We start from the raw sequence: 288,358 nt of genomic DNA on the forward strand, positions 1-288,358 counted from the left end.
CGTTTATAGCATGAAGGGCTGTTGAATTTTGTCAAAAGCCTTTTCTGCATCTATTGAGATAATCATGTGGTTCTTGTCTTTGGTTCTGTTTATATGCTGGATTATGTTTATTGATTTGCGAATGTTGAACCAGCCTTGCATCCCAGGGATGAAGCCCACTTGATCATGGTGGATAAGCTTTTTGATGTGTTGCTGAATCCGGTTTGCCAGTATTTTATAGAGGATTTTTGCATCGATGTTCATCAGGGATATTGGTCTAAAATTCTCTTTTTTTGTTGTGTCTCTGCCAGGCTTTGGTATCAGGATGATGTTGGCCTCATAAAATGAGTTAGGGAGGATTCCCTCTTTTTCTATTGCTTGGAATAGTTTCAGAAGGAATGGTACCAACTCCTCCTTGTACCTCTGGTAGAATTCAGCTGTGAATCCATCTGGTCCTGGACTTTTTTTGGTTGGTAGGCTATTAATTATTGCCTCAATTTCAGAGCCTGCTATTGGTCTATTCAGGGATTCAACTTCTTCCTGGTTTAGTCTTGGAAGAGTGTAAGTGTCCAGGAAATTATCCATTTCTTCTAGGTTTTCTAGTTTATTTGCATAGAGGTGTTTATAGTATTCTCTGATGGTAGTTTGTATTTCTGTGGGGTCGGTGGTGATATCCCCTTTATCATTTTTAATTGCGTCGATTTGATTCTTCTCTCTTTTCTTCTTTATTAGTCTTGCTAGTGGTCTGTCAATTTTGTTGATCTTTTCAAAAAACCAACTCCTGGATTCATTGATTTTTTGGAGGATTCTTTGTGTCTCTTATCTCCTTCAGTTCTGCTCTGATCTTAGTTATTTCTTGCCTTTTGCTAGCTTTCGAATGTGTTTGCTCTTGCTTCTCTAGTTCTTTTAATTGCGATGTTAGAGTGTCAAGTTTAGATCTTTCCTGCTTTCTCTTGTGGGCATTTAGTGCTATAAATTTCCCTCTACACACTGCTTTAAATGTGTCCCAGAGATTCTGGTATGTTGTATCTTTGTTCTTATTGGTTTCAAAGAACATCTTTATTTCTGCCTTCATTTCGTTATGTACCCAGTAGTCATTCAGGAGCAGGTTGTTCAGTTTCCATGTAGTTGAGCGGTTTTGATTGAGTTTCTTAGTCCTGAGTTCTAGTTCAATTGCACTGTGGTCTGAGAGACAGTTTGTTATAATTTCTGTTCTTGTACATTTGCTGAGGAGTGCTTTACTTCCAATTACGTGGTCAGTTTTGGAGTAAGTACGATGTGGTGCTGAGAAGAATGTATATTCTGTTGATTTGGGGTGGAGAGTTCTATAGATGTCTATTAGGTCTGCTTGCTGCAGAGATGAGTTCAATTCCTGGATATCCTTGTTAACTTTCTGTCTCGTTGATCTGTCTAATGTTGACAGTGGAGTGTTGAAGTCTCCCATTATTATTGTATGGGAGTCTAAGTCTCTTTGTAAGTCTCTAAGGACTTGCTTGATGAATCTGGGTGCTCCTGTATTGGGTGCATATATATTTAGGATAGTTAGCTCTTCCTGTTGAATTGATCCCTTTACCATTATGTAATGGCCTTCTTTGTCTCTTTTGATCTTTGATGGTTTAAAGTCTGTTTTATCAGAGACTAGTATTGCAACCCCCGCTTTTTTTTTTCTCCATTTGCTTGGTAAATCTTCCTCCATCCCTTTATTTTGAGCCTATGTATGTCTCTGCGTGTGAGATGGGTCTCCTGAATACAGCAGACTGATGCGTCTTGACTCTTTATCCAGTTTGCCAGTCTGTGTCTTTTAATTGGAGCATGTTCTCACTCATAGGTGGGAACTGAACAATGAGATCACTTGGACTCGGGAAGGGGAACATCACACACCGGGGCCTATCATGGGGAGGGGGGAGGGGGGAGGGATTGCATTGGGAGTTATACCTGATGTAAATGACGAGTTGATGGGTGCAGCACAGCAACATGGCACAAGTATACATATGTAACAAACCTGCACGTTATGCACATGTACCCTACAACTTAAAGTATTATAATAATAAATAAATTTTAAAAAAAGGAAAAAAAAAAATAACAGTAAAAATTCATGTAATTACTTTCTTTGAGTATATGTAATAAAATAAAAATAATACCTGCTAAAAAAAAGAAAAAATAAACACTAAAACATGAAAAAAATAAAAAATAAAAATAAAATAAAATAAAATAAAATAACTATCTTTCAGCTCTAAGGTAATCTTGAACAAGAGACACACCCTCTAAACTTGAGTTTCCCCATTTTTAAGTAGGTTTAATAATGCCTAGGTTTGCAATGTTATTTGAAAATAAATAATACAATTTACATAAAAGCACTGTGTTAGTTACAAAATCCAGGAAGAAAATTCTAATGTCCCCTCAGGAACTAGAGAGGTAACATAAATAATGAACTACTTAAGACAACAATATGTACTACGCTGCTTTCTTTTTTTTTTTTTTTTTTTTTTGAGACAGAGTCTTCCTCTGTCATCCAGGCTGGAGTGCAGTGGCACAATCTTGGACACACTGCAACCTCTGCCTCCCGGGTTCAAGCAATTCTCCTGCCTCAGCCTCCTGAGTAGCTGGGATTACAGGCATGCACCACCACACCTGGCTAATTTTTGTACTTTTAGTAGAGACAGGGTTCCACCATGTTGGTCAAGCTGGTCTCGAACTCCTGACCTCGTGATCTGCCCGTCTCAGCCTCCCAAAGTACTGGGATTACAGGCATGAGCCACCGTGCCCAGCCCTAACCTGTTTTCATTTTGACCAAGCATAATAATTGCCTAGTTTTATTGCCTTTTAACAGACAGTGATGTCAAGCAGACCAGTGAAAAGACTAGCTCCTATTTATTAACCAACTGTTTTTGACTACTGTAAAAGTTTCTATTACTAGAAAGTATTACTAAACACTCTATTTATCTAAAGATCTGTAAACTATTTTATTCCCCTTATACTAAGCCCTCCAAATTCAAATACATTTAAAATAGAAACAAAATTCATGGCAATTAGCTTAAAATGTTACACTCTAAAACATAGCACCAAATTATTTAACACTTTTCCTCCCATTAAAAATGGGTCATGTTCCCTCCCCTTGAATCTGGGCAGGATTCTTTCTGTTTCAACCAATTGCGTATTATAAAAGTGATGCCATCATGTGTCTTCCAAGGATAATTGTTTTAAAGCCACAATGTTTCCCCCTTTTTATCTTAGAATCCTTGCTTTCTAGCCACTCTCACAGATGCTCCTTCCTGGGAACCAGTGGCCATGGCCATGGCCATGGCCATGCTCTGAGAGAAGCCCCAGCCACACAAAGAGTTCCTGAACATTGTGTAACAGAAAATGCTATTCCTATGAGGCCCTATCTGAGATAGGCCCCGCAAAATCTGTAAGCCTAATTAAATGGTTATTTTAGGCCACTGAAAGTTTCTACATAGCAATAGATGAGAAAAAGACAAATTTCATCTTGATAATTGTTCAAAAAACATTATGTTTAAAACTGTAAATATGTTCATTAACTGAAGTTATTAGATTTTCTGATTTCACTCATTAACTCAGAATTTTAAAACTGGAAGGAACTTATAGATTATCAAAAACTAAGTATCTCAGTTAAACAAGAAAGTTAAATGACTTACTAAATCTCACATAGATGTATAATGGCAGATCTATAATTAGAAAACAAAATTTTTGATGAGCAGTCAATGTGTAATTGTTTGTAAAATGAGGAGTAAGCCTTTCCCCTATACTTTTTAAAGAGAATTGTACCTAAGTAGCTACCATAGTAAGAAAATAATATCCCCTTTTATTGTTACTGGAATGAAGACTTCCCTTACGCAAGAAGAAATTACTTATGAGTAACATCAAAGGCATTTTAAAAAATCTACCTGTGGGAAAAAAAATGTCCTTTTCAAATTCATGCCAGATTCATGATTTTCTATATATATGCAGCATATCTATGAAAATATAGTTTATTACTACACCAATTAGAGGTTATTCAGAATGTAGAGTCATTTAAGAAATAAATTAAATAAATTTAGCTTATAACGTAGCTAAATTAATTGTCTGTTTGGATTTTAAGAAAATACTACTGGCCAGGTGCAGTGGCTCATGTCTGTAATCCTAGCACTTTGGGAGGCCAAGAGCAGCTCACGAGGTCAAGAGATCGAGACCATCCTGGCCAACATAGTGAAAGCCCGTCGCTACCAAAAATACAAAAATTAGCTTGGAGGCATGGAGGCACGCACCTGTAGTCCCAGTTACTCAGGAGGCTAAGGCAGGAGAATCACTGGAACCCAGGAGGCAAAGGTTGCAGTGAGCTGAGAATGCATCACTACATTCCAGCCTGGTGACAGAGCAAAACTCCATCTCCAAAAAAAAAGAAATACTGATAATAGAGGTGACGGTACTGGTTGTCTCATGGCCTGAAAGGTTAGCTCAGGTCTCAGAACTCCTATTTTCTTTAATGACTCATTATGAACCTAGTAACACAGAAGCTTTGAACACTAAGAATGTTGTGGCAGAGGCTGGGTAGATGCTTATCAAGTGTTTTTCTTCTCAATGAGCACAGAGTTAAGCTATATTTCCTAGTCCTCTACCTCTAGGCAAGGCCAGTGTGACAATTTTGTGCCAATAACATTTATTAAAAGTAATACATCACTTTGGGACCAATGTAGAAGTAGCAGGCCAACTCTAAAGTTGTCCCCTGTAATGCCTTTCTTCCAATTTTGATTCCCTTACATTAATTAATTTCTTCTCTTTAAATATGAGATTGCCTAGTGACTTTCTTCTACCCAATTAAATACATCAAAGTCATTTCCATGATTACATAAGAGCATCACGTCCCTCTTGCTAGCAGATGCTCTCCCTCGCCAAGTTTGTTGAAGTGAGCTGCCATGTTGGAAGAGCCTCATATAACAAGTAACTAATACCCTCAGTCCAACAGCCTTTAAGGAACTTAATTCTGCCAACAGCCATGTAAGTGCAAGTGTGCTTGAATAAGGATGCTTTCTCATTTGGGCCTTCAGATGAGCCTTCAGCTCTGGATGTCAACTTAATTGCAGACTTCAGATAGACTATGAAACAAAGGACCCAGTCCAGATTCTTAACTTATAGAAACTATGAGATTATAAATGTGTGTTGTTTCATCCTGATAAACTCTGGCATAACTCATTATGCAGGAAAAATTAATAAGGCAGCTAAATGGATGGGCTTTATCATGTTCCCTCTTCCTTGACCCATCTGCTGACTAGAAAACAAAATGACAGCACAGCAACCTTGATACTACAGGTTAGAGATGGTGGAGCCCCAGCATGAAAGAATGCTGGATCTCTGAAGGACTGGATAGAGCAAACCTTCCCTCCTACACCTTGACAATAAGAGAAATAAGTAAGCTGTTATTTGGTTATGTCACTGATATTAGGAAATGTTTGTTGCAGCAGCTAGCTTCATTTGTCCTAAAAAACTTAAATCTAATGGAAGCTTAGGGCTTCTAGCAACATGCTTATCAAGTATTTACTAAATGTAATTAAGATAGTAATATCTCTTATTAATACTAAATTTTCCTCTTCACTATCAAAAGTTGTTCCCTGAAGGCCTCACATATTTTCATCTTTGTTCTTTTGTTCCTCCTATTCTCTCTCCATCAAATACCCTCCTTACTACATTTTCTGCTTAGAGAGCTCTTACAAATTCTTGAGTGACTTTTTTTTTTTTTTTTTTTTTTTTGAGATGGGAGTCTCACTCTGTTGCCCAGGCTGGAGTGCAGTGGCACGATCTTGGCTCACTGCAAGCTCCGCTTCCTAGGTTCACGTCATTCTTCTACCTCAGCCTCCGAGTAGCTGGGACTATAGGTACCTGCCACCATGCCCAGCTAATTTTTTTGGGTTTTTTTTGTTTTTTGTTTTTGTTTTTGTTTTTTAGTAGAGACAGGGTTTCACCATGTTAGCCAGGATGGTCTCAATCTCCTGACCTCGTGATCCACCCACCTCGGCCTCCCAAAGTGCTGGGATTACAGGCGTGAGCCACTGCACCCAGCTTTGTGTGTCTCTTTAATGTCTACTCTGAAGCATCTACAACAGCTACAGGCAGAATCACATTTCACTCACGCTAAAGCTATATGACTATTAAAAATAGCTTTAACATTTTCCTTATTAGTGTAACTTTTTGAAAGGAAAATTAGTAATATCTATCAACATTAAAATGTTGATAGATATCACTTAGTCTAACATTTCCACTGCTAAAAATTTATTTTAAGGATACAGCGCTTAAAGATACACAGACTTAAATATTTATTGCGGCAATGTTTATAACTGAAAAATAGTGAAACAACCTAAATACTCATTAATAGGAAACTGGTTATGGTGATTATGGTGGATCTATATGATTTATATATGCATATAGGAAAAAATTTCCAAGATTAGTAAAACAAATACATTTAAAAACTGACATAAACACATGTACAACTTTTCCTCTTTGTATAAAAGTGATGTACATACATATATATACACACATATTCACCTGTATATACATGGAAATTATGAATGGATATACAATTAGTTGTACTTTTGAAAGGCAATGGAAGCAAAGTTAAGGATAATTTTTTATTGTTCTTATAATTTATAAGGTTTTAAAAATGTTTTAGGCAATAAAAAGAAATAGCCATTATATGGGACATTGTTGAATTAATTGTAACTTCTATATTGTATAATATTATGAAACAAAAAGAATAAGTTAGGCCTTTGTAATGGAATGGATAATGGCCACTTGATATCAGGTCCTAATACCTAAAACCTATATATAAAACTTTTTATGGGAAAACTTTGCATATGTGGTTAAGATAAGAATCTCAAGATGAGGAGATCACGAACTGGATTATCCTGGTAGGCCCTAAATGCAATCACATGTTTTCTTACAAGAGAGAGGCAGAGGGAGATTTGATAAAAACAGAGAGGCAATGAGACCATGAAGGCAGAGATTGGAGTAATGCAGCCACAAGCCAAGGAATGGAAGTAGACACCCGAAGCTAGAAGGAGCAAGCAACAGATTGATTCTCCCCTAGAGCCTCCAGAGGGAGCACAGCTCTAACTACACCTTGATTTCAGCTCAGCGATGTCGATTTCGGATTTCTTGCCTCTACAGCTGTGCAAGAATAAATTTTTATTGTTTTAAGTTTGTGGTTAATTTGTTGTAGCAGCATCAGGAAACTAATAGAGACTTTATCATTTGATTTAGAGATTTTTTTTGGTGTATTATAAGTGTGATAAGCAAGGTACAAATAAGTGAGGGAGGAAAAAAGAAGAATAATAAACCAAAGAGAAAACTGTAGAATAGTTCATATGACACTAAACATTAAAACAATATTTATGACTTAACCTCATTCCTTCAAAATTATGTATATACGTATTCACAAAGATTTGCAAATGGATTGTTATCAAAACAATAATGCTACTTATTTCATGATGAAGGCAGGTGATTTTTAACTTCTTATATAATTTATTACAATAAGCATTAATTGTATAACCATAAAGAAGTAAAAAAAGAGAAAAGTGAAAAAGTCTTTGTGAGAGTTGTCTTTGCCAAAGGTAGCTTCAACAAGCATCCCTGTTCACATGTTGATCCTTACACAGTGTGACACTAATACTCCTCCATTGAGAGGTGGAGACTATATTCTCTGTTCTTGAATCTGGAGGGTGCGTAAAAGAAGTCCAGCTACACTGAACCCACCGTCCTGGAGATATTACATGGAGAAACCACATAAAGATAGAGATGCCCAAGGAACATCGGATATTCTAGTCCTAGTGATAAGTAGGTAAAACAGCTCTCTGAGGGTAAAAAAGAGGCCTTCATTTGTAGCACTTGCTTATTTGCATGGTCAACTTCAAGCTTCAACAACTGAAAGCTCATCTCACAAAATTCCTGAATGTTTAATAATTAGACCTTGTGAGTTGGTTCAAATTGGCACTACTGTCACCAAATTGAACTGGGGTCTACTCACCCTGTGCAGTAAGGTCAAATATCCACATGGAGGTTTTCCGGTAGAAGAATGGAGGACTTTATTTACAGGACACCAAGCAAGGGGCATCAGGAAGCTCTCACTTAAGACTTGATATCCCTGATGGCTTGCAAGCAAGAGTTTTTAAAGGCAGAGGTAAATTTCAGGAAAGCAGAAGTCTCAGGCAAAATCGTAAATCAATACATGGAGGTTACACGTTGGTTTGGACTTTAAAAAGGCAAGATATCTTGAAGCGAGAGCTTACAGGTCACCGGGAGATTCAAGATTTTCTGATTTGCCATTGGTTAAGGAAGGGAAGCTTTCTAAAGATTTGAGGTCAGCAGAAAAGAACATTGGGTCTGGCCCAGGGATGTGACTTCCTCCAGGCCCTTCAGGAAAAAAACTAGAACAAAGAGCAACAGTTAGAGTTCAGTCCTCAAGTCCCCCTTATGTGAAGTCTACATGCCAGTGGATTCATTTGGTGGGGGTCTGGGTTTCTGAAAAACAACTCAGAGACATACGTTAAGATGTTATCTTTAGTTTCTATCAGGAACCAAACATCTCATGACTCTAACATCCTTGGCTATTGTTTTAAGCTACTATTACCTTCTTACTTATCAAGTTACTCATTTACTTCTCAGGGCTAGCTAGGGGCCTGAAATTTCCCTTGAAGGAATTCAAGATTTTCCTTTATTTCTATGCTTTGGGTGGGGTGTGTGTGTGTGTGGAGGGTGCCAGCAGGGGTCTCTGCTATGAGGAGTCCCTGCTCCATCTCACTACCACTCCACCATCTAGCCTCCAGTTGTTTGTCTTTCCAATCCCAACATGAGACACCACAGGGAATAAGTGAAATGACCTGAATCCTGACCACAGTCTGATTGTAACCTCATTACAAACTTCACACTAGAACTGCACAGCTGAGCCGCTCCTGAGTTCCTGACCCACAGAAAATGTGAGGGATTTGACAGCAGTCGTAATAACTGAAACTGTCTTCCATGTTAAAGTCTTTGTAGTAATACCCACTGGCAAGAAAACTGGGGGCCCTGTTCATCATTTATGTGGGAGCCACGTTAGACTAAGAATTACTTCTTCAGGGGAATCTTTATCCTAACTGAGTGAATTCTCTCACCCCACATCCTTAGGGTCTAGGGTGGGCATTTTATTTAGGTATATATCCTTGTCAAGCTCTCTATTTTCATGAGGATGTCACCAGTTTGTCTCATGGTGAAAACTCTTCTCTCAATTGCCTATTGAAAATACTTACACTATACCCCAAACATATTTGTATGTATATCCTGACATTCTTGCCCTATAGAAGCCACAGACACTGTCTCTGGGAACTGCCGTTAGTAATTCCAGGTTTTTTCTACATGAAAGTATACGTGTGCACTCTCAATTCTTACGGTGTAACTCTATTTCCCACTGTTGCCATAAAAACCTACAACAACATTAATCACACCGTTGTCCCCTCCAAGTTTCCAGGAAATGTTTAGCTTAATGTTATCTGAAAATATACAGATTTTTCTGTGCTCTTATCCATTAGACTGTGGTAGTTAACAACCTGGAACCTGGAACCAAAATATTTGGATTTGATTCCTGGCTCTTCCATTTACTTACTATAACTTTATATGCAATTTATTAATCTCTTTCTTTCTTGTTTTCCCCACACACAACGGAGAAATTAAAAATTGAACCTGCATAAAGGATTGTTTATTAGGACTAAATAAAACTGTATATGCCATGCCCTTTCACCAGCGTCTGCCAAGATGGGACTCAGTAAATATTCGTCATTAGTTTTCATAGCATTTATGAAACTGTGAAATTAAAATGTTCTAAGCATTGTGTGTGATACGTGGGGACAATAATTTCTATTTCTTCAATCTAAGAAGTACTTGTGTGTGCCTTCAGCTCACAAAACTGAGAACAGCCTATCAAGGTTACATGTCCAGAAATACCTACCCACCTCACCCATCCACAAGGCCTACCCCAGGTTTATAAAGTTTTCCTACCATCTGCCACTTCCACAGATTATGACATTGTAAGGTGACAGCCAGAAGGCAAATTTGAAAACTGGGATACACAATCCATGAACTCATTTACACTAATTAACCCTTTAGCTCCAATTAGCTGGGCAGATTGGCTATCTGCTCATAGTCATGTCTCTCCATTTAAGAAGCAGTGATTATGGGTCCAATATATGCTTGGCTCTGGATTACAGATGTCAGAGATGGGTAGGCATAGTTTCTACCATTGGGAAGTGCATAGATCAAGTTACAGTACAAGGAAATCAAGTACAGTTCAGAATACAGATTATCATAAAGAAGAGGGAACAGGTATCAAATAAGAGGGTATTGAAGAATCCACACTCATCATGAGTAGATTGGAGAGAGGTGGTCAAGGCTGGGAGGATATTCAGCACCAGTATCTCTTTGAAGATTTTATCCAGAATTGCTTCTATGTGTGTCTGCAGGCTGCCAAATTTAAATTACTTTTCTGTCAAGTTTTGGATTCCTAATATATGCAGATAACCCACACAATGTAAAATAGTCATTAAGTTATGCTGCATTTATCCTGGGAGGGACCAGGAATTGAGAAGGGGGAAAACTCCAAGTATGAACTAACATGAGTAAGAGGGGCCTTTGAAAAGACAATGTGCTGTGAATATACGTGGAGAGGTTTCCTGATTTGTATTTAGGCACATAACCTAATGAAACCACCACTAAAAGTTTATCCCAGTGACAATCCCTATGTGCTGCTGTACGCTACGCTTTGCATACTTCTGTCAATTAATGCTGAAACCATTCTAGGAGGTATTCCATGTTCCCAGTTTCACTGAGAAGGAAACTGAGTCTCAGGGAAGTTAAACTAATTGCTCAAGGTCACATAGCTCATATGGTGCTGAGTAGAAATACTGAACCCAGATTTGTTCCCAAGGCCAAAGATTCTTTTATGAGAGAGGCTCCCTGCTAGCATTCATCCAACTAGGGAATGAAAGATGCATGAATTGTTATTTCACACACATCCCACCACTATCTATGCTTCTACTTCGTCCATTCAACAGGCAAAGCCAATTTGGTACACATCTGATGCCTTGCTTGAATTTCTTTTGGAAGGCGTAAACGATGACGTTAGCACCAACTGTTCTGAGCAGCTGCAGAAAATCATTAACCCAAATTGCTCATTACACCTTTATAGACACCAAGCAAATCTGCCTGCTAAACACAGATATAAATATAATGGGTAATAATGGTGATGAGACATGATAAAAATAAGCAAGGCTGAAAGGGGTGGAAAAGAGCTTCAGAAGGAAATTCTCCCTATTATACTTTGCCTTGTCCACAAAGGGCACAAAAGACTCAATTTTTAAAAAATATTTTGAACAAATTTATCCCACCACGCCTAAATCAGAAGCTTGGCTTCTTCTCACTGACTGTATTATTGTAAACAACAAAGGTGGGAAAATCTCACTTGGGGCAAAAGAACAGATTAAAGAAAAGCTGTTTTAGAAGCCTTCGTAAAATTAATAGTAGCTGCCATTTTATGGCTGGGAAGTTATCTCTGACACACAGGACAGACATCAATGTGGGTGAGGGGCCAAGCCAGCATTGCCTTTACACAGAAAGACCTTGAATGAAGGACTTGCTGCCAGCTAGAATGCAATAGGGTCCGGGCTAGCCTTCCTTCTCCAGAGCTGCTCTGAGTGGCAGTTTGAATTGCCCTGCCAAATCCCTCTGCCTTGCTCTTTCTAAAAAAAGAACAAGGGGAAAGATGAGGCGAGTCGGAGCAACAATCCACGCCTCAGCAGATTGCAGTGCCACTGCAAATGTTAATATTTTTAATGTCAATGTGGAGGCTCCTGTTTGAAATTCAGTGGGGAACTAAAATTAATGTAAGCCTGCTTAAGAATGTCAAATGAATGTTCATCATATTTAAGAGAGTGTTTGTGCAACTTGAAAATGATGGCAATAAAAAGTGGAGGGCTTGGGCTGATAATCACATTTTTTTTTTAGGAATAAGAGCAAGTATTTGAAGGTATTTGTGAAAAAAATACAAATTGTGGAAGAAATTTTGGAAAGAATAGGTGCTCTTCTTGCTGGGGAAAAAAAATAAAGAATGCATGCAAAGGCTTTACATGATAGTGGGCAATTTGATTTTTTAAAAGAGGGTATTTTGGAAGATGAGGGGGAAAGTGACCCCAATTCTCCACCTCTGCCTGTCTATACATTCCTTGAAATGTGATTTTGCATCTCTTCCTATCAAGATGTGGATTCTCTTTCTGCCCCCCCTTAAATTGGGCTAGCCTTGTGACTTGCGTTGGCTAACAGAAGCAGCAGAAATGACCAGATGTCAATTCCAGGCCCAGGCTTCAGGAGACCTTGCACAGATTCACAGTCTCTCTGGGAATCTTGCCACTGGCATCAGAAAAACTTGGGTTTACCACTAGATGGACCCAACAGAGCCAAGTACCCCAGCTGAGGCCCTCCTGGACTGGCCAGCCCCCAGCTGATCACTGCAGTCACAGGACTGAGGCCTGTTGATATCAGCCAAGCCCAGCCTAGATGACAGAACTGCCCAGTTGTACCATAGATTTTGAGAAATAATAAATAATCCTTGTTTTAAGGCACTAGGTCTTGAAGTGTTCTGTTTCATAGCAATAACTTGAAACAGTATGTATCTATAACATACTAAACTTAGTGTTAGGTGAAGTTTTGAGGAAAACTGAACCCCTGGGTACAGGAATAAAAACAACCCTTTTTACGTAATGATTCTGCAGTTATTTCTTAGAGTCTATAAATGGTTACAGTTGGAGATGGACCATGTAAGACATTATACCATACATCTGACATTAATCCATGTCCTTTGGCAGCAATCTATTTCTTCCTTCCCTCGTTAAAATTTCCAACCTAATTTAAACAGTAGGTTTTCTACTAGAAATCCAGCTGAGGTTTGAACAGGACCTAATCTGAAATGAGGTCTCTTTTGGCATTTTAAAAGCTATAATTTGACATAATTAGCCATTCTTGTCGGTGCTGCATGTCACCTTAACCACAATCTTGTGTAACTGGTAGAAGTGAGTTTATAAAGTTCTTCAGCATTTTAAGTAGCTTTTCTCCTAATCAAGAAATACAGGGGAAAAATAAGATAAGGAGTGAATATTAACAATGGAAACCACAGTTTGCTATTTTACCTGTGAAAACTGATTTCCTTCTGGCTTTTTTAAACTTCTTTAAAATAGCTAACTCAGTTTCCTCTATTTACCTTGCTTAAAGAGAATCTTAAAACATATCTGTTAAGAGAAAAATCAGTAGAAATCTGAGTTACTCCTTCCCTATGAACACTCCAACCTCTGACACAGATACATTCTTTCTCCCTCCTTAAGTTCCAAAACATCCGCTATTTAGTGGCATAACAAAGTGTTAAGTCTGGTTTTGTTACTTAGTTAATAAAATGATGTGAGTCATGCTTCAAAATGTGAGCTTAAATCATATATATTAAATAATAATTCAGTTAATCTCATCTACCTCACTGCTTCCAAATATTGTTTTCACCCTAAGAGACTGAGAAATCTCTTTAAAACTAATTTTTGGGAAAGAAATTGGTCTTACGGGGAATTTAAGCTCACAGCAATAATGATGGGTTTTGTGCTTACATGTTTTACAACTAAATGATACTTGCCATTTGCATATCATTTAAACTTTTTTTTTTTTTTTTTTTACATATCATTTCCTTTTAATGTTGGTGAGCTAACAGCACCCTTCCAGGCACAATGCTAGCAATTCAGGCTCGCCTTTGATACCTACCTTCTAGTTCTCCAAAATCAGTTTGTGATAAATTATATGACAAATAAATTTTTAAAATGCTTATTTAACTGAGCTTTGGGAGCTTTAACTAAATAATGAAAAGAAAAATAATCGCTGAGTTTAATAGATATTGATGGAGTTATGTTGCAAAATTCTACTTATTCTTTCAATATATGGTATTAGCTGAATATTTATAGCTAGGTCAACACATAGTTTCAATGATATGTAAATATATGTGAGATGCATATTTTGTACATACAAATTTTGAAGGTTATTATTAAAGTGAAACAGAAGTTAGAAAAAAAATCAAAAATTGTTGAAGAAATTAGAAAATACTCTGTGAGAGCATGATTTGATTGCCTTTCATGTGCACGTCTCTTCACACAGAAGGACCAAACATACTAATCACAAGTATTGCTTTTATTTTTGACACTGTCAGAACCTCACTAAGAAGTCACAGACATTTATTTATCCTTTTTGTGCCCCATGTGTTAAATGGATGTGCTAATCATTTCCGTTTACTGCACTAGGAGTTTGTAACTCAATTTAGAAAACAAATCTTACTCAAAATATCTTACTACTTGGAAGATATTTTGAGATACTTGACTCAAAGTCTGAATGTGCAGTTATAGTTTCCATATGCAGACTCAAATCAGCTGTGCCAATTTTGAGGGACTGAAATCTGTTTATATTCTCAGTGTCTTTTTATTCTAATTTTTAAGGTTTTTTTAATTAACTTTAATTATAAAATTAATCTGTGTTTAATTGGTGCCTCTCACCTTCTACTCACCCTGCAATCCCCTTCAGTCTGAGTCCTCCTCTCCTCTGGGACTGTGATTAAAGTCCCAATGATGGTCTTAAAATATGTCCAAAAATATTTTGTCACTCATCCAGTAGTGAGGTGATATCTATACCGCCTTCTTTTGAATCTAATCAGGCTTATGACTCATTTGTAACAAAGAGAATGCAGTGACCTCCAAGACTAGGTCAAAAACGGTGAAACTTCTGCCTTGCCCTCTAAAACCATATAGCTTGGAGCCCTGAGACACCATGTAAAATGTCTATTTACCTTTGAAGCTACCATGCTGTGAGGAAGCCAAGCCAAGCTGCAAGGAGAAGCCACATGTCATCACTGGGGTTAAATGTCCTAGTCTCCCATTCTCCCTGTCCAAGTAACAGATATATCAGTGTATAAACCTGCAGATGATTCGAGGCTCCAACCATGAAGTCATTCTTTGTCTTTTAGTTTTTCTAGTGGATTTCCCAAACTTCATGGAGCAGAGACAAATATCTCCACCATGCCCCACCTGAATCCTTGGTCCACAGAATCCAGAGGCACAATAAAATAATAATTTTATACATTAGTAACTGAAGTAGTCACCAATGACTTCCATGTCTTTAAATTCCAAAGGCATTTTCTCAGTCCCCATCTTTATTTGACCTCTCAGTAACATCCCAAAAGGCTAATCCCTTTCTTTCCTCTTATAACATCTCCTTCTACTGATTTAGAAAAACCAAATTCTCTTAAGTATTCTTCTCCCTTCCAAAGTTTCTCCTTTAAGTCTCCTTGTTGACTCTTCCTTCTTTGCCCGATTTCTTTTTAAATTATTATTTTTTAAAATTTCAACTTTTATTATTCATCCAAGGGTACACATGTAGATTTGTTACATAGATGAACCGTGTGACATTGAGGCCTGGGGTCCCAATTATCCCGTCACTCAGACTGTAAACATAGTACCCAAGAGGTGGTTCTCTTTACACAATTTCTATGTGTCTGAGTTCCACACCAGTAAACCACTTCTGTTATTACACTAAACTCTCTTCTAAATCATCTCATCTATATATTGTGTACATTCCAAAGACTTTCAAAGTGATGCCTCCAGACAAACCAAATTCGTGATCTCCAGTCTCATATATTCCAGCTGTCTAACTGAAATTTCCAGTTGGCAATCTTAAAGACATTTCTAACTGAACATGAGCCAAATTGAACCCCTGATCTTCTTCCCTGAACTGTATCTAATGCAGTGGTTCTCATTTTAGCCTCTTTGTCGCTTACATTAGAATCTCAAATTTACTCTCAGCACCTCCAGTTCTTATCACCCACATCCAATCGCCAATTTTGTAAACTCTACCTCCAAAATATATCCCAATACATCAACTTGGCTTTATTTCCACTGCTCCCCACTAATCTAAGCCACCATAATTGGTGGCTTAGATATCTTCAATACCTTCCTAATTTTTTGCTTTCCCTCTTGCATTCTCATAATTTTTCCTATAGCTAGAATGTTCTCCTTAAAATACAAATCTGATTCTTTTTCTATTCAATTTTAAAACCACACAACAGTTTCCTATTTTATTTAGGATAAAAGCCAAAGTATTTATTGTGGCTTACAGGCTTCCATACCCACACACTCAAACTAATATGAAAAGAAATAAGGTAGCCACATGAGGCACTAAAATGTGAACAGAAGTTACAACTTTCTCAATTCCTCTCAAATACTTAGAAACAGAGAGAAGCATGTGGATATCAGCCTACCTCTGAGGAAGTAGAGGTGAAATGTACGTATATTCCAAGACATCAAAGTTTCAGGCAACGACTACCCTCAGGGAAAAAAAAGAGATGAATGGGGAAATGGAAGAAAGCAAATATTTACAAGCAAAACCAAAAATTTACTAAAACAAATGATCCCCAGTAATAAACCAAAAGGATCTCCATAGTTGCTACAAATTTCTGAATCCTTTAAAAAGATGGGTGTTTCTATTAGTAAGGAGACTGCTTTGTCCTGTGGTACTTGTCTTGAGAATTTAGACAACCCAGACAAGGCAAGAAGTTTCGGTGCAGAGGTGAAAGGAGATAGTTATTTCTCCACAACATATGAAGGAGCATTAGGTTATCTCTTGGCATCTCTGTAGAGTAGATTTCTGTGTTCCTACATAGCTATTTTCCTAGTATGGAGAAAAGCAAATGCCAGCCACATGAAAAAGAAAGGAGAGTGAAGGAGAGAAAAGGAGAATTAATTATAGAGTATCAGGACACAAAAACCCTGCAACTCTGGTGAGCCAGGCTTGCAACTTGCTCTGGAGTAGGAGGCTCTGAGGAGCCAAAAGTCTCTGTCAATAGAAACAGAGATAAGTAGAAAAATGCATTGCTGATTTTTTTTAAATTTATTTAGCTTAACAGATAAAGCTTGTGGAGACTCTTTCCATGTGAAAGACCTTTGAATATTATTTTTGGAATGTTAGTAACAGTCACGAGTACAGCTTCTCAGGGAATTACTTTTCCTGTAGACTCTCAAAATAAAGGACACAGAGAAAGAAGGAACAGGAGAAGAATGGAAAGACATGGAAGAAAATAGTGAGAGATGGAGAAAGGGAGAGGGAGAGGGAGAGGAAGAAAGGAAAGAAGACAGGCTACAGAGGCCCAAATGAGGAACGCAATGCCATTCACAATTGCCACGAAAAGAATAAAATACCTAGAAATACAGCTAAACAGGAATGATCTCTAAGACGAGAATTATAAAACACTGCTCAAATAAATCAGAGATGACACAAACAAATGGAAAAACATCAAATACAAAAATTAATTCAAGATGAATTAAAGATTTAAATGCAAAATTCAAAACTATAAAAACCTTGGAAGACAACTTAGGCAATACCATCCTGGACATAGGAAAGGGCAAAGATTTCGTGACATCATGACAAAGTCTCCAAAAGCAATTGCAGCAACAACAAAAAAAATGGACAAGTAGACCTAATTGAACTAAAGAGGTTCTGCACAGAAAGAAGAAAAAAACTATCAAAAGAGTAAGCAGACAACCTCCATAAAAAATAATTGCAAACTACGTATCTGAAACTGGTCTAATATCCAGCATCTATAAGGAACTTAAACAAATGTACAAGAAAAATACAACTCCTTTAAAAAGTAAGCAAGGACATGAACAGACACTTCTCAAAGGAAGACATATGTGCTGTCAACAAGCATATGAAAAAAAGCTCAATATCACTGATCATTAGAGGAATGCAAATGAAAACTACAATGAAATACCGTCTCACACCAGAATGGCTATTATTAAAAAGTTAAAAAAAAACCAAATAAACATTGCTGGTGAGGTTGTGGAGAAAAGAGAAGTCTTATACATTGTTGGTTAGAGTGTAAATTAGTTCAACCATTGTGGAAAGCAGTGTGGCAATTCCTCAAAGAGATGAAAAAAGAACTACCATTCAATCCAGCAATTCCATTACTGGGTATATACCCAGAGGAATATAAATTGTTCTACCATAAAGACACATGCATGTGAATGTTCATTGCAGCACTATTCACAATAGCAATGACATGCAATCAACCTAAATGCTCATCAGTGACAGATTAAAGAAAATGTGGTACATGTACACCATGGAATACTATGCAGAGATAAAAAAGAATGAGATCATGTCTTTTGTGGGAATATGAATGGAGCTGGAGGTCATTATCCTTAGCAAATTAATGCAGGAACAGAAAACCAAATATTGCATGTTCTCACTTACAGGTGAGAGCTGCAAGATGAGAACTCATGGACACAAAGAGGGAAACAACAGACACTGGGGCCTGCTCGAGGGTGGAGGGTGGGAGAAAAGAGAGGAACAGAAAACATAACTGGGTACTAGGCTTAATGTCTGGGTGATGAAATAATCTGTACACAACCTCCATGACATAAGTTTACCTACATAACAAACCTTCTCATTTACCCCTGAACCTAAAATAAAAGTTAAAAGAATAAATTAAAAATAAAGAATAGAAAAGTGGCTACAGAAGGAAAGGGGAGAAACAGGCGGCAGACAGGAAGGACGTTTGTTGGTTTATAAGTCCCAAGAAATACAGCAGCTCTGCCTTTCCAGATTTCACGGCTGTGTAGCTATTGAGGTTCATTCAGCTCAAGACACATAATTCTCTTTTCTTCACCTAACTTGGCTCTTTCAGAAGTACCTTGGATTGTCAGTGATCCTTAACTCTTTCAGGAATGAAATGCTAAATTTTGAAAGTCATGTTTAATATGAAATACATTTTGCCACTATTTCTATTTGTTTTCCCTGCTCTATGCATACAGATTAACACAGAATTATATTAATAAAAGGAAGGCTATAATTAACTAATAATAAATATATTATAAAATTATGTATTAGTTATAATAAATATTCAAATAAGGGGAGGTGACTTGGCAGGTTATGCTCTCTCTATAGCACCTGGTAGGACACCTGGGTAGGGTGAGCAATGGGTCCTAGTTTGCCTATTTTCCTGGTTTGGAAACTGAAATTCCCACATCCTAGGAAGCCTCTTCAATTCCGGGCATACCTGAAAGGAAACAAATCTCTTTCTTCTTTTAGTGGGGCAGGAGAGGTAAGGTGATAAAAGCCCTGAACATCCTCCTTCAAGTACAACAATGGCCATCTGTTCTCCAATGATAGCAGAAGCTCAGAGGAACAAGGATTTATTTCCACCTGAGCTGAAGTTCAAAGACCGCTTCCCTCCCAGGACCAAATCTGAATCCGAAAGCATCACACTTTCAGGAAAGGCCAGTTTCAGAGAAAACAGAGGATGAGAGCATGTTTGCGTCTCAGAAAAGCTAGACTGATAAAGAGGATGAGAAAGAGGGTGGGGTGCTCCCAAATGGAAACCATTGGTTGCATCTCGCCTCCAAAAACGGTCTCTCTCGTGTGCACTAGAGCAAGTGTTCCTAAGTGCCTGTCCTGAAAACAGAGTAAGTAGAGAAAACAGGTAGAACTTTAAAATCAATACAATTCATATTTTCAGAAATATTCTAAAAGAAATTGCCTCCATCACAATCATCAACTGAAAAGCATGTGCCTTAAACATCTTGAAAACAAGGACAAATTTGGAGGGCCTACATTACCTAATTGCGAGGCTTACTATAAAACTACAGTAATTAAGAGCACAGGATTGGCGTAAGAATAAACAAACAGATAAATAGAACAGAATAAAAAAGATATACACCTGCATATGCACCATTATAATGTAGTGGGAAAAGAAACATCTTTTCAACAATGGCTCTGAATCAACTGAATATCTATGGAGGAAAAAACAATCAACTCAATTGCCATCTCACACTATATGCAAAAAATAACGTCTGGATTATAAGCCCTAATATCAAGACTAATCAGTTTCTCTGAAGTTAATACAGAAACAGTTTTACAACTTTGTAGTAGGAAAGACTTCTTAGAACACAAAAAGTGGCAACTATAAAGAAAAAACTTCATGATCTCATAAAAACAAAAAAATTCTCATTAACCATAACATTAAGAAAATGAAAAAGTATTATAAGTCATCAATCAGGAGAAAATATTGGTAAAATAATTTGTAAAAGGATCTATATGGAGGATAAATAAAGGATGTCTATAAATCAGTAAAAGATAACTGTGCCAATAAAAATGGGCAAAATATTTGAGATACATTACAAATACATATATGTATAAAATAACCAATAAGCCATAAAATGATGCTCAATATTAATCATCAAGGGAAGGTAAATCAAAATCACAATGAGATACCACTATATACACAAAATTTAAAAGATTATAAATTCAAATGTTGGCAAAGATGTGAGTAAGTAGAATTCTTATTGCAGATGGATGTTTAAAATGGTACAACTGCTTTAGAAAAGTTTTGTAGTTTTTTACACATTTAATATACCTAATTTATGACCCTGAAAGTTTATTCTGAATTGCCTAAGAAAACTGAACTGTATGTCCTCAAAAGGATTTGTACAAAACAAACTGTTTGCAATTTTCATAAAAGACATATTGCAGCAATCGTCATAATAGCAAAAACTGGAAATAATCCAAATGTTCATCAGGAGAAAATGGGTAAGTACATTGTATTATATTCATACAGTATGAATTTCTGATTACCAGTCAGTAATAAAAGGGAGCAAACTATTGGTACCCAGCACAAAACAGATGAAACTCAAAAATATGTTGAGAGAAAGAAAACATACACAAATGAGGATACATTATATGATTTTATTCATATGAAACTCAGAAGCAGGCAAAACTAGCTATGGATCAAAACAGTGACTGCCTCTGGGCAAAAGGGAGATCACCTGGAAAGGGACACAGAGGACTTTTGGGAATGTTAAATATCTCTGATGATTTGACTAGAATGTTAGTTATGCAGGTGTTAAATATTTGTCACATTCATCAAATTGCACAATTATGCCCTGTCCATTTCATTGTACGTTATTAATCTAAAAAGTTTTGTATTTTTATGTCAATAGTTTTTGGTGTACAGGTTACCCCAAAACCTATTTTGATGAGTTCTTCTGAGATGAATTCAGATAATTTAACACACCCATCACCCAAGCAGTGTACACTGTACCTGTAGATTTTTATCACTCACCCCTAAAAACTGCCCCCTCAGCCAGTCCCCAGGTTTGTTATATCATTCTGTATGTCTTTGTGTCCCCAAAGCTTAGCTCCCACGAATTAGTGAGAACACATGGGATTTGGTTTTTCACTCTTGAGTTACTTCATTTAGAATAATGGCCTCCAGATCCATCCAAGTTGCTGAAAAAGACATTATTTCATTCCTTTTTATGGCTGAGTAGTATTCCATAGTGTATCTATACCACATTTTCTTTATCCACTCATTGGTTGATGGGCACTCAGGTTGGTTCTATATCTTTCTAAAATTTTTTTAAAGTTTCTCTTTAATACAGAGGTTTGTTAACAGAAGATTCAAAAGAACAAAATGGAGAAAGAAGAGACAACTCTACTACATAAATGTATCTAAATAAATGAATATATAAATAGTCATGAACAGTAAAAAAGGTAGAAGGCTGTAAATTACAAAGTCATATTTAATGTAAAATTATATAATGTATTTTCCAAATCCACACCTAAATATATCTCAGTAAAAAGGTAAAACATCAAAGAAAAAGAATTAACCCTAAAAGACCCATGAATAATATGTGTGGCAGATGATGTAGATTAACTACAAAGGAATAAGAAACTGACTGAGGCCTATATTGTTTCTCGCAACTCTGAATGCATAAAGGAATGCATTAAAATGAGTGTATCCACAATGTAAGTGACATTAAAATGAAACTCTATGTACAGATAATATAACTTGCAAGAGTGAAAGCAAAGTACAAGAGGAACCCCAGCAAGAATTAATCCAAAAGGAAAAAGAGAGGCAAGGTAAACAAAGAAGTTAAATGTTTATTACACAGCCATTAAATATGTGTAAATAACTCTCTCAAATTAACTTCACGTAAGCCCATTTTTATAATTGTGATGGGTGAAGAAAAGAAGAGAAAACTAAAAGCTCATTAAAATTTGCATTTGGACTATGATATAGATAATGAAAAATTCTAGATGTTGACAGAAAAGTAAATGTTTAATTATGTGTTTCAGAAGTATTAGAATTAGAACCGGAGTAACAATGGAAGAAATTCTGCAAACAATTTACAAAAAAAGGGAAAATATATATTTTTCCCTGCTATATGAATATATGTGTGTATGTGTGTGTGTGTGTATATATATATATATATATATATATTCTTCCCTACCACATTTGTATTTTTTCCCTGCCATATGAAGGAAGGAAGGAAGGAAGGAAGGAAGGAAGGAAGGAAGGAAGGAAGGAAGGAAGGAAGGAAGGAAGGAAAACAGAAAAGAAAAGGTAGGGAAAGAGGGAAGGGGGAGGTAGGGAAAGAGAGAAGGGGGGAGGTAGGGAAAGAGGGAAGGGGGAGGGAGGGAAAGAGGGAAGGGGGAGGGAGGGAAGGAAGGAAGGAGGGAGGGAAGAAAGGAAGGGGAAGGAAGGAAGGAAAGAAGGAAGGAAGGACAGAGAGAAGGAGGGAGGAAGGGGGAGAGAGAGAAGAAAGAGAGAGAGAGAGAAAGGAAAAAAGAAAAGAAGGAATGAAAAGAAAGAAAGAAAAAAAAGAAAGAAAAAGGAAAAAAGCCCTACAGCTCCTTGAAGAAAAGACTGATTCTAAGTCAGGGAATAGAATCAGTAAAAGATGAGCCTAGACCAATAAATCAATAAAAGATGAGCCTAGACCATCTTGTAGTGCCAATGTTCAAAGTGAGGACATGCTTAAAACACATAGAAAAAAGACACAGGAACTAACTGAAACAACGTCCGATTGCCAAACTTGAAACAATTTGAGCAACACAATAAATAAAACAGTACTGGAATATACCCAAGAATATGGACTCATTAAATTTTCTTTTATACTCTGGTGATCAAAAGGGGAAAGAAGGGAGACTAACTTTATAGTGAAACCAATCTGACAAACACTATCTACGCTATGATCAAGTTTAACATCGTCAATACACGCCAATGCATGTACTCTTTAATCAGACATGCAAAAATAGCACTTTACCTCCACGGTCTTCCTTACCAACAACTTATATGCACAATCTAGTCACAGGAAAAATGTTAGGCAAATCTAAAGTCAGGGAAATCTCCAAATGTGTCAAGGTCATTAAAATTAAAAAAGGTCGGCTGGGCGCGGTGGCTTATGCCTGTAATCCCAACACTTCAGGAGGCCAAGAAGGGCAGATCACGAGGTCAGGAGTTCGAGACCAGCCTGACTAACATGGTGAAACCCAGTCTCTACTGAAAAAACAAAAATTAGTCAGGCGTGGTGGAGCACGCCTGCAATCCCAGCTACTCAGGAGGCTGAGGCAGGAGAATCGTTTGAAGCTGGGATGCGGAGGTTGCAGCGAGATGAGATCGCACCCTTGCACTCCAGCCCAGGTGACAGAGCAAGACTTCATCTAAAAAATAAATAAATAAATAAATAATGTCTGAGCAGCTGTCAGAATCTAGAGGATCTGAAGGATACATGATTAATAAATATAATGTGATATTTATATTAAGATCATAAAACAGAAAAAGAACAGTTGGTAAAAACTAAAGAAATCTGAATAAAGTATGGACTCCAGTTAATAATAATTATTTTTTCACCAGTTGTCACAAATGTATCATGCTAATGAAAGGTTTTCACAACATGGGAAGCTGGATATTCTGTATACTTGTACTCCATGTTCTGTCTTTGCAACTATTCTACTAATCTGAACTATTCTAAAATATTAAAAAGCTTCAATTTTAAATTTTTAAATTAAATTTTAAATATTTTAAATATGCCCTTCACCTGCCCCCAACAAAATCTTTAAATTAAGCAGCTCGTTTTCAAATAATACTTAGATCAAAGAAGAAAGCAAAACACTATCTTACACTATTTAGTAATAATGACCACTAAACAAACAAAATACAAAACACTGTGGAATTTACCCAAAACACTTCTCAGAGGAAAATGTGCAGTTATTTTGGGTGTAAATAAACTAAGCTTTTCAGTCAAGAATTTGAAAAAAGAAAAATATGAAGCATGAATTAAGAGCTTATACAGTCATTTAAATAAATAAATTTGAAAATATGGTAAATAAGTTAAAGAATAATACCAAAAGTTTGTTTTTTGAAAATATTTTTAAAATTGCAGCAGATATGATGATGAAAACATATAGATGGTATAAATAACATTAGAAAGAAAATCAGAAAAATAACAGCTATTGAGATTTTTTTTACTTAAAATGAATAGATGCACAAATTTACAAAAATACTTTTGATAACCTAGAGAACATACAAATTGACTGCAATTGGCTCAAGTAGAAGTAGAAAGGTTGATCAGACAAATAACCTAAAAATATATTTAAAAGGTACTTGAATATCCACAACCAAAAAGAAAACATACTCAAATGACTTCATGAGTGACATATAAAAGATTTCAGTAAAAATGCTCCAAAGTACATAAACTCCTCCATAATACTGGAAAAGATGCTATTATGTCCCAGCAGGACAGAAACAGTAACCAAACAAGAATAATTCAATAAAGGAAATGTACAACCCAGTGCCCTTTCTGAACACAGAAGCAAAAACCCAAAATAAATTATAAGCTAATTGAATTAAACAATGATAAACATTAATAACATCATGCATATGAAAATATATATAATACAGTGTAATAATAATAAAAACACTGTAAGAATGTTACAATGGACTTTGGGGACTGGGAGAAAGGGTGGGAGGAGGGTGAGGGATAAAAAGCTACAAAGTGGGCCAGGCGCAGTGGCTCCCGCCTGTAATCCCAGCACTTCGGGAGGCCAAGGCAGGCAGATTTCCTGAAGTCAGGAGCTTGAGGCCAGCCTAGTCAAAATGATGAAACCCTGTCTCCACTGAAAATACAAAAATTAGCCAGGCATGGTGGTGCACACCTGTAATCCCAGCTTCTCAGGAGGTTGAGGCAGGAGAATTGCTTGAATCCAGGAGGCAGAGCTTGCAAGGAGCCGAGATCGCGCCACTGCACTCCAGCCTGAGCGACAGAGTGAGACTGTCTTGGAAAGAAAAAAGAAAAAAGAAAAAAAGCTACAAATTGGGTTCAGTGTAGATTGCTTGGGTGATGGGTGCACCAAAATCTCACAAATCACCACTAAAGAACTTACTCATGTATCCAAACACCACCTGTTCTCCCAAAACCTATGAAAATTTAAAAAAAAAATTTTTTTTTAAATTATAAAAACATTAAAAGTTTTAATTAGAATGTCTATTATGTAATCACATTTAACATATTAAAGTAGATAAAGTACACGATCATCCTGATAGATACTGTGAAAATTCTTAATAAAATTGAATACTAACTTGGTTTTGGTAGATGAATAACTGAACAGATCAACAGACCAGGATGAGTTTACATTTTTTAAAAAGTTGCTTTAGGCAGCTGTGGTAGCTCACCCCTGTAATCCCAGCTACTTAGGAAGCTGAGGCAGGAGGATAGCTTGAGGCTAGGAGTTCAAGGCCAGCCTGGGCAACAGAGCAAGATGCCATTTCTAAAATTAAAAAATAAAAATAAACTGGTTTTATTTATGTGTACCTGATATATGAATAGTGGCATTACAATGTTATTTAAGGGAGCAAGTGAGGGCTATTTAAATATCTGTCTCATACTACATGCAGAGATATATTCCAGACGGATTAGAGCCCATCCAGAGATTCATTAAAAGAAATTAGAAGGAAATATATTGTAACCTTATACCTTAGTCCATTCAGGCTGCTACAACAAAATGCCATACACTAGGTGGCTTATAAACGATAGAAATTATTGGGTACAGTTCTGGAGGCTGAAGTCCAAGATCAACATATAGCAAACTTCGTGTCTAGTGAGGGCCTGCTTCCTGGTTCACGGATGGTGCCTTCTGTGGTGTCCTCACATGACAGTAGAGAATAGGAAGCTTTCTTAAGCCTCTTTTGTAAGGGCACTAATCCCATTCATGAAAGCTCTACCCTTGTGACCTAATCACCTGCCAAAGGCCTAAACTCATAATACCATCACACTGGTGGTAAAGATTTTAATATATGAATCTTGGGAGGCACAAACATCTTTAGGCAAGTGTTTGTTTTTGTTTTTTGAGACGGAGTCTCACTCTGTCACCCGCTGGAGTGAAGTGGCCCGATCTCGGCTCACTGCAAGTTCCACCTCCCAGGTTCACGCCATTCTCCTGCCTCAGCCTCCTGAGTAGCTGGGACTACAGGTACCCGCCACCAACCCCAGCTAATCTTTTGTATTTTTAGTAGAGATGGGGTTTCACCATGTTAGCCAGGATGGTCTCGACCTCCTGACCTCATGATCTGCCCACCTTAGCCTTCCAAAGTGCTGGGATTATAGGCATGAGCCACTGCACCCGGCGGGTTTGTTTGTTTTTATACTAAAAAAAAATACAATGTAAACATAAAAAAGAGAAATTTTACTACATAAAATTTTAAATTCCTAAATGATAAAACATATGATAAAATTATAAGGCAAGATTATTTGTTTTAATATATTTGCAATCTACTGGGTAACTTGTGGTAGGTGGCCACCATGAAGCATACATGATGCGGATAGATGAACACACAGTAACATGAATCTATCTCAGAAGTACATTCCTCAGTGAAAAAACAAAAGAAATAGAATGATTTTTTTTGTAACCTAGCTTTTGCAGCTCAATTGTGAACACTGAAAATAGATTATACTACAGAATACACCAAACGCTCAAGAATTCATGGTAACACCTGCCAGGGGTGCAGGTGAAGGGCTGTTTGCTAATATAAAGAAGATTGCTGTAAACTAACAGGCCATCTGTTTCCCACATCTCCTTCCCTGACCCAGCATCCAAGCCACGGTTGGCCCTACACCCTGACAGAAAACAGGAGGTTTAGTCTCTGGGGAAGATAAAATAATTAAAATGTAACATTTAAAGTAAATAAACATGAGGCATACTATTATTCCTAGTTTCTTCCCTCATTTTGCTCCCAGAAAGCAGGAAAGCAGGCCTTCCAATACTCGGGGCAGGAAATAGGAACGCTTTTTTCTGCAGAGTCTGAGCAGCATGAAAAGAAAGACCTAAAAGATGCTGCTCTTGAGGGGTTCCACCACAAAAGAGCCAGACGGAGCTCACAGTTTGCAAGCCCCTGCCCCTCAGTGAGCTCAGAGTTTACAATAGGCCTTTTCATTGGCACATCCTCATATATGTGTAAGAAACCAAGAAGCACAAGAATTCCAGGAAAGTTCTTTAACAGAAAGATACAAACAACCAAGTAGCAAGAGACTATTTAGGCTGGGTGTGATGGCTTCTGCCTATAACCTTAGCACTTTGAGAAGTCAAGGCTGGAGAACTTCTTGACACCAGGAGTTCAAGACCAGCCTGGGCAACAAAGTGAGACTCCATCTTTACAAAACAAAACAAAACAAAACAAAACAAAGGCAGCATTGACGGCATGCACCAATAGTCCCTGCTACAGAAAAGGCTACGGTGAGAGGATCACTTGAACCCAGGAGCTCAAGGCTATAGTGAGCTATGATCTCACCACTGCACTCCAGCCTGGGTAACAGAGCAAGACCGTGTCTGAAAAGAAGAAGATTACTTACATTAACGAAAACAACTGCAGTAAAAACCACAGGTACGTGTGTATGTTGAAAGGTATTTCAACCATTTAAAAAAAACAATCTAGAGTACAAAAATCTGTTGACTACTACAATGTGATAAAAGAAGTGGAAACTAGAAACACTGGAAAATAAAAACTCTCCAAGAAAATAAAGCAAAATGTAGAGAGATGGAAAACAGAAGAGAAATACGAGAAAACCTGGAATTAGTGCAGTAGGTAATATCCAGTTAAATAAGCATTCTAAAATAGAGAAAATTGAAAACCAAAGGGGAGGAAATCAAAAATTACAAACAAACCATCAGGAGCTAAAAATGACCTTGGAATGCTCAACAACAACAACGGGAGCTTGGAGACAATGAAGTAATGTCTTCCAATTACTGGAGGGAAACAATTTTCAAAAAGAAAAAGTATTCTATACTCAACAAATTCTATACCCAACCAAATTATCAATGAAGTCTAACATTTAAAAATTGTATTTTTAATCCTGCAAGTTGTTTTCTTCCATTTATCATTTCTTAAAAAGGCACTCTGCTCAATGAAACTTAAGGAATACATCAGAAAGTAGAAGGAAGCGGAAAAGAAAGTTATGACAGAGGAGAAAAGCAAAAGAAATTTCCCATGATGAAAGCTATTAACCAGACATAGGGGACAAGCCAGCTGATATCAGAGTAGGTCAAAATATTTTAGTTAAGATTTCTCAGAAGATGAATTTGAGCAAATCAGTGATGCATCTAAAAGTCTTGCTATCTAGACAACTTTTGGCAAGCTTAGGCTGAACTAATAATAAGTATCTAAATTTAAAATCAGTGAAAAGAAACAAGCCAATATTTAACTGTGTGCAACAAAAGCAAGCATACAGGGAAAAAATGTATTCATAGCATGACAAGACTCAGCGTTAAATAGTGCTTACACAGTAATAAAAATTGCAAGCACTGAATATTGATCTGTTTAAAATTATGATATCAGGAAGATAAAAGCATATGAAGGATGTGAGTCTGACTTGGGATAGGAGGGGGGGAGAAGGAGAGCTAAATTATCATTGTTGTAAGGTTAATTCAAACATATTTCAGTAACTATATATATAAAAATATCTAATAAATATTATTTAATATCAACTAATATCAAAATAAACAGACAAAAGAGTTAGAAGTGGTTACTTAAGGAAATGGAAGAAGTGGTCAATTTTCTTAAGATTATACACAATTATATATATAACCATCCTTGTAAAATTCCTTAACTATATTCATGTATAACTTAATACAAATGCTTAAAGTAAGAGTAAAGAAAAGTTGACATAATCTCACTAGCAATGGAAGGAATGCAAATTAAAAGAAGACAGTATTCCCCCAGTCAGATTCCCAAAATTAAAACCTTTGAAATTATAAAGTGCTGCTGAGGATGCATGAAAACATGTACTATCATAAGCTGCTGCTGAAAGTATAAATACAGCCACACTGGAGAGCATTTTGATGACATTAAAACACAACTAAAAAAAACACATACCCTAAAAGTTGACATAGCAATTATACTGTCAAGTGTTTACTCTCAGAAAATCACCAGAACAAGTATACAAGAAGACATGTTTTTGCAGGATTCTCTGTAAAAGAAAAAAAGGAAAAACAATTTAAATATCTGCCAATAAGGAAATACATAAATAGAACATAATGTCTATATTGTGGAATAATCTGTCAAGGGACTAGATCAAATCAATATGAAAAAGAAGCTTTTCAACTTTTTAAATGAGATTTACATTCACCTCTGTAATTGCTGGTTGTACAGCTAGCTATATGCCTGGAATTTCCTTCAAGGGACTCAAAATATTTCCTTTCTCTCCATACTAGGGGTGTGGAGTCTAGCAGGCCCCTACAGGGGGCCTATACTATCTCACATTCTTATTTACTTAATTCTCTTTAATAAAAACTAATACCGTGAGTATGACTCACCAAATTGATTTCATAATAAAAATAGGAGAGAGTATAAAGATCATCCAGGACAAAATATGCACTATGGTAGCTACTGACCACATATGGCTATTGAGCATTTAAAATGTAGCTAGTCTTCACTGAAATGTGTTATAAATGCAAAATACATACCAAATTTCAAAGAGTTAAAAAATAAACTGTAAAATATCTCATGAATAATTTTATTGATTGCTGAAATATTTTATATATATTTAGTTAAATAAAATATATTAAAATTTATCTCACCTATTTCTTTTTTTAACATGGCTATTAGAAAATTTAAAATTATGAGGTTTACATTATATTTGTTTTGGACAATACTGGTCTAGATTAGATAGACATTTGTCCCTCCAATTTCCTTAGCATTATGTGATTGTAAATTTACTAAGACTTTAGTGATCTCCACAGTATAAAACATGTAGATTTATCATTCTGAAACTTGAAACTAGAAAATGCTTCTCCAAGTTTCATTCCAATAATTTGATTTCCCATAAAATTGCCCTCAGGGGGAAAAAAGTGTTGGTTAGAATGACATGTATTTCTGATCCATCTGACAGTTCTACTTTTTACTGTAAATCAATGAAATGATTTTATTTTTGTTGATATTTTGTGCCTTTTGTGAAAATGAGTCCGCACCTCTGAATTAATTCTGCTGAAATGCTACAGACTTTACAAGCCTGAGGAGCTAAGTTGAAGACTACGGGCCACAATAAAATCATCAAAGGTGCAGTTCTCAAAAGTCAGTGCTTGAGAATCATCTGATTGGCTAGTTGAAACACAGATTGCTGAGCCCCACTGCCAGAGTTTCTGAATCAGCAAGTCTGGGGTGAAGTCTGAGACTCTGCATTTCTAGCAAGTTTCTCAGGATGCTTGTCCAGGCATCACAAGCTAACAAAGATTGATCAAAGCAAATGTTACCTTTTAGGAGGGATCTAAGTGGTCAGTCTTTCCCAGATGATACCACCTGGGGAAGTATCATCTTATTGTACTTATTATAACTTATTTCACCTTTTCTATCACTAATTCTCTTGCAATCTTTGGTAAATCACTTAATATCACCAGGATTCAGTTTCCTCAATTATAAAATGTGGGATTTCATGTATAGGTAGAGATTTCTCGTTGCCTCTCTAAAGATATTTCTGTTGCCTCTACTGTCCCCTTCTTCCTTGGAAAAAGAATGAGAATTTTTAGCTGGACACATTGGCAATAGAAATAATACTCTGTATTTCCAAGTTTCCCGTGCCTCTCCCTAGACTTGTTAAATCAAATGCAAATTGAAGTGCTGTGTGGGACTCTTAGCCTGGCAGATTCAGCTGATGGGTGCTCTCTTTTTGCCTTTATTCCTTCTTTCAACACTCATTTTAGTTACTGTGAAGTCATATGGAACACTGAAGCTATGTATAAAAACGGTAGAGCAGGAGGATAGAAATTTGTCCCTGAAAACACTTGTGGAAATACCATCCCAGCCCCAGAATGGCCATCTCCCCATTGACCTTATATAAGAAATACATTTCCACATAATTTGTCACCATTGTATTTCTACTAAAGACAGCTGGAACCTATTGATAAACTTAAGACAAATGTTCTATTAAGAAGTTAGTCAACATTTTAAAACACAGAGTCTCCTATATAGGGTTTCCATTAAACTTGGTAATATAATACTATATTATTTTTATACAAATTGAAGAGGTCCTTGATGACATTATATAGCCACCTGTGTTTCCAGAGTTTCTAGTCATCCTGTATTTTATGTGTCTTTCCCAAGACCTCCTGGTTTCCATATGACGTTATATTTACTTTTGAAAACCACTTTTAAATTCATTATCCTGAAGCCTTTTTCAAATCACCAATGATGTTCATCTCACATTCATCTGTTAAATACTTCTGAAGAACAACTACATTCAAAAGCCCAGGAAAAGGTTAAGTTAGAAGCATTTGGAAAAGGAAAAATTCATAAGAATCCATTGTTAAGGGGAAGGAGAAATGTTGCAGTCAGTTATTAGAAATAAAATGAATTATGTCAGTAAACTAAGGAGCAACTATATAAATGTGTTCAGGCTTTTAGAAAGAGACAAAATACAGTAGAAAATAGGTGCTTTCCATTATTTGATGGCAGCAGAAAAGCAAGCCAAGAATAGTGGGCCTCTAAACCAGCTGAATGAAGATCCAGGAAGGGGCTAAAATTGGGCACAGACTACACTGCCAGTGGCTCTGCCTATGGAGGCTGGCCTTAAGGCATTGACAATATAATGGTAAAAACATTTCATCATCAACAACTAACAAGTAATTAGAAATGCAGCTACACTTTGCCTTTGGGAAAGGGTCTATCTAGGAGTTAAGATAAAGTACCACAAGTGATGAAATATATTACATTGCTATCTATCAAACAATTAGATAAAGCTTCTGAGTTTGGTGCTTATCTTTTGTTTCTTCTTTGGGTTTTGCTTTAAATCAGCACGTACAGTAAGTCATCAACCCGTATATCCAAGTTCCTACAGATATTGCTATAGGACCACCCACAGAGGACAATGAGAGAATACGAAGTCAGCAGAAATATGAGTGAGGTCTTAAGAATCTTGATGTCAATTAAATTTATACAGACAAGTCATTCAATTTAAAGATGAGGAAACTAAGGCCCAGACAGCTGTGGCTTCTCCAAGGTCGCACAACTAATGAGAGCCACAGCTGGTACAAGAACCAAGGTTTTCCATCTTTCAAAACAGTTTCACTTCAGCAATACTGTGCCTTCCAATGATTTACTCAGTGACTCCATTCATACAAACTTTATTCATCCACATCTGAGAAAGAGAAAATCCTGCAAAACTCATTTATAATTTTATCTGAAGGTAAGAGTGTTATCTCCAGAATATCCACTTATATATTTGGTACTTGGAAAACATTCTGGGGAATGAAATAGTTTTTCTGCATAATTTACAGAGGGATCACTTAACAGTGTTTTTTTCCCTGGGAAATGCAAATTGAATACTTGCTCTGTAAAAGTTGTGATTGAATCTCTTCCAATCTGGAATCTTCCCTGTCTAATTAAATATTTAATCACATTATTTGCTGCTTTTAGTGAAAATGGCTGGAATTCAAGCTGCTCTGCAACCTCTCATCTGCTCCCTATGACAAGGAGACATATGCTGATGAAGGTCTAATACAGTTTTGCTAAAGGCTAAATTCAACACATCTGGTAAAGCCTCAGAAGGGTCCCAGCCTCAATATTCACTCACAATTCTGAGACAGCAGCAGCAGCCTGACACGAGGCCAAGATAAGAGTTGGTAAAATACGTAAATATCAACCTCTGAGGAAAAAAAAATCAGAATAGTAACACTTGATAGAGAAAAAAATAATTGCCAAGCTACTAACATTTAAAATTTGGATAAATTCCAACATGATTTGCACTTTTAAAAAATGGGTATTTTTGTGTTTCTTAAGGAGCTTTTTTCAATTTGGCTTTAGTGACAAATAACAAAACTGAGAAAATTGTGCCGTAAAAAAAATATGAACTACCCTCTCTTATTAATCTTTAAAAATATCTGTAGAATATAATCAAATGAGACTAAAACAGTAGTCTAGCAAGCAGCTGGAAGATACCGTTATTTTCTTTGTGTGAAAGTAGCCAGGCATGTCTGACTAGGAAAGACAGAAGGGCTGCAGCATTTACTATTGAAAGAGGAATCGTAAATGGCATCTACCACTGTTGGCTGTGGAATTGCTTGGAATGATGTAACACTGAAATAAACAAAACATCTGAACAAACATTTCTTCAGCAGGAAAACTGGCATTATTTTGTGAAGTAAATATAGACACACACACACGCACACACGTGCACCTGATACCATGTAATCAATCATCAAGGAAATTTCCAGATATGAAAATGATTATTTGCCAAGCATTAAAATCCTTTTCATTTATGCAAACAAAAGATTTATTACGGGTTTTTTTTTTGTTTTGTTTTTTGTTTTTTGTTTTTTTTGAGACGGAGTCTCGCTCTGTCGCCCAGGCTGGAGTGCAGTGGCGGGATCTCAGCTCACTGCAAGCTCCGCCTCCCGGGTTCACGCCATTCTCCTGCCTCAGCCTCCGGAGTAGCTGGGACTACAGGCGCCCGCCACCTCGCCCGGCTAGTTTTTTTGTATTTTTTAGTAGAGACGGGGTTTCACCGTGTTAGCCTCCAGGATGGTCTCGATCTCCTGACCTCGTGATCCGCCCGTCTCGGCCTCCCAAAGTGCTGGGATTACAGGCTTGAGCCACCGCGCCCGGCCTATTAAGGGTTTTGGTACCTAAACTACCATTTTCTGAATTGTGCTCCAGAGTTCAACATTTCTCGAATGATTTTGTGAGAAGTTCCCCCACAAAATCAATTAAAGAACAATGATCTTGTGGTCTAAGAATGATGGGCAACCCTGGGCAACAGTGTGTTGTGCAAAATTCAGTTTTTTAATTGTAGGACCCCATGACATGCTAATCTGTATTGTCTGTTTCAAAAGGGGAACATCACGTTCAGAATTCTCCAAAATTATCTGACTCCATGGCCTGTTTTCTGTGGACTGCAGCTCAGGCCTGGGGTACTATGGTCACTTTGTAACAGGTGCTTCATTCTTCCCAGAGAAGTGAACCTTATTTTTGTCATTGGCTTGTAATGTGTGTATTTTAGTGAATCTCCTTAAAATCTACACAGAAAAAAGAACATTTCTGCTTTCTCTCTTTGTCCATTACTGGACATATGAAAACAATAGAAAAAAAGTCACCTTACCTTTCCTCAAGTAGTGTGAATGAGAGAGAGGACAGATAGTTGCAAAAAGAGTGGACCAAATATATTTGTAGCTCAACAATAGCTGTAATGTTAGCAGGATAATAACTCTTCTGTCATACGAGTACAGCAGAACAAGAAACCAGGATCGGTGTGTTGGCTGGAGGGACTAGGTATTGGGATCCCACAGGAGTCCCACTGCAAATAATTTAGTATGTGATTCAAATAGACATGACATACATATGTTCAAATCTGCTTTTCTTTTCTGTTTCACTGACATCTCACATTTGCTAGAGTCTTCAATGCATAGCCATTAGAATTTGCTACAGAAAGAATGTTAAGTGAATCGCTCAAGAAAAATTCTCCTCAAATATTTGCCTCCCTCTTCATTAGGTCAACAACTCAGTTCATGGCACTCTCCGAGAGTGTAAATGAGACATTCCTATCCACTACTGAAGGCTATAATGGCCATGGTAAAAAGTTTATGTTCCCTGTTCTGCTGTCAGAGATGTGAAAGTAGTCAGGCAGATAAGCCTTGAGGTTTAGCTCTAATGAGCACTTCTCACTTTCAGAGATCCATAATCAGGCTAAATAGAGCTGCAGTGTGGCTGCCCATGGCACACTGAGGCAGCGCCACTGGGTCAGTGGGCTAGAGGGAAGACATGGAGAGAATTCCAATATCTGAAGCTAATGGAAACCAAGGTGAATGTGGAAGGCCAATAGATAGTATATGACAGCCAGTATCCACTGATGAAGACCAGAAAAGGTCACCATCTCACAAAAGATATATAAGTCCTTATATATCTAAGGACTATATATAAGAAGTAACCATCTCACAAAAGATATATAAGTCCTTATACTGCTAGATGCCATCTTCAGAAGAATGGCAAGCAGAGGGAAAGACTGGCTGGGCACCAGAGCAACTTTAAGAAAGACTATACGCCATCCATTACATTATTGCACTAAAATACTGTATTAGTCCATTCTCACATTGCTATAAAGAACTACCTGAGACTGGATACTTTATAACAAAAAGAGGTTTAATGGACTCCCAGTTCGACAGGCTACACAGGAAGCATGGCTGGGGAGGCCCCAGGAAACTTACAATCAAGGCAGAAGCCATAGAGAAAGCAGGCACAGTCTTCACGTAGCCAGAGCAGGAGAGAGAAAGTGAAGGGGTAAGTGCTACACACTTTCAGATAACCAGATCTCGTGAGAACTCGTGAGAACTCATTCACTAACATGAGAATAGCAAGAGGGAAATCCTCTCCCATGATCCAATCACCTCCCACCAGGACCCTCTCCCAACACTGGGGATTATAATTCAACATAAGATTTGGGTGGTGACACAGAGACAAATCATGTCTAATAAAAACTGAATAGGACTAAGAATTAATTTTCTTTCCAACTAATTACCAAGTGAATACTTAGGAGATAGACAAGACTTAATATAGACTAAATGATGACATTCCATTTTTTCTTCACATCTGAGTTGTAATAGAATTTTAATATACAACCCCGTATTTGTCCTTCAGGAAATCAAAGGTGTTAAAGCATATGTATTCATTAAGAATCTGACACTTATTAAATTATGTGGAGTGGAGGAAAATAATTAAATTGTGTGGAGTGGGAAAAAATAATTAACCCTTCCATCTTGAGTGTTACAAATCATCATCTACTTTTATCTGGAAGAATTTACTAACTACATAAAACATCTATGTGTTTCAGTCAAAGTTCATCTCCTTGAATTTCACCACCTGCCAAGCAAACTTCTTGCAACGAAGGAAAGGAAGCTCCTATTCTGCTCTCTGATATGTGAAATGACCACAAAGTAGCCCCTAATCAGTTCAGTCATGCTATGATGTGACAAAATCCAGCTGTGCTTGAAATCTCCCTCAACACTTTGATATTTAAAAAATATGACAAATAGGAAAAATAATGCAGTTCAGGTACATAAGCATCTAGTTCTGTTAGAAATCTACCCTGTGATGTCTGGCAATCCATATGATCTTCCTGATGTTTCTCGTTATGTAAAATAGAGCTAATGGTTTTATTTTTGTAATCTGTCATGTGTTACGAGTATTACTAAGATTAAGGAGAATGGATACAATAAAGATTCCTGCTTATTTTTAACTAAAAATATGTAACCCTGCCTTCAACAGGCCTTAGCAACCTGGCACAATGCCTAGTGAACAACGAACCAATAAGCAATCTGGAACACTTATTAAGGAAAATAGGTGATCTATTCTATTTGGATTATATTCCTGAAGGGGAAGGGCAGCATCAATCCAACATGGAAATAAATTGTTTTCTTGACAAATATACATGAAAATTCTAAAATGATGTTAGTTCCTCTAATCACAATTTTGATAATCAGTGAACATCAGGAGTTACTTACTTCAACTAGAAAAACAGTGAGAGAATAAGTTGGGGTTGTTCATTTCACATACCCAAAATTAAAGGTGCCAGATTCTATAGTGGATATATAACATAATAAATCATGTTGAAATAGACATTATGCTTACACTATGTATACTAGCAGAAACTGCTAACTAGATCCAATTACCTGAGACATATGGCTGCCCAACTGATGCCTACATTTCTCAGCCATGCTTCCAATTAGCTGCAGTCACATGACAAATTGTGACTAACAGGATACGAATGAAAGTGGTTTGTGCAACTCCTGAATATAGTCGAAAGTGATTAAGTCCAGATTCTTCCTTTGCTTCCTGCTAGCAGAATTTTAGCTAATACAGTAAGTTATATTGGTCCAAACAAATGAAAGCAAAACCCTATTGATGCTGACAGAATAAAATAAAGAAACTTGGGTCTCTGACATCATGAAATAGCAAAAATAGACCTATACTATTTATATCAGATTGTGGCACACACCCAAAATGTAAACTTCTATCTTGCTTACATCAGTATTATTTTGGGTCTTCATTACAGTGCCCAAAGTAATCTCTAATTAGTAGAGGGATGCTACTTATCTCGGCTTCCCAAATTAATTCATTCAACAAATATTTTCTGATTGCACATTAGCTTTGAGGTTACAAATTTAGCTCACAAGACAATAAGAAATATTTGCCAAACTGGAGCACTTTCTACATATTTGTGTTTCCTGCATACGAAGAGAACAAAGGAGAAAGTCATCAATTTTACATGTAGGGCCAAGAAATGGAATTTTGGATGAAGGCTATCTATTGGCCTTGGAACTCTCTAAATTAAGTCACTTCTCCTAACAATACTTCAAAATGCTCTTTTAACACAGTACCTTGGTAACAAAATAAAACGAAAGCTTTACTACTGAAGCACATACACACACTATATACAAATATTTATAAATATATATATTTATAAAATGTAATATATATACACATATAAACAAAGATAGTATCTACAAATATTATACTGCAGTTTCCCTCCTTACTATCCCTCCTTTCAACTCTGAAATACCTCTTAATGTTTCCCAATATAATAGCAATATAATAAATACCTGCATATGTCATAACTTTGCTAAAAGACAAAGTTCTTGACAGAAAGGGCTATGTTTTATTCACTTTTGTTTTCCAATAGTAATAGTATGTTATGCTTGGGACATAAAAGGAGCTTGATATATATTTGTGAATAAATGACTGTCTTAGTTTGCCTCGTGCTGCTATTACAAGATACTAGAGACTAGATAATTTATAATAAACAGAAATACATTGGCTCATGGTTCTAGAGGATGAATAGTCGAAGATTGAGGGGCCAGCACCTGGCAAAGGTCTTCTTCATATGTCATCCCATGGTAGAAAAGCAAAGAGAGGGGGAGTGGGAGCAAGAGTTTGAAGTTGAAGACTTGAGCCTTTTTATAGTTGGCATCAATCCATTCATGAGAGTGGAATTCTTTTGACCTTAACACTTTCCATTAGGTTCTACCTTCCAACACTGATGCACTGGGGATTAAGTTTCGAACACATGAACTTTGGGGACACATTCAAACCATGGCAGTAACTAAATGGTTGAATGAATAAGTAAATGACGGTTTGGAGGGTCATGCGAGGAAATGCAAGAAGGGAAGTTGAATGAAAATTTCCTTTGTGAGTGGGTGTTCACAGAATAAACTAGAAAATAAGAGTCATTAGACATTACATGTATAGACAACTTAACCACAAAATACTTATAAGACCACATAAGGCTTTCCAACTTAATCATTCAAATCCTTCAAAAATAAATTTGTTTGTTTATAGAAAGTACCCTTAAATGTTTTCAGCACTGATTTACCAAAACTCACCCTGTAAATATAATTAGCAATGAAGTCCTAATAGGATTCCCAAGGAAATTATAGTCAACTTATGACCAAACCAAGTTATTCTTAGAACTTAAAAGGAAATCTTCAACATCTGCTGCAAATATAAATACCTGAGAACCACCGGGACAAGGAACCAAGGGGCCATCCAGACACAAACATCCCAATTAAGAATAGCTGTCAGCTATCCTTAAGAGAAATGACCTTAAAGACATCTTTTACCTTCAGCATAAATGATCAAGGGATATAGACTTTTTTTCTCTGAGATGTCATTTTAAATGAAGACCAAATGTTTCTAAAAATAGTAAAAATTATGCCTATCACTCTCCTCTATGGGTGTTCATGGGTCAGGATTGAGAAAAAGAGAAAATTAAAAGAATACCATTTCCCTTTTAGTTACTGTTCATATGTAATACATTATGTTTTGAATTTTTTAGTTTAATTGATATATGGTGTAGTGTGAACACACTTTATTAAATGAAGGACTTGTATTTGATGATCTCTGTAAATTCCTTTTCAGCTCTATAATGATTTCTCCACAATCATTCATAAATTCCAATAAAAATGACATCCTAAGGAAAGTCAATACAACCTTACTTAAATTTTTGCCCTCTTTTTTTCGTCAGCCATTTTACAAAGTAAGTTATTGGAGACTTTAGAAAGAAGACTTCAAAGTCAACAGTTGCAAGGACATATAATGATAGTACTAAATCATAATGTAAGGAAAAAATGCCATTTCATACAGCAGTTACTGAGAACACAGAAGCAATTCTATACATTCAAAAGGCGTGACATTTTCAAATCCTGTACAATTATAATGCAAACAATTACTAAATTCAATCTGCAGTTTAACTAGTTTCAAATCTGCTGATATTTTTATATGTGGCTGCACAGGACCTCCCATAATGGATATGTTGAACTCTGACTACATGTCATCCAGAGAAATAGCCTTTAAATAGTCTTGGATAGACAAGGTTCCAGGCACGTCGATCATTTTCCATGTTTTTTAAGCCATTGGTATTTTATACCTATTCTGCCTGGGATCATTCAGAACACAGAACTTACTGCCAAAATAGATTGGTTAGAAAAGCCAAGTCACTGTGTTCTAGAGGAGGATTTTAAGCTCCTAGACCAAATTTGGTGTATCTGTGGTTATCTGGATGTCTGCCAAATCCTCAGCCATTATTTTTCTAAAAGAAACATGTCAAGTTTTTCTGTTAATCACTCTTCAAATGCATATCTATTCCCATGCAGTATATTAATAAATGGAAATGAGCCTAATTATTCACCTGTTAGTGGGTGAGACTGAGGAAAAAATAAAATGAAAAGAATGTTTCCCTTTCAACACTTTGGTGCATAGTCTCTTTGCTACCATTCTAAGAATAGCAATTTGGCTTTGTATGTCTCCATGATAGGATAATAATTTTAAGCAATAACCAAGATTTTTTTTTACCAATAATTCTTTGCTCCCATGCCTACACTCTCTATTACCTCCCCATAATCCACCCTACCACAGCTTGCAATGAGAGGAATCCATCTCTCAGAGAGGGCTGTTGCAGCAGAAAAGCAAAGGAGGAGAAACCAGTTAATTTCCACCATGCTAAGATGGTATTTAAGCTCTCAGAAAATTAAACACATTTAGAAAAAATAGTGTTACATTTTCACGTACACCCAAACTTGGGGGCATGTGAAATTTGTACCTATTATTCCAGTAATTATCAGATCATTTGTTTATGTCCCCTAATAACAATAAGATACATTTATTTGAAGTATTTGAACTTGACTAGGTAGGACTCAGGTATCTACAGTGTACTTAATTTTTAGCCCCTGAAACACACTGACCAGTTTCTCTGAATCCTGACCCATTTCCGAGTTTTCAGTGTGAGACAATAGCTCAGAGTCAAGATATCTAAGGTCCTCCATTCACCATTCCATGCTAAGATGTCAGCATCTTTCATTAAGTTTAAAAGAGAAATTGTTACTATATATTAGAAATATAGATCTTTCCAAAAAGATATAGCTATCCTATCATGCAAATGATACTCACCTAAGATATAAAAGATAAAGAATCTTATTTAGACAATTGCACATAAAAATATTTGACTTCATACCATCTGTTTATCTAGGTATTGCCTTTTCTTTTTCTCTTAACATTTATCCAGCTATGTCAGAGGATTCTTATGAGGTTAAAAAGAGATCATGTAATAGCACTCCTGAAACTTTCAAGCACATTGCATTATCTAAATCAAAAATTAAGGAGCATTTTAATCTCAAAAATCACAATGTATAGCCTCATGTTTACCAGCTTGTAATTTTTTTCAATATTGCAGCCTCTTTGTTTTTAAATTCAAATATCAGGGAATTAAGATGAAGGCAGTAAACTGGTTGAAGAAGGCATAGAAAGTTGATTGTCAAGAAGACTGTTTTTTATTGTAGAAATAAGCATGGGATCTTGGTGTTTGATTATTCCATATGTTCTAATTGAATATGTCCAAATATTTCTAGTATTAAAATTTCTTCTTACAAAGTACGGGTTTCTTAATCCTGCAGCTGAGCAGTAACCCACATTCTGATTTCTTAAAAGGATTCAGGTAATACGGTTAATATTTTAAAATTAGAATCATCTCTCACACTTCTAGGATACTGGTAATGTTCTATTTCTTGACCTGGAAGGGCGTTGTACGGCTGAGTCCCTTTTGTGACACCATATTCCATTTATGATGTGTACACTTCTCTGTATATATATTTTACTTCAGTTAAATATTAAGGGGGAAAACACCTGTGCCACTAGGAAAATCAAAAGACCCTCTTAGAAATATTAATACTGTGCTCATCTTTGGACTTGAAAACTGATTCAAATATAGCTAAATAAAATTATAGAGACCATCCTGATATTTAAATATTATAGTTTAAAAAGCACTTCCATATTCATATTAATTCTGTGACAGGTTTAGTGTTTTCAATTCAAAAAGTAAACTAAATTTCAAAGCAGATAAATGAGTTTTCCAGGGTGGTTAATTCAATACGCTTCAGAATCATATCTCACTCTCAGCATTTTTTTGGTTTCTAAGTATAGCCTTCATTCCACAATTTCATAGCTAACTTTATTACATGAATCCTTACTAAAACCAATCCTGTTATTAGGCAAAAAGACAAAAGCTACAGAATTATCCTAATAAAGGCCCAAAAAACTGATAAATTCCATCATCTATTTCATAATTTTACAAAATTGATTGCTAAACCTCTTTAATATAGTAAGTAACAATCTCAAACTAGTGGTTGATATTTCAATAGAAACATAACTATGAAAAGCAAAAACAATTTGACAATGTCTGCTAGTAGTACTATTCACTGTTGTCCTGTAAGTGTAAGTTAATGCATTAAACGGAAAAAGTATTAAAAAGAGAGTCTGGAGTAACACTTTTAAAACTAATAACTAATAAGAGAGCTTAATAAAGTGAATGAAACAGTAAGTGCTATCCAAGTCCTATGCAAGTCATAAAACGTCACTGACAAATGAAAAAGATGGCTTGACTATGAACAGAAATATATCAAGTTTCCAGTAAGTAATTTGCTATAAAAGTGTTCACTGTAGCATTATTTATAATAATAATAATAACAAAAACCAACTAAATATTTGACAATAGGAAATAGGTAAAATAAAGTATGGTAGAGTCACATAATGTAGCGTGAACAGCCATAAAAATATATAAAAGAAAAATATTTTATGGCTTGCAAAAATGTTCAAAGTGGACAGTACATTTTTGGAAAGTCACAAAACAATTTTGTTGTTAAAAATGTACATTTTTGTATATATACACACATGCAAACATGTACTTATAAAACTAGAAAGCTATATCTCAAAACATATGGAATTACAGATTTTTATTTTCTTCCTTTTATTTGCATTTTTGTTTACCTGTATTTATTTTAGACAATGTGTATTATATTTACAATAAGAATTAAAACAATATACATAATTATCTTAGAAAAAAATATATAAATTCTCTTATTGTGGTTGGGATAGATTTTATGTAGTTGTCCCTCCAAAAAGGATATAAGTAAAATGAAAAACAAAACCTCAGTAGCATCGCATGGGCTGTGTCTGTTGAAATTATATTGTACTTATGTGATACCACTTTAGTCAAAAGTAACCGTTATAATAAATTTTTATCCCAAACTTGAAAGCATAAGACACTATAGTTTTACCACACATGTAGTGTTTTACTATTTCAAAGATAATTCCATACTACCTGAATTATTTCATTCTCATGCTAAGTTTATGAGAAAAGAGACTATCCTTTATTTACAGATGAGAACTTTTAGGCACAGAAACTTCTGGAGGGTTAAACATACAGGTAGTTAATCACATTTCCAATATCAGTGTACAACTAGGACTAAAATTTAGAACTTTCAACTCTAAGCCCAAATGACTTTCTAACTAGATTTTACTTTACTTCAAATAATTAAATTTCTCCTGAATGACAGGTCTTGTATTTTGCAAATTGAGTATAGAGGTGATTAAAATGTCATCCAATTTTAAAACAAATTGGAAGAGCATTTTCAACTCTTTGGGTACAAGAGCAAGTGTTCGTTTGGGCTCTTACTTCAATAATACTTGGAAGCTGAAGTGCTGATGTCAAATCACTCCAATACAGACGCAATTCCTTTTTTTAAAAATTTTATTTATTTACTTTTTTTTTGAGACGGAGTCTTGCTCTGTCGCCCAGGCTGGAGTGCAGTGGTGCGATCTTAACTCACTGAAAGCTCTGCCTCCCGGGTTCACACCATTCTCCTGCCTCAGCCTCCCGAGTAGCTGGGACTACAGGTGCGTGCCACCACACCTAGCTAATTTTTTGTATTTTTATTAGAGACGAGGTTTCACCATGTTAGCCAGGATGGTCTCAATCTCCTGACCTTGTGATCCACCTGCCTCAGCTTCCCAAAGTGCTGGGATTACAGGCATGAGCCACTGCGCCCGGCCCTACAGACCCAGTTCTTTAAAATGATTCACCAGGAGTATATGGCCCCTGAAACAGAGCATCAAAATCAATCACTGAAGCTGAAAATTATAATCAGCCTGAGTCTAAAGAAATCCATGAGTAAAGATTTTCTCCCCTTTAGCAAACCTATCATCTTGGCTTAGAGAGTTAACCTTTCTTTTAAAAAATTCATTTAATACATGATGCATTTCATGCATACATACATGGCGACATAGTGAAAACACAATCAATATGCTTTCAAGGAATATACCCCAGCACAAGAAATGATTCACGTTTTTTTCTTCCTATGTAACATTTACTTTGGATTACAAAAAAAAGTAAGCAAAATATGATTTACAAAATGTATCTCATGATATACTTCACAATCTTGCAAAAGCTTTACATATGTTATGCCTTGCAATAAACATTGACATTTATAATCTAAAATTCTAGTTTGTGCTAAAGGCAGTCTCATTCTTTTACTTAGGTAATGAAAATTTAATATAGTGTGTATGTGTATGAGAAGGGAAGAGGAATATAAAATATATTAAGTAATTCACTTGCCTATTACACTACCAGAAAGAGGACATCATTTTTATTCTCACATTTCTCAAGCAATAGATTTTGCAGCAAAGTTGTCAACTGATGGGAGGGTTTTAAGACTTTCTGACACATCGAATTTGCTGAGAAAGACAGAGTTCTGTGAGTGATTCCAATTTGCCATTTTCTAAATGTTCAAAATGTTCCAATGGAACATCCAAAGTCCATACCTGCTTTTTTATCATCTAGAGCATGCCTTCCTCCTGTGAGCCATTGTAATGGGTTCAATGACAACCTCCACCACCACTTACCTTGGTGAAAGATGAAAATTTCATCACCCCAAATGTGGCTCCTTTATTTTTTTCTTCCTCTTATACATCTAGCTAAGAAATTGATAGCATATTATTTGCTAAAACAATTTCTCCAAATGAATCACAGGACTATGAGGCATGCACACACATGAAGGACATTAAAGAAAAGGGAGAATTCAAGATAAAAATTGAGCAGCTTGACAGAAAGTGAATTTTCTGTCAAGAGTATGTATTACCTCGGTTCCAAAAGGCCCACAAATCTGCAGAGGGGTAATGTTGAATACCACTGATTCGTGCATATGCTGTTCATTCAAGCATTTGATTCTGGCATTTTTCTCTGTGGATGTTGCAAGTTCCACCTGAGCTAAGTTTACTGTTTTACGTTGAAATAAATCTGCATCTTACCTGCAGTTGAGCCTCACTGGAATATTCCCTGTGGACACATCGCTTGAGGTTGCTTTACATCAAGATTATTTGAGGTTCTTTTAAAACCATGCCTCCAAGGACAGATTCTAAGACAGACGCTGCAAACTAGTGGACTTTCAACCATAAATTTTAAAACCAAATTCCAAATTGTGATAAGTCAGATGATTGTTCCCCTTGCACTGTGAGCTAAGTATAATTTCCTACCCCAGCGACGTTAGACTCAGCCATGTGACTTGCTTTGGTTAATAAGATATTAGGAGATATGATTTAAAAAAAAAAAAAGGTTTGAAATATGCTTGGGCAATGGGATTTAGCTAATACTGCTTTTGTCACTGCCATGAAAAGAACATGCTTAGGTAGCCCACTGTTCCCAGGAGGATAAGAGACTCAGAGCAAATTTGAACTCAGGCTGCGACTTAGAGCCCAGACCAGCTGAGCCCAATTTAGATTAGCTAATCTATAACCAATGCACAGATATGTGAGAATAGATGTTTTACCTTAAGCCACTATGTTTTTGCTGGATTTTTACCCATCATTTTATTATAGCCCTTATTAATTACTACATATCTGGCAACCAATACACTGTAAAAGTAGTAATTGTGACATATAGATAGGTCCTTACACTACATATAAAGTAGTTACAATGTAACAAACTTGATGAGCAACCACATTGTGTGTTTATAACTAAAAATGTGATATATGTCACTCAATTACCAAGATAATACTGTATTTCTTAAAGGAGAAATGATCAGACGTTTTGGCTAGCAGGACATGTCTGGTGAGCAGTCTTCTCTTAAAATACATGGATTACTTTCTCAGTCCAGTTCTAAATGGAGAAACCAACACACAGATAAAGAATAGGAGAAACAGTTTCATTTTGAATGACTATTCTAATGTGTTATTTCTTATCCTGTTGTTTAGTGAACTAGTGAGGTGATATTTTCTATGTTGAGGTAACAGAAAAAGACTAGTAATAAATAAATACAAACTAAAGATGCTAAAATAATTTGTTAGTTATTTTAGTCTCCACATTAAGAATTAGACTGTATTGACCGGGCGTGGTGGCTCATGCCTGTAACATCCCAGCACTTTGGGTTGTTAGTGCGGGCAGATCATGAGGTCAGGAGATCGAGACCATCCTTGTTAACACGGTGAAACCCCATCTCTAATAAAAATACAAAAAATTAGCCGGCCGTGGTAGTGGGCACCTGTAGTCCCAGCTACTCAGGAGACTGAGGCAGGAGAATGGCGTGAACCTGGGAGGTGGAGCTAGAAGTGAGCAGAGATGGTGCCACTGAGCTCCAGCCTGGGCAGCAGAGTGAGACTCCTTCTCAAAAAACAAAAAAAAAGAATTAAACTGTATTATTATATTAGATATTGTTCTTGGAGAAACCTAGCATGATATGAGCAGATCCACATTGAAAATTCTGAAATATTTATACTGATAAAAAAAAGTTGTGTTTCTTTAAATCAAATACAATTAAACATACACAGAAAAAGAACTAGACTTAAAAAAAAAACTTTAATTACTACTATAGTATCCTGATTATAATGACAAAGATATTCATCTAAACTGCAAAAAATACTACTAAGAATTTATCTTGTGTCTTGCAAAGTGTTCTTGAGTTTTAAAATTCATGAGGGAACACTCTGAAGTATTATATTCTCTAAAGACAAAAAAAAAAAAAAAAACATACTCCTTTTCTCATCTTCTGAATAATATCCTTATCCAAAGTTTGTATTTCAAATTTAAACTGTAAGTCTGAAATGGAAGTTACTGACAAACTCATTAGAGTACCTTCAATGACACTGTATTTTAAGAGTCCCAGTGGAATGAAATTAGATCATAACCAAAGTACGTGATCAAGGAAGGATTAAACAAGGACTTCTGAGGAAGAGCCAGGAAGTGAGAACCAATTCAAAAGGCTTGCTTACAGTTAGCAACAGGAGTATCTCAACTAACTTTCGCTACACAATGAGCATGGTTGCACCCTGAAGAGAAGACTACGCTTCAATGTGATTCTGATCCTCCAGGGAATTTATTCAATTGGAAAATAATTTACCAGTGAGTTTAATTCTTGCTTTCAAATTATGTATCTTCGTGCATCATCTCATGGGTAGTGAAATTGTGTTACTGAGGATTCCCTGGGAGTCCTGGACTATGGTCATGAATGGAAGCTTTATCTTATAACTTTTGACCCCATTCCATTTTTAATTAGGTGCATATATTGAAGCATGAAGGTAGCATGACTAAAAACAGGGAAGATAGACAGTTTATTCTTCAGTCTCTCTGTTTTTGACATAAAAGCATAGATTTTAGGTTTAAGGTCCAGAAAAGAAAAAGTCTCTCATAATTGGGTAAATATATGAAGATTTTTTAAATGAAAATATGGTTTTCAAAATGCTAATAAAGGATTTCTACTAATTAAATACACCACAATTAAAAAGACTGCAAAATGAGAGTTGATAGCCATCATATATTTCCATGCAATTTTAAAGTCTCCAGTGAAAATGTTAAACTTCATTCCTCAACATCGAGTTAGACAATACAGTCTAGTATACCCTAAAATGGTTTCTCTTTTCACTTCTAATCAATAAGATAACTTAATGAACATTTGTTCTGTTGACAAATATTATTTTTCAACAAAAATATTATTTTTCAAGATTTCTGTATTACCTACAATAAAAATAGATGTGGACTTTGTGAAGAAACAAAATAGTAGGTTCTTTCAGTATTTTTCCTGTGATGGAATTTCTTATAAATATATGGGCACAATTACAATGATCACTGGAGACTTCAAATATCTGAAACTAGTTTTCACTTTGGAAATACATTCGTTGGCAACAACTAAAACACAAGAACTACAAGCCAAAGCGAGGTGAACTTTAAGTACTTTGAAAAAAAAAAATAAAAACCTATCTCATTAAAATCTAAACCATCTCCTCTTTTTTGACTAATGCTACCCATGCTCCTTAAATGTGTGTATTTGACAGAAAGAAAATGGGATTGAATTGAATGTTCCAGGTGCTATAAGAAAATTTATATTTATAATCAGAGTCCAAGATCTCAGTGAAATCCACAGTAAAAAAAAAAAAAAAAAAGTTTACTGTCCATGAGATAACCCATGCTAATACTTGTGAAGTAACTTTTTCCATATTAGGCTCATGGCAAAGACAACAAAGAATCTTTTTCACTCTTTCAGAGGTAAGCTAAAAGGAATCTTTTAAAAACTTAACCCTATAATTTAATAGCTAAACTGTCTAGAACTAGGTTTTAGATATTTGTATGCTCGTGTGCATCAATGAAAATTTAAAAGATAATGAAAATAAAACTTTTAAAAAGAAAGAAAAAAATTATCGAACAGATACCTTCTGAGATGTCCATATTGCGAATTTTGAGAATGCAAATGTGCAGAGGGTAACTCAGTTTGGTAGAACCTGAAGCATATGTCATTTGAGACATGCTTTTTGAGAAAAATAATGCAACATTATACATATATAACTAAATATGGAAGTAGTGGCTCACTCCTATAATCCCAGCACTTTGGGAGGCTGAGGCAAGTGGATCACCTCAGGAGTTCAAGATCAGCCTAGCCAACATGGCAAAACTTTGTCTCTACTAAAAATACAAAATTAGCCAGGCGTGGTGGCAAGCACCTGTAATCCTAGCTACTTGGGAGGCTGAGGCATGAGAATCACTTGAAAACCCAAGAGGCAGAGGTTGCAGTGAGCTGAGATGGCGTCACCGCACTCCAGCCTGGGGGATAGAGCGAGACTCTGTCTCTAAAAAATAAATAAAGAAAATAAAAAACTTAAAAATAGGATGATGAAAGCTCTAATTTACAAATTTGAAAAGCTGAGAATTACCACTGACATCACAAATCCAGTAAGATATCCTAACAATTATATTTGTCTAGTACACTTACATTTTTTCAACAATTTTTGACTACATGTTTTTCAAACACCTCTTCATATTACAACAATTTAGAAATACAATTTTTAGTAGAATGAACAGAGATTTAATTTGATCTTTTCTTCCATGGTTAACCAAAGTAAGTTTATTATTATTAGTGTAGAAGGTTTTCTCTCAGTTTTGCAACTGGCATTATTGGTGATGTCACTGTGGTGGACTGAATTGTGTCTCCCCCCTTATATACATATAAAATATGTGTATGTCTTAACTCCTGATATCTGTGAATGTAACCTTATTTGGAAATAAGGTATTTGCTAATATGATTAAGAGCTTTAAGATGAGGTCATTTTGGATTTAGAGTAAATCTAAATCGAAAAACTGGTGTCCTCATAAGAAACACATGGGGGAAAGACCTATTAAGAGAGGGATGGAATAGAATCTCCCTCAGAGCCTCCGGAAAGGACCGACCCTGCCAACACTTTGATTTTACATCTTTGGCTTCCAGAACTATATGAAATAATAAATTTCTGTTGTTTAGAGCCATGAAGTTTGTGATACCTTGTTACAGAAGCCCTAAAAAACAACAACAAACTAATGTAATCATGTGCCTGTAATCAATTTCATTTTACATATAAAATGTAAGTAATTTCAAGTTTTCCTGTCCAACACTAATTGTAAGTACTTTTTAAATTGATGATATGTTAACTAGTTTGTGTCAACGCCCTCCATTGTGGTGACATATAATAAATTTTATGTTATTCTTCTGAAAGAGACAAGCCATCTTGATCAAAATAGTGTTCTAGTTACAATATTACATATCTAAAAACTGGAAAATGTTTTCCTCACACTAGCTTCTGACTCTATATTTCCATAACTTGATTTCTTCACCACTCACAACTTAGGCTGAACACCATAGGATAAATTCACACAACCGTATAGGATAAATTCACACAACCGTATACCTTCTGGTTCCATACTCTTTTACAATGTTAAGTAGGCACAGTGGGTATTTAGAGCATGCATTAAATAAATAAACACAGAAGTGACTGTAAACTATAAGCACATATTGTACTAAACCCAAACTATATGTAGCCCCTACTCAAGTACTCCTTGGCCAAATCCAAGAAATGCCCATGACCACTTCCTCACCACTAGACACAAGGTGAAATGTCACAGAAAGAAAATAAGAGTGTAAAGTTATGTTTATTTTACTAGCTGAAAGTAAATATATTTGTAATCTTTACCAAAAAAAAAAAAAAGTGTATTGTATAAACACATGGATAGGGTCTTTTCTTGGAAAGGCCCATGCAAATGATTGAGTCCTCACTCTAAAGCTTCACTAGCTTCATGGTAAACCCACCTCCGTGTGTGATATAGATTTTTAAAATGTGAAAGAATATCTTCCTTTCTGATTTTAAAAATATACGCTTAGGTCCTACTAAGATAGAGATATAGATGCACATGTTTTTCCTACTCATAAAATGCTATCTTATTCAGTTTGGGCCTTATAACAAATTACCATAGAATGGGTGACTTAAACAATAAACATGTGTTTCTCACAGTTCTGGGGGCTGCCAAGTCCAAGATCAAGGTGACTGTAGGTTCTGTGCCTGGTTTACAGATGGTCATCTTTTGTCTTCTCCTTCTAATCTCCATATGGTGGAAAGCAGAGAGAGGAATTAAACTATTATGTATTTTTTTATAGGCTCACTAACCCTATTCTCGAGGGCTCCACTCTCATGATCTAATTTTTTCCCAAAGGCCCCACCTCCTGATAGGGTTAGGATTTCAACATATAAATTTGAGGTGGACACAAATATTCAGTTCATAACAAATGCTCTAATCCTTTTATTTGCTTGATGAACTCTAATTCATACTTCAAATCTTACTTAATATATTATCTTCTGTATACAAATATCCCTGAATCTCCTGGACAGGTTCCTACTTCCAGAACTATTAGGACACATTTGTCATGATATTTGATTACAATGAAATCATAGCCTGCTTCGCTTGCAAGATTATAAGCTCACTGAGAATGGGTATCACCTGTGTTCTCTTTTATGTTCACAGAAAGCCCTTAAGATATATCTGTTTCAGGAAAGCACTTACAATGCAAGGAAGGCAAGGCACATAAACAAATAACTAATTCAATATTAAACAAATATTTACTGAGCTTCTACTATATGCCAGACATTTCTGGGAGCTAGGGAAACATCAAGAGAAAAACAATCAGTACTAAGTAAGTGTGTTAGATGGTATTAGAGCAAAAAAAAAAAAAGAAAGAAAAGAAAAAAAACAGAGCACATTGGGGTGGGGCTCAGAAGTGAGAAATGCAGTTTGCAATTTTATATGGTGGTGTAAAGGTGGGCTTAAATTGAAGAAGATTTGAAAAAAAAAAACTTAAAGGAAGCAAGGGAATTAGACCTATAGATATATGATAGAAAACAGTTACAGGTAAAGAACAGCTAGGCCTAAGGCCTTAAGATGGGAGCACACCTAAGATACTGAAGAAGCAACGAGGAGGCCAAATGTTGCTAGAGCTAAGTAAGTAAAGGGAATATGGCAGAGAACAGGTCAGAGAAGTAACAGGAGATGTAGCACTTCTTAGTCATTTTTAAAATGACTAAGCTTTAATTTTTGACAAAACTGTTGACTTTGAAAGATTTTATCAGGATCACTCAAGCTTGAAAATACATTATAAGTCTCAGATGAAAAACTGGAAAAAGCAGAGGATAATAAGTAATAGTGGCTTAAACTAGGATGAAAGAAATGAAGGTAATATGAAGATGTTATGTTCTGGCCATGTAAATATATTTGAAAATAGAATCTACAGGATTTTATGAAGAAGATTTAGGGGAGTTTAAAAAAAAATAGAAGAGTCAGGATGTCTATTTTCGCCTCAATAAGTAAAAATAGTAGGTTTAGCATTAACTAAGACGGGAAAAACTGGGTAGAGCAGGAGGTTTTGGAGTTTAGATCTTAGATTGGGAATTTAGATTTAAGTGTGTTAAGTTTGAGATGTGGAATGGAAGTGTCAGAGTGGACATGTTGAAAAGGCAGTTGGAAAAGAAGTTGAAATTCAAGATAGAGATCCAGAATGGAAACATAAATTTGGGTCACCATCTTATATATAAAATTTAATTCACAAGACTTGATGAGCTCTCCCAGGAAGTTAAGAGTAAATAAAAAGAAGAAAAAGTCCATGGGCTGAGCCCTGAGGCTCTGCAACAATTAGTGAATTCGTGGTCTCAGGAGGATAAGAAGGAATTGGCAGAGGAAACAGAAGGAACAGCCAATAATGTGGGGAAAAAAACAAATGTGAAGTATACTGGAAATCAAATGAATAAAATATATTGAAGAAAAGAGAGGGTCCAACTGCTACTGACAGGTTAGATTCTACTGAGAGGTTACGTATATGGGGAGGGAGAATTGACATTAGAGCTTACCAACATAAAGATCAATAGTGGTCATGGAAAGAAAACTTTTGATGAAGTAATAGGAGCAAAAGTGGGCTTAACAGAGAGTGAAAATAGAAGAATTAGACACAATTAGTATTGACAATTCTTTCAAGGAGTTTTGCTTCAAAGGAGAGCAGAGTAATAAAGCAGTAGAAAGAAAGCAATGTTTTGAAGACTGACAATATAGCAATAAATTTGTACAGACGGGAATAATTCAATGAGGGGAAAAGAGTAGTGATATAGGCAGGAAGAGAATTGAAGGGATGTTCCTGAGTAGAGAAGAAGAGATGGAACCTAAGAAGGCCTTAGGAATACATAGTTCATCTATGGAAGAGAAGCTGAATGAGAAGGGAAAAAATTTGTAAAAGGTAGTTCAGGGGAAATTAATGAACTAAGGAAATACGATTTCTAGTCAGCATTAAAAGTGCACACAAGGTTTGTGGTCATGAAATTAAAGTCAGACCACCAAGATGATATTTCTTTTTCCATCCATGATCTGTTGCTTTGGGTCCAGGTATAGAATATGGAGAAAATCAGACATTATCAGGATTAATTTTCCAAGGGAGTACCACAAACTAAGAAAACAATAAGGAAGCTAGACTTGTTGAAAGGGATTTAATGTGATTATTAACTACGAAATTTAAGCCAGATAAGGAGATAATAAAAACTTCAAAGAAGGAAAAGATTACTAAAACCAGTAAAATAAGTAAATTGGAGATCTCAGTAGTGCTGAAAGAGTTTTAGAGTCAAAAACCTATGGGAGTGAGATTCACAGATAGGAAGTAGTTATCATGGAGTGTGATGCATAAAACTGAGATTATAGAGAACTTGCAGTGAAGCAAGGTCCAAGGCACGACCATGAGAGTGAGTGACACAGATAGAGGAAAGAAGGAGAATTTAAGAAATTGAGAATTCAATGTCTTCAGAGAAGTATCTATATGTATAGTATAATAAACAGAATTAAAATAAACAGGAGTAATGAAGGGAGTTACAGCAAACCAGGAACTAACAAATGGGGAAATGAGAAGGAATAACACAGGAAGTTGGACAAAACTATGAGGAACAGTAGGTGATTTGTAGTCCAATTACACGATATTCAAAGCTAAGTATTCATTATATAAACAGAACTAAAGACAAAAAACACAGGATTAACTCAATAGATTCTGAAAAGGTTTTTGATAAAATTCAACATCCCTTCATGCTAAAAATTCTCAGTAACTAGGTGTTGAAGGAACAAACCTCAAAAGAGCAAGAGCCATCTATGACAAACCCACAGCCAACATTATACTGAATGGGAAAATGCTGGCAGCACTCCCCTTGAAAACTGGCACAAAACAAGAATGCTCCCTCTCACCTTCAACATAGTATTGAAAGTCCTATCCAGAGCAATCAGGCAACAGAAAGAAATAAAGGCATCTAAATAGGAAGAGAAAAAGTCAAACTATCTCTGTTTGCAGATGACATTAATCTGTATCTAGAAAACCCCATGGTCTCAGCCTAAAATCTCCTCCAGTTGATAAACTTCAGCAAAGCTTCAGGATACAAAATCAGTGTACAAAAATCACTAGCATTCCTATACACCAACAACAGCCAAACTGAGAGCCAAATCAGGAAAACAATTCCATTCACAACTGCCACAAAAAGAATAAAATAGCTAGGAATACAACTAATCAGATAGATGAAAGATTTCTACAATGATAATTACAAAACACTGCTCAAATAAATCAGAGAAGACATAAACAAATAAAACATCTTATGCTCATGTATAGGAAGAATCAATATCATTGAAATAGCTATACTTTTAAAAGCAACTTACAGATTCAATGCTATTTCTCTCAAACTACCATTGACATTCTTCACAGAACTAGAAAAAAGTATTTTAAAATGCATATGAAACCAAAAAAGGGCCCAAATAGCCAAGGCAATCCTAAGCAAAAAGAACAAAGCTGGAGGCATCATGTTACCTAACTTCAAACTATACTACAGGGTGACAGTAACCAAAATAGCATGGTACTGGTACAAAAACAGACACAGACCAACAGAATAGAGAGTCCAGAAATAGGGCCGCACATCTATGACTATCTGATCTTCAACAAAGCTGACTAAGACAAGTAATGGAGAAAAGACTCCCTATTCAAAAAATGGTGTTGGGATAACTGGCTAGCCATATGCAGAATATTGAAGCTGGACACGCCTTCCTTACACCATACACAAAAATCAACTCAAGATGGATTAAAGCCTTAAATGTAAAATCCAAAACTATAAAAACCCTGGAAGACACCTAGGCAATACCATCCCAGACATAGGAAAAGGCAAAGATTTAATGACAAAGTCTCCAAAAGTAATTGCAACAACAACAGAAAATTGGCAAGTCAACCTAATTAAACGAAAGAGGGTCTACACAGGAAAAGGAACTATCAACAGAGTAAACAGACAACCTACAGAGAAAATATTTGCAAAGTATGCATCTGACTAAAGTCTGATATCCAGCATCTATAAGGAACTTAACAAATTTACAAGAGAAAAACAACCTCGTGGAAAAGTAGAAAAAGTAGAAAAAAGCAGAAAAAGGACATGAACAGACACTTCTCAAAAGAAGACATACATGTGGCCAACAAGTATATGAAAAAAAGCTCAATATCACTGATCATTAGAGAAATGCAAATCACAAGCACAATGAGATACCATCTCACACTACTCAGAACAGCTATTATTAAAAAGTCGGCTAAAGTCAGCTGGGCGTGGTGGCTCACACCTGTAATCCCAGCACTTTGGGAGGCCAAGGTGGGTGGATAACCTGAGGTTGGGAGTTTGAGACCAGCCTGCCAAACATGGAGAAACCCCATCTCTACTGAAAATACAAAAATTAGCTGGGTGTGGTGGCACATGCCTGTAATCCTAGCTACTCAGGAGGCTGAGGCAGGACAATCACTTGAACTCAGGAGGTGAGCCGAGATCATACCATTGCACTCCAGCCTGGGCAACAAGAGTGAAACTCCATCTCAAAAATAATGTCAAAAAATAACAGATGCTGGTGAGGTTGTGGAGAAAAGGGATCATTTACACATTGTTGATGGGAGTGTAAATTACTTTAACCATTGTGGAAAGCAGTGTGGTGATTTCTCAGAGCTAAAACCATAACTACCATTTGACCCAGCAATCTCATTATTTGGTATACACCAAGAGGAATATAAATCATTCTACCATAAAGGCACATGCACACAAATGTCCATTGCAGTACTATTCACAATAGTAAAGATATGGAATCAACTTAAATGCCCATCAGTGACAGACTGGATAAAGAAAATGTGGTACATACACACCATGGAACACTATGCAACCATAAAAAAGAACAAGATTATGTCTTTTGTGGGAACATGGATAGAGCTGGAAGCTATCACGCTTCACAAAATAACAAAGGAACAGAAAACTAAATACCGCATGTTCTCACTTGTAAGTGGAAGCTAAATGATAAGAACTTATGAACACAAAGAAGGAAACCACAGACACTGGGGTCTACTTAATGGGGAAAGGATGAGAGGAGGGAGAGGAGCAGAAAAGATAACTATTGGGTACTAGGCTTCATATCTGGGTGATGAAATAATATGTATATCAACCCCCCATGACACGTGTTTACTTATGTTACAAACCTTTACATGTACCCCCAAACCTAAAATAAAAGTTTAAAAAAATAAGAAACACACTTTACCTATAAAGACATACATAGACTAAAAATAAAGGGATGGGAAAAGTTATTTCATGCTAACAGAAACCAAAAAAAAAAAAAAAAGCAGAAATAACTGTGCTTATATCATACAAAATAGATTTCAAGACAAAAACTTTTAGAAGAGACAAAGAAGGTCACTATGTAATGATAGAGAAGTCATTAGCAGAGGACGTAACAATTCTAAATCTATATGCACCCAACACTGAAGCACCCTGATATGTAAAGCAAATATTATTAGAGGTAAAGAAAGAGAAAAGTCCCACTATAGTAATAGCTGGATACTTCAACACCCTGATTTTAGCATTGGACAGATCTTCCAGACAGAAAATCAGCCAAGAAACATTGGACTTAATCTGCACTACAGAAAAACTGGATGTGATAGATATTTACAGAACATTTTATCCAATGGCTTCAGAATATGTATCCTTCTCAGCACGTGGATCATTCTCAACGATAGATCATATGTTAAATATCAAAACAAGTCTCAAAACATTCAAAAATTTGAGATAATGTCAAGCATCTTCTCTGATCACAAGGAATAATCCTGGAAATTAAAAACAAGAACAATTTTGGAAACAATACAAATACGTGAAAATTAAACAATATACTCCTAAATGACCAAAGGGTCAACAAGGAAATTAAGAAGGAAACTGAAAAATTTCTTAAACGATGATGCAAACACAACATACCAAAACCTATGGGACATAGCAAGCAGTACTAAGAGGGAAGTTTAAAGCTATAAGGGCTTACATCAAAAAAGAGGAAAAACTTCAAATGAACAATCTAGTGGTACACCTTAAAGAACTAGAAAAGTAAGAGCAGACCAAACTCAAAGTTAGTAGAAGAAATAATAAAGACTAGAGTAGAAATTAAAAAATAAAATAAAATTTAAAAGAAAACAATTAAAAAGATCAAAACAAAAAATTAGTTTTTTAAAAAGTTAAAATTGACAAATCTTTAGCCAGGCTAATTAAAAAAGAGAGAGAGAGAGAGAAGATACAAATAAAGAAACTCTGAAAGAAAAAAGGAGACATTACAACTGATATTGCAGAAAGCCAAAGCATCACTAGTGGCTGCTATGAGCTACATGCTAACACATTGGAAAATCTAGACAAAATGACCAAATTCCTAGACACATACAACCTACCAGGATTGAACAAGAAAAATACCTAAAATCTGAACAGACCAATAACAAGAAAGAAGGCTGAAGCTGTGACAATGTTTCCCAGTAAAGCCAGGAAACTGATGTCTTCCCTGCTGAATTCTACAAAACATTTTTTTAAAATAACACCAATCATACTCAAACTAATCTGAAAAATAGTAGGGGAGGGAATACTTCGAAACTCATTCTATGAAGCCAGTGTTACCCTGTGATATGGTTTGGATTTGCATCCCTGCCCAAATCTTATGTCAAATTGTAATCTCCCATATTGAAGAAGGGGCTTGGTAGGAGGTGATTGGATCATGGGAGCAGCTTTCCCCCTTGCTGTTATCATGATAGTGAGTTCTCATGAGATCTGGCTGTTTAAAAGTGTGTGGTACCTCTCCCTGCTCCCTCTTCCTCCTGCTCCAGCTATGTAGGATGTGCCTCCTTCCTCTTCACCTTTTGCCATGATTGTAAGTTTCCTGAGACTGCCCCACCCCTGCTTCCCATACAGCCTGCGGAACCACGAGCCCATTAAACCTCTTTTCTTTATAAATTACCCATTCTCAGGTAGTTCTGTATAGCAATGTGAGAACAGGCTAATACATCCTGATTATAAAACCAAAGACACATTTAAAAACAAAAGAAAGAAAACTACAAGCCTGAGATAAATCCCATTTTATCACAGTGTACTATCTTTTTGAGGTGTTGTTGAATTCAGTTTGCTAGTAGTTCGTTGAGAATTTTGGGGGCTATTTTCATTAGGGATATTGGGTTGTAGTCTTCTTTGTTGTGTTTCTGGTTTTGGTGTTAATACTGGCTTTATAGAATGAGTGGAAGAATTTCCTCCTCTTCAGTTTTTTGGAATAGTCTGAACAGAACTGATATTAGTTCTTTTTATAAGTGTGGGATAATTCATCAGTAAAGCCATCTGGCTCTGGAATTTTGTTGTTGGAAGATTTTTTATTGATTCAATTACTTTACTTGCTATTGGTATGTTCAGGTTTTCTTCTTTCTGTATTCCATCTGGATAGACTGGATGTGTCTACAAATTATCCAGGTTTGGATAAGTTTTCCAGTTTGCTAGCATATGTTTGTTCATAATAGTATCCAATGATCCTTTATATTTCTATGATATCCATTGTAATTTTTTTTATTCCTGATTTTATCTAGGTCTTCTCTTTTTTTCACTTAAAGTGTACCTAAAGGTTTGTCATTCTTGTTAATCTTTAAAAAAAAAAAAAAAAAAAAAACCTTTCATTGTTAGTCTCTATTTCATTTAGTTCAGTTCTGTTCTTTGTGTGTGTGTGTCATTTAGTTCAGTTCTGTTCTTTGTGTGTGTGTGTGCGCGCATGTGTGAAGGAGTCTCACTCTGTCGTTTAGGCTGGAGTGCAGTGGCGCAATCTCGGCTCACTGCAACCTCTGCCTCTCAGGTTCAAGCGACTTTCCTGCCTCAACCTCCTGAGTAGCTGGGACTACAGGCACGTGCCACCGTGCCCGGCTAAATTTTGTACTTTTTTTTAGTAGAGACGGGTTTCACTGTGTTAGCCAGGATGGTCTAGATCTCCTGACCTCATGATCCGCCTGCCTCGGCCTCCCAAAGTGCTGGGATTACAGGCTTGAGCCAATGCATCTGGCCCAGCTCTGGTCTTTATTATTTCTTTTCTTCTACTAATTTTGTATTTGGTTTGTTCTTGCTTTTTTAGTTTCTTGAGGTGCATTATTGTTATTTGAAATCTTTCAGCTTTTTAGACTTAGACATTTATTGCAATAAACTTCTCTCTTAGGTACTGCTTTTGCTATATCCCATAGGTTTTGGTATGTTGTATTTCCATTTCCTGTCATTTCAACAAATGTTTTAATTTTTTTTTTTTTTTTTTTTTTTTTTTTTTGAGACAGAGTCTCGCTCTGTCGCCCAGGCTGGAGTACAGTGGCCGGATCTCAGCTCACTGCAAGCTCCGCCTCCCGAGTTTACGCCATTCTCCTGCCTCGGCTTCCCGAGTAGCTGGGACTACAGGTGCCCGCCACCTCGCCCGGCTGGTTTTTTGTATTTTTTAGCAGAGATGGGGTTCCACCATGTTAGCCAGGATGGTCTCGACCTCCTGACCTCATGATCCGCCCGTCTCGGCCTCCCAAAGTGCTGGGATTACAGGCTTGAGTCACCGTACCCGGCCTGAATGTTTTAATTTCTTTCATAATTTCAAAGGCCCAAGAGTCTTTCCGGATCATGACACTTAACATCCATGTATTAGAACAGTTTCCAAAGTTACTCATTATTTATTTCTAGTTTTATTCTATTGTGGACTGAGAAGATACCTGAAATGACTTTGGTTTTCTAAAATTTGTTGAAGCTAATTTTGTGGCCTAACATATAGTCTATACTAAAGAATGTTCCATGTGCTGATGAACCTCATGTACAGTCTTTCCTAGAGAACAGCTCTATTCTGCAAAATATTCTCTAAATGTCTGCTACGTTCATTGGATCTAATTTGCAGTTTAAATTTAATGTTTCTTTGTTGGTTTTCTATCTAGATAATCTGCCCAATGCTGAAAACGAATTTCTCAAATACTATTGTGTTGATGTGTATCTCTCTTTAGATCTAATAATATTTGCTTTATGAATCTGGATCTTCCATTGTTAGGAGCAAATTTAATTAGAATTACTATATTCTTTTGCTTAATTGATCCCTTTTTATCATTACATAATGACCTTCTTTGTATCCTATGACTGGGTTTTTACTTAAAGTCTGTTTTATCCTATATAACTATTCCTACTCACTTTTGGTTTTTCTTTGAGTGGAATATCATTCTCCAATCCTTTACTTTCAATCTGTATATGTCTTTACAGGTAAGGTGAATTTCTTCTAGGCAGCATATGGTTGGGTTATTTTTTAATCCATTCTACTAGTCTATCACTTTTAAGTGAAAATTTTAATTCAAGTTTATAATTGATAGGTGAGGTTTTATTTCTGTCATTGCATTCAGTTGTCTTCTAGTTGTATTTTATATCATTAGTTCCAATTTAATTTTTCTGTAAAAAAGTGGGTTTTTTCTCATGCCCCCAAAGGGGTATTTCATATATATATGAAATATAATTATATCTATGAATATTAAACTTATATTCAATATTATATAATTGCATTATATAACATACATAATATTATGTTTTATACATCTACAATTAGTGAGAAACCAGCACTACTTCTTCATTTAGACATCTATCAACATCCTTGACCAACCTGCAGGAAACCCCAAATTAGAATGCCTACCATAGGGAATTCGAAATTATTTCACTTATAACTAAGAGGAGGTTTAGATACTCTAAGCATGATTCATTACTTGCCTCCAAACCTGTGAGAAGTTATTTCCAAGAGAATGCTTGCCAGCTGTGACCAAATTGATGGAAACAGCCAAAATGAGCTCCAGCATGAGCTAGACTTAGGGAGGAACTTCTCAACTACATGTGGCAAACCAAAATGCTACCAAAGGTTACAGAATTACTCTTCCTTAAGGTCTTCATGAAGTAAATTTGCAAAGGATACCTTTGGTAATTTTTACTACAAGCCAAAGCAGATGTGGAGGACTAAATGTGGAGATAATTAAGAATCCCCTGGGCTCTTGCTACAGGATGTCTCCAGGGTGAAATAACATTTGCATGTCTTCATCAAAATATACACATAAAGGTTTTGTATTGTGCCTATATTTCGTCATTTTCTTTGATCACAAAAATAATTAACCAGCCTTCGCAGGCACTCTCAAGCATATCCATTTAGTCACTATGTACATGTTAGTCTAAGTGGTTGGAGTAAAGACAGTCCCAAGCCAATGAATTAATGCTTAACCCTGGAAGACTGGTCCCAATTAGTGTTCCATGTCTAATGCCAAAATTAAAACAGATAATTATGTTAGACTTCTGTTTATGGCTTTCCAGATGCAAGTCATTTGAATGTCTAAGACGAGTGAATTCATGATAATGTATAAATAATTTAGACATGAGTATGGTACAGTCTCTACTTTTGATGAGCTACAATATCAAGATAAAATGGTCATGTTCATGATACTCTGTGTTAAGGGAAATAGCTCAAGAAGTTCACTGACTGTAGAAGCCCTTGAGAAAGGGATTCTGACTGTATGTTCTCATTTGACTTTCTATAGGGGAAGATAGTCACAAAGCTACCTGGGATGGGGACCCTAAATATTTATAAACTAGAAGGGACATAAGAGGTAGTCTAATTCAACTTTATCATTTTATGAAGGAAAACCTTATGCTGGGGAATTTGAAGACTGTCCTAATATGAAGCAACAGGCATATAATAAAACTAAAATAGTATATCAGAAGGAGGAGTGGAGCAAGATGGTTCAAATAGAGGTTTTAAAGCTTGTTTGAAATTTTAATCAATCAAGTATTTTTTCATACAACACGAACATCATAGCAAAGATAACTGTTTATGATAAAAAATTATTGGTTAATGGAGGATTTATCTCAACATACACATTCATGGAAACCACAATAGGTCTTAAAGTTTTAGTCCATGTCAAGACTTAAACTCCCATGTCATATCAAATATCAGCTGAAAATAAAATAGAATCCTACACTGTGTCCAAAACAAAAGCCTGGTCATAATATGATCAATTTCATTTTTCTGCATATAGATATCTAGTTTTTCCACAACTATTTATTAAAGAGACTACCATTTCTCCATTGTTTATTCCTCACATTCTTTCTCAAAATCAGTTAATCATATACGTATGGGTTTATTCCTGGGCTCTTTATTCTATTCCTTTGGTCTGTCTTTTTATGCCAGTTCTGTGCCATTTTTATTACTGCAGCTTTGTGGTATATTTTGAAATTTAAATATGTAATGTCTAGAACTTCTTTTTTTTTGTTATTGTTCAAACTTTGCCTTTTTGACGGCTTTTGTGTTTCCATACATATATTAGACTTTTTTTTTTTACTGCTTCTACAAAATAAGCCATTGGAATTTTGATCAAGATTGCATTGAATCTATAGATTATTTTGTGTGGTGTGGACATTTTAAGAACATTAATTTTTCTACTTCATGAAGACAGAATTTATTTCCATGTTATTTGTGTCTGTTTTAATTTCATTCATCAATATTCTATAGTTTTCAGAGTACATCTTTCACCTCCTGCATTAAGCTTATTCCTAAGTATTTTACTCCATGCTATTGGAATGCTAAAGGAATTTTAAAATTCCTTTTTTTTTTTTTTTTTTTTTTTTTTCTGAGATGGAGTGTTGCTCTGTTGCCCAGGCTGGAGAGCAGTGGCGTAATCTCGGCTCACTGCAAGCTCCACCTCCCAGGTTCAGACCATTTTCCCACCTCAACCTCCCGAGTAGCTGGACTACAGGCGCCTGCCACCACACCCAAACTAATTTCTTGTATTTTTAGTACAGTGGGGGTTTCACCATTCACAGGATGGTCTCGATCTCCTGACCTTGTGATCCACCCACCTCGGCCTCCCAAAGTGCTAGGATTACAGGCATGAGCCACCGCACCCGGCCTTAAATTTCTATTTTCAATAGTTTGCTGTTGGTGTATAGAAATTCAACTGATTTGTGTATGCTAATTTTTTATCCTGTAACTTCACTAATTTTGTTTTTAGGTCTAACATTTTTTTAAATGACATCTTTAGAGTTTTCTAAATATGAGATCATGTTATCTGCAAACAGGATTTTTGCCTCTAAGTTTATTAAGTATATCAGCCTGTACTTTTATTTTCTTGTGATGTCTTTTTCTTACTTTGGAATCAGGGTGATACAAGACTCATAAAATGAGTGTGGAAGTATTCTGTCTTCTACTTTTTGGAAAACTTTAAGAAGAATTGGTAATAATTCTTCAAATGGTTGGTAAAATTCCCCTGTAAAGCCATCTGAACCAGGGATGTTTTTTGGGGGGAGGTTTTCAATTACTGACTCAACCTCTGTATTTATTATTGGTCCTTTCAGGCTTTCTATGTCTTAATTTAGTCTTGGTAGATTGTATGTTCTTTAAAACGTATTCTTTTTAGGTTGTCCAATTTGTTGGTTTAAAATTGTTTTTAATAGTTTTTTATAATATTTTTATGTGGCATCAGTGAAATAATGCCTCCTCTTTTTTTTTTTAAGACAGAGTCTCACTCTGTCACTCAAGCTGGAGTGCAATGGCACGATCTTGACTCACTGCAACCTCTGCTTTCCGAGTTCAAGTGATTCTCCTGCCTCAGCCTCCCATGTAGCTAGGATTACAGGCATGTCCCACCGCATCTGGCTAATTTTTGTATTTTTAGTAGAGATGGGGGTTTCACCATGTTGTCCAGGCTGGTCTTGAACTCCTGACCTCGTGATACACCTGCCTCACCCTCCCAAAGTGCTGGGATTACAGGCATGAGCCACATTGCCCGGCCCATATTTTTGCATTTTCTATTTTTCTTTCGAGTACTGATTTCTAATTTCACTCCACTGTGGTCAAGTAAAATAATTAGTAAGATTTCAGTCTTCTGAAATTTCTTAAGACTTCCTTTGTGACTAACGTGAGAAAAGTTTCTCTATCCTGGAAAAACATGTGTGCCCTTGAGAAGAATGGGTATCTGCTATCATTGAATGAAATGTTTCGTTAGGTTCATTTGATTATAATGTTATTAAAGTCCTCTGTTTCCAAATGGATCTTCTGTCTGAATGTTCTGTCCGTTATTAGATGTAGGGTATTGGAGTCTCCTACTATTATTCTATTGCTGTTTCCCCCGTAAGTTCTTTCAATGTTTATATATTTAGGTGTTCTGATATTAGGTGCATATATATTTATAATGGTTAAAACTTTTCTGTAGGTTGACCTTTTTATCTTTATAAAAATTATTTAAGTAAGGCTTCTACCTTTTTTTCTTCTCTTCTAAGACTTCCAGAACACATATATTTGCTATCCTGTTGGTGTCCCATAAGTTGCATAAGCTTTCTCTTTTCCATTTCTCTTCCTTTTTACTCCTATAACTGGAGAATTTCAAATGATCTGTCTTCTATTTTTTTGTGTCTCATTAGTCTGCTGTTAAAGCTCTCTATTCAATTTTTTAGTTCATTTTACTCCTGGCTTTAGATTTTATGATTGCCATATTTTTGTTGAATTTCTAGTTTTGTTCATGTGTTATTTTCCAGATTTCACTTTGTAATCCCTTTCCAACTTCCATTTTAGGTTGAAGGTGTACATTTACATGTTTGTTACATGGGTAAATTGAATGTCATGGGAGATTGGTGTATAGATAATTATATCATCCAGGTAATCTGCATAATACGTGGTAATTTTTCAATCCTTACCCTCTTTTCAAACTCTATCCTCAAATAGGTCTCAGTGTGTATTGTTCTTTTGTGTCCATGTGTACTCATTGTTTAACTTCTACTTATATGTGAGAACATGCAGTATTTGGTTCTCTGTTCCTGCATTACTTTGCTTGGAATAATAACCTCTAGCTCCATCCATGTTTCTGGAAATGGCATGATTTAATTCATTTTTACAGCTGCACAGTATTCCATGGTGTATATGTACATTTTCTTAATCCAGTCCACCATGAGAGGGCATCTAGTTTGATTTCACATATTTGCTACTGTAAATATTGCTGCAAGAAACAAACTGCTTTCCACAGTGGCTGAACTAATTTACATTCCTAGTAGTATAGTAGTGCTATATCAATAGTGCATAAACATTCCCTTTTCTCAACAACTTTGTCAGAATCTGTTTTTTTTTTTTACTTTTTAATAATCACCATTCTAACTGGTTTGAGGCAACACTGTGGTTTTGATTTGTATTAACATAATGATAAGTGATGTTGAGCATTTTTCTCATGTGCTTGTTGACCATGGGTATGTCTTATTTTCAGAGGTGTTTGTTAATCTCCTTTGCCCATTTTTAATGAGGTTGTTTTCTACTTATAGATTTGAGTTTCTTATAGATTTTGGATATTAACCTTTTGTCAGATGCATAGTCTGCAAATATTTTCTCTCATTCAGTAGGCTGTTAACTCTGTTGATAGTTTTTATGTTGTTGTTGTGCAGAAGCTCTTTAATACTCGTCAATTTTATTTTTGTTGCAATTGCTTTTGGAATCTTGGTCAGGAAGTCTTTGCCCAGGCCAATGTCAAGAATGGTATTTCCTATATTTTTTTCCTAATGTTTTCATAGTATTAGGCTTTATATTTAAATCTGTAATCCATGTTGAGTTGGTTTTTGTAAATGGGGAATGGTAAAGGTCAAGTTTCAATTTTCTACCTATGGCTATGAAGTTATCCTAGCATCATTTACTGAATACAGAGTCCTTTTCCCATTGTGTATTATTGTTGACTTTGTTGAAGATCAGATGATTATAGGTGTGTGATTTTGTTCCTAGGTTCTCTAGCCTATTCCATTGTACCATGTGTTTTAGTATCGGTACCACGCTGTTTTAGTTACTGTACAGGCTTGTACTGTAGTTTGAAGCTGGGTAGCGTAATGCCTTTGGCCTTGAATTTTGTTTTTGGTTTTTGCTTTGGATTACTTTGGCTACTCAGATTCTTTTATGGTTCCATATGAATTTTAAAATAATTATTTCTAACTGTGAAAAATGTCTTTGGTAATTTGATAGAAATAGCACTGAATCTGTACATTGCTTCAGGTAGTATGGCTAAGTTAACAATATCAAGTTTTCCTATCCATAAGCGTGGAATATTTTTCTATTCGTTTCTGTCATTTCTGATTTCTTTCAGCAGTGTTTTGTAATTCTCATTGTAGACAGTTCACCTCCCTGGTTAGCTGGATTCCTAGGTATTTTATTATTTTTGTGGCTATTGTGACTGGGATTGCATTCTTGATTTGGCTCTCAGCTTGGACATTATTGGTGTATAAAAATGTTTCTGATTTTTTTTCCATAAATTACTGGAGTACAGGTGGTATTTTGGTTACATAGTAAGTTATTTAGTGGTGATTTGTGAGATTTTGGTGCACCCATCACCCAAGCAGTATACACTGCACCATATTTGTAGCCTTCACCCCCCTCCCACTCTTCCTCTCAAGTCCCCAAAGTCCATTGTATCATTCTTATGCCTTTGTGTCCTCATAGCTTACGACGTATCACATATCAATGAGAACACATGATGTTTGGTTTTCCATTCCTGAGTTACTTCGCTTAGAATAATACTCTCCAATCTCATCCAGGTCACTGCAAATGCTGTTAATTCATTCCTTTTTATAGCTGCTTAGTATTCCATCACATATATACATATTATAAACATATATATTATATATATCACAGTTTATCCACTTGTTGATTGATGGGCATTTGGGTTGGTTCCACGATTTTGCTGTTGTGAATTGTGTCATTGTAAACATGTGTGTGCAAGTATCTTTTTTGAATAATGACTTACTTTCCTATTGGTAGATACCCAGTAGTGGGATGGCTGGATCAAATGGTAGTTCTACTTTTAGTTCTTTAAGGAATCTCCACATTGTCTTCCATAGTGGCTAGTGTACTAGTTTACATTCCCACCAGCAGTGTAGAAGCTTGCCTGATCACTGCATCCATGTCAACATCTTCTGTTTTTTGATTTTTTTATTATGTCCATTCTTGCAGGAGTGAGGTGGTATCACCTTGTAGTTTTATTTGCATTTCCCTGATCATTAGTGATGTTGAGCATTTTTTCATGTGTTTGTTGACCATTTGTGTATCTTCTTTTGAGAATTGTCTATTCATGTCCTTAGCCCACTTTTTGATGGGATTGTATTTTTTCTTACTGATTTCAGTTTGTTGTAGATTCTGGATATTAGACCTTTGTCAGATGTACAGATTGTGAAGATTTTCTCCCACTCTGTGGGTTGTCTGTTTCCTCTGCTGACTTTTCCTTCTGCTATGGAAGAACTCTTTAATTAGGTCCCAGCTATTTATCTTTGTTTTTATTTCATTTGCTTTTGGGTTCTTGGTCATGAAATCCTTGCCTAAGCCAATGTCTAGAAGAGTTTTTCCAATGTTGTCTTCTAGAATTTCTCTAGTTTCAGGTCGTAGGTTTAAGTACTAAACCATCTTGAGTTCATTTTTGTGTAAGGTAAGAGATGAAGATCCAGTTTCATTATCTTGCAGGTGACTAGCCAATCATCCCAGCACCATTTGTTGAAAAGGGTATCCTTTCCCCACTTTGTTTTTGTTTGCTTTGTCGAAGATTACTTTGCTGTAAGTATTTGGGTTTATTTCTGATTTCTCTATTCTGTTCCATTGGTCGGTGTGCCTATTTTTAAACAAGTACTATGCTGTTTTGGTGACTATGGCCTTATAGTATTGAAATCAGGTAGTGTGATGCCCCAGATTTGTTCTTTTTGCTTAGTCTTGCTTGGCTATGCAGGCTCTTTTTTGGTTCCATATGAATTTTAGAATTGTTTTTTCTAATTCTGTGAAGAATCATGGTGGTATTTTGATGGGGATTGTGTTGAATTTGTTGATTGCATTCAGCAGTATGGTCATTTTCACAATACTGATTCCACTCATCCAACAACATAGGATGTGTTTCCATTTGTTTGTGTCATCATTATTTCAGCAGTGTTTTGTAGTTTTCCTTGTAGAGGTCTTTCGACTCCTTGGTTCAGTATATTTCTAAGTTATTTTTGTTTTGTTTTGTTTGTTGTTTTGCAGCGATTATAAAAGACGTTGATTTGATTATCCGCTTGGTCACTGTTGGTGTGCAGAAGAGCTACTGATTTGTGCACTCATCTTGTATCTGGAAACTTTGATGAATTATTTTATCAGTTCTAGGAGCTTTCTGGAGGAGGCCTTAGGGTTTTCAAGGTAAATGATCATATCATCAGCAAACAGGGACAGTCCGACTTCCTCTTCACTGATTTGGATGCCCGTTACTTCTTTCTTTTGTCTGACTGCTCTGGCTAGGACTTCCAGTACTGTGTTGAAGAGGAGTGGTGAGAGTGGGCATCCTTGTCTTGTTCCAGTTCTCAGAGGGAATGATTTCAACATTTCCCCATTCACTATTATATTGGCTGTGGGTTTGTCATAGATGGCTTTTATTGCATTGAGGGACGTCCCTTGTATGCTGATTTTGCTGAGAGTTTTAATCACAAACGGATGCTGGATTTTGTCTAATGCCTTTTCTACATCTATTGAGATGATCATGTGATTTTTGTTTCTAATTCTGCTTATGTAGTGTATCACATTTATTGACTTGTGTATGTAAAACCATCCCTGCAACCCTGGTATGAAATCCACTTGATCATATAGGATTATCTTTTTGATATGTGGCTGAAATTTGTTAGCTAGTATTTTGTTAAGGATTTTAGCCTCAATGTTCATCAAGGATATCAGTCTGTAGGTTGTTTGTTTGTTTATTTGTTTTGGTTATGTCCTTTCCTGGCTTTGGTATTAGGGTGAGGCTGGCTTCATAAAATGAAATAGGGAGAGTTCTGGCCGGGCGCGGTGGCTCAAGTCTGTAATCTCAGCACTTTGGGAGGCCGAGACGGGCGGATCACGAGGTCAGGAGATGGAGACCATCCTGGCTAACACGGTGAAACCCCGTCTCTACTAAAAAATACATAAACTAGCCGGGCGAGGTGGTGGGCGCCTGTAGTCCCAGCTACTTGGGAGGCTGAGGCAGGAGAATGGCGTAAACCCGGGAGGCGGAGCTTGTAGTGAGCTGAGGTCCGGCCACTGCACTCCAGCCTGGGCGACAGAGCGAGACTCTGTCTCAAAAAAAAAAAAAAAAAAAAAAAAAGGGAGAGTTCTTTCTTTATCTTGTAGAATAGTGTAAAAAGGATTGTTGCCAACACTTTTTAGAATGTCTGGTAGAATTTGGCTGTGAATCCATCTGGTCCTGGACTTTTTATTTTGGTTATTTTTAAATTACCATTTCAATCTTGCTGCTTGTTATTGGTCTGTTCAGGGTATCTAATTATTCCTGATTTAAGCTAGGAGGGTTGTATTTTTCCAGGAATTTATCCATCTCTTCTAGGTTTTCTAGTTTATGTGTGTAAAGGTGTTCATAGTAGCCTTGAATGATCATTTGTATTTGAGTGGTGTCAGTTGTAATCTCCTGTTTTGTTTCTTAGTGAGGTTATTTGGATTTTCTCTCTTCTTGTCTTGGTTAATCTTACTAATGGTCTATCCATTTTATTTATATTTTCAAAGAACCACCTTTTTGTTTCATTTATCTTTTGTATTTTCTTTTCTTAAATTTCATTTGCTTCTGCTCTGATCTTGGTAATTTATTTTCTCCTATTGGGCTTAGGTTTGGTTTGTTCTTGTTTCTCTAGTTCCTTGAGGTGTGACACTTAGAATGTCTGTCTGTGCTCTTTCAGTCTTTTTGATGTAGGTCCTTAGGGCTATGAACTTTCCTCTTAGTACTGCCTTTGCTGTATCTGAAAGGTTTTGACAGGTTGTGTCATTATCGTCATTCAGTTTGAAGTATTTTTTAATTTCCATCTTTGTTTTTGACCCAATGCTCATTGAGGAGATTATTTAATGTCCATGTATTTGCATGGTTCTGAAGGTTCCTTTTGGAGTTGATTTCCAGCTTTATTCTATTCCACTGCGGTCTGAGAGATTGCTTGATACAACTTCAATTTTGTTAAATTTATTGAGGGCCATTTTATGGCCTATCCTATGGTCTATCTTGGAGAAAGTTCCATGTGCTGTTGAATAGAATGTGTATTCTGTGGTTGTTGGATGAAATGTTCTGTATTTATCTGTTAAGTCCATTTGTTCCAAGGTATAGTTTAAATCCAATGTTTCTTTGTTGACTTTCTGTCTTGATGACCTCTCTAGTGCTATCAGTGGAGTATTGAAGTTCCCCACTATTATTGTGTTGCTGTCTACCTCATTTCTTAGGTTTATCCATAATTGTTTTATAAATTTGGGAGCTCCAGTATTAGGTGCATATATGTTTAGGATTGTGATATTTTCCTGTTGGACAAGGCCTTTTACCATTGTATAATGTCTCTGTCTCTTTTGACTGCTTTTGCCTTAAATTTTGTTTTGTCTGATATAATAACTACCCCTACTGGTGTCCATTTGCATGAAATGCCTTTTTCCACCCCTTTAAGTTTATGTGAGTCCTTATGTGTTCGTAAGTCTCCTGAAAGCAGCAAATGGTTGGTGAGTTCTTATGCATTCTGTGGTTCTGTATCTTTTAAGTGGAGCATTTAGGCCATTTACATTCAATGTTAGTATTGAAATGTGAGGTACTGTTGCATTCATCATGCTCTTTGTTACCTGTGTACTTCGGGTTTTTTGGTTTTTGCTTTTTAACATGTATTCTTGTTTTATAAGTCCTGTGTGATTTATGCTTTAAAGACATTCTGTTTTGATGTGTTTACAGGATTTGTTTCAAGATTTAGAGTTCCTTTTAGTAGTTTTTGTTGTGGTGGCTTGGTAATGGTGAATTCTCTCAGCATTTGTTTTTTTGAAAATGACTGGATCTTTTCTTTATATATGATGCATAGTTTTGCTGGATACAAAATTATTTGCTGTTGTTTTGTTAACCCAATTGTTTTGTTAACCCTTCTAGCTTGTAGGGTTTCTGCTGAGAAATCTGCTGTTAATCTGATAGGTTTTCCTTTATAGGTTACCTGGTGCTTCTGCCTCACAGCTCTTAAGATTTTTTCCTTCATCTTAACATTGGATAACCTCATGACAACGTGCCTAGGAAATGATCTTTTTGCAATTAATTGTCCAGGTGTTCTTTGTGCTTCTTGTATTTGGAAGTCTACGTCTCTAGCAAGGCCAGGGAAGTTTTCCTTGATTATTCCCTGAATATGTTTTGGAAGCTTTTAGAATACTCTTCTTCTTCAGGAACATTGATTATTCTTAGGTTTAGTTGTTTAACATAATCTCAGACTTCTTGAAAGCTTTGCTCATATTTTATTATTTTTTCTTTGTCATTGATGGATTAGGTTAAAGACCTTGTCTTCAAGCTCTGAATTTCTTTCTTCTACTAATTCAATTCTATTGCTGAGACTTTCCAGAGCATTTTGCATTTCTAAAAGTGTGTCCAAAGTTTCCTGAATTCTTGATTGTTTTCTTTAACCTATCTGTTTCCCTGAATATTTCTCTCTTCACTTCTTGTATCACTTTTTGGATTTCCTTGCATTGGGCTTCATCTTTCTTTGGTCCCTCCCTGATAAGGTTAATAACTAACTTCCTGAATTCTTTTTGGGGTAAATCAGGAATTTCTTCTTGGTTTGGATCCATCACTGGTGAACTAGTAAGATTTTTTGGGGGGAGGGGGTGTTGATGAGCCTTGTTTTGTCATATTACCCGGGTTGGTTTTCTGGTTCCTCCTCATTTGGGTAGGCTCTGTCAGAGGGAAGGTCTAGGGCTGAAGGCTGTTCAGATTCTTTTGTCCCACGGGGTGCTCCCTTGATATAGTACCTTCCTCCTTTTCCTATGGACGTGGCTTCCTGCGAGCCACACTGCAGTGATTGTTGTCTGTCTTGTGGGTCTAGCCACCCAGTGAGTCTACCTGGCTCTGGGCTGGTATTGGTGGTTGTCTGCAGAGTCCTGTGATGCGAACCGTCTATGGCTCTTTCGGCCATGGATATCAGCACCTGTTCTGGTGGGGGTGGGGGTGGAGGAGGCATTGCAATAGACTCTGAGGGTTCTTAGCTTTGGTGGTTTAACGCTCTATTTTTGTGCTTGTTAGCTTCCTGCCAGGTGGTGGCACTTTCCAGAAAGCATCAGCTTTAGTAGCATGGAGAGGGACCAGAGGTGGGCGGGGCCCTAGAACTCCCAAGATTGTATGCCCTTTGTCTTCCACTACCAGGGTAGATAGAGAAGGACCATCGGGTGGGAGTGGGGCATCCAAGACTTGGGCGGGTCTTGCTGCAGCTGCTGTGGGGGATGGGGTGAGATTCCCAGGTCACTGTTGTTGTGTACCTAGGATGATTATGGCTGTCTCTGCTGAGTCATGTAGGCTGTCAGGGAAGTGGGGGAAAGTCAGCAGTCACAGGCCTCACCCAGCTCCCACATAAACTGAAGGGCTGGTCTCACTCCCACTGTGCCCCCCCCCTCCACTCAACAGCCCCAAGTCTATTTCCAGGCGGAGGGTGTGATGGGCTTGAAAACTTGCCCTAGGCTACCTGACTCCCAGCTTCAAAAGAAAACAGCTTGTTTCTTCCCCCTGCCTGTGGAGTGTGCACACTGGATCTGCACCCTCCCCCGAGTCTAGCCAGGAGGCTTCTTGCCCTGTTCAAATTGTTACAAAGTTCAGCTACAGATTTCCTTCCCCTTGTTTTATCCCCTGCTCCTTTGGTCACCCTCCCAATGGATTCCTATAATGTCAGACGGGAATGGCCTGCTAGGGGGCACAGTGAGCTCCCAGGGCCTTTCTGTGGCTTCCTCTACCTCTGTATTTGGCTTGGCGTAAATTGAGTCAGCTCCAGGTAAAGTCAGAAACTTCTCAAGCAAACAGACCTTCAGCTTCTCCAGTGTGGGTGTTTGTTTGGGAGAGGAGGATTTCCTTTTCCCACTTCCACAGTTGGGGCACTCACAGTATCTGGGGTGTCTCCCAGGTCCTGCAAGAGCAGTTTACTTCCTTCAGAGGGTCTGTGGGTCCTCTCAGGATTGCTAGTTTGTTCTTACCATGGATCTGGAGCTAAAATTCACAATGCGAGCTTCTGCATGCTGCTCTGTCCAGAGTTGCAGAGTTGCAATCTAGTCCTGTCTCCCAACCACCGTGATGATCAAAAGCCTCCTTCTGCTTTTTGTACATTGATTTTGTACCCTGAATCTTTGCTGAAGTTATCAAATCCAGGATCCTTTGGACAGAGACTATGTGGTTTTCTAAGTATAGTATTATATCATCTGCTAAGAGAGATAGTTTAAATTCCTCTCTTCCTATTTAGATTTTATTTCTTTATCTTTCCTGATTGCTCTGGCTAGGACTTCCAGTACTATGTTGAATAGGAGCAGTGAGATTTGGCATCCTTGTCTTGTTCCGGGGCTCAAGGAGAATGCCTCCAGTTGTTGCCCACTAAGTATGATGCGTACTGTGGGTTTGTCACAGATGGCCCTTATTATCATGAGGTATGTTCCTTTAATGACTAGGTTGTTGTGACTGATTTTGCTTATCTGTGTTCTCTCAGAGCTCAGTGATCTTCTTTAGGATGATTATTTTAACTTCCCTGTCAGGTAGTTTATAGATTTCCAAGTCCTTTGTGTCAGTTACCAGAGCTTTATTTTATTTTTTCGGTGTTGTCATTTTCTCCTGATTGATGATCTTTGAATCCTCACATTGTTGTCTGTACTTTTGGAGAAGCATTTACATATTCCAGTCTTTATAGACTGGCTTCAGCAGTAAAAGTCCTTCATCATTAAATCCAAAGACTCTGGGAGAGCCAATTGGCAAGGTCTACAGGCTAGCCATTTGGCAGGGTCCTTTAATGGTCCCGGTGCTAGGATCCACAGTGGGGCAAGCCCACCACTAGGGTTTGCAAGCTGACTACTGGGATCTGTGCTGTGGTTGTTGAGAGCCTGCACATTTTTTTGTTGTTGTTCTTAGCTACTTCCATGTGATTTAGATGTGTTGATTACCTCAGTGTTCTGGGTGAGGGATTACTTGTGTGTCTCTCAAGTAATGCGTCTAAATGCTGGGGATGTCCCAAACACACTTTCATCTATCTCCCATGGGAGAGCTCACAGGCCAAGATGATCTCTCTTGACATCGGGCTGTGCCAGCTTGGGAGAGGTGTAATGCAGGTAAAGTAAAACTGTTCTTCTTAGCTTTTCAATGCATTTTAACCATTTCTGTGGTCCACTCTGCTGCAACCTCTACCCTGAATTCCAGAGCTTTTATAAAAGTATTGTATCTATGGATGGTTATTAAATCATTGTTTCTGTTGCTGAAAAAGGTTAGGACCTCTTTAGTTCCCCCCCTTTCTTCTTTCCTGTTTTGTTCATTTGTTTTGTAATCTGTGTATTTGCTTATTTATTATTTATCAATAATTCTTACTTATTACCTCCCCAAATTTTACCTCCAGTCCAGTCTTTCTTTTCGTCTCTTAGATTTAAACATACGCATTTCTTAGATTTAAACATAAAATCACTTTCACACTCCAAATTTGATGTCTTTTTTCTTTCCTTGTTGTTCTTTTCATCAGTTCTTTTTCACATACTACAGTATGGACAAATCTTTCTAGACCATCTTCTAATTTACAAAAAGTCTTCCAGCAGTGTGTAGTCCACTATCAAAACCAGTCATTGAGATCTCATTTTCATTTTTTTATGTCTACAAGTTCTAATTGAATTTACATTTTTTATTTTAAATTTCTGAATATATTTCAACCTTAATTTTATTCCTTTAAACATACTAAGCATAGTTTCACAATTTTTGTCTATTAATACCAATATAAAATGCCTTTGTGCTTTTTTTTCTGTCTATTGCTTTTATTGTTTTGTTTGTTTATGGTATCTTATTTGAGTGCCTTACCATGTTTTATTGGGTAAAAATATTTTTACTTCAAAATTACTTGTACAGCTCACTTGAAGCATAGGACAAACGTACTATTCTTTACAAAATAAATGCATTTGCTTCTGCCACATGTGTTGGTCAATACAGTCAGCAATCATTTTAAATTGAGGTTAACTCACAGGTTTTCAGGATCATGAAGACTATATGAACTTAGGCTGTAGAACCTCACATGGTAGAGTTTACTCTTACCCTGAGGGTGTATTAATGACATCCACAATTTAGGAAGAATCTTCTATTTCATTCCTCTAACTATGCAAGCTTGTTTATCCTTCTTATTCAACAAGGTCATCGAAAATAAATTCCAATTTCCCCAAATCAGCATATGCTCTCAAAGCAAAAGCAGTATTTTACTCTCATTTAACTTTCTGGATTTCTATTTTTACATTAATTTTGACCTAGTAATTTTTTACCATCTTGTTAGTTCTTCCATGTAGACATATCCATGAAAGGCATATGTTTAAATCTAAGACAAGAAAAGAAAGACTGGACTGGAGGTAAAATTTGGGGAGGTAATAAGAATTATTGATAAATAATAAATAAGCAAATACACAGATTACAAAACGAACAAAACAGAGGAAGTAAGAAAGAAGGGGAACTAAAGAGGTCTTAACCTTTGAAAGATTTTACCTTTTACAGTTTATCAAAAAATTTTGGCTGTTTTCAAAGTTAGAGTTTGTCAAAATTATATAAACAGCCATTATCAGAAACCAGAAGCCTAGGCTGGCAAATTTCTGTGGGGTATTTGTTAATGTATTCATGAAACAAACGTTTATTGAGCACCAGGGATCTACTATGCATTCTGTTGGTCATGGAGAAATTAGACTGTGGCCCTAGCAAAATTAAGTTTATAATCAAGGGCTTACTGTGCAATTCAAACCCCTCTGACCTCCTGTTATAATACATGATATCAAGAAAGATAAGACAAAATAGAAAAAGATCAGAGGAGCAGTAGAGTTGTGTTTAAGACCATAGACTATGAAATCCTGTCACTACTCTTACTAGCTATCTAACTTTGGGCAACTTGCCAATTCTCTCTATGCCTCAGAATCCTCACTTATAAAATTGAGATAATTATAGTAACCACCTTATTAGGTTTCGGTGGAGATTAAATTAATTAATACATATAAAGCTCTTGGAATATACATAATCTACTTAAGCAGTCAAAAATGTTAGTTATTTTTATTATATTCCGTGCAGTACAGTGCCAACTAATTCTACAGTACTTTCTATTTAAGCTTTTCAAACACTACTTTTTAAAAAATCATTGACTTTAGCCTCTATCTAGACATACACTCCAGGCATTAATCAACATGTATTTTGTTTACTGCCCCCTATTTGGCATCAGGCAGTGGGGTTCACCTGGTTCTAAACTAAATATGCCAAATGTATTTTATTATCCTCTTGTTTGGACCTCAGGTGGAGAGGGCTGAATAGTCATACTAATTAGTTCACAACACAGGTGTCGAGGGTTGACTAATTATACTAATTAGCTCATACACACCATCCTTATTGGTCTATGCAAGGTCTCTCCTGTGTTATTTATTTACATATTCCCTTTTACCACCCTTCGTCATTTCTAGTCTCCCTTCCCCAAGCAACTAATCTAGTGCATTTTTGTATCTCCTTGAATTTATGTGAACATTTGTGAATGCTTATTGGTATATGTGAAATGTGTCAAATTTATAGCAATTTAAGTAAACTCCAAAATGCACATTCAAATCCTTTTCCAATGCCATGCACAACAAACACTTCACAATAGCCTCACAAACACAAATACTAAGTTTGAGTTATTTACCCAATCAAGCCAGAAAATTCAGAATGTTATTTCCTCAACTCTCTCCACTCTCTCAACCAAACCCTACCAATTTTACGTTAGAAATATCTGCCAAATTCATGTCCTTCTCTCATTTCCACAGCTATTGAATTATTTCAAGCCCTCATCAATTTATTTCCTTACAACTGCATCAGTATCATGTCTCCCTTGCCAAAGCTAACCTTCACATTGCCACCAGAGTAATTTTGTCAAGTAAAATTAACTAAAAACAGATCGTGATTCTGACTTAATCAATAATGTCCAGTAACCCCCCATTGCCCACAGGAAAAATTCTAAGCTCTGGGTAGGGCTTTAAAAATAATTTACATATTTTGGTGCCAAGATGGCTGACTAGAAACAGCTAGTTAGTGTGTGCTACTCTCTCAGAGAGGACACAGAACAACAAGTAAACAATAGCTCCTCAAGTGGATCATTCAGGAGGCCATGTTGTGATTCATCAAGGAAGCAATGGTGATCCATGGAGAGCAGAGGAATAAGGCAGGGCAGTCGTTCACCCATCACTGGCCTGAAGCCAAAGGAGGCTCCTCAACACAAGAAACAGGTAAGTGAATGAGAGACCCCAAGGACTCACATTTCCCCAGTGGACCTTGCAGTCCTGGACATGGGAGATTCCCCTGCCCTGCTTCCCCCTGGGGTATTCAGAATGACATAAAGAGTTGCATGGGGCCTGGGCAGAGCCAGTGCTCAGGACCACATGGAGCCCCAAAGCCCTTGGATCCCTGAGCACCCAGGCACCAGCAGCCCCCACTGGCTACAAACAAAGACAGGCTTTATTGCACAGCCTCAGGATAAGGGCTGCATCCATGGTGGTGCAGATAGACTGTAAGCCTTGCCTCCTCTGCACCTCACACCAAGCAAATGCCACGGGCCTGGGGCCCAAGTGTAGCCACTGCACCCCTGCCTGAGCACTCTAGCCAGTTGAGACTCTCCATTTCTCTGGAATGGAGCTCCAAAGGTTGAAGGGCCCACTGCAATTGCCACTGCTGCAGCCTCTGCCCCTACTGCCCCCAGGCTGCAGAGGGACTGAAGAGCCCAAGAAGGGTCTCAGACCTCCAGGACACTGCATTACCTTATAGAAAACTGGCCAGACTCTTTTCCACATGGGTCCTTGCCGCTGCTGCTCCTCACTGGACAGGTCCTCCTGACCTGGGTCCCTAGTGCAGCTGCCCTGCCTCTACCTGATTATTTAAGTGGTGGTGGCTCTGCCTTTCTCTCAGGTGGAATTTCCAGAGACAACAGATGATCTCTGCCATTGTCACTGCAGCCGCACCTGCCCTTGTCGTCTTTGTGCTGGGGAGCAAACAAAGACCCTGATCACTTCACTCACACTCCATCACCAAGCAGCCACCCTATGGAGAGGAGGCCACTCTCTCTTCTTGTGAGCCCCTGATTCCCTGCTCTTTACCAAGCAGGGTATATTGGTCCATCTTCACACTGCTATAAGAAACTTCCCTGAGACTGGGTAATTTATAAAGAAAACAGTTTTAATTGACTCACAGTTCCACATGGCTGGGGAAGTACAATTATGGCAGAAGGTAGAGGGGAGGCAAGTACCTTCTTCACAAAGTGGCAGGAAAGAAAGAAGAGTGAAGGAGGAACTTCCAAACACTTATAAAACCGTAAGATTTCATGAGAACTCACTATTAACAGAAGAGCATGGGGCAAATTTTCCCCCATGATCTAATCATCTCCCTCCTTCAACACATGGGGATTTCAGCTCCCTCTCCACACACATGGAGATTATAATTCAAGATGTGATTTGGGTGGGGACACAGAGCCAAACCGTATCACAGGGCCTTAGCTTAGGCCCACAGTGCAGCTACCCCAACTCCAGCTGAACATTCCCATTGGCAATGGCTCTGTATCTTTCGGGGGTGGAGTTGTCAGAGGTAACTGCCAGCCCCTTTGCTACTGCTGCTGCAATGGTAACTGGCCCTGTTGCCACCAGGCTGGAGAAGAAACACAAAGCCTGAGTGTTCTACTGGCACTTCCAGCATGCCGTAGCCACCGTCGAAGCCAGACTATCTTCCCTGATAGCTCCCTGACTCTCCCACCCCACCCCACGCTCTCCGCCAGGCAGGGCTCCCTGGCTTGGACCTGCAATGTGCCTGCCCTACCCATGGGAGATTATTCTAATTAGCAGAAGCTCCTTTTCTCTGAGGTGGAGGTCCCAGAGACCAGTGACAAGCCCTCTGCCATTGCCACTGCCAAGGTCCCTGCCCCTGTTGCTCCAAAGCTGTGGAGCTAACAGAAATCCAAAGTTCACTCAAGGTCTGCAGTGCACAGCTCAGGAAGACCAAGCTGAGATCTGTGGCCAGCACTCAAGCAGGAGAGGAGCCCACACGCTCAGAGCACTGAAAGGGAGCATGGCCTCAAATGCAAGAAAATACGGAGTCGCATGGCTAAGTAGGAGCCTATCTACTGAACATTATGCTTAAGCATCTCTACTGGATTCGAGCCAAAACTACAACAACCAAAAATACTGTGCTAATATACCCAGCCTGTGAAAACAAGGGCAAGAATCCAGCCAAAAATAAAGACCCTATACAAAGTTTCAGTCTTCTAAAACCATCCAGAAATGAAGTAAACTAACTATACTCAAATTACATCACAGTTAAAGGAACATCAGCCCACATTGATGAGAAAGAACTAGCACAAGAACTCCGGCAACTCTAAAAGCCAGATTGTCTTCTTTCCTCCAAATGGTCACATTAGCTCCCCAACAAGGGTTCTCAACCAAGCGAAATGGCAAAAATGACAGGTGTAGAATTTAGAATCCGGATGGTAACAAAGGTCTCTAACATTCAGGAAAAAATTTAGCCCAATCCAAGGAACCTATAGAATTCACAAGAATAACTGAAAAGTTAAAAAGACAAAATAGCCATTTAAGAAATAACTAAACTGATCTGATAAAGCTGAAACATACACTATAAGAACTTTCATGCACGGTGGCTCATGCCTGTAATCCCAAGACTTTGGGAGGTCGAGGTGGGGGGATCACCTGAGTTCAGGAGTTCAAGACCAGCCTGACCAACATGGAGAAACCCTGTCTCTACTAAAAATACAAAAATTAGCCAGGCGTGGTGGCATGCACCTGTAGTCCCAGCTACTTACAGGAGAATTGCTTTAACCTGGAAGGTTGCAGTGAGCCGAGATCATGCCATTTGCATTCCAGCCTGGGCAACAGAGCAAGATTCTGCCTTAAAAAAAAAAAAAAAAAATTTGATCATACAATAAGAAGTATGAAGAGCTGAATGAATAGACCAAGCTGAGGAATGAATCCCAGAACTCAAAAAACTAGTTCTTTGAATCAACTCAGACAAATATAAAGAAAAAAAATTAGAAAAGAATGAATAAAACCTCCAGGAAATATGGAATTATAAAGAGGCCAAACTTATGACTTATCTGCATCCCTAAAAGAGAGCAAGCAACTTGGAAAACATATTTGAAAATATGGTCCATGAAATTTTTCTAACCTTGCTGGAGAGGTCAACATTCAAATTCAGTAAATTCACAGAACCACTAAAAGACACTATGTAAGTAAACAATTTCCATGATGCATAGTCAAATAATTCTCCATGTCAACAATAAAGAAAAAATATGAAAGGCAACTAGAGAGAAGGGGCAGGCAACCTAAAAAAGAAACCTCATCAGACTAATAGTAGACCTTTCAGCAAAAACCCTTCAAAGCCAGAAGAGACTGAGGGCCTATTTGCAGCATCCTTGAAGAAAAAAAATTCCAACCAAGAATTTCTTATTCAGTCAAATTAAGCTCCGTAGGTGAAGAAGAAATATTTTCAGACAAGCAAATGCTAAGAGAATTTCTCATAGCCATATCTGCCTTATGAGAGGTCCTCAAGGGTGTGCAAAATATGGAAATGAAAGAACATTAATGGCTACCACAAAAACACACTTAAGTACCTAGATTACTGACACTATAAAGCAACTACACAATCAATCTACATAACAACCAGCTAACAACATGATGAAAAGATCAAATCTACACATATCAATATTAATCTTTAGTGAAAACAGGCTGAATTCCCCCATTTAAAAGGAGCAGAGTGGCAAGTTGTATAGAAAAGCAAGAACCAACTGTATACTGCCTTCAAGATATCTATCTCACATGCAATGACACCCATAGTCTCAAAATAAAAAGATGGATAAAGATTTATCTAGCAAGTAAAAAAGAAAGAAAAAGCAGAGGCCGCTATTCTTATTTCAGACAAAACAGTCTTTAAACCAGCAATGATCAGAAAGGACAAAGAGAGGCATTACATAATAATAAAGGGTTCAATTCAGCAACAAAACTTAACAATTCTAAGTATATATGTACCCAACACAGGAGCACCCAGATTCATAAAACAAGTCCTTAGAGAACTACAAAGAGACTTAAATAGCCACACAATAATAGTGGGAGACTTCAACACCCCACTGACAGTATTAGACAAATCACTGAGGCAGAATTCTGAAAAAGATATTCAGGACCTAAATCCAGCACTTGACTCAATACACCAAACCGACATCAATAGAACACTCCACTCAAAAACAACATAATACACATTATTCTCATCTGCAGATGACATATACTCCAAAATTGACCACACACTCAGGCATGAAGCAATTCTCGACAAACACAAAACACCCAAGATTATACCAAACACACTTTCAAACCACAGTGCAATGAAAACAGAAATCAATACCAAGAAAATCCCTCAAAACCATACAATTACATGGAAATTAAGAAATCTGCTCCTGAATGACTTTGGGGTAAACAATAAAATTAAGGAAGAAATACAAAAATACTTTGAAACTAATGAAAACAAAGAAGCAACTTACCAGAATCTTTGGGACACAGCTAAAACAGTGTTAACAGGAAAGTTCATAGTGCTAAGTGCCCATATCAGAAAATTAGAAAAATACCAAATTAACCACCTAACATCACATCTAAAGGAACTAGAAAAACAAGAGCAAATCAACCTCAAAGCTAGATGAAGAAAAAAACCAAAATCAGAGCTGAACTTAATGAAATCGAGATGAGAATAACGATATAAAAGATTAAAAAAAACAGAAGTTGGTTTTTAAATAATACTTCTAAAGTAATAAATACATTAGTGGACCACTATCTAGACTGATAGAAAAAAAAGAGAAGATCCAAATAAACACAATCGGATATGAAAAAGGAAACACTTCCACTGGCACCACAGAAATATAAAAAACCCTCAGGGGCTATTATGAACATCTCTATACACACAAACTAGAAAACCTAGAAAAAATGGACAAATTCTTGGAAGCATACAACCTCCCAAAATTAAACCAAGAAGAAATTGAATCCATGAACAGATCAATAACGGGTTCTGAAATTAACTCAGTAATAACAGCCCTACTAACAAAAAAATAAAGACCTAGCTAGGCCAGATGAATTCTCAGCCAAATTTAGCCAGACATACAAAGAAGAGTTTGCACAGATCCTAATGAAACTATTTTTAAAAATCAATGAGGAGATCGGAGAGAAGGGAAATGGTGGATAGGAGGCAGGACTGAATTGTAGCTCCCACTAGGAGGGGGAGAACAGCATGTGGAGACTCACGTTGTGAACTTTTGCTCCAAGAACTACCAATGCCAGGAAAGCCGAGAGAATCCACAGACCCTTCGAAGGAAGCAGATTGCTCCTGCAGGCCCCAGGAGACAGCTGAAAAACTCTGAGTGCCCAAAGTGTGAAAGTGTGAAAGTGTGAAAAGGGGATCATGCTCCCCCAAACATACACCCTCACTGTGGAATCTGAAGGTTCACATCACAGGAGAAGGATTTGACCTTACCTGAAGCCGAGACAAATTTAGAAAGCTGACCAAAATACATGGATAGAAGCAGCAGCAGGAAGAGCCCTGTGAGCTCTCCCGGTCCCCAGGTAAGCCATTTCTAACTTTGTCTGACAGAGGTCCTTGTAGAGGACTGCCAGAGGAACTGGGGAAAGACCACAGGGAGAAGGAAACTTCCAGCTGAACTTTGTAACAATTTCAACCGAACAGGAAGTTTCCTGGAGAGAACTCAGGGGAGGGGGCGAATCGGGAGGGCAGACAGCACTGAAGCCATAGCAGGCGGGGAGATAGGAAACCTGAAAGCCCTGCTTGCTTTCTCCGCACGGAGTCTGGTAGCCTGGGGCAAGTTCTCAGCCCTGCTCACCTGCTGCCTGGAAATAAACTTGGTGCTGGTGGGGGACACTGTGAGAATGAGAGGGGCCTATTGGGCTGCATGGGAGCTGGATGAGACCTGTAACTGCCACTTCTCCCCCACTTCTCCCGTGACCTGCATGACACAGCAGAGGCAGCCATAATCCCCCTGGGAACATAATTCCACTGGACTGAGAACCACACCACCACCCCCACAGTATCAGCAGCAAGCCCCAACCAAGGAGATTTGAGCTCAGACATGCCTAACTCTGCCCCCATCTGATGGTCCTTCTCTACCTGTCCCAGTAGCTGAAGACAAAAGACATAATGTCTTGGGAGCTCTAGCACCCTGTCCACTGCCTGATCCTACCTGTACTACTGTAGTTGCTGCTCTCTTGAAAGTACTGTCACCTGGCAGGAAGCCAACCAACACAAAATTAGTGCAATAAACAAAACTACCTCTAAGAACCCTCACAGAGTCCATTTCAGTCTTCTGCCACCACCACTGGAGAAGGTGCTGCTATCTACAGCTGACAGACCTGAAGATGGTTCACACCACAAGGGGTGCAGACACCTCCCCATTACCAGCCCAGAGCTCAGCAGCTTCTCTGGGTGGCTAGATCCAGAAGAAAAACAATAATCACTACAGTTTGGCTCTCAGGAAGCCACATCACTAGGGGAAGAGCGAGAGCACTATATCAAGGGAGCACCCCTTGGGACAAAAGAAACTGAACAGCAGCCCATAAGCTCCAGAACTTCCTTCTGACATAGTCTACCCAAATGAGAAGGAATCAGGAAAACAATTCTGGTAATACGACAAAAAAAGATTCTTTAACACCAACAAAAGACCACATTAGTTCATTAGCAATGGATTCAAACTAGCACGGAATCTCTGAATTGCCAGAAAAAGAATTCAGAAGGTTGATTATTATTATTATTATTTTTTTTTTTTTTTTTTGAGACGGAGTCTCGCTCTGTCGCCCAGGCTGGAGTGCAGTGGCACGATCTCGGCTCACTGCAAGCTCCGCCTCCCGGGTTCACGCCATTCTCCTGCCTCAGCCTCCCGAGTAGCTGGGACTACAGGCGCCCACAACCGCGCCCGGCTAATTTTTTGTATTTTTAGTAGAGACGTTTCACCGTGGTCTCGATCTCCTGACCTTGTGATCCGCCCGCCTCGGCCTCCCAAAGTGCTGGGATTACAGGCGTGAGCCACCGCGCCCGGCCCAGAAGGTTGATTATTAAGATAATCAAGGAGGCACCAGAGAAAGTGACTCCAACTTAATGAAATTTTATAAATGATACAAGACATGAAGAAAAAAATCAGTGAAATAGCATAAGTAAAAAACTATCACAACTTACGGAAATCAAGAACACACTTAGAGAAATGCAAAATGCACTGGTAAGTCTGGGCAAAAGAATCAAAACAACAGAAGAAAGAACTTCGGAACTCAAAGACAAGGTTTTTGAATTGACTCAACTCGACAAAGACAAAAAAAAAAAAAATTAATGAACAAAGCATCCAAAAAGTATAGTATTATGTTACATGACCAAACCTAAGAATAACTCTTCCTGAGGTAGAAGAGAAATCTAAAAGTTTGGAAATATACTTGAAGGAATAATTGAGGAAAACTTTCCTGGCCTTGCTAGAGATCTAGACAAACAAATACAAGGAGCTCAGAGCACACCTGGGAAATTTATTGAAAAAAGATCATTACCTAGGCACACAGTCATCAGGTTATCTAAGGTCAAGACAAAGGAAAGAATCTTAAGAGCTATGAGGCAAAAGTATCAGGTAACCTATAAAGGAAAAGCTATCAGATTAACAGCACATTTCTTGGCAGAAACTCTTCAAACTGGAAGGGACTGGGGTCCTATCTTCAGCCTCCTTAAACAAAACAATTATCAGCCAAGAGTTTTGTATCCCACAAAATCAAGCTTCATAAATGAAGGAAAGATACAATCTTCTTCAGACAAACAAATACTAAGAAAATTCACCACTACCAAACCAGCACTACAAGAACTACTAAAAGAAGCTCTAAATATTGAAACAATTCCTCAAAATACACCAAAATAGAACCTCCTTAAAGCAGAAATCTCACAGGACTTATAAAACAAAAACAATTAAAAAAAAAAAAAACAAAAAAAACAAGGTATTCAGGCAACAAATAGCATGATGACTAGAATAGTACTTCACATCTTAATACTAATACTGAACGTAAATGACCTAAATGCTCCACTTAAAAGATACGGAATGGCAGAATGAGTAAGAATTCACCAACCAAGTAATTTGCTGCCTTTAAGAGGCTCCCCTAACACATAAGTTTTCACAGAAACTTAAGGTAAAGATATTCCATGCAAATGGACACCAAAAGCAAGCAGAAGTAGCTATTCTTATATCAGACAAAACAAATGTTAAGGCAACAGCAGTTAAAAAAAGACAAACAGAGACATGATATAATGATAAAAGGACTTGTCCAAGGGGAAAATATTACAATCCTAAATATATATATGCACCTAACACTGGAGCTCCCTAATTGATAAAACAATTACTACTAGACCAAAGAAATGAGATAGCAATACAATAATAGTGGGGGACTTGACTGAAAGCACTAGACAGAAAGTATAGTCTTCAAAACAGAAAGTCAACAAAGTAACAATAGATTTAAACTATACCCTAGAACAAATGGAGTTAACAGATATTTACAGAACATTCTAGCCAATAACAGCAGAAAATACATTCTATTCATCAGCACATGGAACATTCTCCAAGACAGATCATATGATAGGCCACAAAACAGGTCTCAATAAATTTAAGAAAATCAAAATTATATCAAGTACTCTCTCAAACCACAGTGGAATAAAATTGGAAATCAACTGCAAAAGGAACCCTCAAAACCATGCAAATACACGGAAATTAAATAATCTTCTCCTAAATGATCTCTGGGTCAACAATGAAATCAAAATGGAAATTAAAAAATACTTTGAACAATAATAGTGACACAATCTATCAAAACCTCTGGGATATGGCAAAGGTGGTGCTAACAGGAAAGTTCATAGCATTAAATGCCTACATCAAAGAGTCTGAAAGAGCAGAAATGGACAATCTAAGGTCACACCTCAAGGAACTAGAGAAATAAAAACAAACCCAAACCCAGCAGAAGAAAAGAAATAACAAAGATCAGAGCAGAACTAAATGAAATTGAAACAAAAAATCAAATACAAAAAATAAATGAAACAAAAAGTTGGTTCTTTTAAAAGACAAATAAAATTGATAGACCATTAGTGAGATTAACCAAGAAAAGAAGAGAGAAGATCCAAATAAGCTCAATTAGAAATAAAATGGGAAATGTTACAACTAATACCACAGAAATATTATACAAAAGGTCATTCAAGGCTATTATGAACACCTTTACAGGCATAAACTAGAAAACCTAGAGAAGATGGATAAATTCCTGGACATATACAACCCTGCTAGATTAAATCAGGAAGAAATAAGAACTCTGAACAGACCAACAAGCAGCAAGATTGAAATGTCAATAAAAACAATTGCCAACAAAAAAAAAGTCCAGAACCAGACAGATTCACAGTTGAATTTTATCAGACATTCAAAAAAGAATTGGTACCAGCCCTAATGACACTATTCTACAAAGAAAGAGGGAATCCTCCCTAAATCATTCTATGAAGACAGTATCACTTTAATATCAAAACCAGGAAAGAACATAACAAAAAAAGAAAACTACAGACCAATAACTCTGGTGAATATAAATGCAAAACTTCTTAGCAAAATACCGGCTAACTATATCCAACAGCGTATCAAAAAGATAATCCACCATGATCAAGTGGGTTTTATACTAGGAATGCAGGAATGTTTTATCAAACACAAGTCAATAAGTATGATACACCACATAAACAGAATTAAAAATGAAAATTACATGATCATCTCAATAGATGCAGAACAAGCATTTGACAAAATCCAGCGTCGCTTTATGATTAAAACCCTCGGCAAAATCGGCATAGAAGGGTCATTCCTTAAGGTAATAAAGGCCATCTATGGCAAACTCACAGCCAATATTATACTGACCAGGGAAAAGGTCAAAACATTCCCCCTGAGAACTGGAACAAGACAAGAATGCCCACTTTCACCATTTCTATTCAGCCTGGTACTGGAAGTCCTAGCTGGAGCAATCAGACAAAAGAAAGAAAGAAAGGGCAGCCAAGTCAGTAAAGAGGAAGTCAAAGTGTCACTGTTTGCTGATGATATGATTGTATACCTGCAAACTCGCAATTCTCATCAAAATACCACCATCATTCTTCACAGAACTAGGAAAAACAATCCTAAAATTCATATGAAACCAAAAATAAGCCCACATAGCCAAAGCAAAACTAAGCAAAAAGAACAAGTCTGGAAGCATCGCATTACCTTACTTCAAACTATACAACAGTCACTGGTATTTTTATACCAGCACTATGCTGTTTCGGTATAAAAATAGGCACATACAACAATGGAACAGAATAGAGAACCCGGAAATAAAGCCAAATACTTACAGCCAATTGATGTTTGACAAAGCAAACAAAAACAAAGTGGGGAAAAGACATCCTTTTAAACAAATGGTGCTTGTGCTATTTGGCAAGCCACATGTAGAAGAATGAAACTGGATCCTCATCTCTCACTTTACACAAAAATCAACTCAAGGTGGATCAAGGACTGAAACCTAAGACCTAAAACCATAAATAATCTAGAGGATAGCATCATAAAAAATATTCTAGACACTGGCTTAGGCAAGGAGTTCATGATCAAGAACCCAAAAATAAATGCAACAAAAACAAAAATAAATACATGAGACTTAATTAAACTAAAAATGCTCCTGCACAGTAAAAGAACAATCAGCAGAGTAAACAGACAACCCAAAGAATGGGAGAAAATCTTCACAATCTACACATCTGACAAAGGACTAATATCCAGAATCTACAAGGAACTCAAATAAGGAGGAAAGAAACAACCTGGTATTGGAAGTCCTAACTGGAGCAATCAGACAAAAGAAATCCCAAAAGCAATCCCATCAAAAAGCATCATACTAAGGACATAAATAGACAATTCTCTAAAGACATATAAATAGCCAACAAATATATGAAAAAAATGTTCAACATCATTAATGATCAGGGAAATGCAAATAAAACCACAATGTGATACCACCTTACTCCTGCAATAATGGCCATAATCAAAAAACAATACATGTTGGCATGGATATGGTGAAAAGCGAATACTTGTACATTGCTGATGGGAATGTAAGCTAGTACAACCACTATGGAAAACAGTATGGAGATTCCTTAAAGAACTAAAAGTAGAACTACCACTTGATCCAGCAATCCCACTACTGAGTATCTACCCAGAGGAAAAGAAATCATCATATGAAAAAGATACTTGTACACACATGTTTATAGCAGCACAATTTGCAATTGCAAAAATATGGAACCAGTCCAAATGCCCATCAATGAATGAGTGGATAAAGAAAATGTGTCTTATATATACCATGGACTACTACTCGGCCATAAAAGTGAATTAAATAATGGCATTTGCAGCAACCTGGATGGAACTGGAGACCATTATTCTAAGTGAAGTAACTCAGGATTGGAAAACCAAACATTGTTTTTTTCCATTAGCGAGAGCTAAGTTATAAGGACAGAAAGGCATAAGAATGATTTAGCGGACTTCAAGGACTTGGGGGAAAGGTGGTGAGTGATAAAAGACTACACATTGGTTACAGTGTACACTGCTCAGGTTATGTGTTCACCAAAATCTCAGAAAGCACCATTAAATAACTTACTTATGTAATCAAACACTACTTGTTCTCCAAAACCCTACTGAAATTAGAAAAGTAAATGTTTATAATGCTAAACTTATTAAACATAAAAAAAAAATCAATGAGGAAGGATTCCACCCTACTCATTCTATAAGGTCAACATCATGCTGATAGCAAAACCTGGCAGAGACAGAATGATAAAAGACAACTTTTGGCCAATATCTCTGATGAACAAGATGCAAAATCCTCAACAAAATATTAGTAAACCAAATCCAGCAGCCCATGAAAAGGTGAATCCAATATAATCAAGTAGGTTTATTCCTAGGATGTAACGTTGGTTTGACATACACAAATCAATAAATGTGGTTCATTACATAAACAAAACTAAAAACAAAAACTACACGATCATCTCAATAGATGCAGAAACGGGTTTTGATAAAACTCAATATCTCTTCATGTAAAAAACCCACTACAAACTTGGCATTGAATAAACATATTCCAAAACAACAAAAGCCACCTATGACAGATCTACAGCCAACATAATACTGAATGGTCAAAATCTAGGAACATTCCCCCTTGAAACCCAGCACAAGACAAGGATGCTCATTTTCACCACTTCTATTCAGCACAGTACTGAAGTTCTAGCCAGAGCAAGTAGGCAAGATAAAGTAATAAGGGACATCAAAATAGGAAGAGAGGAAGTCAAACTATTTCTCTTTCCAGATGATATACTTCTATACCAAAAAATGCTATAGTCACTGGCTCCTAGATCAGATAACTTCAGAAAAGGCTTAGCATACAAATTTTATGAGCAAATATTAGTAAAATTACTTTTTTTTTTTTTTTTTTGAGACCGAGTCTTGCTCTGTCACCCAGGCTGAAGTGCAGCGGTGCCATCTCAGCTCACTACAAGCTCCGCCTCCTGGGTTCACACCATTCTCCTGCCTCAGCCTTCCGAGTAGCTGGGACTACAGGCACCCACCACCACGCCCTGGGACTACAGGCACCCACCACCATGCCTAGCTAATTTCTTTTTGTATTTTGAGTAGAGACAAGGTTTCACTGTGTTAACCAAGAAGGTCTCAATCTCCTGACCTGGTGATCCACTTGCCTTGGCCTCCCAAACTGCTGGGATTACAGGAATGAGCCACCACACCTGGCCAATGTTAGTTAAATTTCTATACACAAATAACATCTAAGCTGAGAACCAAATCAAGAACATCATCTCATTCACAGTAACCACAAAAAGAATCAAATATCTACAAATACAGGTAACCAGCAAGGTGAAAGACGTCTACAAGAATTACAAACACTGCTGGAAGAAATCAGAAATGACACAAATAGAAAAACATTTTATGCTCATGGATAGGAAGACTCAACATTGTTAAAATGGCCATACTGCCCAAAGCAATTTACAGATTCAATACTATTCCTATCAAACTACCAAAGACAATTTTTTACAGACTTAGAAATAATCATTATAAAACTCATATGGAACTATAAAAAGATCCGGAGTAGCCAAAACAGTCCAAAGCAAAAACACAACAAAACAAAAATAAAGCCAGAGGCATCACACTACCTGATGTCAAACTACACTATGAGGCTACAGTAACTAAAACAGCATGGTACTGATACTAAAACAGCCACATAACACAATGGAACACGTTAGACAACATAAAAATAAAACCACACACGTACAACCATCTAATCTTCAACAAAGCCAACAATAACACACACACAAAATGGGGGAAAGGACTCCCTATTCAGTAAATGGTGTGAGGATAACTTGGTAGTCATATGTAGAAGACCAAAATTTGACTCTTACCCATTCACCATGTACAAACATCAACTCAAGATGGATTAAACACTTTAATGTAAAACCTAATACTCTAAAAACTCTAGAAGAAAATGTAGGAAGTAACATTTGGACTTCTGACTCCAAAAGCAATCGCAACCAAAACAAAAATTGGCAAGTGTGACCTCATTAAACTAAAAAGTCTATGCACAGCAACAGAAATGATCAACAGACAGCCTACAGAATGGGAGAAAATATTCACAATCTATGCATCCAACAAAGTCTAACATCCAGAAACTGTCAGGTCTCCAAGCCAAAGCTAAGCCATCACATCCCCTGTGACCTGCACGTACACATCCAGATGGCTGGTTCCTGCCTTAACTGATGACATTCCACCACAAAAAAAAAGTGAAAATGGGCTTTCCTGCCTTAACTGATGACATTACCTTGTGAAATTCCTTTTCCTGGCTCATCCTGGCTCAAAAGCTCCCCCACTGAGCACCTGGTGACCCCCCCACCCCTGCCCACCAGAGAACAAGCCCCTTTGTAATTTTCCTTTACCTACCCAAATCCTATAAAACGGCCCCACTCCATCTCCCTTCACTGACTCTCTTTTCAGACTCAGCCCGCCTGCACCCAGGTGATTAAAAAGCTTTATTGCTTACACAAAGCCTGTTTGGTAGTCTCTTTACATGGACACGCATGACATTTTGGTGCCATGACTCGGATCAGGGGACCTCCCTTGGGAAATCAATCCCCTGTCCTCCTGCTCTTTGCTCCATGAGAAAGATCCACCTACGACCTCGGGTCCTCAGACCGACCAGCCCAAGGAACATCTCAGCAATTTTAAATCCAGTAATCGGCCTCTTTTTAACTCTCTTCTCCAACCTCTCTCACTATCCCTCAACCTCTTGCTCCTTTCAATCTTGACACCACACTTCAATCTTTCCCTTCTCTTAATTTCAGTTCCTTTTCCTTTTCTGGTAGAGACAAAGGAGACGCGTTTTATCCGTGGACCCAAAACTCCGGCGCCAGTCACGGACTCAGGAAGACAGTCTTCCCTTTGTGTTTAATCACGCAGGGACACCTGCCTGATTATTTATCAATGTTTCAGAGGCGTCTGACCACACAGGGACATCTGCCTTGGTCCTTCACCCTTAGTGGCAAGTACCACTTTTCGGGGGGGGGGGGCAGGAACCCCCAACCCCTTCTCTCCCTGTCTCTACCCCTTCTCTGCTTTTCTGGGGGCAAGAACCCCTCAACCCCTTCTCCACTTTTCTGGGGGGCAAGAACACCCCGACATCTTATTTCTGCACCCAGACCGCTTATCTTTGTATCTCTACCCCTTTCCCGCTTTTCTGGAGGGCAAGAACCCCCTGACCCCTTATCTCCTGTCTCTACCTTCTCTTTTCTCTGGGCTTGCCTCCTTCACTAGGGGCAACCTTCCACCCTCCATTCCTCCTCCTTCTCCCTTAGCCTGTGTTCTCAAGAACTTTAAACCTCTTCAACTCACACCTGACCTAAAATCTAATGCCTTATTTTCTTCTACAATGCCGCTTGACCCCAATACAAACTCGACAGTAGTTCCAAATAGCCAGAAAATGGCACTTCCGATTTTTCCATCCTACAAAATCTAAATAATTCTTGTCGTAAAATGGGCAAACAGTCTGAAGTGCCTGATGTCCAGGCATTCTTTTACACATTGGTCCCTCCCTAGTCTCTGTTCCCAATGCAACTCGTTCTCAAATCTTCCTTCTTTCCCTTCCCCAAGTGTCCCTGAGTCTTTCTAATCTACCTTTTCTACAGACCCATCTGACCTCTCCCCTGCTCGCCAGGCTGAGCTAGGTCCCAATTTTTCCTCAGCCTCTGCTCCCCCACCCTATAATCCTTTTATCACCTCCCCTCCTCACACCCAGTCAGGCTTAAAGTTTCCTTCCGCAACTAGCCCTCCCCGACCTGCCCAGCTATTTCCTCTTAAAAAGGTGACTGGAGCTAAAGACACAGTCAAGATTAATGCTCCTTTTTCTTTATCTGATCTTTCCCAAATCGGTCAGCATTTAGGCTCTTTTCCATCAAATATGAAAAACCCAGCCCAGTTCATGGCTCATTTGGCAGCAATCCTGAGACACTTTACAGCTCTAGACCCTAAAAGGTCAAAAGGCCGTCTTATTCTCAATACACATTTTATTACCCAATCCACTCCCAACATTAAATAAAACCCCAAAAATTAAATTCCAGCCCTCAAACCCACAACAGGACTTAATTAACCTCACCTTCAAGGTGTACAATAATAAAGAGGCAGTTGAGTAGCAATGTATTTCTGAGTTGCAATTCCTTGCCTCCACTGTGAGAGAAAGCCAGCCACATCTCCAGCACACAAGAACTCCAAACGCCTGAAGCGCAGCTGCCAGGGGTTCATCCAGAACCTCCTCCCCCAGGAGCTTGCTACAAGTGCTGGAAATCTGGCCACTAGGCCAGGGAATGTCCATAGCCCACGATTCCTCGTAAGGCATGTCCCATCTGTGCGAGACCCCACTGAAAATCGAACTGTTCAACTCACCTGGCAGCCACTTCAAGAGCCCCTGGAACTCTAGCCCAAGGCTCCCTGACTGACTCCTTCCCAGATCTTCTCGGCTGAGCAGCTGAAGACTGACACTGCCTGATTGCCTCAGAAGTCTACAGGACCATCACAGACGCTCTAGGTAACTCACAGTGGAAGGTAAGTCCATCCCCTTCTTAACCAATACGGAGGCTACCCACTCCACATTACCTTCTTTTCAAAGGCCTGTTTCCCCAGCCTCCATAACTGTTGTAGGTATTGATGGCCAGGTTTCTAAACCTCTTAAAACTCCCCAACTCTGGTGCCAACTTTGACAACATTCTTTAATGCACTCCTTTTTAGTTATCCCCACCTGCCCAGTTCCCTTATTAGGCCAAGACATTTTAACTAAATTATCTGCTTCCCTGATTATTCCTGGGCTACAGCCGCACCTCATTGCTGCCTTTTCCCCCAGTTCAAAGCCTCCTTCGCATCCTCCCCTTGTATCTCCCCAACTTAACCCACAAGTATAGGATACCTCTACTCCCTCCATGGCGACTGATCATGCACCCCTTACCATCTCATTAAAACTTAATCACCCTTACCCCGCTCAATGCCAACATCCCATCCCACAGCACACTTTAAAAGGATTAAAGCCTATAATCACTCACCTGTTAGAGTATGGCCTTTTAAAGCTTGTAAATGCCCCTTACAATTCCCCCATTTTACCTGTCCTAAAACCAGACAAGACTTGCAAGTTAGTTCAGGATCTGTGCCCTTACCAACCAAACTGTTTTGCCTATCCACCCCGTGGTGTCAAACCCATATACTCTCCTACCCTCAATACCTCCCTCCACAGCCCATTATTCTGTTCTAGATCTCAAACATGCTTTCTTTACTATTCCTTTACAGCCTTCATCCCAGCCTCTCTTCGCTTTTACTTGGACTGACCCTGACACTCATCAGGCTCAGCAAATTACCTAAGCTATACGGCCATAGGGCTTCACAGACAGCCCCCATTACTTCAGTCAAGCCCAGATTTCTTCCTCATCTGTTACCTATCTCGACATAATTCTCACAAAAACACACGTGCTCTCCCTGCTGATCATGTCTGGCTAATCTCCCAAATCCCAATCCCTTCTACAAAACAACTCCTTTCCTTCCTAGGCATGGTTAGTGCGGTCAGAATTCTTACACAAGAGCCCGGACCACGTCCTGTAGCCTTTCTGTTCAAACAACTTGGCCTTACTGTTTTAGCCTAGCCCTCATGTCTGCATGCAGCGGCTGCTGTTGCTTTAAAACTGTTAAGAGGCCCTACAAATCACAAACTATGCTCAAATTACTCTCTAAAGTTCTCACAACTTCCAAAATCTGTTTTCTTCCCCCCATCATCGCTCAAGACAATGCTTATGCTGATAAGGTAGCTAAAAAAGCAGCCATCAAAAGGCATCAGATCCCATCGCTCAGGACAATGCTTACGCTGATAAGTTAGCTAAAAAAGCAGCTAGCGTTCCAACTTCTATCCCTCACGGCAGTTTTCACATGGTCACTCCCACCTACTCCCCCACTGAAACTTCCACCTACAATCTCTTCCCACACAAGGCAAATGGTTCTTAGACCAAGGAAAATATCTCTTTCCAGACTCACAGGCCCATTCTATTCATAACCTCTTCCATCTAGGTTACAAGCTGCTAGCCTGTCTCTTAGAACTTCTCATTTCCTTTCCATTCTAGAAATCTATCCTCAAGGAAATCACTTCTCAGTGTTCCATCTGCTATTCTGCTACTCCTCAGGAATTTCTCAGGCCCCCTCCCTTCCCTACACATCAAGCTCGGGGATTTGCCCCGGCCCAGGACAGGCAAATTGACTTTACTCACATACCTCAAGTCAGGAAACTAAAATACCTCTTGGTCTAGTTAGACGCTTTCACTGGATAGGTAAAGGTCTTTCCTATAGGGTCGGAGAAGGTCACTGCGGTCATTTCTTCCCTTCTGTCAGACATAATTCCTCGGTTTAGCCTTCCCACCTCTATACAGTCCAATAGCAGACCAGCCTTTATTAGTCAAATCACCCAAGCAGTTTTTCAGGCTCTTGGTATTCAGTGAAACCTTTATATCCTTTACCGTCCTCAATCTTCAGGAAAAGTAGAACAAACTAATGGTCTTTTAAAAACACACCTCACCAAGCTCAGTCACTAACTTAAAAAAGACTAGACAATACTTTTACCACTTTCCCTTCTCAGAATTCAGGCCTGTCCTCGGAATGCTACAGGTTCCAGCCCATTTGAGCTCCTGTGTGGACACTCCTTTTTATTAGGTCCCAATCTCATTCCACACACCAGCCCAACTTGAACTGCACCCCAAAAACTTAGAGCCTAAAAACTCACCAAGCAAGTAATTACACTGAACCCCCTTAGGCTCTAATTAGATGTCCTAGGTCCTCCCAATTCTTAGTCCTTTAATACCTGTTTTTTCTCCTTCTCTTACTCAGACCTTGTGACTTCCTTCAATTCATACAAAACCACATCTGGGTCATCACCAATCATTCTATACGACAAATGCTCCTTCTAACAACCCCACAATATCGCCTCTTGCCACAAAAGCTTCCTTCAGCTTAATCTCTCCCACTGTAGGTTCCCATGCCGCCCCTAATCCCACTTGAAGCACCCCTGAGAAACATCACCTGTTATCTCTTCATATCACCCCCCAAAAATTTTCGCTGCCAACACTTCAACACTATTTTATTTTTCTTATTAATATAAGAAGACAGGAATGTCAGGCCTCTGAGCCAAAGCTAAACCATCATGTCCTCTGTGACCTGCATGTACACATCCAGATGGCCGGCTCCTGCCTTAACTGATGACATTCCACCACAAAAGAAGTGAAAATGGCTGTTCCTGCCTTAACTGATGACATTACCTTGTGAAATTCCTTTTCCTGGCTCATCCTGGCTCAAAAGCTCCCCCACTGAGCACCATGTGACCCCCCCCACCCCTACCCTCCAGAGAACAACCCCCTTTGACTGTAATTTTCCTTTACCTACCCAAATCCTCTAAAACGGTTCCACCCCTATCTCCCTTCGCTGACTCTCTTTTCGGACTCAGCCCACCTGCACCCAGGTGATTAAAAAGCTTTATTAATCACACAAAGCCTGTTTGGTAGTCTCTTCACACGGACACGCATGACAGAACCTACAGGAAACTTAAAACAAATTTACAAGCAAAAAAACCCCATTGAGAAAATGGACAAAGGACATGAACAGACACTTCTCAAAAAGAAGACATATATGCAGCCACCATGCCCATGAGAAAATGCTCATTAATCATTAGAGAAATGAAAATCAACACAATAAGACACCACTTCACACCAGTCAGAATGGTAATTATTAAAAAGTCAAAAAATAATAGATACTGATGAGGTTATGGAGAAAAAGGAATACTTATTCAGTGCTGGTGGGAATGTCAATTAGTGCAGCCACTGTGTAAAGTAGTTTGGAGATTTCTCAAAGGATATAAAACAGAACTGCCATTTTACCCAGCAATCCCATTGCTGGATACATACCCAAAGGAATATACATTGTTCTACCATAAAGAAACATTCATGCCTATGTTCTTCACAGCACTGCTCACAATAACAAATAATGGAATAAACCTAGATGCCCATTCATAGTAGACTAGATCAAGAAAATATGGTACATTAAAAAAAAAAAAAAAAGAAAGAAAATATGGTACATATACACCATGGAATACCATGCAGCTGCAAAAAAAAAAAAAAAAAAAAAAAAAATCAAATGTTGGGATCCACTCAGGATGGTGGCAGAAATATTAAAGGGAAATATTAGGGAAAGTTATAGGGAATAGTCACAAACCTTTTTGGAAGGCCAAAAGGTTACATAGCTTATAATAACTGAACAGGATGAAGGCAGTGGTTCTTACCTTAGAGCATTAGGTCATAGGGTAAATATTAGGGACATCAGAGGCTTCTCCAGTTAAGTCTGACTTACCCTACCTCCAATAACTAACCTTTGAGCCAGATGGCCCTCTCGCGGGGGGGGGAGGTCGACCAGGGATATTGCCCCCTAATAGTACTTACTTTAGACCACAGTACCTGAGTCACTCACAGAACTACTCTCTTACCCATGTTAAATTACCTCTATTTGTGTTGACTCAAGCTTTTGTTAACTAATCTTAATGAATAAATGCAAGGCTCCCAAGCTGATGGAGGCCGGCTGCAGTGACAAACCTCTCTTGGTGTGTAGGCGGTCGGACATTCTGCAGGACTGGCAAAACAGAATATCTGCATATCAGTGTACGTTTTATTCATCCATCTTTTGGGTCACAGTCTGCGGACAGACCCCCGCAGCTAGTGCCCTCAAGAAAGGAGCGCTGCTTCAATCAAATCATATCCTTCACAGCAACATGGATTCAGCTAGAGGCCATTACCCCAAGTGACTTATCGCAGGAACAGAAGACCAAATACTGTATGTTATCACTTGTAAGTGGAAGCTAACCTGTGAGTACACATGGACACAAAGAAGGGAACAAAAGACATTAGGGCCTACTTGAGGTGGAGCATGGAAGGAGGGTGAGGATCAAAAAGTTATCTCTAGGGTACTATGCTCATTAGCTGGGTCACAAAATGATCTGGTCATCAAACCCTCATGACATGCAATTTACCCATGTAACAAACCTGCACATGTATCCCTTGAACCTGAAATAAAAGTTGGAAAGAAAAAAAAATCACTTACATTCTTTTCCAGTCTTGAAGCTCACTTCCTCTCATTCTTCCCCACAACCTCCTCAACTGAAAGACCTATAGAACGCTAAGGAACCAGGAACTTCTGTGCATCATTGATTGTGTCTGTGCTGTTCCCTCTATTTAGAAAGCTTTCTTTGCTTGTACTCAAGGTGAATTCTTTTTCTTAATTTCACTTTTAAATAGCATCTTCACTGAAATGCCTATCCCTCCAGCTGCTACCAAAACTTCCACTATCACTGCCTAGCGAAAAGTACTCCTACCTCTGTTTCCTCAGAATTGTGTATAAACTATTGTTATTACCACATATGTTGTATTATATAGAACTAGGCTGGTGTTATGTACTGAACTATGTCCCCCAGAAATTTTCATATGTTGAAATTCTAGTACCCAGTAACTCAGAATGTGGTCATATTTGCAGACAAGTTATTTAAATAGGTGATTAAATTAAAACAAGATCTTAAGGACGGCCCTAATCCAATATGGCCAATGTCCTTATAAGAAGGAAATTTGAGGCTGGGCACAGTGGCTCATGCCTGTAATCCCAGCACTTTGGGAGGTCAAGGTGGGCGGATCACGAGGTCAGGAGATCGGGACCATCCTGGCTAACATGGTGAAACCCCGTCTCTACTAAAAATACAAAAAAATTAGCCTGGCGTGGTGGCGGGCGCCTGTGGTCCCAGTTACTCGGGAGGCTGAGACAGGAAAATGGCATCAACCCAGGAGGTGAGGCTTGCAGCAAGCTGAGATCGCAACATTGCACTCCAGCCTGGGCAACAGAGCGAGACTCCATCTCAAAAAAAAAAAAAGAAGAGGAAATTTGAACACAGTACATACAAAGGGAATCCTGCCTCTGGGTTGCCTGTGGACTCAAGCTACATTATTCTCTCTGCCCATCTATACATAAAACAAATATATATGTTATATGTACATTTACATATAGTTATATATATAAATGTATATATGTGTATATATGTATATGTATTCACACATCCTATTGGTCCTACTTTCTTAGAGATCCCTAATAGAGACTAATAGAGATAGCATCTATCTTAATCACTCAATGCCAAGTTCTAACATCAGAACCACATCTAGTTAAATAATATAGTATAACTACAGGTGCATGTGTATAAAGTTTTTCTCAGGTAGTATCCTAATTTATACACACACACACCACACACAACTCATTTGATCCTTACAAGAACTTCATGAAAGAAATATTATTATTACTTCAACTTTAACTGTGAAGTTCAGTAATTTGCCCAAAGTTAGTCATCTAGTAAGTGACAGTAGTACATTTTGAAACAAAGCAATCTAGCTGGAGGGCCTCTTCTTATCACTATCCTAAGCTATAAAACATTATGAAAATATTTTTATTCTGTTAAAAAGAAAACATAGTATGTAACCCAATGCCTGGTACAATATTGATATTCCATAAATGTTTATTGAATAAATGAGTGAATAACATCATTAATAAATATTCAATCATAAAATGAGACAACAGTATCATTATATAATTGTTCTACATAATTACAAAAATACAAACACTCATACTTGGAGATTAGGCCATTTGTGAAGTGTTGCTCGGTTTCAAAGACCAAGGTATGACACACACAGCACTATTTATTAATCTGCTCAATATTATATGGTGATGGAAGGATAACATGTGTGCAAACTACTTTATAAGGCTTGTAAGTATCAAATAGTAATATATCCTTTAAGTAGTTTCTTTAAGAACAGAATGAGATTCCACTAAATTATTTTTCGTATACCTAAGGATATTATCCAAAGCCCTACTTTTTAAATCAAACATAACTAAATTATAGGAAGATTTATCATATGGTCATCATTGATTTTATTCTGGAATGTTTCACAACTTTTTCTTCATAAATTTTTGTAACTTGCTGTGAGTTGTATAGGGGCTACTAGATGAATATGTATTTATTTCATGCCTGGGATTTTTTTTTTTTTTTTTTTTTGAGACAGTCTTGCTCAACCGCCCAGGCTGGAGTGCAGTGGCACCATCTCGGCTCACTACAATCTCTGCCTCCCAGATTCAAACAATTATTGTGGCTTAGCCTCCCAAGAAGCTGGGATTTCAGGCATGTACCACCGCACCTGGCTAATTTTTATATTTTTAGTAGAGACAGGGTTTCACCATGTTGTCCAGGCTGGTTTCAAACTCCTGGCCTCAAGCAATCTGCCTGCCTCGGCCACCCAAAGTGCAGGGAGTGCACCCAGTGCCTGGGATTTGTTAGAAAACAAAGTTTTATCCCAATAGAACTATTATGTTGACTGTCTCAAATTCAAAAAATTCAAATATAGAGACGTAATGTGAGATATTAAAAATTATAAAACATCCAAATAACTTAGGTATTTAATCTTGTTCTAAATGTTAGTTTAAAAACTAGAAATAATGCATCATTGATCCCTGTCACCTACTTTAAAGTTGTCAGACAGGTACATTGACTAATACTAAGTTGAAAAGAAAGAAAACAAAAGCCTGACTGTTTTGAGTTTCTTGCTTCTCCAGTCCAATTTTCTGTCTCCCTTTTGTCTGCACACAGATTGTCCAGGCCTGGTGACAAGTTGAACAAATTGCCTTTTACTGTTCCTTTGATTTGTACAATAACATGTTAATTGCAACCCTGAGCTCTTCTTCTGCCCTATCAATTACATAATCACCTTTGCCAATTGATGCTGCCCAGAATGTCAAAAGGCATCCAGTAAAATGAAATACAAAATAAAATCTTTCTCTGCCTACCCTCCTCCAAGTAAATATAATTCCAACGCATCTGTAATCTCACATTGTTGGCAGGCCAAAAAGCCAAGTTTTAAAACTATATCCTGAAGTACTCCCTTCACCACCTCCAGCATTTCAGATCAGTCTTTGTTTCCTAACCCACTGATACCCAAGGGCTAGATTTGCCAGGAAGAATTAATGGTGATCATTATAATACAGAAAGCAACAGCTGCACCTATTCAGCTCTGTGTTAGTGATGCAGTTATGTAAAGCAAGGAGAAGCCAACCTAGACAGAAAAGCTTAGTAGTCTCATCTCTCACCTTGAAACAAACACCTTGCTATTTTAGTAAATCTATGCATATAACATGTTTGACATTTACCTTATTTGAATAAAAATATTGATAATAATTTGTCTGTATTGAATCTGAATATGTAAGAGACACAAAGAACACATGACAAAGTTCTAATACTTACTAATGGGTTTGCTAAGTACAGTAAGAGCTCAGCTATCAGAACCCTCATCTGGCAATAATTCCTAACCAGAATCTACCAAAATCCAGGAATCAAACAAATACAAAAGATACTTCGAAGAAACACAAGCATTGTCACATCTTCTATGTGTCAATTTGATACACTTATCAAATAGGAATACCTTAGCCTTTTACTCAACACCTAACATATTTAATCATTAAATTTTCGCCTCAGAGTCAATTAGAATCATCAAAGAAAGGCACTGCGGGTATCTGTCCCCTCCAAATCTCATGTTGAAATTTGTTCTCCAATGTTGGATGTGGGGCCTACTGGGAGGTATTTAGGTCCCCACGGTGGATCTTTCATGAATGTGTTGGAGCTCTCCTATTGGTTATGAGTGAGATTTATGTTTTTTCTGCGGTAACATATATCTGAAGTGTTCACACTGGGACAGAGGAGAATTCCTCTCACCTCTGAAATAGTAAGGCTGTGATTTATCTAGGTTGGTTGTCCACTCCTCCATCCTAAACCAGAGGCACATGTCTCAGACAGTCCTACAACGTATATATATCACTTACTGTCCTTCAGTTGCATACGTTAAGAGCTGAAACCAGCAAGAACTACTGTCAAAGTAGAATTATCAGTTTACCTAAAGCTACTTTATTCTCTACAGTTATCTTGATATGTATCTGCTAGCTGTGTGACCTTAAGCAAGATACTTCTTTGTGCTTCTGTAAAATGGATCCAACAAGAACACATAGTAGGAATCTTATGTGGGATACATAAGACACCACTGTAAAATATTTAGCATGGTACCTGACACATGGCACACACTCAATAAAGTTATGTTTCGAAGTCAAAGAATTCAGAGAATTGCTATTATGTTATCGATAAGCACTTTTCAAAGCATCTAATGAAGGATCATATTAACCCTACCCCTGGCCCTCGTCCCACCCCAGGTCATCATAGACCAACTTTTCTGCATTGCACTGCTTGGAAGTCATGATAATTTCCAATTACTTTAAAAGTTCCAAAATGTGTGCCTTCAATTTCTGAACATATGTCATTGTAGACCGCTATGTTTGTGGACCAACATCCACCCACAAAACATACTTTGAGTAACACTTTAATAGAACACCATCATTGTCTCTTAAGACAGTAAAGTTAAAAATAATGAATTGTCACCATCTTTTTTTTTATTTGAATTCTTTGAAATTATCTACATAGAATAGGTGGGGCTCCAGTGTATAAACACAAAATTGAATGTATAAATGCTGGCAATATGTGCATATTCAAGCAAATACATTCACTTGATCAGTTTCTATAATTGAAGAAAAAAGAATTTAGGGAGTCAGAATTATCAAAAATCATATATAAATTATCTCAAGGATTATGTATCAAAGTCTTTTCAACTTTATTTATATTCACTTGCCAGTGTCAATTCCTCCATCGGAAAAAAATATAGGTGAAGTACTCTACGTAGCAGTGTGATGTTATTTTAAAAAAATCAGAATACAGTAAATTGCATCATTTATCAATATAGTTGATAGTAATTCTACACCAGACCTGCACTTGACACAGCCATGTAACTTATTACCAGTCCCTAGCCATCAGAACATGCACAGAAAAGTATTTTCAAAAGCACTTACCATTTATTCAAAGTGTTTTGAAGTATGAGAAGAGCTAAATTCCTAAAGCAGTCAGTATATACTTCAAGCCAAGCACACTTAAAATCATACATGAATAGTTTTGACTACTAAAAGAAAAATAATAGTCAATAATTAATTCTACAATTACTTTTTATGTACACCAGTACAAAAATATTTGAAGTTTATAATATTGCATATAAATTACTACTTATAATGAAAATGTAACCAGTTGATTTTTTTAGTAGTTTTGACTATTTCTTAGAAAACAAAACCACCAACAAAACAAATACCTATTATGCTTTGAAATTTTAAATTAGGCTGACTTCAAAGAAATTAACAGATGTTGTATTTATCTCCTTAAGTAGTTCCCTACTCTTGACGTATAAACTCATTATATTTCTGCTAACAATAATATAAATTACTTTATGTATAACGTGTTACATAATCTTAGAAGAATCAAGTTGAAAAGTTTTAAACTATTACCTAGTTAAAACTGACCATCAGTCAGTTTTTTCAGTAACAGAAATCTTCAAGTTTTGTGGCTGGGGAAATAAAAATGTAAACCGCACTGGATACCCCTACCCATCTACTAGAACAACAAAAGGAAACAAATAGGCAACACAAAGTGCTGGCAAGCATCCAGCACCACAAAAACTCATACATTTCTAGTGGGAATGAGAATGATGCAGACCTTTTTAATAACAGTTCGAAAGTTCCTTACAGTCACTTATTACATAATTCAATAAATTTATACCTAGGTATTTTCCCAAGAAAAATGAGAATATATGTAAGATTGGAGAGTTGATACTATGTGTGGTTGTGACTGGGTAACAACTATGGTTTGTAACAAATACCAATAGCACCAAGAAGGCCTGCAATGCTTAGCTTTCTTTAAGTAAATATCATAGCAATTTTTAATGTTTTTTATTTTCTTTATTGAAAAACAAAAAAATTATATATTTACTGTGTAAAACATTATATGTTGAAACATATATACATTGTGGAATGGCTAAATCAAATTAACATATGTATTACCTCACAGTTATCATTTTTCTGATGAGAACCCTTAAAATCTACTGTTCGCATTTTTAACTATAGTCACCACATTGTACAAATGATTTCTTGAACTTTTTCTTCCTATTTACAGGAAATTTTTTGTCCTTTGACCAAAGTCTGCCCAACCCCCACTCCCTCATCACCGCCCCAGCCTCTAGTAACCATCACTCTACTCTCTACTTCTATGAGTTCAACTTTTTATGATTCCACATGTAACTGAGATCATGTGGGGTTTGTCATTCTGTGCCTGGCTTACTTCACTTTAACATAAAGTCCTCCAGGTTCATCCATGTTGTCACATTTGACTATTTTATGGCTGAATAGTATTCCATTGTGTATATATGCCGTTTTTTTTAATTCATTCATCCATTGACAGACACTTAGTTTGATTTGCTATCTTGGCCATTGTGAATAATGCTGCAATGACCATGAAAGTGCAAATATCTTTTCAATATACTAATTTCACTTCCTTTGGCTATATACCCTATAACAGGAATGCTGGATCTTATGGTAGTTCTGTTTTTATTTTTTGAGGAGGCTCATACAGTTTTTTATAATGACTACACTAATTTTACATTCACAGCAATAGTGTGTAAGAATTTCTTTTTCTTGGCTGGGCACGGTGGCTCACGCCTGTAATCCCAGCACTTTGGGAGCCCGAGGTGGGTGGATCACCTGAGGCTAAGAGTTCGAGACAAGCCTGGCCAACATGACAAAACCCCATCTCCACTAAAAACACAAAAATTAGCCAGGTATGGTGGCCGGCGCTTGTAATCCCAGCTACTCAGGAGGCGGAGGCAGGAGAATTCCTTGAACCCCGAAGGCAGAGGTTACAGTGAGCCAAGATCGTGCCACTGAACTCCAACTTGGGCAACAAGAGTGAAACTCCATCTAAAAAAAAAAAAAAAAAAAAAACTTCATTTTTCTTTACATCCTCACCAACACTTATCTTTCATCGTTTTTAAAAAGCCTTTCTAACAAGTGTGAGCTGATAACTCCTTGTGGTTTTAATGTGTATTTCTCTGATCATTAGTGATGTTGATCATTTTTTCACATACCTGTTGGCCATTTTTATGTTTTCTCTTGAGAAACATCTGTCCATGTTCTTGCCCCATTTTTTAATCAGGCTATTTATTTTCTTGCTATTGAGTTGACTTCCTTATATATTTTGGATATTCACTTCTTACCAGACTTTTGGTTTGCAAATATTTTCTCCCATTCCATAGGATGTCCCTCCATCCTGTCAATTGCTTCCTTTTTTAATGCAGATTATAACTTTGATATAATTCCATTTGTTCTTGCTTTTGCTGCCTATTCTTTTGGGGTTATAGATAAAAAGAAATCATTATGCAGATCAATATCATGGAGCTTTTCCTCTGTATTTTTTCTGATGGCTTTATAGCTTGGCATGTTATTTCTAAGTCCTTAATTCATTTTGGATTTATTTTAGTATATGGTATGAGATAAGGGTCTAATTTCATTCTTCTGCATGTGGACACAGTTTTACCAACAAAATTTTATTTAAAAGATTGTCCTTCACACATTGTATATTCCTGGCATCTTTATAAAAAAAATCAGTTGGTCATAAATGCATGGATTTATTTCCAGTCTCTCTATTCTGTCCCATTGATCTATGTGTCTATTTCCATGCCAGTACCATGCTGTTTTTTTTATTACTGTAGCTTTGTAGTATATTTTAAAATCAAATGATGTAATAATTCCAGCTTTATTTTTCTTGCTCAAGATTGCTATAGGTATTTGTGGTCTTTTGTGGTTTCATATGAATTTGGGGATTGCACTTTATCTTTTCAAAAAAACAACTCTTAGTTTCATTGATCTTTTACATTGTTTTTCTACTCTATTTCTGCTCTAAGCTTTATTATTTCCTTCTTTTTACTAACTTCGGGGTTAGTTTGTTCTTTTTCTAGTTCCTTGGGGTACAGGTCTTTGGTTGCTTACTTGATCTCTTTCTTATTTTTTGATGTAAGCATTTAGTGCTATAAAACTCCCTGTTAGAACTACTTTTGCTTCATCTCATAAGTTTAGTATGTTGTGTTTTCATTTTCATTTGTCTCAAGTTTTTTAAATTTCCCTTTTAATTTCTTCATTGACCCACTAGTTGTTTAGGAGTAAGTTGTTTAATGTTTACGTATTTGTGAGTTTTTCCACAAATTTGAGGTGTTTTTGATACCCAATTTCATACCATTGTGATCAGAAATGATACATAATTTCAGTATTTTAAAATATGCTAAGACTTATTTTGTTGCCTAACATATGATCTACCCTAGAGAACGTTCTGTGTGCACTTGAGAAATATGTGTATTCTGCTGCTGTTTGGTGAAATGTTCTGTATTTGTCTGTTAGGTCCCATTTGGTCTAAAATATAGTTTAAGTCTGATATTTTCTTATTTATTTTGTATCTGGATGATTGGTTCACTGCTAAAAGCGGTGTATTAAAGTACCATATTATTGTATTGCAGTTTATTTCTCCCTTCAGTTCTATTAATTTTTTTTATATTTAGGTGCTCCAATATTGAATGTATCTACAATTGCTATATCATCTTACTGAATTGACCCTTTTATCATTACAAATTACCTTCTTTGTAATTACCTTCACTTTACAGTTTTGACTTAAAGGCTATTGTATTTAATGTAATTTTTAACCTATGCTCTTTTTTGGATCTATTTGCATAAAATATCTTTTTCTATCTCTTCACTTTCAGACTACTTGTGTCCTTACAAGTGAAATGAGTTTCTTTTAGGCAGCAAATGGTTGTATTTTGGTTCTTATATTCATTCAGCCACTCTGTGCCCTTTGTTTGAAGAATTTATTTACATTCGAGGTAATTACTGATAAGCAAGAACTTACCACTGCCCTTTTGCTAATTGTTTTCCATCTTTTCTTAAGTCTTTTTTCATCTTCTTCTCTTGCCGTCTTCCTGTGTAAGTGTTTTTCTCTAGTGGTATCCTTTGGTTCTTTACTATTTATCACATATCCACAATAGGTTTTTGCTTTATGGTCACCATGAGGCTTATGAAAATATCTTATAACAGGCTGTTTTAAGCTGGTAACAACTTAACTTTGATCTCACACACACACACAGTCCACATTTTTACTCCACTCTTTATATTTTGAATTTTGATGATATAATTCATATCTTTTATATTGCATATCCCTTAACAAATTATTGTAGCTATTAATACTTTTAATAGTTTTGTCTTTTAACCTTCATACTGAAGATATAATGGCTTACATTCCATTAGAGTATTTGAGTATTCTTCTTCTGACTGTGTGCTTACTTTTACCTATGAATTTTATATTTTCATATGTTTTCATGTTACTAATTAGCAACCTCTTCTTTCAGCATGAAGAGCTCTCTTTAGCATTTACTGTAAGACAGATCTCATGGTAATGAACTACCTCAAATTTTGTTTGTCTGGAAAAGTCTTTATCTCTCCTTTATTTCTGAAGAACAGACTTTCCAGGCACAGTATTATTGACAGACGGTTTTTTTTTTCCTTCAGAACTATAAATATATCATCCCACTCTCTCCTAGCCTGTAAAATTTCTGTTGAGAAATCTACTAGCCTATTGAAACTCCTTTAAATATTACTTGCTTCTTTTCTCTTGCTCCTTTCAGAATCCTCTCTGCTTTGATTTTTGACAATTTGATTATAATAGGTATTGGGCTAGGCCTGTTCAGATTGAACCTAATTGTAGACCTTTGAGATTCCTGTACCTAGATGTTTGTATCTTTCCCTAGGTTTGGAAAGTTTCCACTATTTTTTTTTTAAATAAGCTTTCAACACATTCACCTTCCCTTTCTCTTTCTTGAAGTCCTTTGACTTGAAAATTTGCACTTCTGATGCTGTCCCACTAATCCCATAAACGTTCTTCATTACATTTCATTTTTTTTTTCTTTTTGCTCCTCTGACTACATCTGTTCAAATAACCTATCTTTGAGTTCAGATGTGCTTCGACTTGATCAATTCTGCAACTGATTCTCTTGCTCTCTTTCTCTCCCCACTTTTCTCTCTCTCTCTCACACACACACAAACACACACACACATTTTTCACTTCATTGACTGCATTGGCTCCAGAATTTCTATTCAATTTTTTAAACATTTATAACTCTATTAAATTTCTCATTTTGGTCATTTATTGTTTTCTTCATTTTTTTGAATCGTTTCTCTGGGTTATTTTTTTTTTTTTTTTAAGTTCACTGAGCTTACTTGAAACAGTATTTTGAATTATTTTCAGGCTACTCAAGCGTTTTTATTTATTTAGGATCATCACTGGCACTTTATTTCCCTTCAGAGATACCGTGTTTCCCTCATTGTCCTTGATTTTTCAGGCCATGCATTGGTATCTGCCCATCTGAAGAAGTATACACTTAATTATGTCTTCATAGGCTGGCTTTGTCTGAGAAAGCCCTTTACTTGCCAGCCCACTCAGAAATTGTGGGCAGGCCTTCTAGCATAGTTTATCAGAAGGCTTGCTGCTGGAGTCATCTAGCTACTGGCTTGGTGCCTGGGTCTGCCACTGGGTGGTTCTGGATCCACTGGAATGGGCCTGTCAAGTGGGTCTACTGGGGTGAGCCTGGAACCTATACCCCTGAGAACTAACCTGACACCCATGTCCACAGGGGCTGACTTGGCACTGACGTGGGCTGTAAGTCTGAAACTGAAGGGGCTGGCCAGGCAGTAGGATGGGTCTGAAGTCTGTGTCCTCTGGAATGGGCCTGGATCCTAAGTCTTCAAGGGTAAACCTAGGCCTTAGGTCCACAGACTCTACTCTTCATGAAGCTTGGATATGTACGAGTGTTGCTGGAGCCTCTCTCTGCTGGGGAGCCTGGAGCCTGTGTCCACGTGTGTTGACATAGTGCCTAAAGCCATGTGCAAATCTGGCATTAGAACAGGCATGACACCTAGGTCTGTATGGATCAACTTAGTTCTGGCCTCGGCTGGATCCTAGGATGGGCCTCATGTCTGGAGGTGTAGGAGTTGTCCTACTGCTAGATGGACCTGGAACTTTCATCTGGAGGGGCTGGCCATGGGTGCTGGCCTAATGACAAGGGCTTTGGGAGTAGACTTGGGCTATGACAAGCCTAAAGCCTAGGGCCATAGGGGTCAGCCTGATACTGGGGGTGGTCTGGAGCCTGGAGTCATTGGAATCAGCCTGGCCCTGAGCAGGTCCAAATGCTGGTGCCACTGGTATAGGCCCAAAGCCCAGCTCCACTGGAGCTGGCCTGGCACTGAGGGTGGTCTGAAGCCTGGAGCCACTGAGGTTGGCCCAATGGTAGAGAAGACCAGAGGTTGAGTTCAGCAGGCAGGCCTGGAGCCTGGTGCTATGTGATATAGCGAAGCACTGGGGCAAGTGTAATAGCTCAGTCTGCAAGTTTCAGTCTGGCGCCTGTGTCCACAGAAGCCTGCCCCATGCTGGGTTTTACTATAGTGGCCTATGTTGGGGTCCAAGGCAAAGTCTGGTCCTCACTTCCCTGTCCTTCCCACATGCAGAGAGCATCCTTCTCCACACTGTGCTGCCTGCATTTGGGAAAAGGGTAATGCGGTTAATGTAAAACTGTTCTTTTTGACCTCTTCAATGCACCTTTTTTTCTCTTTCCTGTGCTACATCCAGGTGTTGTGATCTCTTACCTGGTTCCCTTAGCTCTTGTGAAGGTATTTTCACGCATGAATGGTTGTTCAAATTAATGTTTCTGTGGGGAAACAAGAGTGGGAAAGTCCTATTTCTCTATCTTGCTCTTTCCCTTCTCCTATCACAGAAATTCTAGACTGCTTTCAGGCAAAAGCTATTACAACAAAAAATTAGAAATAGGTGTGTGCAGATACAGACATGTCAAGAATATGAAGGCATGTGGCCACAATACAGTGACCTAAGACAAAATCTTTGCAGGATTTTTTCAGTAACAGGGCAATAAATGGAAAAATCCATATTCCAGATATTATCCCTCTCAGAAATACATATTTCTAGTTTGTGTCAACAAAATAAGCACATGCATTTATTTAAGGAATTAATGTGTTTCTGCATCAGGATGATATGAACTATGTAAGTTCAAATTTACTTCATCAAAAATACACGGCACAAAAAAAAAAATGTGGCCTTTGGAGCAAACATATCTTCACCTTAACTACCCAAATGGATCTTCAGAGCATCAACTTTTAAAAAGATCTATTATTAAATGATATCCCTGTGTCCAATATCTTTTTTAGTCATTCCTTTGCAATTACCCTCAGAACTTCTTCAAAACCTACACGAAGTGGCAATCTTTATAATCTGAAAATTTCCAAAAGTAAAATCTATCTCAGAGCACAACAATTCACCATCTGGTTTTTATCCCAAGAAGGACTGGTTATGTAGTGAATCTAGGTTCATATAACTAGCCAAGGAAACTATTTTAAAAGGAAAAACAAAGCTTTAATAAATATACACTTATGACCTGGCCCCGCCCGCCTAGTGCGTGTCCGTAGACTGAGGCCCAGCCCCCTTCGCCTGTTTTGAGCGCCTCCAGCATGTCTGACAAACTGCCCTACAAAGTCGCTGACATCGGACTGGCTGCCTGGGGACGCAAGGCCCTGGACATTGCTAAGAACGAGATGCCGGGCCTGATGCGTATGCGGGAGCAGTACTTGGCCTCCAAGCCACTGAAGGGCGCTCGTATTGCTGGCTGCCTGCACATGACAGTGGAGACGGCCATCCTCATTGAGACCCTCATCGCCCTGGGGGCTGAGGTGCAGTGGTCCAGCTGCAATATCTTCTCCACCCAGGACCATGCGGCAGCTGCCATTGCTAAGGCTGGCATTCCGGTGTATGCCTGGAAGGGCGAAATGGACGAGGAGTACCTGTGGTGCATTGAGCAGACGCTGTACTTCAAGGACGGGCCCCTCAACATGATTCTGGATGACGGGGGCGATCTCACCAACCTCATCCACACCAAGTACCCGCAGCTCCTGTCAGGCATCCGAGGCATCTCTGAGGAGACAACGACTGGGGTCCACAACCTCTACAAGATGATGGCCAATGGGATCCTCAAGGTGCCTGCCATCAATGTCAATGACTCTGTCACCAAGAGCAGGTTTGACAACCTCTATGGCTGCCGGGAGTCCCTCATAGATGGCATCAAGCGGGCCACAGATGTGATGATTGCCGGCAAGGTAGCGGTGGTAGCAGGCTATGGCGATGTGGGCAAGGGCTGTGCCCAGGCCCTGCGGGGTTTCGGGGCCTGTGTCATCATCACTGAGATTGACCCCATCAATGCACTGCAGGCTGCCATGGAAGGCTATGAGGTGACCACCATGGATGAGGCCCGTCAGGAGGGCAACATCTTTCTCACCACCACAGGCTGTGTTGACATCATCCTTGGCTGGCACTTTGAGCAGATGAAGGATAATGCCATTGTGTGTAACATTGGACACTTTGACGTGGAGATTGATGTCAAGTGGCTCAATGAGAACGCCGTGGAGAAGGTGAACATCAAGCCGCAGGTGGACCGGTACCGGCTGAAGAATGGGCGCCGCATCATCCTGCTGGCTGAGGGTCGGCTGGTCAACCTGGGTTGTGCCATGGGCCACCCCAGCTTCGTGATGAGTAACTCCTTCACCAACCAGGTGATGGCACAGATCGAGCTGTGGACCCATCCAGACAAGTACCCCGTTGGGGTTCACTTCCTGCCCAAGAAGCTGGATGAGGCAGTGGCTGAAGCCCACCTGGGCAAGCTGAATGTGAAGCTGACCAAGCTGACTGAGAAGCAAGCCCAGTACCTGGGCATGTCCCGTGATGGCCCCTTCAAGCCGGATCACAACCGCTACTGAGAGCCAGATCCAGTGGTTCCTCAGCCCACGACAGATGAGAAGGGGGTATATTGAAGGGCAAAGAGGAACTGTTGTTTGAATTTTCCTGAGAGTCTGGCTTAGTGCTGGGTCTTAAACCTCATAACAATGAGGTTAGTACTTTTAGTCCCTGTTTTACAGGGGTTAGAATAGACTGGTAAGGGGCAACTGAGAAAGAATAGAGAAGTGACAACCAGAGGTTGAGAGGGGCCAGAAAAACATGAATGAATGCAGGCAGATTTCGTGAAATCTGCCACCACTTTATAACTAGATGGTTCCTATCACAACCCTGGGTCAAAAAGAGAATAATTTGATCTATAATGTTAAAAGAAAGCAGGAACGTGGGTAAATAAAAATCTTGGTGTCTAAAAGAAAAAATAAATAAATAAATAAATAAATAAATAAATAAATAAATAAATAAATAAATACACACTTGTTTCCAGCACGGAGAATATAGTAAGGTGAGTAGGCACTTCACTCAGGCAAAACACTTAAGATATGCTCCTCAAACACACACATACACACATAATTAGCTATCAAGGTAAATAATATAATAATGCAACCTTTTTACATAAGTTTTGATTTTAAAAATCTAAATTTGATTATTTTGTTAATCGCAATTTTTTGCACCAATTTAAAAAAATTAAATCAAAGTTAATGCAAAAAATTATGATTAACAAAATATCAAATTTTAAACAAACCCATCGTTCAAATCCGCACTAGTATAAGTCACTTCACTTGCCTGATTATTTGTTGGTAGAAGAGAAAAGAAAGGCATACAGAGGAAAAGTAAATCATCAGATTACCTTGTCATTATATCTTACCTCATGGAGACAGGTATCATGAGCTCAACCTGAGCTGTCGGAGGAGAGATTCGAGATTTTACACAAAGGAGGATTCCAACCGCACTTCTCCAACACCACTGGGAATACAAATGTGGTTTTGTGGATGGTAAAATTCAAATTGCACCAGCTTGTTCCCCAAACTAGGTAGTATAGAATTTCAGACTCTTGCAATTACCCTGCAAGGATAGCTCATGTGTAGTCAGGAAGAGAACTTCCTCAGTAACTGCCTTACACATACTTGAAGTTGGAGCTGGAGAACGTTATATTACACCTACATTCACATACAAAATTCTATTTGAACCTGTGGTGATCACCGGTCTCTCACACTCCACATACAGGCTTAAAGGCAGTAGAGGGACTAGGCACGGGCACCTTTCTTAATCTAGCAGCTGTTTTAAAATAATATCGCTCTAATAGTATGAATGCTCATTCTGATAGTATGCTTGCTCATTCTACAACCCCCACTTGGTTTCTGTAATACCATCCTTTTCTGTTCTGCTCCAAACTAACTATATCATTCCCACTGGACTGCTCCCCATCCCTATTCATTTGCCATCATTCTAGAAATATGGGGTTTTGAGTCACATGATAGCTGTATTCTAATCGTTCAACTCTTATCCACACATTCTGTGCTGAGTCAATCTTGGTATTTCTTTATCTGCAGAAAAGAATGATGGGGTCCTCAGACAGTAACTTGGATTGGGTGGCTGCAAGGTCTGAACTGGATTTTCTGTTTCTCATGTAGTATTCCTGCTGAGTCAGACTTCTTCTAGCAGGGTTAATGGAGGAGCTAACTTACCTCAGAGGGGTATTGAAAGGAACAGTCAGCATGATTAACACTGAGACTGGCAAAACACTGGAAATGAAGACCAGTTCTCTTCAGCATGTCAGGTAAAACTGAGACTATCATTTCAAATAATTCAGCCTCTTTACCTCTGTTACACCCACAATTATCTGAGTTATTTTTGTCATTTTTAGAGGGTCATTCAAGGTCAGGACACACTGGATTCGTAACCACAAAATCTCAAGAATGCAAACAGGTCTCTGCATCACTCAACTTCCCGGTGGAATTGCACTGAAATTTTCTGACATTATTCACCATCCTATTCCCACGGGTCTGAGTAGGAGAGTCTTCATTCCAAAGTGTGTGTTTTATGCTGAGTCCCAGAGCTTCTCCTCCTCCTAGCCACAACATCTTAGCCCCAGGCTCTCTTAAAAGTTTGTTCTTACTTGCAGTCCAGCACCTACGCTGAGTCTCTTTTTTTTTCTATTGATAAACAGACATCCTCATGTCTCTCCTATATAGTTTACGCATTCATTTAACAAATGAATTCAGTGCCAGACACTGTAAAAGAAATTTACAACCGTCAATAAGGCTAGGGGTATATCTGCTTTCATGGACTGTATTTTTAGAAATAGCTGGTGCTTTACTCCATGGCTACTATGACTTTTCCTTCAGACGTAAGTGTCTTGGACAAAATGCACCCTACCATCCTCATTTCTCTCCACAGCCCACTGAATTCTAGCTTTCATTTCCACACAATCCCATTATGTCATCAAAACTGGTCACACATTTTGTTTCAATCCAAGTAGCTATTTTAGTTTTATGTATCATTTATCCTTTTGCCTTCTCTTGGCCTCACTGAAGCACTTATTAATATTAACAATTCCATCATTCCAGAACCTCCACTTGGTTTCTGTAATACCATCCTTTTCTGTTTTGTTCCAGCCTCATCGGTCACTCATTCTTGACATCCTTTCTAGTTTTCTGCTTCCTTACTCCTCCTCATTTTATCCTTTACATAATAGGATTCATTGGGCTCCATTTTAAGCAATTTTATTCACTCTTTCCAAAGTGTCTTTATCTAGTTCTTCACCTACAATTGGGTGTGGATTTGTAATCAATTTCAAACTTGAATTTCCCAACTGCTTTACTGACATATTTATTTGGATCTTCATTTTAACCGTAACATGGCCCCAAACTAAATATATCATTCCCACTGGACTGCTCCCCATCCCTATTCATTTGCCATCATTCATCATCATTTCCATGTAGGAAATGGCACCATCATAAGCCAGAAACAAGGGTGTCTCCTTCGGAGTCATTCCATGTCACGTCTTGATTCTTCTTTATACCCACTGTTCCTGTCTGAGTTCAGGCTATGTCCATTTCCAATAAAAATTCCTATAAGAAACTCTAGTTGATCTTTTTGCCTCTAATCTTATTTTCTTCTAATCCTTCTTTTCCACAATGTTTTCATAGTGATATTTTATGAAGGCAAATTTGATGATGCTATTCCTGCTGTTCCCCTGTTTGAAACACTTTAAAGATTCCTCCTACCATGTATATAGCTTAGCATGACATACAAGCCTCTTCCTATATGACTCCCCAGCTGCCTATCCAGCACTGAATATTAACTGGCCACCCTCACTGCTGACATTCAGGTCACACGTCCCAAATTTGCTAAACTGTTTCACAGGTCTCTGGGTCTTTGCATAGCTAGTCTCTACTCAAACAGTCATCCCATGCTCCTCATCCTTTTTTTCCTTGTCTTTTCCCACACATCTTTTCAAACCTGGCTCAAGTTTTCCCATCAGAAGTATTCTCTGACTCTTATACCCAGCCCTCACCACTGCCTTATCTAACTCTGATTCTGATGCTCATTTAGTCTGTTCTGTGTTTTTGCCTTTTACTATGACTTATAATTTTTTCTTGACAAGCAGACACAATGTACTTGGTAACAGTAACTGTGATAATAGGCCTTTAGTAAAGTGGTGAACAGGTGCTGAGTGGGGCCTATATTTCGGTTTTAGTCTCTTTGTGAGCTTGTGCCCCTGAACTATGAACTTCACAAGTGCTTCTCAGTATTTCCCTCCCTTAGGTTGGGCAGGATGGCTAGACAGGGCTGCAGTTAGGTATTTCCCTTTTCCCACGTGGAAGGCTACAGAAGGCTGGAGCTGGGTATTTTCCTTCTCCCAGATCAGTTAGGCTCTGATAAAACCTCAATAGTTTAGGCTCTGGTAAAATAGTTTCCCCTAAGGCAGGCCTTGTTAAGAACAGAACGCTGTAGTATATTTCGAAATGCTTACTTTTCGCCTCCTTCTGCCAGAACCATGAAGGGATTTTTCTCTACTCTTTACAATGAGAACTTGGTTGAACTCCTGGAAATAAAACTCACAAAAGACCCCAATAACTAGGTCCCCCTAGAATTTTTATCTCTCAGCCTTTTTAATTCAAGTCTTTAGCAATTTGTCAACTATACTTAGGTTTTTCTACCCTGGCAGCACTGGTTACTGTGCTTGTGGATTTCTGCTCTGGTTAACTGTCATTCTCTGTATTTGTCTATCTGTGTCTCCAATTTTAGAAGCAGCGGTTTGCCCTGTGACCTCACTTTTCTCAATGGATATAAGAAAAGTTGTTGGTTTTTCAGTTTGTTAAGTTTTGTGCTTCTTAGAATGGGATGATGAATTCCAAGCTCTACAGGCCAGAGCAGGGGCTTGCCCCTGCCTTTAAAAATTTTTTCTTCATCATTTTGACACTACCTTAGTGAAGTTAATAGTAAGATACTGATTATTAACATAATTTCTGCTGTATATTTCAGATTGCTAAATCAGAAGAAAATTTTCCTTCTTATTTGAAAACATGTATATTCTGATGATCTAAAAATGTAGAACAGTTTTTTGAGAACTCCTAAATTGATTTTTGCTTAGTCTCCAAGAATTGCATTTGCTGGGTAAGAGTCAGTTCAAGTCATAAAACACGTAAGTTAAATGCATTCAGAGCTCTCTCTCTGTTAAAAAAAAAAATTTAAAAAAAAAAATCTTGTGAAGCTCTGACATTGCCTTGTAGAATCACTTTTAAACTGCTCAGTACCTTTGGTCTTAAAGTTATATTAGGTTTTAGTTCACACATTTTTTATACAAAAATTTCTAGTAATAGAATGCCATGTATCCTCAGGGAGGGAAAAAATGATTTTCAGGGAAATCCAGAATTTGCCTGCCATTAGAAACTTTGTTTTAAAAATATGATGCTACCCTTAAAATTTCTTTTAAGACTAAAGAATGCTGGTAAAATTAAAATATTCATAACTTGGTTTGCACTTGGCAGGATGATTTGTGAATGACTGTATACCTATTTCAATTCTGTTTTAGTGACTAATTCCTGACTTTCCCACATGTGGCAAGCATTGTGATAGGTATTTGGAAAAGCAAGTTAAATAAGATATAGATTCTTCATCTAGAGGACATGTTTAATAGGACAGAAAATAAAAGAAATGATGAGAGTACAGGATGCTGTGTGTAACAACGGAGGTTTGTACAAGGTATGCGGTAGGCACATAGAAGGGAATGATTAGCACTGTGAATAGAACAGAGTGAGTAACTATTTAAATTACAGCAAATCCTGTAGGCTAAAAGTCAGGAAAACCATTACTTCAAAGTGCATATATTGAGTTCTTACGATTTAATGAACACCAGGTAAAGTTTTAGATAGAGACATACAAAAAAATGAGATACGAACCATGACAACAAGAACTTTAAGGTCTGTTAAAGGAAAACCAACAAAAAAAAAGTGAATAGGTAATTATATTATATAAAATTGTGTGACAAAAATGTAACTCAAAAACCATAGAATCATTTCATTTCTTATGAATTATCCCATTTCAGGTATTCTATTACAGGCAACAGAAAATGAACTCAGACACCTAGATAGAGGGGCAAATTAAGAATTGCATCGGACTTCTCCACAGGAAATATGCAAGCAAGGAAATATTTAAAGTGTTGAGAGGAAGAAAGCACAACCTAGAGTACTGTGCTTTGTGAAATTATCCTTCGAAAGTGAAGAAGAAATAAATACTTTTTTAGATAAATAAAAAATTGAGAAAATTTATTGACAGTAGATCTGGCTTACAAGAACGTTAGAAGAAGCGCTTTTGCAGCTTATTTTTTATTTGTAAAGTATTTCACAGAAAACAGTTCATTCAAAATAAGAATGGCAAGATTATATACATGTATATGAACATATTATATATATAAAGATATCCTTGTCACTTTATTTTGAATATATATATATGTATTATATATGCTTATGTAGAATTGAGATGAATGATAGCAAAGACACAAGGGACAGGAGGAAGAAATAAAGATAATTTGGTTATTATAAGATACTTACACAACCCATGAAGTGGAATAGTTTCATTTGAAAGTTGACTTGGATTAGTTGTAAATATAAATTGCAAGCTCCAGGGTAACCACTAAAAGAAATATAACTAATATGCTAAAAAAGAAAAATGGAATCATGAAATTCTAAATTAAAATCACAGAAGACAGAAAAAAGTGGAAGACAAAACTAAGAACAAAAATAAGGGCAACACGTAGAAAACAGTAACAAATATGGTAAATATTAATCCAAATATATCAGTGATCACTTTGAACATCAATGGGCTGAATGCACCCAGTAAGAGACAGAGATTGTCAGAGTGGATCAAAACACAAGTTCAACTATATGTTGTATTTACATGTAAACATGCATATAGATTGAAAGCACAGAAATGGAAAAAGATATACCATGCTAATGTCAGAGGCATTCGAACCAGTGCGACTCCATTTTGAGTAAGGGCTAGGAAAATGAGGCTGAGACTTGCTGGGCTATATTCCCAGAAAATTAGGCATTCCTAGCCTCTAGATGTTTATGGATAAGGGAATGAATTAATAATGTTTACTAAAACAGACCCAGACTTGAGAGTGTCCAAATATCCTGATATCTGGAGAACGAAGACATTCCTAATTCTGCTTTAAAGATAATAATATTGATTCTTGCAAAATGTAGTAATTAAGAAAATTAATTCTTTATCATAAACCCTTGTAGCAGAGCACATCTCCCCAAGGTCTATTTTTAACCTGTCTATATACAAGCGTTGTACCGAGGGTGGACATGCTCCTCCTCTTACTCTCAGGAATGTCCTACTCTGTCTATGGAGTAGCTGTCGTTTCAGCACTTTACTTTCTTAATAAACTTGCTTTTACTTTTCACCGTGGACCCGCCTTGAATTCTTTCTTGCACAAGATCCAAGAACCCTCTCTTGGGGTCTGGATGGGTACCCCTTTCCTGTAACACTAGCACTAATCAAAAATAGTAGGGAGAACTATGTTAACTTCAGACAATGCAGACAAGCTTCCTGATAGAAGACAATCCAGACAGCAGACCAAGGAAAATTTTCAGAGACAAAGAGGGACATTACGTACTGATAAAGAGATTAATTCTCCAAGGAGATATATAACAATCATTAATGTATATGTGCCTAATTTAAAAGTTTCAAAATACATGTGGCAAAAACTGACAGAAATGAAAGGAGAAATAGATGAGACTATTATAGTTGGAGACTTCAACACCCCTCTATCAGAAATGTACAGATGATTCAGCAAGCAGAAAATCAGTAAGAACATAGTCAAACTCACGAACACCATTAATCACCTGGATGTAATTGACATCTACAGACTACTTCACCCAACAACAGCAAAATACACATTTATTTTAAGCTCACATGCAATATTCACCAAGACAGACCACATTCTGGGCCATAAAACACACCTAAACAAATTTAAAAGAATACAAATCATGCAATGTCTACTTTCAAACCACAACAGAAACAAACTAGAAATCAAAAACAGAAAGATAACTGGAAAACCTCCAAATAGCAGGAGATTAAACAACATGCTGTAAACAACACATAGATCAGTGGATTAGAGAAGAAATCTCAAAATAAATTTTAAAATGTTTTGAACTAAATGAAAATAAAAACAAAACATCAAAATGTGCAGGATATAACAAAAGCAGTATTTAGATGGAAATTTAAAGCATTGAATGCATATAGTAAAAAAAAAAAAAAAAAAAGGTCAAAATCAATATTCTAAGTTTTACCCTAAGAAACTAGACACAGAACAGCAAATTAAACTCAAAGCAAGCAGAAAACAAGAAAAAGTAGAGGCCAGACGCAGTGGCTCACGCGTACAATCCCAGCACTTTGGGAGGCCAAGACAGGCAGATCACCTGAGGTAAGGAGTTTGAGACCAGCCTGGCCAAGAGAGTAAAACCCCATCTCTACTAAAAATACAAAAAATTAACTGGGTATGGTGGCTCACACCTGTAATCCCAGCTACTTTGGAGGCTGAGTCAGGAGAATTGCTTGAACCTGGAAAGCGGCAGTTGTAATGAGCCGAGATCACGCAGTGCACTACACTCCAGCCTGGGCGACACAGCAAGACTCCATCTCCCCCCAAAAAAAAAAAGAAAGAAGAAAAAGAAAAAGTAGAGATGGGGTGGCGGAGCAAGATGGCCGAATAGGAACAGCTCCAGTCTCCAACTCCCAGCGCGAGCGACACAGAAGACCGGTGATTTCTGCATTTTCAACTGAGGTACTGGGTTCATCTCACTGGGGAGTGCCGGACGATCGGTGCTGGTCAGCTGCTGCAGCCCGACCAGCAAGAGCTGAAGCAGGGCGAGGCATTGCCTCACCTGGGAAGCGCAAGGGGGAAGGGAATCCCTTTTCCTAGCCAGGGGAACTGAGACACACACCACCTGGAAAATCGGGTAACTCCCACCCCAATACTGCGCTATAAGCAAACAGGCACACCAGGAGATCATATCCCACACCTGGCCGGGAGGGTCCCACACCCACGGAGCCTCCCTCATTGCTAGCACAGCAGTCTGTGATCTACCGGCAAGGCAGCAGCGAGGCTGGGGGAGGGGCGCCCGCCATTGCTGAGGCTTAAGTAGGTAAACAAAGCTGCTGGGAAGCTCAAACTGGGTGGAGCTCACAGCAGCTCAAGGAAACCTGCCTGTCTCGGTAGACTCCACCTCTGGGGACAGGGCACAGTAAACAATAACAAACTTGGCAGAAACCTCTGCAGACACAAACGACTCTGTCTGACAGCTTTGAAGAGAGCAGTGGATCTCCCAACACGGAGGTTGAGATCTGAGAAGGGACAGAATCCCTGCTCAAGTGGGTCCCTGACCCCTGAGTAGCCTAACTGGGAGACATCCCCCACTAGGGGCAGTCTGACACCCCACACCTCACAGGGTGGAGTACACCCCTGAGAGGAAGCTTCCAAAGCAAGAATCAGACAGGTACACTCGCTGTTCAGAAATATTCTATCTTCTGCAGCCTCTGCTGCTGATACCCAGGCAAACAGGGTCTGGAGTGGACCTCAAGCAATCTCCAGCAGACCTACAGCTGAGGGTCCTGACTGTTAGAAGGAAAACTATTAAACAGGAAGGACACCTACACCAAAACCCCATCAGTACATCACCATCTTCAAAGACCAGAGGCAGATAAAACCAAAAAGATGGGGAAAAAGCAGGGCAGAAAAGCTGGAAATTCAAAAAATAAGAGTGCATCTCCCCCGGCAAAGGAGCGCAGCTCATCGCCAGCAACGGATCAAAGCTGGACGGAGAATGACTTTGACGAGATGAGAGAAGAAGGCTTCAGTCCATCAAATTTCTCAGAGCTAAAGGAGGAATTACGTACCCAGCACAAAGAAACTAAAAATCTTGAAAAAAAAGTGGAAGAATTGATAGCTAGAGTAATTAATGCAGAGAAGGTCCTAAACGAAATGAAAGAGATGAAAACCATGACACGAGAAATACGTGACAAATGCACAAGCTTCAGTAACCGACTCGATCAACTGGAAGAAAGAGTATCAGCGATTGAGGATCAAATGAATGAAATGAAGCGAGAAGAGAAACCAAAAGAAAAAAGAAGAAAAAGAAATGAACAAAGCCTGCAAGAAGTATGGGATTATGTAAAAAGACCAAATCTACGTCTGATTGGGGTGCCTGAAAGTGAGGGGGAAAATGGAACCAAGTTGGAAAACACTCTTCAGGATATCATCCAGGAGAACTTCCCCAACCTAGTAGGGCAGGCCAACATTCAAATCCAGGAAATACAGAGAACGCCACAAAGATACTCCTCGAGAAGAGCAACTCCAAGACACATAATTGCCAGATTCACCAAAGTTGAAATAAAGGAAAAAATCTTAAGGGCAGCCAGAGAGAAAGGTCGGGTTACCCACAAAGGGAAGCCCATCAGACTAACAGCAGATCTCTCGGCAGAAACTCTACATGCCAGAAGAGAGTGGGGGCCAATATTCAACATTCTTAAAGAAAAGAATTTTAAACCCAGAATTTCATATCCAGCCAATAAGTTTCATAAGTGAAGGAGAAATAAAATCCTTTACGGATAAGCAAATGCTTAGAGATTTTGTCACCACTAGGCCTGCCTTACAAGAGACCCTGAAGGAAGCACTAAACATGGAAAGGAACAACCGGTACCAGCCATTGCAAAAACATGCCAAAATGTAAAGACCATCGAGGCTAGGAAGAAACTGCATCAACTAATGAGCAAAATAACCAGTTAATATCATAATGGCAGGATCAAGTTCACACATAACAATCTTAACCTTAAATGTAAATGGACTAAATGCTCCAATTAAAAGACACAGACTGGCAAACTGCATAAAGAGTCAAGACCCATCAGTCTGCTGTATTCAGGAGACCCATCTCACACGCAGAGACATACATAGGCTCAAAATAAAGGGATGGAGGAAGATTTACCAAGCAAATGGAGAACAAAAAAAAGCGGGGGTTGCAATACTAGTCTCTGATAAAACAGACTTTAAACCATCAAAGATCAAAAGAGACAAAGAAGGCCATTACATAATGGTAAAGGGATCAATTCAACAGGAAGAGCTAACTATCTTAAATATATATGCACCCAATACAGGAGCACCCAGATTCATAAAGGAAGTCCTTAGAGACTTACAAAGAGACTTAGACTCCCATACAATAATAATGGGAGACTTCAACACTCCACTGTCAACATTAGACAGATCAACGAGACAGAAAGTTAACAAGGATATCCAGGAATTGAACTCATCTCTGCAGCAAGCAGACCTAATAGACATCTATAGAACTCTCCACCCCAAATCAACAGAATATACATTCTTCTCAGCACCACATCGTACTTACTCCAAAATCGACCACGTAATTGGAAGTAAAGCACTCCTCAGCAAATGTACAAGAACAGAAATTATAACAAACTGTCTCTCAGACCACAGTGCAATCAAACTAGAACTCAGGACTAAGAAACTCAATCAAAACCGCTCAACTACATGGAAAATGAACAACCTGCTCCTGAATGACTACTGGGTACATAACGAAATGAAGGCAGAAATAAAGATGTTCTTTGAAACCAATGAGAACAAAGATACAACATACCAGAATCTCTGGGACACATTTAAAGCAGTGTGTAGAGGGAAATTTATAGCACTAAATGCCCACAAGAGAAAGCAGGAAAGATCTAAAATTGACACTCTAACATCGCAATTAAAAGAACTAGAGAAGCAAGAGCAAACACATTCGAAAGCTAGCAGAAGGCAAGAAATAACTAAGATCAGAGCAGAACTGAAGGACATAGAGACACAAAAAACCCTCCAAAAAATCAATGAATCCAGGAGTTGGTTTTTTGAAAAGATCAACAAAATTGACAGACCACTAGCCAGACTAATAAAGAAGAAAAGAGAGAAGAATCAAATTGACGCAATAAAAAATGATAAAGGGGATATCACCACCGACCCCACAGAAATACAAACTACCATCAGAGAATACTATAAACACCTCTACGCAAATAAACTGGAAAATCTAGAAGAAATGGATAATTTCCTGGACACTTACACTCTTCCAAGACTAAACCAGGAAGAAGTTGAATCCCTGAATAGACCAATAGCAGGCTCTGAAATTGAGGCAACAATTAATAGCCTACCAACCAAAAAAAGTCCAGGACCAGATGGATTCACAGCTGAATTCTACCAGAGGTACGAGGAGATGGTACCATTCCTTCTGAAACTATTCCAATCAATAGAAAAAGAGGGAATCCTCCCTAACTCATTTTATGAGGCCAACATCATCCTGATACCAAAGCCTGGCAGAGACACAACAAAAAAAGAGAATTTTAGACCAATATCCCTGATGAACATTGATGCAAAAATCCTCAATAAAATACTGGCAAACCGGATTCAGCAACACATCAAAAAGCTAATCCACCATGATCAAGTGGGCTTCATCCCTGGGATGCAAGGCTGGTTCAACATTCGCAAATCAATAAACATAATCCAGCATATAAACAGAACCAAAGACAAGAACCACATGATTATCTCAATAGATGCAGAAAAGGCTTTTGACAAAATTCAACAGCCCTTCATGCTAAAAACGCTCAATAAATTCGGTATTGATGGAACGTACCTCAAAATAATAAGAGCTATTTATGACAAACCCACAGCCAATATAATACTGAATGGGCAAAAACTGGAAACATTCCCTTTGAAAACTGGCACAAGACAGGGACGCCCTCTCTCACAACTCCTATTCAACACAGTGTTGGCAGTTCTGGCTAGGGCAATTAGGCAAGAGAAAGAAATCAAGGGTATTCAGTTAGGAAAAGAAGTCAAATTGTCTCTGTTTGCAGATGACATGATTGTATATTTAGAAAACCCCATTGTCTCAGCCCAAAATCTCCTTAAGCTGATAAGCAACTTCAGCAAAGTCTCAGGATACAAAATTAATGTGCAAAAATCACAAGCATTCTTATACACCAGTAACAGACAAACAGAGAGCCAAATCAGGAATGAACTTCCATTCACAATTGCTTCAAAGAGAATAAAATACCTAGGAATCCAACTTACAAGGGATGTAAAGGACCTCTTCAAGGAGAACTACAAACCACTGCTCAGTGAAATCAAAGAGGACACAAACAAATGGAAGAACATACCATGCTCATGGATAGGAAGAATCAATATCGTGAAAATGGCCATACTGCCCAAGGTAATTTATAGATTCAATGCCATCCCCATCAAGCTACCAATGAGTTTCTTCACAGAATTGGAAAAAACTGCTTTAAAGTTCATATGGAACCAAAAAGAGCCCACATCTCCAAGACAATCCTAAGTCAAAAGAACAAAGCTGGAGGCATCACACTACCTGACTTCAAACTATACTACAAGGCTACAGTAACCAAAACAGCATGGTACTGGTACCAAAACAGAGATATAGACCAATGGAACAGAACAGAGTCCTCAGAAATAATACCACACATCTACAGCCATCTGATCTTTGACAAACTTGAGAGAAACAAGAAATGGGGAAAGGATTCCCTATTTAATAAATGGTGCTGGGAAAATTGGCTAGCCATAAGTAGAAAGCTGAAACTGGATCCTTTCCTTACTCCTTATACGAAAATTAATTCAAGATGGATTAGAGACTTAAATGTTAGACCTAATACCATAAAAACCCTAGAGGAAAACCTAGGTAGTACCATTCAGGACATAGGCATGGGCAAAGACTTCATGTCTAAAACACCTAAAGCAACGGCAGCAAAAGCCAAAATTGACAAATGGGATCTCATTAAACTAAAGAGCTTCTGCACAGCAAAAGAAACTACCATCAGAGTGAACAGGCAACCTACAGAATGGGAGAACATTTTTGCAATCTACTCATCTGACAAAGGGCTAATATCCAGAACCTACAAAGAAGTCAAACAAATTTACAAGAAAAAAACAAACAACCCCATCAAAAAGTGGGCAAAGGATATGAACAGACATTTCTCAAAAGAAGACATTCATACAGCCAACAGACACATGAAAAAATGCTCATCATCACTGGCCATCAGAGAAATGCAAATCAAAACCACAATGAGATACCATCTCACACCAGTTAGAATGGCGATCATTAAAAAGTCAGGAAACAACAGGTGCTGGAGAGGATGTGGAGAAATAGGAACACTTTTACACTGTTGGTGGGATTGTAAACTAGTTCAACCATTATGGAAAACAGTATGGCGATTCCTCAAGGATCTAGAACTAGATGTACCATATGACCCAGCCATCCCATTACTGGGTATATACCCAAAGGATTATAAATTATGCTGCTATAAAGACACATGCACACGTATGTTTATTGCAGCACTATTCACAATAGCAAAGACTTGGAATCAACCCAAATGTCCATCAGTGACAGATTGGATTAAGAAAATGTGGCACATATACACCATGGAATACTATGCAGCCATCAAAAAGGATGAGTTTGTGTCCTTTGTAGGGACATGGATGCAGCTGGAAACCATCATTCTTAGCAAACTATCACAAGAACAGAAAACCAAACACCGCATGTTCTCACTCATAGGTGGGAACTGAACAATGAGATCACTTGGACTCAGGAAGGGGAACATCACACACCGGGGCCTATCATGGGGAGGGGGGAGGGGGGAGGGATTGCATTGGGAGTTATACCTGATGTAAATGATGAGTTGATGGGTGCAGCACAGCAACATGGCACAAGTATACATATGTAACAAACCTGCACGTTATGCACATGTACCCTACAACTTAAAGTATAATAATAATAAATAAATTTAAAAAAAAAAAAAAGAAAAAAAAAAAGAAAAAGTAGAGATGGTATCAATAACATTTAAATAAATAGAAAAAAACACACAAATATCACAAGCTAATTCTTTGAAAAGATTAATAAAATCAATATACCTCTGTTTCATTGTGATATAATAAGAAATATATATTTGGTCTCTGCCTCTGGTTCCTGACAAGAAGGTCCTAAGTCCCTTGAAATTTCCTAAACAGGAGCATCTTTTGTTCTAATTAGGTGGATCTTGGTGGGCTCTTACATAGCCTCAGGATAAGGGCTGGTTACCAGGAAAAATGATCATGTGATCAGATGGTAGGAATTTGAAGTCCTACTCACCAATCTCAGAGGAGGAGAGAAGGGTTGAAGGTTGAGATGACCAATGCTGGCTAATGGTTTAATTAATCATGCCTACATAATGAAGCCATGACAAAAACACAAAAGCACAGGGTTCAGAGAGTTTCCAGATTGCTAAACACATGGAGTTTCCTGGAGGCTTGTACACTGAGAGGGCATAGAAGCTCCATGCCCCTTTCCTTCCAGACCTTGCCCTACACATCTCTTCATCTGGCTGTTCATCTGAATACTTTGTAACATCCTCTATAATAAATGTGTAAATATAAGTAAAGTGTTTTCCTGAGTTCTATGAGCTACTCTATCAAATTAAACTCAAGGAGGGGGTCATGGAAACCTCAGTTTATAGCCAGTTGGTTAGAAGCACAGGTCATAACCTGGGACTTCCAACTGGCATCTGAGATGGGGGCAGTCTTGTAGGACTGAGTCCTTACCCTGTGGGATCTGATGCTATCTCGTAGATAGTGTCAGAATCAAGTCACATTATAGGACACCCAATTGGTGTCCTCTGGAGAATTACTTGATGTGTGCCTGGGGAAAAAATGCACACATTTGGTGTCAGAAGTGTCCCACTGAGTAGTGCATGACAGTATAATAAACACTCTTTTTTTCTATGTCTTACAGCCAGGCTAACTATGAAAAGGGACACAAATTATGAGTATCAGAAATGAAAGTGCTCCACGGTAGGTTCTACCAAAGATTTAAGAAAAAAAATTATACCAATTCTCGACTCTCTCTCTCTCAGAAGATAGAAACAGAGGGAATAGTTTCTTATTGTGTGGGGCCAGTATTACTCTAATACCACTACCAAACAAAGACATTACAAGAAACAAAAACCACAGACTAATATCTCTCATAAATATAGATATAAAAATTCTCAACAAAATATTAGCAAAAAAAAATCTAACAAATCTATAAAATTTTATACATACAACTAAGTGGAATTTATTCCATGTATGAAAGTCTTGTCCAACACTCAAATATAAATTAATGTAATCCATCATATCAACAAGTGTTAGAATAAAATATTTAGAATAAAAGCCACATGATTATACCAATAGATGTTGAAAAAGCATATGAAAATTCCAACACTGATCCATCATAAAAACTCTCATATAAATTGGAAATAAAGGTGAACCTCAACTTGATTAAAAAATATTTACAAAACACCTACAACTAACATCATACTTAACGGTGGGAAACTAGAGGTTTTTCTACTAATCACAGGAACAAGGCGAGGATGTCACCTCTCACTACTGCTTTTTACAATATCATACTGGAAGTTCTAGCAAATGTAACAGACAAGAAAAGAAAATGTATACAGATTTAAAAAGAAGAATTAAAACTAGTCGTTGCTGACAGATAACATCATTATCTATGTAGAAAATCTGAAATAATCACCAGAAAAAAAATCCTGGAACTAACAGGAAATTTATCAAGCTTTCATAATACAAGGTTAATGTACAAAAATCAATTACTTTCCTGTATACAAGCAGTGAACAAGTGAAATTTGAAATTAAAAACATAATGCCATTTACATCAGCATAACCAAAAATGAAATATTTAAGTACGGATCTAGTAAAAATATGTACAAGACCTATGGGAAGAAATACAAAATTCTGATGAAAAAAATTAAAGAACTAAATAAATAGAAAGATATTCATCTTTATGAACATGAAGACTTGGTATTTTCAAGATCTCAGTTCTTGCCAACTTGATTTATAGATTAAAAGTAATTCCAGTCTAAATCCTAGCCAGTTATTTTGTGGATATCAAAAAGCTTATTCTAAAATTTATACAGAGAGGCAATAGATCCAGAATAACCAACACGATATTGAAGAAGTTGGAGAACTAACAATACTCAGACTGAAAACTTGCTGTAAAACTGCAGTAATCAAGACAGCATGGCATTGGTGAAAGAACAAACAAATAGATCAATGGAACAGAACAGAGAGTCCAGCAGTAAACCCACATTAGCATAGTCAACTAATCTTTCACAAAGAAACAAAAGCAGCACAATGAAGAAATTACAGTCTTTTTAGCAAATGGTGCTGGAGCAACTGGACATCGTGAAAACAAAATTGAACACAGAGCTCACATCCTTCACAAAAATTAAGTCAAAATGGGTCACAGACTTAAATGCAAAATGCAAAATTATGAAACTCCTACAATATAACATAGGAAAAAATCTAAAAAACCTTCGGTTTGGCAATCACTTTTTAAGATACTATACCAAAGACACAATCCATGAAAGAAGAAACTGATACGCTGGATTTCATTAAAATTAAAATTTTTTGCTTTGCCAAAGATGCTATCAAGAGAAAGAAAAGAAAAGCCACAAGTTGGAAAAAAATATATGCAAACAAGATATGTGGATCTTTATCCCAAAATATACAAAGAACTCTTAATATAGATGTTTCTTGATTTACAATGGGATTACTTCTCAATAAATCCATTATAAGTAAACAAATCATAAGTCAAACAATCTTAAGTCCAGATGGTTACTGACTTAAGATACTATTGGGTTATGTACCAATAAACCCACTGGAAAGTTGAAATTTTTAAGTCAAACCGCCCTACATTTGGGGACCATCTGTACTCAACAATAAGAAAACAAACTGATTAAAAACTGGGCCAAAGATCTTAATAGATTTCCCATCAAAGAAGATACACAGACGGAAAATAAGCATATGAAAGATGCTCCACATCATATGACATCAGAGGAATGAAAAATAAAAGGACAATGAGATGCCACTGCTGAGTTATTAAAATGGCCAAAATCCGTATTAGTATCAGTATTAGATAACAAAAATGCCAGCTAGCATATGAAACAACAGGCACTTTTCACTATTGCTGGTGGGAATACAAAAACAATCTTGTTCCTTGTTATTTACTCAAAGGAGTTGAAAACTACATTTATATACCACCTGCACGTGGATGTTTATAGCAGCTTTATTAATAACTGCCAAAACTTGAAAGCAACCGATATATCCTTCAGTAGGTGAACAGATAAATTAACTGTGGTGCACCTAGACAATGGAATATTGTTTAGCACTAAAAACTGCACTATCAAGCCGTGGAAAGACATGGAGAACATTTAAATGTATATTACTAACTGAAATAAGTAGATCTGAAAAGGCTACATATGATTCCAACTATAAGACGTACTGGAAAAATCAACACGGTGGAGACAAAACTATTGTTAAAAGGTCAGTAGTTGCCAAAGGTTAGAGGAGAGGAAGGGATGAACAGTCAGAACACAGAATTTTTAGAGCAGTGAAACTACTTTGAATGATACTATAATGGTGAATATATGCCACTACTCACTTCTTCAAATTCATGGAACGTACAATACCAAGAGTGAATCCTAATGTAAAAACTTTGGACTTTGGGTGAAAATGTCGTGTGTCGATGTAGATTCATCAACTGTAACAAATGTACCAATCTTGTGGGGGAGATGCTGATAACGGGGGAGGCTATGCATGTATGGGGGCAAGAGGTATGTGAAACCTCTGTACCTTCTGCTCAATTTTGCTGTAAGCCTAAAACTGTTGTTTTTTAAGTGTATTATATTTTTAAAATGCAATGTCAGTTCAACTTGAAATTTTAGGATGTCTTCATTGGTACAAGTTTGACCTAATTGGTTGCCACAAAATCATAGGCAAAACCTAATATTTATTGCGTCACAGATAGACATATGGATAAAAAGGAGTGGAGAATTATTTCTTATGATCAGATCTTTTAGTTAGAAAGACTTACACACAAAAATGCCTAGACAAGTAAAGCCTAATTTCCATTGACTTCAGTTATTTAGATAATTGTCAAATAATTCATTAGTTACATATATAGTGAGTAAAAACAATTAAAAACATGATTTATAACTATAAAACTGTGTATGCCACAAATAATATACACTTCCGTGTTACAATGAAGTATACTGTGCCATACTAAGATTGTTAGAAGATAATTTTCATAATAATGTTTAATGTCCTACATGGCAAAGAGTTTATTTAAGTCATCAATGGATGAGAGTAAGAAGATGTTATAACTAGTCCAAAGGAGAACTCAAAGAATGAATATATATGGGAAATCAGGAATACTTGAGTTGAAAAATAGATAAAAACTAGTTGCTATCCATGGGGCAATAATTCATTGAACTTATTTACATACAAGTTATTTGCATTTGTATGAACAAGCAAAATTTGCATCATCATCAATTTTCTATATTTGCAGACACTCAGTAATGACTTCTGCTAATTTCAAAGACTTTCACATTTTTTTCTGACAGTAAACAATTTTGCTCTATTTTGTTAAAAAGACTAAACAGTATCTCCTAGACTTTGTACGAAAATAAGATGTCCTTATCTGTTCATTCCCATTTTTCCCCAGCCGACCAAACTTTATTCTTTTTATAAGCATAATTTCAGAAACTATAAGAAAAATTATCCTTACCCAACATCTGCAAGAACTCTTCCACCAGCTGACTGATGTGTGAATTTCTTACATAGGGAATGTCAAAGACTAAAACAAAGACTACCCAAGGAGAAAGAAAAAAAACCCCTCAGTTTATTAACTTGCCAGACAAGAGAACATACACAAATGTCAAACTTCACTAAGTAGATCACCTAGGAGTGGCAGGAACTCAAGGGCTTCAGTAGATTAGAAAACCTAGCATGAGATAAATCCTCAGGTCTGCACATAATTGGTTGAAACAAATCCCATCATCCATTGGTCAAAAACAGTTTTCCATTAAGTCCAATAAGAGTCCGGTATACTGGAGTCATTCAAACTTCATGATTCTTAGCTGCTTAGAATAGTTAGTGTTTAGCTTTGATATCTCCTGAGCAAATGGTGAAATAAATGGAAAATTTTCATTCTCGCAGTATAGCCTCTTAGGTCAGAAGACAGAAAAATATGGCTGTGGGCCAAGTCTAAAACCCTTTTTAGTATGGCCTGTGATCTAAGAATGGTTTCTACATTTCTAAACGGCTGTAAAAAAATATCAATAAAAGAAAAAATCTGCCACAGAGACCGTATGTGGGTTACAAAGCCTAAAATATTTACCATCTGGCTTTTTACAGAAGAAATTTGCTGACCTCTTAGATCACAATGTGAGATAAGGTTTCTGTTCCAGATATCCCTAAATATACAAAATGGATGGAATTTTATAGTAAGATACTAACATAACAGCCTTTTCTAAATTATAAAGGATAAAAGATGTAAGTTACAGGGAAGCACTAATTTCCTAGAAGGAAAGTGAATTTTTTAAAAACTCATAGAAGGGATATCAAACAGGGAAAGTGGAATTAGCCAGGCAAACATCACAACTGGCCTAGTGGGCAAGGATTAGAAAAAGAAAGAGGACTAACAGGAAATTAATGAAGGTGAGTTAACTCATTATGCAAGTAACATCTTGTGTAACATCTCTCTAACAACTAACCACAGCGCATGCTCATTTGTAGACAGAAGAGGAAAATCACAGTAAGAATAAAAGCCAACTCACCCTAAAAAGTACTAGCCTGTATTAAACTTAAAAATACAGACTAAGAGTGTAAATTTAAGGATAAATTGAAAAGTTTTTGTAGAAGCAGGAGCCCCATCTACTACAAAGTCTAGGTTTAGGAGAGGGGTAATTAGGTAGACCTTTTGAATCAAAGTATTATGAATCATCGCGGTCCCATGTTAGGAAAGCCATGTTTTGGGGTGTTGCTGTGTGGGTGGCCATACTTCAGCTTTTCAATTAGGCAAGCACTGGGCAGGTTGGAGGTAGAATGGCTACGCTATCACTCAATGGCCCTTCTGGGATCATTGCCTCCAATCAGGTCTGCATGCTATTAGCATACAAAATGGCTAAGATAGGGTGTGTCAACAGTGAAGAAAAAGTATGGTTTCTCTTGCAGACCTGCGCATCTAGTCTCTTATTCCTTATCCTAAGGGCTTTTTCTGCCTCAGCTTATCTCTTTCATTTCTTCTACAACTATTTTCATTACAGTTTTCATCTACCCATCACTAAACCAGTATAACATCCCCATGACAGGCTCTCATGTTTCTTTCACACAGAATAGTCTTATCATCATTCTTTTCATAATTGTTACAGAATTTGCTGTGGTTCCTAAGAAATATACAACTCTGAGAACAGGAAGAGAGATGAACAAAAATGCTTCAGCTCGCTCGCTCTTGCTCTCTCCCACCACCTGCCCCCTCCCGCCCCGCCCTTTCTCCCCCTTTCTTGGTCCAAAGAAAGGACTGAAGAGTTATTTTTAAAATAATATAACTGTACTCCAAACCAAGAAAAGGTGTTATTAAGAGATCAAAAATGTTAAAGTAGAAGATATGAGAAGATGGGAATTCTTATACCTCTTGACAGAGATGGAATTTCTGATGGGCAATCTAATAAAATGGGTCAGAATTTGAAATATGTATATCCTCTGATCTAGAAGTTTTAGGAATTTGTCCCTAAAGACACAATGAGAAGTGCTTGAAAGTATAAGGATGTTTACTGCCATAATGTGTATACTAGTGAAATAAGGGAGAAAACCTACAAAAATTGATGACATAAATCATGGTACTTTCATATAAAAAACATGCTGAAATCATTAAACTAACAAGGCTTATATTTATGTTTGATGTAGAAAGGGCAGCCATAATGCCTATGTTGTTCAATCAAAAAGCAGGTTTAGCCAGCATGTGTAGTGTATACTAATAATTCGCCACAATCAGAAGAAATGGATTTTCACATTCTATTTCTTAGATCGCATTATGATGTGAACTTCTTACAGTGATCATGTATTACTTTTGTAATAAATTTTAAAAAATAATTGTACCATTATTCACAGTCCTCTGCAACCCAACACAAGCTGATCCCATTGCTGCTATTTTTCCTTCCACTTCTCCCTCACTCCAAATTGGTTTAGCACTGCGAAACTATGCTTTTCAATGTCCTATCTTTTACAGATTTTTCTCAGGGTTTTTCCTGTCTGAAATGCTCTCTGCCCCAGCCTTGCCCTTTTCCCTTCTGTAATCTTTCAAGACCTATCTCCAGAAGTCTCCTTGATCAGTCCATCTAGAGTCAATCATCCAAGTCTTTCAACCCCTATGGTACTTTCAGTCTGGACTAAGGCTTCTTAATTTGAGGTCCATATCGCCCATGGATGGGTTTTCCTAAGTTCATGAATGCAGAGAAATAGCAAAGAAATATTAGTATACGTATATGTCCATTTCTTTAGACAGAGTCCACAGCTTTGAGCAGATTTTCAAAAGAGCACAAACATAGCCATTTACCTTTAATTTACCAATGTCTCATGTTCAGCTTTATGATATTACTTCTACTATTTTCTTAAAATGTCACTTAAATCCTATTACTTACTTTTAAACACATCTGTTTCGTCTCTCCAAACACTAAGAAAATTGAGAATAAGAACCAAGGTATACACTTTTTTCAATCCCTGATCAAAACTTCCACAGTTCAAAGAACACAGGTGGAATTTTTAAAATGTATGTTGATTTGATGAGAATTTGTACCCACAAGAAAATGTGTAGTCAATCATGCAAATTAATAGACCCAAAGCTTGAAAGAAAAATAATCTGTAGGGGAAAGAACCAAAATAGATACCTTGTCCTCAGTTCTGAGACAGCAGTTCTTCAAGGTCTTGCTGACCCTTGATAATTAGATGACTTACCATCAGGACAAAGGAAAACACAAAAATACCTGAACAGGGCTGGGCGCAATGGCTCACGCCTGTAATCTCAGCACTTTGGGAGGCCAAGGCGGGCGAACCACCTGAGGTCGGGAGTTTGAGACCAGCCTGACCAACATGGAGAAACCCCATATCTACTAAAAATACAAAATTAGCTGGGTGTGGTGGCACATGCCTGTAATCCTAGCTACTCGGGAGGCTGAGGCAGGAGAATCACTTGAACTCAGGAGGTGGAGGTGGCGATGAGCCGAGATGGTGCCATAGTACTCTAGCCTGGGCAACAAGAGTGAAACTCTGTCTCAAAAAAGAGAAAAAAAAAAAAATACCTGAACAGGATCTGGCAGATAGAGAAACCTTCCCACATGATGGTATATAAGTTAACAGAACATTGAAGTTTCCTGCAGGTAATATTCCAAAAGAAAATTATAAACAGGTCAGTGCAGGTATAAATGAAAGAAAAACATGTATGGATATTTAACATGGATATTTTTAGAATACAAAATTTTTCTTAAAAGATTGGGCACACAATTAAGGATCCCCTATCATAAAGTAGAGATGTACTTGTTTGATACAATTTCACTAATAAGAAACTTATTCCATCTTGAATAATCAGAGAGCAGAATTTTGTATTCCCTATTAAATGTTCTGAGTTTTGGAACATTGGGAAAATCACTTAGCGATTCTGGATTTCATTTCTCATAAAATGAGAGAGGCTAACATAATAGAAGAGAGACTGAGAAGTAGACTCATACTTGTGTCAGGAGATAGATCCATTCTTTTCAAACCGAATTTTTAGGATATATAGGGAGGAAAGCACAAAATTGTAAGTTAAAAATGGTCATATGTAGTTGAAGCAGAAAATGTACTAAATATATAAGAGAAACAAAGCTTTTTAATTAAAATCAGTATAACATGGAGGAAATAAAGGAAGAGATTCTTTATGGAATTCTTCTATGAAATCAATCTTTTTCAAGGAGCCACCTTGATGGAAAAGGTTTATGACACAAAGGTGCCTAGTGAAATAGCCTCAGTTTTCTGGAACTAGACAGGTACCTAAACCATTCTAGATATTATTAGCAAAAATGTGTGACACAATTCAAAGAAGAATGGAGTTTGGAGGGAGAAAAAATGAGTGAGATGAAATAAGGCATGGGAGGCAGGAGGGGAGCCTACAGATCAATGTTAGCTGGTAAGAGGATTCCAGAGGCAGGGTGACAGAACACTTTTAAGATCAAAATTGGCTCACATTTACTCTTAAGTTTTTGCTATGTGGTGCTGTGCTGCAAATTCATTGCCACTCAACTGTTTTTTTTAAATCAAGATTTAGTATTCCTACATATACCTTGTATGAGTTACATTACGGGTAAATGAATGAAGGAAACCCTATTTTTTGATCTTCATGGAGGTGGGAAGAAAACAGCTGAAGATGGTAAGAGTCGAGAGAGACTTAAAATTCAGTGAAAGCAGGAAATCGGAGAGGCAGGTGACCAACGCAACATTAGCCCCTAGGAATGTACACATATCATGAGAAAGGCTTTGAAATTCTGACAGGTCATGGGAATGAGGGTATTAGGCCAATTTTATTTAATTCATGCAGACAAGGAAGCCCAGCTAAGCAGAAATGTTGGTTCAATGAACACAGGTATACTATGGATAAAGATTCTAAATCTTACGACCTCAAATATGACCTTGTTTATTGGTTTTAGGTTCTATTCCCAGATTTCACGATTTAAGTATTTACCCTCCTCTGACATTAGAGAGGTTTTGACAAGTATTGGACTTGGAAATATCAAATGATACATTCAAGCCTAACATTCTACATCTCTGCAAAACATGGTGCAGCTACTGAGAAAAACTAATCCTCCACTTCATAAAGCAGTTTCAGATAAAAGACATGATAATTGTAAAAAAATCAATTTTCTGTAAGAATATGTCTACATGATACCAAATTAGAAGCTGAAATTTGTTCTTCTAGAGAAAATTCATAGCACAATTTGCTGCATGTTTACTACACCTTATATGGGGCTTAACTCAAAACTCTCACGAAGAAATTTTGCCTCATGAGTATTACCATGACGTGGATTTGTAAGTTGAAAAATCAGTCCCTTAGATGCAATTCCATGGGCACTTCCTGAAATTATCAATATCCAGTATCTTTAAACCATTCATCAGCATTAGTGTCAGGTTGCAAATTTGTCCAGTCAGACATATCAATCACATATAGCAATGATGACAGCAGCTGCAAATCAGAGAAAGCCAAATTACCTGCCAAGGCCTCCCACACTCAGAAAAACATTTAACAAAGACAGCTGATTAGCTCATTCTCACATAGTCATTTACTCAGGCTTGCAGAGTTCATTCAAAAGTAATTTCCACTACTTTAGTAAGCAATCTATATAACTTGCTAATGAGAATGTGTCAGAATATGTCTTTACAGAGTCATTATGTGAAATGTCATAGATATGTGATGAGATCTTCAAAATATACATGGGTCTATCTCAAAAAAAATTCACACAGGCTGCCTAGTGAAGAATATTTTAGAAATTTGTCATAATTCTATCACAGTTTAGATGTGATTATCCAGAAGTTAAGTAAAAAACCTATATTTATTCTAGCAAATTAATCAGAATTATATGTTATTCTAGCAAAATTATTTGATAACAAGACTATTCTAAGTATCATTTTAATAAAATACTGAGTTAAGATACTTAAATACACTTGCTTCATTTTCCCCATCTTTGTGCACCTGTGCTGGGTTGTGCATGCTTGTATTGACATGTTCACCATTTATTTACCTTCATTCTATGGATCAAATAAAACCAAGAGGGAAACTACCAAATCATTTGCAGAGAGTTGGCATAGTGAAGAGCCGGGGCAGATATTAAAAACGAGAATAACTGTCTTACAATGGCGAAAAATACAAAAAGAGAACATGCAGGTAGGTATATTCAATTTTAGCATGGGAAGCAAAGTCAGGAAGCACAAAGCCCTTTGTGAACACTGTTATGATGGTGAAATCTAACTGAAACAAGAACGAGAGACATCACTATTCATAATATGAAAGGATTCACCTGTCTGTAATTAACTCCATTTAGGCTCCAATTAACAGAAGCTGCTAGGAATTTTAGCCAACGGTATGGTTATCTGGGATATAGGAGGTACCCAAAGATTTATTAGTGGCCAGATTTATGAGTAAATTACCTTCAAGAATATGAGTAATGTTCAGCCCCGTAACACCCCCTACCGACTTCATCTTTTGCATAGAGAAGATGTGACTTTCATTTTCCTAGGAAATGCAACCTAGAAATTCTGTTCCACCTGACACTGCTAGTGATAACTCTTCTAACTCTGAGACATTTGCCCAATACTAAAACTGTTCTCTGTCGCAACTCCTACCGAACACGTAATATACACACACAAAAAAATTATCATATTGTCATATTTGGGTAAACATTATAATAGAGTACCCACATATGTGATGGCACATTCCCTGATTGGAATGAAACACTTGCTAAAGAATTGCAGGTGTCTTTTAAATAATCAAGTTAGTCCCAAATGCAGGAAGAAAGAAAACAAATAATGCAGCAATCAATACAGCATCAGCATCATTAACTCTAATCTCCAGAGTCTACTCTTTTTAGATGGGAGAGGAAAATAAGAAAATCTCAAAGCTATACTATTATGACAGTCAATTACATTTTGATAGAACAGTTTCATGCTTCCATCTGTAATTAAAGTCAGCAGTCTTATAAATTAAATTCCTACGAAGGGAAAATTGTATAGGAGCAGAGGGAGCACTTAGTTGTTCTTAAGATAAAAGCTGGGAAATAAATTGTGTATTAAACAAACTATCTCTTAACAGCACAAGTTATTAACCTACATACTGGGTATATTGTGATCAGGACATACATATACCATCACCTGAATGCTAGGAACTATTTTTTTTTTTAATTGGAAGACTGCATGATGGTTCACTTTCATTAATTTCAGTTCAACCATAGCTCCAAATAATATATCTCAATGATGAAAAAGCTTAAATGTTTTATAATAATCCACAAAAAAGCCTAAAACTGCTGACAAATGTAAAATAACATTCCCCACATGATTCAATTTAAATTTGCTCCTCCTTCTATGAGCAGAGTGACTTCTCTGCTTTGATTTGAGGCAAAATTTGCTGTGGCCAATGGTATGTTGGCAGACACGATGCATATGGAGGACGGCAACCTGCTGGCACAGGCAGTCTTGCTCTCATTTGGGTCTGTCTTAACCATGAGAGGATAACACCCCGGCTGGTCCACTGGTCCCTGAAGATGAGCTACAGACACAAGCTGACTACAGATACATGAAGTGAGCCCAACTAAAACCGGTATAACCATCCTATCGAGCATAGCCTCAATTAGCCAACTATTAGTCACTGATCTGCAGATGCATGAGAAATAAATGATTATTATTGTATTATGATAATGTATTTTTGTGGGAGTAGTAGACTGATACAGCTATCAAATAAAGCCAAAAATTCCTTAATTCAGAATCCAATGTCTTTCATGTTCTTCTCCATGATGCTTTTACATAATTATCTAGTCATTCATTCAACCAACAAAATATATATACTATATGTCAGTTACAATTCAGGGCCTTGGCCAGGTGCGGTGGCTCACACCTGTAATCCCAGCACTTTGGGAGGCCGAAGCGGGCAGATCACAAGGTCGGGAGATTGAGACCATGGTGAAACCCAGTCTCTACTAAACATACAAAAAAATTAGCCGGGCGCAGTGGCAGGCGCCTGTAGTCCCAGCTACTCAGGAGGCTGAGGCAGGAGAATGGCATGAACCCGGGAGGCGGAGCTTGCAGATCGCGCCACTGCACTCCAGCCTGGGGGACAGAGCGAGACTCCGTCTCCAAAAAAAAAAAAAAAAAAAAAAAAAACCATTCAGGCACTAGGCATAGAGTGGTTAACAAAAATTCACACTATTATGGAGCTTACATTCCAAGAAAACAGAAAATGAAAGAAAGAAATGTATAACACGGCAGGTAGTGATTGTTTCAATGAAAAGCAGTGATAAGTAAAAGTAGAGAGAGGAATGGCAATAGTAGTGTGGTCAGGGAATATTTCTTTGATGAGGTAACATTTGAACATCTGAATTAAAGGAAAGAGAAAGCTATGAGTATATCTTAGGGAAAAAAATTCCAACTGTCAAAGGAAATAGGAAATGCAAAAAACTTTAGGGAGAACATACTAAATGCATTTCAACAACAGCATGGAAGCTAGTATTTTAAACATAATAAAAAAGGAACAGGATAGGAGGATACAGCGTTGGGAATGGCAGGAAGCTAGACCATATAGACCTTGAGGCCCTTCTTTAGCTTTTACTCTAAGAGAATGAAAACATCTAACTCATTGATAGCTACCTACCTAATTATCTATATACCTACCTCTCTGTCCATCCATCTACTTATCTGTCCATCTATCTAACCACCTACTTATTAATCTCATGTATCTATTGTCTGTCATCTATATATCTTTATTTATTTATCCATTTACCTATTACAGTCTGCCATCTGTTGTAAACATCAGTCTCTGCTATAGCATTCCTAACAGATTCTGAGACTCTTGGTGGGAAGGGCTGTGTCTTACTCATGTCTTTATTCCACCCAATGCCTAATACATTGTAAGCTGTTGACAAATAGTCATCAAAAAATATAGGAATTCATGCACAAACGTAAGTAGTACAATAATCTTTTTCCTAATATTTTAATATCCTAATACAGTAAGTATTCCCTTAGTAGCATGATTCTTGGGATCAAAGACTATGTACTATGTGACACTGAATAGAAGCAGAAGATTAGGAGAACTTCAGTAAATGCTATTGTTAACCTGAGGCTGTACTTAGGAAATTCATGTATAACATGTGGATAATTCAGACGTTTATATTCCTACCGTCTTCTACATTTCCTATAACCTTAGAACCTAGAAATTTTTGCCTTAACAGCAATATTGGTAAGTGTTGTGGAGAACAATTTCTTTTGATTATATGGCTGAACAATATAAATAATAAGCCTAATGTGGGAATATACCTACATGGTAGCTACCTGCATTTCCAACCAGTTAGCCCTATTTTCAGTCCATGCTGAAAAACACTCTTAAAAATCCATGCAGAAATTTGAGCTAGATGAGAGAAAATTCCAAAAATAAATTGTGTGGCCCAGAAGAAATCAATATAGCTTTATTTACTTTGCAGGAGGCAACTTTCAGACACAGTACAGTTACATGATGTGTACAGAGTTTTTCCAAGCTTTAGGGACTTCTTTATGGAAAGCCAAAATATGAGCTATCCAGATAGCCAAAAGTTATTGAGACCTTCCGAAGACCCAAAGATGCCCTCACTATTGTCTCACAAACAAAATCTATGTAAATTAGTTTGTTTCAAGCAGTAGAGGGGAAACAGAGCAAACAAGAATGTAGATGGAACTATCTTTTAGAATCCCACCCTACAATTTTGCAATATTGATAGCTGTTCTTTAAGAACAATTTCTTCTGTGAACAAGATGACTCAAATATACTGGGACTCCACAGCATAAGGTGCAAACAGATTTTCTGTGAATTTGTTTTGTTTCCCTGCAGAAATTGCCCTAAAAACGCAAATGCCCTTCAAAATGTATTTTGGGTAGCAAAATAGTATTTGCCATGAATTCTGAAAGGAATGATCAGGCTTTTTGATAACAGGTATTTGGGTCTACATGCAGAGACTCTTCTACTTTATCCCAAGTCTGATTCAAAATCCAGGCTATACAGGCGATAAGAGTACTTGTTTTTTAAAGACTTTCGACTTTGAAATGAGGTTATTTCATGCTTTTAAATCACAAAGAGAGAGCTTTGTAAGCAGTTCCTTCACAGCAGCCTCTACTAGATCTTCAGAGATTGAATTCTTTCCTAGCTGGAGCAATGTCTCTGGAACAATAGTAGGAGTTGATTTTTCTCCTCAGTCAATTCTCTCTGTTAACAATTAGGATGTAGTGAGCTGCATTTGATCAGGTTGAAATGGCAGGTCAAAATCTATACTGACTAGATTTCATTGGATTTCCCAAGATGTTGCTCTTGCTATGCCCTTCAATTGTGTGTGTAGGGTCACTGAGGTTTCTTCATCAGACCATTGTATTTCGAGTCTAAGTTGATTGTTTTTCTGGCTGAAGTGTACTCACCTTAGAAGAGGAAAAGACTACCTCTGCGTATTTGATTACTTCCATGTTTACATTTTTTCACCACAGCTGGACTATAAATTATTACTGCAACAATCCACAATATCATTACCATTAGCATGCATGTGGGCCTCTGTGTTCTATTCGCATACGACTCACAAAGCCATATGCAAATGAGAAGTGTCATTAAGGTACCAGTGTCAAACTGTGTACCTTCGTTTCAACTAAATGAGGTTTTGTCTTTTCATTTGTAATTAGTCTTTCCTGTGTGTTTCTAAGCCCATCATGTGTGCCTCTTGTTTTGCTTTTCTTTCCGAATCCCCTCCTGCTTTCTCCTTACAGAATATAAATTATTCTTTAAAGACTGGTTCTGATGGCAGCAGCGGCCCATCTAGAATAGCCACTGCCAAGGCAGCAGCTGCAGCATGCAGGCACTGCCGGCCTCCCACTGCATGGAGCAGGCAGGAGCCCCATGCCCCTCTGACCTTCCTGGGTGCCCTGGGTGCCGCTGAGGCCACCCTGGCATGCCTGTAGACCCGGGTGTCTCTGTGCTCTTGGGGGCCTGGGAAGGCCCGCCTGCCCCCTGCAGGCTCGGAAGTGCCTCCTCCCACTGTCTGGCTTCTCCTCACTGTCAGCACCCACTCAGATCTCAGAGGTATGGCCAGGGCTGCACACTCCATGGAGCCGCAGGAGCCAGGCACAAGCAGGAACCACCTTTTCCAAGTTGGTAGGGCAGGAGTTCCCCTGGTGCAGCTTCAGCCGCCCAAGCACTGTTGCGGACCAGGCATCCCTGTGCTCTTGGGGGCCCGAGAAGGCACCCTGCTCCCTGCAGGCTCAGAAGTGCCTGCCCCCACTCCCTGACCTCTCCCTGCTCCCAGCACCCACTCCCCGCTCCCATCAAGGAGCAAGGCTGGGCCCCAGCCCAGGTGCTGTTGCTGCGCAGCTGGATGGTCACACGCTTGCACTGACAGCCAGGTCCCTGCCACCTTAGCCCCTTCTGGACTTTGGGTGACAGGAGCATGGAAGGGAAGCCAAAATGGGGCTGAGGGCAGCTCAGCATTGGCCTGCAGGCACCCCTTGGCACCAATGGCCTGGGTGCCATGAAGGAGGGGCAGACAGGCTCCTGGACAGAAGGGGGCAGGTCCTTGGTGAAGCCCCACCTTGAGGCCATGGAAGGCCAGCAGGGCTTGAGGTGGCCAGGCTAACAGTCCTGCAGACTGGAGAGGGAACTGGCTGTACTTTTTCCTGGGCCCACCCATGGCTGCCCATGGACCAATAAGCATGCACTTCCTGCTCTGAAGACCATAAAAACCCTAGACTCAGCCAGAACAGAGCAGATGTCTGGAAAAGCAGCTGCAGAGAAGGGTTACCCTCTCTGGTGACAGCTGAACACTTCTTAGGATGACCTGCCTGCAGAGAGGAGCCACAGCTCCAGGACCTCCTCTTTGCTGAGAGCTGAGCACTGGACAGGATGACCTGTCTGTAGAAAGAAGCTACCCACTACAGGTCTCCTCTGAGCTGTTCTAACAGTCAATAAAGCTCCTCTTCATCTTGCTCACATTTCATTTGTCTGCCCACCTCATTCTTCCTGGACATAGGACAAGAATTCAGGCAATGGTGCCACTGGCCACAGAAGTTTCCAGCCAGAAAAGCAACACCCCAAAGATCTTGTAACAGTTCTATGTCTTAAACACCTTTGCATCTTTTCTATAAACTTAGTTCAATGCCTGGCAAACAATCACCATTAATAAACCAAAAAACCTAAAAAAAAAAATGAAGAATAAATGAATGAATAAATGATGGTATCATACATCTTTAGTCACATTGCATAGCCAAAGCTATTTTATCAACGCCAGCTGTCCTTGATGACTGAAGAAAAAGTACCTTTCTCTTTTTCATCTTTTTCTCTCAGATTGCCCAGCTGAACTTTTTAACACTTCTGGGCTAACCAGAGCTTCTGTTTCTTTTCTGATCCTAATAATTAAAATCAGTTACTCTCACTCTTGAGGATCCATCAGAATCAACTGGAGGGCTTGTTAAAATACATATAGCTGGGCCCCACTCCCAATTTCTTATTCAGCAAGTTTGATTTGGGAGCTAAGACTCTCCATTTCTAATAAGCTCCCCAATTATCCCATGCTGCTGGTCCAAGGACTGCACTTTGAGAACCACTGGATTAGTCAATCACCTAGGGAAATTCTGTGCCCAGTTTGCTCCCTTGGTTGTTAATAATTAGTGCTCAAGGGGTCCAAAAAAGAGAAATGGAGCCAGTTACAGCATTTTTTGTCTTTCTAGTTGCAAAGTTTGAAATCATCATTGACTACAAATGGAAAGTCTGAGTGAAGACATGAATCAAACTATATTCCTTTTGGCCAAGTCCCAAACAAAAGGGATCGTTAATAAAGAGAAGTGAAATTGGAAAGGCTGTATCCTGGTATGCTAAGGCTGCCCAAAATTTCTCAATAAACAAGAAGGCACACCTCTCCATCTTGCTGCTTCCTAAACCACCTTGATTGAATTACATGCTCTAAACCTGTAATGAGTTTAAATGCTAATTCTGCAGAGGTCCAAAGAATATCATGTTTGGACCTTACTTTCTCTTTGCCTAGTGGAAATCTCTACTCTCCAGTTATTAAAAATGATAAGTTCAAATCATCTTCTTAAAGCAGTTTGGAAACCAGATGCATTGATATCCAATTATCAATATATTTATTTTTAAAAGTTAAATTTAGAAGTAAATATAGAATAAACGACAAAAATGATTCACTCATTAAAACACTGCAGGTTTGGGATGGGCACGATGGGTCATGCTTGTAATCCCAGCAATTTGGGAGGCTGAGGTGGGCAGATCTGAGGTCAGGAGTTCGAGACCAGCCTGACCAACATGGTGAAACTCCGTCTCTCCTAAAAATACAAAAATTAGCCAGGCATGGTAGTAGGCACCTGTAATCCCAGCTACTCAGGAGGCTGAGACAGGAGAATCGCTTGAACCTAGGAGGCAGAGGCAGAGGTTGCAGTGAGCCGAGATCATGCCATTGTACTCCAGCCTGGGTGACAGAGCAAGACTCCGTCTCAGAAAAAAAAAAAAAAAAAAAAAAAAAGACATTCCAGGATTTAAAGTAGTATATAGATAATATTTCCTTATATGGAAGTTATAAATTCATGGTAAAATAGCAATGAAGGGATGGGAAACAAATCTTACAAAATATTAAGATTGGCTGTCAGACAATATGCAAAATCCAGGAGGTATTTCCATTGCCAAAAGACTGTCAGATCTATAGTGCAAGTTAAAATTAGTCATAACTAGATAGAAAATTAATACATAAAAAGACTATTTTTTACTAAAGTGTATCAATTAGCAATCACATTTGACTATGAGTAACAGAACATTTGACAAAACAGGGGCTTACACAAATAGGTTTTGTTTTCTGTTTTTTTTTTTTTTTCCATATAAGAATTTTGGAGATGGGTAACTTCTCGTGTTAGTAGGGCCAAGATTGCTGTTTTCCTTCGGGTCACAAAATGGCTATTTCAGCCTCAATAATCATGGAAAAAATAGAATCAAACAAACAAAAAAGATTCCAGAACTGTGTGACATAACCACACCTGGATTCAAAGAAATCTGGGAAGCATGTTTTTAGTTCTGCAGTCTTCACTGAGTCAACACAAAGGAGGGATTGGAATAGATGTGAAATGATTTTATCTGTCATAGCTGGAAAAGCAAAATGATATACACAAAAAGAGAATGTGATCACTGCTTCACATGACTTAAATGTGAGCAATATTAATATTAGTATAATAATAAGTATATTCTGGCTATTGATTTAACAAAAACTTAAAATATAACTGTATTTGGAGGTAGGAAAAAAGCGAAGATTTGTGGCAAGGGCAAAGGACAGTGAAGAGCATTAAATTATACTCTTATAAAGCCCCTACCTTCCCACCTCAGTGTTCTTTCTTTTGTCCTTAGAAATAAAATCTTGGCTGGGCTCGGTGGTTCACACCTGTAATCCCAGCACTTTGGGAGGCCGAGGCGGGCGGATCACAAGGTCAGGAGATCGAGACCACGGTGAAACCTCATCTCTACTAAAAATACAAAAAATTAGCCAGGCCCGGTGGCAGGCGCCTGTAGTCCCAGCTACTCAGGAGGCTGAGGCAGGAGAATGGCGTGAACCCGGGAGGCCGAGCTTGCAGTGAGCCAAGATCGCACCACTGCACTCCAGCCTGGGCGACAGAGCAAGACTCCATCTCAAAAAAAAAAAAAAAAGAAAAAAAGAAAGAAATAAAATCTTGACTTTTAACTGAGATAATTGCCAGAATAAAAGACTAAATTTTCCAACCTTTCTTACAGTGGTCAAGTGACAAAATTCCGGTCAAGGACATACAAGTGGAAATACTTAGGACTGCCACAAAAACACCTTACAGGGCTGTAAGTCTGCTAGGAGGGCCTCCCGTCTGTCTGCACTTCCATCTTTCTTCCTTCATGCAGACTGCAACTGTCATACAACTGGCTAGGGCGCTAGCAGTCATCTTAAACAAGAGGTGAACAGAACGTGAATACCTTATACTAGGATAATAGAACAGAAATCAGGATCCATGATAACTCCAAGAAGCTACTAAGCAAGCCATTGTGCCTTTTCCTCCAGACATTTTTACACAAGGGAAAAATGATAGAAAAAACTTCTTATCATTTTTAAGCCACTGTTATGTTGTGAAAGTCATATTTCACAATATTAAAAACTGAAAACCAATAATAACAGTGTTAGCAAAATAAAACCTCTCTTAAATACATTTAAACTCTTTTTCAACTAACTTGTACATCCCAAAACACAGAATCAGAACTAAAACTACTATCTGCTTAGACAAAAATGAAAGAAAATACTACATGTCAAAACTTATGGGAAAGTAGTAAAAGCTGTACAAAATGCCTACTTTTTCTCCATCTATACTGTCAGATTTTCTACAGTGAACACACTCTTTTAAACAGAAAAAAATTAAATTTGTTCCTAAAAGACAGATGAGAATCTTAATTGCTTTCCTTATTTTAAAAAATTAATAAAAATATGTAAGTTATGGATTTGACTCAAAATGGAGTAAAAGAAAAAATAAATTAGCAAGAGTATAGGAATATAGAAATTAATCTGAAAGCACAAAACAGTAAAACTGATTAATTCAAAAAATGATTCCTTAAAAATATTTATATAAAAGGCAAAATTTCTGACAATCTAATTCAGGAAACCTGAAATTCACAAAATAGAAATGTGAAAAATGTTCTGCACCCCCCCCCCAAACACACACACACACACACGCCTTTTTCAATGGCTAAGGACTCCCAAGAGTCATCACGATAAAGTAATAAAAACAGAGATGGATGCTGAACTCTTTTAATGACTTTGTGATGCATACTGACAAGGGGAAGGAAAATGAGATAATGCAAATGTAGTCCAAAAAGGTAAACTTCCATTTAACTATGTGAAAAACCAAATCCTTCTCCATGTTGTAACATTTTCCCCAATCTCTTATTATACCTCTTTCCCATCACCATGGCAACACAATCTTTCAATAAACAGTAAGAAGATGGAGTAAATAAGCCTGAAAATGTGACTTTTCTCCCAATTTCTTGGAAGTATCCCCTGTATGGGTGGGCTCGTAGACTTGGTATGCTCCAGCCAATCAGGACTAGAAAAGCTACCTCCTGGGCCTGAGCCTCCAGATTTCTTAATTAGTGATATTTTATTCACAACCATTATACACTCTCCCAAATCAAGCGTAAGTTGAAAAGTCCCATACCAAAGTGACTTTAAATTATACATGATAGAGACAGGAAATGTATCTAAGGAAATGACTTTTTACCTTATTCATTCTTAAATATAATAGTGGGAAGAAATTATCAGAGTTGCCCAGGATATTTTTCAAACATTTGGCTTCCCTGTCTTCCACACAAAGATTTAGTTTCACCATGTCTTTTCCCCCAATACCAAAGCCCAGATTTATGGACATTGTTACAGTATACCCCTGCTCAAGTTGGGATGAGAAAAAATTGTACCTAAGGCCCAACTAATACCACAATCAAAATGGAGAACTAAAATAGCATAATATAAAAGAGAATGTTGGAAGTCACTGAGTTGTTTATGAGTATCAAAAAGGGACTAGACAATCAAAAGAGTAATATTCAGAAGAACAAAAGAGAATGAGGAATGCAGGCCAAATCAGAAAGATAAACCTGACTTATCCTCCAGAAACCTACTATATTTCACTAAAACTATGTTTCACTATTTCATTTAAACATTTCAAAAAGATATAATCATACATATAGAAGTAATTAAATGTCAGTATGTTGGGAACGAGTGAATATATATAGGCTTTCCTTGTTCTGCTTTAGCAACTTTTGTTTAACTCTAAAATTATTTCAAATAGGAAGACGATTTAAAAGAGAAAGTACCAAGCTAGTAAATGTATGAAAGCATTTTCAATTTAACCACTCAGCAACAAAATATAGAAAATAAAGTATACTATATAAAAATTATAATATTCAATACTGATGGCTTCAACAATGAAATGACAGAACCTCTTAAATGTTCATGTAATTTTACTTAGTATAATTCCACTTCTAGGAATTTATCTTCAGGAACTACATAAATTCATTCAAAGCTTAATATGGAAGAATATTCGTCATGGCATTACTTATAATGGGAAAAAAATAAAATTGATCTAAACATACAGCAGTATGAAAATATTCAAAAGAATTATAATTTTCCATAATATTATTTGTTGAAAATCACAACATTCGAAATGCAGAATGATGTAGTTTAAAATAATGAATTTTACAAGGTAATAGAAGGTAATAGAAAAGGGTAGGATACAAATCTGTATTAAAAATATGGGTCTAATGTACAATATACGAGAATACCTCTGGATTATGAGCTGCTTGGTTTTATTCTTTATGTCTTTATTTCTGGAGATTTTTGTTTAATGGAGATATGATGTTTTACTAATTAAAAGAACAAGCTGACAAAAAAATTAAGATACTTTTAATCCTAACTGCAACCAATGACTGATTTTCTAAACACATGCTGTGGTGGTCCTAAAGAAACAGGAGGCAGTATCTAAACATTAGGTAAATCATGTAGAAGATCCATACTGAAGCCATTAAAAATTGGAAAATCTGAAATATAAATTTTATCGTTCATTACTTCTATTTTATAACATATTTGTCAACTTATTCAAGATTATACTGCAATGAACTCATAATAAATTAATAAAGTAACATTATCTTTAACTTTGAAATTGAAATTGCAGATTCTTCCAAATCAAAAATCCAGCTGATTTAAAGGGTCACTATATTCAAATGAAATCAGTATAAAAATGTATATATACTAACCTAGTACTTAGACATAGAGAGGGAAAAGAAAACAAACTTTTTTTTTTAACTCAATTGCTAAATTTTTTATTTTGAGGGGGTCACCAGTGTGATAGCTTTACCCTCATGATTACTAACTTGTCCATTAGACTAATCCCAAAGTTGTGTCCCAAGCACACTGTTCAAGTGGTTGTGACAAATTTACACTTTTCTGTAGGAGCATCCAATGAGCAAGTAGATATAGGATTCTGGGTTTCTAGATCAGTGGTCTCCAGAGGATTTTGATTGTATACCTTTACCAATTAAAAAAAATTGAACATGTCCTCTCCCATATTTTATATATCAACTACTCTATTTAATATTCCAAATTACAATACAGGAGAGAATGTATTGTTATTAATGATGGGTGTATATAAGTAATTCAAATAGCCTTTCTGATTGCTTGAATTTTTGGCATCTTTTCAGAATACTGTTTTATTCTCTATGGGACTGGTAAACACCTCATTCAACTCATAGAAAAGATGCAGCAAGGCCTCTTCAGAATTTCCATATCTGTTCACATTATTGGGACACTCTCTTCACATTTTCTCTGAAGAAGTCTTTTTAAGCTATGTGTTCATCATCGAGGATTACTTCAAGTTGAAACTACACAATATTATATCATGCATTATTCCACCTAGCCAGTCACAAGCAAACAGCATGTGCCACAAAACACTGAAAATAAACAGAATGTGGCAACTCCCCTGGAATTTGGCAGCTCTCCTGTAGTTTTCCACTCTGAATTATTCAGTAAACCTTATATAGTAGTTCAGGTCTGTTTTGTTGCTATTGGAGAGAACCACAAAATTTATCTAGCTTAATATAAAATTCTGAAATGGTTATTCAGCAGCAGCTCTCCTCCAAGAGGTGATTAAAAGACCCAGCTCCTTTCTACCTTATGCCTCTATTATTTCCCGCATTTGTCTCCCAAGGCCTCCATGTTCATTTCCATTAAGCCATAAAGATCGTGCATGGGAGGTCTGTTACGGGACAGGCCAGGAATGATGTGCATCACTTATTTCCATATTCTGTTGACCAGAGTTCAATCAAATGACCACAGCTAACTACACAACTGTCTAAAATGTAGTCAATCTGTACCAGGATGAGCTGCAGACAAAACCCCTCAGACACTGAGTTCAGGAAGGAAAGGGCTTTATTCAGCCGGGAGCATCAGCAGACTTACGTCTCAAAAAACTGGGCTCCCCAAGTGAGCAATTCCTGTCCCTTTTAAGGGCATACAACTCTAATGGGGTCCACGTGAGAAGGTCATGATTGATTGAACCAGTAGGGGGTACGTGACTAGGGGCTGCACGGGTAATCAGAACGGAACAGAAGAGGACAGGGATTTTCACAATGCTTTTCCATACAATGTCTGAAATCTACAGATAACACAAGCAGTTAAGTCAGGGGTTGATTTTTAACTACCAGGCCCAAGGCACAGCACTGGGCTATCTGCCTGTGGATTCCATTTCTGCCTTTTAGTTTTTACTTCTTTTTTCTCTGGAGGTAGAAATTCGTCATAAGACCAATTTCCTTTAGAGTCACTTTGCAGGGATTGTCTGGGCTTGGTCTCGCCTCCCAGGTCTCAGTTGCTGTGGGTTTCATGTAGCTGTGGTGGGTCCAGGCTGGGATTCCTTCTATTTTCACGGCTGTGGAAGTGGTCAAGATGATGGTCTGGGGTCCTTTCCACTGTGGCTGCAAGGGGGCTACGTTCCAATCCTTGATTCACACCTATCACCTTTGCTGTCTTCTGTACCAAGTCAGCCACAAATGCCTGCCCGTTGTCCGAGCCAATTCGTAAGGGAAGTCCAAACCTAGGGATGAGATCTCCACTTCTGGTCATCTCGGTGAAGTCTACTTGGGGATCTTCAAAGAGGGCTGCTCCATAAGCCTGTATACTGGGAGGGATGGTTGGACTTTGCCTAGCATTATGCTGCCGGCAGGTGACACACTGCTGCGCCACTGTTTTGGCAAGGGCTGACAGATGTGAGATGTAGAGGTACCCGCCTAACAGCTTTTTAAGTGACTCTTGGCCTAGGTGGGTGGTCTCATCATGCACAGGCAGTACGACTGCAGCTCCTAGCAGTTGTGGCACAGCTATTCTTCCATCTGATAACCAGATCCATCCTTTTTCTACCACCCGTCCTCCCTCTGGTTGATGAAATGCCAGGGTGAAAGGGATAGCCCATTGGACTAAAGCACAAGTGCTACTCCAGTTATTTGGCAGAGTGTCCAGTAAACGTCCACCACAATACCACCACACAGCTACTCGAGGATGAAAAAGGGCTGACTTATTGGTAAGCTCTTGAAAGTTCTTAGGCTCACTGCATCCCTTCAGGTCTCCAAGGAATGCTAAGTTTCCTCCCCCTGATGAGAGACACAAAGTGAACTTAGTGTTGGGAGACATAAGCTGGATGGCCCTTGGGGGCTGACCCGCAAAGTGCTGAACTTCAGCATATAGCAGAAAGACAGCTTGGCACGACTTATTACTCCAGGTTTTCAAATCCTGGAAAAGAGCTACCATGCAGCCCATGCCTGGTCGACTGGAGGACTACCTTAGTGAAAAGCAGACAACCTGGACCTCTGGCCTGCCATGTGCACAAGTATAACAACTAATTTTGTTTAATGTGCAGACGGAATATTTGATCCATTCCAACCAGGCATTTGCATCTTGGTATCCTGTCTTAATTGCCAAAGTTTGTTGTAAGTCTTTAACTTCTATGATCCTCTAGTAAAATGAATGCATGGCTTTAGGAAATTACAAAAACCGGTTGGGGCAGTCCATCCTTGCTCTTTAGTGGTCCACAGAACATTGGACCAACTACACAGAACACTGGCATAAAAGTTCCACACTGGGGGGCAAGACTCCTGGTTGACACTGGGGTCTTTATCGAAATCTCTCCAGATTAAATAGTCCCAATTTGCTAATGCCCAGTTTGAGGAGAGTCAGGAGGGACAGAGGTACTTTTCTGAAGTAGAGAGCTGTCTTTGACTTGGCAAGTCCCGACAGGGTATATAACAAGGCAAGCATTAAATGCAATAGTTTGAGGTGAAATTGACTTGGTTATGTTAATAACTAGATCATCAGCAACAGAGCGAGGAAAGAAGAAAGAGTAATAGAATAGAAAGAGTTAAATTTTTCTTAGCTTTAGTTTGGTAGGGTTTTCCCCTGGGACTATGGCCCATGACTCTGGAGGGGGTGGCACTTTCTTGACTCAGGTGTGACGAGTCCATCCCTTTTTTGCTGCATGAACAGCAATCTTGGTGGTTAGCAGGACAAGGTAGGGTCCTTCCCAGGCTGGCTCGAGTTTTTCCTCTTTCCACCCTTTGATGAGAACATGATCTTCAGGCTGGTGCTGGTTTACCGGAAATTCTAGGGATGTTACATGTGCTAAAAGATTTTTAGTTTTGAGGGAAAGGAAAGTGGAAGATAAACCAAGTATATAATCTCTAAGAAACTGACCTTTTGTTTTAAATGTGGGGACATCAGCAGTGGACTTTATAGTCCTTGGTGCCTTCTTACTGAGAAATTTCCTTTAACATCTATTTTTATTAGTTTTTAGACCAAGGAAAGCCGAACACCACTTTGTATTTGACAATGCTTTCTGTATGATTTTTATACCAGATAAACTAAATTTCACCTTTAATGTGTTCTTAACATTAAACTTAGTTTTAATAAAACTTAAAATATGTAGACATATTTATTCAATTTTTAATGTCTGACCATAAGGTAAGATTTTTATAGACTCTTTTTAATCTTGTATAATTATTGTTAAAGAGCAGGTTAGTGCTTTAAGAAAAACCTGTTGTGTTTTTACTTTAATGTCCAGTTCATGGAAAAACTGGATGATACCCCTTTAACTTTAGCCAACACGTTTACACACATAATTTCCTTTACAATTAATGTTTTAAAACTTGCTTAAACCTTTAAAACAAAAAAAAAGTTTTTAACCTTTTAATGTAGGTAAAAATCCGCATTTTTATGCCTCCTTAAAATCCTTTTACTAAAAGTATATTTTACTTTTCTAATACACCTTGCATATAAACTGTTTCTTCAATAGTTTTACATTCAGGAGCCGTAATTTCTTTTAAATTATACAACATTTCTTGCATAAATTCATTTTTAATAAGTTTTTTTTCTTCTTTCACAACTTTCACAGACAATTCTTCGACATGTCTCAACTTTCTGACTTATTGCAAACACCCTTTTCTTTAAACAACCAGTTAATTTATTTTAGGACAAGACTTTACTATATAACATTCTTTTTACATAAATTCTACCCCCCCTTCTCTTTTTTTTTTTTTTTTTAAACATAGGATTGTTCTGAACTGGTGAGGTGTGCTCACAATGAGATTTCCTTTAAAAGTTATTTTTCTACTTTTTTCTGTTAGCAAAGCCATTGTCGCTACAGATTGAATGTATTTGGGCCATCTGCGGGTTACTGAGTTAAGAAATTTTGACAGGAAGGCTACGGGTTGTCAGTGGCCTCAGTGCTTTCAGGCTATGCCCTTGTTTACACTGACAACAAATTGGTATTGGAGTGTTATATGGTCACAGAGAAGACCTTTAGTTATCAATTACAGATTCTAAAGAGTACACTGTTTTTTTTTCTTAACTACTTGTATTTCTCTCTCTTTCTTTCTCTCTTTGACTTTCTGTCTCTCTCTTTTCTCTCTCTCTCTCTTTTTCTCTCTGCTGGTGTTTCCTTGCCTCTGCAGCTGCTTATGCTGCTGTTCTCCTCTCTCTTTCCTCTTCCCCTAGGGGAGGGACTGGCAAGGAGTGAAGCTACTCTTTCTTCCTTGGCTATCTGTCCCTTTGCCACTAGTACTACTGCTGCCTGTCCTCTTAACCACTGTGGGGGGTCTAAAACCAGCTGCAACCAAGTATCTATGTATGGAAACTGATCTGGTGTCCTGATTTACCAGTTACTTTGTGCCATACCTTTGAAACTAGGCTTCCTTCTGATGGCCATCCCACCTCTAACGCCGACCAATCTATCTCACACAAAGCATTAAGTTTTCCAGGTGTCATAGTGATTCCATAGTCCCCATTGAATCCTTTTTGGAAATTCTTTAATATAGTTCCTAACAGGGTAGGCTTACTTTGTGTTTTACTCGTTTTCCTCTCTCAAGAGACAAAACAACACTCTTACCACAAAGAGGGAAGGGAAAAAGGGGCAAAAAGTCACTCAGTCACCAAGCAATTCACACTGAAACCAAAGTATGGATAAAGAGTTACTCATTCATCCAGCAACTTGAGCCAAGTCAGAACTGAAATCAAAGCCAAAACAGTTCAAATCCAAAAGTCAATACCCAAATCTAAACCAAAACAGTGCAAATCTAGTCAAAATCAAAACCAAAACCAAGGTGCTGATAAAGGTATGCCATGGGTGATCAAGTCACGCTTCCACTCCAATGGAGTGGGCAAGTTCCAAGACAATCTTACCGTGTTTCCAGATGTCTGGATTCCAAGTACTGATTCCTTCCTGGTGTTTGGCCGCTGCATTAATCCTCTGTGGGGCCTACCATACACTACTTTGGCGAGGCGTTCCACCAGGGCAACTGCCTACCTGGGAGCACTCTCAGGATTCACGTCGCTAAAGCTGACTGGAGTCCCCAGCAGGCCTAAGCCACCTAAGGGGCTGCTTTGACCGTCCGTTAATCACCTCGCTTCCCTGTCAGGGAACCAAGAAATGTAGCAGGATGAGCTGCAGACAAAACCCCTCAGACACCGAGTTGAGGAAGGAAAGGGCTTTATTTGGCCGGGAGCGTCGGCAGACTTACGTCTCAAAAAACCCAGCTCTCCAAGTGAGCAGTTCCTGTCCCTTTTAAGGGCTTACAACTCTAAGGGGATCCATGTGAGAGGGTCATGATCGATTGAGCAAGCAGGGGGTACGTGACTAGGGGCCGCATGCACTGGTAATCAGAACAGAACAGAACAGGATGGGGATTTTCACGATGCTTTTCCATACAATGTCTGAAATCTATAGATAACACAAGCAGTTAAGTCAGGGGTTGATTTTTAACTATCAGGCCCAGGGCACGGCACCGGGCTATCTGCCTGTGGATTCCATTTCTGCCTTTTAGTTTTTACTTCTTTTTTCTTTGGAGGCAGAAATTGGTCATAAGACAAAAAGAGGGGTGGTCTCCTCCCTTAAATCCTGTGCCAGGAGGAAGAAAAAGTTTTGTAGAAGAGATAGCCAATCTCTTCCAACACTATGCGACCATTCCCAAAGCAGACAGACTAAATGATGGCATTAGATGTCTATCTGTATATTAAATATTAGTCATGCCTAATCCATTTGTCTTAAAAGAATAATGCCCATAGAGAGTTAGCTTGGCTTTTAAAAAATATTTCCAATACACCAGTAAGTAGAAAGATGCTGATACAAAATGAATAAGTATCTATCTTCTTGCCTTCTGCTTGCGTTACTGAGAGTATGAGTCCCCTAAAACTGAGGGAAATTATAGTTAGTCTCCAATCAGAAAAGTCACAAATCAAAGTCAAACTATCATAAAGCAGCGGTTCTTAACCTAGGGGTTAACAGACTGCCAAATATCTATGGACGGATAAATATGTGTCAGAGATCATACTATTGATATTGTAACTGAAATTGCACACATATAACTTGTGAGTGCATGTGTGTGTTTATGTGTATGTGTGTGTGTTTGTGTCCATTTCTGGTAAAGGATCAAAATTTTAATAGGAAGTATAACAAAATAATGTACTTTTTAAAAACAACAAGTAAACTTTTCTCAAGCCAGTTAACAAACATAAATACACCAATTTAGACTCTACCAAAAGTTATTATACATTAATGCTTCAAAAATATATCAAAGCAGTGTTCTTCTACTCTTCTATTATTACCAATATGAAAAAGAAAACAGGCTGTCTCATTATATATGACAGGATGGAGATCACTGTAACAGCATCACTATATGGTTATAGTCTATGCTTCTCACAGTGACAAATGTCAGGAACTGAAAAACTCATCGGTGGTATTTGATAGTCATGCGGCACTTAAAGAGTTAAAAAGCCTGTGACTGCAGATTGATAGATTATATTTTATTTAAGTTATCCCTTATGCTAAGGAGGACTTGGACCAACAAAATAATAATCCTTTCCATAGGATGAATTACTGTATAATTTATATATGGTCCTGAAAATTCCAATGCAAATTCATTTTTCCCTAATATGAATGCTGTAACACAATGTAAAACTTACTAAATAATTTAACAAAACTTTGTTATAGTACTTGAAGCCTGTTTCCTTAATTATTAGAATATTGATAATATATTACTTTCACAAAATTTAAAGTTCTTCTGTAATATGACTACCTTGTCCTTTGGCTCTGTTTACAGTAGGAAATACTGTACTTAAAAATTTTCTGGTCCTCTGCCACCCTCTGCTGCAAAGATAAATAAGAAGTGTCCCTTTCAAATCTTTGTTATTTTAAAACCCCTCACTTAAAATGGAAGTGCTTTTTCAAGAGTTATACAGCAATCAGTGGCAAAACTAACATTCCTTTTTCTGAAATAATTCTTTTCCTTCCTGATTAGTGGCATTTCAAATAAATTGCTTGAAGGCTATGTTTTCAGATGAGACAGAAAAAAAGGAGATGTTTTAGAAGTAGTTATAAGATAAGGTTTCCTGATATTGTACATTCCATGGTCTGGGATTTAGTGCCTTTGATCCTGGGGAAGAAAGATCTTCATTCTTCTTGGGAGGTATATAGCCTTGCCTTAAAAGCCCAACTCAGAGATAAAAGAGACCGGAGTTTGGTGAGTCAGGCTAGCTGAATGACAGTGGACTCTCTCCATGCCTCAGGAAAGAAGAAGACACTGTCTGCTATCGGGGGAACCAGCCCCCAACATTTTAATGTAGGTTTTTTCTATTTTCCCTAAGTGTTGGCCGGTCTGAAAAATAAAGAGAAAGAGTACAAGGATAGGAATTTTACAGCTGGGTCTCCGGGGGTGACATCACATATTGGTAGGACTGTGATGACGACCCCGAGATGCAAAACCAGCAAGTTTTCATTAGGGATTTTTAAAGGGGAGGGGGTGTATGAACAGGAAGTAGGTCACAAGGATCACAAGCTTCAAAGCGCAGTAAGATCACAAGGCAAAGGCAAAATTAGAATTACTGATGAGGGTCTGTGTCCCGCTATGCACATATTATCTTGATAAACATCTTAACAAGAAACAGGGTTCGAGAGCAGAGAACCAGTCTCACTAGAATTTACCAGGCTGGAATTTCCCAATCCTAGTAAGACTTAGGGTAATGCAGGAGACCAGGGCATATTTCAGTCCTTATCTCAACCACATAAGACAGACACTCCCAGAGCAGCCATCTATAGACCTCCCCCAAAGAATGAATTCCTTCCCCAGGGTTATTCCTTGCTGGGAAAAGAATTTAGCAATATCTCTCCTACTCGCACATCCAGATAGAGGCTTTCTACAAGGAGAAAAATAAGGCTGTATTCTGCCTGACCCCGCAGGCAGGCAGACCTTACGGTTATCTTCCCTTGTTTCCTGAAAATTGCTGTTACTCTGTTCTTTTTCAGGGTGCACTGATTTCATAGTGTTCAAACACACGTTTTACAGTCAATTTGTACAACAGTGGTGCTGAGGTGACGTACGTTCTCAGCTTACAAAGATAACAGGATAAAGAGATTAAAGACAGACATAAGAAATTATAAGAGTATTATTAGGGAAGTGATAAATATCCATGAAATCTTCACAATTTATGTTCAGAGATTGCAGTAAAGATAGGTGAAATAAATTATAAAAGTATTAATTTAGGGAACTGATAAATGTCCATGAAATCTTCACAATTTATGTTCTTCTGCCTCAGCTCCAGCCCGTCCCTCCGTTCAGGGTCCCTGACTTCCCACAACAGTCTGCCTTTTTGAACTTCTCCACTGTCCCGCAAGGAACAAAATATATTCACTTGGAACAGAAAAATATTTGCATGTGTTGGGGGAAGGAAGTAGTATTCAAAAGAAATCACCATTTTCTTTGCAAAAAGCATGGCTCTGTGTTTTAGGAGAGGACTAACTATTAGGTAAAAAGTAAGATAGCAACTGGTTTTTAAGGCTTATTATCCTCTCCATCATGCTTTGCTGAACTAATGCTACAAAAAATTTGCATTTCAGAAAAAATACATGATTTGATTATCTGCAGAATAGAGTAGGCATGAAAGAGCCTGTAATTAAACTGGACTGGAATAATCTAGTAAGTGGAAAACTAGATGATTAATGCATTTTATATTTATATGTTTTTGTATTTTACATTTATATGATGCCATTCTTTATAACTGAAGGAAAACCTGTTCAATCATGCTCACACAGAATATCTAATGTTAAGTTATTTTAATTCATTTAGTGAACATATCCTGAGTAGCTGCTCTGTTCCAGGCATCATCTGAAGGGCTTCTCCATTTATCACTACCATCAATGAATGATAGAAAGAAATAGGTTGTAGGATTGTGTGGGCAGGTATGTGCAATCTGTCCCAGCACAGCTTTATTAGCAACAACTAATGGAACTGGCTGATTTTCTGACTTAGAAGAAAAATAATGAAACGGCTAAGCCATTCTGACACATACCTTTCACCAATTCCCCCAAAAAGGAGGCCACCACGGCCCCTGAGTTGTATCATCCAGAAGTATTTCATTTCATTTAGTCAGGCACTAAATCCATTTCTTAAGATTGTCCTATTTCTTCTTCTGAATTCTACCATAACCTCCTTTATGTAAATATATGTCTTAGAATTCATGGATTGATGCTATTCTCAGATATTCACCTTGGCTCAAGTCTTCAGACATAGTTTCAGATCAAAGCCACATCAAAACACAGCCCAGCCTAACACATTCTATCTCTTGGTAACTCAGCCCACCAGTGCTTTTACTCTAGCCCCAAAAGGCATAGCCACACAAGCCACACTAGCCAAAAAGACCTGGGCAAATGATAAAATCAAAGGTAACTCCCCAGAGAAGTAAAAAGATTACTCTCTACACTCATTTGAAGAAAGATGCTGAATGGCTCTAAATCTAAGTACTGGAACCACCTTTGCAAAAATTATAACTGAGGAAATTATGACAGTAAAAGGGACCAGACAACTGATTCCATCTTGCTTCTAACCTCTAAGCTGTCCTTGTTCATTCCTGGGCATAGGCTGAACTAACCTTGGGAAGGAATTTAGTTTACTGTTTGAAACAAAATTGTTAATAGCCCTTTCCCAAAAAGACTCCATTTTTGCCTGGGGATCAGTCTTCCTTTGCAGGACTAACAAATTAGCTACAAGATTAGAAATGATAGTCTAGGGGTCATGCAGCCTCTGGCTGCAAGAGTCTGAACCTCTCCCAGATTTTTCCTAGGGGTAACATTACTATTGCAAAATCCAAGATTAGTGCTTAAGGTATTTTGCAGACTCTGCACTCCACGGATCAGCTGACATCACCCAGACTGGTCATCTGGCTCAACTAGTTCCGTGATTCCCTCCAGGAATAGAAGACAGCAAAAAAAACCTCACTTCAGTACCTTGTGATTCCATCTCCAACCTGACCAATCAGCACTCCCCTCTTCCCAAACACCTACCCGCCAAATTATCCTTGAAAACTCCAATCCCCAAATTCTCAGGGAAACTGATTTTAATAATAATAAAACTGGTATCCTGCACAGCCAACTCTGTGTGAATTACTCTCTCTCCATTGCAATTCCCCTGTCTTGATAAATCAGATCTGTCTATGTTACAGGTAATTAGACAGGCATGAGCAGGACAGGAGAGGGGGCTCCCCCACCCACTAGGAAGGTCAGGTTATGGTTTGACAATGATTGCATTGTCTCTCTAAAAGTGATACATTGGCAGCCAGCGTCAGGGAGAGGCCAATTCCTAATGGTCCACACCTGTTACAGTAAATGTTAACCAAATGCAGATGCCAGGGAGAAGCAACGTCCTGGGCATATGCATTAGGAGACAAAATGGGAGAGTATGACCTTCTGTGGAAACCCCACCAGAAAAGCGGAGAAAGCATAAGATGAGGATGTGTACAACTTCCTAAATACAATGCATGTGCTCACTTCCCAAGGAAGGCCCTGCACGAGCAGGCAGCCCACCCTAAGGGAAGAATCACTGGAAAGGGCCAGCCTATAAAGTCCTAGGATCAAGGTTAAACACTGCACTTGACCTTCATGTGCCTATTCGGGTTTCTTCCACATGTACTTTCCTTTCTTTCCTATTCTAAAGCCTTTTAAATAAACCTTAACTTCAGTTCTGAAACTTGCCTCAGTCCCTTTTCCTGCCTTATGCTTCTCAGTTGAATCATTTCTTCTGAGGAGACAAGAACTGAAGTTGCTGCAGACCCACACGGATTCATTACCAGTAACTCTGGTACCTTCCATTGGTAACATCTAGGCAGGGGGCCAGGTGAACCAACCCACTGGGCGGTTACAGTAACCCAGCAGAGAACATGTTTTAAATGCACACTATTTCATAATCTGACAAGTTTTTGTTTTTTATTTTTCTTTTTTTTTTTTTTTTTTTTTGAGACGGAGTCTCGCTCTGTCTCCCAGGCTGGAGTGCAGTGGCCGGATCTCAGCTCACTGCAAGCTCCGCCTCCCGGGTTCACGCCATTCTCCGGCCTCAGCCTCCCCAGTAGCTGGGACTACAGGCGCCCGCCACCTCGCCCGGCTAGTTTTTTTTTTTTTGTATTTCTTAATAGAGACGGGGTTTCACCGTGTTAGCCAGGATGGTCTCAATCTCCTGACCTCGTGATCCGCCCATCTCGGCCTCCCAAAGTGCTGGGATTACAGGCTTGAGCCACCGCGCCCGGCCTGTTTTTTATTTTTCTAGCCTGATTTATCTCCAGTATGAAGTACTAATTTGCTTGACTGGGTTAATAATGTCAATCAACGACAATTTAAAGTATCACTATCTAGGTGAAAGGTACTACTTTTCTTTACAAACCACTTGAGCCACCCCACCCACTATGAAATAGCATTCTGTCCTGACTGCGTGCAAATTGTAGTGAAGTAAAGAAGTTGGTGTAGTGTATCTCTTAAATCAGGGGCCAGCAAGGTTTTTCTATAATGAATCAGATCGTATATATTTTAAGCTTTGCAGGCCATACAGTCTCTATCACAACTACTCAGCTCTACAGTTCTAGCACAAGAGCAAGACAATATGTAAACAAATGAGTTGTGTTTCAGTAAAACTTTATTGACAGAACAAATAGGCAGGCCACATTTTCTGACCTTTATCACATAACATGATTTCCTTAAAATGTAATATATCTCATTTATTTCGTTTATTTAAAAAAATTCTCAAATGATTTTGGATAGGAAAGATTAGAGGTATCTGAGGCTGGCAGTTTAAATAATATCTGAGATAAAGCATTCAGTATATCTAGCATACAGTAAACATGAAGTAAATGTAGGCTGGATTCGAAATCAAATTCGCCCCTCATAAACATATATCACAAACTTAGACAAATTCCAAATCAACAACTTTGAAAATAGTTTTCCTGTTTTGTGACTTTTTGCTCTTTCTAATTACTAAACTTTTCAAAATGTGTTCAGTGTCTTCATTATAATGCATATTCATTTTTTATAGTTGTTCAGCAACTGTAAGCTTTCAAACAAACTGGGACTCTTCAATATTGCTGTATTAAGGGAAATTATAATAGCCTATTGACTGCAGTTCAGTCAATGATCCATTCATTATTCTCTCTTGAAGGCTAAGTTCGTAAAATAATGGATGTGATTATCACAAAAGTCAACGTAAGTGTGAGAGGATGAAACTGGTAATGAGCCCAAATAGTTAACTTACATTTTTGTACCATTTCAAAAATATTTAGACATTCTTTTTATCCACTGTTTAGTTCAGTGATCTTTGGAGTAAGACGTGGGTACTTTGACAGGTTGGTAAGACATTTAATTGTGGCATCAAGTAAAATTTCGAAAATGTCTATTTCTATTCAGTTTTCATCTCGGTTTTTGTTTTTTTTTTTTGTCTTTGTGAATGTGTGCATGTATACGCTGGTAGACGCGTATTCAAAAGAGTTTGGAAATGGCTGACACACTTTTTGGTTTTTTTTGGGTTTTTTTTGTTTTTTTTGAGAGGGAGTCTCGCTCTGTCGCCCAGGCTGGAGTGCAGTGGCGCGATCTCGGCTCACTGCAAGCTCCGTCTCCCGGGTTCACGCCATTCTCCTGCCTCAGCCTCCCGAGTAGCTGGGACTACAGGCGCCCACAACCGCGCCCGGCTAATTTTTTGTATCTTTAGTAGAGACGGGGTTTCACCGTGGTCTCGATCTCCTGACCTTGTGATCCGCCCGCCTCGGCCTCCCAAAGTGCTGGGATTACAGGCGTGAGCCACCGCGCCCGGCCGACACACTTTTTATAGTGCTATAAAAGACTGTCACATGCTTCCTAAATAATATAAACATCCAGAGAGACACTAAATTTTTTAATGCAATTTTTTATACCCTGGATATATTAGGAATATATGTTTTTATAAAAAGAAAAAGTAAATTTAGAAATGGTTTTATTGGATAATCAGCAACACTCTGTGTTTCATATTATTGTATGTGTTTATTTGCTGGTCTGAGTATTTTAGAAGTACATGCAGTAATGGAAGAATGTAAATATATATATCATCCAGAAAAATTATAATAAATTTTGCTGTGTCAAATACCAATCCAAAAGTAGTAGCATAAAGCAGCAATCAATTTTCTATGCTCATGAATTTGGGGGTCAAGAATTCAGTGTAAGGCATAGCAGGGATGGCTATCATCTGATAGTTACATCATCCGCTTCCTCAGCTGAGAAGAGTTCAATGACTGGGGGTGACTAGAATGACTAGGGGCTAACTTGATAGACAGACTTCCTTCACATGCCTGGTGACTCAGCAAAAATGTACTGACGGCAGGATTGAGCTAATTCTAATGTCAGTCTTTATGTGGCCTTTCTACATGGCTTGGGCTCCTTCAGAGCATGGAAGTCTCAACGTATTGATGATATTCTTACATGGTGCCTAAGAGCACCAAGGGCAGGTATTTCAGCAGACAACAAGAGGCTTCATGGTTTGTTAAGACCCAGCTTTAGAAATCACAGGACATAACTTCCAGGTCACTATATTAATGGAAGAAGTCACGGGCTGATCCAGATTCAAAGGGAGAGGACTTAGCTGCCACCTCTCAATGGGAGAGGTGCAAAAGAACTTACAACTATGTTTTAAAACTACCACAAATAATAACTTCACATACACATGTGATTTTGATCATCAGAATAATTCAATTATACCAACAAAAGTAAGTAACATTATATTCTAAATACTTGGAATATTTGGATTGAAGAAATATAATTCAAGAAACATTTTACATACATTTTAAAGGAAATTTACACAATTCTACATTACACAAATGTAGAATTCTTTTAAAATATTTTATTACAATAGACATTAAACTGTATAAGAATTCAAATAATTTAATATGCCTCTGAGACTTCCTTCATCCATTCCTTTGGGAGGCATGAACTATTAAATATAAAACAATTTACCTTACAATAATTATATTAAAACAATTTACAAAATTTTAAATTTGTGTAAATATAAAAATGACCATAAGGCATTGTGAAATGACCAGGACAAAAATTTTTTTTAAAAAACACCTTATACAAACCAATGCATTTCCACTGATGTTGGTGTTATCATAATTTTCTTGCTGAAATAACCGAAAAACAACACTAGCAGCAGGGCACGGTGGCTCACGCCTGTAATCCCAGCACTTTGGGAGGCCAAGGCGGGTGGATCACAAGGTCAGGAGTTCGAGACCAGCCTGGCCAACATGATGAAACCCCATCTCTACTAAAAATACAAAAATCAGCCAGGCATGGTTGTGGGTGTGTGGAATCCCAGCTACTCAGGAGGCTGAGGCAGGAGAATTGCTTGAACCCAGGAGGCGGAGGTTGCAGTGAGCCGAGACCGCACCATTACACTCCAGTCTGGGTGACAGAACAAGACTCCATCTCAAAAACAAACAAACAAAAAACCTAGCATAACAGGATAACATTGTCTTACAACATAAAAATATTTTGCTCAATATTTGCCTCAAACAAAAGAAGGCTTGGAGAATTTCCATGGCATTCTTTAAATACTTTAATTAAATATTAATTTCAAATTTTAAATTTTATCTATTGGCATTTCAGAATATCCTTTTCTAGAAGTTTTTTTTTTTTTTTAATTCAAGTCTTTGAAATCCCCGGAAACATTTAATTTAGCACTTTATCATGAAAATACATATATTGCTGCAGGACTAGAAATAGACCAGGTTAAAGAAACACTGGAGAGTCAGTAGAAGGGACAGAGCCGTGTAATCTTCATTTGGCCATTTGGTTGGGTATGTGGGAATCCAAATTATTGGGCATTGAGATGGAGGACGTTTCATTTCCATTACTACCAAGGTATATACTCCTGGGTTTAGACACAAAAACATGAATGTTTAATACCTAAAGAAACTGTACTTTGCAAAACACTCTGAGAACAATGAACTTTTTTCACACATTCATATTGAAATAAAAGATTATCTTTTGAATCAAAACAATTGAACTGGACATAGAGAGTAGAAGGATAGTTACCAGAGGCTGGGAAGGGTTGTGGAGGGGTTGGGGGTGGTGAGCACCATTAATGGGTACAAAAAATAGAAAGAATAAATAAGACCTACTATTTGATAGCTGAACAGGGTGACCATAGTCAATAATAACTGTCCATTTTAAAATAACTAAAGTAGTGTAATTGGATTGTTTATAACATAAAAGATAAATGCTTGAGGGGACGGATACCCCATTCTCCAGGATGTGATTACTACACATTGCATGCTGGTATCAAAACATCTCATGTACCCCATAAATATATACACCTACTACATACCCACAAAAATTGAAAATTGAAAAACTGAAAAACAAAAAACAAAAAAATTCAACAACACAAAAAATCATCTTTTGTATAAGGCTGCCAGGCACTTGTTTTTATCCACACTAATACTTCTGTTGACTTGTTGTCCTTCTGTTTCCTCCATTTGCCCTGCTTCTTTCATGCAAATGAAAGCGTATCTAACCAATGCTGGGGTTTTAGCAAAAATATCTTAGTTTTGAAATGCCATCCACTTTTATTCACCTGTGTTTGCTGTGGAATGGTTCTCACTGCAATTTCACTGTATTTATTTTTCCATAACCAGAATCATCATCACTGCTAAGGCTATTTCACACACAACCTGGGAAGCTGAATCTCTTTTTTAGATGAACAGCTCCTTTGGTTATTATATGCCAACAATGAATCTTTCTCCCAGTAACTCACTGAAAAGCTTTCTAGGCTCGAAATTTGCAGGCAGTGAGAATAAGGCAAGCGTCTAGAAAAACAGCATGCTTGTTTTTTTTTTTTTTCCTGACTAGATATATTTGAAGCATGAAGGATGAAGGATATATATATGATGGATGAAGGGTGACTGTTCTGCACAAAGACCAATTTCAGATGAGTCTCATAGACTTTATATTGATGTGTTATTGTATCATCTGCTATGTATTTCAGAAAGAGAGCACAAAGCAATATTCTACTTAAACTATCTGTTTTTGCAGTAATTTAAAATATTAAAGCTTAGAAATCTAAAAATCTTGTCATTGTTAAAATATTCATAAACTTACAAATTCAGATTCAGATGAATCTCAAAAAGCCTTTCCTCCTCTTGTAGGTGAGGAAAGATGGGCCAAGAGAGTGATTTGCCCAAAGTCAACCAGAGTTTAGAATTATATCCTAGGTCCCAGTACAATAGGGTGTCTTCTACACTGCAGCTCTTCTCTTGAATGGATTTTTTTTGTTAATGAGAACAATAAGCCAAGTCTTTCTTGCTAGATTAGAAACATTTACCCAGTTTCAGAATAGACAGATGATAGACAAGAGGAAAGAAGGGAGAAAGAAAGGAAAGGATTAAAGGAGGGGAAAAACTGGAAGATAAGAACAGAGAAATAAATAAGTTAAAAACAAAGGAAGGGAAGGAAAGGGGAGGGGAGGGGGGAGGAGAGGGGAGGGCGGGCAGGAGAGAGGAAGGAAAGACAGACAGAAGGAAGGACGGACAGACGGACGGACGGACGGACAGACGGAAGGAAGGAAGGACGGAAGGGAGGGAGGGAGGGAGTCAAACTCTATTAAATACTTGAAGAGATTGATTCTGAGTCAAATACAAGTGACCAATGTCCTGTGACACAGCCCTAGATGATCCTGAGAACATGCCCAAGGTAATCGTGCTACAGCTTGGTTTTATACCTTTTAGGGAGACATAAGATATCAATGGACTCTAGATGTACATTGGTTTGGTCCAGAAAGGCAGAACAACTCAAAGCTTCCAGGTAACAGGTGAATTCAAAGATTTTCTGATCGGCAATTGGTTAAAAGAGTTATTTATTATCTAGACCTGGAATCGATAGAAAGGAACGTTTGGGTCAAGATAAGGGATCAAGGTTTTATCATGCAGATGAAGCTCCTAGGTATCAGGCTTCAGAGTTCTTATCAAACCTAAAAAGGTGCCAGGCTCTTAATTCTCTCCTGGATCAGGAAAAAAAACCCTGGAAAGAGAAGAGGATTCTCTACAGAATATAGATTTTCCGCACAAGAGACAGTTTTGCAGGGCCATTTCAAAATATGTCAAATATATTTTGGGGTAAAAGACTTTGATTTCTTTCAGGCCCTGCTATCTGACATGTGATGCTATACTAGAGTCAGGCTGGAATTTGGTGTCTTATTGAGACAAAGTGTCTGTTTTGTCAGTCTTAAGATCTCCGTTTTAATGTTACTGCTAGTCAGTTGTGCCTGAATTCCAAAGAGAAGAGGGTATAGTTTTAAGTCCAACCTCCGCTTTCCATCATGGCCTGAACTAGATTTTCAAGTTTACTCTGAAATGCCTTTGACAGACAAAACAGGCCCATTCAGTTGGTTGGGGGACTTCAATTTTTATTCTTGGTTTACAGAGGCATCTGTGGCTATTTTTCTGAAGAGGTTTTTAGGAATTTTAGTGTTTATACATTTCATTAAAGTGAAGAAAAACATTAAGAGAGAGGCACAGGTAGGTGGTAAAGTGAATGGTTACATTCTTGTCAGACTTTAGTTAGTGCTCAATAAATCTACATTTTATGTAAGATAAGATGAATGAAGGAAAAGGGGGAATAAAGGAAGAAACAAGTATGCAAACATATCTGGTAGGTGGAGGAATAATCTCATCTTGTCTTTGTTCTGCAACTGGGAAAATACGTTTCTAAGAACATTATCAGTGTGGAATCAACCAGATTAGTTTTAGGAGCTAGACTCAGATTGCAGACGTAAAGTTAAAATTGACATGCGCTTGTTTATGGGAGGCCAGCAAAGAATTTCCTTGGGGGTTGAACACAGCTCCTCGCCAGCAACGGAACAAAGCTGGATGGAGACTGACTGTGACTAGTTGAGAGAAGAAGGCTTCAGATGATCGGTAATAACAAACTTCTCTGAGCTAAAAGAGGATGTTCAAACCCATCGCAAAGAAGCTAAAAACCTTGAAAAAAGACTAGACAAATGGCTAACTAGAATAAACAGTGTAGAGAAGAAGTACTTAAATGACCTGATAGAGCTGAAAACCATGGCACGAGAACTACGTGACGCATGGACAAGCTTCAGTAGCCAATTTCATCAAGTGGAAAAAAGGGTATCAGTGATTGAAGATTAAATGAATGAAATGAAGTGAGAAGAGAAGTTTAGAGAAAAAAGAGTAAAAAGAAATAAACAGCCTCCAAGAAATATGTGACTACGTGAAAAGACCAAATCTAAGTCTGATTGGTGTAGCTGAAAGTGACAAGGAGACTGGAAGTAAGTCAGAAAACACTCTTCAGGATATTATCCAGGAGAACTTCCCCAACCTAGCAAGGCAGGCCAACATTCAAATTAAGGAAATACAGAGAACACCACAAAGATACTCCTCAAGAAGAACAACCCCAAGACACATAATTGTCAGATTCACCAAAGTTGAAATGAAGGAAAAAGTGTTAAGGGTAGCCAGAGAGAAAGACTGGGTTACCCACAAAGGGAAGCCCATCAGATTAACAGCAGATCTCTCGGCAGAAACTCTACAGGCCAGAAGACAGTGGGGGCCAATATTCAACATTCTTAAAGAAAAGAATTTTCAACCCAGAATTTCATATCCAGTAAAACAAAGCTTCATAAGTGAAGGAGAAATAAAATCCTTTACAGAAAAACAAATGCTGACAGATTTTGTCACCGCAAGGTCTGCCTTATAAGAGCTCCTGAAGGAAACACTAAACATGGAAAGGAACAACCAGTACCAACCACTACAAAACAATGCCAAATTGTAAAGACCATCGATGCTAGGAAGAAACTGCATCAACTAATGAGCAAAATAACCAGCTATCATCATAATGACAGGATCAAATTCACACATAACAATATTAACCTTAAATGTAAATGGGCTAAATGCTCCCACTAAAAGACACAGATTGGCAAATTGGATAAAGAGTCAAGACCCATCACTGTGCTGTATTCAGGAGACCCATCTCACGTGCAGAGACACACATAGGTTCAAAATAAAGAGATGGAGGAAGATCTGTAAAAACAAAAAAAGCTAAACAAAAAAAGGCAAAAAAAAAAAAAAAAAAGGAAAGCAAAAAAGCAGAGGTTGCAGTCCTAGTCTCTGATAAAACACCCTTTAAACCCACAAAGATCAAAAGAGACAAAGAAGGTAAAAGGATCAATTCAACAAGAAGAGCTAACTATCCTAAACATATATGCAGTCAATACAGGAGCACCCAGATTCATAAAGCAAACCCTTAGAGACCAACAAAGAGACTTAGACTCCCACACAACAATAATGGGAGACTTTTAACACCCCACCGTCAACATTAGACAGATCAACAAGACAGAAAGCTAACAAGGATATCAAGGAATTGAACTCAGCTCTGCATCACGCGGACCTAACAGACAGAACTCTCCACCCCAAATCAACCGAGTATACATTATTCTCAGCACCACATCACACTTATTCCAAAATTGACCACATAGTTGGAAGTAAATCACTCCTCGGCAAATGTAAAAGAACAGAAATTATAACAAACTGTCTTCTCAGACCACAGTGCAATCAAACTAGAACTCAGGATTAAGAAACTCACTCAAAACCACACAACTACACGGAAACTGAACAACCTGTTCCTGAATGACTACTGGGTACATAACGAAATGAAGGCAGAAATAAAGATGTTCTTTGAAACCAATGAGAACAAAGACACAACATACCAGAATCTCTGGGACACATTTAAAGTTGTGTGTTGAGGGAAATTTATAGCACTAAATGCCCAAGAGAGAAAGCAGGAAAGATCTAAAACTGATATCCTGACATCACAATTAAAAGACCTAGGAAAGCAACAGCAAACATATTCAAAAGCTAGGAGAAGGCAAGAAATAACTAAGATCAGAGCAGAACTGAAGGAAAGACAGACACAAAAAACCCTTTAAACAAAATCAATGAATTCAGGAGCCGGTTTTTTGAAATGATCAACAAAGTTGATAGACTGCTAGCAAGACTTCTTCTGAAGAAGAAGCTTTCTTTTAGCAAACTTCTTCTAAAGAAGCAGCTTTCTTTTAGCAAACTTTCTTTTGTTCTTTTTATTTTTTTTTTTTTGAGATGGAGTCTCGCTCTGTCGCCCAGGCTGGAGTGCAGTGGCGCGATCTCGGCTCACTGCAAGCTCCGCCTCCCAGGTTCACGCCATTCTCCTGCCTCAGCCTCCCGAGTAGCTGGGACTACAGGCGCCCACAACCGCGCCCGGCTAATTTTTTGTATTTTTAGTAGAGACGGGGTTTCACCGTGGTCTCGATCTCCTGACCTTGTGATCCGCCCGCCTCGGCCTCCCAAAGTGCTGGGATTACAGGCGTGAGCCACCGCGCCCGGCTGCAAACTTTCTTCTAAAGAAGAAAAGAGAGAAGAATCAAATGGAGTAAAAATCGATAAAGGGGATATTACTACCGATCCCACAGAAATACAAACTACCATCAGAGAATACTGTAAACACTTCGATGCAGATCAACTACAAAATCTAGAAGAAATGGATAAATTCCTGGACACATACACCCTCCCAAGACTAAACCAGGAAGAAGTTGAATCCCTCAATAGACTAATAACAGGTTCTGAAGTTGAGGCAATAATTAACAGCCTACCAACCAAAAAAAGTCCAGTACCAGATGAATTCACAGCCAAATTCTACCAGAGATACAAAGAGGAGCTGATACCATTCCTTTTGAAACTATTCCAATCAATAGAAAAAGACGGAATCCTCCCTAATTCATTTTATGAGGCCAACATCATCCTGATACCAAAGCCTGGCAGAGACACAACAAAAAAAGAGAACTTTAGACCAGTATTGGTGACGAACATCGATGCAAAAATCCTCAATAAAATACTGGCAAACCGAATCCAACAGCACATCAAAAAGCTTATCCACCACAATCAAGTTGGCGTCATCCCTGGGATGCAAGGTTGGTTCAACATAATCAAATCAATTAATGTGATCCATCACATAAACGGAACCAAAGACAAAAACCACATGATTATCTCAATAGATGCAGAAAAGGCCTTTGATAAAATTCAACAGTCCTTCATGCTAAAAACTCTCAATAAACCAGGTACTAATGGGATATATCTCAAAATAAAAAGAGCTATTTATGACAAACCCACAGCCAATATCATACTGAATGGGCAAAAACTGGAAGCATTCCCTTTGAAAACTGGCACAAGATAGGGATGCCCTCTCTCACCACTCCTATTCAACATAGTGTTGGAAGTTCTGGCCAGGGCAATCAGGCAAGAGAAAGAAATCAAGGGTATTCAGTTAAGAAAAGAAGAAGTCAAATTGTCCCTGTTTGCAGAAGACATGATTGTATATTTAGAAAACCCCATCATCTCAGCCCAAAATCTCCTTAAGCTGATAAGCAACTTCAGCAAAGTCTCAGGATACAAAATTAATGTGCAAAAATCACAAGCATTCCTATACACCAATAACAGACAGAGAGCCAAATCATGAGTGAACTCCCATTCACAACTGCTTCAAAGAGAATAAAATACCTAGGAATCCAACTTATAAGGGATGTGAAGAACCTCTTCAAGGAGGATTACAAACCACTGCTCAGTGAAATAAAAGAGGACACAAACAAATGGAAGAAAATTCCATGCTCATGGATAGGAAGAATCAATATCATGAAAATGGCCACACTACCCAAGGTAATTCAATGCCATCCCCATGAAGCTACCAATGACTTTCTTCACAGAATTGGAAAAGACATGTATGCAGCCGACACATGAAAAAATGCTCATCATCACTGGCCATCAGAGAAATGCAAATCAAAACCACAATGAGATACCATCTCATACCAGTCAGAATGGCGATCATTAAAAAGTCAGGAAACAATAGGTGCTGGAGAGGATGTGGAGAAATAGGAACACTTTTACACTGTTGGTGGGACTGTAAACTAGTTCAACCATTGTGGAACACAGTGTGGCGATTCCTCAAGGATCTAGAACTGAAATACCATTTGACCCAGTCATCCCATTACTGGGCATATACCCAAAGGATTATAAATCATACTACTATAAAGACACATGCACATATATGTTTATTGTGGCACTACTCACAATACCAAAGACTTGTACAATACCAAATGTCCATCAATGATAGCCTGGATTAAGGAAATGTGGCACATATACACCATGGAATACTATGCAGCCATCAAAAAGGATGAGTTCATGTCCTTTGTAGGGACATGGATGAAGCTGGAAACCATCATTGTGAGCAAACTATTGCCAGGACAGAAAACCAAACACCGCATGTTCTCACTCATAGGTGGGAATTGAACAATGAGAACACTTGAACACAGGGTAGGGAACACCACACACCAGGGTCTGTCGTGGGGTGGGGGTAGTGGGAAGGGACAGCATTAGGAGATATACCTAATGTAAATTACGAGTTAATGGGTGCAGCACACCAACATTGCACATGTATACATATGTAACAAACCTGCACGTTGCGCACATGTACCCTAGAACTTAAAGTATAATAATAAAAATAAAAATAAATACGAAAACTGAAAAAAATAGTAATTTTAAAAAAGAATAAGTTGCACATATGTCACTTTATCAAGGTACAATTATCAAAACTAGAAAACATTTGTGCACCATTATTTTCTAATATAATGATTATATTTAAATTTCATCAATTTTTCCAATAAATCCTTAAAAAAGTTTCCTTGGAGGTCTGTCTAATGCACAATGCTAGTAGCAGCTAGCTTCCAACACTGGGAGGCAGTGTTGCAAGACTCAGCCTCCAGGCTTAACTTTCCTTTTGGCATAAGCAGTTTGGGGATCTGGAGATTTTTTATTTTCTTTTAAGCTGTAAATTCGTAAGCTCGAGTAAATCTTCATTTCAAAACAAAAACAAAAAGAGATCACGACATACGTGTTTCAATTACAGGGCTGCCCAGAGGAACATTTATGCAACAAACGTTCATTTACACAACAAATTTTGTTGAGTAACTACTATGTGTCAGAAACTATTCTAAGAAATGTAATAGAAGGATAGGCAAGAATAACAAGATTCCTGTCCTTATGGAGTTTATTTTAGTGGGGGAAAATAGTAAATAAGTAAAACACAGATAAACAAGATGATTTTAGATGAAAACAAATCCCTTAATGACGATAATATGGGATATCTATGTATAGGGAGATAGGGCATCTTTTTTAGGTATGGCATTCAGGAAAAATCTCTCTGAACAAGCAACATTTAAGTTTAGACTGAACGCAATTTAAGAAAGAGCCAGCCACAGGACAATCAAGTTGAAGGACATTCCAAAGTAAAAAACCTGTAACATCGAAGGCCCAGTACTTGGGAAACCAATGTTTAGATAGATCTCCATGCATATTTTATTATCTAACCTGCTAAACGTGCTTTCTTCTGGCTCAAGTCTCCTCCCCAGACTTCCAAAAGAGGGGACCGTACCAGTCCTGTAAACAGGTATATATTGTAAATTGATATTTAAGAAAAATACATTATCTAAACAGTTGGCATCACAGGTTATCTCAGAGATGTAACTATGTTGATTTGGGAAAATACTATGAGAATTCTGTCAGGATAAAGTAAATTCACAAGGATTTAGGTTTGGCTAGAACCCTGGACTCAAAAGATGAGCAGTAAGTACATTATGCCATGTAAGTACAAACATTTCTTTTGCTTTTGATGTACAGGGATGCTATGAAACAGAGCCCCCGATAATCAACAATAGACTTGTAATGTGAGCAATAAATAACCCTGTTATTTTACACCAGTACAATTCGGGAGATTGCCTATTACTGCAGCAATAACCTAGCCTCTTCTAATTGGTACCAGAAATAAATAAATCAGAAAGAGAGAAGAGAAAGGAGGGAAAGAAAAGACCCCAAGATGGGGAGAAGAAGAGACTAAGTAGAAGGAAGGGCCACTGGGGCTCCTTCCTATGCTGTGTTGGTTTGGAGCATTTTCAGAATGGTTTCGTATTTCATTTGAAGTTGACTGTGTTGCAGAATGCATGTCTCTCTTTTTACTGCCCCACTCTTCCCACCAAATGTTCTGTGAAGCCTATTGTACAAACAAGGTTTGGTATAAATTGCTTCTTTTGTGGAAATCAAATGAGCTGCAGATCACATTTGGGAGTAACACAATATGAAACACAGTGTAGGAAGCAGAACCCCACAGGAAAAAAAAAAAAAAAAAAGGATGACAAGGAGAATGTAAGCTTCCTTAAAAGTTGCAGCAATCCTATAATTGGATTTGGCTTTTTCCCTAGACCCCGAGTTGTGGGCTCAATTCAAACTCATCTACCTCTCAAGGGGACACCTGATGTGTGGGTTACATGTAGATGTATGTATAGGAGGAAGTGGTGAAATAAATGTAGAGGGCTGAGGCCCCTATTCTATTTCCCATGATAAATCCATCATTTGATTGTCAATAATGCCTGAATGGATGGGGCTTACATAGGTTCCACTGTACTTTGTGCTTCCATGCAATTTGGTTCATACCTCTTTTAAAGCACTTGACATAGGTGGCTTTATAGTTACTCAGTTTGATGCTTCTTTTTCCCAACGAGACTGGTTGGTTTTTCAAGCTGTGTTTCATTATATTCACTTCTGTGTCCCCAGCACCTAGCACAGTATCTGACACCCAGCAGATGATCAAAATGCTCGCTGGTTTTGTTAAAATCTGATATGCATACGTGTGTTTAAATAGGGGCAACTGGCTCTCAACAATCACTCAAAGCAGTCTCGAAAATATTTCATTTTAGAAAAAGAAGTAAGTAGCTATAGATTCTGCTTCCTAACTATTCCCAGCTCTCTCCTTTCTGGGCTATTTTTGGCCCCAACCCTCAGTTGCTGGGTGGAGTGATGGAACTAGTTCTGTCTATTGAGGTATAAGCAAAGCTGAGATGTGTCAATTCATGGCCAGAGCACTTAATTGCCAGTGTGGGGTGCTGTATGGTTTTATCTTCCTCTGCCGGAGCAAGTAACAATATTCCAAATGATGGCTGCTCTATGTACCAGAGTTTAGTGTTAAAAGATTACATAAGCAGAGGCCCTTGCTAATCTACAATAGATATGAGGTATAAGCAAGAATATAAACCTTCATTGTTTTAAGCCACTGAGATTTGGGGATTGTTTGTTACCGTAGTATAACTTAATCTACCCTAGCTGATATAAAAATCAGTTAGGACAAAATCAAGAGATTCATTCTTGCTATCCCAACTGCCAAATTATTCTTAACACAGTAGTAACCAATTAAAACAAGGAATAGGCACAAATGATTTAAAAAGGAAAAACAGAGAATGAAAAGCCAGTATCTTGGGAGCAGAACCAGATAGCCCTCAAAGATCAGAAAGAAATATGTGATGAGCTGAAACCTGTGCAGGTGGATGGGCCATCCACTCACATGCTTGCATGTGTGAGCTATATAGTGAAGATGAATGGTAGGCCATAGAAAGGGATTGTATATAAATGGTGCATTAACTTTTGGCAGAACAGAGGTAACAAAATGGTGTTTAAAACTGGGACAAAAGCAATGAAGCTTTAAAAAGAAAGCAATGAGGCAGAAAAGGTATTTAATAATAGACTGAAAAGACTCACCCCTACCACCCCAATATGGTGACTATATGGTATCTAACTACATGAAAAAATTCTCTGCAGATTCCAGAAGGACTTTATTTCTTTGTTTTTGTTCTTTTATTTTCACTATAACACTTTCATAAAATTCTAAGTACATTTGGAATGCTTGAATTTGACTGTCATTTTTCGGTCTTGAATTACTAAACTTTTTTATTTTTGCATTTTAGTATTTAAGTGACAAACGAACATTATATATATTCAAGGTTTACAATGTGATTTGATATACATATATAATTATTATCACAATCAAATTAACACATCCATCACCAACCATGCTATACATGAGATCCCCAGAATTCATTTATCTTATAACTGAAAGTTTGTATTCTTTGATCAATATATCCTCATTTCCCCCAACCTCCAGCCTTTGACAATAACTTTTCAACTCTCTGCTTCTGTGAGTTTTTTTTCAGACTCCACATGTAAGTGAACTCGTATAATATTTGTCTTTCTCTGTCTGACTTATTTCACTTAGCATAATGCCCTCAATGTTTATCCATTTTGCTGCAAATGGCAGGATTTTAGTCCTTTTTATGACTGAATAATATTCGATGGTACAAATATACCACATTTGTTTATCTATTCATTCGTCAATGGCCATTTAGGTAGTTTCCATGTCTTGGCTTATTATGAATGAAGCTGAAATGAACATGGAAATGCAGACATGTTTTCAAGATACTTATTTTATGTATTTTGGATGTATATCCAGGAGTGGGATTGCTGGATTGTATGATAGTTTTTTGTTTGTTTGTTTGTTTGAACTTTTTGAGGAACTTCCACGCTGTTTTTCATACTCTTAACATTTTTTTTCCTTTTAATTGGCAAGGATCTCAAAGTTTAATGTCTTTAAATCTGTATTTACAAGAGTTCTACTTCTTGGTACTGAAAGGAGCTGGGCACATTCCTCAGCCCCGGGCTCAAAACTCCCTGAGCCTAGCACAAACACATCCCATCCTCCCATCCCACCACCATATATCTCTCAAACTCCCTGAGCTCAGTACAAACACCACCTGGAAAGTCTCCGATAAGGAGACAGCCGTTCAAGGTTACTGAAAGCGCAGGAATTTCTTTGTTCCCCTACAACTTTCGGGCTATAAAAAGCAAACGCTCGCATTGTTCGGGGCCCTCTTGTATACTGTGTAAAGGAGGGACCAAGTTCGAACTTGTAGTAAAGATCCTTGCCGCTTGGCTTTGACTCTGGACTCTGGTGGTCTTCTTTGGGGAACAAACAGTCTGGGCATAACAGTACAAAGCTACTGTTAAAATGGACTTTGTGCTGAGAAAAAACAGTAACATACTATCATTTAGTGCTGTACATTTATTTTTAATAACGCTTATTTTTTTCTGATCATTGTTTAAACCAATAGAAAATACAGAAAAAACAACAAAGAATAAAAGTAAAAGCAGACAATCTTGTATTCAGAAGAAACTATGGTGGGTGCTTTGTTGAAAATCCATCCACACTTTTTTTATTCATGCATATGCATTTTAATATGATTTTGGTAGTTAGGTCCCTGCTTTTTTTCTTCACACAGCTTTTAATCATAAGCACTATTCTAGTAGATTGAAAACATTTTTAAATATATACAATTATTTATTAAATTATTTCTCAGTTAATTTGCTGGTCAAGAACTCTCTCTCTCATTTGTAAATAATTATAAATAAAACTAGGATGAGTAAAAATACTTTATGCATCTCTGATTATTTCCTCAAAGAAAAACTAATGAGGCATAGGATATGGATGTTTTAGGATTATTAAAATAATAAGACAAATTAGTTGCCATAAAGTCTATCCTAATTTATACCCCTAGACATTTATGAGTGCCATTTCCTTAGTCCCTGCCAGCATAAAACATTATATACATATATATAAAAATATATATATATATAAAAATTTTTTTTTTTTGAGATGGAGTGTTGCACTGTCACCCATGCTAGAGTTCAATGGTGCGATCTCCACTCACCACAACCTCTGCCTCCTGGCTTCAAGCCATTCTCCTGCCTCAGCCTCCCGAGTAGCTGGAGGCTACAGACATGCACCACCACACCTGGCTAATTTTTTGTATTTTTAGTAGAGATGGGGTTTCGCCATGTTAGCCAGGCTGGTCTTCAACTCCTAACCTCATGATCTCCTCACCTCGGCCTCCCAAAGTGCTAGGATTACAAGCGTGAGCCACCAGGCCTGGCCAAAAATTATACTTTTTGTAAAGCTTAACAATTTGTTTGACAACAATGGCAGCGTTGTATTAATTTGCCTTAATTTTTTGGATAGTAAACATAAACATTTCCTCATGTATTTAAGTCATTTGCATTTCTTATTTTCTGTTTCAGTATACCCATTTCTTTTTTCTTTTTAGAGTATTAGTGATTTTCTGTTGCTTTTTAAGTGCCCTTTACATATTTAGGCCATTAACCTTTGAATATAAAATATTTCCAAGATTAGTTTTGAATTCGAGACACTTGAGATCAATAAAAAGAGATTCTTTAGGTGAAAGCTGCTTTTAAGCATAAAATACTATAGAATTAAGTTTGGTTTATTGATTTATTCTTTCTATTTTTCACATTTTAAATTTTTACAATTTGTTTCTCTTTTGATATTACTAAACAACTTGACCTGACTCTGAACTGGCAATCACCTGAGGACTTGAGTCTGCATACACAAATGTATGCATAATTCCACATACAGATAATTTTTAGAGATCCCTGGCATTGGTATTATAGGGTAGTGATTACAAGCACAAAATAAGAGCCAGATTCCCTGGGTGTCAATCCTAATCTATGTTCTATTAGTTGTGTGAACTTGAGCAAGTTATTTGACTTCCTTATGCTTTTTACCTCATTTGCAAAATTGCAGAATTTGTAAACAAGGAAGTAACAGACCTCGTATTATTGCTGTGAGGATTACACAAGATAACAAGGCAAGTAGTTAAACTAGATAACTATTTTATTCCTGAAAACATGGCCAGGCATGTAGGAAGCCTGGAGTAAGACATGGAGTAGCACTTAGATGCTACTGATATGGCATTTTACATATTCACTGCACGGGAGAAAAGCTTTTTGATCTAGTTTTTTGAGGCATGTGGAGTGAAATACATCACTGTTTCTAATAACAGCAGTTAACATTTTTCTAGAGCACTTTGCAAAACTTACTGATATTCATTATTCATTCAACAATTATTTATTGAATACCTGAGCTACCAAGCAATATTCTAAGCACTTCAGCTGTGAACAAGACTGATAAGATCCCTCAGATAGGGAGTTTTCATTTCAGAGAGAAAAGATAAAAAGAAAAAAAATACAAATAAACAAGCTTAATTTCAGAGAGGGAGAAATGATATGAAGCAAGTCAGTCAGGAGAATGTGCTGGAAGATGATTACTGGGCTCATTCTATCAGGTGGCCCAGCAGGCCAGGGTGAAGAAGAACCAATGTGTTGAAAACTCTGACAACAATCCTATGACATGGGCATTACTTTTATTCCCATTTTATAGACAGATTAAATTTCTGAAACCAAATTGTTGCTGCTCTAATAAAATATATATGCTTTTCTCTGATTGCAAATTTAACACTTGTTTATGATAGAAAACAAAACTAAGGACAAAAAGAAAAGTCATCTGTGATCGTATGGCTAACACTTTGTGTGTATACTCTCCATCATCTTTTTCTGTATGTATCTACATAATATGTTTAACAAATGGACTTGCCCTAAGAATAACATCTGTAACTTGTTTTTTCCATTAAGCAATATTTTTCCATGCCATTAAAGAGTCTTATGAAACATCAGCTTTAATAGCTGTAAAGTCTCACATTATATGGAAGAATCATTATTTAATGGTTTCTTTTGTCTTTAGATATGTCGTTTCCATTTTTTATTCTTATAAATGATGCTGTGATAAACCACCTGATGATAATAATAATAATAGTTAATGTTTATTCAGTTTATGTGTAATGCATTGTGGTAGGCAATTTACAACTTTCAACTAATTTAATGTGTACCCAAATCCTATGAAATAGATACAATGAAAATCTTCCCTTTAGAAATGAAATAAACTCAGACAAAAAGAAGTTAAACAATATGGTCAAGGTCACACATTCAGTAAAATACAGAACTAAACTTGAACTTGAGACATTTCAGTTCCACAGCATACACATAACCACTGCACTCTATTTCTGACCCTGGCAGTATTTCTACAGATTGACAGAAAAGTCATAGTCCCCATCAGCATTATTTCCTTAGGATAAATTTTTAGAAGTGAAATTGCTCAGAACCTGACTCCAGATTTTATGCTTCTACACGAGAACCAGAGCTTCTTTTATCCAAGCCTAATGTCCACCCACTTCAAGGTGCCCTAACAGAAGAGCTGTAACTTTTCTGTTTCAGATTGCACACCACACTGCAGCCTGCAATGAGAAACAGAGAACAAGCAATAGTCTAAGTAAAAGGGATTTCAACACTGCCAGTCCCTCCTTCGTTTCTCTCCAGAGCTTTTGCCCAGGAAAGTTTAGCAAAAACAAAGAGGCTCCTGAAGTCCAAGTTTCACCATCAACCCCTTTTCATAAGGTCCATGATCCTCAATGCATATTCTCTACATACATTCCCACAATCTAAACACAGACAGCAATGAAAAGGCAGAAGAGAGGCATCAGTGGCTTGAGCTCAGTAGCTGGAAGCTTCCTGTGATGCCCAGGTGCTGCTCTTAAGGTGGCTGTGCCTCCTTCACTTCTTGTGTGGTCTGATGAGGCCACTGAACTGATTAGGTACCAGATAATTTGACTACACTCAGGGAACTGAAGGAGTCCTATGAATGTGTACTGTTAAGTGAGACGCACAAAGTAGACCCTCCTGAGTGCTTGGGACTTGCACTAACCTGAAATCATGACTCACTAGACACCATTTTATCTCATTTTTCAAAAAGTATTTTTTTTCTTGAGAGGGTGTTCAGACAGAAAGATGAAACAATTCATCTCTCTTACTTTTCCCAAGTTTCAAAGATAACCTAGAATCATAAGTTTCTATTTTACCAAAGGAGGCTCTTGAGTACAGTAAACTTTTTGTTATCTTATCTGGTCAAATGACAGAGGCTTTAGTGGGGAGTGATCAATTGAGTTATTCTATCTATCCTGTATAGAAGATTATCACTCTTTAAAGAAATACAATATAGAAAAATAAATCTAAAAATAGATGAAAGAAAGAAAAGGTAATCATTCCTTTTTCATTCAAAAGCCAAGTCTGAATGTTAAAGAGCTCCAAGGTCATCATTACAATCTTGAATTATGATTGCACAAGAAATTTCCAGCTGACAACTCAGGTTCCACCAATCTGTTTGAAAAGTATCTGGTTGGAAACCAGGGATGCATTTGTAAAAACAGTGCTTAGGGCACAGGGCAGTTCAAACAAATATTTTTAACCCAAAATGTAGCTGAAGAAACATACTAATAATACTAGAGACCCTCATCATTGTTTTTTATATTGTTTTAATGCTTCTATCTAGAAAGTGTATTTCAAATTGATAAACTGAAACACCAAGAACATGTCTTACATATTCATGGCAGTTTAGGAACCTACACTTAATGTCCTTTATGGTAGAGCCTGGCTGGTGGAAGAGAGGCAATCTCAGAGAATCTAACAGTTGAAGTAAGCGATTATAGGAAGAGCTTGAGATTGAAACTCTTAGGTCAAAAGAAAAAAAGGGCAGGAGCAGAGGTTATATTGAATAAGTTGCAGCTGCCACTGTAAGCGCCATGATAGCAGGTAGTTTCATCTATTTCACTCACTAGTGTATTCCCTATTTCACTCACTAGTGTATTCCCAGAAGTTAGAATGGTGCCTGGGGTATTGTAGATGTGTGATATGTAGTTATGAATGAATGAATGCAGTAGTGATAAGAGGTGATGTGACACCAAGACAGAAGAAACTAGCTGCAATAAATAATCTGTAAATCAGTCAGCCTGCTCCACATTAGAGGAGAAATGCTGGTTAGTAAAGAGTTCTTAAAACAAAGGGGCACAAGAAAACTTTGGGAGGCGTTGTGTATGTTGATTACTCTGATAGTAATGATGGTTTTACAGGTGTATGCATATGTCCAAACTCATCAACTTGTATACATTGAATGTGCACCATTTTTGTATATCAACTATACCCTAATAAACTGTATAAATAAATAATATCACATTTCCTTCAGAAAAAGAGTTACAATTCACAGAATATCAAATAACAGAGAGATGCTGTAACAATACAGGCACACAAGAAATTTAATCACAATGGTCTAATCTTCATGTGAATCAAGGAAATAATGCAAGTTCACAATTTTCAGATATCAAGGATAGCAAAATCTATGTAGCTCAATGTTTCTCCACTAAAAAGATGAGAACCAGCACTTATAAGCCTGACTACCTGTGCCATTCTGGCTTGATGAAGACAGAGATCATTATCATGTCTCCCTATGTAGAAGAAGGAAAAATAATATTACGGTCATCAAGTGGTCGTACATGTGAAAATTAAGATACTCTTGACAAAAAAGCAACAGAAACCACTACCTCTGAAAGCATCAAAACTAGAGTATTCTATTGAAGAGCAGAAAGCTGATTGCACCTGATTAACCATGAAAGTCTGGCCAAAGTGTCATGTGTCAAACATCTCAATGTGATATTTTACAATCAACTTAAGACACAATTCACCCCTTTTCTTTAAAACTCCACAGAGCACCTGAATTCCTGAGCCTAAACCTGTTACAAAAACTAACAACTTTTATATCACCAAGACTTGGACTGTTTCTAAAATCCCAACTACTGAAGGAAATGTGTATCATCCCCTAAGTTTTCCTGAAATTGTACGATGGTCATTTGGTCATGGAACAAACCCATTAGCTCAGCCTATCCGCTTATTTAAGCTGTACAGGAGAGCACTGGGTTTTGGCTCAGAAAGTATCTGAGTAAGTGTCAGACATGGATGGGGCATAACTTTTCCTCAGACTACAAAGTGGGAATCAAAGAGTATGAAATATTCCTTGTATTTCATATTTCTTTATCCCAAGGATGACCATCACCCAGGGAAAACATTATCAGTCTGTGGAGACTCAGACAAAAGAGACGGTATAAATGCGTGAAGAGATGAGGGACTCAAAGAAAGTTAAAGATTTTGAATGAAAGGATGAGAGGCCAGGCCTAGAGCAATTTTCTGCACCAAAAGGGAAGCTGCTCTTTTCACAGAATGCTTGTAATTTGAACTTGGATAAAAAGAGACACATTAAAGTTGCCAAAGTCATCCCAAGTCAAAAAAGTAGTCATAATTTCCTTCATAGGAATGGTAAGTAGAGGAGAGAAACACTAAAGAAATTACATAAAATCTCTGATTTTACTTCAGTCACACCAGTGCCACTAAGTTAGCCACTCACTAAGTGATTCAATTTGGTGTTTCTGAGGTGCAATCCATTATTTAAATTATAATCTCTATATTCTAATTCAACACTTAGCTTCATACATAGTCTAGTCTCCAAGGGTCTTCTAATTAACAAAGAGAAGCTTCATCAACATCATCATCATCATCATCATCATCTAACAGGGAAAAAATTAACATGTCATATTATTTCTTTGAAGAATATCATTCTGGAAAACTATAATCCAGAATATGAAAATGTACTAATTTGATTTGTCATAGAAATGTTCTTTAAGATTCAAGATAAATCAACAAATGCTTCCAAAGCTGACATTTAATCCATGAATTCAAATCATTTTCAAGATTTATGATCCATTAGAAAGACAGTTTCAATTTCCCTTGCCCTTGTGAGAGTCTAATGTATGGCTGGCACAAAACGCATTTACACTGCACACATTCCAGGACAACAGTATCATTTATTGATAAAGCTTTTCAAGTCTTAAAAAATGATGTTGCAAGTTATGTTCATTTTGATTTGTTTATCTGTAAATAGTAGATGAATGCTTCACTCTGGTGAAACTTCCTAAAATACACAGATTAACAGATTTCCATATAACAAAGATTGCCTACTAAAATTTACAAGAAATTTCCCACAATTATAATAATAATATCATAAGTGGATGGGATTTCTAAGGACAGACTACATGTCCATATATAGCTATAAAATCAGATACAGAAAAAGATATACATTTAGATACAGGTAGAATAGAAAGTTACAGGTGATGTATTGAGGGGATAAGATGGCAGACAGAAGGCAGGCCTTGCAGCTCCTATTCAGACAGAGCAGCATGTGGAGACTCACATAGTGAACTTTTGCTCCAAGAACTACCACAGCAATATACCATGAAAGCTGAGAGAATCCATAGACCCTTTGAAGGAAGTGGATCCCTGCTACAGGCTCACTGAGATGCCCAAAAACTGAGTCAGCTTGCTTTCTCAGAAGGGAGGTTGATGGTCTGGGGCAAGTTATCAGCCCTGGTCACCAGCTGCCTGTAAACAGACTGAGTGCTGTAGGGGGGACACAGTGGGAGTGAGATCGGCCTTTAGGACTACAGGCTGCATGGGATCAGGGTGAGGCCTGTGACTTCCAGCTTTCGCCTACTTCCCTGGTGACGTGCGTAACTCAGCAGAGCCAGCCATAATCTACCTGGGAACATAACTCCATTGGACTGGGAACCACACCCCAATTCACCACAGCAGCTGCAGCAAGCCCCGCCCAAGGAGAGTCTGACCTCAGACATACCTATCCCTGCCCCCACCTGGTAGTCTTTCTCTACCCACCCTGGTTGCTGAAGACAAAGGACACAATCTCTTGAGAGTTCTATGGCCCTTCCCACTGCCTAAGAAACCTGAATATGTAACCCGGCAACCCTAGGGCGAGTTTGCTTCCTTCCTATAGTACCACAGCTGATGCACTCTTGAAAGCCCCACTTCCTGGCTGTAGGCCAACCAAAACAAAACCAATGCACTGAACAAAAATACAACCAAGGTCCCTCACAGAGTCCACTTCAACTCCCCAGCTACCTCCATTGGAGCAGGTGCTGGTACCCATGGCTGAAAGACCTGAAGATGGATCACATCACAGGACTCTGCAGATACTCCCCAGTACCAGCCCAGGGCCAGTAGCTCTGCTGGGTGGCTAGAGTCAGAAGAGCAAAAACAATCGCTACAGTTCAGCTCTCAGAAAGCCCCATCCCTAGGGGAAAGGGGAGAACACCATATCAAGGGAACACTATGTGGGACAAAAGAATCTCAACAGCAGCCCTTGAGTCCCAGATCTTCCCTCTGACATAGTCTACCCAAATGAGAAGGAACTAGGAAAACAAGTCTGGTAATATGACAAAACAAGATTATTTAACAGTACAAAAGATTACACCAGCTCACCAGCAATGGATCCAAACCAAGATGAAATCTCTGAACTGCCAGAAAAAGAATTCAGAAAGGCAAGTATTAAGCTAATCAAGGAGACACCAGAGAAAGGTGAACTCCAACTTAAAGAAATCAAAAACATGATACAGGATATGAAAGAAAAATTCTTCAGTGAAATAGAGAGCATAAATGAAAAACTATCACAACTTCTTGAAATCAAGGACACACCTAGAAAAACACAAAATGCACTGGAAAGTATCAGCACTATAATTGGACAAGCAGAAGAAAAAACTTCAGAGCTTGAAGATGAGGCTTTTGAATTAATCAAATCCATCAAAGACAAAGAAAAAAGCAATTACAAAATGAACAAAGCCTCCAAGAAGCTTGGGACTAGGTTAAGTGTTCAAACATAAATATAATTGGTGTTCCTCAGGAAGAAGAGAAATCCAAAAGTCTAGAAACCATATTTGACAGAATAATCAAGGAAAACTTCTCTGGCCCTGCTAGAGATCTAGACATCCAAATACAAGAAGCTCAAAGAACACCTGGGAAATTCACTGCAGAAAGATCACCTAGACATATAGTCATCAAGTTATCTAAAGTAAAGACAAAGGAAAAATTCTTAAGAGCTATGAGCAAAAGCACCAGGTAACCTATAAAGGAAAACCTATCAGAGTAACAGCAGATTTCTCAGCAAAAACCCTACAAGCTAGAATGGTTTGGGGGCCCTATTTTTAGCCCCTTTAAACAAAAAAAATTATCAGCAAAAATTTTGTATCTAGCAAAACTAAGCATCATAAAAGATAAGATACAGTCTTTTTGAAACAAACAAATGCTGAGAAAATTCACCACTATCAAGCTGGCATTACAAGAATGGCTAAAAGAATCTCTAAATTTTGAAACAAATCCTCAAAATACACCAAAATAGAACCTCCTTAAAGGATAAATCTCACAGGACCTATATAACAATAACACAATTAAAAAATAGTATTCAGGCAACAAATAGCATGATGAATAGAATAGCACCCCATATCTCAAAACTAATGTTGAATGTAAATGGCCAAAATGCTCTACTTAAATGATACAGAATGGCAGAACAGATAAGAATTCGTCAACCAAGTTTCTATTGTATTCAGGAGACCCACCTAACACATAAGGACTCACATAAACTTAAGGCAAAGGAGTAGAAAAAGATATTCCATGAAAATGGATACCAAAAGTGAGTAGGAGTAACTATTCTTATATCAGGCAAAACAAACTTTAAAGCAACAACACTTTAAAAAGACAGGACATTTTATAATAATAAAAGGACTAGTCCAACAGTAAAATATCACAATTCTAAATATATATGCACCTAATACTGGAGCTCCAAAGTTTATAAAACAATTACTACTGGAACTAAGAAATGAGATAGATGGCAAAAGAATAATAGTGGGAGAATTTAATACTCCACTGACAGCACTAGACTGGTCATCAAGATAGAAAGTCAACAAAAAAAAATAGATTTTTTTAAACTATACCCTATGACAAACTGACTTAACAGATATTTACAGAACATTCTGCTCACCAACTGCAGATCATACTTCTATTCATCAGCACATGGGGCATTCTCCAAGACAGACCATATTATGGGGCACAAAACAAGTCTTGGTAAATTTAAGAAAATCAAAATTATATCAAGTACTCTTCCAGACCACAGTGGAACAAAATTGGAAATTAACTCCAAAAGGAACCCTCAAAATCATGCAAATACATGGAAATTAAATAACCTGCCACTGAATATTCATTGAGAAAATAATAAAATCAAGATGGAAATTTAAAAATTCTTTGAATGGTAACAATGACACAACCTATCAAAACCTCTGGGATACAGCAAAAGCAGTGATAAGAGGAAAGTTCATAGTATTAAATGTCTACATCAAAAAGTCTGAAAAAGCACAAAATACTAGCTAATTGAATCCAACAGCATATCAAAAAGATAATCCACCACGATCAAGTTGGTTTCATACCAGGGATACAGGGATGATTTAACATCCACAAGTTAATAAATGTGATACACCACATAAACAGAATTAAAAACAAAAATCACAAGATCATCTCAATAGATGCAGAAAAAGCATTTGACAAAATCCAGCATCCTGTATGGTAAAAACCCTTAGCAAAATTGGCATAGAATGGACATAAGGTAATAAAAAACATCTATGACAAACACACAGCCAACATTATACTGAACGGGGAAAAGATGAAAGCATTATCCTTGAGAACTGAATCAAGACAAGGATGCCCATTTTCACCACTTCTATTCAACATAGTACTGGAAGTCCTAGTCAGAGCAATCAGGCAAGAGAAAGAAATAAAGGGCATTCAAACTGGTAAAGAAGAAGTCAAACTGTCACTGCTTGTTTATGATATGATTATATACCTAGAAAACCTTAAAGACTCATCTAATAAGCTCCTAAAGCTGGTAGATGAATTCAGCAAAGTTTCAGGATACAAAATTAATGTAGATAAATCAGTAGCTCTACTACACACCAACAGCAAACAAGCTGAGAATCAAATAAAGAACTCAACCCCTTTTACGATAGCAAAAAATAAAATAAAATCCTTAGGAATATACCTAGCAAAGGCGGTCAAATATACCTAGCAAAGGCGGTCAAAAGTCTCTACAAGTAAAACTACAAATCATTGCTGAATGAAATAATAGATGACACAAACAAATGGAAACACAATCCACGTTCAGGATGAATATTGTGAAAATGGCCATACTGCCGAATGCAATCTATAAATTCAATGCAATTGCCATCAAAATACCACCATCATTCTTCACAGAACTAGAAAAAAAAATCCTAAAATTCATATAGAACCAAAAAAGAACTCACATAGTCAAAGCAAGACTAAGCAAAAAGAAAAAAACGGAGACATCCCATTGCTCAACTTCAAACTATACTACCAGGCTATAGTTACCAAAACAGCATGGTACTGGTATGAAAATAGGCACATCACCAACGGAACAGAATAGAAGGGTAAACAAGAAATAAAGTCAAATACTTACAGCCAACTGATCTTTGACAAAACAAACAGAAACATAAAGTGGGAAAATGATACCCTATTCAACAAATGGTGCTGAGATAATTGGCAAGCCACATGAAGGAGGAATCTTGATCTTCATCTCTTGCCTTATACAACAAAAATCAACTAAAAATGGATCAAAAACCTAAATCTGAGACCTGAAACCATAAAAATGGAAACCATGAAACATTGGAAAAACCCTTTTAGACATTGGCTTAGGCAAAGACTTCATTATCAAGAACCTGAAAGCAAATGCAACAAACAAAGATAAATAGATGGGACTTAATTAAACTAAAAGCTTCTGCAAAGCAAAAGAAATAATGGCATTTGCAGCAACCTGGATAAAATTGGAGACTATTATTCTAAATGAAGTAACTCAGAAATGGAAAACCAAACATTAGATAGTCTCACTCATATGTGGGAGCTAAGCTATAAGGATGCAAAGGTATAAGAATGATACACTGGACTTTGGGAACTCAGGGAAAGGGTGGGAGTCGGGTGAGGAATAAAAGACTACACATTGGGTACAGTGTACACTGCTTGCGTGATGGGTGCACCAAAATCATACAAAGTCACCGCTAAAGAATTTAGTCATGTAACCAAATACCACCCGTTCCCCAAAAACCTATTGAAATAAAAAAAAAAAAAAATTAAAAGTCATGCCACATAAACTCATGAAATGGTGTGATCAACCCTATGCCATTTTTCTTTTTTCCCCTTTTCTTTACTCTTTATTTTAAACAAAATAATTTCACCCATCAAAAATATCAGCAAAAGATATCAGACTCTCAAGAAGTTCTCAAAGCACATTAAGCCAAACTTAAAATTCAGTCAGCATCAATGAATGTAATATCTATTAAAGAAGGTGCTCCTCTTTTCCAGTAATTCAGGTTTTCAATCAAAAAACTGATAAATTCCACACACTATACTAGAAAAATTACATAGTATTAGAATATCTATGTTTTTCATTATACATACGATAAAAAGAAATTCCAAAGAGGGAAGTTATTTCCTCAAGGTCATAACATAGTTGTAAGATTTGTGACTGCCCCAACCTGAGTATTAATCAGCAAAAGCAAAAGTAGATGTTCTTCAGCTTCATGAGCTAATATCAGATCATTAACTTGTCTGTCACCACCCAAACATGTCACTTCAACAACTGTATTAATTACTTATTGCAGAAGTGACATACCGTCATTCTCCTGTACACTATTGGTCACACAGCCCGATGCTGATACAATGGGAAGGGGGCACAAAAGGGCGTGAATATTAGAGACCATTAGATACAATGGAAGGGATTCAAAAGGTTGTGAATAGCGGCAGAAGCCATTAGAGGCCATCTTGGAAACTGGCTACCATAATAAACATCTCAAAACCCAGGGGATTTTCTCATACATGGAAAGACTTTTAGCAAATCTCACTTTCTTGATCCACAGATCACTCAGAACCCTTCTTGAAAAACACTTTCACTTTCAACACTCTCCTACATTCAACCTGATTGCCTCATAATTGATAGAATAAGAACAGCATGCATTCTGGATGCTTCATTCATGTATTTATTTACTAAATGGCATATTACTATATACCAGGAAGTCTCCTGGGGACTGAGAATACAGTAGTGAAGAAAGTGTCATTTCTGCTGTAAAACCATTTGAGAATAGAGATATAGAAACTGGATGGGGAGGAGAGAGAGGGAATAGAATAAAAAGAAAAGAATAAAGAAGGTCAAAGAAACAATGGGAAAGAGGAAGAAAGAGGCAAGGCAGGGAAGGAAAATGGAGTGGAGATAGAAACCAATATTGATGGGAAATAAATTCAATTATGAAAATATTTGCTACATTAAAATTAAAATACTGAAGTTTGAAAAGAAAGTAGGAAGATTTTTGCTTAACATATGTCTCCATATGCTCAATATATAGTTCATTAACTAAATTTAGAAACTGTGTCTAAACGTATGCCTTTCTAATATGCAAAAAACTCAATTCAGAGGTTCTCAAGTCTTTTGGTAAAGACACTGACAAAAGCGCCAGACCCTCTTTTCCAAAAGACAATAAAAAATGTGTGCATACACATATACACAGACACAGATTTCATAGTCCATGGGCCTAAAGTTAGGAACTCCCAATCTTAAAAATAGAAAGTAACACCTTAAACTGTTGTCCATGTTAGCTGTCTTTGTGAATATTCAGGATATACTCTAGTGCAAGACTTGCTGGATCTTTATGAAATGAAATGTTTCACCAAGGTAAGGCAGAATATTAGGGGATTTTGCTCTTTAGAGTATTTTTCCAGTCTGACGAGTCTCAGTCTGAATGGAAGAACTTAGCATCGCAAAGACAGTAGTAAAGAGCCTCATGTCAGGGCTGGGCATGGTGGTTCAGGCCTGTAACCCCAGCACTTTGGGAAGCTGAGGCCAGCGGATCACCTGAGGTCAGGAGTTCGAGACCAGCCTGACCAACATGGAGAAACCTTGTCTCTACTAAAAATACAAAATTAGCTGGGCATGGTGGTGCATGCTGTAATTCCAGCTACTTGGGAGGCTGAGGCAGGAGAATTCCTTGAACCTGGAGGCAGAGGTTACAGTGAGCCGAGATCACGCCATTGCACTCCCACCTGGGCAACAAGAGCGAAACTCCATCAAAAAAAAAAGAAAAAGAAAAAGCTTCATGTCCAAAGACAAGCTCAGGTCTAAGTTAACCAATCCAGATGTAAGAGCCACGTAGTCCCATTTCTTCATTTTACAGATGGGAAAAGTGAACACCCAGTGACTGATGAGGATATGGTGACCTAAAATCCAACACTGAGCAAACACTCAGGACCTAAGAAACGTTGGTCCATATTGCAGGAGACTTATCCATAAGTGTCAAGATCAGACTTGGTAAACTAATGTTAAACCCTCCACTCCAGAAGGGGAGCACCAAGTGAACTCAGATTAACTACAGATGTCTCAGTCAAGCAGGCTGAGGAGCGGACCTTGGATCAAGCGAAGGAGAGGGTATAAGATCAGGCAGACAGTTATTGGGGCATCTCCTAGTAGACAATTCTGTGAATCTTCATTTAATAGTCTGAATTTCCTCCCTTTCAGAAGGCACTACAACAAATTTACTATGCAGTACAGTGATTTTATACTTTGAGACAAATGGAAGCTTGAGTTTGAAAGCCAAATTCTCCCTTGGAAATATAATTGAAATTCTCCAATATGCCTATAATCCTGGTATGCTGCCATTTAAATCTGGTACTTATGCCTAGAAAACTTAGCAAATGCTATCAAAAGCAGGTGAGCAAATTGCTCCTATTACTATCTCTAACACTAATTAGTTAGAACTTGAGGAGGCACCGTGTCAGAGCTTTGCCAGACAGCAATGCCTAGTTACATAAAACCATCCCTGTAAACATGCACTGCTGTTGGAACAGTTGCTGACTGATGTTGAAGAAAGCTATGGTGTAATATCAGGTTACTTTCCATAAACTTTGCATGAAATCTTCTAAGTATAAACCAGCTGTAGAACGCTTAGTGCTCCACCAGGATTTTGAGGGGCTAGGGAGGGAGCACTTACCTTTTCCCCATTCCTCTTCAACTCTTCACGGTTAAAAGAAAGGAAAAGAAAGAGAGAGGGAGACTCTAAGAGTTTAAAACCCATTCACCAGCTTTTATGCCTTATCACAAGTTTAAAAAAAAAAAAAAAGGTATAGGTAAAGCTTCTCAAAATAATGCCAAATTGGCTAGTGTTCTCCCTTTCCATTGAATTCTTCCTACTAGTTTGATCTCTGCCTGCATTTTGTTTTCTGAAATTCCCAGTGACCTTTTGCAAAGGCAAATGGGTCATAGTGCATGTCAGGCAGGATTGCACTGTGCTGACCTGTTGAGAGCCAACGAACCCAGCACTACATTTTTCTACTTTGATTTGTTCTTTGAGCTGAAATAAATGCCATAAAACATTTGATTTAAGAAGCTAGTATATATATGGTAAGCCATGAGGTTCAAAATATGCAAAATAAAAAATTTCTATAGTTTATGTTAGTTCAAGTAAATTCCCAAAATGTCACTAGATACAGTAGAAAACTGATGAAATGGATAAGAAAGCAATAAATTTGATTCACAGAAATCTAAAGTGCATGTAGCTTGCTTATTTTTGTTGCCGTATGGTTTTCTATTTATGAATCTACTACAATTGATTCATCCAGTTCCTTCCCATTTGGAGCAACTGTGAAAAATATTATTATAAATATTCTTGCACAAGAATCTTGATTTACATATATCCCAGTGTTTCTATATTATATACAGAAGAGAAGAATTTCTGGTATATTACCCAGCATTATGCCAGGGGATTTTCCAAAATGGTTGTACTAAAGTTTGCACCTATCAGTAGTACATAAAAATTCTTACTGCTCTTAATACCTAATGTAGATGACAGGTTGATGGGTGCAGCAAACCACCGTGGTATGTGTGTACCTATGTAACAAGCCTGCACGTTCTGCACATGTATCCCAGAACTTAAAGCATAATAATAATAACAATAAAATGAGCTTATTCTGAAGTCCTTGCATCTTCATTAGAGAAAGGGGCAAATACATGGCCACAGACTTGGCAAGTCCTGCTTACTGCCATGCTTGTGTCTGCGCATGGATGCCTCCAAACAGAGGGCAGACAGTAAACAGGACAGTCTTCCTATGAAATCACACAAATTACCCACCAAAAAAAAAAAAAAAAAATTCTTACTGCTCTTTATCCTCACACATAGTGTTGCTCCATTTTTTTTTTAATCTGGTGGATGTATTACATAGTGGTTTTCATTTGCATGTTCCTGATTATAAATGAGGTGGTATATTTTTAAATATAACTTTTAACCAATGAATTTCCTTCTTTTTGAAATGTCCATTTAAGTCTTTTTCCAATTTTCCTATTGAGCTATGTTTCTTTTTCCTGTTGATTTATATCTACTCAAAACCACATGAATGAATTTCATAGCTATAATACTGAGCAAAAACCATCAAAATACAAAGTAATATAAATGTATGTTTCCATTTCTATATAGTTCAAAAACAGGCAAAAAAAATGGACTATTTTGTTTACTAAGACACAAAAGGTTGTGATGATACTTTTTAAAGCAAGGAAATAATTCCTGCAAAATTCACGGGAGGTTCCTTCTGACTCTAAATAGGTGGTACTTAGAAGAAATAGACTCTGTTTCCTGAGTTGTCATGGTTCTAATATTTGGTCATGAAATCTGCCAGTGCCCTGGCTCTTGAATACTGAAAATAAATCTAATAAAAAATTCTATTTAGGCTGGTCGTGGTGACCCACACCTGTAATCCCAGCACTTTGGGAGGCTGAGGCAGGCAGATCACGAGGTCAAGAGATCAAGACCATCCTGACCAACATGGCGAAACCTTGCCTCTACTAAAAATACAAAAGTTAGCTGGGCATGGTGACGTGTACCTGTAGTCCCAGCTACTTGGGAGGCTGAGGCAAAAGAATTGCTTGAACCCAGGACGTGGAGGTTACAGCGACCCGAGATCGTGCCACTGCACTCCAGCCTGATAACAGAGTGAGATTCTGTCTGAAAAAAAAGAAAAAGAAAAAGAACAAGAAAAAGAAAAAAAAGAAAACAACAAAGAAAAAAACTAGCTGGTGTGGTGGCACATGCCAGTAGTTCCAGCTACTTGGGAGGCTGAAGCAGGAGAATCACTTTAACCCGGGAGGCAGAGGTTGCAGTGATCCAGGATTGCGCCACTGCACTCCAGCCTGGGTGATGGAGTGACACTCCATTGGCAAAAAATAAAAAATAACAGAAGAATTTTCATATGATTATGTGTAGATAAGTATCAAAAAGAATGGGAAACAGCAAATAAGAAGTAAGGAGTTTCCCTTTATTTTTACAATGACACATATTTTTCTAGTTTAAAATACACACTCAATTATATAATTTACACACTTACTTGAGAAGGCTTATCCATATCACTGAATGTCTACTTTTCTCTCCCCACAGTCCAGTAGGATGGGAGGAAAATGTGAAGCAGATTTGGAGTATGTTGATTCCAGCTTCATGTATACAATTTAGTGTAACTTTAAATTGGAATATAGGGTAATCTCTAGAGCAATCACTAAGAAAAGTATTTTTAAAACATATACAAAGAAATATATGCACACTACAGATAAGGAAAAATGTAACACTGAAATTATTTCTGTAACCCACAGAAAGGTAAGAAGAGAGAAACAAAACCAAGACAAACAAGACAATAAAGTGGCAGCCTTAAATCCTGACATCAAAATTACATTAAATATGAAGGGTTTAAAGATACCAATTAAAATATAAATGCTTTATATTTAAAAAACAGAAATTACCAGAATATAGTTCAAAAATGAGTCAGCTATCTGCTGTCTACAAGAAATTCATTTCAAATATATTGATAAAGGTAGGTAAAAAGTAAATAGAAGAAAAATATACATACTATGAAAACACCAATCACAAAAAAGCTGTATAGCTGTATGAATAGCAGATAAGTAGACTTCAGAGAAAAGAAAGTAAATTACTAAATACAGAAAGGAACACTACATAATGATAAAAGACTTACTATACCCCCAAAAAATGAAATCTTTAATGTATCAAATTTAAAAACTTCAACAATCAAGATAAAAAGGATGATAAGACAACTTACAACTTTTGAGCAGCTAATACATACTGCTAATAAGTGTTAGACCCTGTTTCAAACACTTTACATCTATTATCTCATTTAATCTTCACCAAAAGAAAAGCAATTACATTATTATCTCTATTCTGTATACAACAAAATTAAGGGCTCTAAAGAGTTAAGCATCTTGCTCAAGGTCACACAGTTAGCAATCCTTAGGCCAAATTCCTTTTACTCTTCATTTTGCCTCCATCAAGGTTTATCTCTAAACACTTCAAAAATAAACAGTGCTATCATCATATCTAACACTGCTGTCCAACATTTACTCTTCTTGGTCATAAAGACAGAGTATTTTTAGTGGTGAAAAAACACTGGATTCTAAATAAGTCATAGAAATAAACGGGCTCTAGAAAACATCAGTAAATACAAAATAGCCTGGAGCAGGAAGCAGTTAATTATGGGAAAGCTGGGAGTCACATCATGGCCAGTGACCTCAACAGTATGAAGGCTGCCATGTAAGTTTGGGAAAGCAGGGCCCTGCACAACTCCAGGGATTCCATTAACATAGAGACTAAATTAGATCATCATATAAAAGGCACCACCTGGAATCATAGTACACAGCATGCCCTGCCATTTATGGTATTTCTGACAGTAATTATACTGTCTGAAAGTAATAAAGTCTGCTAAGAACCTCTTGGCATGCAGAGTACCCACCCACCTGGATCAGCAGCCTGAACTCCCCCTTCACAGAGACTGTAGTGAAGTGAGGACCTCTTTGCTCCATGTCCGGGCATGTCTCCTGCATTTGGAGCACCTGTTCACGTGGATTAGCAGCCTGAGTCCCCCCACCCTTCCTGTGCAGAGATTGTGGTGCAGCAGGACCCTCTATGCTCCACACCCAGGAAGATCTCCAGGCATCTGGAACACCCATTCTTCTGGAACAGGAGTTTAGGCTGCCCCACCCTCATGCAGAGACTTGAAGTCAAAGAGATTTCCGATCTCCCCAGCTCCATGCCTATGTACACTTCCAAGAACTTGGTGGCTACTCACTGGACCTCCTTCTTAGTGCTAGTGGTTGTGCTTGCCATCAGGGAACCTGCAGGCAGGCCTGCCTAATCTGGCCCTCCCTATCTTCATCCCCTCCTACAGGGTTTATCAGGGAGCTCATATCACTGTTCACTTCACGGGTCAGCCCACTGCCTGAAGCTGGCTCTCAACAGAGAGCGTCTCCCACTAAACAAAGATCCAGTATATACTCATCCACATTGGCCATAGCTAGTTCTTATCTGTAAGCGCCATCTACTGGCCTATAGGTCAAGCTGCACAGCCCAACATAAAACCTGCTGACAGAAGTGCATAGGACTGTAGAAGCAAAGCCAAAAGACTCTACCCAACATTCTCTACAGTCACACCCCATAGGCAAAGAGGAAAAAGAGGGAAAGAAAACAATAATGTTATAAGGAAAGAAACACACATGAAAATAATTACATAAATTGGAAGTGCCAGTGCCTCCAGATGAGAAGGAACAAGGGCACAAGTTCTGTCATCATGAAAAATCTGAATATTGTGACATCACCAAAGAATCACATCAGCTCTGCAGCAGTGGTCCCTAAAGAAAATGAGAACTCAAAAATGACAGAAAATGTGAAGCATGGATTGCAAGAAAGCTTAATGAGATCCAAGACAAAGTTAAAAACCAACACAGAGAAACTTCTCAATGATTCAGGAAAAGAAGAAAGAGACAAGCATCTAAAAAAGAAATGCATCAGAGCTTCTGGAAGTGAAAAAACTCAGAGCTTGAACTGGTTCTTCAAACTAGCACATTCAGTCAAAATTTTTTTGAAAATTTTAAAACAATGAAATCTAAGACTTACTGGCATACCTGTGAGAGGAGGAGAAAAAGTAAACAAACTGGGAAACATATTTAAGGCAATAATTCAAGAAAATTTATTTTATCTTGCTATAGAGGTAGACATCCAAACACAAGAAACTGAGAGAACACCTATGATATACAATGCAAAACAAACATCACAAAGGCATATAGATACCAGACTCTCCAAGGTCAAAGCTAAAGAAAAAATCTTAAAGGCAGCTAGACAAAATGGTCAGATCACATACAAAGGGAACCCCGTCAGACTAACAGTGGTCTTCTCAGCAGAAACCTGACAGCCAGAATAGACTAGAGGCCTGTTCTCAGCATCCCTAAAGAAAAGAAATTCTAACCAAGAAATAAAATCTTTTTCAGACAAGTAAATGCTAAAGGGATTCATTACCACTACGCCAGCCTCATAAGAGATTCTTAAGGGAGTTCTAAACATGGAAATGAAAGAAAGATACTTGCTACCACAAAAACAAATTTACGTACATGCTCCTATTATGGAAACAGAAAATAAAAACAGATCAGGGGTCACCATTCTTATATCAGCCAAAACAGACTTTAAACCAAGAGTAAAAACAGATAAAGAAATGTAATATATAATGATAAAGGGTTCAATACAACAACAAGACTTAGCAATTCTAAATACATATGCACCAAACGTTGGTCGACCCAGATTCATAAAACAAGTACTTTTAGACCTTCAAAAGTATTTACATGGCCACATAATAATAGTGTGGAATTTCAACATTCCACTGACAGAATTGGACAGATCATTGAGGCAGAAAACTGACAAGGAAACTCTGGGCCTAAATTCAACACTTGCACAACTGGACCTAATAGACATCTAAAAAGTAGCAATCACACCTTAGAAAGACCTCAATTTAACAATCTAATAGTAGATCTAGAGCAATTTGGAAAACAAGAACAAAATAATCCCAAAGCTAGCAGAAGAAAACAAATAACTATAATTGGAGTAAGACTGAACAAAATTGAGAGGCAAAAAATCATGCAAAGGATCAAATAAAACAAAAGTGGGTTCTCTGAAAGAAAAAATAAACAAGATCAATTAACCACTAGCTAAATAAACACAGAAAAATGAGAGAAAACCCAAACATGCAGAATCAGAAATAACGACTGATCTCACAGAAATACAAAGGATTCTCAGAAACTATTATGAACCCTTCTATTCACACAAATTAGAAAATCTAGAGGAAATGGACAACTTCCTGGAAACACACAACCTGCAAAGACTGAATTGAAAAGAACTTGAAACCCCGAACATATCAACATTGACTTCAGAAATTAAATCAGTAATAAAAAACCCACCAAACATAATAAAGCCCTTGACCAGATGGATTCACAGCCAAAATATACAAACATACAAAGAAGAGCTGGTAAGAATATTGCTGAAACTATTCTAAACAATTGTAAAGGAGGGACTCCACCCTAACTGATTCTATAAAGCCAGAATCACCCTGATAGCAAGATCTGGCAAAGACACAACACAAAAAGAAAAATATAGACCAGTATTCATGATGAATATAGATGCAAAAATCCCCAACAAAATACTAGCAAACAGAATCCAGCAGCACATCAAAAAGTTAATTCACCATAATGAAGAAGGCCTTATTTCTTGCATACAAAGTTGGTTCAACATAATTAAATCAATAAATGTGATTCACCATATATACAAAACTAAAAACAAAAACCATATAATCATCCCAATACATACAGAGAATGTTTTCAATAAAAGCTAACATATTTTCATGATAATTCTCAACAAACTAAGCAATGAATGAATATAACTCAAAATAATAACAGCCATCTATGACAAAGCCTTAGTCAACATCATACTGAGTAGGAAAAGCTGGAAGATTTCCCCCTTGAGAACTGGCAGAAGACAAAGATATCCTCTCTCACCATTCCTATTCAACATAGCACTGTAGGTGATGGCAAGAGCAATCACGCACCAGAAAAAAAAGGCATCCAAATAAGAAAAGAAAAAGTCAAACTAAGTCTCTTCACTAATGATGTAATCCTATACCTAGAAAATCCTAAAGACTGCCAAAGGACTCCTGGAACTGATAGACATCTTCAATAAAGTTCCAGGATACAAAATCAACGTACGAAAGTCAGTAGCATTTCTATACACCAATAACATTCAAGCTGAGAGCCAAATTAAGAATGCAATTATATTTATAATAGCCACCAAAAAATAATAAAATATCTAGAAATACACCTAACCAAATAGGTGAAAGATCTCTACAATGGGAACTTAAAAACATTGCTGAAAGAAATCAGAGATGATATAAATAAATGGAAAAACATTCCACACTTATGAATTGGAAGAATCAATATTGCTAAAATGGCCATACTGCCCAAAGCATCTACAAACTTAACAATATCCCTATTAAACTAACAACATCAATTTTCAAATAATTGGAAATAACTATTCTAAAATTCATACAGAACCAAAAAAGAGGTCAAATAGCCAATACAATTCTACACAAAAAGAACAAACCCAGATTCATCACATTACCTGAATTTAAACTATATTGTACTATAAGGCTACAGTAACCAAAGCAACATAATACTGGTACAAAAAGAGACATATAGAACAAAGGAAGAGAATAGAGAAATGAGAAATAAAGCCACACACATACAGCCATCGGATATTCAACAAAGCTGTCAAAGATAAACAATGAAAAAAGGATTCCCTGTCCAATAAATGGTACTAAGATAACTGCTTAGCCATATGCAAAAGAATGAACCTGGACACCTACCTTTCGCCATATACAAAAATTAATTAAGATTGATTGAAGATTTAAATGGAAGACCTCAAACTGTAAAAATCCTAGAAGAAAACTTAGAAAATATCCTTCTGGATATTTATTTAGCAAAGAATTTATGATATTTAGCAAAGACTTTATGATTAAGTCCTCAAAAGCAGTTGTAATGAAAACAAAAATTGACAAGTGGGATCTAATTAAACTAAAGACCTTCTGCACAGCAAAAGAAACTATCAACAGAGAAATTAGACAACCTACACAATGGGATAAAATATTTGCAAACATTGCAACTTAAACAATTCAACAAGCAAAAGAATAATAACCCTAATAAAAATGGGCAAAGGGCATGAACAGACACTTCTCAAAAGAAGACATGCAGATGACTGACACACATATGAATATCACTAATCATCAAAGAAATGGGAATCAAAACCACAATGAGTTACACTAGTCAGAATGGCTATTACTGAAAAGTCAAAAAATAACAATGCTGGCAAGGTTGTGGAGAAAGGGAAATGCTTATATACTGTGGAAATATAAACTAGTGCATCCATTATGGAAAGCAGTTTGAAATTTTCTCAAAGAACTGAAAACAGAATTACCATTTGACCCAGTCATCCCATTACTGGGTATATACCAAAAGGAAAATAAATCATTCTACCAAAAATACACATACACTTGTATGTTCACTGCAGCACTACTCACAACAGCAAATATACGGATCCAAGCTAGGTGCCCATCAACAGTGGATTAGAAAATGAAAATATGGGGCATGGAATACTATACAGCTGTGAAAAAGAATTCAGTACCCACCTCAGCAGCACATATACTATTAATAACATTGGAACAACACAGAGAAGGTTAGCATGGCCTCTGTGTGAGGATGACATGAACATTTGTAAAGTACTGCATATTTTTTATAACACAATTGGAAGTATGAACAGCAGAGTATACTAATCTGAGGGAAAAAAAGAATCTCAGAGCTTGATGACCAGTTCTTTGAAACAACTCAGACCAAAATAAAGAAAAAAGTATTTAAAAAATGAATAAAACCTATCCAGCCAAACTAAGTTTCATAAGTAAAGGAGAGATAAAATCCTTTCTAGACAAGAACATGGTAAGGCAATTTATTACCACCAAACTGGCCTGAGAAAAGGTGCTTAAGGGAGTGCTAAACATGGTAACAAAGAAGACCATTACAGGCTACCACAAAAACACAATTAAGTACATAGAGCACTGACACTATAAAGCAACTACACAGTCAAGTGTACATAACAGCCAGTTAACAGTATGATAACAAGATCAAATCCAGCAATATCAATATTAACATTGAATATAAATGGACCATACACCCCACTTAAAAGGCAGAGTGTCAAGTGAATAATGAAGCAAGACCAAACTGTATGATGTCTTCAAGAGATCCATCCTACATGCAAGGACACTCATAGGCTCAAAGTAAAAGAGCTGGAGAAAAATCTGTCTAGCAAATGGAAAACAAAAAAAGACAGCAATGGTTGCTACTCTTATTTCAGAAAAAAACAATCTTTAAACCAAAAATGATCAAAAAGGACAAAGAATGGCATGGCATTACATAATGATAAAGCATTCAATTCAACAAGAAGACTTAACAATCTCAAATATATATGCACTCAACACTGGAGAACCCAGATTCACTTAACACATTCTTAGAGTCTTGAGATACTTAGATAATCACACAATAATAGTAAGAGACTTCCTAACCTTGCCCCCACCTGATGGTACTTCTCTATTGCTCTCATAGTCAAACTCAAAAGATAAAAACTCTTGGGAGCTCTATGGCCCCGCCCATTGCCTTAGAAACCAAAATACTTACACTGACTAATTTAGAGCAAGCTTTGCGCAACCCCCCGCCCAACCCCCGACTACTACCACAGCTGGCGCTCTCTTAAAAGTGCCACCTCCTGGCTGAAGGCCAACCAACTCAGATCATTACAGCAACTCATGACAAAATAACCCTGATACCAGCAAGGAGAAGACAATACCTAATTCCAATGCCTGCAACATCCTGGCTAACAGGGGTCCTGAGTGTGTCTACATGACAGCTTCACTGCTAGCATAATCAGAACTTGAGAAAGCCAGCACACTAAAAATATCTACAACCAAGGACTCTAAGAGAATCTACTTCACTCTCCTGCAACCTCCACCAGAGCAGGTGCTGGTATCCATGGCTGGGGGACCTGAAGTTGGACCACATAATAGGACTTTGCAGACATTCCCCAGCACCAGCCTGGAGCCTGTTAGCCCCATTAGGTGGCTAGATCCAGAAGAGCAATAACAATTGCTGCAATCCGGCTCTCAGGAAGCCTCATTCCTAGGGAAAGGGAAAGAGCACCACATGAAGGGATCACTCCATGAGACAGAAGAATCTGAAGAGTAAGCCTTGTATTTCAGACCTTTCCACTGAAATACGCTACCCTACTGAGAAGAAACCAGCAAAGTGATTATGATAATATGACCAAACAGCATTCTGTAACACTCCTCAAAAAGATCACACCAGCTCCCCAGCAATGGATCCAAATCAAGAAGAAATCTCTGAATTGCAAGATGAAGAATTTAAGATGCTGATTATTAAGCTACTCAAAAAGATACCAGAGAAAGGTGAAAACCAACCTAAATTTTGAAAAAAAAAATATACAGGACATGGATAAAAAATTCTCCAGAGAAATATATATCATAAAGAAAAAATAATCACAACTTCTCGAAATGAAAGACAAACTTAGAGAAATATAAAATGTAGTGGAAAGTTACACTAAAAGACTTAAACAAGCAGAAGAAAAAATTTCAAAATTTGAAGACAAGGCATTCAAATTAATCCAAAGACAAAAAAGAATTTATAAAATGAACAAAGTCCACAACTATTTGTGATTATGTTAAATGTCCAAACTTAAGAATAATTGGTGTTCCTGAGGAAGAGGAAATCGAAAAGTTTGGCAAATTTATTTGAGAGAATAATTGAGGAAAAATTCCATGGCCTTTCTAGAAATCTAGACATCCAAATACAAGGAGCTCAAAGAACACCTGGGAAATTCATCGCAAAAAGATCACCTGAGCACATAGTCATCAGGTTATCTATAGTCAAGACAAAAGAATCTCAAGAGCTGTAAGACAAAGGCATTAGATAACCTGTAAAGGAAACCCAATCACATTAACATCAGATTTCTCAGAAGAAACCTTACAAGGCAGAAGAGATGGTGGTTCTATCTTTAGCCTAATGAAACAAAATAATTGTCAGCCAATAATTGTGTATTCAGCAAAACGAAGCTTCATAAATAAAGGACAAAGTCTTTTTCAGACAAACAAATACTGAGAGAATTTGCCACTACTAACCCAGCACTACAAGAAATGTTAAAAGGACTTAAAACTATATCCTAGAACAAGTAGACTTAACAGATATTTTACAGAACATTCTACCCAACAACTGCAGAATATACATTCTTTTCCTCAGCACATGGAACATTCTCCAAGATAGACCATATGAGAGACCATAAAATGAGTCTCAATAAATTTTAGAAAATCAAAATTATATCAGTTATCCTCTTAACCCCAAAAGAAACCCTGAAAACTGTATAAATACATGGAAATTAAATAATCTGCTCTTGAATGATCTTTGGGTCAACAATCAAATGAATATAAAGGTTAAAAATTTATTTGAGCTGAACGATAATAGTTACCCAACTTATGAAAACTTCCGGAATACAGCAAAAGCACTGCTAAGAGGAAAGTTCACAGCATTAAATTTCTATATTCAAAAGTCTGAAAGAGCACAAATAGACAATCTAAGGTCACACACACCTCAAGGAACTAGAGAAACAAGAACAAACTCTAACTCAGCAGAAGAAAAATAACAAAGATCAGAGCAGAGATAAATGAAACTGAAACAACAAAAAAGGTAAGTAAAGCTTGTTCTTTGAAAAGATAAACAAAATTGATAGACTATTAGTTAGATTAACCAAGAAAATAAGAGAGAAGATCCAAATAAGCTCAATTAGAAATGAAACAGAAGATACCACAACTGATAACACAAAAATACAAAAGATCATTCAAGGTTACCATGAACACCTTTACATGCACAAACTAGAAAATCTAGAGGTGATGGATAAATTCCTGGAAATATACAACCCTCCTAGATTAAATCAGGAAGAAATAGAAACTCTGAAGAGACCAAAAAGTAGCAAGATTGAAATGGTAATTTTAAAATTGTCAACAACAAAAAATGTCTAGGACCAGGCAGATTCATAGCTGAATTCTATCAGACATTCACAGAATTGGTACCAATCTTACTGAAATAATTCCAAAAGGCAAAGATGGAATTCTCCCTAAATTTAAAATGGCAAAAATGAAGCCAGTATCACCCTAATAACAAAACCAGGAAAGGACATAACAAAAAGAAAACTGCAGACCAACATCTCTGATGAACATATATGCAAAAATCCTTAACAAAATACTGGCTAACCAAATCCAACAGCATATCAAAAAGATAATCCACCACAATCAAGTGAGTTTTTTTTTTTTTTTTAATCAGGGATGCAGGGATGGTTTACCACACACAAGTCAATAAATGTGATACATCACATAAACAGAATTAAAAACAAAAATCATATGATTATCTCAATAGATGCAGAAAAAGCATTTGACAATATCCAGCATCTCCTTATGATTAAAACCCTCAGCAACACTGGCATAGAAGGGACATACCTCAAGGTAATAGAAGATATCTATGGCAAACCCACAGCCAGCATAACACCGAATTGGGAAAAGTTGAAACTATTCTCCCTGAGAACAGGAATAAGACAAGTATCCCCAGTTTTACAACTTCTATTCAACATAGGACTGGAATTCCTAGCCAGGGCAATCAGACAAGAGAAAGAAAGAAAGGGCATCCAAATCACTAAAGAGGAAGTCAAACTGTCACTGTTCTCAAAATGATATGATAGTATACCTAGAAAACCTAAAGGCTCATCCAAAAAGCTCCTAGATCTAATAAATGAATTCCGTACAGTTTCAAGATACAAAATCAATGTATACAAATCAGTAGCACTGCTATACATCACCAACGACAAAGCTGAGAAATCAAGAACTGAATCCCTTTTATAACAGCTGCAAAAAACATAAAATACCTAGGAATATACCTAGCCAATGAGGTGAAAAATCTCTACAAGGAAAACTACAAAACACTGCTGAAAGCAAGCACCAATGACACAAACAAACGGAAACACATCTCATGCTCAAGGATAGGTAGAATCAGTATTGTGAAAATGACCATACTGCCAAAAGCAATCTACAGATTCAATATAATTCCCATAAAATTACCATCATAACTCTCCACAGAACTAGAAAAAACAATCCTAAAATTCATATGGAACCAAAACGGTGCCCACATTGCCAAAGCAAGACTAAGCAAAAAGAAAATAAACGGAGACATCTCATTACCTGGCTTCAAACTATACTACAAGGCTATTAATTATCAAAACAACATGGTACTGGTATAAAAATAGGCTTGTATACCAATGGAATAGAATAGAGAACCCAGAAATAAGGCCAAATACTTACAGCCAACTGATATTTAACAAAGCAAACAGAAACATAAAGTGGGGCTAGGACACACTTTTGAACAAATGGTGCTGGGATAATTGGCAAGCCACATGTAGATTTTTATACAAAAATAAACTCAAGATGAATCAAAGATTTAAATCTAAGACGTGAAACCATAAAAATTCTACAAGATAACACCATAAAACCCCTTCTTGACAATGGCTTAGGCAAAGAGTTTATGACCAAGAACCCAAAAGCAAATACAACAAAAACAAAGATAAATAGATGGGACCTAATTAAACTAAAAAGCTTCTGCACAGCAAAAGAAATAAATCAGCAAATTAAATAGACACCCCAGAGACTGAGAGAAAATCTTTGCAAATTATGCATCCAACAAAAGACTAATATGCAGAATCTATAAGGAACTCAAATCAGCAAGAAAAAAAACAATCCCTTCAAACAGTGGACAAAGAACATGAATAGAAAATTCTCAAAGGAAGATATACAAATGGTGAAAAAAACATGAAAAAATGTTCATCACTAATGACCAGGGAAATCAAATTAAAGCCACAATGAGATACCACCACCTTACTCCTGCAAGAATGGCCATAATTTAAAAATTTAAAAAAATAGGTGTTGGCATGGATGTGGTGAAAAGGAAGCATTTTACACTGCTGCTGGGTATGTAAATTTGTACAACCACTATGGAAAACAGTGTGGAGATTCCTTAAAGAACTAAAAGTAGAACTACCATTTGATCCAGCACTCCCACTACTCAGTATCTACCCAGAAGAAAAGAATTATATGAAAAAGATACTTGCACACATGTTTATGGCAGCACAATTCACAACTGCAAAAATATGGAGCCAGCCTAAATGCCCATCAACCAACAAGCAGATAAAGATATGGTGAAGATACAGAATGGAATACTACTCAGCCATAAAAGGAATAAAATAATGGCATTTTACAGCAACCTGGATGGAGTTGGAGACTTATTCTAAGTGAAGTAACTCAAGATTGGAAAACCAAATATTCTATATTATCAAGTATAAGTGAGAGCTAAGCTATGAGGACGCCAAGGCGTAAGAATGATATAATCAACTCTGGAGACTCTGGGGGAAGTTTGAGAGAGGGGTGAGAGATAAAAGACTATACACTGGGTACAGTATACACTGTTAGGGTGATGAATGCACCAAAATCTCAGAAATTACCACTAAAGAACTTATCTATGCAACCAAAACCACCTATTCCCAAAAAACTATTGAAATAAAAATAAATAATAAAAAAGAAATGTGGTAAATATACCATGGAATACTATGCAGTCATTAAAAAGAATGAAATCACGCTCTTTGCAGCAACATGGATAGAGCTAGAGGCCATTACCCTAAGAGAATTAATACAGGAAAAGAAATTCAAGTACTACATATTATCACTTATAAGTGGGAGCTTAACATTGAGTAGCAACTGATACTGTGCAGCACAAAGCCAAAATGCAAAAGTCAGCTTTGATTGGCAGTTTTTCAAAGATATGCAACAAATATGGGATGTAATCTGGATGGCTCCTTCTGTGCTTAGATATCTTTTTGAACACTTAACAGTTACACTGAGACAATGACTTTAAGGATTGGTACTATGTATTATTCCTTATGACACGTACGTTGTCTCTCATTAATCCTTGAATCTTGCTTCATTAATCCTTGACCTCATTAATCCTTGAATTGCTGTATTGTCATGTAAACTGGTACAGGTACTGATGAAAATCTCTAATGAATAATCATAACACTCTTGGTGCCATGTTTTCCTACAGCTTGAATGTTTTTTTAGAAGGAAAAGACATCAAATGCCTCTAGCTACTACCTTTTAAATTGCTATTTTTTAAAAGAAGCACCAGTATGTGTTTTATATTGATTTTTCTGATAGAGGGAAATGACAGTCAGTAGTTTCAGTTCTGATGGTATAAGAAAAACAAATAAAACATGTTTATAAAAGTTGTAAAAATAATAATGATGTAATTATCTTTTGCAGCAACATGGAAGCAGCTGGAGGCCATTATTACTGCGTGTTCTCATTTATAAGTGGGAGCTAAACCTTGGGTACACACAGACATGAAGATGGGAGCAACAGAAACTAGAGAGAATACTAGGGGAGAGAGAGAAGGAGTAGGAGAAGGGCTGAAAAACTACCTATTTGGAAACTATGCTTACTACTTGACTGACACAGTCATCTGTACCCCAAACTTCAGCATCACGGGTAATGTTTTTTACCCCTGTTACAAACCTGCACATATACTCACTGAATCTAAACTATACAAGTTGAAATTCACCCAAAAAAAGAACGAAAAAAATGAAATCTACTAGGCTGGAAAATTGCTATTAGCATCTGTCTAGACCCTGGACTATAGGGCAGAGATAATTGTCCTATTCAGTGAGTCTAAATTCTGGTGAACTACAGTCACAGTGCCCAAACAGTTGTATACAATGAACCAGGAAAAGTCCCACAAAAGTTTTAATGAATATACAGAAGATTGTACAACTTTGTTTTGACAAGCAATTATTTTCTTTCCAGATTATCATTAATCATCACCATAGTTTCCTAAAAGAAATTTATAAACACATTTTCCTTATCTCAACAAAATGTGAATAATTTGGTTACAAATCAACTTCAGTTTATGAATGGGTATTTGGAAACCTGAGTCAGGATTGAAAGATGAAAGAGGAACATGAGACAGACCATTTTCATTTTTATCCTTTCCAGAGACTTATCTTTCTTTCCCAAAGCCAAAGAATGCCCCTTAGACCTTTAGTAAGACTCTTTCGCACACTTGACCCCTAAATCATATGAAAAGATTCACTTTGATGGTAGCTATCAGTACCAAACCTGCAGCAAGTCTCTTCAAGTGTATCATCACCGACAGAGTTACATGGAAATGTGAACTGTAGCAGGTCAGGATTATCCTGAAGAGTCCAAGATCAAGACTGGCAACTAAGATGGCATTTTTCTAAAAAGCTCATGAGGGTGGAGCAAGATGGTTGAATAGAAGTCTGAATCTTTTGTTCCTGCTGCTAGAACACCAAACTTTAACAACTATCTGAACACAGAAAAGTACTATCACAAAAACTAAAAATCAGGTGAACAATCCTACTCCCTGGTTTTAAATTCATCTCCCTGAAAGAGACACTGAGGAGGACAGTAGAGACAGTCTTTAATCACTGATGCCACCGCTCTCACAACCCCCAGCATCCACCATGCAACACAGAAATAGAATCTGTGTACTTTGGGAAGCACAGAAATTGGGATATTTTACATTAGACCCAGTGCTTCCCTGTCACAGCGGAGAAAAAAGTCACACTGGGTTCAGCCAGCACCTGCATGTGGAGAGAGGATCTGGACCAGCCATACCAAGAGGGAAAGCACCCCATCCCAGCAGTCAGAACTTGAGTTTCCCAGCAGCCTTATTACTGGGGGCTAAAGAGCTCTGCAATCCTAGGTAGGCTTTAAAAGGCAGTCTAGGACACAAAGACTACAATTCCTAGACAACTCCTTAGCGGCACTTAGAGCCCATGGACTAGGGTGGCATGTAATCTAGGGAGACACCAGGCGGGACAGCTAAGGGAGTGCTTGCACCATCTCTCCCCCAATCCCAGGCAGTGCAGCTCATAGCAATAAAAGTGACTCCTTTCTCCTGCTTAAGGAGAGTAGAATGAAAAGTAAAGAGCAATTTTTCTTGAATGTTGGACGCCAGCTCAGCCACAACAGGATAGAGTATCAGGCAGAATTATGAGGCCCTCATTCCAGGCCTGAGCTTCCAGAAGACATTTCTAGACAAATTCTGGGCAAAATAGGAGCTCAGTTCCTTGAAAGGAAGAGCCCAGTTCTGGTAGGATTCATCACCTGCTGACTAAAGAGCTTTAGGCCCTGAATAAAAAACAGCAATATCCCGGGAGTATGCAATGAGCCTTGGACACTGACACATGATGACTTCAGGTATGACCCACCACATTTCCACCTGTGGTGACTATGGCGAAAGACAGCTTCTATTTGAAGAAAAAAAAGCCAATGAAAAAGTAAAGAGGACTTTATATTGCAATGTAGTTAACAGCGTGGCTAGTGGAGTAGAACAAAAGGCAGTCTCTTGGGGTACCCAAGTCCAGGCCTGGGTTACTGTACAACATTTCTGGACCTGCCCTGGGCAAAAAGGGAGCCACTGTCCTAAAGCGTGAATCTCAGACATGGCAGCATTCACTACAAGCTGAATGAAGTGCCCCGGGCTTTAAGTGAACACTGGTGGTGGCCTGGAAGAACCTCCCATGGGCCAGTGGTGGTGGTGGCCACGGGGAGAGGCTCCTGTAAAAATAGCGTGGGGAAAAAGAGTTGGGGGGAAGCAAGAAGAACTTTGTATTGTGGTTTGAGTGCCAGTTTAGCCTCAGTAGAATAAAATGTAGGTAAATTGCTAAGGTCTTTGACTCTAATCAATCCCTGGCTCCCAAACAGCATCTCTGGACATGCCCAAGGCCAGGGAATCTTTCCACCCTGAAAAGAAAAGCCTTGGGGAAGACCAAGTGCTGTCCCGGCTTCAGGTCTGACCCAGCACAGTCCCAGTGGCGATGGCCACAGAGGTGTTTTCATCACCACCCCCCATCCAGTTCCAGATGACTCAGCACAGAAAGAGAGGTTCAGTTTGTTTGGGAAAAATAAGGGAAAAGAACAAGAGTCTTTGCTTGGTAATCCAGAGAATTCTTCCAGATCTTATTCAAGACCACCAAAGCTGTACTTCTACAAATCTGCAAAAGCTACAGTATTGTTGGGTTTGGGGTCCAAGTCCTTCTGACTATGTGGAAAGCCCTCCCAAGAAAGATGGGCACTAAATAAATAAATAAATAAATAAATAAATAAATAAATAAATAACAGGTTACAAAGACTACAATAAATGCCTAACTCTTCAATACCCAGGCAGCAACCATCAAGACCATCCAGAAAAACATGACCTCACCAAATAAAGTAAATAAAGCACCAAGGACCAATCCTGGAGAAACAGATATGGACCTTTCAGACAGATAATTCCAAATAGGTGTTTTCAGGGAAATCAAAGAAATTTAAGAGAACACAGAGAAGGAATTCAGATTTCTAATAGGTAGATTTAACAAAGAGACTAAAATAATTTAAAAGAATCAAGCAAAAACTCTAGAGTTGAAAAATGCAATTGACATCCTGAAGAATGCATCAGAGTATCTTAATAGCAGATTGATCAAGCAGAAGAAAAAGTCAGTGAGCTTAAAGACAGACTACTTGAAAATACACAGAGAAGAAAAAAAGAAAGAATAAAAAACAAGGATGCATGCTTACAAGATCTAGAAAATAATCTCAAAAGGGCCAGGATTTATCACCTGCTGACTAAAGAACTTTGGGCCCCAAATAAAAAGCAGCAATACCCAGGGAGTATGCCATTGGTCTTAGGCACTGAGACATGCCAGCTCAGTTAATGTAAGAGTTATTGGCTTTAAAGAGGAGAAAGAGAGAGAGATGCAGGTAGAAAGTTTATTCAAAGGGATAATATCAAAGAACTTCCCAAACCTAGAGAAAGATATCAATGTTCAACTACAAAAAGGTTATAGACATGCAGATTTAACCCAAAGGAGACCTGAAGTCATTTAATAATCAAACTCCCAAAGGTCAAGTATGAAGAAAGGATCCTAAAAGTAGCAAGGGAAAAGAAACAAATAACATACAATGGAGCTCTATTCAGCAGTAGACTTTTTAGTGGAAAATTTATAGGCAAAATTGAGAGGCATGACATTTAAAATACTAAAGAAAAAACATCTTTATCCTAGAAAAGTATACCTGGTGAAAATATCCTTTAATCATGAAAGAGAAATAAAGACCTTCTCAGGCAAACAAAAGTTGAGAGATTTCATCACTAGACCTGTCCTACAAGAAATGCTAAAGGAAAGGATGTTAATGAGCAAGAAGAAATCATCTGAAGGTACAAAACTTCCTATAATATTAAACCCATAGAAAAACATAGAATAGTATAACACTGTAATCGTGGTGTGTAAACTAATCTTAAGCTAAAAGAATAAATGATTTACCCATCAAAAGTAGTAACTACAGCAATTTTTCAAGACACAGTACAATAAGATATAAACAGAAAAAACAAAAGTTAAAAAGTAGGAGGATGAAGCTAACATGTACAGTTACTATTAGTTTTATTTTTGCTTTTGTTTATTCAAACAGTGTTAAGTTGTTTTAAGCTTAAAATAATGGGTTATAGGATAGTGTTTGCAAGACTCATGATAACCTTATATCAAGAAGCATACAATGGACACACAAAAATTAAAAAGCAAGAAATTAAATAATACCATTAGAGAAAATCGCCCTCACTAAAAGAAAGACAGGAAAGAAGAAAGAGAAGACCACAAAACAACCAGAAAACAAATAAGAAAATGGCACAAGTATGTCATTACTCATCCATAACAACATTGAATGTAAGTGGACTAAACTCTCCAATCAAAAGACATGGAGTAGCTAAGTGGATTTTAAAAAAACAAGATAAAATGATCTGTTGCCTAAAAGAAACATACTTCGCCTACAAAGACACACATAAACTGAAAGTAAATGGATGGAAAAAGATATTCCATGCAAATGGAAACCAAATAAGTACAGAATTAGTTACACTTGTATCAGACAAAATAGATTTCAAGACAAAAACTGTAACAAGAGACAAAGAGGGTCACTATATAATGATAAAGGGGTCAATTCAGCCAGACGATTTCACAATTGTAAATATACATGCACAAAACACTGGAGCACTGAGATATATAAACCAAATATTATTAGCACTAAAGAGATACACCCCAAAACAATAATAGCCAGAGACTTAAGGACCCTACTTTCTGTTTTTCGAGACAGAAAAGGAACAAAGAAACATCAGACTTTGTCTGCACTATAGACCAAATGGACCTAACAGATATTGACAGAACATTTTTTCCAATGGTTGCAGAATACAGATTCTTCTCCTCAGCACATGGCTTGTTCTTAATGTTATACCATATGTTAAAGCACAATAACAAGTCTTAAAACATTCAATAATTGAAATAATATAAAGCATCTTCTCTGACCACAATGGAATAAAACTAGAAATCAGTAACAAGAGGAACTTTGGAAAATATATAAACACATGGAAGTTAAACAATATACTCCTGAATAACCACTGGGTAAATTTTAAAAATTGATAACGAACTTGAAAAATTTCTTGAAACAAATGATAATGGAAATACAACATATCAAAACCTGTGGGATACAGTGAAAGCAGTACTAAGAGGGAAATTTATAGTTATAAATCCCTACATCAAAACAGAAGAAAAACTTCAAAAAACAAGTTAATGATACATCTTCAAGGACTAGAAAAGCAAGAGCAAACTGAACCCAAATTTAGTAGGAAAAATACACATCAGTGCAAACCAACGAATTTGAAATGAAGAAAATGATACAAAAGATCAATGATCAAAAAGTTGGGCTCTTGAAATGATATTCAAAACTGACCAGGATTCAGTCAATCAAATAAAGAAAAAGAGAGAGAAGATCCAAATAAATAAAATCAGAAATGTTAATGAGACATCACAGAAATTCAAAGGATCATTAGTGGTTACTATGGGCAACTATATGCCAACAAATTGGAAAATCTACAATAAATGGATAAATTCCTAGACACATACAACATAAAAAAATTAAATCATGAAGACATCCAAAACCTGAACAGACCAGTAGATGAATATCTGTGGTAGGTGATGAAAGCAAGCCTGTCGCTTCAAGATCTTCTTTATATAATGAAGCATCAAGAATATTATGAAGAATTAATCAGAACTTCATATATATATATATATATACATATATATATATATATATATATATATATATATATATATATATCACATCAAGTTAAAACACTTCAGCACAACAAAGGAAACAATCAACAAAGAGAAGAGACAACAAAGACAGAATGCGAGAAAATGTTTACAAACTACCCATATGACAAGGCACTAACAACCAGAAAGAGCTCAAACAACTCTGCAGAGTGTTTTTTGTTTTTGTTTTTGTTTTTCAACATACAGGTGCTCAGAAGGTGTTACCTGTGTTAAATGCAACTTAATTTAAATGCAATTTAATGTAAATAAAGAAATACCCAGGGGATCTGGGACATGCAAGTATAGAGGCAGAAACCAGCATCCAAAGAGAGAGAGAGAATTAAACATGTGAGTTTGAATTTCGACCTCGGGTTAAAAGCTGTGCAGTCTCTGAATGTGGACTGTGCTTGGCCTGCAAAAGTTTATTGTAGTCATAAAGGGGAAAAAATCTTGGCAGTGACTCTCTTCTGCCTGAGTGACTACAAGTCAACACTGCATTATCTGAGAAGCCTATCCTTCACCTTTGACTGGTTTTGATGGCAAGCAACTACTGCTTCCAACACTGTTGGTTATACCCGTACATTACCTCAGGAAAAGATAAATCAGTCCAGAAGAATTTTAAAAGCATAGACTCTGAAGTCTGTGTTTTGATTCTGAACTAAGCCACTTAATATGAGATCTAGAGGGAAACCATTAACTTCACAAAATCTCCATTTCCAACCTGTGAAATGATAAGGATAATATCTACCTCATAAGTTTTTGAAGGTAAATGAGACCGTCTATGTTAAAGATGCTTTCTCTGTTGAAAGTCTTAAGCAAATGTTAGTTTTTGTTACCCTTTGGATAACCCAATTGATTAGGGATTTGGAAGAATATTTCTGAGCTCTGAAGTGTGATAGCAACACTTTCTGTGGGACTTCAAAGAAGACGAGAGGGATTTGAAGTTGAACAAAGATAATACCACACTAAGAAGTTTAAAAACATCATTTCTGATGGAAAGGAAGATAAATTGATTGGCTATGTTCATCTTCATTAGTGGTATCTACTAATTAATATATATTTTAATTAAACAGGGTAGTTTTCATGGCAAAGAGCAAGCTATTCTTTTAATTTACTTTGCTTAATTCCTATTGCCATATGAAGACCAATTTATTGTTAGGTATCAAACATCTCTGTCAGACACTGGGAAAACAGGTAATGAATACAAACGTAATTCTTTCCACTTGATCAAATACTTCCAACGAATAGTCCCCTTTTCCTCTTGAAATAATCACTCAGAATTGTTGGGATTTTTCTACTTACCATGCACAAAGTCCTTGATGGGCTTAATGAGAGACAATACTTGCCTTCTTCCTGGAACAAAGACTGAAAAAAAAAAAAAAAAAAAAAAAAAGCAGCAGCAGCAGCAGCTTCCCCAGCTCCCCTACCACAAAAATCCATGCCACATTGATAATAGTAATTTCACCTGAACAGAGATTTTATTCCTACCCTGCCTTCCTTAAAGCAAAGAGCTTCCCAAGCAAGTAGATGATTACTAGAGCTAGAAAGGTTTGTGTGTGGGGAAGTTCCTGTAAGTATACAAGCAAAGCAAGCCAACCTCTAGTTTTATTCCTCTTCCCTCTCTTCTCCACTATATCATTTTTAAAACTCCATTAATTCTGTATAACGCAAGTTTCTTAGCTGCTGTCAATTCTTCGGAATCTGTACCTGCCTACCTTTTCCAACTCCTATCAATTCCCCCACCTTACCTTGGTAAAGCCAAACTGGACTATCTGCTATTTCCCAAAGAAGTTGCTCCTTAGCCTGTAACTTTGTTCACGTTGCTCCTATGCAAGGAATGTGGCCTAGGGCTCTCACTTGCTACTAAAAAACTTCTTTTTGTCTTGCAAGTCAATAATTTAGAGATTGCCTCTTCATGAAACCCTCTTCTAAACCACCTCCCCTGGCCCTCCAGCAGAGTTGGATGTTTTCTATTCTATACTCATTAAGTGTCTACTAAATTCACTTTTGAGGCATTTATTATATTCTATGCTTAAGCTATTGCTGATGTAGCTGTCTCTCCCACAAGACAGTCTTTGAGCTCAAGAAAGGATTATGTCCTTTATACTTAGATCTATAGCATCCAGCACACAGTAAAATCTTACACATTTAATAAATGTGTTTTCAGTGAATGCATGGTTCAGTGGTTGGTAAATGCTTTCTGCAAAGGACCACATAGTAAATGCTTTAGGCTTCATGAGACACGTGGTCTCTAGCAACTCTGGCATTATTAATTAACTCAAGTCTGCTAAACTCTGTCATGGTAGAGCAAAAGCAGTCACAGGCAGTAAAAACAAATATGATGGTGTTTCAATAAAACTTTGTTTATAAATACAGGTGGTAGGTCATATTTGGCCCATGGGCCATAGTTGTCTAATCTCTGAAAAACTAAAAGATTGTGTGAATGAGAAAGCCCTAGAAAACTGTTCCCACAAAGAGGACTACCAAGCCCAAGAGAACATCAAATGATGTAAGGACAGAAAATGAAAACAAATCCCTTTGAATAGAAATGAAAGGAAAGGAGTAGCACAAAAGCATTCCCCTGTCCTCATGCTAGAAACGAGGAATAATGTAGGTTAACGTGCATGCAATTGGGAAAGTGAAGATCCATCCACGGTCTTATGAAGGCCACAAATCAACTGTTTGCTATTGCTGTACCCTAGTTATTAAACTTTTTAGTTCACAGATTGAGAGTACCAACAAAGAGAGTGCAATGGATTTCCCCATAAGGTGCATTTTTTCTCTATATTGCATAAGACTTACTAAATACAAGGGAAGATGCTGACTATGCAAGGCATGATTGTCTATTCCATAGGACTGAAGCAATAGAGATGGAAATTCCAGTCTAGGTATGAGTTATAGGTGACACTTTGGCAGAGTTCTGAGAAAGATAATTTGAATATGTCACCCTGAAATTAAAATGCACAAGCAACCTAGATGGCATCAAGCATTTATTTTCAATTCTAAACCAGTGTACCAGGCTAACATCATTGGATAGGAGGCATATAAACAGTTTAATAATCTTTTACCTTAAGGCATAATTCTGGTATATGTATTTTTTCTTCTTCACATTGTATTTTTTTAGGGAATTTTGTGAGGCATAAGAAGGACAATCAGATAAGAAAATGCAGTATAGTTGTTCCAATCATTCAAAAGGAAACTGTAAAAGAGTGTTCACTTAAATTTATAGCACACATTCAAATGGGGATCCAAACTTTGAGATACATTTCCAAATGCAGACAACACAGATAAAATGTTGGAGTGATGCCTGATCCACGTAATTCCCTACTCTGGAAGGCAAAACATCTGATACTGCTACAAATGCAGGAGCCAAATTGTCCTGCTTGAAGCAGCGACATCATTACCAGCAGCACCACCTGGCCACTGTGGAATGGAGTGGGATTGCGTGGGAAGGGGTATTCAGAAAACGGATTTACATAAGCATAAAACGACTCTGGCCGTAAAATAAGCTAAGCATATTTACTGCCTTTTCAGGAGGAAAGTGTCTAAGCACACCCAATCCTTGTGTGTATGTTTCCAGCCTCCACACCTCCCCTTTTCTTTCTTTCTCTAAAATACTGCCTCCAGCTTTTGAAGCAATTGGACCGAGATGTGTAATACATGAAATGTCAATTCACAACAAGTGATCAGTGTCCAGTAGAAAAAATAAAATTGTGACATGGCCATTTTTGTGTAATTGCCTTCAGAGCATACATTCTGAAGTGCCCAGAAAGCACTGATGTTTTCCCTATCTCTAGCCTTGTGTGTTAAAGTCAGATCTAACTCTCTCTCATGGAGCACAAACCGTGTAGACAGCCTTACTTAAATGGATTTCCTTCATTGGAAAGCTGCTGTGATAAATCACTGAGAACCTAACAATAAGCTTTTTGCCTAAATTTTCTGGACTGTTAGCCCAATACACATGAAACTGGAATTTTTTCACTTTGGCACTATAGACACAGCAAAACAAAGCTTTGTGAATCATTTAATCCTATTTTCTTCTGCAATTAGAAATAATTCTACTGGTCAAAGCTATGAAAATATCGTAAGTCCATTTTCCCATTGAGATAAAATGAGAGTTCAGCTTTGCTTAAGAACTTCTTAATCCCATTAATAAGCCCTATGTCCCTGCTTCAGTTATGAGCCCTTAATTTTTGTTTGTACACTATTTATATCAGGAGTCTCAATTTAAGATGCTTTCATGGGTCAAACACATAATGAAAAAGGATAAGGTAAGATGGGTAGTAAAGTACTGAAGGATCAGTGAACCAGATATGGAGTCTCGACTAAACTCCAACAAAATCTTGCCATACAAGAATGTGTGCAAGTATTACCAGCTATTTTGAATTTCAGAAAACTTTTCAAAACCACAATGAGGTGAATGAAAGTGGTACCATCTCACGCCAGTAAGAATGGCTATTATCAAAAACTGGAAAAAACAACAGATGCTGGTGAGGTTGCAGAGAAAAGGGAACACTTATACAATGTTGGTGGAAATGTAAGTTAGTCCAGCCACAGTGGAAAACAGTCTGGTAATTTCTCAAAAAACATAAAACAGAACTACCATTCAACTCAGCATTGCCATTACTAGGTATATACCCAAATGAATGTAAATCATTCCATCATAAAGACACATGCACATGTATGTTCATCACAGCATTATTCACAATAGCAAAGCATGGAATCAAATTAGATGTCCATCCACAGAGGACTGTATGAAGAAAATGTGGTACACATACACCATGGAATACCGTGCACCCACAACAAAGAATGAAACCACATCCTTTGCAGCAACATGGATAGATGTAGAGGCCATAATCCTAAGCAAATTAATGGAGGAACAGAAAACTAAATACCACATGTTCTCACTTATAAGTGGGAGCTAAAGGATGAGAATACATGGGCACATAGAGGGAGACGACAGACACTGGGCCTACCTGAGGGTGGAGGGTGGGAGGAGGAAGAGGATCAGGAAAAATAACTAATGGGTACTAGGCTTAATACCTAGGTGACGAAATAATCTGTAAAACAAACCCCTGTGATATGAGTTTATCTATATAACAAACCTGCACATATACCTTGGACTTAAAAAAATAAGTTAAAAAATGAAATAAAAAATGTTTATTGAGTATCTCAGATGCTATGAGTGTGAAGTTCAGAGTCAAAGTGTAGGTAGGAGAACAAGGCAAACATTGGAAGGGTTGATAATACAAAGCCGGTGAAGAGGAAGAACATCTACTACAGAAAGTATTTGCCATGCAGTTACACGTGATAAAGTGATCTTTCTTGGACAATCTTAAAAGAGAAGGCTTTGAGCATGCTTGATATATACAAGCGACAATACACGAGGTGAGGGGAAAATGGTAGAAAATACCAAGGGAGTTTTGCAGGGTGAGAGAATTTACATTCTTGATCAAGCAAAGTTTGTCATAAGAAGTAAATGTGTTTGGCTGAAGATGTAGGTAAAATCCACACTGTGAAGGGCTTTGAATACATGGCTAAAGAGTTACAACTTTTTTTTATGAGTCAGTGGGACACCAGCAAAGATTCTGAAGTGAGAACATATTTTTGGAAGGTTTTTTCTTATGTAGGAGAAAGAAGCTAGATACAACTTAAAAAGCTGTTAAAAAGATGAGTAGTAAAAGTATTCAAGAACCAGTGAACCAAGAAATTCTTACAGGAAATAAGACCTGAAACAATAGGAATTTTAAGAGAAAGGGACAGATGCAAATTAATATTGCAAGATGACTTCACAGAACTTGTGGAGAGGAGTGCAATGCAAGTGAAATAATGTCTAAAAAGATGCTTATGTGCCAAGTGAAAGCAGCCTGACAGAAGAGGACACATACTGTGTATTCCACTTCTTTGAGGTTCCCAGAACAGTCAATTTCATAGAAATGGAAAGTAGAATAATGGTTAACAGCAACAGGAGAAAAGGAGGAATGAAAAGTTGGTGTTTAATTGGTACAGAGTTTTAATTTTGGATGATGAAAAGTTTTGGAGATGTATGTGAATAATTGGTTTGTCTCCTGAATGAGCTGGAATTATTTCTCTTGTGTAGTTAGAAGATTTCTTACTAGCTATAACCTAATTAGCTAATAAGAAAGGGAAACACAGATGTACTAGACAAACTTGGGGTTAACTTTTTTCTTTTTGAAAAATTTCAACTATTATTTTAGATACACAGGTTACATGTGCAGATCTGGTACACAGGAATATGTGTGGTGCTGAGGTTTGGAGTATGGATCCTGTCACCCTGGTGACAAGTACCCAATCATCATAGTACCCAACAGATGGTCTTTTAGCCCCCCCCTCCCCACATACACACTCTCTAGTAGTCCGCAGTGTCTATTGTTCCTATATTTATGTACATGTGTGCTCAATTCTTACCTTAGGTAAATGCTTAAGTCCTTCTTCCTCAACTTTTTGGAATACTTACAGTAGGAATGGTACCAGTTCTTCTTTGTACATCTGGTAGAATTTGGCTGTGAATCTGTCTGGTCCTGAGTTTTTTTGGTTGGTACACCATTTCAGAACTCATTTTTGGTCTGTTCAGGGATTCAGTTTCTTTCCGGTTCTGTCTTAGGAGGGTGTATGTATCCAGAAATTTATCCATCTCTCTTAGACTTTCTAGTTTGTTTGCGTAGAGGTGTTCATAATATTCTGATGGTTATTCATATTTCTGTGTGGTCAGTGGTAATATCCCTTTTGTCATTTCTAATTGTGTTAATTTGGAACTTCTTTATTTTCTTCTTTATTAATCTGGCTAGCAGTCTATTTTTTTCAAAAAACCAACTCCTGAATTTTGATCTTGTGATGGTTTTTCAGGTTTCAATTTCCTTCAGTTTAGCTCTAATGTTTGTTCTTTCTTATCTTTTGCTAGCTTTGGGGTTGGTTTGCTCTTCGTTCTCTAATTCTTTTGGTTGTAATATTAGCTTGTTAAATTGAGATCTAACTTTTTGATGTGGGTTTTTAGTGCTAGTAATTTTCCTCTTAACACTGCCTTAGCTGTGTCCCAGAAATTCTGGTATGTTGTATCTTTGTTCTCATTAATTTCAAAGAACTTAATTTCTGCCTTAATTTCATAATTTACCCAAAAGTTATTCAGTAGCAGGTAATTTAATTTCCATGTAATTGTATGGTATTGAGTGATTTTCTTAGTCTTGCTAATTTTATTGTGCTGTGGCTTGAGAAAGTGGTTGGTATGATTTCAGTTCTTTTGCATTTGCTGAGAGTTGTTTTATATTTGTTTCTGTGATTGATTTTACACTATGTGCCATACGGCAATGATAAAAAATGTATTAGGCCATTAAAAGTAATGGCAAAAACTACAATTACTTTTGCACCAACCTGATATATTGTGTTGCTCTGGGGTGGAGAGTTCTGCTTCTGTAGAGGTCTATCAGGTTAATAGACTGACCAAGTCCTGAGTTCAGTTCCTGAATATCGATGTTAATTTGCTGCCTCAAAGATCTGTTTAATTTCATCAGTGAGGTGCTGAAGTCTCCCACTATTATTGTGGAGTCTCTTTGACGTTCTCTAAGAACTTGCTTTATCAATATGGGTGCTCCTGTGTTGGGTACATACATATTTAGGATAGTTAAGTCTTCTTGTTGAATTGAATCCTTTATCATTATGTAATGCCCTTGTCTTTTTTGATCTTTGTTGGTTTGAAGTCTGTTTCATCTAAAATTAGGATTCCAACCCCTGTCCTTTGTCTGTTTTCCACTTGCTTGGTAGATTTTTCTCCATCCCCCTATTTTCAGTCTGTGGGTCCATTGCATGACAGATGAGTCTCTTGAACACAGCATACCATTGGGTCTTGGTTCTCTATCCAGCTTGCCACACTGTGCCTTTTAATTGGGGTATTTAGCCCATTTACAGTCGAGATTAGTATTGATATGTGTAAAACTGATTCTGTCATCATGTTATTCTGCAGACTTCTATGTGTGGTTGCTTTATAGTGTCACTGGTCAGTATCTTCATGTGTTTGTAGTAGCTGGTAACAGTCTTTCCATATTTAGTGCCTCCTGCAGGAGGTCTTGTAAGGCAGGCCTGGTGGTAAGAAATTTCCTTAGCATTTGCTTGTCTGAAAAGGATCTTACTTCTCCTTTGCTTATAAAGCTTAGTTTGGCGGGATATAAAATTCTAGGTTGGAATTTCCTTTCTTTACAAATGTTGAGTTTTGACCCCCAATCTCTTCTGTCTTATAGTGTTTCTCATGAGAAATCTGCTATTAATCTGGTGGGCTACACTTTGTAGGTGACCTGACCTTTCTCTCTAGCTGCTTTTAACATTTTTTCTTTCATTTTGACCTTGGATAATCTGATGATCATGTTTCTTTGGAATGATCTTCTAGTGAAGTATCTTACTAGGGTTCTATCTTTTCCTGAATTTGAATACTGGCCTCTCTTGCTAGGTTGGGGAAGTTCTCATGGATGATATCCTGAAATATGTTTTCCAAGTTACTTCCATTCTCCCCATCTCTTTCAAGCATACCAATGAGTCACAGCTTTGGTCATTTTACATAATCTTATATTTCTCAAAGGTTTCATTCATTCCTTTTTATTCTTTTTTCTCTATTCTTGTCTGATTGTCTTATTTCAGAAATCCAGTCTTCAAGCTCTGAGATTCTTTCCTCAGCTTGGTCTCTTATGCAATTAATACTTGCAGTTAAATTATGAAATTCCTGTAGTGTGTTTTTCAGGTCTATCAGGTCATTCACATTCTTTTCTATACTGGCTATTTTGTCTGTCAGCTCCTGTATTGTTTTATTGTGATTTTTAGCTACATCTTGTAATCTTCATTCCTATCCATATTTTGAATTCTATTTCTGTCATTTTATCCATCTCACTCCAGTTCAGAACCTTGCCAGAGAGCTAGTATGGTCATTTGGAGGAAAGAAGGCACTCTGGCTTTTTGAGTTATCAGAGTTCTTGTCAGGGTGAAGGGGATGGTCTGCTGTTCTTCATGCCTAGTTTCACTTTGGAGATGGTGTTGGCACAGGGATAGGGTATTGGCAGGGGTGGGGCTGGCCAGCTCTGTGCCCACCTAGGCTCATGGTATGGCGGTATGGGGGGTGGAGTGCACTCATGCTGGCAGCAGTGGCAGGGCAGGGTGCATGCACACATGTGCGCTGATGAAAAAGACAAGATCCACTCATGTGGCACACACACATGCTGGCAAAGTGATGTAGGGGGTGGCCCTGGGCCCAGAGGAAGTTGCAGCTGGGGGAGGAAGCAGGTGGGCTGGTGCATGTCTGTGGGGTCCACTCTGCTGGAGCTCTCTGCTTGTCAGGCACAATCCACCAGCACAGAAGCTGTGATGTGGACCTCCAGGTCACCCAAGGCTGCACTGCAAGCAGACACAGCCAGGCTGGAGCCCCAGGAGAGGGTACAGACCAAGGGTTGCTCAGGTCACATCGTTCTGGCTGATGGGCAAGACCATCCTGCAGAATTCAGGTCTGACAGTTTTCCTAGGACTAAAGTCTCCTATGGGAGCAAGTTGAGCTTAGGGAGATGGACATCCCTGGCCATGCTTCACTACAGATGTTCCTGTACTAAACCCTCTGGGCTCCACACTGGCTGTAGTGCTGCCCCACCACTTCTCTAAGCAGCTCTCCCTGCCAACGTCAGTGTCTATGGTGGTCAAGGTGTCTCCTCCTCCAGGATTCCAGAGGCCCATGGCAAGACTGGGTTGCTGCTTGACAGTTTACCTCACCTGTTCCCCATGATTCACTGGGGACCAGGAACAAGTCCTGATGCACAGTTGCCCCAGTCGGGGTTCCCAGCTTCCTCCACCTTCAGCCCAGCCTCTGTGTCTTCCCTCCAGCCACCCTCTGAAGGTCTGTTACAAGTGCACCAATCATCCCACTCCCTCAGTGGCAGCTGTTCTACCTGGCTACATCTAGTTGGCCACTTGCCCAGCTCAGCAGTTTTTAAACTTATGACATGGAAGTTTAACACCTACAGACAGATGGATTAGTTACCCTTTATCTAAATCTTTCCCAGAACTTTATTTTTGGTCAAAGTAGGAAACAATCTAGTCTCTGAATTCCTGAATAAATCTCAAGCCTTTACCAATACCATAGGTTATGATTGAAAGGGACACCTGGTAAAGGAGCGGCTACATAAAATTTTGGCCACTTGGCATGCTGCTACTCAAGTATGTGTGTTGCCCTTTGCCCACAGCTGCTTCCATTGATGGGGCTTGCACTAAGAGATGCTAAGAGATTACTTAGCATCTCTTCCCTGGGCTGAATATTTGGCTTTTATTGCAAATCATTTTCTCCTCATGTTTTAATACATTTCCACTTGCTTACAATTTATTATGCTTTATTGGACTCCACAAATATATTTTTAACAACGTAACTGTGTACCATTACTCAGGATTGCTGGCATCTCAGAGACAAGTTAATTTTTGCACTGTGACAGTGATTATCAATTTGGCTAAGTCATTTCCAGTGATGAATATTATCCCCCAAAGGATAAGTTTCCATTCTCTTAACTTGTTATCAGTCTGCCACCTCTCTGCTGACTACATTTCCCTTCTGTATTCTTTTCTTTTGTCCTCTCCCATGTTGGAATATGCATTTGTTTTTGTTTCTCCTCCTGGCTAGAGCTGCTATTTCTCCTACACATTCTCTTTCAGTAAGTCACACAGTTCTGTTACAAATACTGGATGCCTTCTTAAAGCAAATACTCCATTACTCCATTCTCCCCTTCCAGCTCTGCTCAGTGTGACCCAGGCAGTTAAATGGAAGTCCGCCATTGCAAACCATTTGGGATGCATAATCTTAAAAGAACTAGGAATCAGATGGCAAAAAGATGTCATCTGAAACACAAATCCATGCAGGAAAGTGCGTGCCTATCAGCAAAGAACTATTCATGCTGCAGACCAGAGTTAGCAGGTAAATTTTTTTGCTTGTGCAAAATTTGAGCTGACTCTATTAACTTAGAAAAACTCCCAGATAAAGGGCCCAAAAAGTGACATAGATGATATAGTTCTCATATGCTTTTAATTTAGAAGTGTAAACAAGATTTTCTAAAACCCTCCTACATTTTGTCTGAGAAAATTTTAAATAAAAATAAAGGAATATTCTATCCTCAATGGTTTACTTACTAATACACAGTAATGCATTCACTTTTCCTTTTTAACAAACATTTAATTGACAAAAATTATATATATTCAATATGCACCACATAATTTGATATATGTATACATTACATAGTGATTACCACAATCAAATTAATTAACACATCCATCGCCACCCGTAGTCACTATTTGTGGAGGGGGGCTGTGAAGACACTTAAAATCTGATCTCTTATTAAATATTTAAGTAAACACACAATTTTATTACTACAGTCACCATGCCATGCATTAGATCCCCAGAACTTATTCATCTTATAACTGAGAGTTTCTACTCTTTGACCAACATCTCCCAATTTTCCCTAGCCCCTCTCTCTTTTTGAATTCATTCCTAAAAATCCCAAATCCTCTATGAAGTCTTCCTGATTTACATCATCCCTTCTTCCAAGTCTTCTAATCTTTCTGCTTCCACCATTGATTTGATTTTGTTATTTCCTGCTTTGATTTGTGATGGTTCCTGTGTCTGTCATATGCTATAATCTCCCCCCCCACCACAAAAACAAAACAAAAACAAAACAAACACCTATGTAGTATTTCTTCATATGACTCATCAGGTTTTGCACCATTGTCTCAACCAGAGTAAAAGTGCAAAAACATATTAGTTGATGTATTTTTCTTTTTCGCCCCAGTCCAAATTAATCTCTCCTGCTCCAAGACTGTATCTAGAATATCATGTAGCAAAATGTGCCTTCATTAGAGTGTCAGAGTGACACGTGTGTGTGTGTGTGTGTGTGTGTGTGTGTGTGTGTGTGTGTGTAACGGGGCGGGACAGGGAGAGAGAGAGACAATGTATCATAAAAACTTTTATTTCAAGGAAGAAAAACACCAGCGAGTATGGGTTGCATAGGTATGTAGTGCCCAATAAAGGTGCTACTTAAATTGACCCCTTGAAACAAAATATCAGAATAAAACTATCCTAAGCGTGAAATTTACTAAGCAGTGTACAAGAGAAAAGCACAAAGGAATGGACAAAAAAATCTTAGATGAAAAACCATGAAGTCAATTTTGAAGAACGTGAAAAAGCAAGAGATAAAAATCATAGTATGAGCCCCTAAAGCAAAATGTGGATACAACAGAGAATTCAGGATGCTTCAAACCTCACCCAGTATCTCGTAGTTACCTTAGCCAAGATGATCCAGAGGTAAGTATAAGAACATAATGTAGATCCTTCAAAGGCACTGTATTTAAAAATAGCACATCGTTCTCCTTCTGAGTGTGGATTCCAATTTCTCCCCTGAACAGAGAAGTAACTGCAGCCATTTTGCACTCTCCTAAATAACTAAATGTCTCTATGTCTGTGGCTGGAGTCCCCAAACAGGGTTGTGGACATCCAGAGGAAACCAATAGCTTATTTGGAGAATCACTGGCTTAGCATTGCAGAAGACAGGATTTCCTAAGTGATACAATTATCTATAAGTGAATTACATGCAAAAATTTTAAATTATCGCATTTTCTAAATCTATGATGTTTGACTCCAGTAAGGAGAGGAAACAGGAAAGAAGGCAAAATTAAGTAAAAATCCAGCTGAACAAAACAGAAACAAACAAACAAAAGATGAAAACATCAAGAAAATGTAAACATCAAGGGGCCTCAGCTTGGAAATCCTGGGAGAATAATGGGCAGCCTTTACAATCTTATTCCCTTGAGTCAGGAAAAAAAAAAAAATAAGAGTCAGAAGAAAGCTCATCATCTTTTTTGTGGCTGCTTAACCAATTTTAGCAAAATTAAGCAACTTTTATGTGCTTGAAAATTGAATAAAACGAGAAGTTTAAAGCAATAGAAGCTTTAAGTTACAGGTAGCTGCCAAAGGAAAATCTTATCTGTGGAAAAAGCAAGTTCAGCACTAAGCTGTAGAGGTATGAAAGCCTGGAGATAAGGCGTTGTGGTATCATTTAATTAGCAGCCACCCAACAGTGGCTCAGAAGAGATTCATTCTGCTTCTTAAGAAGTTAAGGTCAACCTTGGTCTCTACCAGAAAAACACACTTTAACCTATGTTGTGCTCCCTCCTCCTCCCTTCCCATCCTTCAGACATTTCCATACCCCCCCCTTCTATCCTTTGCTCCTAGTCTTTCTCCTTTTTTTCCCCTCAATAAAACCAGTCATTTAACTTTTAAAAAGTGTCCAATTTCAGTTGCTTAAATGTATAAACTTGCTTATTCTTGTAAAATAAGCAGCTCTCACATACTCTGAAAACAAAAAAAGGAAATCAGATTCATATTTTTAAAGAAAAAAAGTGTTCTAAAATTTGATGAAAAAAAATACAATTTTTTACCACAGCGATTAAAACAAAAATATGACTTTCAACTAAAATATAAAAGAAACTGCCATCCCAAAGTATATTTATATAGAAATACATAGTGAAGAAAGGCAAAAAGTCTCATAAGTACTTGAAATTTAAAAATACAGTACAATATAATACAATATTACAGCGTTATGAAAAAAACCTAGCATGTTACTATGGATTTTTGTTTCTATTCTTTCTTTCCCATCTGACTGTTCCCCTTCTTCTCCTCCCTTCAGGGTTTCTAACCTTGTTGAAGATACTTTCTAGCAGTATAAGGCATCTAATACCATTAATATGTGCATGTAGTGGACAATTCCACTGAAATGGAGTTTTTTAAACAGATTAATAAAGCCTGAGATGGAGCAATAGAAATTTCAGTTTCTGAGTGACAACAAAAATGGATGTGTGTATAAATCAGAGACAGATTCCTCTCCTGAGACAGGATTCAATATATTGTATTGAAAAGGTATTATAGTTAGGCTCAAGAAAGGGTGAATTACAGTGACAAAAAGAGAGACTTCACCAGTAACCTACTGTTGTGGATGTGAATCAACACAATACTAACAAATACATGAAACAAAACCATAGCCTGGATAATTCTTAAGCAAACAGAGACCACAGTATAGGGGAAATAAGTAATGAAATTCAATTTAACCACTAGTGCATTTCCCTGGGCCAAGCATAAATTTTGTAAAACACATTGAAACACCTTACTTACATAAGCTAAGTATTGGATTTAGTAAAATTGGCTAAATAAACTTGCCAATTATTCCTTCTCAACCCACAGGCAATTCTACAGCTTCCAATGAAAACAGAATAGAAGTAGATGTCTTTAACAGGTAATAAAAATTTTTACTTAATTCACAAAATATTCATTTTTAGATTTATTTTTGCAATAATTCTGTGTATTTACAAATTTATTATTTCTATTTATAAAAGTAACAAGTGAATGTTGCAAAAAATAATACTAAAATAAAGGTCATCAGTAATACCACCAATCCCAGTGTAATCACCGTTAAAGCATGATACGGTTTGGGTGTGTCCCCACCCAAATCTCATCTTGAATTGTAGTTCCCATAATCCCCACACCTGGTGGGAGGTAATTGCATCATGGGGGTGGTTTCTCCCCCACTATCCTCGTGATAGTAAGTTCTCACAAGACTGATGGTTTTATAAGGGGTTTCACTTAGCTCTCATTCTTCTCTCTCCTGCCACCATGTAAAGATGGATGTGTTTGCCTCCCTTTCCATCATGACTGTTAATGTCCTAGGTCTCCCCAGCCATGAAGAACTGTAAGTCAATTAAACCTCTTTCCTTTGTAAATTACCCAATCTTGAGCAATTCTTTATAGCAGCGTGTGAAGGGACTAATACCACATGCTAGAACAGAAGTATAATATTTCAGATATTTTCTCTTTACATATATATATATGCCTTTGTACTTACATATCTTTTTAAACAAAATCATAGTAGATGGACTATGTATAATCTATTTCCTTTACAGTATGTAGCAGATTTTTTCACAATATAGATTTATATCACCATTTTAATATATTTTATAATTGTACTATAATTATATAACCAATATCTTAGCAATAGATATGAGGTTTTTATAATTTTTTCTATCATAATCAATGCCTCAATAAACATTCTTATGCATGTGTCTCTGCATACATTATATATTCACTTTTGAATTAAACATACAATTTGTTTCTCACCAATATTGAAGGAAGCAACATTTCCCTACAGCCATTTGCTATTCTTCAAGTTTTTATTTGTCAGCTTTGTATCTGGATAAATTCTTGGAGACACTTTGCTAGAACTTTACATCAAGCACACAGACACATACAGAAACAAAAACACATATATAAGATCCAGGAAAAACAGTAAAACATCTTCAAAAAATGGAAGACAGACAGATGGTAAACCAAAATATGAACAGTGACTGTTAGGGGTATTTCATAAAATATGACACACATTTGGCTTTAAAGATACTGGTATGTGTAAACCTGTCTCTGATAATAGTGGCTATCCAAAGGAGTAATTAACTATAGCTGTTTAAATCTATTTTTATGCACGGTATTGTTTTAAATGCAAGTTTTAAATGCGAAATGACGCATGCTAAATAAGAAAATGCACCTGCAAAAGCTGTTATGATTTAAATATTTTAGATTAATATTCCAAAACTAAAAAATGCACTATCCAGAGTTTTAAAATGTTGAGTCCTGTAATTTTCAAAGAAGACCAGGCGCTATAATGATCATAGCTGAAAACAAAAAATTCAACAAAATTATAGAAGCAAATAGACAGATATGGCCTTTAATTTCATGGTAGTCACATTCTAGTTAGAGAAAAATACAATAAACCAATAAAAAGTAATCATTGAGATCACTTCCAAGAATGATAAGTACAGTAAAGGATACATGTATTTAATCCAGGATGATGTGGTAGAAAGTAACTGGGTTCGGGGGAAAAAGAAACATCAGATCAGGTTGTCTGAGAAAGCCTGTCTGCTGAGAAGATAGCTCATAGGCAACAAAATGATAAGAAAGCAGCACACAAGAAAAGATCAGGGAAGGGCATCCTTGTCATAGAAACTAGCAGGTACAAAATCCCTGAGGTGAGAGAGAGCGTGAAATGTTTACAAATCAGACCAAAAGGCCAGCCTGTTCAGAGATGGTGTGGAAGAGGGAAATATTGGAAGATCAAGTCTAAGAGGTAGGAACCTTCTAACCAAGGTGGAGCAAACTATCCCCCACAGGCCAAATCTGGACTGCTGACGGTTTTCATAGACCCACCAACTAGAAGTGGTTTTTATTTTTTAAGGATTACATTTTAAGTAGTTTTATAAGTATGTACATAATATCCTCGTGACTCTCAAAACCTAAAATATTTATCATCTTTTGGCTCTTTACAGACAAAGTTTGCCCCTCCCCTCTCCCACCTCATTCTAGACCATGGTAAGGGGTTTCTATTTTAATATAACTGCAAAAGGAAGGCATTAAAGGTTTTGTATAATTTCCATGTTTTGGAGATCATTCTGACTGCTATGTGGGGACTGCCCACAAGGAATGCAGGCAGGGAGCACAGTTTGAGGCTACAGCAGTCTAGGTGAGAGATTTAAGTGATTCAAAAGAGAAAACTTCTAGGGTAGGAAAGAACACTGCAAGCTGTACTCTGTCATGTGAGCATGACCTCAATTAATTAGCACTCTCCATAGTTTCAACACTGGCAGTCCAAGTTGAAGGTAAAGGGGAATGTGGTTCATAGATGGTTTAATGACAGCTTATCTAACCCAAACATTCATTTATGATATGATAGGCCAGTTTTTACTCAAATTGCTCCAAAAATAAGGAATTCATTTGTAGCATGTAGAAACATAGTATACGCCTTTATTTAGATAATTCTGATAAAAGGACCACTTAGCTGGTGGTGTTCATTCTGAGTACCAAATTTTGACCCTAAAACATAAGGGGTCCACCTAGGCTGGAACTTATAACAGCAATAACTTAAGAAATCTTTACTTCGACCTTCATAAAGATATCACATTCCTTTTTTTCAGTTATCATGAAAATAACATCACCATGTATTGTCAGTGTTGGCTCAAAGGCCAAAAATGGAGATGGAATGTGGAGACAAGAAGGAACTGAAGTCAGGGTTGTGCAGACTACACATCAGAAAAGAGTGAGTAAATAACAACCTGGTCCAAAATCCTGCTGAGTACCAGAAAATTGTAAGGAGAAACAGAACTGAGTAGGTAAGCATTAAGGAAGAAGAGCAAAGAACTGAAGAAATAGTCAAGCCCATGGAAATGGTACAAAAAAAGTTATGAGGGTGAATTGACCAATGCACCAAAATAGAATCTTTCTTACCAGTGATGATTCCATAACTCAATGTACTTATTCCAATTCTTATCTCCAAGATGTCTTACAAGCAGATCCCAACACTAAAGAAACCCAGGGCTCAACAAATGGAAGAACATACCATGCTCATGGATAGGAAGAATCAATATCGTGAAAATGGCCATACTGCCCAAGGTAATTTATAGATTCAATGCCATCCCCATCAAGCTACCAATGAGTTTCTTCACAGAATTGGAAAAAACTGCTTTAAAGTTCATATGGAACCAAAAAAGAGCCCGCATTGCCAAGACAATCCTAACTCAAAAGAACAAAGCTGGAGGCATCACGCTACCTGACTTCAAACTATACTACAAGGCTACAGTAACCAAAACAGCATGGTACTGGTACCAAAACAGAGATATAGACCAATGGAACAGAACAGAGTCCTCAGAAATAATACCACACATCTACAGCCATCTGATCTTTGACAAACCTGAGAGAAACAAGAAATGGGGAAAGGATTCCCTATTTAATAAATGGTGCTGGGAAAATTGGCTAGCCATAAGTAGAAAGCTGAAACTGGATCCTTTCCTTACTCCTTATACGAAAATTAATTCAAGATGGATTAGAGACTTAAATGTTAGACCTAATACCATAAAAACCCTAGAGGAAAACCTAGGTAGAACCATTCAGGACATAGGCATGGGCAAAGACTTCATGTCTAAAACACCAAAAGCAACGGCAGCAAAAGCCAAAATTGACAAATGGGATCTCATTAAACTAAAGAGCTTCTGCACAGCAAAAGAAACTACCATCAGAGTGAACAGGCAACCTACAGAATGGGAGAACATTTTTGCAATCTACTCATCTGACAAAGGGCTAATATCCAGAACCTACAAAGAACTCAAACTAATTTACAAGAAAAAAACAAACAACCCCATCAAAAAGTGGGCAAAGGATATGAACAGACATTTCTCAAAAGAAGACATTCATACAGCCAACAGACACATGAAAAAATGCTCATCATCACTGGCCATCAGAGAAATGCAAATCAAAACCACAATGAGATACCATCTCACACCAGTTAGAATGGCGATCATTAAAAAGTCAGGAAACAACAGGTGCTGGAGAGGATGTGGAGAAATAGGAACACTTTTACACTGTTGGTGGGATTGTAAACTAGTTCAACCATTATGGAAAACAGTATGGCGATTCCTCAAGGATCTAGAACTAGATGTACCATATGACCCAGCCATCCCATTACTGGGTATATACCCAAAGGATTATCAATTATGCTGCTATAAAGACACATGCGGCCGGGCGCGGTGGCTCAAGCCTGTAATCCCAGCACTTTGGGAGGCCGAGACGGGCGGATCACAAGGTCAGGAGATCGAGACCATCCTGGCTAACACGGTGAAACCCCATCTCTACTAAAAAATACAAAAAAACTAGCCGGGCGAAGTGGCGGGCGCCTGTGGTCCCAGCTACTCGGGAGGCTGAGGCAGGAGAATGGCGTAAACCCGGGAGGCGGAGCTTGCAGTGAGCTGAGATCCGGCCACTGCACTCCAGCCTGGGCAACAGAGCCAGACTCAGTCTCAAAAAAAAAAAAAAAAAAAAAAAAAAAAGACACATGCACACGTATGTTTATTGCGGCACTATTCACAATAGCAAAGACTTGGAATCAACCCAAATGTCCATCAGTGACAGACTGGATTAAGAAAATGTGGCACATATACACCTTGGAATACTATGCAGCCATCAAAAAGGATGAGTTTGTGTCCTTTGTAGGGACATGGATGCAGCTGGAAACCATCATTCTTAGCAAACTATCACAATAACAGAAAACCAAACACCGCATGTTCTCACTCCTAGGTGGGAACTGAACAATGAGATCACTTGGACTCGGGAAGGGGAACATCACACACCGGGGCCTATCATGGGGAGGGGGGAGGGGGGAGGGATTGCATTGGGAGTTATACCTGATGTAAATGACGAGTTGATGGGTGCTGACGAGTTGATGGGTGCAGCACACCAACAAGGCACAAGTATACATATGTAACAAACCTGCACGTTATGCACATGTACCCTAGAACTTAAAGTATAAGAATAATAAATTAAAAAAAAAAAAAAAAAAAGAAACTCAGGGCTCTTTATACATATGTAATTGACCTTAAATATAGGGACAGGGAAAATAACAGTTTTCTATGTGCTTTAGATTATAGTAAATTCTTATTTCCCTTATCTACCCTCAGGCTACTACATATTCACTCCAGTTCGAGAGACTTATTTTGCCTGAAACCACTGACTTTGTCTTGCACATTATGTATTGCCCCAAGACCAAGCAATCTGTTGGCCCCTTCCCCATTACAAATATAAGTTTAATGGAAGACAGTTTAATTGAGATAGAGTCTCAACCCAGGATCGGAGACAGTAAAGGCAAACCTTTATCCAACATATTCTTTGCAATACTTCTTAAAACACACATACAAAATACCAAAAGTTAATATGACTAGAAGAAGATAATGTCTGCCTGATTCTTTACACATTTCAACTAAATCTAGTATCCAATTATTTTAAACATTAGAGAAGGACAAATCTCTTTTCTTTCTGTCCTCCTCAGTCTTTGACCGGAAGTCAAAGACATACTCCCGACAAAGTATAGAACTACTTATTTTTGCAAGAGTCCATCAACAAACCGTCCTTCCAGCCTCAATTACCAAGCCCAACAGTTGCCTGACAACCTTTTGAAATTTAACTACGAAGAGGAGTTGCCTTTGTTAGTCAAACATGATTTTCAGTTTTTGAAGTCATAAACTGTTACTAATAACAGTATTATTGCAATTTGAGATTTAGCAGATCCTTGACTTTGGTCATCTTTTTGTTTGCTTCAGTGGTCTAAAAGTCTTTCAAAGATGTTTTTCTGAAATCAATAGACCTTACCAGGGTGACACTTAAACTTTCCAGTCCCATTAGCCCCTAAGGACTCTCAATAGAAAACTTGACATTGACTGAGTCTTTTTTTAAAATAACTGTGCAAAGATTATATGGACTAATTATTCATCTGACTGGCTTCTTACAGGCATTGAAAGGAGAAATAAATGCACTTAGGCAGTACCTTGACAAATATCTCTTATTCCTTGACCTGATTATTCAGATTCTTATATGTGGGGTTTTATTAGTGCTGAAACCAATTTTTTAGGCACATATCTCTGAAGTTATAATAAAAATTAACATCATGATTAAATATACAAATATTCATTTTACACTTCATTATATAGAGCACATATAAGTCAAAAAGCAAGGTCAGGTCATGTTCTTATTTCAGTCCTTCGCTGGGACTACTATAGAATTTACTGATGCTAAAATGGAAGTCAGTATCTGTTAGGTTGAGTACATGTCTGCTGTTACAACAGGTGACTGTAGCAACAGGTGACTATATCCAAAAGAGAAAAGTGTGAATTGAAAGATGTGTTTTCATTGTTTGAGATGGTTTCTTGAATGAGATGATATGTTTTCATGATATTTAGTACCAGAATATAAATTGATATTCTTTCATTTCCTGTCTTTTGAAAGATGTTCCATTAATATAAATGATCATTTTTTTTTTTTTTTGAGGCGGAGTCTCGCTGTGTCTCCCAGGCTGGAGTGCAGTGGCGTGATCTCGGCTCACTGCAAGCTCCGCCTCCGGGTTCACGCCATTCTCCCGCCTCAGCCTCCCAAGTAGCTGAGACTACAGGCGCCCGCCACCACGCCCGGCTAGTTTTTTGTATTTTTAGTAGAGACGGGGTTTCACCATGTTAGCCAGGATAGTCTCGATCTCCTGACCTCATGATCCACCCGCCTCGGCCTCCCAAAGTGCTGGGATTACAGGCTTGAGCCACCGCGCCTGGCCTAAATGATCATTTTTTAAAACACTTTTAAGAGATAACAATAAAGAATTCATTACATGAGAACTTTGAAGGCTTATCCTCGATTGCTTTCATTATAACCAAAGTAGAAAATCTCTTTAATACGGTGGTTCTGATTAATCAAAATGGTCAGATCTACCCTTAAATGAAGCAGCAGTAGAAAAGCAGCAGTTGAAAAAACCAGACTCCAGATTGAAAAGGAATAAAAACAAAGATGGAAAAACTGTACTTTTTGGTAAGATGACCCATTTAAGCTCTAATAGATAAGCCATTCACATTTTCGTTTCAATGGAATGACCCCCAACACACATGAAAATTCTAAGTTGAAAAACAAAGGGAAATTTTAAAAAATAAACTCTGCCATTTTGCCTCTTAAACTTGAGCCCATTTGCCCAACTGCTGAGATCTTATTGGGAAGTTGCTGATGACCAGTTTCAGGTGTTTTCTACCTGTTGGGAGACAGCCCTTCCCTGGCACAAGCTGTGACTGATTATTATTTTAGAGAGACAGTTAATAACCACCTGATCATCACCTGATAGACATTCCTGGTGGGGGAAAGTGGAGCCCTCTCCTACTCTCCTCATGCCTCACTAGCCACACTACTGTAACAGTCTTGGTGACTAAATCTGAAAACTCCAAAGTGACAACTAGATGAAAAATTTAACCAGCCTGTACTATTAAATGTTACTAGATTGAGAGTCCAGGAGGCATGGCAAAGGCAACATCAAATAGCAAAAAGCACATTAGTACATTGAATTGATCATTATCATAATTTTTTGAGATAGGATCTCATTCTCTCATCCCAGCTGGAGAATAGTGGCATGAGCATAGGTCACTGCAGCCTCAAACTCCCAGGCTCGAGTAATACTCCCACTACTTCAGCCTCCTGGGGAGCTGGGACTACAGACAAACACCACCATGCCCAGCTAATTTTTAAAATTTTTTGCATCATAAGGGTCTCACTATGTTGACCAGGCTGGTCTCAAACTTCTGGGCTCAAGAGATCTTCCCACCTCCACCTGCAAAATGCCGGGATTACAGGCATGAGCCACCACGTGAGCTGAATTAATCATTAACTATAATGATTAATTATAAAAATGATAGCTAATATTTATGGATTTTTATTTTGTTTAGTTATACAAGATACCAGTCAACAAAAAGTATATAAAATGAGTAATGAAAATGTACAAACATCACTTTTATACTCAGAAAGCAGCAATAACCTTAGAATCTGTACATATAAATATATATGTATATATCCACATATACATATACATATGCATATATACATATATGCAATTAAGTATACATGTTATAAATTTAAGAGTAATTATGAATAGAAATAAGATACACAGCTCCCAAACCAGTAGAGAGTCTTAAATATATAAAGAAAATGCTTTTAATCAAAGGCAGAAAAGTAAGGCAAAATAAGATTCAGCAAAAACAGAAGAATGTAACCAGAAGGCATAAAAAAGTAAAAAATATCAATTATTCAAAAATTTAAAGTGGCTGGGCGTGGTGGCTCATGCCTGTAATTCCAGCACTTTGGGAGGCCAAGGTGGGCGTATCCCAAGGTCAAGAGATCAAGACCATCCTGGCCAACATGGTGAAACCCCATCTCTACTGAACAAACAAAAACTAGCTAGGCGTGGTGGCATGCACCTATAGTCCCAGCTACTCAGGTGGCTGAGGCGGGAGAATCCAGGAGGCGGAAGTTGCAGTGGGCAGAGATTGATTGCACCACTGCACTCCAGCCTGGAGACAGAGCAAGACCCCATTTCAATAAATAAATAAATAAATAAATAAATAAAACTATTAATATATCTATTTAAAAGCAGATATTATTTGGTTTAGATTTTTAATTCACCTTTATGCTACCTTATAAAATCATATAGAAAACAAGCAACAAAGAAGATTTGAAAAAGAAAAAATATGTTTTGCAGTAATAATCAAAAGGAAGCTAGTGACAACAGTAATAGCAAACAAAATAGAATTTAAGTCAAACTCATGGATTAAGAATATAGAGGGGACACTACATAATAAGAACAAGAATAATTCATCAAGAAGATATAACAATCATTCATTAATACACAGTATACCTAACAAAAAGTTTGAAAAATACATGTATTTTCTTAAATTGACATAATTAGAAGGATAAATGTACATATCCAAATGGTTTTGGGATATTTTAACACAGGTCAATCCAAAAATCACAGTTTACACTTTGTTTCTTGAGACAGGGTCTCACTTTGTCACCCATACTAGAGTGCATAGGTGCAGTCATACTGCACTGCAGCTTCAAATTTCTGGGCTTAAACAATCCTCCTACCTCAGCCTCCCAAAGTGCTGGTATTATAGGCATAAGCCACTGAAACAATACAAAATTATCCATTCCCTAGGTCCCAAAGTACTTTAAATATTTTTAAATGATATCATTTAAATTATATAATTGATCATGATCAAAATATAAATTAATATGAAAAGAGTTTAAACTTGGAAGTTTTTTAATATACTAAATAACTCATGAATTAAAACTAAAGCACTGTAGAAGTTAGGAAAGTTGTAATAGCAGAATAACAATAGCAGTACCTATCAATAGCTACTGGATGAAGCTAATGTGATATTTCAAGAAAAATCATTAACATTTTGACTTTTCCTGCTCACAGACCACAGGGAGGACCAACTTGGTTAATCAGAGTTCCAAGAACATCAAAACTCAAAAGGAAGGAGATGGAACTTCAGTCTCTTTCCCCCTTGTAGCATCCTCACTGGAGTCTCATCCACTCTGAGTCTACTTTCTTTGCTTTAGTCTCCATCCCCAGAAGCCATAAGAATTTTCCTTTTTCATACTGAAAGAGAACTTCCTTTACATCATATATCTTGGATACTATTTATGCTTATAATTCATAAGAATCTTTTCATGTCTGTAGTCCCAGAACTTTGGCAGGCAAAGGCAGAAGAATTGCTTGGGCCCAGGAGTTTAAGACCAGCCTGGGCTGGTGAGACCCTATCTCTACAAAAAAAAAAAAAAAAAAGATTTTAATTAGCTGGGCATGGTGGTACATGCCTGTAGTCCAAGATACTCGAGAGGCTGAGGCAGTAGGATCCCTTGGGCCCAGGAGTTTGAGGTTACAGTAAGCTATGATCACACCACTGCACTCCAGCCTGGATGACAGAGCAAGACCATGTCTCGAAAAATAAAATAATCTTTTCAAAATCATCCAACGCTTTTTCTTTATATGTAATTAGAAAATTAAATAATTTTTCAAAAAATGGTTTTTACCTTTCAACAAAGTTTAGCCATCATAATTATTCCCTCACTGGGAATTTTAGTTTGATACTCAAAGTTGAGACATATTTTTCTACTAATCAGAAGCTATCTACGTTTGAAGCCATAAATCCCTTTGTTCATAAAGGAAGGAGCCATGCACTCTGTGATTCAGGAGTAATAAAATATATGTTGGCTCAATATTTTCAAAAATAGTACTCCCATACTTTCAGTTTATGCTCCCAGATGTAAGGAGCTTGGAAGTTGCTAGCCCATGCTAATGACAAGTTAAAAACTGAATAGACTGAAAAATCAACAACTCTTCTTGGATCCATAAGAGATGGAGAACACAAGGCAAATGGCTGCCCCCAAATTGGAGAGACAGGTAGACAAATATGGGGAGTCATGGCATACTGAGCAAAGACTCACAAGTAGAAACTGCCATGGGAATCAGTGCCAAAGTAGGAAAACCTGAACTTACAGTGATGAAGTGCCAGAGGCTCAGTGTGAACAGTTTTCAGAGTTAAAAACTGCAGTCATAAGGGAGCTCTCACAGTCTTGTGAGATTTACCTCCATGAGCTCAACCAGGTTCCCACAGTAAATATTAGAGAAAAATCCACTGCCATTCCCCACCTATGCTTCCAGCAGGGAGAGGAAAAAAGGATCCATTTTGAAATACATCAAAGAACTCTTGTCCTCTTAATAAGGATGGCCCTCAGAAGAATCTCATTAATCATAGCCTAATCTGCTAGTGTATTATCAGAGTCTAATTGACCTGGGAACAGAAATTCTCAATTCTAGCCAGCTCTAGTCTTCCAGCTGGAAGAAGGAAAATACCCAACTCCAGCTCACTCTACCTATGCTGTTCCATGTAAGAGGGAAAGTAAATGAATTAGAAACACTTGCAACATTCACAGTCCAGAGGCATAAGCTCACTAAAAGACTGAGACCTAATCATAGGACTACAGAATGCTTTCTCTCCCTATACACCTCATCACCACATTACCAAAGGCCTGTGTACAGCAGTTCCTTTTACCCGGCACATCATGTCCAGATAACAACAAAAAATTACAAAGTATATTAAAGGACAAAAAAGCCACAATTTGAAGAAATAGAGTAAGCATCAGAATAAGACATGGCAAAGATACTGGAATTATCATACTGAGAATTTAAAACAACTATGATTAATATTGTTAAAGGTTCTTACAGATTAAGTAGACAGTATGAAAGAACAGATGATCAGTGTAAGTAGAGAGATGGAAATTCTAGAAAGAACCAAAAAGAAATGCTAGAGACCAAATACACTGTAACAGAAATGAATAATTTCTTTGGTGGGCTTGCTAGAAGACTGGACATGGCTGAGAAAAGAATCTCTGACCTTGAGCATATATCAATAGAAACTTTGAAAACTGAAAAGCAAAGATAACAAAGATGGGGAAAAAAAAAACAATAACCAACGACTGTGGGACAACTAAAACAGATGTAACATGCATGTAATAGGAACACCAGAGGGAAAAGGAAAAGAGAAAAGAACAAAAGAAATATTTAAACAATAATGATTGAGAATTTTCTAAAATTAATGTCAGACACCAACTACAGATCCAGGAAGCTCAGAGAACACCAAGGAAAATAAATGCCAAAACAAACAAACAAAGAAACCCTAAACCTAGGCCTGTTCCGAGACTGGGTAATTTATAAAGGAAGGAAGTTTAATTGACTCACAGTTTTGCATGGCTGGGGAGGCCTCAGGAAACTTACAGTCAAGGTGGAAGGGGAAGCAAACATGTCCTTCTTCACATAATGGCAGGAAGGAGAAGAATGAGTGCCCAGCAAAGGAGGAATCCCCTTATAAAACCATCAGATCGGGGGGTGGAGCAAGATGGCCGAATAGGAACAGCTCCAGTCTCCAACTCCCAGCACGAGCAACACAGAAGACCGGTGATTTCTGCATTTTAAACTGAGGTACTGGGTTCATCTCACTAAGGAGTGCCGGACAATCGGTGCTGGTCAGCTGCTGCAGCCCGACCAGCAAGAGCTGAAGCAGAAGGCATCGCCTCACCTGGGAAGCGCAAGGGGGAAGGGAATCCCTTTTCCTAGCCAGGGGAACAGAGAGACACAACACCTGGAAAATCAGCTAACTCCCACCCCAATACTGCACTTTAAGCAAATGGGCACACCAGGAGATTATATTCCTCACCTGGCCGGGAGGGTCCCATGCCCACGGAGCCTCCCCTCATTGCTAGCACAGCAGTCTGCGATCTAACCGCAAGGCAGCAGCGAGGCTGGGGGAGGGGCGCCCGCCATTGCTGAGGCTTAAGTAGCTAAACAAAGCCCTGGGAAGATCCAACTGGGTGGAGCTCACAGCAGCTCAAGGAAACCTGCCTGTCTCGGTAGACTCCACCTCTGGGGACAGGGCACAGCTAAACAACAACAACAACAACAACAAAAAAGCAGCAGAAACCTCTGCAGACACAAACAACTCTGTCTGACAGCTTTGAAGAGAGCAGTGGATCTCCCAACAGGGAGGCTGAGAGCTGAGAAGGGACAGACTGCCTGCTCAAGTGGGTCCCTGACCCCTGAGTAGCCTAACTGGGAGACATCCCCCACTAGGGGCAGTCTAACACCCCCCACCTCAGGGGGGTGGAGTACACCCCTGAGAGGAAGCTTCCAAAGTAAGAATCAGACAGGTACACTCGCTGTTCAGCAATATTCTATCTTCTGCAGCCTCTGCTGCTGACACCCAGGCAAACAGGGTCTGGAGTGGACCTCAAGAAATCTCCAACAGACCTACAGCTGAGGGTCCTGACTGTTAGAAGGAAAACTATCAAACAGGAAGGACACCTACACCAAAACCCCATCAGTACCGTCACCATCATCAAAGACCAGAGGCAGATAAAACCACAAAGATGGGGAAAAAGCAGGACAGAAAAGCTGGAAATTCAAAAAATAAGAGCACATCTCCCCCTGCAAAGGAGCGCAGCTCATCGCCAGCAACGGATCAAAGCTGGACGGAGAATGATTTTGACGAGATGAGAGAAGAAGGCTTCAGTCCATCAAACTTCTCAGAGCTAAAGGAGGAATTACGTACCCAGCGCAAAGAAACTAAAAATCTTGAAAAAAGAGTGGAAGAATTGATGGCTAGAGTAATTAATGCAGAGAAGGTCATAAACGAAATGACAGAGATGAAAACCATGACACGAGAAATACGTGACAAATGCACAAGCTTCAGTAACCGACTCGATCAAATGAAGAAAGAGTATCAGCGATTGAGGATCAAATGAACGAAATGAAGCGAGAAGAGAAACCAAAAGAAAAAAGAAGAAAAAGAAATGAACAAAGCCTGCAAGAAGTATGGGATTATATAAAAAGACCAAATCTACATCTGATTGGGGTGCCTGAAAGTGAGGGGGAAAATGGAACCAAGTTGGAAAACACTCTTCAGGATATCATCCAGGAGAACTTCCCCAACCTAGTAGGGCAGGCCAACATTCAAATCCAGGAAATACAGAGAACACCACAAAGATACTCCTAGAGAAGAGCAACTCCAAGACACATAATTGCCAGATTCACCAAAGTTGAAATGAAGGAAAAAATCTTAAGGGCAGCCAGAGAGAAAGGTCGGGTTACCCACAAAGGGAAGCCCATCAGACTAACAGCAGATCTCTCGGCAGAAACTCTACAAGCCAGAAGAGAGTGGGGGCCAATATTCAACATTCTTAAAGAAAAGAATTTTAAACCCAGAATTTCATATCCAGCCAAACTAAGTTTCATAAATGAAGGAGAAATAAAATCCTTTACAGATAAGCAAATGCTTAGAGATTTTGTCACCACCAGGCCTGCCTTACCAGAGACCCTGAAGGAAGCACTAAACATGGAAAGGAACAACCGGTACAAGCCATTGCAAAAACATGCCAAAATGTAAAGACCATCGAGGCAAGGAAGAAACTTCATCAACTAACGAGCAAAATAACCAGTTAATATCATAATGGCAAGATCAAGTTCACACATAACAATATTAACCTTAAATGTAAATGGACTAAATGCTCCAATTAAAAGACACAGACTGGCAAACTGGATAAAGAGTCAAGACCCATCAGTCTGCTGTATTCAGGAGACCCATCTCACATGCAGAGACATACATAGGCTCAAAATAAAGGGATGGAGGAAGATCTGTCAAGCAAATGGAGAACAAAAAAAGCACAGGTTGCAATACTAGTCTCTGATAAAACAGACTTTAAACCATCAAAGATCAAAAGAGACAAAGAAGGCCATTACATAATGGTAAACGGATCAATTCAACAGGAAGAGCTAACTATCCTAAATATATATGCACCCAATACAGGAGCACCCAGATTCATAAAGCAAGTCCTTAGAGACTTACAAAGAGACTTAGACTCCCATACAATAATAATGGGAGACTTCAACACTCCACTGTCAACATTAGACAGATCAACGAGACGGAAAGTTAACAAGGATATCCAGGAATTGAACTCAGCTCTGCAGCAAGAAGACCTAATAGACATCTATAGAACTCTCCACCCCAAATCAACAGAATATACATTCTTCTCAGCACATCGCACTTATTCCAAAATTGACCACATAATTGGAAGTAAAGCACTCCTCAGCAAATGTACAAGAACAGAAATTATAACAAACTGTCTCTCAGACCACAGTGCAATCAAACTAGAACTCAGGACTAAGAAACTCAATCAAAAACACTCAACTACATGGAAACTGAACAACCTACTCCTGAATGACTACTGGGTACATAACGAAATGAAGGCAGAAATAAAGATGTTCTTTGAAACCAATGAGAACAAAGATACAACATACCAGAATCTCTGGGACACATTTAAAGCAATGTGTAGAGGGAAATTTATAGCACTAAATGCCCACAAGAGAAAGCTGGAAAGATCTAAAATTGACACTCTAACATCACAATTAAAAGAACTAGAGAAGCAAGAGCAAACACATTCAAAAGCTAGCAGAAGGCAAGAAATAACTAAGATCAAAGCAGAACTGAAGGAGATAGAGACACAAAAAACCCTCCAAAAAATCAATGAATCCAGGAGTTGGTTTTTTGAAAAGATCAACAAAATTGACAGACCGCTAGCAAGACTAATAAAGAAGAAAAGAGAGAAGAATCAAATCGACGCAATTAAAAATGATAAAGGGGATATCACCACCGACCCCACAGAAATACAAACTACCATCAGAGAATACTATAAACACCTCTACGCAAATAAACTAGAAAAGCTAGAAGAAATGGATAATTTCCTGGACACTTACACTCTTCCAAGACTAAACCAGGAAGAAGTTGAATCCCTGAATAGATCAATACCAGGCTCTGAAATTGAGGCAATAATTAATAGCCTACCAACCAAAAAAAGTCCAGGACCAGATGGATTCACAGCTGAATTCTACCAGAGGTACAAGGAGGAGCTGGCACCATTCTTTCTGAAACTATTCCAATCAACAGAAAAAGAGGGAATCCTCCCTAACTCATTTGATGAGGCCATCATCATCCTGATACCAAAGCCTGGCAGAGACACAACAAAAAAAGAGAATTTTAGACCAATATCCCTGATGAACATCGATGCAAAAATCCTCAATAAAATACTGGCAAACTGGATTCAGCAACACATCAAAAAGCTTATCCACCATGATCAAGTGGGCTTCACCCCTGGGATGCAAGGCTGGTTCAACATTTGCAAATCAATATACATAATCCAGCATATAAACAGAACCAAAGACAAGAACCACATGATTGTCTCAATAGATGCAGAAAAGGCTTTTGACAAAATTCAACAGCCCTTCATGCTAAAAACTCTCAATAAATTTGGTATTGATGGAATGTACCTCAAAATAATAAGAGCTATTTATGACAAACCCACAGCTAATATCATACTGAATGGGCAAAAACTGGAAAAATTCCCTTTGAAAACTGGCACCAGACAGGGATGCCCTCTCTCACCACTCCTATTCAACATAGTGTTGGAAGTTCTGGCTAGGGCAATTAGGCAAGAGAAAGAAATAAAGGGTATTCAGTTAGGAAAAGAAGTCAAATTGTCCCTCTTTGCAGATGACATGATTGTATATTTAGAAAACCCCACTGTCTCAGCCCAAAATCTCCTTAAGCTGATAAGCAACTTCAGCAAAGTCTCAGGATACAAAATTAATGTGCAAAAATCACAAGCATTCTTATACACCAGTAACAGACAAACAGAGAGCCAAATCAGGAATGAACTTCCATTCACAATTGCTTCAAAGAGAATAAAATACCTAGGAATCCAACTTACAAGGGATGTAAAGGACCTCTTCAAGGAGAACTACAAACCACTGCTCAGTGAAATCAAAGAGGACACAAACAAATGGAAGAACATACCATGCTCATGGATAGGAAGAATCAATATCGTGAAAATGGCCATACTGCCCAAGGTAATTTATAGATTCAATGCCATCCCCATCAAGCTACCAATGAGTTTCTTCACGGAATTGGAAAAAACTGCTTTAAAGTTCATATGGAACCAAAAAAGAGCCCGCATTGCCAAGACAATCCTAACTCAAAAGAACAAAGCTGGAGGCATCACGCTACCTGACTTCAAACTATACTACAAGGCTACAGTAACAAAACAGCATGGTACTGGTACCAAAACAGAGATATAGACCAGTGGAACAGAACAGAGTCCTCAGAAATAATACCACACATCTACAGCCATCTGATCTTTGACAAACTTGAGAGAAACAAGAAATGGGGAAAGGATTCCCTATTTAATAAATGGTGCTGGGAAAATTGGCTAGCCATAAGTAGAAAGCTGAAACTGGATCCTTTCCTTACTCCTTATACGAAAATTAATTCAAGATGGATTAGAGACTTAAATGTTAGACCTAATACCATAAAAACCCTAGAAGAAAACCTAGGTAGTACCATTCAGGACATAGGCATGGGCAAGGACTTCATGTCTAAAACACCAAAAGCAACAGCAGCAAAAGCCAAAATTGACAAATGGGATCTCATTAAACTAAAGAGCTTCTGCACAGCAAAAGAAACTACCATCAGAGTGAACAGGCAACCTACAGAATGGGAGAAAATTTTTGCAACCTACTCATCAGACAAAGGGCTAATATCCAGAACCTACAAAGAACTCAAACTAATTTACAAGAAAAAAACAAACAACCCCATTGAAAAGTGGGCAAAGGATATGAACAGACATTTCTCAAAAGAGGACATTCATACAGCCAACAGACACATGAAAAAATGCTCATCATCACTGGCCATCAGAGAAATGCAAATCAAAACCACAATGAGATACCATCTCACACCAGTTAGAATGGCGATCATTTAAAAAAGTCAGGAAACAACAGGTGCTGGAGAGGATGTGGAGAAATAGGAACACTTTTACACTGTTGGTGGGATTGTAAACTAGTTCAACCATTATGGAAAACAGTATGGCGATTCCTCAAGGATCTAGAACTAGATGTACCATATGACCCAGCCATCCCATTACTGGGTATATACCCAAAGGATTATAAATCATGCTGCTATAAAGACACATGCACACGTATGTTTATTGCGGCACTATTCACAATAGCAAAGACTTGGAATCAACCCAAATGTCCATCAGTGACAGACTGGATTAAGAAAATGTGGCACATATACACCACGGAATACTATGCAGCCATAAAAAAGGATGAGTTTGTGTCCTTTGTAGGGACATGGATGCAGCTGGAAACCATCATTCTTAGCAAACTATCACAAGAACAAAAAACCAAACACCGCATGTTCTCACTCCTAGGTGGGAACTGAACAATGAGATCACTTGGACTCGGGAAGGGGAACATCACACACTGGGGCCTATCATGGGGAGGGGGGAGGGGGGAGGGATTGCATTGGGAGTTATACCTGATGTAAATGACGAGTTGATGGGTGCTGACGAGTTGATGGGTGCAGCACACCAACATGGCGCAAGTATACATATGTAACAAACCTGCACGTTATGCACATGTACCCTAGAACTTAAAGTATAATTAAAAAAAAAAAAATCAGATCTCGTGAGAGCTAGGTCACTATCACAAGAACCAGATGGGAGAAACTGTCCCCATGCTTCATTATCTCCACCTGGTGCGTCCCACAAAACATAGGGATTATGGGAACTACAATTCAAGATGAGATTTGGGTGGTGACACAGATGAACCAGATCACATGCCATTTTCAAACTACAGCCAAGTCAAAGATCAAGAAAAAATCCTGAAAGAAGACAGTGGGGAAAAAAGCAACCTTGTCTATATAGAAACAAAGATAAGAATTACATCTGACTTTTCCTCAGAAACCATCTACTATGAGCTAAATATCCCCCAAATTTCATATTTTTGAAATGAGGATTGTTGAAACTTAATCCTCACTCTTGTGGTACTAATGGGTAGAGCCTTTGGAGAAGTGATTAAGTCATGAGGGCAGAGCCATTGATTACAAGTGCCATGTACTAGGGCACTTACAAAAGGGCTTGAGGGAGTGAGTTCCCTCTCACCTTCTCTTTTGCCATGTGAAGACACAATATTCATCCCCTTTTGCCTTTTATCCCTTCTACCATGCTAGGACACAGCATTCATGCAGCCATTTTGAAGGCAGAAACTGGGGCCCTCACCAGACACTGAACCTGCTGGCATCTTGATCTTCAACTTCCCAGCCTCTAGAACTATGAGAAATAAATTTCTCTTCATAAATTACCCAATGTGTGGTATTATCTTATTGCAGCACAAACAGACTGAGACACCATCCAAGCAAGCAGACACTGGAGTGAAATATTAAAAGTGTTGACAGAAAATATCATCAACCTATAATTCTGTAACACACAAAATTGTCCTTCAGTAGCGAAGGAGAAATAAAGACTCTCAGACAAACAAAACCTGAGGAAGCTTTTTGCAGGTAGACCTGCCTTCCAAGAAATGTAAAAAGAAGTTCTTTAGAGAAAAGGAAAATAATACAGCTCAGAAATTCATATCTATATTAGGGAAGACCATCAAAGAAGGAAAAGTGAAGGTAAAGTAAAACATCTTACTTTTTCTTATTCTTAGTTGATCGAACGGGTAACAGTTTGTTAAAACTATAATATCAACAATGTACTTAGTTATATATGCTTATATCTAATGTGTGTATATACATGCACATAGGCATGCAGGTATGTGTATATATAAATGGCGGAGAGGGAGAAATTAGAATTATTTCACCATAAAGTATTTTCACAACTCATAAAGTGATAGAGTGTTATTTGAAAGTGGACTTATATTCATTGTAAATGTATATAATGTATATTGCAAATTCTATAGGAATCACTTTAAAAGTAAAACTATGTGTATAAGTGGTGCTGGAACAACTGCACAACTACATGCAGAAAATTCAATCCAGACACAGACTTTATGCCATTCACAAAAGTTAGCTCAAAATATATCATAAACCTAAATGTCAAATGCAGAAGTAAAACTCCCAGAATATAACATACGAGAAAACTGAGATGACTGTGGGTTTGGTGATTATTCCTTAGATATAGCACCAAAGGCATAGTCCATGAAAGAAATAATTGATAAACAACTTTATTAAAATTAAAAACTTCTGCTCTGCAAAAGACTATATCAAAAGAATGAGAAGACAAGCCAGAGACTGGGATAAAATATTTGCAAAGGATCCATCCAATAGACGATAGTTATCCAAATTATATAAATAATTCAACAATAATAAAACAACCCAATTTTTTAAATGGGCCAAATACCTCACTAGACATCTCACCAAAGATATACACATACAAATAAGCATATGAAAAGATGCTCTACATCTTATGCCACCTGAGAAATGCAAATTGAAAGGACAATGAAATACCACTACTCACCTATTAAAGTGGGTAAAATCCAGAATATTGACAACAGGAAATGTCCATCAGAATGTGCAGCAACAGGAATTCTCACTATTGGTGATGAGAATGCAACAGTGTACACCCACTTCAGAAGACATTTTGGTGATTTCTTACAAAACTAAATATGATGTTACCATACAATCCAGGAATCATGCTCCTTGGTATTTAACCAAATTAGTTGAAAACTTACGTTCACACAAAACTCTGCATATGAATGTTTATAGCAGCTTGATTCAAAATTGCTAAAATTTAGAAGCAACCAAGATGTCCTTCAGTAGGTACATGAATAAATAAACTGTGGTAGAGCCAAACAATGGAATATCATTCAGAGCTAAAAAGTAATGAGCTCTCCAGCTTTGAAAAGACATTGAAGAACTTTAAATGCATATTAGTGTGTTTTTAAAAGCCAATGTAAAAAGGCTACATGTTATATTATTGCAACTATATGACATTGTGAAGAAGGCAAAACTATGGAGGCAGAAAAAGATCACTGGTTGCTAAGGGTTAGGGTGGGGGAAAGGATGAATTGGTGGAGCACAGATAATTTTTAGGGCAGTGAAAATATTCCATGTGATACTATATTGGTAGACACACAAAATGTAACACACTGAGAGATCCCTAATGTAAACTATAGATTCTGGGTGATGATATATCAGTGTAGTTTCATCAGTTACAACAAACATAACCCTCTGGTAGAGAATGTTGACAATGGATGAGACTATGCATGCAGGGTGGACAGTGGCAGAGGGTATTTAGGAAATCTCTGCATCTTCTCTTTAATTTTGATATGAACTTAAAACTACTCTTAAAAAAATCCTTAAAAATAGTATCCCCAATAGGAACTCATAAATAGTGTTATCAGCTGCCAATTGTTAAAGTTATTATAGTAAAATACAAAATATTTCCCTTCTCCCAAGAAATTTAGAGCCTGGATGATGTAGTAAGGCCTACCTATAATAAAATGACTCTCCCCATAAGGCAATAAAGTATTAATTGTGTAATGTGGAATTGCAATCAGAGTTGAGTGGAAAAAGATAATTTCAAGATGAAGTCCTCTGATAAGAGGGGGAACTGATGGGATCTTGAATGGTAGATGAAGCTGTGATAAATAGGAAGGAGGCATTCTGAGGCAGGGTACTAAAGGAAAAGTTAGAAAACAGGCTTATCACTATTCACAATAGCAAAGACATAGAATCAACCTAAATGTCCATCAGTGAGAAACTGGATAAAGGAAATGTGATACATATACACCATGGAATACTATGCAGCCATAAAAATGGAATGAGATCATGTCCTTAGCAGAAGCACAGATGGAGTTGGAAGAGACGATCCTCAGCAAACTAATGCAGGAACAGAAACCCAAACACTGCATTTCTCACTTATAAGTGGGAGCTGAATGATAACAACACATAGATACATGATGGGGAACAATGCACCCTGGGGCCTGTCAAAGGGGACATGGAGGAAAGAGAGAACATCAGGAGAACAGCTAATGGATTCTGGGCTTAATAGCTAGGTGATGGGATGATCCATGCAGCAAACCACCATGGCACACAGTTACCTATGTAACAAACCTGCACATTCTGCACATGTACACCAGAACTTATAATAAAAGTTGAAGAAAAAAATAAGAAAGAGTATAGTTTAGACACTTAGGGAAATGTCTTTGTTTTAAAAAGTGCACTGTAAAAAACGTAAAAATTAAAAAACATTAAAAATAAACAATGAAAAAAAGAAAACAGGCTTATTGATGGGACAGAGTGGTTCCACGTAACGAAGCTGAGAATGTGACTTTCTTTGTAAGGAAGTCATAGGAGACATGCCTGACAAGGCAGGCTGTGGCAAGCTGGCAATAGGGAATAGGGGTGGAGGGACTCTAAATGTTTAAAATGTTCTGACTCTGATCTCTAGGCAATAAAAACCTGCTAAAGATTGTAGTGAGGGAAAATGCCATCGTTGAAGAACTTCTAGAAAACTCTTTGGAAACAGCATGCAGGTAGAAAAGAGGGTATTTTAAGTGGGAAGAAGGGCTGGTCATGTAAACAAATTACTCAATTTTGTCAGATGAGTCAACTGAGAGAGTCAATGATGTGCCTCAAGACTTGTGGATGATAGAGCAAAGAGTCAAAATCAAGGCTATTAACCTATCGCCTTGAACATATCTATTAATCTATGTCATTCCCTTCAGCAATTATTTCAGGTGAAATTAAAGTATGTGAAGTTTGTGTTCAAGTCCTACAGTTTACTTTTCCCTCCAAGTGTCACAGTACATTCTACTCCACCACTGTTAACAACTCCAACCTCAGCCCTTTCATATTACCCCAAATCACATACCTGGAACATTCTTCTCGACCTTCCAAAACCCCTTTCAGGAAAAGGCTCTGAGAAATGGATTTTATATAAAGATACAAATGTCTAATAAAATTTTGATAAATAAACATCTCTCTAAAGTGTCTGATTTTAAGATTTAACACAGAGGAATGTTACCCTCAATGCAAACATCGAGACATATTTTGGTAAAGAAGTCCTTCTGATGAGCCTGAACACATAAGATATATAGGGGACCTCCTATTGATAACCATCCTACTTGTGGAAAATTGCTCCAGAAACATATTTACCCTCTCTTGTCCTATCATTGTAGGAGACAAAGGGGACACTGGAGAATGCGAGAGGAAAGAGAATAAGGTTTGCAGCCCACAGGGAATGCTGGCGGGTCAAGTTGTGAAAATGACTTGTAAGCATCACAAGTTATTATTGCAGCAACACAGAATGGCAATGAATCATTGCACAACAAGCATCCTGAGTATCTGGAGACTGTCTCCCCATAAAGGAAGGAAGTAATTCTTGTTTTTAAGAGGAAATAAATGCATACAATATTTGGCTTGAAGAGGAGGCCTACCCTAGAAAAGATAGGATTCAGTCTACATACAGATCCATTATTGTGATGGTCAGCAAAGGGAAGTGTCTGAAAGTGTGGTTTAGCCACGAAGAAATTACATTTGTGGAACTGCTTTATCTGTATCTATATATATATATTACAGGTCAAATCCCATTATAGGATAGATTATTATGCTAACACCTCTGTATAAACATTTGCCACTTACTCAAACTAGCACACTTTTTTGTGGGTTTATTCTTACCCAAAACAGCTCACTTTTCTTCTGAGCATTCACAACTACATTAGTGTACACTTCTCTTTCACCTTGGATACCTAAGGGAATATGTTCCGGAAAAAGGAACACTCAGTGGAAAAAGGAGGAGTCACAATTCCCTGCTTCTTGGATCATAAAGAAGTGCTGAGTGTTGAACTCTGTGGTCTGCCTCTTCTGGCACATGTCATGGCTGTAAGAAAATGAGTCAAACTGAAGAATGGACAGAATTACCATATGCTTGCTAATGCTAATTTCATGATTACCAACAGGCTTTCTGATTCCCGAGCATTTCTACCTTCAGTAAGCTGCTAACTGAAATGCCAGTGAACCTTTACAGCTAACTTTACAGCTAACCCAACTCTCCCTCATTTGTTATAATCCCAGCACTGACCTCATCTCTTGCTTTCATCCACCACTCCCCACAGCATTTGCACCCCTCTTTCCCATACATACCCATTTTATTTGGGGAGTCATGACCCCACACCCCTTAATTATGGGGGCCAAGGCTAGACAGACACCTCTTCCTACCCATACCCTTTCTGGGTAGGGAGGAGTATGGGTGGGTGAATGGTTGGAAAACTTCTTTGCATGGGGTTTTCTTTTTCTGAATTAAAAAAAGATTTTATTAACAAAAAAAAAATTGTCAACTTTCTGGCCAGTGACCTTTAGAAAATTATAAGGGATACTAGTTTATAAAATTCTCAATCTCCAGTTTAAAACCCTAACAGTGTCCTTTAACCTAATTCAACAACCCAAGAAAGTAATAGAGTAACATTTCTTGACTGAATCAATACTGCATTAAAGAAAGGTGCTATCATTGAAAAGTTATGAATACTAAACAGCTCAATGATGTATTAGTGTCATCACTCGTTGTCTCTTTCAGTTTGCTGGCATTACCAATTATAAGCAGAAAAGAACCCTTCTTGTGTTTAGATTTGTCAGTGAGATCCTACTGATATTCCATTCTGCCCTGTATTAAGGTTTTACATCTTCCATTCAAAGCACTGCAGGTAAAAAAGATGCAACTCAAATATCAGAACACCTATTGAAGCCTATTTAGTGTTTGTTAGTACATTGTTAAAGAGGTCACCTTTTAAAACTCATTTAGTAACTTGTTTCTAAAAGAAGGCAAATTATTGCTACCAGGACCCTCTTTGCTTTGTGTTACAGGAAGTCTCAAAGCAATTTTTTCATGTTCATTTAGCACAAACTTCAATGTAATTTTCAAACGATATTAAGCTTTTTAAAGGGTTAATATCTTTGATATAAATTAAAAAACAGTTACAAACCAACAAGGACAAAACAAGCAGCCAAATAGAAATTATAATACCTTGTGGCAATGCAGGTTTGTTTGAACAGGCATTTTCATCCTTTGCTATTGGGCAGTAAATTAGCAAATTTACTTTGTGGAAAATAATTTGGTAACTTCATATCAAAATCATTAAAAATATTTTACCCTGTGATGAAGCAATTTCACATCTAGGTGTTTACCCAAAGAAAGGGAAAAAAATACCAGGCATGGATTTTTTTAAAACGCTGACATGTGATTTCCAAGGGTATTAATTATATCATCTTTAAATTCCTGATAAATTAGACATTACAATAGTAACCAACAAAAAGGGACTTTCCAAAGCAAACACTATATCCAACATAATACCTAGCACAGAAGTAAAAACGTAAAAAAATTGTTAACTGATTTAATACATAAATGAACATTTATTTGAAAAACCAGTGCTCGTAAAAATGAGGCCCACAGTTTGGCAACACCAATATCACCTTGCTAGAAATACACATTTTGGAACCCTAGCCCAGATGTATTAATTGATAAATTCTGGGGGTGGAGCTTAGGAAGCTATATTTTAAGAAGCCCTCCAGAAGATTCTGATGTACACTAAGATTTGTGAAGCACTGAGCTAGAATATTATGCACCCTTCAAAAATTAAAACCTCTCAGCTTCATTCTATTTTAACATTTTTTCTACGTTTATCTCTACCATCAGAGTAAGCTATTTAAAATTTTCCCAACAGCAGAGACTTAGCTCCCCTCTAAGCCCAGATTCCTCTGGAAACCAAACATGGAAAGAAGCTGAAAGGTAGCAAAACCCTTATTGGGCTGCCCTTGTCAAATTTTATTAAGATCCTTGCCTGGTGCTGTGATTGAAAATGTCCAGAATCTGGAGCTAGAACTGTGTTGAAATTCTGGCTGTACTACTTACTAACTTGGAACCTTGAACAAACGAACTTCTTTGAGTTTCTATTTCTTCAACTATGGAATGAAACTAAAGATACCAATATGTCAGTGTTTTAAAGTGTCAATATAAATGATATAAAGTCTATAAAACTCCGTGTATCACCACGTACACATTAGATCCTCCACAATTGTTAATCCCCTTTCCTTGGATCCTTTAAGATCCCTTATGTATGCTTAGTAAGCAGGGAGTTATGTGAAGACATTTCTCACCATCTTGGGTGTTTGTTACAGTGTTTGACACATGCAAGGCAATTCATAAATACTCAATGATTGATGGATTGACTGGTGTGATGAGTAAGACTGAGGCAGAGTTACAGAATCCAGTCCTTTGCACCTCACTACACCGTATGGAACCACTTGAGAGAGATGAGAAAAGCTTAAGCCTGTTACCACTAAAAGAAAAAATGCCTGTGAAGAGAGTAATCTTCCCACTCCTTACCATGCACAGTTATCCTCCATTATCTGTGCTTTCCTTCCTATAAATGAGATCAGATCTCTTCAAACAGCTGGCAGGCTGCCTTTAAGGCAGAAAAGCCCTGGATGATATTTACCAAGCTGTAATAAGAGATAACATACAACTTCCAGATGTCCCTTGTATTGGCAAACGGAAGTGTTGAACACACTCGAAAGATTAAAACTGAAGGAATTCAGTTATTTTCCCCAAAATTGGCAACAGAAATTGAAAAGATGACATCATGGGACCAATTTGAACATGGAATAGAAAAATCTATCAAAATATGGCACTTAATCCTTCTTTGGGAATCTGTTATAAGCCAGAAGCCTTTGTGAAAAGAGACCCTCTCTTTCAACATAATGAACCCTTCCCACTGCAACCCAACTCCTACAAAAAGAAACACATGCACACAGTCTTAGGGACTGTATTACATGAAATGAGAGCAGATGGACAAAGTTTACTTTATTTCCAATACTGCAGTAGTGCTTGAGGGGGAAAAACTTAAGACAGGTTTCTTGCCATGAAAGCACTTATAAGCAGGCACATAAACACATAAATAAAATAAATAATTATAGGTATATTTATAGAGATTGGATTAGGGTACATCAGGTGCACAGAAAAAAAAAAAAGGTCCATTTTATTAGTGGTGTCGGGGAGGCAGAAGACTTACACAGCTTATCTTGAGATAAACCTGTAAAGATGAGCAGGTCCTCAGAAGCCTTGCTCCTCAAAGTGTGGTCCTTGGATGGAAGCTTGCTAGAATGCAAAACTCAGGCTCCACCCTAAAGCTACTGAATCGGAATGTATTCTTGCATTTTAACATGATCCCCAAAAGATTCATGGGCACATGAATCTTAAACCTTTAATCTGAAACCTCTGAGAAACACTGGTCTACATCAGTTTTAGAGGAGCATTAGAGGCAGAAAACTTTCTGCAGTAAGTTTATTCAACAGCATGAGACATCAAGATAGTTAGTGTAGGCCAAGAATTAAAAACTGAAGGCCCATAATCCAAATTCAGCCCACATATGTGCTTTATTAGGCTTGCATAGTGTTTTAAATATTGAGAAATTTAAAATAAAAATCCAGATTTTCTGATTTCCTTAGGAAAAAAAATGAAAAGTTTTGGCCAAACTGGAACCATATTCACATATAAGAACAAAGAATAGGATAGACTGTCAGTTTCAGACACAGGTGAGCCCACAATTACCTTTCATTCAGCCGTCTTTGCCCACTGTCATTATTACCTTTCTGGTCTCAGACAGACATTTGAGACTGCTACCCTTGGAACTGACTCTGCTTCATGGAAATTTAACAGGGACTGAAGAGAGAGAAACAAGACAGCAGCCAACATGGAATGTGGAGTTAATGGGAGAACTCTGAATATGTCTTTGTCTGTGAAATAAATACTAATAAAAAGTAAGAGTGTGTAAACGTGGGAGAGAGAGGGGAACAGGGAACATAATTCTGGGGGGAAAAAGATATCAAGATCACAGAAGGGCTTAGCCCACCTCTTGTTCTGAGGAAGGATAGAATGGTAAGGTGTGTTCAGATACAGATAATTGTTCAGGTTCTCAGAGGTAAACTAAAGAGTTTCTGTCTGAGAACCACAATACTGTCCACACAGTGGCAGGCAAGATTATCTGCTGAGAGTAAAGCAGTAGTGACCGGAATTTCAGAAAAGAGGTGAACATTTAGAACAGCAACCCACAATGGGTAACAGAAACAGGAACTGATCAAAGCTTTAGATGAATTTTCACGTGATCTGGAGAGCCCCACTGAAGTTGGGGAGCAGAACAGAGAAATAGCAAGCTTCATGAGTATGATGAACTCGGGTCCTTCCTTCCGGATGACCATTGCAGGAATGAGAAGCGAATGTTTGAACGGACCAGAGTTTGCAGGCTGAATACAGAAAAAAGTCAGGATGCTATGAGTGTTAATAAGAGTGGCTGAAGTGACCCACCATGAGGTCCTGGCTAAACTACAACTGAAGGAAAACTCTTCGAGCATTAATAAACTTAGAGAAAAAAGAGGAACTAAGGAGACACAAGTGACAGTAACTCCAAGAAGTAGATTTAAAGAACCAATAAATAGTCACTGGTAGATCCAGGTATTGAATTTAAGGCCGTCTGATCCCAAAACCTATATGCTTTCTGCTATAACTCACCATTTCTATAAAGTTACATAAAAATATAAGGACAAATCTCCATTTTTCTGAAATGGCACAAGTGGAGTCTATTTGCTCTGGCATCCCTGGAGGGAATCACTAGGTCATCCATATGTTGTTAAATAAGTAGAGTGCTTTCACTTCTGTTGACTCCTCTGCTTCCACTTGATTTCATATTTCCTCATGCCAGCTGTTTCCTATATTCTATTAAAGTCTTCAAAGTAAGACAGAAGCAAGGATATTTATGTATTATCATCTGTAAACCTGCCAGTTCAAAAGAGGACAAATAAACAACTGTTATACAAGCTCCACATGTTTTAAAAGAGGCAGAAGTGTCAACACTAATATTTCTGGCTTCAAATTACCACCTTTGTAATTGTAAAATGCTCTATTGTGCACCCTGCAGATTCATTAAGCGATCATGATGATAATAATAACCATTATTTTTATTCTTAACACTGAAACATTTGAGGCTTTGGCGTGTAAATACTAAAAAAGCACTACCTGATATTAGGTCCACTGAATGTCAAAGAATAAGTGACTTTAAATATATACTTAGTCTCATCTTACCAGTAATTATTATTGTCACTAAAACCAATTTATGGTGCTGCTTTTCCAAACAACTCCTTGAAGCTTTATTTTACCTCATTTAGTTTACATAAGTGATTAGCAAATGTCATTGTTATGTATATTATTCAGTCAATTACCTAACAATTTAAAACACAGTAAGTGCAGACTTGGGAAGAGTATAATTCACAATATTGTAATAGGTTTGAAACACTAACAGAGCAAAACTTTCAGTAAGTGCTAAGTTTTCTTTAATTCTGCTCTAACAGTTGAGGACAAATGCTTAATCGAAGGCGGCAAGAATGAGCCAAAAAGAAAGACTTTAGCAATGGGGAAATACGTTCTAGGCCCTATTCACCTCAGAAAGTACATTTCCCTACCTAAAATTGGAGAATGGGAAGATAAAAGTCATTTAGGAGTTCATAAACCCATTCTTACTACAATGGTAGAAAGTCTTTTGAGAAAGCAATAACAGTGTTTACAAATTATTTTCCTTTAAGAAATCTCAACTCCACATTAGACAATTGTGTACCATAATAAAAAGAAATAAAAATAGTTAACATTAATGGAATCTATTTGGTTAGTTCTTTGTAGTAGAGTAACACCCATCACTGAACTTGAATTGCAACTAGTTGCATAAAAACATGCCAGGACACACTGCAGTTAGTATGTCAGTTTTGATGCAAAAAAAAAAAAAAAAAAAAAAAAAAAAAAAAAAAAGCTTTATCCAATAAAAACCAATATGGGGTAATTGAAATACACTAACAAGGGGTATTAAACAAAATGGACGAAAGAGGGACCTATTCCATACACATATTCTATCTGCCACTTGACAGCTTTGCATCCATAGCCTAATGAGAAGGGGCTGCTGGTCAACACCAAACCAATACTCTTCCTTGGACATTCTGGTCCATAAAAGGACTTCAGTGTACTTAAATGTCTTCTGGAATAAAAGCAGATTGAATGGATGACTGTATTGATCTATGTCTAAGTGTTCTCAGTTTGGCTGTTTAAAAAAAATTTGCAGCTTACTAGAACAGATTAAGTTCTTCTTAGCTAATTCTTTTACTGTTTTACTATGTGCTAAAAGAGAACTTCAAGTATTCATTAACAGTAATTATAATATCTGGACAGTATTTTTGTATTAGTCTCACTTTTTGTATTTTTTAATTGAGCCAAATGACTCATATTGCCATTCCTAGACCCTTTGATTTGTATTCATCCAATAAGTAGATCTCTTCATAGCATTGATAAGCAACCTGATTTTGATTTGGATGAGCCTCCTTCTGCTCAAGATGCTGTGTTTACCACTGTAAAGTTAAAATAGTTATAAAATACAATTCTTGCATTCAAAGAACTTACAATATCATACTGGTAATAAATTGTTTCTATAAACAAAGACAGACGGAGGAGGCTTCTGCCCATTTCTCTGACTCTATCTCTCACTGTAGAATTATATCTATGCTTTGGGAATACAGGAGTACTCATAGTTAACCAAAAAGTTGTGCTACTTCAAGTCTCTATGACACCATTTACACAGCCAATTCTGCCAAGAATACCCTTCTCATTTTTTCCACCTATACCTTTACCCTATGCACTTTTAACACTTCTAACTAGAGAAGTTGCCTCATCAGTGAAGCCAATTTTTATTTCTAATACAAGAAATGACTATTTTATCTCCTTTTCCTCCATGATATCCTATACTGGCTTCTGTCACACACCCAAAGTTTACAGACTCACACATTCCAGGCAACTAATAGAGGTGAGGGACATAACAACGGTAAAAGAAACAAATAGAGACTCCAGTGAATTGGGCAAAGTAGCTAAATAAAGTACTGCCATTAATTTTATTTAATTGTCTGCATGTCAAACAAGGTACACATAAAACTTAACCTATGATCCCTTCATTTTGGAATGTATAATCTATCTAACTTTGCTTCATTTACAAGAGTATAGCTTTCTCCTCCCCAAAATATAACAGTTCTTGAAGGACAAGACTGTGTCATAATCACCTCTATTTTCCCAACTTCTAACACAGTGCCTAATACATATTAAAAACTACCTGAATATCTCTTAAATGTATGGATGCAGTATTAGTCACTAGAAAATGCTAGAGCTTTGTCCATATTGTTTGAAGTTTTTATGTTTTACCTGGGGAAAAGATTTTCTGAGGACACACTGTACAATTGTTGATGAGAGATACTTTCTACAACTAGCTGTCTTAGCCTGTTTTGTATTGCTACAACAAAACATCCGAGACAGTATAATTTATAATAAAATAAAATTTTGGGGGTTCATGGTTCTGGAGGCTGGGAAGTCCACAATCAAGGGGCCACCACTGGTGAAGGCCTTCTTACTGTGTCGTTCCATAGCAGAAGACAGAAGGGCAAAACAGAGCAAGAACAACAGAGGGCAAGAGGGGATCACACTTACTTTTATAGGAAACTCACTCCCACAATAATGACATTAGTCCTTTCATGAGGGTAGATCCCTCATGACCTAAACAGTTCCCACTAGGCCCCACTTCCCAACATACGGCATTTGGAATTAAGTTTTCCAGTCATGAACTTTGGGGAACCTAATCAAACTATAGCAATAACTAAACTAAGCTACAACTTTCATTTTAAGATTCCAATAATAAGTAGAGCAGTGACCAAAAAAGTGAAGCTGTATCCTTTGCCTTTATAATTGTTTTTAAACTTCACATCCTCCAAAACAAATTTGTTTAAAACAAAAAATACAATAAATTAGGAGAAAATCAAGTTCTACATTGGTTCTGCTCATGTTTAGAAGAAATGTTAAGATGAATGGATAGTTGGATAATTTTTTTTAAAACAAAGACTTAAAATATGCTAAGATTTCAGCAGCACAGATGTATATAAAAGAGGGACTATATGTGGCCACTCATTCTTCTTTGTAATAGTAGAGATACTATATTCAACAAAATTAGTCCCTGGAATCCCAACAGAGGTATATTATCCAGTTTCCTAGGAGATACTTCCCAAAGTAAGTGATCGTGTGAATGCCAAAGTGTTAAGTACCACCTAAAAATCCCATAAATAAAATGTAGAAACTGCCTTTTCAAAACGTATTATAACAGTGAGAAAACGACGACAATGAGGAGATCTGATCTAGGGAAACCAAAACCTACCTCTTGTCTTTTGCCTCCATGGTTGCCTCGATTATTCCTGGAATTAAGATAGTTTAAATGATAATACCTCTTCCTCAAAACTCAACCACCTTTGTAAAGATAATGAGACACAACCAGGCTAAGAGGAGGAGAGGAGCCTGAATGGAGGTCTTGCCTGTATCCATGGCATAGATGAGGTTACTGACAGTAGAAAGGATAGGCCAGCATGTAGGTGAGTGCAGATAATTCCTACCCTCCAGGCCTCCCTGTTACATGGGTGAAAGCCTCGTTGGCACCCATGGGAGGCACCCTGCTGAGGTCACTGGGACTCGGGGACATTAGGATGAAAGGAAAAGGGGGATACCTTTTTTCCTCTCTCTCTTGTACCCTGGGTATTCACTGGGAAGAAAAGGGAACTAAGGGATGCCTTTTTCCCCTCTTTCCAGATGGTAACCAGCCATCTTCAGTCTGCCTATCTCTTGAATCCATCCTGAATCACTGAGACTCCACTGACAGGGGGAAAAAAAAGCCCTTCTTTCTCCCTTTTTGTCCTCTGTTCTCTTTTCACAGATGAGTAATTGTGTCCCACTACCACAGGACACTCCCCCTTCAATGCATCCCCCAAACTGGGAAAGGTTCAATTCTCCCAAACCTTAAACTACTTGGCTTAAAATTGAGCTTGGGGGAAGGGAACACAGAAGCCTGACATGCCACAAAAGGGTAAAAGTTCTTGCCAGTCAGACTTCTAGCCACTCTCTCCCTGTGAAAACTGCTAAAAGAAATGGTAAAAATCACTGTTTATATCCTCTGTAAAGTTCTGATTAATGGACAAAGGGATTTGTGAGGCTAGTCTTTTTTTTTTTTTTTTTTTTTTTTGAGACGGAGTCTCGCTCTGTCGCCCAGGCTGGAGTGCAGTGGCGCGATCTGGGCTCACTGCAAGCTCCACCTCCCGGGTTCACGCCATTCTCCTGCCTCAGCCTCCCGAGTAGCTGGGACTACAGGCGCCCACAACCGCGCCCGGCTAATTTTTTGTATTTTTAGTAGAGACGGGGTTTCACCGTGGTCTCGATCTCCTGACCTTGTGATCCGCCCGCCTCGGCCTCCCAAAGTGCTGGGATTACAGGCGTGAGCCACCGCGCCCGGCCAAGGGCTAGTCTTAAGCTGTAGTGAATCTGTTGTACTGTGTGCTAAGAATTTGTCTTTCCGTTTCTATCAGAAAGAGGGGTATGTTAGGAGAGAATGCAGGCCTAGGGCCCCATAAGCCTACTGTTTAAGCCAGCCTGGAAAACCGGTAACAAACTCTGCTACAGGTCTCTGAAGAAAAAAGTTGGATGAGGTCTCCATCTTGTTTTATGTCCTTGGGAGCTTGCCCTGTAACCATGTGGCAGTACTTTCTTCTGGTCTATGCCAATTTACAGTGGAGACCTGGGTTCAATCCTGGCTTAGGAAATGAGTACTTTCTGGTTAATATCTGTGTGACTTTCACCATATGCTGATTCTCTTTCAATCCATGAACAACCTCCAGCTTCCTTTCTTAAATCTTCCTTTCTCTGAGCTACCTTTAAAGATTCTAGATTGTGTAGAAACTGCTTACCACCTCTTTGAAAATACCTAAGTCATAACCTTTGTTGAGACTTGTCGGTTTCACCTGTGAGGTTACTTTTGGTAAAGTCTAAAAGCCAGAAACATTGGCCACTTGGCATGGCTAAAGTCAGGTAATAATGGATTTTAAAGGATTTTTAAGAGCACTAGGGTTAAAAGTCAGCTTAATTAAAAGTGGATATCCAAGCTATAGGTATATCTAAAATGCCTTTATGTCTTTTCTCTTCTTGGATTTTATTTTACTGGAAAAAAATGTTTTTTTTCTTCTCGGTCACCTGAATTATTTTTCTCCATTTTGTTTTGCCACCCTTAATGCACACGAGTGGCCCTAAGATAACTTCTGAGAGCATGGGACTCCTTGGGAAAAACAAAGGAGGTGGCACTGACCCTATTTTGGAAAAAACTTCTGTTTTTCTTTTCTTTTTTTTTTTTTGAGACGGAGTCTCGCTCTGTCACCCAGGCTGGAGTGCAGTGGCCGGATCTCAGCTCACTGCAAGCTCTGCCTCCCGGGTCCACGCCATTCTCCTGCCTCAGCCTCCCGAGTAGCTGGGACTACAGGCACCTGCCACCTCGCCCGGCTAAGTTTTTGTATTTTTAGTAGAGACGGGGTTTCACTGTGTTAGCCAGGATGGTCTCGATCTCCTGACCTCGTGATCCGCCCGTCTCGGCCTCCCAAAGTGCTGGGATTACAGGCTTGAGCCACCGCGCCCGGCCGGCTGTTTTTCTTATGGAATCCCAGGAATGAAAAATTGATACATCCCTCTCAAAATTCATTTTTGTCTTCCAGCTATACCTGCTTATTAGGTCCTAGAAACTGCATGCTTTCCCAGCCCTGCTTTTTGAAGGGCTGTACCCTGACGCCAGTAATCCAATTAGAAGACTAGCAAATAAAAAATCTTACAACTACTGAATCTTCTTCTGTCTGTGTAGTTTTATATGTGTTATGTGTCTGATGTTTACATTTTTAAAAAGCTCTAATTAATTGGTTTAAACAAAACAAGCACTTAGATCAAATATTTTTAAAGAGAAAATAAAAGCTGTAATGCCTTTTAGTTCATTTGACTAATCTTTAAGAAATAAAAACAGTTTTGCCGGGCGCGGTGGCTCACGCCTGTAATCCCAGCACTTTGGGAGGCCGAGGCGGGCGGATCACAAGGTCAGGAGATCGAGACCACGGTGAAACCCCGTCTCTACTAAAAATACAAAAAAATTAGCCGGGCGCAGTGGCGGGTGCCTGTAGTCCCAGCTACTCGGGAGGCTGAGCCAGCAGAACGGCGTGAACCCAGGAGGCGGAGCTTGCAGTGAGCCGAGATGGCGCCACTGCACTCCAGCCTGAGTGACAGAGCAAGACTCTATCTCAAAAAAAAAAAAAGAAAAACAGTTTTAAAGATTGCTAAAATACAAATGTCTTCAAAATGTAAATATGTGGTCTAAATTATGTTCAGATATTAGATTTGCTAAATGCTTTACAGTCATAAACTGCTTCCTTTATCTTTCAAAATTGTTCAACTGGCTGGCTTTACAGTTTGGTGAGGTCTGGGGACATATGGAATTAACCATTCCTCTAACTATCCTGGAAACAGTCAAACCTTATCTGTACCTAGTACTTAATTAAAATAACATAAAAGGTTTTACATTAAAATTAAAAATTGCTAAGAGTCACCATTATAACACATAACGGAGACTAATGAAAACAGATTAACATTCAAGGTGTGTAAGGAAAGTAAAATGTGTTTTTAGTAAAATATTTTAAGAAGGCATGGGAATAAAAATTTGTGCCTAGAGGGTTAAAGGATTGTTTTAAATAAGATAAAGCTAAAGGTTTAAACAAGTTGTGGAACATTTATAAAAATTAATCTTGCACAAGAAATTATTTATGTGAACATATTGACTAAATTCAAAAGGGTATTATGTGGTTTTGCCATAAATGGAGCATAAAACAAAAGCACAACAAGGTTTTCTTAAGGTACTGATCTTCTCTTTAATAAAAATTTGAAAAGAGTTATAGAAGGTTTATAAGAATCTCACCTCATGGTCAAACTGGTTAAGATTAGACAGAATTGGCCGGGCGCGGTGGCTCAAGCCTGTAATCCCAGCACTTTGGGAGGCCAAGACGGGTGGATCACGAGGTCAGGAGATCGAGACCATCCTGGCTAACACGGTGAAACCCCGTCTCTATTAAGAAATACAAAAAACTAGCCAGGCGAGGTGGCGGGCGCCTGTAGTCCCAGTTACTCGGGAGGCTGAGGCCGGAGAATGGCGTGAACCTGGGAGGCGGAGCTTGCAGTGAGCTGAGATCCGGCCTCTGCACTCCAGCCTGGGTGACAGAGCGAGACTCCGTCTCAAAAAAAAAAAAAAAAAAAGATTAGACAGAATTATCTATAATGTCTTAATTATAAAAAGCTGAGGTTGACATTAATAGTCAACTAACGAAAGGGGGAAAATTGGCTTTCTCTCCTTTGAACAAGATTTACGTGTAATAGTAAAGGATAATGAAAATTTTTCATTTGCCCTGCAAATACTGAAAAAAAGAAGAAGATGACAGGAGACAGATTGTTTGCAAAGCTAAGTCTTCCTCTTAATGAGTAAAGGTTTTATGCCTTTTTAAAGTATCTTTGAGTCATCATTTTGGCAAAATAACTTATGGTAATCTGGAATTCTATTTCATAATGTCAAGTGTTTTAAACCTCTAATATGTTTAACAGGCTTCCCAAAATCAAATTTCAGCTTCAAAAATTGTCTTTTCTTACTCCTAATTTTGGATGCCACAGAGGGTCCCTGGAGCATCCAAAAGACAGTTAAACAGGATTATGTGACATGTTTAGTTACATGGATTGCCAAAATAAAAATAATGTTTAATCTTCTTCAGGTTGTATTTTAGTGAATACTACTAATATATGTTCCAAAATTTTCTAGAATTTCTAAAATTCTAATGTCTGAGTATATGTTATCAATCATAATTAATGTTATGTTGTTGTATGTTGTTATTGTAAACAGAAATAACCAAATTTGTCAATCATGCTTTTTATTGTAAATACCCTGGACATTTTTATTCACAGACAATTGTTGTCTTGCTTTGATCCTTTTCAAAAGATGGTTTTTAATCAGTTATAGGACTTTGAGAGGTGCTCTTAAGTGCAGGTTCCTGATATCTCTGGGGATTGTGATGTTGGAATAATGGAAAATCATTCAGGACTCATGAAGAGTTGAAATGTTCATGAATATCAAGCAGAACAAGAGTTAACTGAGTGGAATGAACTAACAGAAAACTACAGTAATTCTTTTTAGCTTTTTTCTAAAAACATTGCTGATCCTTTTTTTGTTTTTCAGAGTCAAGGAAACCTTTCTCTTGAGCTATCCACAGCTTTTAACAATTGAGTAAGGTATCATTCTGTGAACAAAATTTGGAACATATCTGTTTCTCTCTCTGCCTGGCTTCTCCAGAATTCAGAAACTTTGTGAGTATTCTTAACTTATGGCAATATAGTTATTTGCATCAGTGCAATAAGAATACATTTTCTTTTGCAACAGGACAGAACTGCAGAAACTGGTTGTTTTACTGAGGCTTTGACTGGAATGGCATGCTTTCTTTTAGGAAATCAAGCTTGACTTGCAGAGTCAATAAAAGTCCTTTTGGAAAACTGGCCTCATACCTTATCTACACAGTCCCCATACAGGGTTCCTAACCTGTGATGAGTAAAGAAAGTCACTTTCTAACAGGTCCAGGAGCCTCAAGCTATCTTGGGACCTTAAGAAGAGAGGAGTTTACCCAACTCATAGGTATTTGAGGGTACAAACCCATAGCTGGGCTTGGCTTTAAAAGGTCCCACCTGAGATTTCTTGTGGAACAGAGTTCCATCAAAGCAACTTTAAAAGCCTATGTGAAAAACAGTTATTTTTGCTACACTTTATGCAAATAATCAGGCCAAGTATAAGACTAAAGTTTATTGTGAAAACAACTCGGTTCTATCATGATTTTCTTCTCACAAAAATGAGGACTGGAGAGAAAAAAATTATGTTTCAAAACTTATGCACTTATTCAATTCTAGTGACATTAGTTGTTTTAAGTTTTTAATGTACATTTTACACTAACCCTGATTATTCCTGTGAATCAACCAGTGATCTCTGGCTGTAGCTCAAAAGAAACAAAAGGTAGAGATAATGTAAATATCCAGATCAATATTGTAACTCTGAGCAATTATCCTACAAATCCTGCCAGGTAATAGTAAATAAGTTGCCCATAACCTGGAGGTTTATTTCCTTGGGAAAATAAGACAAAGGGAGCTAACTGAAGCCAAGCCCCATGAACCCAAATCTTAGCAGGCATAACTATCACCACCAGTTATCTGGGTGTCCCAGCAGCCTCAGGATTTTAAAGCTTACCCCCTTAAGTCCTTTACCCCCTTTTTTCATTTTGATACATATCTTCTAAATAACCTGGTTTGTCTCTTCTTGCCTTCAGGCCACCAAACTCCAAATGGTGATGAAACCAGAGCCTCAGACAATGGCTCCCTTTTACTATGGACCCTTAGATAGGCCTCTGATCGGGAGATCTGACTACCATGTTCCCAAAACAGTACCCCTTCAACAGGAAGCAGTCAAGATCAGTTTTTATCATTATTCTAACAACAGTTAGATGTACCTCTTCAGAGGGCAGGAGGCAGAGAAATAATTAGGCAGATAGGCTTGGGTCCCCAGTGAAACCCCACCTTCAAGCCAAAGACAATCCCAAGTAAATCCTTGCACCAGAGTGAGAAACTGTCTTCCTGTTTGGTGCACTTTCCTCTGATTGATCCCCACCCTTAACCTATTTCATATATATCTACCCTTCTCTAATTTTTTTGTTTTACACTGTTATGACCTCCTTTGAGTGCTGCCTTTGTTTTAACGTTTTTGCATACTCAACCAATCAGCATGCACTCCCCTATTCTGAGCCCATGAAATGCCCTAGACTCAGCCACACTGAGAGAGAAACCACCCAACTGCAGGGGTGGGGGACTACCCTCTGCATCCCCTCTCCACTGAGAGGTGTTCCAGTTCTCAATAAAATTCTTCACCCATCTGCACCCTTCAATTGTCAACACATCTTCATTCTTCTCGGATGCACAACAAGAGCTCAGGAACTACCAAACCCAAGTGCGAGCTATAGCACAGGCCATCTGAGTGAACAAGGCACCTCCGGCAGCAGGCCCAGGGCCAAGTGAAGCCCAGGCAGGGAGTGCATCACCAGCCATGGAGGACCTCGGTTGGCAAAGTGGCCAAGAAGAATCCTGAATCATTTCCATGCATTTAAATTACCTGGTCCTTGAAGGCACTTAAGTTTGAAATCCTTGAGTGAAAGAATAAGAATGAGCATTTATATTTACAAAAATAAAGATACGAATTCTAGGTTCATGTATTAGCTGTGTCCTAATTAGCAAAGGGTTAAATTCTTTATGCCTCAGTTTCTGCAGGGCAAACTACATTATTTCACAGGATTTCTATAAAGACACAATAAGAAAATGTTTACAAATGACCTGGAGCACAAGATGTACTAAAAAGTCACTATTCATACATCATCTTAACTTGGATTCCCCATAAAGCAGAGCCGAAGGCAAAGCTGTATAATATATTTGGGAAGTAATTCCAGAGAGCATGAGGAAGATAGGTGTGGGGGATGAGAGAGAGAAAGCAAATATAAGAATGTGATGATGTTGAGCTGTCCATCATTAACAGGCAACTGGTACTCAATTCTCTGGGATCTCATAAGAACATTTCTAAAATGCATTTCAGAATTCTCCACTTGGTGTACAAAGGAGGGAAGTATTTAGCCATAGGTTCCTGTCTCTCATTATTCACTGGTGATCATATCAACAATGACTCAGCCACACTTCCATGTTGCACACACGTGAATGCTGAGAAGATGTCCTTGATATCAAAGAATATACAGAGAAGGAAGCAAGAGGTATGTAGTATGGCCCTAAAGGAAGACACTGTCAGGTTGCACCAACATGTAACCAGACAGTCTGCTAGAGCTGGTTACCACAGTAGTGTCTGGAGTAAGACACATGGCTGAGAATATGGCACACAAAATTATAATAATAATGATGCATAATTTGCCATATGGTTCCCCAGCTTGTTGGATACTTCTTCATAAGAGCTTGGATGTAGATCATGGCAAAAAGTACCATAAAAGAAAAAAAAATACTCAGATCCAGAATACATATTCTACACCTATTAATTTTTTGCTACCTAAAATGTGCAATTTTTTAATATCACTTCATTTGTTTCATTATTTTACTATCTTGTTTTTAATTTTTGGAGATACAGTGTGTATATGTTTACGGAGTAGATATTTTGATACAGGCATGCAATGTGTAATAATCACATCATGGAAAACAGGGTATTCATCCCCTCCAGCATTTTATTAGTCTATTCTCACGCTGCTATGAAGAAATACCTGAGACTGGATTATTTATAAAGAAAAGAAGTTTAATTGACTCACAGTTCTGCAGGGCTGAGGAGGCCTCAGGAAAATTACAATACTGGCAGAAGGGGAAGCAAACACGTCCTTCTTCACATGGTGGCAGGAAAGAGAAGAATGAGTGCCCAATGAAGGGGGAACCCCCTTATAACACCATCAGATCTCATGAAAACTAGTTACCTATCATGAAAACAGGATTGGAAAACCACCCCCATGATTTAATTATCTCCACCTGGTCCCTCCCACAACACATGGGGATTATGGAAACTACAATTCAAGATGAGATTTGGGTGGGGACACAGCCAAACCATATCAAACATTTATTCTTTATTACAAATTATATAATTTATCTATATAGTTACTTTTAAATGCACAATTAAATTAGTATTGACTATAGTCACCCTGCTGTGTTATCAAATAATAGGTTTTATTCATTCTAACTTTTTCTTGTATTGATTAACCATCTCCACCTCCCCTCACCTAAATACCCTTTCCAGTCTCTGGTAACCAACATTCTATTCTTATGAGTTCAATTGCTTTGATTTTTAGACCCTACAAATAAGCGACATGTGACGTTTGTCTTTCTGTACTTGGCTTATTTCACTTAACATAACAACCTCCAGTTCCATCAACATTGTTGCAAATGACAGGATCTCATCCTTTTTATGGCTGAATAGCACTCCATTGTGTTAATATACCACATTTTCTTTATCCATTCATTTACTGATGGGCACTTGTTTCCAAAAGTTGGCTGCTGTTAACAGTGCTGCAACAAACATGGGAATGCAGATATCTATCTCTTTGATATGCTGATTTCTTTTGGGTATATACCGAGCAGTGATATTGCTGGATTGTATGGTAGTTCTATTTTTAGTTTTTTGAGGAATCTCCAAACTGCTGTCTATGATGGTTGTACTTACCTTTCTACCAATAGTGTACAAGGGTTCCCTTTTCTCCACATCCTTGACAGCATGTGTTGTTGCTTGGCTTTTAGATAAAATTTTTACTGGGGTGAGATGATATCTCACTGTAGTTTTGATTTGTATTTCTCTGATGACCAGTGATGTTCATCACCTTTTTTTTTTTTTTTTTTTTTTTTTTGAGACAAGGTTTTGCTCTGTTGCCCAGGCTGGAGTGCAATGGCACAATCTCAGTTCACTGCAACTGCCTCCCAGGTTCAAGAAATCCTCTTGCCTCAGCCCTCTGAGTAGCTGGGACTACAGACATGTGCCACCATGTCCAACTAATTTTTTGTATTTTTAGTAGAGACAGAGTTTTACCATATTGCCTGGGCTGGTCTCCAACTCCTGAGCTCAAGTGATCCACCCAACTCAGCCTCCCAAAGTGCTGTGATTATAGGTGTGAGCCACTGTGGCCAGCCTGTTGACCACGTTTTCATATGTCCGTTTGCATTTCTATATCTTATTTTGATAAATATCTACTTAAATCTTTTGCTCATTTTTAAATCAGATTATATATTTTCCTGTTTGAGTTCCTTATATATTCTAGCTATTAATCCTGTCAGATGGGTAGTTTGCAAATATCTTCTCCCATTCTATGGGTCATCTCTTCACTTTGTCAATTGTATCCTTTGCTGTACAGAAACTTTATCTTGATGTGATTCCATTTCCCCATTTTTGCTTTGGTTGCCTGTACTTGTGGGGTGTTTTGCAAAAAAATTTTGCCCAGACTGATGCCCTTGAGAGTTTCTCCATGTTTTCTTGTAGTAGTTTCATAGTTTGAGGTCTTAGATTTAAGTCTTTAATCCATTTTTATTTGATTTTTGTATATGGCAAGAAATAGGGGTCTAGTTTCATTCTTCTGCATATAGATATCCAGTTTTTCATTTACTTATCCAGCACCATTTATTGAGGATACTGTCTTTTCCCCAGTGTATTTTCTTGGCACCTTTTTCAAAAATGAATTCACTCCAGGTATGTGGATTTGTCTCTGGATTCTCTTTTCTGTTTCATTGGTTTATGTGTCCGTTTTTATGCCAGTACCTTGCTGTTTCAGTTACTAATGCTCTACAGTATGATTTGAGTTAGGTAACATGCTTCCTTCAATTTTTTCTTTTTGTTCAGGGTAGCTTTGACTATTCTGAGTACTTTGTGATTCCATATAAATTTTAGAATTTTTTTTTTCTATTTTTGTGAAGAATGTCATTGGGGATTACAATGAATCTGTAGATTGCTTCAGGTAAGGTATTAATCGGGATTCTCTAGAGGGACACAAATAATGGAAGATATATATATATATTTATATTTATGAGTTCACTAAGTATTAACTTATGTGATCACAAGGTGCCACAATAGGCCATCTGCCTACTCACTGAGGAGCAAGGAGAGCCAGTCCAAGTTCCAAAACCGAAGAACCTGGAGTCCAACATTGGAGGGCAGGAAGCATCCAGCATCGGAGAAATATGTGGGCTGGGAGGCTATGCCAGTCTCTCTTTACACATTTTTCTGCCTGCTTATATTCTAGCCACACTGGCAGCTGATTAGATTGTGCCCACCCAGATTAAGTGTAGGTCTGCCTTTCCCAGCCCACTGCCTCAAATGTTAATCTCCTTTGACAACACCCTCATAGACACACCCAGGATCAATACTTTGTATCCTTCAATCCAATCAAGTTGACACTCAGTATTAACCATCACAGGTAGTATGGACATTTAAAAAATATTAATTCTTCGCATCCACGAACATGAGATACCGTTCCATTTTGGGGTATCCTCTTCAATTTCTTTCATCAGTATGTTATAGTTTTCATTATAGAGATCTTTCGCTTCTTTGGTTAAGTTAATTCCTATATATTTACTTGTATTTGTGACTACTGTAAATTGGATTACTTTTTAAAATTTTTTTCAGATTGTTCACTGTTGGCATATAGAAGTGCTACTGAGTTTTGTATGTTTGTTTTGTATCTTGCAACTGTACTAAATTTGTTTTTCAGTTCTAATAGTTTTTTGTGGGTTCATTTTAGGTTTTTCCAAATGTAAGATTTTATCATCTGCAAACAATAATAATTTGACTTATTTTCCAATTTGGATGCCCTTTACTTATTTCTCTTTTCTGCTCTAGATAGGACTTACAGAACTATGTGCAGTAATAGTTGTGAAAGTCAGCATCTTTGTCTTCCAGATCTAGGAGAAAAGACTTTCAGTTTTTCCCCATTTGAAATATTAGCTGTGGGTGTGTCACATATGGTTTTTATTATGTTGAAGTATGTTCCTCCTATATTCAGATTTTTTAGTGAACTTCAATTTTTAGAGCAATTCAATTGCTGCTGAAAGAGCATTTGATCAATTTTAGGATCCCTATCATAAAGGGGGATGCATAAAGGGATGCTAAAATTGATCAAATGCTTTTTCAGCAGCAATTGAAATCATATGGTTTTTGTCCTTCATTCTGTGATATATCACATTGATTTGTGAAGTCGAACCATCCTTACATCCTTGTGATAAATACTACATGGTCATGATGAATGATCTTTTTAATGTACTGTTGAATTTGGTTTGCTAGTATTTTGTTGAGAATTTTTGCATCAATAGTCACCAGAGATATTGGTCTGTAGTTTTATCTTTCGATGTGTCTTTGTCCAATTGTAGTATCAGGATAATACTGGCTTCATAGATTAAATTTGAAACTACCCCCTCCTCCTCTATTTTTCAGAACAGTTTGAATGGGATGGGTATTAATTGTTCTTTAAATGCTCTGTAGAATTCAGCAGTGATATCATCAGGTCCTGGGCTTTTCTTTACCAGAAGACTTTTACTCCTTTGATAGTCTGTTGTTATTGGTCTGCTCAGGTTTGGAATGTCCTCATGGTTCAACCTGGGTAAGTTAGATGTGTTTAGGAAATTATCCATTTTTTTTCTAGATTTCCAAATTTATTGGCATATAGTCATTCACAGTAACCACTACATTCATAGTAACCACAAATCCTTTGAATTTCTGTAGAATTCATTTTAATGTTTCCTTTTTCATCTCTGATTTTATTTATTTGGGTGTCCTCCCTTTTTTTCTTAGTTCATCTGGCTAAAAGTTGGTCAATTCTATCCATCTTTTTTTAAAAAAACAACTTTTAGTTTCATTGTTTTTTTAATTTTCTTCATTTCAAATTGATTATGTTCTGACCCTTATTCTTTCTTGTAATTTTGGTTTCTGTTTGCTCTTGCTTTCCCAGTTATGTAAGATGAATCTTTAGATTATTTATTTGAAGTTTTTCTTCTATTTTGATGTAGGCACTTATAGCTATAAATTTCTCTCTTAATACCACAATGTTTTGTTATATTGTGTTTCCATTGTCACTTGTTTCAAGAAATTTTTCTATTTCCTTCTTAATTTCTTCATTGACCCACTATGTCATTCAGGAGTATATTGTTTAATTTCAATTTATTTGTACATTTTCCAAAATTCTTTATTGATTTCCAGTTTTATTCAATTATAGTCAAAGTATTTGATGTTTCAATTTTTTTAATGTTTTAAGACTTGTTTTTTGATCTAACATATGGTCTATCCTTGAAAAGGATTCATTTTCTGAGGAGAAGAAAGTATATTCTGCAGCCATTGGAGGAAATGTTCTGTAAATAGCTACTTGGTTCATTTGTTCTATCGTGCAGATTAAGTTTAATGTTTCTTTATTGGTTTTCTGTCTGGGAGATCTGTTCGACACTGAAGTTTGAGGTGCTGAAGTCTCTAGCTATTATTGTATTGGGAAATATATCTCTCCTTAGCTCTAATAATATTTGCTTTATATATCTGAGGGTTCCAGTGTTGGGTGTGTGTATATATTTATCATCATTATATCTCTTGCTGAATTGACCCCTTTATCATTATATAATGATCATCTTTGTCTCTTCTTACAGTTTTTGTCTTGAATTCTGTTTTGTCTGATATAAATATAACTACTCCTGCTTTTGTTTTTCAGTGACATGAAATATCTTTTTCTATCTCTTTTAGTCTATGTATTTTTATAGGTGAAGTGTGTTTCTTGTAGGCAACAGGTAATTGTGTCTTTTGACTGTAGAGTTTAATCCATCTACATTCAATGTTATTATTGATAACTAGGGACTTACTCCTATCTTTTATTTGTTTTCTGATTGTTTTGCAGCCATCTCTTTCTTCTTTCCTTCCTCCCTGTCTTCCTTCTTCCCTTCTTTCCCATATTCATTTTAGAAAAGGTGATTTTCTCTGGTGTTATGCTTTAATTTCTTGCCTTTTATATTCTGTGTATCTTTTGTGTATTGATTTGACATTACCATGAGTCTTGCAAATACCATCTTATAACCCATTATTATAAACTGATGAAAACAACACTCATTGCATAAACACATGAACAAACACACAAAAAGGAATAAAAAACTCTACACTTTAACTTCATCCCCCACTTTTTAACTTTTGGTTGTTCTTCTTTATGTCTTATTGTCTTATCTATGTTTTGAAAAACTGTTATGGTCTTTATTTTTCATTGGTTTATCATGTACTCATTCTATGTAACAGTTTACACACTACAATTACAGTGTTATAATATTCTGTATTTTTCTGTGTGCTTACTATTACCAAGGAGTTTTAACCCCTCAGATAATTTATTCTTGCTCATTAACATCCTTTTCTTTCAACCTGAAGAACTCTCCCTTGAGCATTTCTTGTAGGACAGGTTGAGAAATAAAATACTTCACCTTTTGTTTTTGTGAAGAGATATTTATTTTTCCTTCATGCTTAAAGAATATTTTCACCAAATATACTACACTCTGGTAAAAGATTTTTTTTCCTTCAGCATTTTAAATATGTCATATGATTCTCTCCCAGCCTGTAAGGTTTCCACTGAAAATTCTGCTGCCAGTATGTTGTTTCTTTTCTCTTGCTGCTTTTAGGATCCTTTCTTTACCCCTGTCCTTTGGGAGTTTATTAAATACCTTAAGGTAGAGTCTTCTTTAGATTAAATCTGGTTGATGTTCTATAACATACTTTTATCTGAATGCTGATCTCTCTTCTCTCTAGGTTTTAAAAGTTCTCTGATATTATCCCTTTGAATATACTTTACCCCATCTCTCTCTCGCTACCTCCTTTTTAAGGCCAATAAATCTCACATTTGCCTTTTGAGACTACTTTCTAGATCTCGTAGGTGTACTTCCTTTTTTCCTATGTATTTTCAAATAGTCCGTTTTCAAGCCCATTAATTCTTTCTTCTGCTTGATCAATTCTGCTATTAAGAGACTCTGATGCATTCTTCAGCATGTTAATTGCATTTTTCAACTCTAGAATTTCCGCTTGATTTTTTATAATTATTTCTATCTCCCCCTTAAATTTATCTAATAGAATTTTGCATTCCTTCCCTTTGTTATCTTGATTTTTTTTTTTTTTTTTGAGACAGAGTCTTGCTCTGTTGCCCAGGCTGGAGTGCAGTGGTGCAACCTCATTCACTGCAACCTCCACCTCCTGTGTTCAAGCGATTCTCCTGCCTCAGCCTCCCGAGTAGCTGAGACTACAGGCACCTACCACCACACCCAGCTAATTTTTGTATTTTTAGTAGAGACAGGGTTTCACCATATTGGCCAGGCTGGTCTCGAACTCCTGAAGTTGTGATCCACCCATCTCAGCCTCCGAAAGTACTGGAATTACAGGTGTGAGCCACTGCACCTGGCCGTTATCTTGAATTTCTTTGAGTTTTTTCAACACAGCTATTTTAAATTCTGTCTGAGGTCACATATCTTTCTCTGGGATTGGTCACTGGTACCTGAGTTTGGGGGAAGGGTGGCACAAGCACTCCCTTGGCTGTGCCAGCTGGTATCTTCCTAGGTCACATGCCACCCTAGTCCACTGGCTCTAAGTCCAGTCCTAGGAGTTTCCTAGGAATTGCAGTCCTTGTGTCCTAGATTGCCTTTCCAGTTTACCTAGGACCCCAGAGCACTTTGGCTCACAGTGGCAAGGTTTGCAAAAAATTCTAACTGCTGGAATGAACAATTCTCTTCTGGCTAGGACTGGTCCAAATGCTCCTTCTGTGCAAGGGCACTGGCTGAGCCCAGCATGGCTTTGCTCTCTGCTGTGACAGGGCAGCATAGAGTTCAATGCAAAGTCCCCCAGTCATTGTCCTTTCCTTCCCCCAAATGAACAGATTCTCTCTCTGTACTGCATGGCTGCTGCCAGGGGATGGGGGAGAGGTGGTGTCAGCAATTCAAGACTGTCTCTTTTACCCTATTCAATGCCTCTTTCAGTGATATAAAGTTAAAACCAGGTACTGTGATAGCTCACCTAACTTTTAGTTCTTGTGACAGTGCTTCTCTCTGTGCAGATAGTTGTTAAAATTTGATGTTCCTGCAGGGGTACAAACGGTGTAGGCTTCTATTCTGCCATCTTGCTCCATCTGCCTCCTGCTATGTTTTGACTATGCCTAATTTCTTTCAGGCACGAGCTTTTCAACATTTATTATGTTTATTCTGAGTAACATTTGATGAGGACCCATGTTCCTATCTCCTTTGTGAACACAATCAATAAATCCATTTTTATTATCTTTATCCTTCATAGAATAGCAGAGTTTAAAGGCTAATTCAACCAAACCTAGAACACAGTTCAGCCCCAAAAAAGAAATATTCATCTTGCCTTCAAGTTTCATATTGTTCTTCTGTCTTAACCTACTTCCCTCCCAACTTCCTCCTTTCTATTCCTGCAAAGTAGTTCATTTTCATATATTGACCCTATTAATCCAATCCCTGGAAAATCTGCTTTAAGCAAGAAATGATAGCTTCCCAAGAAACAATTCAGTACCTTACAGTTAGTTTTTTAAACATAAAAATTATAATCTTATATGACCAGGGCACAAAGTAATTTGTAGACTTGTTTCCATACTCATTAGCTCGCTCTGAATGTAAGCAAGTATTAACTTATGCCTTGATTAGAGCTAAAAGGACATCCTACAAAGGAATAAAATATGGACCAAAGCGTTCACATTTGGCTTCTGTCCCTTGAGAATGTCCACTCCTGCTGAGGAGATACAGGCAGTTCAAAACCAGGCTAAGAAGATTTATTGGATAATATTCTAAATCTTTACTAGAAAATGACATTACCATATGTCTTCCTTCTTCTCCTGCATTCCCTAAATATATAAAAGCTTCAATATAAATAAAAAGAAAAGAGGTAGGGAGGAAGGAAATGTCTCTGAACCTTTCTCGGAAACGGGCCCATCAACAGTCTTGACAAAGTAAACCAGTGATTTCTCTTAATAAACTGACACCCGAGCCTTCTAGAAACCATTAGAAGCAAGAAGGAAAGTCTTGTACCCACATAAAATATTTTTAAGATTATAGTAGTTCTATGAGAAATCATTTTAATCCTGACTCTTTGAGACAGAACATTCTTAGTCACCTCGATAATACCTGGTACTATATAAGTCTAAACACACTACCTCTCATTTTTCACATTTGAGAAGTGCTGGGATATCAGTAAAATTTCTGGCGTGGCTGAAAATTCTACATTAGAATCAGCAGTTGCTTACTAAATGTTTGATTTGTCCCTAAGACCTCTTGAGAACTCTGGACACAGGTTTGATGCTTAATCTCTTTGGCTCAAGTACGCACTGAAAGTGAAACATCCTGGCCGGGCGCCGTGGCTCACGCCGAGCACTTCGGGAGGCCGAGGCGGGCAGATCACAAGGGTCAGGAGATCAAGACCATCCTGGCTAACATGGTGAAACCCCGTCTCTACTAAAAGAAAATGCAAAAAATTAGCCGGGCGTGGTGGCGGCTGCCTGTAGTCCCAGCTACTGGGGAGCCTGGTAGTCCCAGCTACTGAGGAGCCTGAGGCAGGAGAATGGCGTGAAGCCGGGAGGCGGAAGTTGCAGTGAGCAGAGATCGCCCCTCTGCTGGGAAATACAACGCATCTTTGTTGCAACCACACAAAATAATGTACTCTACACTTTTTTTTAGTTACTGCTTTCCTATAATGCTTTTTTTTAAAGTCCTTCTCTCTGACATATATGGTTTCTACTCATTTATTCTAGTCCCCAAAATAGATTATGGTTTAAAGATATGATCATTCCTGAAAATGCAATGCTCTTCTTCTATTTCAACTCTACCCTTTTCAGTTTAGCAACATAGGAAAGTGATAGCTGAATCACCTTGCAATACTGGAAGAAGTTATCCAAAATCCAGAAATAGGTTCTGATGGGCTTCCAGAACATATTAGCATAGTTTCATTTATCTTTACCATTAAATATTTAACTTTAGCTGTTCAGATCTGACTATTAGGTTTGCTAACTTGTTTCTTACAAGTTATTCTATTCTTTTTACTAAAACTACTTTGCTAAATTTTCTCTTTTGTTGTCTCTAAAAATGAAGCTGACATTTAAAAAATTCAGTTCAAAAGTAGCAATCACATGCTGCTATGGAAATGCAGGTGTGCAAGTCCACGTGCCCCCTCAAACTTTTTCTAATACATCTTGAAGAATAAAGGAGAGGATTATTTAGAATTTGCTTTAAAAGATGACTTGTAATTACAAGAATTACTTTTTATAAAAACATGTCGAAGATACTGCAGTATGACAACTCTACAGCCATTCCCCATCACTACTACTGCTTTCTTTTCTCCATATGATCAGGAAAGGTGACTTATACTCCAGCTCCAAGAACTAAAAGTTGATCAATCTAAGCTAATCATGTTGATTCAATCTCCTTTACTAATGACTGGTTTAGACATGAGCATGTGACTCTACCTCGGTCAATGAGACAAAATAAAGTCCCTGGAAAAGTTTACCTTTTTAAAAAAAAGAAATACAATTCAAACACTCTCTTCTTTCCACCCATCAATTTGTTCAAGTAGGGCTATGATGCTTGGGGTTGTTGCAGCCATCTTGAGCATATGACTTAACAATCTTGACAACCTTGAGTTACTGTATTTTCTAACCCTGAAACAGTCTTCCTGTGGATTCACTATGAGAAATAATAAATATTCTTCATTGTAAAAGCTCATTTCACTAAAAAGTATTCTGTTGCATGTAGCTGAAACCAATTATAGAGACACATAGCTCCATAGAGGGAAGAATTAAAACAATTTTTTAACATCTACTATGAGACGTTGTTTTGGATTCTTTGTGGGCTTCAATTAATTTTCAACCAAAAACTATAAGTTATGTGTTATTATCATTCTCATTTTGTAGATATGAAAAATCAGAACGGAAGAGGTTAAGGCAATAGCAAAATGTTATACTGCTTATAAAGGCAACATTAAAACTCAAACACTGTCCTTTGCCAAAAACGGTCCTCTTTGTAGACACAGCTTGATGTCTTACTCTTAGCTTATTTTTTAAAAAAAGATATTTTAACAAATTGAAATAAGCTCTATTGAGCACCCAATATGGAGCCCAAGGGTCTACAGCCAGCTTGTTTTCCCTTCCCTTAATCCTGGATGGTGCTGTTATTGCTCTCTAAGGCTTTGCATTCTTTCTATTTTAGATTTCCTTTAACTTTAGGTTATAATAAATAAAGCTGCAATTCTTTCTCTTGCTCATTACACTATGGACACAGGAGACCCTGAGCAGAACCCCTAACACAAACGGGAGTTTAAAATGCTGATGGGACAGAACGTGTCAAGGTCTCATGAGATGACCCAGTGCTTTGTTAATAACTCATCCACATTAGGGGTGGGAGAGTCCCCATTTTCAGGCTCATTTCTTGCACTTTGTTAAAGTTTTTCTCTTTGTACTGTCATCTAGGTCACACTGCCTACTCTCATGATGCCAGTGAGCATCAAGTTTAGTAAAGTCTTCTAGTGGCTGCTCTCTCAACATTTCCCTGGTGATCCAGGAGAGACTACACATCTACGGATACTGATGCAGGTGAAAATGTTGCTAGTGGTGATACTGCTTTTAAGTCTCTGACAATGAATGTAATTTAAATAGATTAAAAGTGTGTGAATGGCCGGGCGCGGTGGCTCAAGCCTGTAATCCCAGCACTTTGGGAGGCCGAGGCGGGCGGATCACAAGGTCAGGAGATTGAGACCACAGTGAAACCCCGTCTCTACTAAAAATACAAAAAATTAGCCGGCCGCGGTGGCGGGCGCCTGTAGTCCTAGCTACTCAGGAGGCTGAGGCAGGAGAATGGCGTGAACCCAGGAGGCGGAGCTTGCAGTGAGCCGAGATCGCGCCACTGCACTCCAGCCTGGGCAACAGCGTGAGACTCCGTCTCAAAAAAAAAAAAAAAAAAAAAAAAAAAAAAAAAGTGTGTGAATGTAATATAGACAGACATAGACATAATAGACATAGACAGAGATACAGATAGATATAAATATATTTTGTCAGTGTTCAAAACCCAGCTTACAGCTTCCAGGTCAGGTTATATGTACTACCTAACCTTCCTAATTTGTAAAATGGAAACCATAACAACTATGATATTAAGAGAGCTTAAAATAGAGATACTTGGAGTTTAACCACAGGAGCACAGACTTCCCTTAGCTAACCCAAACCTGACCCACAAGCTTAGTCTACGCTATGTGTGACATCTTATATTCCCTTCTATCTCACGATGTTTTATAGATTTCTCAGCTTAGGATACGACTTGTGGTTCTGGTTCAAGTATTTGCTCTGTACAATCAATGTGATTTTAGCATTAGCTTTATCTTTGCCATATTGATACTGTATGTTGGAAAAGACATTACTGCTCTAATAACCCTGAATCCATAATATAAATAGCACTTTCATAAAGACAGGAATGATTTCATGCACTGACTGGCTACAGCAAACATGCAAATATCTCAAGAATCTAAAAATAAGATCCTAAATGAAACCCTTAAAATAATAATTAAACAACCCTTTTTCTTCACTTGCTTATGGTTCCCACTGTTTGTTATGACATATGGGGTAATAAGATGATTGGAAAAAGCTGAATTAGGAAGGTATATATGAAGAAAGATTTTTCCACATAAATAAGGAGTTCCTAAAGAAAAAAACCATGTGGTTATTTCAATCTATGCAGAAAAGGCTTTTAACAAAATTCAAAACCCCTTCATGTTAAAAACCCTCAATAAACTAAGTATTGAAGGAACACACCTAAAAATAATAACAGCCAACTATGACAAACCTACAGTCAACATCATACTCAATGGGCAAAAGCTGGAAACATTCGTTTTGAAAACTGCCACAAGACAAGGATGCCCTCTCTTACCACTCCTGTTCAACATAATATTGAAAGTCCTGGCTAGATCAATCAGACTAGAGAAAGAAATAAAGAGCATCCAAATAGGAAGAGAGGAAGTCAAACTTACAGACACCCTGCTTACAGACACAATCTTATACCTAAAAAACTCCATAGTCTCTGCCCAAAAGCTCTCTATGCGGATAAACAACTTCAGCAAAGTTTCAGGATACTAAATCAATGTATCAAAGGATACTAAATACTAAACTCACTAGCATTCCTATACACCAACAACAGTCAAGCCAAGAGCCAAATCAGGAACACAATCCCATTCTCATCTGCCACAAAAGAATAAAATACCTGGCTAACCAGGGAGGTGAAATATCTCTACAAGAACCACAAAACATTGCTCAAAGAAAGCAGAGATGAATGACACAAAGAAATGGAAAAATATTCCTTGTTCATGAAGAATCAATATTCTTAAAATAACCATAATGCGCAAAGCAATTTATAGATTCAATGCTATTCCTATTAAACCACCAATGACATTCTTCCCAGAACTAGGAAAAAAACTATTTTTAAATTCACACGGAACCAAAAAAAAAGCCCATATAGCCAAGGCAATCCCAAGCAAAAAAGCAAAGCTGGGGATTCCTGGGCGAGATGGCCGAATAGGAACAGCTCCGGTCTGCAACTCACAGCAAGATCAACGCAGAAGGTCGGTGATTTCTGCATTTCCAACTGAGATACCCAGCTCATCTCACTGGAACTGGTGAGACAGCGGGGACAGCCCACACAGCACAAGCAGAAGCGGGGGGGGGGTGTCACCTCACCTGGGAAACACAAGGGGGTCAGGGAACTCCCTCCCCTAGCTAAGGGAAGTTGTAAGGGATTGTGCCATGAGGAATAATGCATTCCAGTTAAGATACCATGCTTTTCCCACGGTCTTCAAAACCTGCAGACCAGGAGATTCCCTTGGGTGCCCTACACCACCAGGGCCCTGAGTTTCAAGCATGAAACTGGGAGGCCCTTTGGGCAGACACCAAGCTCGCTGCAGGAGTTTTTTATCCCAGTGGCACCTGGAACACCAGCAAGACAGAACCATTCACTCCCCTGGAAAGGGGGCTGAAGCCAGGGAGCCAAGTGGTCTAGCTCAGTGGATCCCACCCCCACAGAGCCCTTTAAGCTAAGATCTACTGGCTTGAAATTCTCACTGTCAGCACAGCAGCCTGAAGTTGACCTGGGATGCTCAAGCTTGGCATCCGCCATTACTGAGGCCTGAGTAAGAGGTTTTCCGCTCACAGTATAAACAAAGCCACCGGGGAGTTCAAACTGGGCAGAGCTCACTGCAGCTCAGCAAAGCCACTGTAGCCAGACTGCCTCTCTAGATTCCTCCTGTCTGGGCAGAGCACCCCTGAAAGAAAGGCAGCAGCCTCAGTCAGGGGCTTATAGATCAAACTCCCATCTCCCTGGGACAGAACACAAGGGGAAGGGGCAGCTGTGGGAGCAGCTTCAACAGACTTAAATGTTTTAGTCTGCCAGCTCTGAGGAGAGCAGTGGATCTCCCAGCACAGCACTCAAGCTCTGCTAGGGGTCAGACTGCCTCCTCAAGTAAGTCCCTGACCCCCATGCCTCCTAACTGGGAGACACCTCCCAGCCGGGGTAGACAGACACCTCATACAGGAGAGCTCCACCTGGCATCTGACAGGTGCCCCTCTGAGACGAAGCTTCCAGAGGAAGGAACTGCAGCAATCTTTGCTGTTCTGCAGCCTCCACTGGTGATACCCAGCAAATAGGGCCCGGAGTGGACCTTCAGCAAACCCCAGCAGATCTGCAGCAGAGGGGCCTGTTAGAAGGATAACTAACTAACAGAAAGAAATAGCATCAACATCAATAAAAAGGACATCTACACATGAACCACATCCAAAGGTTACCATCAAAGACCAAGGGTAGATAATAAATCCACAAAAATAAGGAAAAACCAGCGCAACAAGGCTGAAAATTCCAAACACCAGAATGCCTCTTCTCCTCCAAAGGATCACAACTCCTTGCCAGCAAGGGAATAAAACAGGATGGAGAATGAGTTTGATGAACTGACAGAAGTAGGCTTCAGAAGGTGGGTAATAACAAACTCCTCTGAGCTAAAGAAGTATGTTCTAACCCAATGCAAGGAAGCTAAGAATCTTAAAAAAAGGTTAGACTAATTGCTAACTAGAATAACCAGTTTAGAGAAGAACATAAATTACCTGATGGAACTGAAAAACAGAGCGTGAGAACTTTGTGAAGCATACACAAGTATCAATAGCCAAACTGAGCAAGTGGAAGAAAGGATATCACAGATTGAAGATCAACTTAATGAAATAAAGTGTGAAGACAAGATTAGAGAAAAAAGAATGAAAAAGAATGGAGAAAGCCTCCAATAAATATGGGACGCTGTGAAAAGATAAAACCTACATTTGATTGGTGTACCTGAAAGTGAAGGGGATATTATCCAGGAGAACTTCCCTAACCTAGCAAGACAGGCCAACATTCAAATTCGGGAAATACAGAGAACACCACAAAGATACTCCAGAAGAACAACAACCCCAAGACACATAATCAACAGATTCACCAAGGTTGAAATGAAGGAAAAAATGTAAAGGGCAGCCAGAGAGAAAGGTAGGGTTACCCACAAAGAAAAGACCATCAGAGTAACAGTGGATCTCTCAGCAGAAACCCTACAAGCCAGAAGACAGTGGGGGCCAATATTCAACATTCTTAAAGAATTTTCAACCCAGAATTTCATATACAGCCAAACTAAGTTTCATAACCAAAGGAGAAATAAAATCCTCTAAGCAAATACTGAGAGATTTTGTTACCACCAGGCCTGCCTTACAAGAGCTCCTGAAGGAAGCACTAAATATGGAAAGGAAAAACCGGTACAAGCCACTGCAAAAACAAACCAAATTGAAAAGACCATCAACACTGTGAAGTAACTACATCAACTAATGGGCAGAATAACCAGCTAGCATCATAAAGACAGGATCAAATTCATACATAACAATATTAACCTTAAATGTAAATGGGCTAAATGCCCCAATTAAAAGGCACAGACTGACAAACTGTATAGTCAAGACCCATGAGTGTGCTGTATTCAGGAGACACATCTCACAGGGAAAGACACAACATAGGTTAAAATAAAGGGATAGAGGAATATTTACCAAGCAAATGGAAAGTTTTAAAAAAAAAAAAAAAGGCAGGGGTTGCAATCCTAGTCTCTGATAAAACAGACTTTAAACAACAAAGATCAAAAAAGGCAAAAAAGGCCATTACATAATGGTAAAGGGATCAATGCAACAAGAGCTAACTATCCTAAATATATATTCACCAAATATAGGAGCACCCAGATTCATAAAGTTCTTAGAGACCTACAAAGAGATGTAGACTCCCACACAATAATAGTGGGAGACTTTAACACCCCACTGTCAATATTAGACAGATCAATGAGAGAGAAAATTAACAAAGATATTCAGGACTTGAACACAGCTATAGAACAAGTGGACCTAACAGACATCAACAAAACTCTCCAACCCAAATCAACAGAATATACATTCTTCTCAGCACCACATTGCACTTATTCTAAAATTGACCACATAATGGAGGTAAAACACTCCTTTGCAAATGCAAAAGATGGAAATCATAACAGTCTCTCAGACCACAGTGCAATCAAATTAGAACTAAGGATTAAGAAACTTACTCAAAACCACACAACTACATGGAAACTGAACAACCTGCTTCTGAATGACTACTGGGTAAATAAATTAAGGCAGAAATACACAATTTCTTTGAAACCAATAAGAGCAAACATAAAATGTACCAGAATCCCTGGGACACAGCTAAAGCAATAATTAGAGGGAAATTTATAGCAGTAAATGCCCACAGGAGAAAGCAGGAAAGATTTAAAATCGATACCCTAACATCACAATTAAACTAAGAAGCAAGAGCAAACAAATTCAAAAGCCAGCAGAAGACAAGAAATAACCAAGATCAGACCAGAACTGAAGGAGATAAAGACATGAAAAACACTTCAAAAAAAAAAAAAAATCATTGAACCCAGGAGCTGGTTTTTTTGAAAAGATTAACAAAAGAGAGAGACCACTAGCCAGATTAATAAAGAAGACAGAAGAATCAAATAGACACAATAAAAAATGGTAAAAGGTATGTCACCACTGATCCCACAGAAATGCAAACTACCACCAGAGACTACTATAAATACCTCTATGCAAATAAACTAGAAAATCTATAAGAAATGGATAAATTCCTGGACACATACACCCTGTAAAGACTAAACCAGGAAGAAGTCGAATCCCTGAATAGACCAATGACAAGTTCTGAAATTGAGGCAGTAATTAATAGCCTACAAACCAAAAAAAGCCCAGGACCAGATGGATTCACAGCCGAATTCTACCAAAGGTACAAAGAGAAGCTGGTACCATTACTTCATAAACTATTCCAAACAATAGAAAAAGAGGGACTCCTCCATAACTCATTTTATGAGGCCAGCATCATCCTGATACAAAAACCTGGCAGAGAAACAACAAGAAAAGAAAATTTCAGGCCAATATCCCGATGAACAAATGATGCAAAAATCCTCAATAAAATACTGGCAAACCAAATGCAGCAGCACATCAAAAAGCTTATCCACCACGATCAAGTTGGCTTCATCCCTGGGATGCAAGGCTGGTTCCACATACACAAATCAATAAACGTAATCCATCACAGAAACAAAACCAATGACAAAAACCACATGATTATCTCAATAGATGCAGAAAAGGCCTTTGATAAAATTCAACACCCCTTCATGCTAAAAACTCTCAATAAACTAGGTATTGATGGAATGTATCTCAAAATAATAAGAGCTATTTATGACAAACCCATAGCCAGTATCATACTGAATGGGCAAAAACTGTAAGCATTCCCTTTGAAAACCGGCACAAGACAAGAACGCCCTCTCTCACCATTCCTATTCAACATAGTATTGGCAGTTCTGGCCAGGGCAATCAGGCAAGAGAAGGAAAGAAAATGCATTCGAATAGGAAGACAGGAAGTCAGAATGTCTCTATTTGTGGATGAAAAGAGTGTACATTTATAAAACCCCATCATCTTAGCCCAAAATCTCCTTAAGCTGATAAGCAACTTCAGCAGTCTCAGGATACAAAATCAGTGTGCAAAAATCACAAGTATTCCTATACACCAATAACAGACAAACGAGAGCTAAATCATGAGTGAACTCCCTCCCATTCACAATTGCTTCAAAGAGAATCAAATACCTGGGAATACAACTTACAAGGGATGTGAAGGACCTCTTCAAGGAGAACTACAAACCACTGCTCAAGGAAATAAGAGAGGACACAAACAAATGGAAAAACATTTCATGCTCATGAATAGGAAGAAGCAATATCATGAAAATGGCCATACTGCCCAAAGCAATTTACAGATTAATGCTATCCCCATCAAGCTACCATTAACTTTCTTCACAGAATTAGAAAAAACTACTTTAAATTTCATATGGAACCAAAAAAGAACCTGTCTAGCCAAGACAATCCTAAGCAAAAAGAACAAAGCTGGAGGCATCATGCTACCTGACTTCAAACTATACTACAAGGCTACAGTAACCAAAACAGCATGGTATGGTACCAAAACAGATATACAGACCAATGGAACAGAACTGAAACCTCAGAAATAACACCACACATCTACAACCATCTGATCTTTGATAAACCTGACAAAAACAAGCAGTAGGGAAAGGATTTCCTATTTAATAAACGGCATGCAGAAAACTGCAACTGGACCCCTTCCTTACACCTTATACAAAAATTAACTCAAGATGGATTAAAGACTTAAACGTAACACCTAAAACCATAAAAACCCTGGAACAAAACCTAGGCAATACCATTCAACACAGGTATGGGCAAAGACTTCATGACTAAAACACCAAAAGTAATGGCAACAAAAGCCAAAATTGACAAATGGGATCTAATTAAACTAAAGAGCTTCTGTACAGCAAAAGAAACTATCATCAGAGTGAACAGGTCACCTTCAGAATGCAAAATTTTTCTCCCTATCTATCCATCTGACAAAGGGCTAATATCCAGAAATCTACAAATAACAAACAAATTTACAAGAAAAAAACAACCCCACCAAAAAGTGGGCAGAGGATATGAACAGACACTTCTCAAAAGTCTTCTTTTGAGAAGTGCTCACCATCACTGGTCATTACAGAAATGCAAATCAAAACCACAATGAGACACCATTTCACGCCACTTAGAATGGTGATCATTAAAAGTCAGGAAACAACAGATGCTGGACAGGATGTGGAGAAACAGGAATGTTTTTACACTGTTGGTGGGAGTGCAAATTAGTTCAACCATTGTGGAAGACAGTGTGGTGATTCCTCAAGGATCTAGAACTAGAAATGCCAATTGACCCACCAATCCCACTACTGCATATATACCCAAAGGATTATAAATCATTCTATTATAAAGACACATGAACACATATGCTTCTTGCAGCACTATTCACAATAGCAAAGACTTGAAACCAACCCAAATGCCCATCAATGATAGACTGGATAAGGAAAACATGGCACATATACACAAAGGAATACTATGCAGCCATAAAATAGGATGAGTTCATGTCATTTGCAGGGACATGGGTGAAGCTGGAAACCATCATTCTCAGCAAACTAACACAGGAACAGAAAACCAAACACCGTATGTTCTCACTAATAAGTGGGAGCTGAACAATGTGAACACATGAACACGGGGAGGGGAACATCACACACAGGGGCCTGTTGGGGTGTCAGGGCTAGGGGAGGGATAACATTAGGAGAAATACCTAATGTAGATGACGGGTTGATGGGTGCACCAAACCACCATGGCACGTGTATATCTATGTAACAAACCTGCACGTTCTGCACATGTATCCCAGAACTTAAAGTATATATTTTTTAAAAAAAGAAAAAAGATGAAGGCATCATGCTACCCAATTTCAAACTATACTACAGGTTACAGTAACCAAAACAGCATGGTATTGGTAAAATAACAGACACATAGACCACTGGAACAGAATACAGAGCCCAGAAATATGGCCACCACACCTACAAACAGCTGATCTTCAAGAAAGCTGACAAAAACAAGCTATGGGGAAAGGACTCCCTGTTCAATTAATGGTGCTGGTATAACTGGCTAGCCATATGCTGAAGATTGAAACTGGACCCCTTCCTTACACCATATTGAAAAATAACTCAAGATGGAATAAAGACGTAAATGTAAACCCAAAACTATAAAAATTCTGGAAGACAAGCTAGGCAATACCATCTTAGACATAGGAACAGGCAAAGATTTCATGACAAAGACCCTAAAAGCAATTGCAACAAAAGCAAAACTTGACAAATGGGAACTAATTAAACTAAAGATCTTCTGCATAGCAAAATAAACTATCAACAGAGTAAACAGACAACCTACAGAATGGAAGAAAATTTTTGCAAATTATACATGTGACCAGGGTCTAATATGCAGCATCTTTAAAGAACTTAAATTTACAAGAAAAAAACAAACAATCCTATTAAAAAGCTGGCAAAGGACATGAACAGACACTTTCCAAAGGAAGACATATATGTGGCCAACAAGCATATGAAAAAAAGTTCAATATCACGATCATTAGAACAGTGCTAATCAGTACCACAATGAGATACCATCTCACACTGGTCAGAATGGCTTCTATTAAAAAGTCAAAAAACAAATGCTCATGAGATTGTGGATAAAAAAAGAAATTCTTATATACTATTCATTGAAGTGTAAATTAGTTCAACCACTGTGGAAGACAGTGTGACAATTCTTCAAAGACCTAAAAATAGAAATATCATTCAATCTAACAATCCCATTACTGGGTATATACCCAAAGGAATATAAATTGTTCTATCATAAAACACATGCACATGTATGTTCATTGCAGCACTATTCACAAAGACATGGAATCAACCAAAATGCCCATCAATGGCAGACTGGATAAAGAAAATGTGGTACATATACATCATGGAATGTTATACAGCCATATAAAAGAATGAGATCATGTTCTTTGAAGAAACATGGATGGAGATGGGAGGCCATTATCCTTAGCAAACTAACGCAGGAACAGAAAACCAAGTACCACATGTCCTCCTTACAAACGGGATGTAAATGATGAGAACACATGAACACATAGAAGGAAAAAACACATGATGGGGCCTATCACAGGGTGGAGGTTTACAGGAGGAAGGGGACCAGGAAAAATAATTAATGGGAACTAGGCTTAAGACCTGGATGATGAAATAATCTGTACAACAAACCCCCATGACATGATTTTACCACATAACAAAACTGCATGTGTACCCCTGACAATTTAAAAAAACAGGGAGTGCCAATGTTAATGCTATGTAGAAGACCCTTGGGCTATCAAATGAAATAGCTGGTATTCAACTCCAGTTATTGGTGACCTAAAGGAATATAAACCTGATATAATAAGATCATCCACTTTTTAAGAGGCATGAGTCAAAATTTATGTGGGAAATCTTAAAGTGATTAAATACAAGAAGCCATCTAAAATACTTTTTAAAAATTCTGTGAGAACCAAACACTTATGCCAGCAAGTCAAACTCAGCCCGGTACCACTGTTTCTACCTCTCATATTAATTGCAAAGGTTTACTCTCCTGAGCTGGGCATGAGGAAATGTCAGTATGCATTGTAAGGGCCTTAAATCTCTCATATGCTTAGAGCAGAATTGCCTCTTTCTCTCCAGGGAAACCAGAGAAATCTTGACTACTGAAAGGGTTCCTGGTACTAATCTCAAACAATATCCATTTTTTCTAATCCTGCTGAGGATCAAGAGAGATCTCCCCACAAAACATCTAAAAATACTCAGCACACAGACTGGATTCTACAAACAGTTAATTGGTTCATTATTTGAGCTATTATGATCACTTTCAAATCCACCTTTAAAAGAGTCACTCATCAATGTCTCTCAAAACTGTTTAAATTTCTTTCTAGAAAAAGAATGTGTGGGTTTACCAGTAAACCATTTTATGATAGCAGCTTTGAGATTAGAGTTCTGTATGTGAATAGAAGATTAGTAAAGTGACTTTTTATTAAACCAATAAACACTAGAACACAGCCATAGATAGCATACAGCCTGCAAATCAAAACATTTTGTCAGCAACATTAAGAGGGCTATGCCCAGAATACCTAGATTTCCTTTTCTGTATTTTAAAGGAGGTGAAACCTCCCTTTAAAGTGCCAATCATCTCATGCAGAAAATGTGAACAGCATTTTTTCCCAAGGATAGATATTAATTATATTTCATCTGTATCAAACCCCTTCACTGTACTAGATGACTTAGAATCTGAGCAAAAAACATCTGTAATGTTCTGGGTCATTAGCAACAAATGTTGAATCAGCACCAGGAGCAACCTAAGATAGGGACATTTTTAAAACAGATGTTAGTACAAACAGGTACCCAAAGTCTGAAATATTTTGCATGAAGAATAAGATTCTAAAATGAGAGAGAGAGAGGAATTGATTTTAATTATTTTTCCAAACATGAAATGGTTCTGGTTGGTTTCTTTTTTGTTTGTGGTGAAATCAAACTCTTTAAACTTATAAAAACCGGTATGCCTGTCATAGTTTTGTGTCATTTGTGAAAATCTGCACTTTTCAGTGAGCTCTCATTTCCATTTAGGGTTGAATGGGTTTGTCCTGCCAGAATTTTCAGCAAAAACATCAGAAAGAAACTCATCTCTGTGACTGCCAGAGCAATAATAAAACCAAAGGCAAAACGGGATCGAAAGATAATCCCAACAAGTAACTTTTCAAACAGGCTCATAGAATGGAAAGACTGGTTGGATTTAACTTCATTTTAATTGCAGGTGAACTCACTGTAGAAGAAGCCTGTGTGGTAGGCACCTAACAGCTAAATGTCATCAACTCTTTGTAAATGTACTGAACCCAACCTATGCCTGCTGATTTCATCCTGTTTTCCTATAAGCAGCTGAAATGTAGCCAAAGAAAAATTATGTGCTGCTAAATCTGAAGTTGACATATAAGCCAGCCTATAAAGGCTACAACCAGTAGCACATCTCAGCTTCATATGACCACAGAAGTCACCTTTTGGTGTATGTAGGACAAGAAAGCACATGTGAAATCCAAGTCCATAGATAATCCAAATATAGCATAACCTATCTTTGGCAACACACCTTAGCTGT

General features: G+C 37.8%; 1 protein-coding gene, 1 long non-coding RNA gene and 1 pseudogene across 3 annotated transcripts; 2 read left to right on the forward strand and 1 right to left on the reverse strand.

The window, feature by feature from the left end:
* Positions 1–29,177: 29,177 nt before the first annotated feature.
* On the reverse strand, positions 29,178–193,099 carry LOC112427891 (uncharacterized). Of its 2 annotated transcripts, none has more exons than XR_003019651.2 (3): positions 192,942–193,099; positions 112,237–112,334; positions 29,178–29,363 (listed from the first exon to the last, which is right to left on the reverse strand). It is a non-coding gene; the product is annotated as an uncharacterized lncRNA (long non-coding RNA). The 2 variants fall into 2 exon arrangements; XR_003019650.2 differs by lacking the exon at positions 192,942–193,099 and adding an exon at positions 140,974–141,052.
* On the forward strand, positions 110,081–111,646 carry LOC105488909 (adenosylhomocysteinase-like). The gene has a single exon (XM_011753416.2). The coding sequence runs from the start codon at positions 110,096–110,098 to the stop codon at positions 111,392–111,394; it is 1,299 nt and encodes a 432-aa protein (XP_011751718.2). The 5' UTR covers positions 110,081–110,095; the 3' UTR covers positions 111,395–111,646.
* A 6,023-nt stretch (positions 193,100–199,122) lies between the features above and the next one.
* LOC112427898 (U6 spliceosomal RNA) lies at positions 199,123–199,220 on the forward strand (annotated as a pseudogene).
* Positions 199,221–288,358: the final 89,138 nt, after the last annotated feature.

The sequence above is a fragment of the Macaca nemestrina genome, chromosome 2, assembly GCF_043159975.1.
Source record: "Macaca nemestrina isolate mMacNem1 chromosome 2, mMacNem.hap1, whole genome shotgun sequence".
NCBI lineage: Eukaryota > Metazoa > Chordata > Mammalia > Primates > Cercopithecidae > Macaca > Macaca nemestrina.

Coding starts and splice junctions, on each gene's coding strand:
- LOC105488909 (XM_011753416.2), top strand. CDS start 110,096: ATGTCTGACAAACTGCCCTACAAAGTCGCTGACATCGGACTGGCTGCC.